General features: G+C 36.1%; 3 protein-coding genes and 1 pseudogene across 10 annotated transcripts; 2 read left to right on the top strand and 2 right to left on the bottom strand.

The window, feature by feature from the left end:
• Positions 1 to 77,460: 77,460 nt before the first annotated feature.
• ARMC1 (armadillo repeat containing 1) lies at positions 77,461 to 114,248 on the bottom strand. 4 transcript variants are annotated; one of them, XM_081265944.1, is made up of 9 exons: positions 114,112 to 114,248; positions 112,287 to 112,343; positions 108,662 to 108,720; positions 100,922 to 101,142; positions 94,731 to 94,822; positions 84,958 to 85,147; positions 80,540 to 80,656; positions 80,380 to 80,454; positions 77,461 to 79,644 (listed from the first exon to the last, which is right to left on the bottom strand). In XM_081265944.1, exons 4-9 carry the CDS (start codon positions 101,102 to 101,104, stop codon positions 79,453 to 79,455), a joined length of 849 nt encoding a protein of 282 aa, XP_081122070.1. In that variant the 5' UTR covers positions 101,105 to 101,142; positions 108,662 to 108,720; positions 112,287 to 112,343; positions 114,112 to 114,248; the 3' UTR covers positions 77,461 to 79,452. The 4 variants fall into 4 exon arrangements, with proteins under 4 accessions (XP_081122070.1, XP_081122069.1, XP_081122071.1 ...); XM_081265943.1 differs by lacking the exons at positions 108,662 to 108,720; positions 112,287 to 112,343; positions 114,112 to 114,248 and adding an exon at positions 103,993 to 104,193; XM_081265945.1 differs by lacking the exons at positions 108,662 to 108,720; positions 112,287 to 112,343; positions 114,112 to 114,248 and adding an exon at positions 103,407 to 103,431.
• An 81-nt stretch (positions 114,249 to 114,329) lies between these two features.
• MTFR1 (mitochondrial fission regulator 1) lies at positions 114,330 to 166,521 on the top strand. Of its 3 annotated transcripts, none has more exons than XM_081265940.1 (8): positions 114,330 to 114,462; positions 131,512 to 131,655; positions 137,798 to 137,896; positions 155,375 to 155,490; positions 161,139 to 161,374; positions 163,274 to 163,559; positions 164,221 to 164,389; positions 165,343 to 166,521. In XM_081265940.1, exons 2-8 carry the CDS (start codon positions 131,590 to 131,592, stop codon positions 165,409 to 165,411), a joined length of 1,041 nt encoding a protein of 346 aa, XP_081122066.1. In that variant the 5' UTR covers positions 114,330 to 114,462; positions 131,512 to 131,589; the 3' UTR covers positions 165,412 to 166,521. The 3 variants fall into 3 exon arrangements, with proteins under 3 accessions (XP_081122066.1, XP_081122068.1, XP_081122067.1); XM_081265941.1 differs by having other exon boundaries at positions 114,331 to 114,462; positions 163,310 to 163,559; positions 165,343 to 166,516; XM_081265942.1 differs by lacking the exon at positions 137,798 to 137,896.
• A 20-nt stretch (positions 166,522 to 166,541) lies between these two features.
• Positions 166,542 to 280,134, bottom strand: PDE7A (phosphodiesterase 7A). 2 transcript variants are annotated; one of them, XM_081265939.1, is made up of 15 exons: positions 278,712 to 280,134; positions 218,019 to 218,079; positions 215,022 to 215,105; positions 193,023 to 193,174; positions 190,500 to 190,563; positions 185,808 to 185,903; positions 185,221 to 185,321; positions 182,876 to 183,007; positions 182,589 to 182,680; positions 180,480 to 180,624; positions 179,428 to 179,524; positions 178,575 to 178,655; positions 174,195 to 175,389; positions 171,073 to 172,530; positions 166,542 to 168,803 (listed from the first exon to the last, which is right to left on the bottom strand). In XM_081265939.1, the coding sequence occupies exons 1-13, from the start codon at positions 278,847 to 278,849 to the stop codon at positions 175,184 to 175,186; spliced, it is 1,449 nt and encodes a 482-aa protein (XP_081122065.1). In that variant the 5' UTR covers positions 278,850 to 280,134; the 3' UTR covers positions 166,542 to 168,803; positions 171,073 to 172,530; positions 174,195 to 175,183. The 2 variants fall into 2 exon arrangements, with proteins under 2 accessions (XP_081122065.1, XP_081122064.1); XM_081265938.1 differs by lacking the exons at positions 166,542 to 168,803; positions 171,073 to 172,530 and having other exon boundaries at positions 175,340 to 175,389; positions 178,575 to 178,646; positions 179,418 to 179,524.
• LOC308633139 (large ribosomal subunit protein uL22-like) lies at positions 260,472 to 261,024 on the top strand (annotated as a pseudogene). The gene has a single exon. The product of its transcript is annotated as a large ribosomal subunit protein uL22-like (transcript).
• Positions 280,135 to 288,358: the final 8,224 nt, after the last annotated feature.

Raw genomic sequence — 288,358 nt, 5'->3', positions numbered from 1 at the left:
GTTTGCCGGGTTCTGAAAATTTCACTCTAGAGCTTATGTGTACAGTACAAACTGAATCACACTTTAAAAAAAAAAAAAGCCAAACAGAGGATAAATTTTTGAACTTGAAAAGAGAAATTTTAATTTCCTGAAGTTGATTAAGTCCATCTTCTTCTGCCAAACCATTAAACAAAGGGGTGATAACTAAAGAGCTTTCCCAAAAATTGCTCAAGAAGATTAGGACTTTTTTTTTTTTAATGACATGGAGGTAAAATTTCTTCAATGTGTAGTTATCCATTACCCAAAACTTCAAAGCCCAACTTGGCTACAAATACTTTCTTGGGGAAAAAGAGAACAATATTAAGAAAATTATAAAGACATTAGGCTTGGTCTGGGAAACTGCTTTGAAGTTACTATGGAATTGACATGCATTTGATGTTTATTTTTTTATATGACATTCACCTTCACTCCTACAAGTGTATAGGTACCATGGAAGTTAAGTAAGTTTCTCAATGAAAAAATTATGTCATCAGAAAAAGTATAGATATTAAAAATTGAGAAGCTCTATTTATTTCATAACCAGAGGCAATGTTCAAAATTCTGAATAACTAGTCGGCCTTAGCACCAACCCATCAGGATGAACTCCCGGATGCCACTGCACTGGGCAGGGTCCAAAAAGCCCCTTTGTAAGATATTCCAAGGGATGGATTCTGAGGAAGGGGGCCAAACAAGCAGAGGGTACCCATTGTTTCAAGAAAGGGGCCATTTGCTGACCACTTCATATGTATTTCAATATTTTAGCAATGAGTTCAGATACACTTATGCATACTGATGCATGCAGGCCTTGCTCCTACCTATATGCAAATACATCACATGGGATCTTGACTCAGAGAAGCATTTTAAAAGGAGTCAAGTGACTTATGTTGAAAATATAGATGCTTATCAAATGTACCTGAGGTCTTCCCGCTTAGAACATGATACACAGGCTCCTAGATCTTGAATTCTAAGGAGGAAGGAGGAAGGGCAAGAAAGGGTGGGTTTGGGATCAAGAAGAAGCATAATCTATCACAGTAACTAAAGGATTCAGCTCTGTGGACCTGAAGGAAAGGGAAGCAATAGTGACTAAAAGTGAAATCTCATACAAAAAAAAAAAAAAAAAAAAAGACAGGGCTTAATAAAGGTAAAAGGTAGCTCTTTTCTCTAACTCACAAGAAAGACAAGTATGCAGGCCACCAGGAGCAATGAGGTAAGCACTAGTTTCCATCAGCATCCCAAATCCAATTTGAAATCATCATTCCATCTTTAAAGTAATAGATGAAAAAGTTTACACTGAAGACAAAGCACCTGAAGTTGAATCACATCATCAACCCGAGGCTGATGAGACACTGAGTGGATTTCCTATTACATTTCTGCAGACTGAACATCTGTCTTAGAGTGAGCTTGTTCAGTCCCAGCCAAATGCTTTCATACTCAGGCATGCTCATCATAATCTGAGGGCACTGAACTGAAAGATATTCTGAGGAGACAAGACAGACCATTGGGAAATCGTTTTTTACTCATGAAAGCTTATCCTGAACAAGAGAAAAATGACCCAGATGAAGCAGCAAGAGAAAGCATCTATGGCTCAGCAACCAGGTTCTTTTAAAAGATGAGCCCTCACACCACTGCTGTGAGGAAAGTGACCTTCCACTTTCTGAAGCAGAGCCAGGTATCAATGGGTGACTGACTTATTAAAAGCACAAAGCACTCCATCACTGGGGCAGAAGAAAATTCATGTGCAAAACTTATATTTTCACACATTAGGCACCAATAAAGTTGACCAAAAGAGTAAGAGGAGGAATACATCCAGTTTGAGTGTGTTATTCTGAAGGGAAGGAGTTATGATTTAAAATCCCTTCAAGTGATAAGGGTAAGAGCTGGAGATAATAGAGCAAAAAATAAATAAATACTAGCCCTGACCAAAATTCCTTCAGGAAACCTTTAGGGAGACCTCACAGGATCCTGGAACTCAACAGATTGAGTTTGGAAAAACCATGGCAACATACTACACATAGATCCAACTCTTCCATTTCAGTGTAGTCAGCCTTTCCTTTAGGCTCTCATACAAGGAAACAAAAATTGAAGATTACTGCCTTCTCCAAAACACGTTCCCCTCAATCCTATTACAAATATGAAAATCAAATCCTATATCTTCTTTCTCCCTTTGGAGATCTTAAAGAAGCCCATGCATCAAAAAAATAAAAATTTAGAGCAAGCACAAGTTAAAAGTGCACCTTCTTTCCCCATGGAAAGTTGATACACAAGCTCCCAGATCTTGAATTCTAAAATGTTTTTGCAAATGGTGTGGATATGGAAGGATGTCTCTTGGGCTCCCTCACCTGCCCTTCAAATGCTTTTTCCACTCACTTGATCACAATTGATCTCCTTCAGTTGCTAATCGATGTCTCTCAAAGCAGTAGTGTGATGCACTTCACAGAAAGCCTCTCTCTGGAAGACAGAGCTCCTTGGAATGGTACCACATTGGCCAGAAACCTTCATTTCCTGCAGTGCAGCATCCATCCAAGAAACACTCTCTCCAGGACCAATATTGCCAAGAATAATACAGACAAACATGTTGGCATTCACAAACTTTGAAGGTAGCCCAGAAACTGAGATGCTCAGACCACTCACTACAGAGAAATCCACTCTTTTGTCTAGATTGCCTCCCACCAAGCTCAGAGGTTCAGCTAGTCCACTACTAGTGAGCAAAGGCTGGCTCAGTGAATAATAGGTTCTTTTTTTAAAAAAGTAGTTTATGTTCAACAATTGAAGACTTGGGCAAAATCCGATTCTATTTAAAACAGTATCTCCCAACAATACTGGTCTAGATCCTGCCAGTGTCTCTATTCATCTTTGACTGAAGTTATATTAGACACTAAGGGAAAGGAACTTGCTATAGCTTGGGTTTGGTGTATCCTCAAAGGCCTACATGTTAAAGGCTCGGTCCCTAACCTGCCGCACTATTGGAAGAGGGTGGAACTTTTAGGAGGTGGAGCCTAGTGGGAGGGGATATTGGGAACCTGTCCCCTTCTTTTTTCTCTCTTTGCTTCTAACATGACATGAGTGTCTTACTCTGCCATTCACTCACCACCATGATGTTTGTCCTCACCAAAAGCGATAGGTCCAAGTGACCACTGACTGAAACCATGAGTCCAAATAAACCTTTCCTTCTTGTGAGCTGATTACCTCAGGTATTTGTCACAGCAACAGAAAGTTAATTAACACAGATTCCCAAAGGTCAACTAAACCCAATTACCTATGCTCAGTCTAAATCCAGGAGAATTCACACATTTGATCAAGCTTACTTGACATTTATCTCACTGACCTTTCAAATGCCTTGGACTAGAGAGAGAGAGGACTATTATGATTCCCTCCCCTCTCTGTCCCTTAGCCTTCTATATAAGGAAAAAGCAGTGTACAGATCCACCAGAGATTTAAATATTGAAAGCTCTTGTGTACTCCCTTCAATTTAATGGCAGGAAAACTTAGTTGGAATTTTCTAAACACCTTTCCACACTCCTCAGTTACTACACCCCACCTGAAATCCTAACAATATAGTGCCCATAGTTCTCTTCTTGATAAAATAACTCCTTACTACAAAAAGAAGAACCAGTCTTTTTAAAGGATAACATTATTTCAGAACATTTTTATATATCCATTTATAAACATTTCCTAAATGGTGTTTTGAAACACTGAATGAATAATTCAGCTTATAAACCTATTAGTGACTAAGTTAAAGAAATTTCATAATTGACCAATTTATATTCTAGAAATAGTTTACCGCCCTGGATTAATCTAGACAATTATATTCCCATGCACTAGGCTGAGTTTCATATGCAAAATCTGCAGATATTTAATAGCAAGGTTTGAGTTGAAGAAGATTGGCAAACACCCTGGGAAAAATAATGTTAGACATTGGAATCACAAGGCTATCAAGAGAGGCAGAGTCAAATTAAGAAAGATAGACAGGGCGAAAATATCTAAATACCTTTTAAATGAGATTTGAAAAAGAAATGGAGAAGCAATGAGGTGTAAAGATAAGACAAAGGCAAACTTTCAGATTCCCTGATAAACAAGCAGACATCATTCACACCCTGTGAGCTAGTGAGGCAGAGAGGCCATCAAACCTCACAAGGAGCAATGCTCCCACTCCGCACGTTAATTATGGAAGGAAGTCTAGTCCTTGTCTGGCATACAGCTAGTTAGATTTCTAGTTTTCCATCTCACTGCTCTAAGGAATCATTTATGTTGGCTCAAGCCACCAGAGACTAATGGATATTCCCCACTCCATAAACCAGTAGCCACATTCACATGTTTCTACGGAGAGTTCCTGGAGGGAACATGTAGGTAAGGTTTCCAGAGCACCAAAACTATCACTCAACATCAACTCTGATGGTAAAATATTCTCACATGTAAACCAAGGGACCTATATCTTTCGAGAGTGCTGGTCACCTTAACAGTTAAGCAAACATTTACCTGATCTGATAGTGGGTGGTGGGTTTAATCAAAGCTACACCAACAATGAGAAAGAAGCTGGGCATTGTGGTGCATGCTTATAATCCCAGCAACCTGAGAGGCTGAGGCAGAAGGATCACAAGTTCAAGGCTAGCCTCAGCAACTTAGTGAGACCCTGCCTCAAACTAAAATATAAAAAGGGCTGGGGGTATAGCTCAGTGGTAGAGCAAACCTAGGTTCAATCCCTAGTACCTCAATAACAACAACAAAGAAGGAGAAAGAATTTCCAAGCTGGAAAGAATCCCCATGTGACAATAAATCTGAGACAATCTGTTTTGACCCTTAGGTCTGCTGAGGTTCATAGGGTACAGAAATATGGCTGGCTGCACAGGACCCAGATCTGATTAGCAATAGCTCATGACCCCTTCTTTATACCAAAAAATGCCAATCTTTGAGGGTTTACTATTAATATTTACCTTTATCAAGCCAAATTTTTTATTAGTACTCAACCTTTATCCTATAAAGATTTTAAAGTAACACCAAAGGAATGGGGGATGGGGGACACGAAACAACCAGTTTATTGTTGTCATGTTTTTTAGAAGGCTGAAAAAATACTGAAATTATGAAAAGTTTTCCATTTAAAAAATTCAATCACTGATTAAAGCTAAGATATTAGATTTAACCCAAGATCTCAGGCACTTAGTGGCCATCTTCTACCCAACTGAGAGGGTCAGCCACACTTACATAAGAAGAAAAAAAGATAAAAAGTGAAATCATACTCTCTTGAATTAAATCCCAAGCCCCAGACATTGAATTGTTGATAATTCTAGATTTATCTTAATTAAGTTCATTTCTAGCTTTATGGTTTGGGGTTTATATATTTGCTTGTCTTTTGTTGCAAGTTTTCTATTTTTCTCTACTGAGCAAATTCAAGAAAAATGCTATCTGGACATTTTGCTCTGTGGGTCTAGAACCCAGAAGTTGGCCAAACTGAATTTACTTGGCAAAGTCAGAATTCCAGTTGTCATGACCCTCTGCCATCCTCAGGGTACTCATGCTGTAATATCTGAATTTCCAATCCAGGAATAGAATTAATCTCAGGTGAAAGCATTTAACTCCTCTCCTAGAGAGCAAACCTGAGTGTCTCTATGAAATACTCTTGAATCTAGACTGTTCCTATGTTGAACTGACATGGAAGAAGTTGGATCTGCCTGATTAAGGATCTTCTGAAATCCATGGACAGTCGTTCACCCAGCACTGTGGGTGTTGGTAATGGTAAATATTGTTGGTGATGGTAAGTAGACGTGACAGATGGCATGTAAATTTTCTTTTTAAAATAAAATTCTTCGTGAAAAAAAAAATAAAATTCTTTGTGAAAAAAAAGATAGTCAACATTTTTAAAAGGACATAATGCCTCCTTCATATTGTTATTTTTCTTTAATATGACTGACAACTTTACTTTTTATTTCCTCTCAAGTACTTTAAGGAAAACTACAAGATAAAAACCATAACCATGAGAATAGAACTTCATGGGGGCAGTGAAAAACAGCAATCCATCAGCCACTGTAAGGAAAAAAAAAAATAGATTTGAAGCTCCCCCCAAAGCCCTGTCCCAAAAGAATTATCACCATTTGACCTGTCTGAGAGCTCACTAAAAAATTTCTGTTCTCTGGGCTTATCTTTATTTCATATGATCAGGAGCTCATTTGTGCAATCAGCTCCGTCTGTAAGATATTTGGCAAAAATTATAATCATAGCAATCTGGGAGGCTGAAGCAGGAGGACTGCAGTTTCTAGGCCAGCCTGGGCAGTATATCTATGGCAATTATTTGACCTTGCTGCTTCCTGTGGCAGATTTATGAATGGGGCTAACAAAAAGTGACCAAAAATACTTAAAAGGAAAAAATGGAAATATGATGTCTACATCGGCTTTGAAAAGTTCTGAAACATCCCTGGGAATCAAGAAAATCATGTGTATGAGTGCACTATAACCAAAGTTGGACCTATATCCAGAAAAGTCCTAAGTCAACAATATCTCACCCCTAGCTGACCTTGAGATTCTGCTTAAGCAGAAAGTGCAGGCTAAAGAAAATCATAAATACCTGCCGTAGCTTTGAAGATGTGTGTGTCCACACACATGCACACAGTCCCATGGTAAAAGCTGAGAGTTCAAGGTACTTAAGGAAATCTCTGTCCAATTATTAGCTGATCCCTAAGCTAAACAAGTAGAGACTTCAGTGTTTACACACAACTTTACAGACTTTGTTATACAGAATTTACAGAATTAGACAAGAAATGTCATTTAATAAACAAACTGTAAGAAAAAAAAAAAACTTGTAAGGCTAAGGCAGAAGGATAGCAAGTGCAAGGCCGGCCTCAACAATTTAGCTGACTCTAAATAAAATATAAAAAAGGGCTAGGATATGGATTATGGCTCAGAGATTGAGTACCTATGGGTTCAGTTACACATTTACACACACACACACACACACACACACACACACACAGAGTCTTTGTGAGGGAGAAGAGAAGAAGAGTACAAAGAAAAAAAAGGAGGTGTGGCAGAGCCAAATAGAAATTCTTGAACTGAAAAGATCAATAACTGAATGGCAAAGTCTCCAGAGGAGCTTAACTGGCAAAAAAAAAAAAAAAAAAAAAAAAAAAAAAAGAATCAGCAGGACTGGGGATGTGGCTCAAGTGATAGCAAGCTCGCCAGGCATGTGCAGGGCGCTGGGTTCGATCCTCAGCACCACATACAAATAAAATAAAGATGTTGTGTCCACCCAAAACTAAAAAATAAATACTTTTTAAAAAAAGAATCAGCAAACACGAACATTTTCAAACTCAAAGATAATTTGAATTAGCCAAGCAAAGGATAGAAAGAAAAAAGAGTGAAGAAAAATAAACAAATCTTCAGAGAACCGTGGAACACTATTCAAGTATACCACCATATTTATAATGAGTTTCCCAGGAGACAGAGGTAAAGAGAAAGTATGTTTGAAGAAAAAATTACAGAAAAAAAAAACTCCCTAAATTGGATGGAAAATATTATGCAGGTCCAAGAAGTTTGAGGAACTTCCAAATAAGATAAATTCAAAGTGAAACACAAACTTGAACTCTCAAAAGCCAAAGGCAAAGAAAAATTCTGAAAAACAGCAAAAGAATAACAAATGTATCACATATAAGAAATTCCTAATATGATTAAAATTTGATTTCTCAACAGAAATCATGGAATTCAGGAGACAATGGAATGATATTTTAAAGTGCTAAAAGAAAGACTGTCCACAAAGAATTTGATATCAGCAAAATTACTCTCAAAAAACTGAGGAGAAACATCATAGTTCTCAGTGACAAAGTCTCTCTCTTTGACCAAACTTCACTGAGGCTCTTCTAGACCCCTTTTCTCAACTAGGCCTTGGCCTTGGCCTTGGCCTTGGTCTACCTTCAGCAAGAATTGTGCTATATCAGTTTAGTGAAAACTTTCCACCCTTGATATCTAAGTCCCTCAGCCACTTCCAGCAAAAATCCTGAGGCTTAGCAAAAATTTCACTATCCATGTTTCTCCTCTTAGTAACTTCCAACCACTGACCCTAGCACTCTGCTTATTGATTATAAACCTCCACATATCCTTGTTGTATTCAAAGTTGAGCCCTACCTCTCTCCCCTATTGTAATAGATTGCCCCCACACACACTGTAATAGTTTTGAATAAAGCTTTCCTTACAATTTTAACAGGTGTCAAAATAATTTTTCTTCTCTCTCTATCTCTCTCTCTCTCTCTCACACACACACACACACACACACACACACACACACACACACAAATAAACAAAAAGCAGAGAACCAGTCACCAGTATATATTTGAAGAGGGTACTAAAGGGGATACTTTCTGTTGAGATAAAAGGACAATACTAGTAGCTTAAATCCACACAAAGAAATCAATAGCACCATTAAAGGTAAATAAGAAAATACAAAAGAAAAAACAGCATGAATATATTTTTGTTTATAATTCTCTTTTCCTATAGGAGTTAAAAAACTATATAGAGTAATATTTATAAAACTGTGTTGATGGATTGCAATGATAAAATTGTAATTTGGATAATGATGATGTACAAAATATGAGGAAGGAACAGAACCATACTCGTGCAAAATTTTTGTTTACTATTAAAATTAGTTCTGTTAATATGGATCAGATTTTTAAAAGTTAATATATTAATTATATTTCCCATAATAACAATTAACAAAATAACTAAAAGGCATATAGTAGGAAAGCAAAACTGGAAGTAAATTGACATGCTAATGAAACCAAAGTGTCTCCATTTCTGCTGGCAGGTAAACTCTGCACAAGCTGTAGTCCTGTGCAGCCAAGAAGTGTGTTACCACTTTTAATGGCAGACTATGTCCTCCAGTGTTGCAGCAGATCCCAGCAACTAACCTGCAATTTCTTCTTACTGGGTTCTTGTCTCATGAAGTTAAAGAATGAAATCCAGAAACCATGATGAGAATAAGAGGTGGATTTATCAAAGTGTGTGCAGAAACAGAACCCCCACAGGGTGCAAGGGAAACAACTGTGACTGAATGTACTAATCCAAGAGTTTACATAGCACGGGGGTCAATGCTATTGGTCCAAATGTGTGCTAATAAGGGTTTGAAAAAAGTATGAATGCTATTGGTCCAATATTATGCTAATTAGAGTTTGGAAAAGTACTAATACTACTGGTTTGAATTCATGCTAATTGTGGTTTGGAAAAGTACTAACACATTGTCTGACCCTGAATCCCATTCAGGTTTGCCTCCACTTCTATTTTCTCCCTGCTTCTCAGGAAGCAGGAGGTTGAAGTCAGTGAATGGCGCAGGCTCCATGGGGGGTAGTCGGAGCTGCAGTGCTGTGTGGTGCCTGGTGTCTGCACTGGCCAGGCCAGGTGGTGGGGGATGACAGGTAGATGGGCCTTGAGTAGCCTGCAACACTGGCCTGCTGAGCCTCAAGCCTACAGTCCCTGCCTATGCTCCAACCTACCCAACTGCCATTTCCCTGCTTTACCACTTAGCTCTGCTGGTCTGCTACCATCTCTCAACAGGCTGGCTGTGTGGTTTGGTGGCCAGGGAACAGTGTCACCAAGACATATCTACACCATGAAATAAAACAGTAGTGGATTCAGAGAGGAGCAAAAAAAAAAAAAAAGTCAAGGCATATAGAAATCAAATAATGAAATGACAGCAATGAATACTACCTTATTAGTAATTATATTAAAAGTAAGTGGACTAAATACTATAATTAAAAGGCAGGAATTGGTGGGATAGATTTTTTTTTTAATGGTCCAACTTTATATTGTCTATATGAAACTCTCTTTAGATCCAAAGACACAAATAAGTAGAAAGTAAAAGGATAGGAACAGATACATAAATAGTAACTAAAAGAGAACTGTAGTAAACTAATATCAGATAAAATAGACTTTAAGACAAAGAATATTATAAGAGAAAAGGAAAGATATTTTATATTGATGAAAAGATCAAATAAGATAATTATAAATATAGGTATATGAAGCAAAAATGAACAACTAAAGAGAGATATAGAAAATTAATAATAGAAAAATTAAATACCTTGCTTTTAACAATAGGCAGAACAATGAGATGGAAGATCAATAGGAAATAGAAGACTTGAGCAGTAGTATGAACCACCTAAACTAACATACATCTATAGAACATTCCACCTAACAAAATATGTAGTCTTCTGAAGGGCATATGAAACATGCTAAAAGACAGTCCATATGTTAGGCCATAAGTCTCAATAAATTTAAATAGATTAAAGTCATACAAAGTCTTTTCTCTGTTCACAATAGAATAAATATAGAAACCAATAACAGAAGGAACTTTAAGATATTCTCAAGTATATGAAAATTAAATAACACATTTCTAAAAATAAAACAATCAAAGAATAACTCACAGCCAGGCACAGTGGTCCACATCTGTAATCCCAGTAGCTTGGGAAGCTGAGACAGGAGGATCCTGAGTTCAATGGCAGCCTCAGCAAATTAGTAGGGCCATAAGCAACTCAAAATAACAAATAAAAAATAAAAGGGCTGGGATGTGGCTCAGTGGCTAAATACCCTGAGTTTGGAAATACTTCAAAATAAAACAAAAGCACAACTTATCAAAACTTATAGATGTTGTGAAAATAATGCTGAGGGGAATTTTTAATTGTAAATACCTACATTTTAAAAAGATAATCTCAAATTACACAGAAAAAAATAAGGTTTTGAACATGAGTGAACTTTGAAAATATTATACTATTAAGTAAGAGAAGCCTGACCCAAGGTCATATGTGATTCCAATTTTGTAAAATTTTCAGAACCTACCAATACATATGTCAGAGGGTAGTACCATTAGTGGTTACCAGAGGCTAGAGCAAGGGAAATGATTGCTACAACTGTGAGTCTCTTTTGAGATGATGAGGATGTTCTGGTATTAGATAACAGTGATAGAATTGAATTGTATACTTACACATTTGGATACTTTATTGCTTTTGAATTATACTTCAATCATTTTTAAAAAGCATTATTTTGTAAGTTTTCATAATATTACCTGAGAAAATTTTGTATCAGAATCTGTGTATAGATTTTGTATCAAAATCTTCTCAGGCAATATCATGAAAACTTTTCTTTTGAAAATAATATTTTCTTTATATTTTTCTAATACCTACTTCCTAACCTTCATGAGGAAGGACTAAAAATATCAGATTTCATTTTATTTGTTTCTTATAATGCTTAAATCCCATTTTTAGTTTATGTGTACTCGATGCCATAAAGATTAAGTTTTTCATTTTCATTGATTAAGAAATGTTCATTGAGTGACTGTTGTCAAATGGGTGTGTGGCCATGCACAAAGACACAGTAATAGTCTTTGTGTTCAAGAAGGTTCATTAAAAATTTTTTGAATGAACAGAAAATAAATTTTAAAATGTGTTGAAATAAAGATGTGTGAACTACTATGATCACATCTTCCCACTTACTTTCAGGTGTGTGCACCCACTCTACCTTCTCTAGGGTTACTTTGGATTACCACGTCGTTCCCTAAATCCAATTTCATGTTTCATACAAGATTTTGTTGTTTTACTTAGATATTCTATATATATATATATATATATATTTATGGTATATATATAAACTTAAATATATAAAAGCTAGAGGACTTGAGGAGACTCTGATTACAACCATAAATTCACATACATGTTATTAACTTAAAATATTTGATTTTCCCAGATCCAATTACAAAATCTTATCTGAAAATCTTGACTTGGGAAGTTATAATTCACAAGGATAATTCACCTAATAGATGTAAACAGGGTGGTTATTTTATCAAGATGCTTATGTTTAAATAGGTGCAAAAGGACACTTCAGGAACAAAGAAATATCTTACAATCACGTAGCATATTGAAAGGAAAAATTGACAAAGGAATCCACCAAAGTCAATGCAAATTCCAGTTTTGCTCCTTATTGTGTGAGATGGAAAACTCACTGAAGCTCACAAAATTTCATGAGTCTCATCTGTCACTGAGGACAAGGGATCCCTTGCCTGTCAAACTGAACATAGACAATCCTCACACCCTGCCCAACCATTCATTCATAGGTGGGATCCCTCCCTTCTTTATTCTTTCTGTTCTTCTGGCCTCTGTGGATTTTTTGGACTCTCCAAAATCTCCTGCTACCTTTTCTGGACTTTAGCACACTTTAAGAGTTTGAGCGTGGCTCTTTCCACCCAGTTTCAACAGCTCCTCCATTTCACTTTTCCCCTCTGCCTTAAATGCAACTTTCTGCTCCAGCCATCACCCCTCCCACTGTACCTATTCATGCCCAAAGAGCTCAACCCCTAACAAGTAGAAGAGATTTTGACAATAACACTCATTGCCAGGTTCCTGAATTAGTCAGCTTTCCCTTATTGTAACAAATACCTGAGATAAATAACTTATTATAAAGAGAAAAGGGTTATTTTGGATCACAGTTTTAGAAGTTCCAGTCCATAATTGGTTGGCCCTGTTTCTTTGGGGCTTGTAGTGAGGAAACACATTTTGACAGAGGATCAAGGTTACTTACCTCATGACCAGGATACAAAAGTGAGAGAAAGAAGAGACCAGGGTCCCACAGTCCCCTTGCTCCCAATTCAGGGGCTTGGTCCCAATGACCAGAAGACCTCCCACTAGGCACCACCTCTCAAAGGCTCCACCACCTCCCAACAGCACCACACAGGAGAACAACCCTTTAACACAGGCACCTTTGGAGAATTTCCTAGATATAAACTATAGCAGTTCCCATGATGATCAAATGCGAGCACGTGTACAAAAGTTCTATGCAAAAATAAGGCTTTAGGGGCTGGAGTTTTAGCTCAGGGACAGAGTGCTTGCCTAGCATAAGCAAGGCACTGGGTTCAATCCTCATCATCATGTATAAATAAATAATTTTTTAAAACAATAAGGCTTCATAATTTTGTATAAGTAGTCAAAGATGGCTGCCTGAATAACCCATTTTGTTATGTTAAATGAAGTTTATCCATCTTTAATGGATGAATTTTGAATGTTCCCAACACAAAGGAATGATATAAGTCTGATGTGATTCCAATTATTCCATCTGATTATTGTATATTGCATTCTTGGACTTTATATATGTATATGTGCATATATATATAGACACACACACATATAAACACATACATATATACACACATATATATTTATATATGTATCAACTGAAAACAATGTATATTTAAATATGTATATATTTTTATACACACACACACACACACACACACACACACATACATATATCTCAACAGGATCCTGCTAACTGAGATTTTAGTGCCCTTAGCCTAATACATAAATTCTACTAGATGGTTCCAGGTGCCAGGTACTTTGGTAGCTATCACTGAGCAACCCAGCATCCCTAAGATTGTGTAAAGCTGATAAACCCCAGTAATCTAAATAAAAAAAAAGAATTCTGCCCATCATTAGAAGTTTCACCATGTTTTTAAGTAGACAAGAATTTTAATATTAAATTTATTCCTAGAATAATAATTAGTCAGCATAGCAATAGTGGAGGGAAGTTGAAAGCACTCTACACTGAATCTGTTCTCCTGGACCCTAGGTAGCTGGTTTCTTTAAAGCTGTCTTTTGTATCCAAACACTGTCCTTTCTGTCAGTTACAGTCACTTGCAGGCTCTGTCAGTAAAGCTCCTTGTCATCTCTAGACAGGACTCGGACAGCTTCTAGAACATCAATTCTGTCACTAACACTTATTTCTTACCAACCTACATAAGATTATATTAACTTAACCAGACTAGAGACATTCTTTTTCTGTTAAGATCAACCTTTAGGCCAGACCTGTCCTCACTCTGAGTTTTTCTGCAGGGTCCATGTCAAGGGCTCTCTCTCCTGCTCCCTCTCAACTGCCTTAGTCAGTGACTCAGTTTGCAGTAGAACACACACACAAAATATTTCCCTCAGTTAACACTCCATTAACTTTGGAGGTGAATGACTTTAGAGGTGTGCTTCTGCTAAATTATAACTGGCACATTCAGGTCAATTTCTCCCCCTCTATTTATCCTGACATATTTCTCTCTCAGGCATTAAGAACCACCACCTTTGCAGAGAAGACAGCTTTGCAGAGAAAGCCTCAGCCAGGTGACTGCCTGAGCTATCCAGGTGGGGGAAGATCCAAAGTACCTCCCTTGAAGAATCCTAGGTATTTTTGCTTTTCGTTCTTGTGTTTCTAGTGTACATTGTAAAAACTAGTACAGCACTGAAGGCGCAGCATTATGGTTATTCTCCACACACAAGATACTCCAAGACCCTGATTGACTTTAGCATTTCTCATATTAGATCCCTGATAAGTCTCAGCTGTAGGTACAATACTAATAACATCAATGGGAAGATTTTCGTGTCTTGGGTATTATGGCTAAGTCCTTTCTATTCAACAACTCACATAACCCCACAACAAATCTTTGAAGTGAATATCAACATCCCCACTTCTAAGAGAAGAATAATGGAATTCAGAGTCATAAGGTACCTTCCCAAGCTCAGACAGATAGAGTCAGGGATAGGTTAGAATGAAGTAGTCACATGGCTTCTGAGTGGATTTGGAATAAACCAGGTATTTGGGCAAAGCTCTGAGCTAATAGGGATAGGATTGAAAGCTAGGCTCCCATGAGATTGTAGAGTGGGGACGGGGAGCAAGGATGATGGAAGGAGGCTATTCCATGATACTAGAGTTAAACAGTGAGTCACAGCCTACTTCTCACCTTCATGTGGTTGGAACTGGAGAACATTACGTTAAGTGAAATGAGTCAGGCAAAGAAAGACAAAAGACAAATGATACATGATCTAACTTAGACATGCAAGCTAAAAAGTGTACCTCAAAGAAGAAGAGAATAAAATTGTGGTTACCAGGCCTGCAAACGCTGTGAGGGAGGGACAAGTGGAGAGAGGGTGGTTAGTGATTGCTGGGGTGCATTTGGATGGAAGGATTAGCTTCTAATGTTATATAGCACAGTAGAATAATTATGGCTAGCAACAATTAATTGACTATTTCCAAATAGCTAGTGAAGAGAATTTTGAATGTTCCCAACACAAAGGAATGATATAAGTCTGAGGTGATAGATATTCCAATTACTCCATCTGATTATTGTATATTGCACTCATGTATTAAAATGTCACACTGTGCCCCATAAATATGTACAATTACTATGTGTCATAAAAATAAAATATATTTAAAGACAAATAACTGGAAATTAAAATATCTGTAGCAAACAGTATCAGAAAAATACCACCACGAAAGGGGATTAGCAACTGATAACGCACACTATTGGTGTTATTACTCACGTAAGTCAAAAATAGAGGCTGTTAGGCATAGAATGGGAAAGGCTACCCAGTGCCCACTCCTGGAGTTTGGATCCTCATTAATTGACTGGATGCAGAATTAACTTGACTCAGAGAGCCACTACAAAGAGCAAATAAACACCTGGCAAAACTGAAAAAGAATAAAATATTTAAGAAACAGTGTTTGCCTTTTCAGAGAAATAAGTTCTGCTTTCTTAAGGTACTTTATATTTCAGACTGTGTTGCCATATAAATCAGGAATGATTCATTCCATAAGTATTTATTGAATACTAGCACACACCACAGAATCTGCCAGGTTCTAAAAATGGCACGTTAAGACACGGTTCTCACCAAGTGGACAAATAGACATGCAAGTAAACCTATGATTATAAACTGTGATAAAAGCAATGGAGACAAGTTAAAGGGCTTAATGAACATTTTGAGGGACCAGGGACAGGAAGATATTTAAGATATTCAAGGAAGATATTTAAGCCCAAATGAATGGAAATATGCTAATAAAATGAGCAGGAGGTGAGAATGTTGAGGGATGTTGAACAGAGAGGACAGAACTGCATCACCAAGGCCAGCCAGGAGGGAAAACTGATGTTCTGTATTCTGCAGCACCTCAGCTCCCTTGGCTATGGCAAGTTAAGAGGATCATAAAATCTCTCTCTCAAACTAGGTTGATGGAATTTTAGTAGTAAGTTGTTTTCCCTCCTTAGGGTCAATAGAGGAAAGAGAAACTTGTAGTTTGAAATCTGACTGAATGAAGTTGATACTAAGTCAATCCTTGAACTTCCCAGGTAGTATTGATAAATCAGATCTCTTGGATTTACATAATACTACACATTCTTATCTCGATGCTGCTATACTATAATTCCATCTTTATAATTTTTTCTCCCTTTCTAGATTTTGAGATTATATAGTACAGAGATGTTTCACTTAGATCTATGTTCCTGGAGTCTAGAATACTAGACTAGTGCATGGAAAAAAAATCAATCCAGCCAGCTGCTATGGTGCATGCCTGTAATTACAGAGACTCAGGAATCTGAGGCAAGAGGATCACAAACTCAAGGCCAATCTGGGCAACTTAGCAAGACCCTTGTTACTACTTAATAAGATCCTCTCTCAAAATAAGAGTAAAAATACTAGGGATGTGGCTCAGTGACAATACATCCCTGAGTTCAATTTTAATAACTGCAAGGCCCTAGGTTCAATACTGAGTATTGAGGGGAATGAAAGTATCTAAATATAAACAATTTCTGGCTGGAGATATAGTTCAGTGGTAGAGTCCTTGCCTGTATATGTGAGGTTCTGGGTTCAATCCCCAGTATCATGAAAAAAAAAAAAGGAAAAATAAAAATAAATAGTTCCATGAGAAATAGCTTCTTTACTTTTTTGGATGATTCTCAAAATCCCAGTGAAAGAAAAATGGAAAAAAATATACTGACCTAAGCACTGCGTATACTACCAGTTTTCTTATAATTTGTCGGTGGGTTATGAAGGCTACACAGCTGAAGACATAAAGTCCTCCACATCACCACCTGACTTCAAAAACAAATGCATCCATCCGCAGAAAAGCAAGTCAGCACTGAGTTCATTTGTGCTTTCATTGAAAATCTGATGATTTCCACTAAAAAAAAAAAGAATTATATTTCAAACTAATATCATATAAATTCAACTGTTCTCAAGATGTCCTACCGGAGTCATTACATTTCACATAACAATGCCAGCCACCCACAGCCACTGTGACTATCACTGAAGACAATGGCTAGACATCAAGCATAATAGGACCAGACGCAGCAAACAAATTAAAATGTGTGTCTTTCTCAAATGATACTGTTTCAAGGGGTGTAAGTGACATGGCAATTAATGTCTGTGAACAGCTGGTTTTAAAGATTAAAGAAAGTGATTATTTTGCCCTGCCAATGGACAAATCTACCTTAATGTGCTGAGATGTTAGCATTTTAAGTTACATTTCCATGAAATACTAAGGATAAAGGCATGCTGTTTAGAAAATTTTAGCCCAATCTTACAATAGACTATTGTGAAATATTTCAAGAGACAAGACAAGAATTTCAATATACCAACCAGTAAAAGTACATTGTTGTTTATAGGATTCCGAAACCAATCACAGATTAATCAAAGAAGGAAATCATTTGATTAAAAAGAATGATTCAGATTCTTATTGGTCTTTAAAAGAGAGAGGATATTTGTCCCTATATTTGGAGGACTACCATCAGTTTTAACCAGAGTAAGCCTCAAAATGACTGCGTGTAAGTCCCAATACCATGAGTACAAATATTATCCAAAGTCTAAGGTTCAACATCACTTGTTTCAACAAGCAAATTGGTAGGATGATATTTAGCGATCAAGCCATTATAGTAGAGCTATATTATCCCAAAGGGATGCATCTTGTGCCCTTCTAGATCTTAAGAACATTCTAAGACAGGCATGGTTACACATGCCTGTAAATCCAGCAACTCAAGAGGCTGAGGGAGGAGGATTATAAGTTCAAAGCCAGCCTCAGTAAATTAGTGAGGCCCTAAGCAATTTAGCAAGACCCTGCCTCAAAATAAAAATAAATAAAAAGGGCTAGGGATGTAGCTCAGTGGTTAAGTGTCCATAGTTTCAATCCCCAGTGCCAAAAAAACAAACAAAAAAACAATGAACAACCTAGATCAGCAAAACTGCAATGGATCTTGTTTTGAAGGTTAGTCCTGAAAAAGTCATTCAACCACTATTACTCTAAAAGATTTACTTCTTAAGAAACAAGGCCAGGGGCTGGGGTCATGGCTCAGAGAAAGAGCACTCACCTAGCATGTGTGAGGCCCTGGGTTCGATCCTCAGCACCACATAAAAAAACAAAATAAATGTATTGTGTCCACCTACAACTAAAAAATAAATGTTTTTAAAAAAGAAACAAGGCCAGTTCTTTCATATACAAATATTTATTAAGGTCTTTCTTTCATAGAGTGTATTTGCCCCAGTAATAGAAGGTGTTGCCCATGGCCACAGGGAGAAAGCTGAAGACATAGAATCCAGTCCAAAGAGAACTGTTCCAGTCATGAGCTGAGGAGGTCATCCATCTACCACCAGCCAAGTCCCATTTCCTTGCCTCCACACCAGAAGATGTTTTAAGAGATGATTACACACTCTACACTTTTTAAATTTTGTCCCTTATTTAGAAAAACATGACAGATACTCATGTCCAAAATAGTTTCATAATGTCTTTAACACCACACTTTAGTAAATCTAGAAATGGGGGAGTTGCTTCCACATAGTCCACATAAAAAATGTTAAATTTGCCCATGCCCACATGATACTTTAATACACACAAGAATGTACAGAAAAGTGTTCTTTCTAGTGATGGGGTAGAGAGGGACTCATTGGGGCTTCTTGGAAAAGGTTGAAGATCACTGGGATCTAGAATCACTGCCATCCAGGGAGTGGCAGTACATTTCCATGAGATGGTGGGTAGGGGCTGAGGAAGCTTTCAGATCCAAGCTGAGTAGATTCTTCCAAATGCAAGTCAGAAGAAAAGTTTACAAAATATTTACTCATTATCAAATAGCTCATTATCACTGCCACACTACACATGTTGCTGACAGTGAAGAGTCTAGGCAGGGATGTTCTTTACGATCTTAGTGCCACAGGCAAGATTCAAAGGCAAACAGAAATGTTTTAAGGGGAAATATTAAATGACTTCATTGTGATGTGTGAAACTAAATGGCAGAATTGACATCCTCTCCATAAGTTCATGTAATAGAAAATCTTTATTTACAGTATTGGTCTCTGTTATCATTGCATTAATTGGTACCTAAAAGTAACCATTTCTACCTTAATCCTTATTTAGAAACATCCAGTGCTGAAATATATTGATGGTAGCCGGAAGCAGTTAATCAATATGGTAGGGATTCTTCTGATGTGGAAAATCAGAACTTGGCAAATAGGTTTTCTGTCTTGTCCCTCAAATCAATAGGTCAATTGGTTCTGGTTCCAAGCAGTCAATATATATTACTCCTAAAAATAATAGACTCTTTAAACCTAGTTGTATAGATCTCTATAAGTTAGCAAGCCAAATCTATGCACTACTGAGGGAGCGGTGCACTAAAAAATAAATCGACAGGATAATTCAATAGTGAAAAGGCAGAGAATCATTTTCTTACATGTCTGGTTCATTTCTTCTTTAATTCTCAGAGCCTCCCCTTGATAGCTCTTACATCTTTCCTCTCACCCTTTGACTCTTACCCTTTGACTCTCTCGTTATCTCAACCTTCACTGCAGCAATCACCAAACTTTCCATTTAACATAGATTAATTAAACAGTTATTTAGGTAGCAGACACTGTTCTAGGTACTTGGTAACAAAAAAGAAAAAAAATGTTCTCAAGGAATTTATATTCTATTGTGGGAAGATATGCAAACAAGAAACAGAACAAGAAAAAAATTAGATACATATTATGAACAACAACAAAACAAAACAGAAGACAACATAAGGTGAGAAATATCAATACACTAGGTTATGAAAGTAGGTTAGTTATAGCATTAGATAATCTGGCCAGGGACTCCTCAAAGAGAAGATGAAATCTGAGCAAGCTTGCAGGAGAGGAAAGAGCTGGCCAAGCAGATACCTATAGGAGAAGTATTCCAACAGAAGAAAAAGCCCAAAGCCAGGAGTGTGGTTGGTGTCTTAGTGTCTCCGTCTCTGTCTCTCTCTCTCTACTTTTTTCCTGGTTGTTGTAACTATAACAAAGTATTTGAGACTGGTTGATTTACAAAGAATAGAGGTTTATTTTGGCTTAGAGTTTTAGAGGCTAAGAAGTCCATATGCCACCACATGGAGGTGACATTGCAATTGCCTCATCTATGTCACAACATAGCAGAAAAGTGGAAGGATAAGTGGGCATGTGTGGAAGAGATCAAAGACATGGGTGGCCTTGTTGGAGAATAAACTGTGGCCTTGGTAACTAGTCTACCTGTGAGAACATCTGTGATCCTCTTAATGACCTAATTATCTCTTAAATGCCCCACCACCTCTCAACGTTGCTACACTGGGGACCAAATTTCAACATGAGTTTCAGAGGAAACAAACCTACATCCAAATCTTAGCCCCTGTATGTTCCAGGAATAGCAAGAAAAAGATTGTCTCATAACAAGGATGAATAAAGGATAGAGTCATAGAAATAGTTTCTTTTCTTTTTCCTACAACAGGACTCAAGTCAGAAATGTAGACAGTTTCAGAATCTCTCAGACCGCCATCCATTCTGTCATATGTCATATTGATTTCACTTCTTCAATGTCCCTCTAAAGCCTTTTCTAACTTATTTTAAGCATTTCTTACAGAGATTGCTGAAACAGTTCTTGTCTCTTCTCCATCCTACTGACTTTCAAACTATGTTCTTGCAAATTCCAGGAATGTCTCAGCAGGGACCCAGGATTTGGTCACCTTACAGAACTGAGGGGAACTCATTTATTGCCCTGAGGTCAAAGATATATCAGAATGTTCCTCAATAGGGTTGTCTCTGAGTGATAACATTTCAGGTTATTTTTTCTTTATTTTAGGTTTTTTTATAATTTTTACTTTTTGAAAAATCATGTTACATTCATAACAAGTAATATAAATTTTATAATAAAAATGTTAACAATAAGCTTTTACATGAGGGACTTGCCCTATTTATTGACATGAGAAAATACATTACATTGTTGAGTAACAACACAATCTAAAAGATAATACTATGTCTATCTTTAGAGAAGAGAAAGCACAAGATACACACCAACACATTAGTGGATGTCTTTCTGTGGACACTGAAAACAGGTGACATTTCCTTACATGTTTAATGCATTGAATATATATTATTTTTCTCATTTTTTAAGAACAGCAATGTTGTTTTTATGTTTCAAACATTTTTTAGAACTAGTACTAAAAATCTAAATAGCATCATATTTACATTGTAATTACCTTTGTTCTCTCTGATGTAACAGCCTACCCATTCCTACCTCTTGATATGTGCTGCTACCCTACTGGCTGATTGACCACATCTAGAAACCCAGGAAAAGAAAGTGACATCCATGCAATTGATTCTTGTTTGTGCAGCCCTAAGATAAGTCAAAATGACTGGGTGAAAATGGCATTGGAAAGACTACAGAGAAAATCCCTGTTCTTCTAAGCAGCAATGTGGATAAGAGCTAGAACCATAAATATCAACTTGGGCATTCTTACATTTTCTGTGAAGATTCTCAACAACAATAATCTTGTCTATTTATCTCAGTTGTTTAATATTTGCCATTTAATGTCAATTTCTCTGATCCAGAAGCTCCTTTTTCCTCCTCTGCAAGAGTGTGTCCTGGTTTTTTGCTTGGAATTATATTTGCTCACTCATATCCTAATCATGAAGGGTTAACTTATACACCTTACTTACATTTGTTCCTGGAAATCCTGACCAAAAAAGCTCTCCTCCATGATCCCGCAGTGTCTTTATTTTATATCTAAGCCATCTTCCCAGTCAATGAGCCTCCCTCAAAGATTAATGTAGTTTGAACTTTTATAGAGGAATATCATTTGTGCGCTGTCATATTTAGCACAAATGGTGCTTCAGTCACAGCTCAGTAATATTCCAGCATATTATTTCCAAGACATTTGAGAGTTTAAAGAATTATTGAAGGGCACACTGTACTCATTTGGTAATAAGGCAGAGAGCCCTGCCGTCTACCTTTGATTTCAGCAAATGGAATCTCTGCTAATTTCATTGCACATAGCAAAATAGTTGTGATAGTAACCCAGATAAAATATCCCACTGGAGGAGATACAGATATAGATGAGAGACAATTTTATAAGATCTCCAAGTATTGAAGAAGTAGTCCTGGGAGCTGAGGGCAAGATGTTGAGAATCAACTTCTCACTGTGGAATGTCAGCCTTGGGCTTGAGGTCACAGACTTTGCTTAGTCATTATTTGTTGACAGAAGCAGCCAAGCTACACAGGAAGCATGTAGCATAACTAGGACATTAGAGCTACTACAGAGGAGTGAAGGAGTTAACTCACTTAGGAGAAAACCATAAATACACCAAAATCTGGGTATTTAGTAAGAAAATTCCCTGACTTTTGCAACTTTGTGAAGGGCATAGTTGAGACTAATTTGATTTTTTTTTCCTTTTAATGTTTGAATGGACAAATATGTTTTAAAGGGATAAAAGGTCCTGCTCACTGTTACAGGTGACCAAATAGCAGTTTAAAGGTTTCTGGATGTGTGCTAACCAAAGAGATATTGCTGTCATAAGACTTTATATATATATATTACTCCACCCCTTTCTCAGGTGTTGGCCTTAAGTTTTTTATTGAATTACCCATTAAAAGCAATTTTAACTCCTAGTTAAGAGAATCCTGAAAATAGAAATGGATCTTCTGCCATTGATCAGGAGTGGGCTCCGGCCTTTACAAGATCCAGTAAATACGAAATTCAGAGTTTGGAGTGTTTTTTTCCTCACCAGATATAAATGATAAAAGAATACAGCACTGAGTCCCTGGACATCTTCTTGCAACCAGTAGGGGGAATCACTTAGAAGGCAAAGTAGAGAGTGAGAAGGGAAAGAAGTGGCCCTTGATAACATTACTAAGCCTCTGAGCCTAGCTCTGAAGTCTGATTTATCTTTGCTTTTCAGCAGCACAAACCAATCGATCTCTTTTAATGATAACATAGTTTGAGATAGGTTTTCAGCTATTTTCAATCATAAAAAGCACCAACTGACACACAGATCTAGAAAAAAAAATGTATGTAGTATTAAAAATATAAGTCAATAAGTATGATATCAAAAATCAATAAAGCATTTCAGGGGCCTATCATCTTAAATAGTGCTCAACACCAAGCCACAGAGCCACCAAGACAAGGCTCTTTGACGAATGAGTAAGTGTGACAACTTAGTACAAGACAACTTTCCATTTCTTAGGGTTCTGCCTGCAAGACAATTTTTAATTTATTTCTTGAGGTGCTCAGGATCAAACCCAGGGCCTCATGCATGCTAGGCAACTGCTCTACCACTGAGCTACATCCCCAGCCCAGCTTTTTAAATTATTATTTATTGTTTTTATTTTCCATCTCTGAACAAAATGAGAATTGAGGATTAGATGCAATTTTCTTTCATTCAGGGCTCAGACGGCAGAGTGCAAGAACTTAATTTCTAGTCTCTTGGCAGAAATTTGAGGATTATCAGCTCCTAGGATTTTTAGTCATTCAGTCTAGAGATTATAGGCACTGTGAGTTTGGAATTTGTGCAGTTTTGGGTTTTGTTGTTGCTGTTTTGTTTTTAATAATTGTAATATATCTTAACATTCATAGGCTGTTCTTGGAGAAGATCAGCAGGTGGTTCCCTGTGTCTGACATGGATTTGTTTAAGGGCATGGATCTCAAAGCATCTATCTTGGAGCACCTGGAACTCCTAGAACTGGTGTGAGGGAACTCAGCCAACATTAGGGAATTTGGGGGGAATCATGCCATGAGATGCTTTCTTGAGGGAGGGTTGACAATAGAATAACATACGACAGACATAGACTAGGACAAAAAGGAATTAGGTTGGCTGTGGTACACTGGGGAAATATTTAGAGCTCACAGATTTGATTCATTAGAGAGTTTGAGGGAGGGGAGAGGTGTAGTGGCGGGAAGGTTCTAAGATTGTTCGATTTAGATATAAGGCACTCTCCAAAAGCTCACTTTGAGATAATGCAAGAAAGGTTAGAGGTAAAATGATCACACCTAATTAGTTTTACCTAGTTAGTGCATTAATTCCTGATAGAGATTAACTGGGTGGCAACTGTCAGCAGGTGGGGTGTGGCTGGAAGAAGAGGGCCATTGGGGGCATATCTTTGGAGTATATATTTTGCGAGCTGAGCTTAGTCTCTCTCTGCTTCCTAGTACCCTGTTCTGAGCAGCTTTCCTCCATCACACTCTTCCATCATGGTGTTCTACCTCACCTCAGGCCCAGAGCAATGGAGCCAGCTTTCTATGGACTGGAACCTCTGAAACTGTGAGTACCAAAATGAACTTTTCCTTCTCTAAAACTGTTTTTGTCAGGCTTTTTGATTATAGTGGAAAAAAAAGGAACTAAAAAGATGGTCTCCAGAATTTGCCACCTTCTCCATCCCCCTACCACCACTATACAAACCCTGCATAATCCTCAGTATTATGAAATGGAGGATTTTTTCTCTAATAATTCAATTATGTTGGCAGCAAAGCAACTATAAGAAAGGAAGATTACCAACATGTACATTAATAAAAGCATTAAAACCTGGTAATTTTCCCAGGCAGGCAGCAGAAGAGGAATCCAAGATTCAGAGCATGAAGATTTGATTGTCCACTGCAGGACTAGAGAATGGAGGGAGTCATGTGCCAAGGAGTGTGGGTGAGATCTAGGAGCTGAGAATAGGCCCCAGTTGACAATCAGCAAGGAAATAGCATTAGTCCTGCAACAACAAACTACTAAATCCTACCAACATCAAGAATTTGATTAGTTGATTTTTCCCTAGAGCCTCCAGCCAAGAACTCAGCCCAGCTGAAACCTGATTTTGGCCTTGGGTTCTTCCTCAACAAGGAACCCCACTGTGCCATGCTGGACTTCTGCTCTATAGAACTGTGGATTAATCAGTGGGTACTGTTTTAAGTCCCTAAATATGTAGTCATTTGTTATTCAGTAATAGATAACAAATATGTTTGTCAAATCAAAATAGTACACAGAGAAAAGTATTTTTTCAGGAACAATGAAGAATGAATGTCAGGAGGTAGAGCTGAATGTAGGAAATCTATTGAAGAAAAGCTTCTACACATAATGAGGGCAAGTAACAAACAATAAAAAGTTTTTTTATTTCCCTATCAACTTTTACTAGAAAAAGTTTAGATCTGCACATCTTATTATCAATTATCTTACTGAGTTTTGATAAGATAGGTAAACAACACAGAAAATATAAGAAAATCACATAGGAATGTATGTAGTCTATAGTTTTTAAAGTCCAGTCCTTCTGGAACACTGATAGCAATATTTGGCAATGAATAATGGTAATTTATAACTCAGCTCATTAAGTATGAATTTACTGTCAATGAATGTAAATATGATTTTAATAGAAATTTCTACTAATAATGGGACAATTATGTAAGAAGAACACTGTGATTTACTGACACAGCCTAGCAGAGTTTTAGCTCAGCAAATGATTCAACATATGTGGGTTAAGAAATCAGAGATGACGGGAGCCAAGTGCAGTGGTACATGCAGTGGTACATGCCTGAAATTCCAGATACTTGGGAGGCAGGAGGAGTCCAAGTTCAAGATCAGCCTCAACAATTTAGTGGGACCCTGTCTCAAAATAAAAAATAAAAAGGGTTGTGAGTGAAGTTAGTGATAGAGCATCTTTAGATTCAATCCCAATATTGCAAAGAGAAAGAAAGAGATTAAGGAAATTAGCTTTTATTTTTATGTTTCTTAGTTTTCATATTAAGCCCTATACTAATTGCTTTATGGTTTTACTTTTATTTTTTAATTTTCATTGAGTGAATTTGAACTATTTCTACCAACTAGAGATTGACAGATACAATAATATATAAATAGAGGCAGTCTTATTGTTTACTAAATATTGTTTCTGATGATGTACACTTTATATGGGTGAATCTTGAAATCTTAAAGTATGATAGGAAACTATTACCAAAAAATAAGTTTTTAAACAGATATTATTTTTAAAGCAGTTTTAGGTTCATAATAAAACTGAGTGGAAATTATAGAGATGTCCCTCATCCCCTGTCCCACATGCACAGTATCCCCCATTAACAACATCCCCCACAGAATGGGACATTTGTTAGAATTGATGAACCTACATTGACACATCATGATCACCCAAAGTTTATTGTTTAAGACCAAGGTTCACTCTTCCCATTGTACATTCTGTGATCTTGGACATATATATATTGATATGTATTCACCAATTTAGTATCATACAGAATAGATTTGCTGCCCCAGATTTCACTTATTTGTCTGTCCCTCCCCCTAACTCCTGACCACTACTATTTTTTTTTTTGTATCTCCATAGTTTTTTCTTTTCCAGAATCTCATCTACTTGGAATCATGCAGTTTACAGCCTTTTCATATTGGCTTCTGTCACTTAATAGGCATTTGAAGTTCTCTGTGTCTTTTCAAGGCTTGATGGTCTGTTTCTTTTCAGAGCTGAATAACGTAGTTATAAGAAAGTCCTTCACCTAAGGAAGGACCTCTTGGTTGCTTCCAAGATTTGGCATTTCTGGACCAAGTCACTATAAAAATCTGTGTGCAGCTTTGTGTGTGGACATGAGTTTTCAATTCCTCTGAGTAAATTCCAAGAGGCATAATTGCTGGATTGCATGGTAAATATACTTAATTAAAAAAAAATTGTGCCAAAATGTCCTCTAAAGTGACTATTCCATTTTCCATTCCCACCAGCAAAGAATGAGAGCTCCTGTTGCTTCACATCATCAGCAGCATTTGGTATTATCAGTATCCTGGATTAGGACCCTTCTAATAGGTGTATAAAGATGTCTCATATTTACTTTAATTTGCATTTCCCTGATAACATATGATGTGGTGTATTGACTTACATATTTATTTTCCATCTGTATGTCTTGGCCAATGTCTTTTATCAAGAAAAGTAGAAATATTTTATTTTAATTAAGTCTAGCTTATCAAGTCTTTCACAGATTGTAGCTTTGGTATTATACCTAAAAAGTCATCACCAGACCCAAGATTTTTCTCTTCTCTTCTGGGAATTATAGCTTTGTGTTTTACATTTAGGACTACGATCCACTTTGAGTTCATTTTCATGAAGGGTATAAAGTCTGTGTCTAGATTCATTTTTTTTTTTTTTGTATGTGGCTGTCCAATGATTCTAACACCATTTGTTGAAACACAGAAAGTTTTTTATTGCCCTATCAACTTTTTTAAAAAATATTTTTTAGTTGTAGACAGACACAATACCTTTATTTTATTCATTTTTATGTGGTGCTGAGGATCAAACCTAGTGCCTCACATGTGCCAGGCAAGTGCTCTACCACTGAACCACAACCCCAGCCCTTCCCTATCAACTTTTACTGGAAGCTGCCTGCCAGTATGTTAATGTACATTTGTTTCTAACACTAACAATAAATCTCTCCAGGATCTATGATAAAGGCCTTTCATACAAAGACCCAGCAACATATTGTTTTCATTCATTCCTCTTACAACTGCTCTGTGAGCTGAATTAATGTTGTGGCCTCACTTTACAAACAAGAAAGCTGACCAAGAGAAGAAAAGCTGCTTCTCACCCACAGCAGACCAAGAATTCACATCTACTCTCCCTGGTGCCCTCACCTGAGTACCTGATATGCAAAGGTCACTCATTTTTACTGTACTCATAGAATAATAAAGAAGATGTACACTGGATTCTCTTGATCCTGCATTAAGAAAATGCCTATGAAATCTATTTTTCAAAAATTATCTTTCTCTCATATGACAAATGAGAGGAGAAACCCTGCATTACCCAATCACAAGGAATATGATAACTACTCCTTATCAGGAATGGAGTCATTTCATGGTTTAAGTCCTTGGAGTACAAAACATAGTAACCTTACTCATTTCTTCCCTTTGGCAGTAATGCAAACAAATAACAAATGTTCCAAATGGTGAGCCTGAATTAGAGGTGCAGGGTAACATTAACTGCATACCTTGATTTACAATTCTCAAATATTTTTTGCAAATGAATCTTCAGAAAACTTAAAAATCAATAATTCTGCACTGTTGGAAAGTTGATAGTCTCAAGACCAAAACCAATGTCAGGAATTTCAGAAACAAAGGTATATATATACAACTTCAGTGGTACAAACTATCTGAAATATTTGAGACTTGTTGTGTTTTTTATTTCAGATTTCTTCAAATTTTTGAATCTCTGTGTACATCCTGGGGAATGGGACTCAAGCCTAAACACAGAATTTGTGTATGTTTCATTTGTACCTTATACACATAGTCTGAAGGGAATTTTATACAATATTTTTAGCATGCCACATCTTGACTGCAACTTGCCACATAGGGTTAGGTGTGAAATTTTCCATTTGAAACATCATATTGGTGCTCAGATAGTTTCAGATTATGGAGCATTTTGGATTTTGAAAGTTTGGATGAGGGATACTCACCTTACACTGCCCTTCCTGATCAAGGACAATACTACTTATTTTTGTGATTACTTTGTTATGCATAGCATAAAAGAAAAGAAAGGGAAAAAATTGTATGACAAACTCCTTGGTTCCTCAGAAGAATCTTCTAAGACCTATGAGACAGTACAGACCCACTTTAAACTTTGTGGTGCAGCCTTCCTATTGACTTGTGTCATTTGCTAGCTGCTCTAATTGCTCTGAAGAATGTCACTTTGCAACACAAGTTCCCATTAAGATGTTGTCTGCACCATGGTTCTAGGCAGCTCCCCACATGGTCCCAAAGCCAAATGTTTGGTTCAAATGAAAATTATTTTACAAGATGTTTGTATATTGACCCTAACAATCACATTTGAGAATTTATGATTTAGAAAGTGAAATTTTAAAAAAGCACTGGATTATCTACCAATATTTTTAACATATAGAAAGATTTCCATTAAAATACAACTAAGTGGAATCTCCTGATAATGTACTTAACAACAGGATACATTCAGACACATGCATTATTAGGTGAGAATGTACTTATACAAACTGACATGGTATAGCCTATATATACCAGGGCTGTATGGTACAGCTTATTGCTCTTAGGCTATAGACCTGTACAACATGTTACTATACTGAATACTATTCAACTGTAACACAATGGTAGGTATTTGTGTATCTAAATGTATGATGACCACAGTGTCACTGGACAATAAGAACCTTTCACCTCCATTGTAATATTTTTTAAATTATTTTCACTACACTCTTTTAAGATCATGGTCATATATGTCCTCCCTCATAGACAGAAATATAGTTATACTTCACATGACTATATTTTATAGGTGTCATATGACATTTTTTCTCTATTCCTAAGTAAGACTTAGCATTCAATCTTTCTCTGAAAGTTCCTACTTTGCTTTGAATAGCATTTACTCCTATTAGGACTTAAGCTTTCTTTTCTCAGTTACATACTATGTCTCTGTACCAACTCATCTATTTCACCATTTTCAATATTACATCTTTAACTACACCCCGAGAAGACAAAAGTGGGGTACCCTGGGAGCTTGATAACATGTTGTGATGGGGAGGATATGTCTATAGGGTCAGTCTTAGATTTGCCTTATGAACTAAGGGAGTTTGGGCAAGTTTATACACATTAATCCCTACCCTATAGATCTGGTGGAAGGATCAGATAAGACACTTCATGCAAAACACACAATACTACAGGAGACAACAGATGTGGAATTGACACACATTTGATTTCAGCCAAGTCATTAAATTCCATGTCTCAGTTTTTTTTTTCATCTTTGAAACGGCGGTGCTAATATAAGGAATAATTGTAAAGGGAAGTGAGACAAAGTTTTCAGGGTATATACAAGCAATGAACACTTCATGAACATCAGCCTTCTCACCCAAGATCAATACCCAAATGACCATCTGGATAGAAGTTGTATGATTTTGTGATACTTAAAGGTTGTAATGGACTCTGAAGTTAGAAAATACTGTGGTCTTTGTTTCCTCCACAAATTGATGCATGATAAATGAGTGTATAAATACAGAGTTAAAAGACTGATTCCTTTTAAATAAAGGCAGATACCATCACTACCTCCATTTTCCTAGGTCAATATTTTCTCAAGTGTGCCTGGAGAAGGTTCATTGCAAGCATATTTAATCATTGTTACATAATGAAACACTACAATGGTCAAATAAGTTTGACTATGAGGTAAGCAGAGTTAAGCAGATTCTTCTGATTGAGGATAGCTAATAGCTTTTAATGTTGAAATGTCCATTGTGAATCTCCATAAAGGCAATGTATTTTTCTGAAGTCCACAAAGCTAGTTTTGGTGTTCTGCTCTTGGGGACAGTGTCCTTAAGAATACTCATAGAGAAGCCAGGTGCAGTGAGCTCACACCTGTAACCCCAGCTACTCAAGAGGCTGAGACAGGAGAAGTACAAATTAAAGAACAGCCTGGGCAACTTAGCAAGACCTAGTCTTGAAATTTAAAAAAAAATTAAAGGAAAATGGAGATGTATCTCTGCAGTAGAGTACTAGCCTAGCATGTGTAAGGCCCTGTGTTCAATCTCCAGTAATGCCAAAAAAAAAAAAAAAAAGAGTCATGCTCCCAGTATAAATACTAGCAAGCTGTGTAACACATAAGCCATGGTTGACACATCGGGGCAAATAACAAATACGAGTAGATCAACTCAAATCACTTAACGACTTTCAAAAGTTATTAGGAGACATAAATTGGATAAGGCCTTATCTAGGTATACCAACAGGAGAGTTGGGACCTTTATTTGATATCCTAAAAGGTCCATCAGATCCAAATTCACCCCGAATGTTAACACCTGAAGCAAGAAAGGCATTAAAAATCATTGAAACATATATGGAAAATATGCATTTGGATAGAATTGATATAAGTTTGCCTTTATTATTTATTGTACTACCAACAAAAAATATTCCTACAGGAGTATTTTGGCAAGAAGGTCCATTATTATGGATACATTTATCTTATTCTCCTAACACTATTCTTACAAGGTATCCTGAGGCTGTAGGACAATTAATACTCAAAGGAATAAAAGCAGCAAAGGGAGTGTTTGGAATTTCTCCCAATAAAATTATTACTCCATATACTATGAATCAAATTGATGAGTTAGCTAATGAGTTAAATACTTGGGCAATAATCATGTGTAAATCTAATGTTTCATTTGATAACCACTTACCATCTAATCCTTTATTGTCTTTTTGGTCATTGCATCCTGTAATTTTTTCCAAAAATGACAAGAAAAACACTTATTATGAATGCTCCAAATATATTCATTGATGGGTCAAATAATGGTACAGCAGCAATAGTTACACCTGATCAAACTTTTACATTTTTAGTATCCAAACAATCAGCTCAAAAGGTAGAGCTTAATGCAGTATTACAAGCTTTTGTGATGTTTAAAGATTCTGTATTTAATTTATTTTCCGATAGTCAGTATATAGTTAATGCTATAGTATCCCTTGAAGATGCTGGTAGGATTTCCCCTTCCTCTATTATTTTCTCTTTGCTTTCCACTATACAAAGTCTAATCTGGGACAGAAAAGATCCCTTCTTTATAGGACATACTAGGGCACATACAGGATTGCCTGGAGCCCTTAGTTTGGGCAATGATTTAGCAGATAAATCTACACATGATATACATATTTTCTCTACACTAGAAGAAGCTATAAATTTTCATAAAAGGTTCCATGTCAATGCTAATACTTTACAAAAGCGTTTTAAAATAACTAAGGAACAAGCTAGACAAATAATAAAACAATGTCAAAATTGTGTGACCTTTTTACCACAAGTTAATCTTGGAGTCAATCCTAGAGGATTGATACCTAACCATATTTGGCAGACGGACGTCAAACACTTGCCAGAATTTGGAAAATTAAAATATTTGCATGTTACAGTTGATACTTCTTCTGCATTTTTTGATGGGCTCCCTTCATGCCGGAGAAAAAACTAAAGATGTTATAGCTCATTGCTTACAAAATTTTGCCACTGTGGGCGTTCCAAAACAGTTAAAAACAGATAATGCCCCTGGTTATACTTCTACCTTTTTTAAATAATTTTGCTCATCATTTGGCATTACTCATATAACAGGAATCCTATACAATCCACAGGGACAAGGCATAGTTGAAAGAGCTCATCAAACTATTAAAATGTACTTATTAAAGCAAAAAGACAGAATTGGGAAGGGGTATATATTCCCCAAAGATAAATTTAAAATAACCCTTTTTACTCTAAACTTTTTAAATTTGGATTCATCAGGGCTTAGTGCTGCGGAAAGGCATATGTGTCCAAAAAATGTGCATAAGCCCAAGGTACTTTGGAAAGATATTCTAACAGGACAATGGAAAGGTCCTGACCCAGTAATTGTCTGGAGTCGGAGGTCTGTTTGTGTGTTTCCACAGGAAGAACAGCAGCCGATTTGGATTCCGGAGAGATTAACTAAAGTCCTGACCCAGTGATTGTCTGGAGTTGGGGGTCTGTTTATGTGTTTCCACAGGGAGAACAGCAGCCGATTTGGATTCCAGAAAGATTAACTAAAGCGATTTCTACAGACCTAAAAGAAGATGATTTGGCTCAAACCCATAACAACTGATATCCAGAACTCCAGTTTGGCTACCCTTACATCTTCGACAGAACCAGGATGCTTTTTTCAATATCTATTTTATTATTGCCCTTTCCCACATCATGAAGTTCTATTTTGTTTTTTGAGCTCATACAGACCTAAGTTAATGTTTTGCTGATCAGTTCTATTTTTTGACTATAGAGTTTTTGAACATTGCAATGGAGATTTCACCTGTAAAAAGTTATAAGGCCTTTACTATTATGTTATGTGTTGTATGTATTATATTATGTGTGCACACTTGTGTTTTGTGTTATATGTTTGAATGTATGTATGTCCATATATTATATATGATGAGCGCTCATGAAAAAATGGATCCAAATTTTTTTTCACGTGATTTAAATGGTTTAATTTAAATTGGGTAAACAGCTGTTGGGGATTGTTTTAATATGTGAACAAAAAAGGAGGTTAACAGATCTGTTTGTTAACTTTCACCTTTCCTTTTCATTATATTTAATAATTCTCTTCAAAATAATGTAAATTGTTAAGAAAATTGTTTTCTTTTAGTGCCTTCTGGAATGTTACATAATTTTTTCTTTAGCCATTATTGCCAGAATTCCTATCTTCATCCCAGTGCCAGTGAAGACAAAGATAAAACCAATCTACAGCTTCTGCAATAGCCATCACTGAACTACTTGCAGAACTTGCCTGGACTATGTATCACTTATATGCATTGTGAACTATCTGTTGGTGCAGCGACTTGTGGTAGTGTTGCGGTATTTTTGCTGATGATGTCATCGGTGGTACAATTTTTCCAAAAGGAGCTGTCAATTGGCTTGGTGTATCTTCCTCCCTTCTGCTTGTCATGATCGTTCAGCTAAAATTTGGGGGCCAACAGAGGTGAGGCAAAGAACCTCACCCCCCCGCAGCTGGTACAAAGACCTATCCACAGGTGTGGCTGTATACTGGACTGGTAGTCAGTGACGGGTAAGATCCAATTGCAATGGTACCAACCTAAGACAGGAGGCTGACGCCTTGAGGTCAGCTCATCCGATAACGGGTAAGGACCATATGTACTATTGGACAACCTAAGGCAGGCACGGTCCCTAAGCCACATGCTTGTTGTTTAAACAGAGAGGGGGAGATGTTGAGAGCCACAGCTAAAGGGGCTCAAGCAAACTTCCAGCTGCCAGCAACCAGCTGCCGGCTGATGATTAGCTCACAGTGGCCCCAGCAACTTCTAGCTGATTGGCTCCTCTGTGGTGATGCTCATTGGGCTGTTTTCCCGCCCTTTCAGACTACGGAGCTGCTCATTGGGGGACTCTTTTGGCTCCGCCCACGCGACCCAGCCAATCAGCCTCAAGAGCAGGAGGATTGTGGGAGGTGGAGAGGCTTGTGGTGGGGGGAGAGGCTTGTGGGAAGCCGATGGTGGCAGTTGGGCTCTGAAGGTTTTCCTGAGGAGCTGTTTTATTTGGCATGTGTGGTTCAAAAAATAAAGTTCGATTCTTTGGACAAGTGGCTCCTGAATTGTGCCGAGCCAGACTGCAGCAGGGGCATAGATTTTTAAATCTTCAAAATCTTTAAAACATAGATCCAATCCCTAATGGACCCACTGGGTCCAAATCTCCAGGGGTGGGGCACCAGCATCTAGCATTTTTAAAAAGTTCACCACAGGGTCAGAAGTCCAAAAGTTGTGAAAATCACTGTGGAAACTTTCCTTGAACCATGAAGATACCATCTATTCTGAATTTGCACACAATTCCACATTGAAATTTCTACTTCCCAATAAATGGAATCATATCCAGTCCTCCCTCTAACCCTTACACACTTAGTCAGTAACCTACCCATAGGTGGCCACATCGAGATCCCTCTGAGGCCTGATCTGGGAGTCCAGTCCAGTGCCTTGCACTCATTTGACACCCAAAGTAAGTTCTCTGAATGAATGGCACTTTCAATTTAGCAGATTACTTACAGATAACTCTATATTTACCTTACACAGTACTAAAATTCTGACAAGAGACTACATTAAAATAACTGCCACACTTCTTTCCCACTCTATCTTTTGAACTACTAGAAATATACTGCCTAGAATTTAGCCAAAGCTATATCTAAGATTGGACTGGTACCTAACAATTCCACTTGGTAGTCTTTGAAACTTATTAAAACAGATTACCCAACTGTATTAGTGTCCTATGTTGCTGTGGTAATAAATTATCACAAACTAATTGGTTTTCAAAAACACCAACTTATTCTCTTATACCTCTGTATTCAGGAATATAATATCAGGGTGTCGGAGGGCTATGTTGTTCCTGAAGTCATCAGGAAACAATTTACTTCCTTGACTTATTCAGCTTCTAGAAGCACCTGCATTCCTTGGCTTGTTGTCCCTTCCTGTATCACTCCAACCTTTTGCTTCCATTATCATATCTCCTTCTACTGCCTCCCTCTTATAAAGTCCCTTCTGATCACATGGCCCCCCTGCATAATCCAAGATCATCTTCCCACCTCAAAAATTCTTAATCATGTCTGAAAAATCCCCTTTGCTCTATAAATGACATGTGCATGTGTTTCAAGAATTAGGACATGCACATCTTTGGAGGACCCTTGTTCAGCCTCCTCCACCAATTATTTCTTAATTTATCTAAAATAGATACTGACATTGACTGTCTAGAATGTACAAGGCACACTTGTATACTATCAAGGATCACAAGGATGATAAGACCAGGTACCCAATCTTAAGAAATGTATTAGCAATACAATGGAAGATTCCAACATGGTGGCGGGCGCAGAGAGATCAAGTCTCTGACCTCTTCAGCTGTGCGGGCATAGGGAGTCGTAAACAATCTAAATTCTGTTTGCTCAGGATCACTAGGCAATGGTGAACTGACGTGGATCTGGGGCAATCAGTCTGGGCCTTTCAGAACACACACTGAGCCCGGATCGGCTGAATTCAAGCTCCTGTTCGCCTGCTTCCTGCAGCCAAACAGCTATGACTCAGCACTAATCCATCCGGCTGAAACAACTGGTCGGCCCTTCTGTTCCTACGGAGGTAAACGCCAACCAAGCCTTCATAGGTAATGGCCACAGGTTTGAAACGGGGCTTGGGAGAGACAGTAAGGACCCACCTGTTGCATTGGTCACCCAGCAAAGGGAAACGAACTGTCGCTATTTGCAAGAGATACCACTTATGGCAGAGAACTGACGTCACCAGACTGCGGCGGAGGAGATAACTTCATTGAAACCTGTGGCTACAGGTGTGTAATTCCCTAGCCTTCCCTCTCCACACATCGGGGAAACCTTAAGGGCCCCTCCCAGCTCTCCCGTAAGGGCCCCTTCCAGCTCTCCCATAGGAGAGGGAATCAGACGTGGCGCGAGACCGTGGCTTGGAACTCCCGGGTATTGCTCTCACCAGTGCTGACAACTGAGGTCTCTTGTACCAGTTACTGGGGGCGTGGCTACCGGAGGGCAAGTAAAATTTGCTGAGGATTCTCAGCCCTAAGCTCTACAAACTTAGGGTCTGAGGGAATGGCAAACAGGGAGAGTGTGCCCAGTCATCCATGAAAACAGGGCTCCCGTGAGCAGCAGACCTGGCGTGTAGCCAGTATTGTGGTGAGCGGCACCCGTGAGAGGGGCCTGGCTAGAGGAAAAGTGGGAAGAGACTAGACACAGGAGGAGGCCCTAGGCACTCAGGATTGGAGACTCGCCCAGTCTGGGAGGAGGAGCTGCTGCACAGTGATTGGTTCCCGCGTATTGACAGGAGAAACTTGGCCTGGTGGGCACAGCACCACCTACTGGAAGAGAAGTTAATCAAACTCTAAGACTGCATTTATTAGTTTTTTTTCTCTTTTTTTTGATTTGCATTTTTTCTTTCATTTTCATTTTTCTTTCTTGTTGTTTTTTAAATTTTTTTTACAATTTTTTTTAATTTCTTTTCTTCTAATTTTAATGCTAATGTCTTATTATTTTTTTTATTTTTTTTTAATTTTTTTTTCTTTTTTTATTTCCTATTATTTTTTCTTATTTTATCTTTTCATTTCTTTTCAATTTTCTTATCCCCCCTTCCTTGAATTCTACCTGCTTACTCTCATTCTCTTTAGTGACTTCTTCCCTTCTAATACCTTTCCTCCCAAGCATCAAATAAATTTATAGGAGTAAACAGTAACTCAGCAGTCAAACAGAACAAGAAGTAACATGAGCAGCTTCAAAAAGCAAGAAAGAAAAGGAGTACAAACAATGCAGGACAGCCTAAATATTCAGGAGGACCTAGAGTCATCAGAAAAATGGTCATATAAAGAACTCAAGGAACACCTTAGACGGATGGAATGGAACCTTAAAGAGGATACAAGACAGCAAATTCAAGCAGCGAAAGAACACATTGAGAATGAATTACATAAACAGATAAAAGAAGAAGTTAAGCATCTTTATCAGGAGATAGAGATTATTAAAAATAATCAAACAATAATTCTAGAAATTAAGGAAACGATAAACCAAATTAAAAACTCAATTGAGAGTATCACTAACAGAGTGGAGCAAGTAGAAGCCAGAACGTCAGATAATGAAGACAAAATATATCATCTTGAAAAGAGTCTAGCCAACTCAGAAAGGCTGGTAAAAAATCACGAGAAAAACATCCAAGAGTTATGGGATAACATAAAAAAACCAAACTTACGAGTCATTGGGATAGAAGAAGCTACAGAGATTCAAACCAAGGGAATGAGTAACCTGCTGAATGAAATAATTACAGAAAACTTTCCAGAAATGAAAAAGGAAACAGATATACAAATTGAAGATGCATACAGGACACTGAGCACACAAAATCACAGTAGACCAACGCCAAGACACATTGTTATGAAGATATCCAATATACAGAACAAAGAGAAAATATTAAAAGCTACAAGAGAAAGGAGACAGATTACATTCAGGGGTAAACCAATAAGGTTAACAACGGATTTTTCATCACAGACACTGAAAGCAAGAAGGTCATGGAACAACGTATTTCAAACACGGAAAGACAATGGATGCCAACCAAGAATTCTGTACCCAGCAAAATTAAGCTTCAGGTATGACAACGAAATAAAAATCTTTCATGATAAACAAAAGTTAAAAGAATTTGCAGCCAGAAAACCAGCATTGCAAAGCATTGTGAGCAAAACACTACACGAGGAAGAAATGAAAAACAATAACCAAAACCATCAGTGGGAAGTGCCTCAGTAAAGACAGAGGGCGAGGGGAAAGATAATCATGGAGAAACAAACTAAATTTTTTTTTAAAAAAAGTATAAATAATCAAACATGGATGGAAGTACAAACCATATATCAATAGTAACTCTGAATGTTAATGGCTTAAACTCTCCAACAAAGCGACATAGGTTGGTATCATGGATTAAAAAAACAAATCCAACAATATGCTGCCTCCAGGAGACACATCTGATTGGAAAAGTTATACACAGGCTGAAGGTGAATGGATGGGAAAAAAATATACCACGCACACGGTCCTCGTAAGCAAGCAGGGGTGGCCATCCTCATATCGAATAAAATCGACTTCAAGACTAAGGGAAAAGGAAGGACATTATATACTGTTAAAAGGAACCATTCACCAACAAGACATAACAATTATCAATATTTATGCACCAAATAATGGTGCTGCGACATTCATAAAACAACTTCTCCTCAAGTTCAAGAATCAAATAGACCACAACACAATAATTATGGGTGACTTCAACACACCTCTCTCACCATTGGACAGATCCTCCAAACAAAAGTTGAATAAAGAAACTATAGAACTCAGTACCACAATCAATAACCTAGACTTAACTGACATATATAGAATATATCAACCATCATCAAATGGATATATCTTTTTCTCAGCAGCACATGGATCCTTCTCAAAAATAGACCATATATTATGCCCTAGGGCAACCCTCAGTAAATATAAAGGGGTGGAGATAATACCATACATTTAATCTGATCATAATGGAATGAAACTGGAAATCAATGATAAAAGAAGGAAGGAAAAATCCTACATCACATGGAAAATGAACAATATGTTACTGAATGATCAATGGGTTACAGAAGACATAAAGGAGGAAATCAAAAAATTCTTAGAGATAAATGAAAATACAGACACAACATATCGGAATCTATGGGACAAAATGAAAGCAGTTTTAAGAGGGAAATTCATCGCCTGGTGGTCATTCCTCAAAAAAAGAAAAAACCAACAAATAAATGAGCTCACACTTCATCTCAAAGCCCTGGAAAAGGAAGAGCAAAACAACAGCAAATGTAGCAGAAGGCAAAAAATAATTAAAATCAGGGCGGAAATCAATGAAATTGAAACAAAAGAAACTATTGAAAAAATTAACAAAACTAAAAGTTGGTTCTTCGAAAAAATAAATAAGATCGACCGACCTTTAGCCATGCTAACGAAGAGAAGAAGAGAGAGAACTCAAATTACTAACATACGGGATGAAAAAGGCAATATCACAACAGATGCTACAGAAATACGGAAGACAATTAGAAATTATTTTGAAAACCTACATTCCAATAAAATAGAGGATAGTGAAGACATCAATAAATTTCTTAAGTCATATGATTTGCCCAGACTGAGTCAGGAGGATACACACAATATGAACAGACCAATATCAATGGATGAAATTGAAGAAGCAATCAAAAGACTACCAACCAAAAAAAGCCCAGGACCGGATGGGTGTACTGCGGAGTTTTACAAAACCTTTAAAGAAGAATTAATACCAATACTTTTCAAGTTATTTCAGGAAATAGAAAAAGAGGGAGCTCTGCCAAATTCATTCTATGAGGCCAACATCACCCTGATTCCGAAACCAGACAAAGACACCTCAAAGAAAGAAAAGTACAGACCAATATCTCTGATGAACCTAGATGCAAAAATCCTCAATAAAATTCTGGCGAATCAAATACAAAAACACATCAAAAAAATTGTGCACCATGATCAAGTAGGATTCATCCCTGGGATGCAAGGCTGGTTCAATATACGGAAATCAATAAATGTTATTCACAACATCAATAGACTTAAAGATAAGAACCATATGATCATCTCGATAGACACAGAAAAAGCATTCGACAAAGTACAGCATCCCTTTATGTTCAAAACATTAGAAAAACTAGGGATAACAGGAACTTACCTTGACATTGTAAAAGCAATCTATGCTAAGCCTCAGGCTAGCATCATTCTGAATGGACAAAAGTTAAAGGCATTCCCTCTAAAATCTGGAACAAGACAGGGATGCCCTCTCTCACCACTTCTGTTCAACATAGTTCTTGAAACACTGGCCAGAGCAATTAGACAGACGAAAGAAATTAAAGGCATAAAAATAGGAAAAGAAGAACTTAAATTATCACTATTTGCAGATGACATGATTCTATACCTAGAAGACCCAAAAGGATCTACAAAGAAACTACTAGAACTAATAAATGAATTCAGCAAAGTGGCAGGATATAAAATCAACACGCATAAATCAAAGGCATTTCTGTATATCAGCGACAAATCCTCTGAAATGGAAATGAGGGAAAACACTCCATTCACAATATCCTCAAAAAAAAAAAATAAATACTTGGGAATCAACCTAACAAAAGAGGTGAAAGATTTATACAATGAAAACTACAGAACCCTAAAGAGAGAAGTAGAAGAAGATCTTAGAAGATGGAAAAATATACCCTGTTCATGGATAGGCAGAACTAACATTATCAAAATGGCTATATTACCAAAAGTTCTCTATAGGTTTAATGCAATGCCAATCAAAATCCCAATGGCATTTCTTGTAGAAATAGATAAAGCAATCATGAAATTCATATGGAAAAATAAAAGACCCAGAATAGCAAAAGCAATTCTAAGCAGGAAATGTGAATCAGGCGGTATAGCGATACCAGATTTCAAACTATATTACAGAGCAATAGTGACAAAAACAGCATGGTACTGGTACCAAAACAGGCGGGTGGACCAATGGTACAGAATAGAGGACACAGAGACTAATCCAAAAAGTTACAACTATCTTATATTTGATAAAGGGCTAAAAGCATGCAATGGAGGAAGGATAGCATCTTCAACAAATGGTGTTGGGAAAACTGGAAATCCATATGCAACAAAATGAAACTGAATCCCTTTCTCTCGCCATGCACAAAAGTTAACTCAAAATGGATCAAGGAGCTTGATATCAAATCAGAGACTCTGTGTCTGATAGAAGAAAAAGTTGGCTCCGATCTACATATTGTGGGGTCGGGCTCCAAATTCCTTAATAGGACATCCATAGCACAAGAGTTAATAACAAGAATCAACAAATGGGACTTACTTAAACTAAAAAGTTTTTTCTCAGCAAGAGAAACAATAAGAGAAGTAAATAGGGAGCCTACACCCTGGGAACAAATTTTTACTCCACACACTTCAGATGGAGCCCTAATTTCCAGAGTATACAAAGAACTCAAAAAATTAGACAATAAGATAACAAATAACCCAATCAACAAATGGGCCAAGGAACTGAACAGACACTTCTCAGAGGAGGACATACAATCAATCAACAAGTACATGAAAAAATGCTCTCCATCTCTAGCAGTCAGAGAAATGCAAATCAAAACCACCCTAAGATACCATCTCACTCCAGTAAGATTGGCAGCCACTATGAAGTCAAACAACAACAAGTGCTGGCGAGGATGTGGAGAAAAGGGTACACTTGTACATTGCTGGTGGGACTGCAAATTGGTTCGGCCAATTTGGAAAGCAGTTTGGAGATTCCTAGGAAAGCTGGGAATGGAACCACCATTTGACCCTGCTATTGCCCTTCTCGGACTATTCCCTGAAGACCTTAAAAGAGCATGCTACAGGGATACTGCCACATCGATGTTCATAGCAGCACAATTCACAATAGCTAGACTGTGGAACCAACCCAGATGCCCTTCAATAGATGGATGGATAAAAAAATGTGGCATCTATACACAATGGAGTACTCTGCAGCAATAAAAAATGACAAAATCATAGAATTTGCAGGGAAATGGATGGCACTAGAGCAGATTATGCTTAGTGAAGCTAGCCAATCCCTAAAAAACAAATACCAGATGTCTTCTTTGATATAATGAGAGCAACTATGAACAGAGCAGGGAGGAAGAGCAGGAAGAAAAGAGTAACATTAAACAGAGACATGAGATGGAAGGGAAAGGGAGAGAAAAGGGAAATTGTATGGAAATGAAGGGAGACCCTCATTGCTATACAAAATTACATATAAGAGGTTGTGAGGGGAATGGGAAAATAAACAAGGAGAGAAATGAATTACAGTAGATGGGGTAGAGAGAGAAGATGGGAGGGGAGGGGAGGGGGGATAGTAGGGGATAGGAAAGGTAGCAGAATACAACAATTACGAATAGGGCATTATGTAAAATTGTGGATGTGTAACCGACGTGATTCTGCAATCTGCATTTGGGGTAAAATTGGGGGGTTCATAACCCACTTGAATCTAATGTATGAAATATGATATGTCAAGAGCTTTGTAATGTTGTGAACAACCAATAAAAAAAAGAAATGTATTAGCTAATAGGTAAATAAGATAAATTCATAAATAAAAATTTCAGTTCAAGGATTCACACAGAGAAGCAAAAAGGACAGAACAATATGGTTCTCAGAGCCAAACGCAGGAAATTAAGTAGGACACTAAATTCAGAAAGTGCCAAAAGTTAAGGTTGTCATGGCAACATGAACTCAGCAACACAGCAAAACCTGTTCATCAAAAGTATACACTTAACAGCTTTGAATATTCTGATCTGCTGAAAGAGCAGCTTTCATCCAATGATTCCATTGTAAATCCATTACAACTATGGATTAGCTTTCATTCCATGGCTATAAGAGAAAAGATGGTTTGACTAATCCAACTCAATTTCATTAATACATAGATGTCATCTACTGTGTGTGAGATGTGTGAGACATGGAGCTAAGTTCTTAGGGAAGACATCATCCCTAATGCCAGGGAACTTTTCATCCTGGGCAAGCATGCAAATGAAGGTAGGGACAGTCCACTAAGCACCGATATGCTAATGGAGGCCATGAGGTAACAGGGCTCAGACCTTTGAGGAAGATGAAAGTTCTCCCAGGTCAACTCAAGTAGCATTTAAAATGGGCTTCAAGAATGGATGGGATATTTTCAAAAAGATAGTATGGGTACCCCCAAATGAAAGCTCAGAAATTGGTGAGAGTAGGGCGTACAGAAGAACAGTAATATTTTGGCTGCCAAACAGGAAAGGGTCAAGTTGTTTAAAATGTCAGATTCCTTCTTGTGTTATAAAGCCAGGGCCTGGGATCATAGGTGGTATGTATTTATCAGATAGCAATGTTTTCAATATGGATATTACACCAATTTAAAGGGTCAACATTTCTTCACTCCACTGTTGTAAAAACTTACTTTCAGAAAACTCCTCTTGTGATTTTTTTCTCAAACTTCTTCTTGTTCATGCTATTTCAGGGCCACTTGACTTGACACATGTTATTCCCTTGACCTGAAAGGCAAGGCAGAAGTTATTACATAACCTTCAAAGTAAGGTGATTGAGAATCAGAGGTAAGTTTCCCAAAGATAAACAAAAGAACAGAAGTGACTCAGAGGTTAAATGTCTCTGTAACTATAAAGCTCAAGCTAGTTTATTTTTTTTAACTTTGATTATTGAACTTACTATGCTGAATTACAATTACTTGTTTGAATATCTCGCTCCCTAATTAAACTGGAATATGCCATGGATAGAGTTCCTATCTTGCTCAATTTTATGTCACTGAAATGTGTAAGTTTTGTTGAATGAGAAATGAATTCTAGCTAAGCAGTTTCTGAAGGCAATGAAATCTTTTCTCTATGCAGGCCAAGCCTTTTTCCACACAGCAAGGATGCTGATTATGTGACCTGTTATAGCAAATGCTTAGTGGGTTTTAACCAGCATTTGATCACTTATTATAAAGAAAATAACCATGAACTTCATGGACATCCCTCTTTCATATTAATTCATGCTTGCATCTTTCCCGTTTTCTGTCTGTCCAAAACTTGTTTTCATCTGTGTTGAAACAAATCTTCAATTCTACCAGTATCTTTGGAAGATAACTCCCTAGCATCTTTGCCAACTAGGTTTTTCCTTATCCTTTCTTTATGCCTCCTTTCTACCTATTTTTATGCCAAGTAGGTTTTTATTGCCCATGACTTAGAGATCCCATGTAAAACTTCTACACAATCTGTGGTACTACAGGGCACCACTGGCTGCTTGGTGTCCTGTTTGAGCTGTCTCCTTCTCTTATCAGATTTACCTCCACAGTGAGCCTACCTCATTTGTTCTTTAAGTTTCTTTTTCTGATTTTCTATCCACTTACACCAATTTAGAAATTCTTTTAGGTCCAGCAGGTACACAAGTAGCCCTAGCTACTCAGAAGCCTAAGACAAGAGGATGGCTTCAACCCAGGAGTTTGGGGTCAGCCTGGTAATGTGAGGTCCCATCTCTAAACAAGGAAAAAAAAAAAAAAAAAAAAAAAAAAAAGCTCTCTCATTCCCTGGGACTTCATTAGGTAGATTCTGTTCTGTGGGGAAATTCTGTCACTATAACCTTCAACATATATGCAGAATCCTCATCTCCACTCCCTGGGGCCATCACTACTTCCCCTTTCTAGGATTGCAGCCATTGCTTCTACCAATCTCCCTGCCTGTCACCAGTCTGTACTCAACACAACAGCTCCCATGATTCTTTTAAAAATCAAATCAAGGGGCTGGGGCTGTAGCTCAGTGGTGGAGTGCTTATCTCACACATGTGCTGCACTGGGCTCAATCCTCAGCACCACATAAAAATAAATAAATAAAGATATTGTGTCCATAAAAAAAATTCAAAAAAGTTTTTTAAAAAGTCAAATCAAATCACTTTACTTCTCTGCTTATAACCCTAAGTGGCTCTCCCAAGTCACCCATACTAATAGCAAAGTCCTCTCTGGCCTGCCAGAGTCCATAGGGCCCACCTTCCTCTCTCTCTGGTTCTTCCCATGAGGGAGCCCTACACTGTCTCTCACCTAAAAACACACTCATCCCCTTTCTTCTCCTTGGCACTGATCACCATCTGATACACTCTATTTGCTTATTATTTCTCTACCCATTAAAATTCAAGTGCCCTGAAGGCAAGAATTTTTGTCATTTTTGCTCATAAAACATTGACAAGAACAGTGCCTGGCACACAGCAGTTTCTCAGTGCAAACTTGTTGAATGAATGAACTCGAACCATTGATTCACTGCAAGTTTTCTATTTTACCCTTGTTAGTATTAGAACATCAAGGAGACACGGAATATAGAAAACAGTCACCACAGTACAGGAGTGTGCATTGGATGGCTTAACTATTTGCTACTCATAAGCAGCAGAGCCAGGCTATTTTATTTGTAAACTCACCAACAATGTATTCCAAACCTAAAAAGAGGACCTCTGAGACACCAGACACACAACAAGAAAACCAGTCTATGAAACTTTTCAACCCAGGTCAACCCTGGAAGTAAAAGAGATGGTCTTGTATAAGAATGAGAAAATGGCTGTCTTCTATCCTAAGAAAAAGTTGTTTCTAAGGGTTTTACTTGCAAATCTTAGGACCTTAGGTCAAGAGCTTTTACCTCCAGTTGATACACTTCTACAGAGATTTAAAAAAAAAAAAAATACTACTAATAATAAAAATTAAAAGCCAGATAGTCAGCTTAGAGATCCACTGGGATACAAGATTTGATAAGTAATAAACACGGAGCTTGCAGACGAATTCTAGAAGTTTTGAATTTGAACTGTTACACCTTGTCTTAGATTTTAATTCCCGCCATTGGCAAAAAAAAAAAAAAAATGTCTTTTCATCCATCCCACGGAACCAAGTAAGAGTCTGAATCCCTTGGAGGAGAAACCCCATTATAAAGCAAGGCCAGCGTTAGCCCCTCCACGTGAAGTGGCAAAGATGACAAGAGGACGGCTGCGCCGTGGGGCCTGCGGGTGAGGGAGCCGCCATACGGCGACCGCTCAGAAACACGCTCGAGTAAACAGATGGGGCTTCCGCGGCGCCCCCAGGCACACAGCCCGGCTCTGCTGGACCGCGGGCGGCGGAGCATTCCGGAGTCCTGTTTGCCTCCTTGACAAAGCCCTGCCCCTGGGTTCCCAGACTTCAAACCTTCAGCTCCTTGATCTCTGGCTCCGTGGAGGAATCGGGGGAAGCGAGGTCCCTGGGGAGGGTGCATTTCACTTCTGCCTGGCTGCGCAGATGAAAGCCCACACCTGAACCTGCTCTCGCGGGCGAGGCAGCCGGCAGGTGCTCGCCAGGGCAGCGCAGGTGCAAAGACCTTCCAAGCCAAGGAGGCAGCTTTTGTAGGTACCGCTGCCATAGAAAGCACTGAAACTTGACGCTGGGAAAGCACTTTCTCTACCCTTCAGCACCATGGTTCAAGCACAAACTTTATCCTAATACTTTAAAAAGAATGAGGGGGGGAAAAAAAAAGAAAATGAGATTTTTTTTTTAAATTAACACTTTCTTATGTTTGACGTTCAAACTGTGCCCACTCAGATTACAATGTCATCATAGGATTTTATTACTAATTTCAATGGTGGTGTTCCGGCTCTGAAAATGTTATCTGGTTAAAAGTTTAGATATTAAGGACTCAAAGGTAAACATACAAAATTCTTTCGTGCAACATTATGATAGCAAGAACAACAAGATGAAAAAAAGAAACAGGGAAAAACAACATCCATCAATGGAGTTAGTTTAGAACATTATGGTCACAATCATTCAATGGAATACTGTAGCTTATAAAATCAACATGGAAAAATGTCCATGGTAGAGTAAATTCAAAATGTGGGTTGCAAAGAAGTATCAGTGTGGTATGATTTACTTTTGTTTTTTAAAAATGTAAATATGTCCCTGGTCTCGGCACCAAAAGACAAAACATACAAACAAACCAAAAAATGTAAATATGTTTGTCACGGAGAAATATCAAGAAGGAAGTTTGCAAACTACTCAGAAGGATTATGGGAGACTTCATTTCCTATTTTATATATTCCTGCATGACATAAATGTTTTGTTTATATATATATATATATATATATATATATATATATATATATATATATAAACAAAAAACACACCCAGGTGTACCCATGTGAGTGGATGTAATTAAGTTCTCCAAATTTAAGGCATAAAGAAATCCAAAGTAATAAATTATATTGACCAGTGAAAATTAATTTATTAATTATATCTATAGAATAGATTTATAGCGTGCCTTTTATCACTTCATAAGAAATACATGACTCTAAAATTAGAAAATTGAAGTCATTTAAAGGAAAATAATTTTTCTTCTGCATGAAAAGCACCTGCAATTATTTATTGTTAACTGCAATTACCCATTCTGATGAATAACCAATAGTGTCAAACATAACTCGAATGCAGTTGAAAACTGCCCACTATGTACAAATGCCATCTTTCCCCTCTCTTCTTGCCCTCTACCCACTCCCCTACCTAAATTCACACTTCAATACCTGAAAACCACTTCTTGTCCATTTCTTGTTTGTTCCTTAATGATAGTTGCTGCAGATTGTAAATCAACACACACACACACACACACACACACACACACACACACACACACAGTTAGATTCCATAGTGTATTCTTCCCAGATTTCCTAAGATGACTTATGAGACAGAAATATAGACAAGCACAATTATACCTGACTCACAGGGAAAACAACTTTAATAAAGACGATAAAACCCAATTTTGTTTTTCACAGAAGACTTGAGAAATCATGAAAGTTCTAACTGGCTACTTTATGTTTAGAAAGAACCAAATCACAAAGGTTAGTCTATTTTTTGTTAAAGTGCACTTGTAACAATATCTCTAGAGATGATAAATTTAAATGAACATTTCTCTGCTGCCATCTTGTGTATCATATAAGAAATGCAGTCAAAACTCACAGCAGAAAGTCATTTCCGATAAAATACACCAGATATAAAAAGTCTTTTTGATTACTTAAAGCCATTTATTTGATAGAACAAGACATAAGTATGTTAATGGCATACTATTTATAACATATTAAACCTCTTCCTAGAAACAAGGCTTAAGATTCTTTAGCTTTTAAGTGTTAACCTTAATAGAAAAAAAATAATTTTGCTCCTGCATAGGCAACAATTATTATTAAAGACATAAATATTTCTATGAAATAATCACTTTAACATCTAGGTTTTTTGTGGTGCTGGGGATTGAAACCAGTACCTTGTGCATGCAAGGCAAGCACTCTACCAACTGAGCTATATTAACACCTAGTTTATAAGTATATACTGTTGGCATAGCTCCAATTCAGAACTGTCCCCTTCCGCAAAGGCTGGGAGCAGAAAAGGTGGGTACATAACATAATCCTTATCTCTGGTCAGATTCTGGACACAGTCCCATTGGGCAAATGGTGGTGGGGTGTTTGAGGATATATTTACTATGTGGCTGCTACAACCATTGTCAAGTACTGTTACTGATTCACACTACACTTTCCAAGCCATCCTGGACCTTCCCACATTCCTTAGAGTATCCAACTTTTAGGGTCAGCAATAAACCCTGGAAGGAATAGAAGGGAAAAAATAGAAATTCCTGTTATTCACAATGCATGTATTAAGGAAATAAGGAACAAACAAAAAAAAGTTCCCTACTGCCTAGCCCCTCAGTTCCTTTCCCAGTAAACCTGAGAAGATATAGAATTTTCTCACTTGGGAAAAATTTTAAAGGATGTACTGGAAGAATCTCCATGAGAAGCCTCAAGTTTGTGCTTCATAATTCCATGAACAAGTTCTAAGATGTGTATTTCTATAATCATTGTCAAACATTTAAGAACCTTTTGCTACTTGGGCATAATATGTACATACAGTGTATTAGTTAGCTTTGCATCACTGTGACCAGACTCCTCACAAGAACAGCTTAGAGGTGAGAAAGTTTATTTTGGCTCATGGTTTTAGAGATTTAGTCCAAGGTGGGCTGATTCCATTGCTCTGGGCTGCTGAGAGCCATTGCCAACTAGGAATGATGCATGGCATGACCCAGGTCATTTGCAGTGACATTGCATGTAAGGTGACCTTGCTCAAGGACCAGGGCGGATCTGGGTTTAGGGCAGATCAGGGTTTAGGGCGGTTCCAGGTTTAAGGTGTATCCTGCTGGGAATAGGGCGTATCCTGCTGCCTCCAGGCACCCGCTCCTTGAGTTCCCGTTGAGTTCTCATGGGATTCAGAGAGTATTTGGGATTCAGAGCCTGGTGGAAAGCGTGGATTTTGCGCAGAACCTGTGTGTAGAGTGCCGGTGACAGTTGGAGAATAAAGAGTTGCTGTTTGAATCTACAAGGTGTGAGTGGCTCGTGATTTTGTGCCCAGCCAGACTGTGGCACTGGGCCTAAGATGAAGTAGCACATCATGGTGGAAGGGCGTGGCAAAGGGAAAACTGCTCAGGACATTGCCACTGGGAAACAGAGAGAGATCAAGAAGAGAAGAAACTTCAGGAAAGAAGAACCCTTCCAGGGCATAACCCCAGTGACTCACCTTCTCCAGCCATTCTCTACCTACATTTACCTCCCAGTAGGTCCATTCAAACTAGTTCGGACTGATTAGTTGACAGCTCTTATAATCCAATCCTCTCACCTCTGAACATTCCAGAATTGACATAGGAACTTTAAAAGATACTTCATATTCAAACCATAACATACATTTTCAAGAAAGGTGCAAAAGCAGAATACTGCTATATGTTCTCAATTGGATATGTCTGGTCATAATTTAGATGATTTAATGTGAAAAGAAGAGTTCTAGCCTGACATGTCAGGGATTCTAAGTTAGATTTTGGCCTCCAAGATCCTACTTCTCCATTAGGTTCTGTAGAACATAAGTTTGGGAGACTTTGATACAGAACTTTAGATAGACCAGGAGGAAGGCCTGAGTTCTATATATTGGGAAAAAAGAAAGAGGACTCACAGTTCAATTAAAATTTCAGATAAACAACAACTAGATATATTTATATGAAAAATATACTCATTATTTACCTGAAATTTGAACTTTAAATGAATGTCTTATATTTATATCTAGCATTCCTAACCTTTCCTTTCCCCCAAAGTACTGTTGATGCCAATTTTTTAAAACCTGACATTTCAACTAGAGGAAAACTAATTGGTAATTTTAACCTAAAGCCATTAATTGTGTTTGTTTGTTTTTGTTGAAATTCAGATAATTTTCTTTACCTTCTTTCATATAAAGCTGTCATATTTTAATCATTAAGAGCATAAATGAAATAGAAGACGCCATCAGAAGTCTACCAACCAAAAAAAGCCCAGGACCAGATGGATACACAGCTGAGTTCTACAAGATCTTCAAAGAAGAACTAATACCAACATTCCTCAAATTATTCCATGAAATAGAAAAAGAGGGAACACTTCCAAACTCATTCTATGAGGCCAATATCACCCTGATCCCCCAAACCAAACAAAGACATATCAAAGAAAGAAAACTTCAGACCAATATCTCTAATGAACATAGATGTAAAAATTCTCAACAAAATTCTGGAAAATCAAATGCAAAAACATATTTAAAAGATAATGCACCATGATCAAGTTGGTTCATCCAGGGATGCAAGGTTGGTTCAACATACGGAAATTAAGAAATATAATTCATCATATCAACAGACTCAAAAATAAGAATCATGTAATCATCTCAATAGATGCAGAAAAAGCATTTGACAAAATATAGCACCCTCTCATGTTCAAAACCCTAGAAAAACTAGGGATAACAGGAACATATTTCAACATTGTAAAAGCTCTTTAGGCTAAGCCCAAGGGCAACATTATTATAAATGGAGAAAAATTGAAAGCATTCCCTCTAAAAACTGGAACAAGACAGGAATACACTCTTTCACCACTTCTATTCAACATAGTTCTTGAAACTTCAGCCAGAGCAATTAGACAGATGAAAGAAATTAAAGGGAGTGCTGGGTTCGTGGCTCAGTAGTAGGGTGCTTGCCCCACACATATGAGGCACTGGGTTTGATCCTCAGCACCACATAAAAATAAATAAATAAAGATTTTTTTTAAAAAAATAAAATAAATGGGCCAAGGAAATGAACAGACACTTCTCAGAAGATGATATACGATCAATCAACAAATATATGAAAAATGTTCAACATCTCTAGAAATTAGAGAAATGCAAATCAAAACTACTCTAAGATTTCATCTCACTCTAGTCAGAATGGCAGCTATTAAGAATACAAACAACAGTAAGTATTGGTGAGGATGTGAGGAAAAAGGCACACTTATACATTGCTGGTGGTATTGCAAATTGGTGCAACCAATCTGGAAAGCAGTATGGAGATTCCTTGGGAAACTTGGAATGGAACCACCATCTGACCCAGCTATCCCACTCCTTGATTTATACCAAAGGACTTAAAAACAGCATACTACAGTGAAACACCCACATTAATGTTTATAGCAGCACAATTCACGGTAGCTAAATTGTGGAACCAATCTAGATGCCCTTCAGTAAATGAATGGGTAGGCAAACTTTGGTATATACACACAATGAAATACTACTCAGCATTAAAAGATAATAAAAATCATAGAATTTGCAGGTAAATGGATGGAGTTGGAGAATATCATGCTAAGTAAAGTAAGCCAATCCTCAAAAAACAAAGGCTGAATGTTTTCTCTGATATGTGCATGCTGATCCATAATGAGATGGGGGAGCATGGGAGAAATAGAGGAACTTTAAATAGGGCAAAGGGAGGGAGGCGAAGGGATGGGGCATGGGGGTAGGAAAGATGGTGGAATGAGATAGATATCATTACCCTAAGTATATGTATGAAGAAACAAATGGTGTAACTCTACTTTATGTACAACAAGAAACATGAAAAAATTGTGCTCTATATGTGTACTATGAATTGAAATGCATTGTGCTGACATGTATAACAAATTAGAATAAATAAGAAAATTTTAAAATAGCATAAGAATATTCTTGAGTAATAGGTTTTCTAAATATTTTGACAAATAAAAAGGCAAATTATTGTAAGGCTATAATCTAAGGTAGAGTTGAAGGTCAGGTAGAAATATTCAGTTTGGTAGTTCAGATATCTGGTGAGTATTGCTACAGACAAGCACTATACTAGACACAGAGGAATCAAGAAGAACACTAGTTTCCAAAAGGCTCATATTCCAGAAGAGACAGAAGAGATTATAATCATGTGGTACAAATAGGAATACAGAAACAAAAGGAATTTCATGTCACTTCTTTGTTCCCCACCTTTCATAAAGCCTTCAAGTACCTGGTCTCATCACTAATGAGGTGTGGCTATCAGGTAAAAAGCTTTATTTTAAACAATGTATTAGTCAGATTTCTGTCTCTATACCAAAATAACTGAGGTAATTAGTTTTTAAAGATAAAAGGTTGGACTAGGGATATAGCTCAGTGGTAGAGTGCTCTCCTAACATTCAGTAAGGCCCTGGGTTCAATTCCCGTACTGCCAAGAAAGAAAAAAAACACAAAAGTTTTATTTGGGCTCATGATTCTGGAGGCTGTGGTTTAAGATCAAGTGGCTCATTGATTTGGACCTTTGACAAGGGCAGTACATCATAGTGGGAGCATGTGGTAAAACAAATCTCTTGCATCACTAACCAGGAAGCAAAGAGAAAAAGGAAGAAAAGAGAGAAGCCCCACAATCCCAGGTAGAGGCTTACCCCCCCAAACCTAAGGGACCTCCTAAAAGACCCCAGCTTCCAAGGCCACCTCTACAGCCATTGAAAAAACTCCTTATCTAGATTCCATCTTGAGTTTTTCCTGACTAATGCTTGCTGAGATAAAGTCTACCCATAAAAATGGACTGATCTATATCTCATTTTCCAAATAATGAAAATATTCATGCTTCCAGGAACCTCCACTAAGCAAGCAGAGAGAAGTTTTTTAAAGAGCTGCAAAAAAGATTGCTGTGTGCATTGTAACACTGTGTGCGCATCCAGGTTAGTTAAACAAAATGAAAATGATTAACTTGGGACTTGATGCTTCCAGCTTGTCAGCAAGTGAAATCTACTCCTTCCACACTTTGTCCTCATATAGTTGCTTCAAGTCTAATCTCTGAACTTAGTAACAAATTTATTGGGAAAATTCACTTTGTGAAAGGATTTCAGTATATTTGCTCATAAATCATTTGTTTGACTTATAATTTAATAAAAGGTGATTGTTTCTTATATTGTAATGCTTATGAGTGGAGACTAACCAGCTCACCTTGCGTTAGGTCATCTGGTGGCATCATTTAAGCTCCCATATCAAACTAACCTATATCTAAAGAAAGCCCTACTGCTGAACTTCTCCATTTTGTGAGCATTAAAATCCTTCTTTTTTCAATGCAATTTAAATCCAATTTCCTACCACTTGCAATAAAAAAATATACTTAGTATACTTAGGAATATCTGAGACAAAGTTGCTCTGAAAAGGTGGCAGAGTGTCAGTTTTCTTAAAAAAAATAAAAACTTCAGGAGAAGACTTAGAAGAAAAAATTGAAACTATGTCCCAAAATGCAAATAAGAAAGTTGAAGCCATGGAGCTGGGCATGGTGGCACATGTCTATAATCCCCATGGCTCAGGAGGCTAAGACAGGAGTATCATGAGTTCAAAGACAGCCTCAGCAACTTAGCAAGACCCTGTCTCAAAAAATAAAAAGACTGGGGATGTGGCTCAGTGGCTAAGCACCCCTGATTTCAATGTTTCATACCCCCCAAAAAAGAAAAAAGTGAGAATAAAGTTGGATAGGAGAAAGTCCAGTATCCGTTGGATAGGAGATTTATGGGATAAGAACAGAACTAAAGAGAAAAAATGGAAGAAAAAATCTTAGAATTAAAATTTGGGGGCTGGGGATGTGGCTCAAGTGGTAGCGCGCTCGCCTGGCATGCGTGCGGCCCGGGTTCAATCCTCAGCACCACATTACAAACAAAGATGTTGTGTCCGCCAATAACTAAAAAAATAAATAAATAAATATTAAAAAAACTCTCTCTCTCTTTAAAAAATAAAAAATAAAAAAATAAAATTTTGTAAATCTTCAGGATGGAATTTAAAAAATGATTTATACTAAAGTATATCCTTGTAAAACTGCAGAACTCCAAGAACAAAGAAAATCCTACAGGGCTATTTATGATTAACTTGGGACTTCATGCTTCAAGTGGCTCATTGATTTGGACCTTTGACAAGGGCAGTACGTCATAGTGGGAGCATGTGGTAAAACAATGTGGATCAGTGGTAGAGAACTTGCCTGGCACGAGTGAGGCACTGGGTTTTATCCTCAGCACCACATAAAAATAAAATAAAGGTATTGTGTCAACCTACAACTAAAACAATACATATTTTGTAAAAAGTCGATGATCCTACAGCTCCTAGATAGTAAAATAGGTTCCCTACAAAAGAATGGAATTCAAAGTAATACCTTTCTCAGAGAGGTCCCTGAATGCTAGAAGACAATGTCCTAAAAATTTGGAGGATAAATGGTATGACTCTACAATTACATACTATGGAGTACTGGATATTCTGGTAGATGGCAATAAGATAAGGAAGAGTTAAGGACTGAAAGTAAAAACATAAAACTGTGATTTTTTGCAAATGTCTTAATCTCCAAATCAGTCAAATCTTAGAACACACAAGAGAGTTGAGCAAAGTTTCCAGATAAAAGATCAAATTTTTGATAGTGTTGTTCTACACTTACCAATTAGAAAATATAATTGAAAGAATAGAGATTTTAAGATATTATAGTTAGATTTCCATGTCATTAGATTTGTAAAAAATTTTCCTTAGTGCCTTTATTCAAGCATGCAGCAATTTAGAAATACATGCCAATATACCAGTTAATATATCTTGTGCTATGTATACATTGTAAACAGAGATGATGTTTCCATGAAGCATAAGCATGCATTAAGGAATATATTTCATGTTAGTATTGATACTATGTTCTAAAATTAATCTGAGTAAACTTGGATTTAGTCTTAAAAAGTAAGAGACCATTCACAGCAGCAACAAAATCAGCATAAGAAAAAAAATTTAAGTTTTTTAGATATGTAAAGATTCTTTGAACACACACTTCTGAAAAAAATTCCATGGCATCTGACAAAATAAGACTAACTAACTAGAGAGAACAATGAAAGGAAATCCAAGATGGCAGCCATGTAGGCAATTAGAAGTTTTAAGGAGAATGTCCTCAAAAAGAGTGCTGGAATGGATTTTGTTCTGCAAATAATATGATTAAAAGGCCAAAAGAACTCAGTGATATGGCAAAGAAGCATGTTTATTTTTTCTCAAGAGGAAATTAAAAGGTAACTCTGGAACTCTGTGAAGTTATTAAAAACTTACCAAAATGTCATAGGTCCAACAGAAAGCATTACCCTTCAAGTGACCCAGATTTGGTAAGGCAGGAGTACATCTCCTTCTCTACAGTTCCATTCCTACTGACACTCTGTTAAATATTACTTACTTACAAGATATTGTATATATCTTATATGCAATATACATTTCCTAGTTATAATTATTTAAATTTTTTTCTAACCTTAGAATCAACATTTGAATAAAGCATGTGTGGTTACATTTTGTAAGTAGAGTTTAAAAACAGAGTATAAACATTATGAACATATAATGAAATCATGGCAAAAGTAATGTAGATGGAATAAATGAGAAGAGACATAAGGGGTTAGGAAAGGAAATGAAAGGGACCCTGAGGAGGAAAATGAAGGGACCCTGAAGAGGAAAGTGACATCATCTTATCTTCTGGCTATGTACTATTGCTGCATAAGAAATACCCTCCTTTCCAAATTATTTATTGATTTAAAAGACCAATAAACATTTCTTATCTTATAGAATTTCTGTCAATCAAGAATTCAGGAGCAAATTAGCTGAGTATTCTGACTCAGAGTTTCTCATGAGATTGCAGCCAAGAAGTATGCTTCAAGTTAGTCATCTGCAGGCTTGCTTGGTGCTGAGGGATGTGCTTCCAAGACTCTTTCACATGGAAAGCTGTTGCTGCCTATCCCCGGGAAGCTTCAGTTCTTTGTCACATGAACCTCCCCTTAGCGCTGCTCAAGTATCCTCATGACAAGACAGCTGGCTTCCCCCAAGATTGCAAAGAAGAGACATACATTTTTTTAGGACTTATCTTTAGAAGTCAGTCACCATCATTTCTGTTACATCCTATAGTTACAGAAGTCAAATCTATTCAATGTGAGAAGATCCATAAATATGAAGAGATGAGGTAAGAGGAGGCTGGTCCAATAGTTTATTAGTAGATATTTTCTGACTAAGGTTTATGGAAAAAAGGAGAGATAGATGGTTTTTTTTTTTTTAGAGAGAGTGAGAGAGAGAGAGAGAGAGAGAGAGAGAGAGAGAGAATTTTTAATATTTATTTTTTAGTTCTCGGCGGACACAACATCTTTGTTGGTATGTGGTGCTAAGGATCGAACCCGGGCTGCACGCATGCCAGGCGAGTGCACTACCACTTGAGCCACATCCCCAGCCCGAGAGATAGATGTTTAAGTATATTTTTTAAAGTTATCAAGGTAACCACCTCCAAAAGGACACAGCATAATTGAATCGGTACAAATTCGAGGAATGAGGCAGAAAAGAAAGGTGGAAGTCATCTTTCATATGGGAAATTGACTAGAATAGTTTAAAATTGATTCATCAAGAAACAGAGAAAGAAGAATATTATCTAGTATGCTGGTGGTCACTTTAAGAATTAAAAAATAGATATTGTGTGCATGTCCGAATATGTAACAACAAATCCCATCAATATGTACAATTATAAAGCACCAATAAAAATGTGAAAAGAAGAACTAAAAATAGAACAGTTAGGAAATGATATCCTCTAGAGAGTGGTACTAAGGATGGAGTGGAAGATTTTAATTTTGTACTTAAAAGCATTTGATATCAAGCTCCTTGATCCATTTTGAGTTAAGTTTTGTGCATGGCGAGAGAAAGGGATTCAGTTTCATTTTGATGCAAATGGATTTCCAGTTTTCCCAACACCATTTGTTGAAGATGCTATCCTTCCTCCATTGCATGCTTTTAGCCCCTTTATCAAATATAAGATAGTTGTAGTTTTGTGGATTGGTTACTGTGTCCTCTATTCTGTACCATTGGTCCACCCGCCTGTTTTGGTACCAGTACCATGCTGTTTTTGTTACTATTGCTCTGTAGTATAGTTTGAAGTCTGGTATCGCTATACCACCTGATTCACACTTCCTGCTTAGCATTGTTTTTGCTATTCTGGGTCTTTTATTATTCCATATGAATTTCATGATTGCTTTATCTATTTCTACAAGAAATGCTGTTGGGATTTTGATTGGCATAGCATTGAACTTATAGAGAACTTTTGGTAATATCGCCATTTTGATGATGTTAGTTCTGCCTATCCATGAACAGGGTATATTTTTCCATCTTCTGAGGTCTTCTTCTATATCTCTCTTTAGGGTTCTGTAGTTTTCATTGTATAGGTCTTTCACCTCTTTTGTTAGGTTGATTCCCAAGTATTTTATTTTTTGGGGGGATATTGTGAATGGAGTAGTTGTCCTCATTTCCATTTCAGAGGATTTGTCGCTGATATACAGGAATGCATTTGATTTATGTGTGTTGATTTTATATCCTGCCACTTTGCTGAATTCATGTATTAGCTCTAATAGTTTCTTTGTAGACCCTTTTGGGTCTGTTAGGTATAGAATCATATCATCTGCAAATAGTGATAATTTAAGTTCTTCTTTTCCTATTTTTATGCCTTTAATTTCTTTCGTCTGTCTAATTGCTCTGGCCAGTGTTTCGAGGACTATGTTGAACAGAAGTGGTGAGAGAGGGCATCCCTGTCTTGTACCAGATCTTAGAGGGAATGCCTTCAATTTTTCTCCATTCAGAATGATGCTGGCCTGTGGCTTATCATAGATTGCTTTTACAATGTTGAGGTATGATCCTGTTATCCCTAATTTTTCTAGTGTTTTGAACATAAAGGGATGCTGTACTTTGTTGAATGCTTTTTCTGCATCTATCGAGATGATCATATGGTTCTTATTTTTAAGTCTATTGATGTGGTGAATAACATTTATTGATTTCCGTATATTGAACCAGCCTTGCATCCCAGGGATGAATCCTACTTGATCATGGTGTATAATTTTTTTGATATGTTTTTGAATCCGATTCGCCAGAATTTTATTGAGGATTGTTGCATCTAGGTTCATTAGAGATATTGGTCTGTAGTTTTCTTTCTTTGAAGTGTCTCTGTCTGGTTTAGGCATCAGGGTGATGTTGGCCTCGTAGAATGTATTTGGAAGTTCTCCCTCTTTTTCTATTTCCTGAAATAGCTTGAAAAGTATTGGTGTTAGTTCCTCTTTAAAGGTTTTGTAAAACTCTGCTGTATACCCATCCGGTCCTGGGCTTTTCTTAGTTGGTAGTTTTTTGATGGTTTCTTCTATTTCCTCTATTGTTATTGGTCTGTTTAGGTTGTCTATATCTTTCTGACTCAATCTGGGAAGATCATATGACTTAAGAAATTTATCTATGCCTTCACTATCTTCTATTTTATTGGAGTATAAGGATTCAAAATAATTTCTGATTATCTTCTGTATTTCTGAAGTGTCTGTTGTGATATTGCCTTTTTCATCCCGTATGCTAGTAATTTGGGTTCTCTCTCTTCTTCTCTTCGTTAGCATGGCTAAGGGTCTGTCTATTTTATTTATTTTTTCAAAGAACCAACTTTTAGTTTTGTCAATTTTTTCAATTGTTTCTTTTGTTTCGATTTCATTAATTTCAGCTCTGATTTTAATTATTTCTTGCCTTCTACTTCTTTTGCTGTTGTTTTGCTCTTCTTTTTCTAGGATTTTGAGATGAAGTATGAGATCATTTATTTGTTGGTTTTTTCTTTTTTTAAGGAATGAGCTCCAAGCAATGAATTTTCCTCTTAGAACTGCTTTCAATGTGTCCCATAGATTCCGATATGTTGTGTCTGTGTTTTCATTTAACTCTAAGAAGTTTTTAATTTCCTCCTTAATGTCTTCTATAACCCATTGATCATTCAGTAACCTATTGTTCATTCTCCAAGTGATGCATGATTTTTCCTTCCTTCTTTTATCGTTGATTTTCAGTTTCATTCCATTATGATCAGATAAGATGCATGGTATTATCTCTACTCCTTTATATTGTCTAAGAGTTGCCCTGTGACATAATATATGATCTATTTTTGAGAAGGATCCATGTGCTGCTGAGAAAAAAGTGTAACTACTTGATGTTGGGTGGTATATTCTATATATGTCAATTAAGTCTAGGTTGTTAATTGTGTTATTGAGTTCTATAGTTTCCTTATTTAACTTTTGTTTGGAAGGTCTGTCCAGTGGTGAGAGAGGTGTGTTGAAGTCTCTCATGATTATTGTATGGTGGTCTATTAGACTCTTGAACTTGAGAAGAGTTTGCTTGATGAACATAGCTGCACCATTGTTTGGGGCATATATATTTATGATTGTTAGAAGAAAAAGTTGGCTATGATCTACATACTGTGGGGTTGGGCCCCAAATTCCTCAATAGGACACCCATAGCGCAAGAGTTAACAACTAGAATCAACAAATGGGACTTACTCAAACTAAAAAGTTTTTTCTCAGCAAAAGAAACAATAAGAGAGATAAACAGGGAGCCTACATCCTGGGAACAAATCTTTACTCCACACACTTCAGATAGAGCCCTAATATCCAGAGTATACAAAGAACTCAAAAAATTAGACAATAAGATAACAAATAACCCAATCAACAAATGGGCCAAGGACCTGAACAGACACTTCTCAGAGGAGGACATACAATCAATCAATAAGTACATGAAAAAATGCTCACCATCGCTAGCAGTCAGAGAAATGCAAATCAAAACCACCCTAAGATACCATCTCACTCCAGTAAGATTGGCAGCCATTATGAAGTCCAACAACAACAAGTGCTGGAGAGGATGTGGGGAAAAGGGTACACTTGTTCATTGTTGGTGGGACTGCAAATTGGTGCAGCCAATTTGGAAAGCAGTATGGAGATTTCTTGGAAAGCTGGGAATGGAACCACCATTTGACCCAGCTATTCTCCTTCTCGGTCTATTCCCTAAAGACCTAATAAGAGCATGCTACAGGGACACTGCTACATCGATGTTCATAGCAGCACAATTCACGATAGCAAGATTGTGGAACCAACCTAGATGCCCTTCAATAGATGAATGGATAAAAAAAAATGTGGCATTTATACACAATGGAGTATTACTCTGCTTTAAAAAATGACAAAATCATAGAATTTGGAGGGAAATGGATGGCATTAGAGCAGATTATGCTAAGTGAAGCTAGCCAATCCTTAAAAAACAAATGCCAAATGACTGCTTTGATATAAGGGGAGTAACCAAGGACAGGGTAGGGACGAAGAGCTTGAGAAGAAGATTAACATTAAATAGGGATGAGAGGTGGGAGGGAAAGGGAGTGAGAAGGGAAATCGCATGGAAATGGAAGGTGATCCTCAGGGTCATACTCAATTACATATAAGAGGAAAGGAGGGGTAAGAGAAAAATAATACAAGTGGAAGAAATGATTTACAGTAGAGGGGGTAGAGAGAGAAAAGGTGAGGGGAGGGGAGGGGAGGGGAAGGGGGATAGTAGAGAATAGGATAGACAGCAGAATACATCAGTCACTAGAATGGCAATATGTAAATCAATGGAAGTGTAACTGATGTGATACAGCAATCTGTATATGGGGTAAAAATGGGAGTTCATAACCCACTTGAATCAAACTGTGAAATATGATATATTAAGAACTATGTAATGTTTTGAACGACCAACAATAAAAAAAAAGCATTTGATATCAGTTGGGCTTTAACTACATATTACTTTAATAATAATAATAATATCTAAAAAGTATAATTTTGTTCAGAATGTTTTTCTATATTGTATATCCTGATATTAACCCAAGAATAATATACCAAAGTCCAAAAAAACTAATATAGTTTCACTGTCCCATAACTAAATCATCATCTAGCACCACACACATATGTTGAACATGGCTTTAATGGTTTTAACTATTGTTCAAACAGTAAACTTGTGGGGACTTTATTATGTTCTGGTGTACTGCAACTTTTATAAGGATTTGTTTCAGAAGTTAAGAATTGGCTTACCTTCCAGAAATTCACATTATGAGAATTGTTCTTTATCATGTCTCACAAAACTCATAAAATGCAATTGAAACTAAAAACTTTTAATGAAAGGTTATATCGTTAAATTTTTGTTACTTAATTTTAGGACTTTTTAGGAAACTTTAAACTTGAAACTAAAAACTTTTAATGAAAGGTTATATCCTTAAATTTTTGTTACTTAATTTTAGGACTTTTTTAGGAAACTTCAAGAAATGTAAACTAGTTTGTAGCATAAAACTGATGAAAATATAGCATCCAATCAATATTTCCTTGTAAAATATATCTTTAAAAGTCTAACTAAGGGTGCTGGGATTGTGGCTCAATAGTAGAATACTTGCGTAGCATGTGTGAGGCACTGGGTTCGATCCTCAGCACCACATTTTAAAAAATGAATAAAATAAAGTTATTACAACTAAAAGTATTTTTTTAAAAAAGTCTTAATTAAATTAACCTGGCAAGGAGGTGACTTGGGTGGGAGTCGAGTGGGCAGTGTAATAGCAGCCTGCTCTGTCTTGCACCAGAGAGAATATAGCCAGTACTGACATGGGACACAGATGCTAGCTCACTCAACAAGAAAACCTTTCTAATGATAGGAGGCTGTCTGAAAATCAAAAGGGCAGCCTAGAAGGGACTAATTTGGGAGGTGTTAAAACAATTGGTTGCAAGTGGAATTAAATTACTATAATTTCTTTCAACGGAGTTTTTTTTTAAATAAATAAGATATTTCACGTTGAGCTGGACACAGTGGTGCACACCTATAATCCTAGCCACTTGGGAAGCTGAGGCAGGAGGATCACAAGTTTGAGGCCAGCATCAGCAACACTAGGCCCTAAGCCACTTAATGAGACACTATTCCGAAAGTGGGTGGAGAAGAGACTGGGGATGTAGCCCAGTATTAAAGCTCCCCTGGGTTCAATTCCCCCATACCAAAATAAGCAAACAAAAAAATGATGTTTCACATTGAATATATGTTGCTTCCAAAATTTATGCAGGGTAAGTAGACATTTGGGAAATTTTTTTGATACAGTATTTGACCCATCATGGATGACTGCCTCATATTGTTATACAAAACAGAAAAAAAAAACTGAGTTAACCTATCAAGTCTTTCACAGCTCTAGGATCCATATGACATAAAGTCTCAACTATAATTAACTATCTAGAGAATGGTTACTTTTTTTCAGGCTTCTTATGGATTGTAAGTCTGTCACATTTCACTTGTTTCATGAGCATCATCTACAGGTCACACTAAAAATTAATTAGCAAACAGAATAATCATGGCAATTATAGGACATATAGAGTCTAGAGTTAGGAATATAATGTTTGCCATGTAACTATCTATCTAAGCCATGGAAATAGGGTGGATGACTATAAGGGGATGATTAATCAAAGCTGCAGCTTTCCTGAGCCTGACCCAAAGAGAAAGCCCTGCAAAATATAGTCTCAGCAGAGCACAACAATGTGATGTGACTGTAAAAGCTAAGGAAAAGAGGCCGAGCTGGTGCATTCACCAGAAATAGAGCAGCTAGCTCTACACACAAGAAAATTACATCGACAAAGACCCTCAACTGTAGACATTGACTGACAGGGCCTAAAAATCCCACATTATTCCCAACTAAACCATGCTTGTGGCAAACACAAACTGGATCAGCTGCCAATAATCATCTAGGGTCGCATATGTGCCACTGCTTTCACTGTTCTCTGGTAAAAGATCTGCCCTCTCCTTGGTCCCAGAGATAGTCACATGGTTGGGTTAATGACAGGTTACCTCTCCACTCAGCCACAGTGCTGGTCCCTGACTGGACAATGGCCAAACCTGTGTCTAGGAGATTGACTTCCAGTTACCTCTCAGATTACAGCCCAGGGTCAGAAGGGCTTCTGGAGTGGCCTGAGCCTTCAGTCCCACCTTTTGGGGAAATGGTTACATAGTAACCTGCAGATATAGACATGAAGCCAACATATACACAGTCCCAGTCCACATTGGGGTGTATCCCATGTCTACCCTTTCTGCAGTTTTGTGTGGACCAATGTATTCTTTTTGACTTTAAAGTTGGGTAAAAGAGGCCTATTATTTATGATACAGGTAACAATGTTATTGAAGATACATACCTCTTTGGTGGAAAAATGTGAAATCATCTTTTTTTCAATTATTGTCCCAAACTGTACTACATTGAGTTTCCCTCCCATCTTTTAAAAATATGCCCAGATTAAATGCCTTTCAGTTATTATAAGGGTCAGCAACTTATTTTGTAAAGAATTAAATAGTAGTTGTGTGTACCTGTAATCCCAGTGACTCAGAAGTTTGAAGAAGGAGGATCGAAGGTTCGAAGCCAGCCTCAGCAATTTAGCAAGGCCCTAAGCAACTTAGAGAGACCCTGTCTCAAAATAAAAGGTAAAAGGACTGCAGATGTGGCTCAGTGGTTAAATGCCCCTGGTTCAATCCCTGTTCAATCCCTGTTGCCAGCTGGGACTGGATATAACCCACTAGTTACGAAAAGAATTCAATTTTAAGCTTCAATCTCTGTTGGGAGAGTTACGGTCCATGTCATTGCACATTCCTGCTTAGTACCAGAGGCTGTCAGATTGACATTTCCTGTGACATTGAAGCAATTCTATAGCTAGCTATATTAGCAATAGCAAGTCAAAGTGACCACAAGGTAGTTAGGCATGGCCACCTGAGTCAGTGAATATAAGATAAGCAAGGTGCCCTGGGCATAAGATTTAAGGAGGCACTCACTCCCAGGTGCCAATTCTTCATTTGCAGAAATGAGTGCCTAAAAATGAGTGCCTCCCTAAATTTTGCACCATGGCACCTCCCCTTGCATCATTTTTATCCCAGCCAGGAAAACCACCATCTAATGGCTGAATCTCAAGGGAGGAAGACCTGGCTTGCTTGCTGTTTGCTACAATGTTTGCTGCTTGCTCAGAAAGCACTGGGCTCTTGGCCCTGGCTGCTTCTCCTGGAACAGAACCCACTGCATGTGTTCCTGTTATCTCAGCCCGTGAAATCACCCCCATGGGACTTGGGGGCAAGGGAAACCAACACAAATATGCTGAGGCTCATGCTTTCATTGTGCCATGAGTAATAAAAGCTACTTGTCTCTGACCCAAGAGTCTGATGTCTTCTGCTAGCAGATATGAAATGATACCAGACTGTTGCTAGACGTCAAGGGAGGTGAAATCAGACTCTTCACAATCCTTGACCCTCATATCTATTGCAAAATCCTCACCTGTTCTTACTCCTAAGTCCATCTCAGTCATGGCCTGGACAGCAACTCCAGAGATTTATTACAGGGCTTTTTGCAATACCATTACTTCCTCCTTTAAAGGATGCAAATAGGGACAGGGAAGATTAGGGAGATAGAAATATTCTGTAACTGCCAGTCAGCACAGTGCTAATGGTGGTAGTAGGAAGGATCCCTCATTACTACTGACTGCACTTGGTTCTGTCTGATGCTGGTTGTCTCTAAATAGTTATGTGTGTGTTCTTGGGTTACTGTCAGATTTGACCTAGCTCCTTTGGTTGCAGAAGAACCCATCAGAGAGGACCAGCCTAGACCTCTTTGACATTGACAGTGCTAAAAGATATTTCCATGTATACATACTGCCCCAAATTCTATGGGATATACATCAAGTTCTCTCTAGACTCCATCCGTGCTCCACTAAGTTCAAAACAAGAAAGACCTGTAAACACTCTTGGTCTCAGATTGATTCTCTTGCAGCCACCTAACTTACCCTCTTTTCCCCATGAGAAGAGGAGGAAGACACCTGCTACTTCTCAAGGTGAAGGTCTCATTCCTCTTCCTAGAACTTGTCTTATATATTCTTTGGAATAAAGGAGGTCATTGATAAATTCAGAATTTTGCAGCATTGGACAATAGAGTATAGAAGAATCTAGCACTCATTGCTCTTACCTTTGAGCCTTGCCACTAATTCCAGCATAACAGAAAGGCTCCATTGAGTATCTTGATACAGACATTTATAAGATATGGGTGTTTAAAACCACACTTGAAATGATCATAAACAATGAATCATTAGATTCTACTTTAACAACAGGGAATTTCATATTACTTTCATAGGTTTTAGTATGTACTGATGAAAGCACAATAAAAGCTGGTCTCAAATTTAAGGAGACATACTTTTAAAGAGAAATTTAGAATGCAATCAACAATATTAACAGAAAAGACAACTTGAGAAATAAAAAAATATTTACTTACTAAAAGCATAAAACTATTTTCTGACTCAACAGATTATTTAAGTTATTTTATTGTTCAAATTACTGTATTGTGCACCATTGGGAACATTACCAAAAATATCTGTTTGTGTACTTTTAGGGTTGGCCTTAAAGGGATCTAGGTTTTTATAGCAGTACTTCTCGAATTCTACATGCATGTATGAGAGGCCCCCAGAGGACCTGCTAAAATGTGAATTGCTAGGTCCCATCCCTGGAGTTTTTGACTCCATGGCAAGGTGGGACTGGACTGAGAGTTTACATTGGTAATAAGGTTCTGGTGATGCCAGTGCTGCTGGTCTGGGAATCACATTTTCAGAACCACTGCCCAGGGCATCATTTTCTAACTATGAGTCGCTAGTGGGTCAAATCCAACTTTTCATTTGTTTATATACTTTAATCAATCATGCCTATGAAAGGAAGTATTTCGGTCAGCTTTTGCATCACTATGATCAAATATCCTACGAGAAGAAGTTGGAGGAGAAAGTTTGTTTGGGCTCAGAAGTTTTAGTCCACAGATGGCTGACTCCATTATTCTGGGCCTAAGATAAGGCCCATGGTGAAAGGGCCCAGTAGAGGAAAGCTGCTCAGCTCACAGCAGGGTCAGGAAACAGAGAGACAGGGGAGGTGGCTGGGGCCGCAGGGGAGGTGGCACTCTTCTAGGGCAAGCCCTAGTAACTCACCTCCTTCAGCTATGCCCAATCTGCCTATAGTTACCTCCCAGTCAGTCCATTCACACTAGGGTGGACTGATTAGGTTATAGCTCTCATATCTAATCACTTCACCTCTGGATATTCCTGCACTAACAGGAGCTTTGGAGGGATATCTCATATCCAAACCATTACAGAAAGCCTTCATAAATCTCAAAAAGATGTTTCAAGAGTTCTGGGTTGAAGAACATATCCACATGCCACAAGGGTGACACACCCAAAGTCCAAAGGAACAGAAACTCCTGCACTTGGGACCCTTCCAGGCCTCACTCTTCATCTCTTCATCTGACTGGTCTTGTGAAACCTTTATTATATCCTGTTTTAATATAATTAACTGCTGAACATGTTTCTCTGAATTCCGTGAGCTGTCCTAGGTAATTAACCAAACCTAAGGAGAGGGGGTCATTGTGATCTCAATTTATCAAAAGTACAGGTCACAACCTGGGACTCAACTGAGATCTGCGATGGAGGCAATCTCATGGAACTGAGCCCTGAACCTGAGAAATCTGACTACAACTCCAGGTATATACTGTCAGAATTCAATTGAATTATAGGATACCCAGGTGGTATGTGCTAGAAATCCCCACACATTTTGGTGACAAGCTGTGAAGTGGCAAATGGTATGTGTGAAAGCAGGAAAGACCTTTTGTTTTTTTTCCTATCTTATGTACACAGCTACCCTCATTTGTTCACATTGCTTATGGCTGCTTTCTCAGGATTAACTGCAGAGCTGAGTCATTGCAACAGACTTCATGGTCTGCAAAACCTTTTTGGGTCCTATTTTGGTTTTGGATATGAGGTGACCCCCAAAAGCTCATGTGTAAGACAATGCAAGAATGTTTAGAGGTGAAACAATTAGATTATGAAAACTGTAATGTAATCCAAGAACTAATCCATTTGAATGGATTAACTGGGTAGTTAGCTGTAGGCAGGGAGGGTATGGCTGGAGGAAGAAGGTCACTGGAGGAGTGCCTTTGGGAGATATATATATATATATTGTACCTGATGAGTAGGGCTTACCCTTTCTCTTTCCTCTCTCCCCTCTCCCTCTCCCTCAGATTACAAATAAAAGACAACCCAAGTAAATTTATAAACAAAAGATTTTTAATATATATTAGCATCACCACTGACACTAGTTAGTTTGGCATCTCCCTCTTCTTCTCCCTCCTGGCTGTCATGTCCTGAGCTGCTTTCCTCTACCATGCCCTTTTCTCATGGTGTTATACTTCACCTTAAGGCCCAGAGCTATGGAGTTGATCATGTACTGAACCTCTGAAACTGTGAACCAAAATAAACTTTTCTTCCTCTAAAACATTTCCGTCAAGTATTTTGGTCACAGCATCGCAAAGTTGAATAAATCGGGTCCTTTATTTAAAAAAAAAAGTCTGCTGATCTCCGCTGTAGGGTATCATCTTCTAGCCCATAGTCAACCCCAACATAGCCTCCTGAAATGGACAGAGGATGAGAACAGCTAGTGGTAAGATGAGGCTACTGATATAACTAGGGCTTGTTTTATTTGTATAATAGCCTTGATTTTGAGTTATTTATAATTCTATATAATTTTTTAAATGTTTGCACAAACCTGTGCTTTATCTTAATTTTCTTAATGAAAAGACTTTTTAAAATGTCTCCATATACCATGGAAGATAAAGAACTGTTGCCATTATCTATGTTATCTAGTAACAAAGGAAAATTGGAAGGCTGCAGCATTTATTATAGTGGAGTTTCCATTTCTTAGAGTTGTACACACAAAAAAATATCTCACAGAGTCCAAATTATGCTTGGAAATCTAAGTCACCTTTAAAATACAGTATACAACATTTACAGACTATGTTGGAGGCAGATTCTCAATATGTCCAACACAGCCAGTTTTTCTTTCACTGTTCAAACAGATGGCTCATTCTTTGGGTGAACACCAGATGAAGTAGTTGGCTTGCATTTGAAGCCATCTTGTATAAAAAAAATACTTATCTTTAAACACTAGAATCACACTGCACAGTGAGAAACTCACACTGCAAGGCACAAAGAAACTATGACCAATTGAGGGAACAGCAGATTAATGTCTCCCTTTCAACACTTTGGGGAATACTCTTGAGAAAAATTGGGCAGGCAGAAGTCACTACATGACTTAAATTCTCAACCTCTCTCTCTTTCTCTCTGGCCCAGCACACATAGTTAAATTCCAAAAACTTGAATGTGCCTTTGATGGGACTCCTCTATGATCATGAAAATACTGATAACAAAGATCTTAAAATAGTAGTTCATTTACCACTCCAGGTACCAATTTCTGGTATTACTATGCTCAGATTATAAGTAAGAGACAACCCAAGTAAATTTATAAACACAATATATTTTTAAAAGATATATTAGCATCATCACTGACACTGGTAGTTTGGCATTGTTCTATTTTTATCTGGGGTTATTATCTCCAAGTAATCCAAGCTGAAAGAGCTGACTGGGTCATAGTCACCATCCACCATCTCTAATCTCTGGGGATTTATAGCCCTGGCTGTAATCCACATCCTGGCAAAACACAGAAAAAGCTGCCTTGGGCTACTTTCCTTTGACAAAGGCAATTTAACAAGCTGTTACTTTAAGGCTCCCTCTTTGTTTTATACAAAAAACAAATACCAAGTTCTTTCAAATGATCACAAAGATTGTTTTAAGCCATATTTATTCTGCAGAACAAGTTCACATGAAATTATGTTTCTAAAAAGATAATAAAAATTAAACATTTTTGGTTTAAAAATTTTAAGTCATTCTACCTTCATGTGAAATAAAATACTGTCTAAACTGAGTCTTACACAATCAAACAGAGGGTTATTAATCTTATTCTGTATTTGAGATATTGAATAGTATAATTAAGTCAGGTAGCACTGAGGCTAGAGCTGGACCCTAAACCACATCTTCTGATTCCAAGAAGTCAAATTAATGGAAGGTTTTGCTCACTTTCTTAATATCTAAATTAAGAGCTGACTTTGGTGTAAACATTATGGGAACATGAAAATTTATAAAATAGTTACTATATAATTTTTTAAAAAATTGTTGAACTTATTAAATTCAACATAGGAGAAGGTAATAGTGTATAACCAAACTAGCAGTTCTGGGAAAAACAAATTTCATTAGTCTAGCAATGTATATTGTAGGGCTAGTAAAAACTCAGAATGCCATCCATATCTATCTTGCAGTTTAAGATTCTTTTACTGGTAAACTGTTTTTCTCTTAGAATATGACATATCTAACTAAAGCAAAAAGGTCAAGTAAACAAGCTGAATTTTACTTTTTCTGCTTTTGCATTAAATAATAGTTGTAAGGAAGCTACTTAATAGATGCTTAAAAAATTCAAAATGAATGAAAGGAATTCAGTATATTTACTCATAAATCAGTTTTAAAACTTAATGTAATTCTTTCTTAAATTTAATGCTTATATGTGGAGATGTTTTAGCCTGACCAGCCCACTTTATATGCAATCATCTGTCAATGACTAAAGAAGTATCTTACCATTAGTGACTTTAGATTCCATGGCTTTCCATTCATCATGTAAGACAACAAATCTTCTATCTTGATTCATCTTAAAATCTGAGTCTAATACTAATTTATAGCTAGATAGAATGTAAATTATCAGATCTAAATTTACATAGTATTTTATTATCCAGTATAATTATGGTATTAATACTATGTACACTGTTTTATAATAAATGTTTCTCCTATTTGCGTTTTGCACAGGTTGATATTCAACATTTGGAACTATCTTGAGAACTGAAGACCTTTAACATCTCTTGCCCCAGCACATTAAGTGCCAACAGTTCCTTCTAGCTACTATATCATAGTAACATAAGGGCACAAACCATTAATGTGACCCAGATGGTTACAAAATCCTCCCATACCTCTGATCCCTTTCAAGTACCTTAGGATGAACATTACAGTAGGCCTGGACAAAGTTGGCAAAGGTAGTCAGGTTTTTGGAACAGGTCTTTGGACTAGGTATATTTTTTTCCTATACTAATCCATAATTTGATTAGCTGACTTACTCATTATTAGGCTATATTTAATTTTAAGAGTAATATATCCAAATAATATCAACTAGGAATAATGAGCATTGTTCACTAAATAATAACCAAGTAGATAACTGTTAATTATTATAATCATGAAGAATTATCAAGTAAACAATCTGAATCAATTGTGTTAATTGAAAAGTCTGTGTCAGAATTCTAAACTCAGGAATCATATTTCTCCTGACTTCCTAACATGTCCCTCACCACCAACCCCTATCACCACATAGAAGATGGGTTTCCTTTTAACTTGAAAAAATAAAATTTAATTAAAAATCAGGGTATCTCTATTTCTTTTTTCTTTGTCTTTTTTTGTACTGGGATTAAAACTGGGGGCACTTAACCACTGAGCCACATCCCTAGCCCTTTTTTATTTTGAGACAGGGTCTCACTAAGTTGCTTAGGACCTCACTAAGTTACTGAGGCTGGCTTTGAACTTGTGATCCTCCTGCCTTAGCCTCCCAAATTGCTGGGATTACAGGTATGAGCCACCACACCAGGCAAGGCTATTTATTTCTGAATGTTTATATATATATATAAGATTTTTTGTTAAGTGCTTCAGGTTTATAACATTATTAATTTTGTAGATCATAAACATTTATATATTAGTTTTAAATTTACTTTTGGGAAATTGTTAGGCCTAAATATATAATAATGATATTACAACTGCAGAGTTATTACATCAGTTATATTTAAGAATTATGAACCAGAAAGGCTTAACTGAATAAGGTTGTATAGAGACAACTATTAAAATGCATGTGAATTTGAAATATAAAAAGTGGATGTAGAACCAATCTGTTGTCTTACTTTTTCTTTAATAGTAACCTGTTTAAAAAGAAAAAGGTAAGATTTCATAAGTAATTTTAAAATCTTTAGTTGAAATTGAAACCATTCCTTAGCACAGAGGCACCAAATCTTTGTTTCATATAAGCTTGTATTGCAAATAAACCAAAATATCCATTACACTTATGTATTTTGTTATTACAAATTGTAATAACATTACAGATACCTGCATCTACATATGCACATAAACTGGCTATATTTGCTTTCATAGTGAGATTGCCTCTGTAGAGTAAATGACACAATAAATGCTCAACTATTTTCAATGGTTGCTATTTCCATTTTATGGTCAGTGATATGTCTTCATTGTTTTGAAAATGTAGGCATGTGAAATTAGGTAGTCAACAGCATTTCACTACAGTAAGTGCTAATAATTGTTATATATAAACAAAAACACTTTATACATGCATCCTATGCATTCTTTAGAAACAGGTGAAAAGAAATAAGTCAGAAGTTGCTTAACAGTTGTAATAACAACTACTGAAACATTTTTGCTTCTAGCATTTCAGATTAATGGGATTCTTTTTCAGAATTTATAATTATACAAGAAACATGTAACACCCACTAAACAATATTTATAGTCCAACACAATTCTATGTTCATGTAATAGCAGCTATAGTGTATAAGATAACCAATAATAATGCAAGCTTATTAGAACTATAGATGGTAGTCCTTCATCCTAAAACAATTACTATGCTTTTTGGTTATTTGCTACTTCTAAATTTTTATATCCATTTGTTAAGCATTTGATAGACAAATTCAAGCATCCTGCCTAGCACAGCCTTGAAAAAAAATTAAAATATGTTCTTGACTATTTAATATCTTTTTACTTTAATCATGGTCTGGATTCTGGACATCTGGAGAAGCCAACCATTTTAGGGTATATGTATTGTCAAACTACTTATTTTAGAAGAGGTAAAGAAACTATAAATCTATAAAGACTATGTGCCATGAGATAGATGGCACTGCTAGATTCTGGGAGGCCTGACAGTTATATTAAGTAGTATATTAGACATAAGCACACAAGCAAAATGAGCACCAGAATTGAATGGTTTCAATTTAAACTAAGGATTTTTATATTACTTATGAAATCTTACCTTTATCTTTTTAAACAAAGCTGAGTAAACAATGAAATGGCAAAGACATCATACTAACAATCAAAAGTCTTGTATACAAGCTTTTGTTCTAGATTATGATTTGCACAGTTTCTGAAACCATCTGTTTGGAGAAATGGTCTCTACTGAACTGAGAAAAAGCTTAAGGTATAAGATTTCATAAGATCTTTAGATCTTAGCACTGGATCTAGGTAAGTCATGGTTCTCAACTTTGTTACATGAGCAACTCCTCAACGTGAGTACAAAATATCCATGCCCCAGGCCATCCTTAGAGACTCTGGTTCAAATGCCCAAAGTGGAATACAGACAATATTATTCGCTTATTTTTCTAAAGGAAGATTGATTGTGATGTTGGGGACTGAAGACAGAGGCACTCTACCACTAAGTTACCCCACCCCTTTTTTATTTTTTACTTTTGAGACATAATCTCACTAAGTTGCTGAGACTGGCCTCAGACTTGCCTCCCAAGTTGTTGGGATGACAGGTGTGTACCACTGCTCCCAGCTAGACAATAATATTTATTATAAGCAAACAGATCATTCTTATGCATAGACAGGGATAAGACCCACTGAACTAGACACTAGCATCAAATAGAAAGGTCCAAGAAAGCACAGGGCAAATCTTAGAGTCTGAAGAGCTTTCATGGAAATTACCTCATCTATGACAATATAAAAAATGTTAGTGACTAAATCATTAAGACTGATCACATTCTCATTTTGGTTAGTTTTAAGTAGACCTGTGTTAAAAACTAATTCATTTTCCTTCATAATCCATTAGGAACTTAAGAATAGTGACAGAAGAAATTTAATAATAAAAATAAAAACACAAGAAATTTCATGAAGGGTCAACCCAGCAAATCCTTCAGCTTTAGGGAAGAGACCCAGAGGAGCTCATTTACCAAAGCCAGCTGGTCCTTCCACTCCTACTCTGAATTCTTCTTCGTTTGAATCTATATTAATAAAATATAATCTTTTTTATATCTTATCTCCCTCCTGGATCCAAGCCATTACTATTTAATTATTTCATTGTCTCCCCCATCTTAAGTCACATGTACCTGGGTCACTTCTATTGTCAACCTTGCCTACAGTCTTATTCTTCCTGTTGTCTCCTAGCTCAAAAAAGATAGTGCAAAAGGATCATCAGTGCAGCTACCAACTCAGAATCCTGGAATCTCCTGTCATATCATCGAATTCTTCTGTGTAATTGCCTTTGAAAAAAACATCTCCCAAACATATCACCTCCTTCCATGTTTACTGTTAATTCATCTAAGTCCAGTCCAGCATTGCCCCTGTACTGCATGTATTTATAATTTGGTAGCCTTAGATCCACCTTTCTCCCCTTAATCATCTCAAGCAGGTTTAGGGTTTTTTTGTTGTTGTTGTTTGTGAAGTTTACCTTTTTTTTTTTTTTAACAAATCTATAGGATTGTTGTGAAGACCAAATACTAGACAAAGCACTTAGCAACTACAATTCATAATACATGACAGTTAACTTAGTTTATTAACTAAAATACTTAATATTAATTTACTACTAACATTAGGAGAGGAAATACTATAATACTCAAGTACTACAAAGGACCTACAAAGTTTGTCTAACCTGGCCTCCACCAGTATTCCTATCTCATCTTAGCCCTAACTTACCAGTCTTACTCATGAGCCTTCACAAAACTGGTTCCTTTGCCTGGAATGCTCTCCCTGCTCCACATGGCAAACTAACTCCTGCTCATCCTTCAAGTTCTGGCTTTAATTTGTCCAGGAAGCAATCCCAAATTCCCCACCCTCCAACTCCACCAACATAAGGTCTCCCAAATCTACTCTGTAACTTTCTGGTACATTTGTGATTATCCAGTCTATGACCTTTCCCACTAGATTGTGAACCCCAGGAAGCATTGTAACTGGGACAATACAGACTTTCAAATATTTGCTAAATCACTTTAACGACATGAGTAAAACATACCTTTCAATGCTATACTCAAATAGAAGCCTGCAACTCCTTCAGCATGAATTGGTAATTGTTGGCTTTGCCTTTCTGTACTGAAGTATAATTAGTAGCTCAAAGTTGAGGATCTTAATTTAGAATATATTTATTGATTTTTATCAACATATTATTTACTATTTATGATCAAATCACAGGGTAACGATGACTCGGGAGGCTGAGGCAGGAGGATCCCAAGTTCAAAGCCAGCCTCAGCAACTTAGGGAGGACCTAAGCAACTTAGTAGACTCTGCCTCAAAATAAATAAAAAATAAAAAGGCTGGGGATATGGCTCAGTGGCTAAGCACCCCTAGGATCAAAAAGGATTTAAAAAAAAAAATCACAGGTAAGAAGACTCCCAAAGATTGTTATCTCCAAGAGTTTTATTACCACTTCCACAAAAAGTTAAATAAGACACCTGATCCTTTTATCAAGCATTATAAATATCTTCATCCAGGATGTCTTTTAAAAATATATTTATTTTTTAGTTATAGGTGGACACACAATATCTTTATTTCATTTTTACGTGGTGCTGAGGATCGAACCCACACATACTAAGTACTCTACCATTGAGCCAAAACCCCAGCCCCCATAATGTGCTTACATATTGTTTCTTGTCCCTAAATTAGTTTTCTATTGAATTTAATTAAAACTACTCTACCCATCTCAATGAATAAACATTTGGCTTTGTTCTTTCTAGGTATGTCCCATTTTAATTGCAACATATCACATGGATTTCTGAAAAAGACCTTATACTGCCTATAGACTCAATATATTAAATATAATAAAGTCAAAACTAAAAGCGAGAGTAGCCATGTAAAACAGAAAGGATATTTTATAAATGTTTTTACATACAAATATCTTTTGAAAAAGTCTACTTTTTCTCCGAACTTCCACCTTGGGAGGTAATGATTCATTTCATTTAAAAGTTTATCTCGTAAAACTAATGTCCTGGCTTCTGGCTCACCTCTTTCAGAGATTCATCTTAAGATTTTTATCTACATTTGCTTTAACCCCATACTTTCATTCATTGATGAGTAAAGCTGATTTGCCATGGATTTCATCTTTTCTCCCAAAAAATATAGTTTTGAATTCATTTTACTCCTGCCTGGCATTTATTAATCGTATTTAAGTGCAGTTACCTTATTTCTAAGTTTCAGTTTCCTCTGTAAAACTGGTTTTTTAAAAAACAAAAGCCCAGCTATTTTTTTTAAATTTTTATTTTATTTATTTTTATGTTCGGTCCTGAGGATCGAACTCAGTGCCTCACATGTGCAAGGCAAGTGCTCTACCACTGAGCCACAACCTCAGCCCAAGCCCAGCTATTTTTGACTAAAAAATAATTAAAGACAGTACAAGTAAAAGACCTAGTACTGAACCTGGAACATAGGTGCTCATGTAATGCTAAATGTTGTTAAGAAGCTGGGTAGAGTAATTCAGATGGGCAATAATTAAGTCCAGACAGGAGCAGAATACCAAATACTCATCCCCGGCACAGAAATGCTACTGTAGATGTTTTATAACCATAACTCATTCAGTGACCACTTCCCAGATGCTCAGCACACACAAAACCAGGTTATGTATATGGAAAACACTAATAAGAATTTAAGAAATACTTTCTCCCTCCCCTCAATGGGAACATGAGAAGTTCTAGGTAGTGATGTTGGCCAGATTATACTCTGTGCATTTAAAAATATGTAACAACAAATCCTATCATTATTTACAACTAAATGAACCAGTTTAAAAAAAAGTGAGAAAATAAATAAAAGAAAAAAAATTTAAAACAAATGAGGATGAAATGAATCAAAATGTTCGGTTACCTAAGTTACCTATATTGTCTATGATATGGGATGGCAGATGGCTTGTGCTTTTTTATGTATGATAGTATAATGAGCTTGTTATTTTCATACTAAAATATTTTAAAGGAGACAAGAGTGTAAAGAAGAAAATTCCATTTTTAATAGTTTTTTTTAAAAAATGAATGGCAAAGGGCAAACTTTGTAAAAAAGAGCTGGAGAGGCAGAGGGGAAAATAGTAACAGAATAGGTAAAAAAAAAAAAAAAACAGCAAAAATGTAGAGGGTAGGAATATTAAGGGTATGATATGCAAGCCTAAGTAAGCCAGACTGGTTTTGAAACAATGAGATATACAATTGTGCCTTACACACACAAAGTATGTACTAGCACTTAACCAAATGTGTGAAAGACTGGTTGGCAGCTGAATTCTCAGGGCATTTTTGATGTGATTCAAAGCAGTCTAAACTTGTAAGCCACGGCCTTTGTAGACAGAGCAGAAAATGATAAAAATGCTTTTAATCAAATAGATTAGAATGGGGATATTCTAGAAATAAGAGTAGCCAATTTCTGGTTCACAGACATGGTTTATGTGGCTTACGTGGTATTTTAAGGATCTGGAAGAGACACAAAATCCCCAAGTTTTTAATTCTTAAAAACCAAACATTCACGAGAAAAATGTGACTCCTCTCTAGGCAGGACAGGTGCTCTTCATGGTTTCCTATGTTGTTGCCTTACTTCTTTCATGTACCTAACTTTTCTGGTCTCCAGACACTGAGTTTTGATTGCTAAATGATGCCTGAGTTAGATCACCTAATACAATGAAGTCAGAAGGGTCTGTCATAGAATGATGGACAGAAGATGCATAGCAGGACCTGCGGTGCAGGCTGCCTTCTGACTTGGGACCACGTTGCCTGGGTGTGAGTCCTGGCTTCACCACTTACTAGCTCTGTGACCTGGCACTAATGAATCACTTAATATCTGTCTCATTTTTCCCCATCTGTAAAATGATGACTTAATAACACAATTACCTATCCTTGGTTAAGGGCCGAATGAGTAAATATGTGGAAACCATTTACTGTAGTGCCTGGTACAAAATTAGCTTTTGTTAAATTTATTGCATGCTTACGATAAGCTTGGTTTTAGTAGGAATAAAAATTTAGACTTTACACTTGATAGGTACTACAAAATAAAGAGAGCTGTCAAAGGTGACAGTAGAGGTATACAAGTTATCTACACAAAGGTAATTAAAACCGTGTCAACAGATGAATTCTTCAAGGGAGAAATTTTAGATAAAAAAAAATCAAAGAGTAGAGGACTAAGCTTCAAAAAAAAAAAAAAATAAACAAAACAAAACCTGCAAATGGATGTAGAAAGCTGAGTCAGACAAAGTGTGATTGGAAAGTGTAAGGAACAAGGACAAGAAGAAACTGTGTCAAACAGCTACTAGCAATACTTCTATTGTACACTGGTAAAATTTTTAGTTTTTAAAGCATGATCTTACTGGATCCTAATAATGATCCAATGTAGTAGAATTATTATCTTCATTTTACTAATGAAGAAAAGTTCTGAAATTACTGTATAAAATCATACACACAGACAAACAGACACACACACACACACACACACACACACACACACTTTTATTCTCTCGTAACAATTCTGTAAGAATTAGGATGCATTAAACTTAACTTCATTCAGTGGAGCAAGTATTAAGCCCCCTTCCCACATTTTTTTTTAACAAAAATGAAATAAAAAAATAAATGAAGGAATCTGCTAAATAGTAGTAAACAACAATCACAAATTAAATTAACTGTAGGGGTAGCTCAGTAATAGAGCCCCTATGCAGCACTCATGAGTTCCTGGGGTCCGTCACCAGCACCACACAAAGAGTAATCAATAATGCATATACCATAGGAATGCAATATTCATCAGTTTTAATTATGCTACCTTTTATTATTTTACAATATACTTCAAAAATGCCATTACAGTTGCCTTAACTGCTCTATAAGACCTGGAATAAAAGAACACTTATAATTAGAACACACAAACATTAAACTGAAATACCTACTTGTACTGAACCATTAATACCAAAGGGTTGTAGTTTTTTAAATAAGCAGATGTGTGGCAATGAATAATAAAATAAAAACTTGTTAAAACAGAAAGTAAACTTTGCTTTAATGGCTACAGAAAGGAGGTGGTTTTTTGTTTCCTTTTTCAACACATCTGGTTCTGGCAGCAAGTAGTAGTATGCATTTAAAGCAATGTGCCCTGAAAGCTTATATCTTCTGTTTGTGCGTATCACTTTAATCAGAGACCAGAAACATGAAAAAAATATTGTTCTTGATACCTTCAATATCTCTCCTTCCCTAAGGTCACAATACTAGTGAACTCAAAACTCACTGGCGATGACACTTTACAATTTTCTCCAGTAATACTGGATGCTTTTAATTTTCTCTAAAAGACAAGTGCTGAAAACACCAAGAAATCCTCCAGGGTCGAATTGTCGCTTCACATTCTCCAAGTAGTAAAATAGCAGCTCTACATGGTGATGAAAACGAATTTCCATTTCTTTGTATTAGTTTTTAATCATGTTAACATTTAAACATATCTGAATATCGATGGATTTCCAAAAAGAAAATCTTAGTTGACAAATATTTTAGAGCTTTAATAAAGCATCACATACATGTAATTAGCTATTACTTACCAAAACAAAACAAAACAAATTAAAAAAACACCATATGTATGTATATATATTTACTTATCTTACCTTCACTGAAGTTTTTTTCTGGCTGGACATGAGAAACAAGATTAAATGCCAATGCTGGCTTTATTTTTTTATAAACAATAATTTGGGTCTTTTTCATTCAATGTGACTTGCAGCATTTTCATAATAAACTCACAAAGGCAATACAAAGAAATACCTACTGAACAGGTTTCTGCCAGGCAATTCATGTTTTAAAGTTAAGACTCTACCAAAGTGGCACTACGGCATTATAGGCATTCAATTTTTGTTTTCTTTTTTCAAGTTTGTCAGTTCTTCACTATTATTATTTCTTCCCGTAGCAGGAGATAGTGTGTAATCAGAAAGTAAGGTTGAGAGACCATTTATAGTTTCTTGCAGTCTCATGGTGGATTTATCTGAAGAGTTGATATAAACCAAAGTGAACACTAGTCAACTAGAACCACATTTGGTCACATTCAAACAGTTCCAAAAGCACTTTGCTACTATATATGTTTCCTTCTTAACTGATTCCATGTTAATTTTATTAAAATTATAACAAATAAAATTGCAAAGTTTTTGTAGAATTGTATTTTTAGGGAACTACTATATTCAAATTAAAATATTTCAATTTGTAAAATGTCATTAGTAATATCGTTTCTAAAAACATGGTTGGCAAAATAAAAAGGCACAAAAGGGGATAAGAAGAAATATTTTCAACTTTCAGTGAAGAGTACCAAAGCATGTATCTTTCATGAAGAAAAGTAGAGAAAAATGTTCAGTAATTCATGCACAACTTGAGCTATGAAAAAACTTCTCTTCTGATAGATCCTGAGGCTTGAGGAGAAAACAAGTTTTCCTAACCACATGCTTCATGTAAAATAAAATGTAAAGCTGCACATACATACACGTTTGGTTTTAACAGTGGACCCATTTTTTTTTTTAAAAGTGAGGCAATTAAACAAAGAAAACCAAAACCAAAATACCTTCATAAACAAATTTCAACTGTAGCCTCTGTCCTTTTTACCACTCAGTGGGGTAAAATGTCCAATAAAATGTAAAATGCAGCATACACAATCATGTAATCTAAAAACTTTTCATGATAACTTGTTGCAAATTGCACTTGACAGTTCACCACAACAATGGAAAACTGGCCCCTTGTTGGTTTGCACAGTCCTTGAGCCCCAAATTGAAGTTGAAGTCACCAATAAAATGATCTGGATAAAAAGTTTGCAGCTGTGCTCAACCAGCTAGCTCCACCCTCTGGGTGTGAGCCCATCCGGGATACTGCTTTGTCCTGCTCTTTAGTGGGACTCTCATCCTCAGGCAAGTAGTCAGGCAATTCTGTGTTCTCTTCTACTTCCACAGGAGTATCTTGGAATGGGACCAGCATCTGACAGAGAATGTGTTAAGAGCTAATTACAAAATCAAATTCATATACATAAAAATGTCCTAAGTTAAAGGTCAACTTTATTCCTCATTCTAAGTACCATATTTATTCTCCAAGGCTCTATTTCTTCTAAAATTTCCTCTTACATGATAGAAGGCTCAAATGCTGACCACTGCATCAACGCAGAAAGGAATAACTACAAATAAGAACTCAGATGTTTATCTGCTGAGGCCGTAGGAATAAATAAGCAACCTTTGTCTATATAAAGACAACTAAAGCAAGTATCTGGCTACTCTGGATTCCTAGAGACTCACTGAATCCAAATGAGCTCAAGGCATTAGAGGTTCATTTTCTTTATCACAAAAGTTATTAGAAGGAGTAGCAATGGACAAGAATTTTCATCACACACTAGCCCAATGACTGCACTTTTATTTTCAGCATTGGCAAGACCAGTGAAGGTTAGGAAGAAAGTATTTTTAATAATCAATACACGAAAACCATGTTATCTTCCATATAAAATCAACAAGATATCTGCACTGAGATTTTTTTTTTAAAAAAAGCTTTCTTTATAAGTACAGACTATAAAATATACAAAAGATCTCTCTGTATTTCTAAAAAAAATTATTAACATATATAAGAATATGGTGTTTCTTGGTTAACTATTTATCTAGGAATACAGTAGTCATCAAAAATAATTGAGAGTCTGAGTCAGGTATAAATATAAAATAAAACTGTTACCTCTTCCCCACTTTCACTTTTCACAACTTGCTGAGCTTTCATAACCTTGGTTGATGCTATTGCTGATGCCAAAGCCTGGGTCAGGACAAAAAGGAACAATTTTGAATACTGATTTGTTTATCTATAACCTCAAGCATATTTAGTCACTGAAAATACTAACCTCTGCTTTCAAATCTGAACGAATTCGTACCACACATCTTTGAACAGCCATTTGAAAAGTGAAGCTAATAACGCCTTTAATTTTTAACAAAGCCTCTTCACATAGATTTCTTCGAGACTGAAAAAATAAAAGCAAACTGTTTTAAAACAGGTAAAATATTAAAAGGGAATAAATCAACTTAAGCTACACTAAAGTAGTCATTACAGTCACATGTCACTTAACAAAGGAATATGTTCTAAAAAACTCATTGTTAGGAGATTTTGTTACATGAACATCTTAGAGCATATTTACACAAATAGATGCACAGCCTACTACAGACCCAGGCTATGTATAGCCTATACTCCTTACTGGACTGAGTATTGTAGGCAACCGTACACATTAAGTACTTCTGTATCTAAATGTATCTAACATAGAAAAAATAAAGTAAAAATATTAGGTGATAGGAATTTTTCAGCTCCATTAAATCTCATGGGACCATGATTCAGTATGTTGTTCACTGTTGACTGAACATGATCATGTAGTACATGAGTATGTTTTGAAAGGAAGGGAAGAAAATATATCTATTTTACTTCTACTGTTTCACACTTCAGGGCAGAGAGTGGGGTGCTAAGTCAAGTTAATTAAATTTCATAAGATCAACAGAATAATAATTTCTGCTAGATTTTTAAATATTCATTATTAATATATAGTTTTAATAATTTTTATCAAAAAGAAGGTAGCCTTGGGGCTGGGGTTATGGCTTAGCAGTAGAGTGCTTGCCTCGCATGTGCAAGGCCCTGGGTTCGATCCTCAGCACCACATAAAAATAAAGTTATTGTGTAAAACTACAAAAAAATAAATATTTTTTAAAAAGAAGGTAGCCAATATTAATTTGCATCTTAAGCAAATGAATAATATGTGAAAATGTGCCCTAAAGCAGAGAATCAGAGGCCAAAGGTATTTATTCTCTGGTCCTATTAAAAAAAAAAAAAAAAAGCCAACAACAACAACAAAAACTTACTAGTCTCTGCTCTAGCTTAAAAATCTCCAGGATAAATTTTAAGACTGAAGTTAGAATTAGCAGGCACTGGGCATTTGAGTCACTATTACTTAAACATTGTTCCGTGGTTATTTGTAAATATTACTATATCTTACAATTATGGCATTCTCTATGGCTACTGTTTTGGTCTCAATGACCATCAAAAACCTTTGTGGTGGAGCTGGGGTTGTGGCTCAGTGATAGAGCACGTGCCTTACATGTGATCCTCAGCACCACAGAAAAATAAATAAATAGGGCTGGAGATGTGGCTCAAGCGGTAGCGCGCTCGCCTGGCATGCGTGTGGCCCGGGTTCGATCCTCAGCACCACATACCAACAAAGATGTTGTGTCCACCGAGAACTAAAACAAATAAATATTAAAAATTCTCTCTCTCTCCTCAAAAAAAAAAAAAAAAAAAAAAAAAAATTAAAAAAATAAATAAATAAAGATATTGTGTCCATCTACAACTAAATATTTATATTTATACTTATATTACCTTTGTAGTTCTCATTTCCCTCCAATGGTATTCATAGCATAATATACCACAGCTTTCAAGCAAGATCTTGCACTTATGCCACTGATTATTCCAACTCTGTCTCATCTTACTTCCAAGGTCTAGTGCCTATAATTAAGTAACTTATTTTGTCTTTTGATCCTCAGGAGATTATTCTTATCACTTCACCATCACTAACTCCAATAAGACTTTTTAATTTTTATTTTTCTATCAGACATATCTACTTGGATATCAAGTCATCACCTCAAACGAAGATCCAAAGTAGAAATGAATTAAAAAGTAGCTGAATTATATCTCCAGTCCACACACAAAATCACTACCTTAAAAATTCTCCTGTTTCTGTAGTGAGCCCAAATTCTGACCCAAAATTTCAAAGGGCATGAGAGTCTACACTTGACCAGGATCTAGACCACACCCAGTTTTCAAACTCTTTTCTACCTCCTTTTAAACAACTCATGGTTATTGCTTATTCCTTTCTTCAGCATTTTAACACTACTCAGGGAGATATCTGGGTTACAAGTCTGTGGCAGAGTGCAGGCCCACAGTGGGCTCACCTGGTGCACAGTCTATTGAATCTATTCTGCCAAGACCTGACTTCTGTGAAGCCCTTTTAGGGGTGTGGTACAGAACAGTGGCATGTTTCTCTCTTTCATGGATTTAATACCAGGTAAACTTAAAAAACTATGCACAGGACATATATCATGAGATTTAAGATTTTATAAATATAATTCTTTATTTTAAATGTGAGGAAAGTGAAAAACAGAAAAGTATCCTTCCTATTATACATAGTCTAAAACTAAATTCCAACCACATGAGACAGAGAGAAACAAGATTCATAAAGTCATCTCATTTTTAACTGTCTGTCTCCCCTAATGAAATTACACCAATTTTGGTTATTGCTATCTCCCTGGTACCCAAAACGATGCCTAACACTAGGTGTTCCTTTCTAGTACAAAAGTTAGTACAGAATGACTATTTCTAATTTAAAGAAGTATTAACAATATATTGTGGGATTCATATGACAAGCAGAAGTAAAAGATATGAAAAAAGTGTAAGTATACTGTTAAAGTGTCTTATACTGGGCTGGGGATGTGGCTCAAGCGGTAGCGCGCTCGCCTGGCATGCGTGCGGCCTGGGTTCGATCCTCAGCACCACATACCAACAAAGATGTTGTGTCCGCCGAGAACTAAAAAATAAATATTAAAAAAAAAATTATCTCTCTCTCTCTCTCCTCTCTCACTCTTTTATAAAAAAAAGTGTCTTATACTATATATGAAATTATACAATATTAGTTGAAGCTAGACTGTAAGTCAAAAATTAGAAAATAAATCATAAACCAAGGAATGAATGAGTAAAAGAAAGAACTATAGCTAATCAGTTAATAAAGGCATAAAATAGAATCTCAAAAGTAATCCACCTAGTTCAAAAGAAGGCAGAGGAAAAAAGAAAACAAAGAACCAGCAGGACAAATAGAAAGGAATCAGCATTAAAAAAAAAAAAAATCAACTGTTCAAAAAGTTCTATTAAAAAGGCAGAAAAGTTTAGACTGGATAAAAAAGCAAGACTTAAATACATGATATCTGGGAGAAATTCACTTGAAATATGCCCAACTTGTTGAGAGCAAACCCGAAAGACTAATACTAAAAGCAGACAAAGTAGAATGAGTTCAGAAGGATCTACATGTTATGGAGAACTACAATTGTATTTCTATAATACTCCAGAAGAATTTGTATAATTAATATTATTTCTACCTTAAATGTTGGGTAGAAAATTTACCAATGAGGCATCTAGGCCTTAAGTTTTCTTTAAGGGAAGGTTTTTAACTACAAATTCAACTTAATAGATATAGAGCTAATTAAGTTATCTATGCCCTCTTGAATGAGATTAATCAGTGTCAAGTCATTTAAGTATTTACATATTATGCTTTCAATGTCTACAGGATGTATGTTTGTGTCCTCTTTTATTTCTGATATTGATAATTTGTGACTTCTCTTTTTTCTTAATCAGTTTGGCTACGGGTTTATCAATTTTATTGATCAAGTCAACAAATTTGATTTCACTGATTTTTCTCTATTGTTTTCATTTACTAATTTCTACTATTTCTTCTCTTCTATTTACTTTGGCTTTAATTTGTTCTTCACGTTTTATTTTCTTAAGGTAGAAGCCTAAGTCAACAACCTGACGTCTTTTCTCTTTTGTATATAAATATTTAGGCATGTGCTAATGAATTTCTACTCTAGACACTATTTTGGCTGCTTTCAACAAATTTTGATATTATACTTTCATTTCTATGAAATTTAAAATATTTTCTAGTTTTTATTAATTTATTCATTGACCCATAGTTTATTTTAGAAATGTGTCGGTTTCTCAAATTTTGGAGGGATTTTCTAGATACCTTTATGTTACTAATTTCTAATTTGCTTTCTTTGTGTTAAGAGGACATAGACTCGTCTTATGAACCAAAATATAATCTCTTAGTAAGTGTTTCCTGGGCACACAAAAGAATGAATATATTCTATAGCTCGGTATGGTAAAATAATAGTAAATATTAGGTTAAGGTGATCAACAGTACTATTTTTTTGAGTCTTCTGTAGCATCACTGGTTTTACTGTAGACTTATTCTACTAATTGAGAAAGTGTCATCGAAATCTCTAGCTCTAACTATGAATTTTGTCTGTTTCTCCTTGCATATCTTTCAGTTTTTGTTTCATATATTTTGATGATCTATTATTAGGTGCATAAAAGCCATTATGTCTTCTAGCACATAATATCCCTTTTCACAGACATAAAATACTGATATTGAGACTTCCTCATAACATAAAACAGTTTTAGTTAACATGATTTCTTTTTCCTCTTTTATGAACCACATGTTGAAAAAACACTTACCGTATCATCAAGACCATCTATGTGCAAAACCACTGTTTTGGCACGTTTGTTTGTAGTCCCCAGAAAAAACTGCGCTTTCCTTCGACGTGAATTCACTTCATTAAAACTATCACCATCTGCCATATTGGAGGACTGAAGAATGTCATAGATTTCAGAGGCCAGAAGCTTTGTTTCTCCTGGAGTTGTAGTCCTTGTAAAGACACATTTAAATTAATAAGCAGTTACTTCTACTGATTCTGCAATTTTATTTCTCAACTTTCAAGAGCCTTGTTTCCTTCATCCTGATGCCTTGCTCAATTCAAATGCCATAATGTAGAAAGCATTTTAAATTTAAAAACAATAATGCAGAAAAATCCTATCAATATAGTGGTACAAAACCACATTGAAATTATTAAATAGAAAACCAACTAATAAGATCAGGTTATACAACATATCCCTGGATCATCACTAACATTTAATTCTTAATTTGAAAGTAAATGAACTTCAAAAAAGTACAATGTTAAAAAAAAAAACACAAAAGGAGGAAATAAACCATGCTGTTATTCATATTATCAGATAATTCTAGGATGAGATCTTAGAACATTCAAATTAATTCTATTTTTTTTAATTTATGATTTTACATTTCTTTTACAAACCATGTATGTATCATAAAACCACAACTCAAAAGTTTTCATTCTTAAACTTTAAAAAATCCTCATTATACCTACAAATGAGCTCAATTAAGTTTAAACCTTTCAACACACATTGGAGGTCTTAAAGTCTGTCCCCATTCAGCTATCTAAATCAGCTCCTTTTATCCTTTTATAATTCTTCAGGTTAGTCCATTATGATAATAGAAGATATCTTCTAGAAAGACCTTGCATTTTCACATATTCCTCTTTGCTGTTCTTTGTCCTGTAATGCTTTCCATATTTTCTTCAACCAGAAGTTCTTTACCCAGACCACAGGTTTTCTAACCTAACTTCCACCCTTAAAGTCTCAGTTTCATCACTGCCTTCAATATGAACACCCCATAAGAGTCCATTTCTCACACCAGAAAGTACTGTTTGTATTGACCTTAATTTTCTACTTCTTTTACAAGTATATAAAAGCCTTACTGGGATGTGTGTTCTCTTTATACCTTCCAGAGAGCCTAAAAAAAATCTGTATATCAAGTAATACTTCAATTTATAATATTCATATCCAGCCTAGACATGTCAGATTTTCTACCACCCCTGGAACTAAAGCTCCATATAGCTAGAAATGTACAGTGCCAGGCACTCAATCACATGAGGTGATTTTCTTGGCCAGTTAACTACAAAGATAAGTTACTTTAGCTCTGGGTTGCAGGAAATTATCAGAAAACCTATTTTGGGGGTTGGGGATGTAGCTCTCAGTGATACAGCACTCACCTAGGATATGTGAGGACCTGGGATTGATTCCCAATATAGCAAAAACAAAATAAAACAAAACCTTTAAAGCCTATTTTTCATTTTTAAGGAGATGTCTCAGCATGTTTCACAATAGTTGTTTAACAGATTATTAAAAAGGTGACTGTAGTTCTCAGATATTTTAATTATTAGTCAAATATAAGCTATAGAGTGTGAGGATACAATGGTTAGAAGTACCCAGAAATTTAAGAGGAAAAAGAAAAAGCTGGTATGTTTGTTACAGCTTTCCACCTTCAGTAATCTTCAGGTGTTTGTATCAAATAAAAAAAGAATCATCTTGCTGGGCAAGGTGGTAAGGCTTGTAATCCCAGTTACTCAGGAAGCTGAGGCAGAAGGATCCCAAGTTTAAGGGCAGCCTGGGCAATTTAGCAAGACCCTGTCTCAAAGTAAAAAGGGTTGGGGGTGTAGCCGGGTGAAAGTGAGTTTGTCTAGCATGCGCAAAAGCCCTGAGTTCAATCTCCAGTACAAAATAAATAAATAAAAACTAATGACCTTCATATATAATTATTTTTAAAACACACTATTCCAAAACTTTTTGAGAGAGAGAGAGAGGGAGGGAGGGAGGGAGGGAGAGGTGCTGAGGATCGAACCCAGCGCCCGCACATGCCAGGCGAGTGCACTACCGTTTGAGCCACATCCTCATTCCCCCAAAACTTTTTATATATTTTATAATGACCCAATAGTTATTTGAGAACCTGATATAAATTTAGAGATCATTTAATAGGGAAAGTGAAAGTAAATTTTTTTTCCTAAATCAATTTTGCTCAGTCTGGCTTTGAACTTGCTATCTTCGTTATCTCAGCCTCCTGAGCTGATGGAACTACAGGCATGCACCACCACACCGGGTTTTCTAAATCAATTTTAATGATATTATGTCCCCACCTAAACCCATCTACTTTCTGTTCTATCAACTTTTAAGACAGATGGTTTAAATTGATTTGACACTGATTTTGAAGTAGAGCCTCAAAGTAGGGATACTAGCCAATGTTTGAAAAAGTTCATAAGATGGAAATTACTGATACATATTACTAATACCACTTAAAATTTTTTAATAGTGATAAAGACACAAAGATATATACATCTTTGAGTAATTCTTCCAGTAATAATCGTTAAGAAAACATCCCATGATATAAAACTAATATAAAATAGCCCTATATGCAGTTAGGTAAAGAAGTTGAGAACTTCTCCTGTCCATCAGAACTTTCTGATGATAAAAATACTTTCTTTAGACAGATGACCACTGAATACTTCATTTTTGCATAGGTGGAGATTGACCCAGGGCCTCCAGCATGTTAGCCAAGTATTCTACCTGAGCTACACCCCCAGTCTCCTAGAAATTTATTTTTAAATTTAATTTTAATTAATTAAAACAATTGCTAATGGCTACTATATGGGAACAGTTTTAGGAAAAATGAAGGTCACTAATAATAATAATAATAATAATAATAATAATAATAATAATAATAATATTTTTCTCAATTCTCCTAAGGAGAACTGTGCTAGAATCAATCCATATATCAGAGAAAAGATAATCCATTTCCATTTAAAGAGTTTCTTAAGGCTTCAGGGTTTAATTCTTTCATAAACCTATTCTACTAGTCCCCACATTAGCAGCCAACAGAGCAAGGGAGGAAATGGCCATTTATTCATACAAACAATTTGCAGAAGTGGTACATGTACAGTTAAGACAGTGTATCATAGCTTCAGGAGGTTGCTCACACTACTTTTATTAGAAAGTTAGGAATTAACAACAAAACTTCATAGTCACATGGGCTTGTATGTACTTAGATTAGCAAGAATAGTCATATGAAATATTAACTACTCCCACCAGAATCATTATAAATTTCTATTCCATAGTTTAACACACTTACCACTTTCTAAAAGACTTTTCCCCCCCTTTTTGGTGAAAAGCATGAAAGATTCTTAATGTCATTAATACTCTTTTTTTCCTTGCAGTGCTAGATATTGAACCCAGGGCTTTATATGCTAGGTAAGCACTCTACCACTGAGCTACAGCACCAGCCCCAATTTCTCCTTAAAATGGAAAAATTTTGAAAGGATATCAAATCAATATGATGGTCTCACTGTTATTTTAACTGTCTTTCTGGTGTACCTCACACGACTCATTTTATTGCTAACTTTTTTTTTTAGTTGTGGATGGACACAATATCTTTACTTTTATTCACTTATTTTTATGTTGTTCTGAGGATTGAACCCAGGGCCTCATGCATGCGAGGCAAGCACTCTACCACTAAGCTACAACCCTAGCCCCCTATTGCTAACTTTTGAAGGTGTTTACCAATATCAACAACCACTTCTCCAATTCTCTAGACACCAGCTGGGTATTCTACAATTCAACTTTAACACTGACTATTTAGAGTTGATGTAAGTTTTTACAGGTTTAAGGTCTCACTTCTACAAACTTTCCCTCATTTCAGATGCCAGTCACAAATACTGGGGCCCAAGGTTAACTATATTTCTGTCCAACTTGATTATAAATATGGTGAAGGTTCCCACAAATTCCCTTTGCAGGTTCTTAACTTTGCTGAACTCAGGAAGGCAATATACTTATGTTTACTTGCCTATTATATAAGGATATAACTCAGGAACTGCCAGATGAAAGAGACAATATAAGGTAAAACAAAGGGTAGGCGGCAGGGTACAAGGAGCTCCCATGCTATCCCTGGCATGCCACATTTCCAACACCTTGAATGTTGACCAACCCAGAAACTTTCCAAATCTCATGCATTTTTAAAGAGCTTACTCTTTAGACCTCTCCATCTTCCTAGAGGGCTAAAAGTTACAACCTTCTAGCCACTCAGTTTTCTGGTGACTATGTCTGTCCTGAAGCTATTTAGGGCCCTACACTAAGTCATTAGCATACTCTCATGTGTGACTCAAAAAGGGTTCAACATGAATTTAAAAAAAGACACTGGCTGGGGTTTGTAGCTCAGTGATAGTGCTCTTGCCTCTCATGTGTGAAGCACCCGGTTCAATACTCAGCACCACATAAAAATAAAGATACTGCGTCCGTCTACAACTAAAAAAAAAAAAGACTGTCATTACTCAGAAAATTCTAAGAGTTATAGAAGCTCTGTGTCAGGAATCAGGAACAAAGATCAAATACATTTTTGTATTATATCATACTTTGGAAATACCACTAATTAGTTGTCTATATTGAAGTTTCAAAATGTTATTTTTTTAAATTTGTGCTAATTAGTTATACATGACAGCAGAATGCATTTTGATACACTGTACACAAATAGAGCACAACTTCTCATTCTCCTGGCTATACATGGTGCAGAAAACACCAGTCTTGCAATCATACATGTATATACGATAATAATGTCCCTCTCATTTCACCATCCTTCCTGCCCCCACACTCCCCTCTGCCCAATCCAAAGTTCCTCCATTCCACCATTCTTCCTGCCCCAACATCCCCCACCCCTCCCCCCCATTATGGATCAGCATCCACTGATCAGAGAAAACATTCAGCCTTTGGTTTTTTGGGTTTGGCTTATTTTACTGAGCGTACTCTCCAGTTCCATCCATTTACCTGTAAATGCCATAATTTCATTCTTCTTTAAGGATGAGTAATATTCCATTGTGTACATATATAATTTCTTTATCCATTCATCTGTTGAAGGGCATCTAAGTTGGTTCCATAGTTTAGCTACTGTGAATTGAGCTGCTATAAACATTGATGTGGCTGTGTCACTGCAGTAGCTGATTCAAATGTTACTTTTTAAATACAACTGAAAAGTGAACTCTGACCTTTATTATGTATCAAAAATTATTTTCCAGCCAGGTGCAGTGGCTCCCCAGTTCCTAGGGAGGCTGAGGCTGGAGGATCACTTGAGCCCAGGAGTTCAAGACCAGCCTAAGCCACAAAGTAAGACCCCCATCTCAGATAATAATAATAACAATAATAATTTTTATTGGTGTTTGTTGTGTGTGGTCCTGGGGATTGAACCCAAGCAAGTACTCTATCACTGGGCTACACTTCAGCCTCTAATTCCTAATCCTGCAACACAAAAACCACCTTAACTTTAAAATGGTTCTAAGAAGAAAGGCAACTGCTCTTGTTTTAGTAAGAATGAAGTCAGAAGTAAGTACATTCTGCCCCTTGGGTCAAAACCTGTTTGCTTATCCTATTGCCTGTGCCTGTTTTCACCCACAAGGGCAGAGCTGAGTAGTTAAAATAGAGATCACATTTCACAAAACCTAAAATAGTTATAATTTGAGTTTGTACAGAAAAAAAAACCCCAATGAACTGTTTTAAGCAATCACAAAAAAAGACACATTGAAATATTTCAGGGGGGGAGCAAAGGATGTACACTATAACTGTAGCCATTAAGAATGACATGACAGGAGGATGGAGCTACAGAAGAATGCTCCTTATGTGTTGTTAAACTACTACTACTATACTCTTTATCTGTTGTAAGACAAAATAGCACCAGAGTTCTTGAAGACCTCATATAAATCAAAGCAAAATGGGGCAACAATTTCAAGAATCTCAAGAAAACAAAAGGTGAACCAAGGATCCAGTCTACTTGTCCTTCAAGTCTCAAGGTAACAGAAATAGTTTTAAACATAAAAGAAGTCAAATAGTTGAGTTGAGTTTTTCTTGAGCAATCTATTAGAGATTGAGCTTCAACAAATCAAGAGCTATAAAAAAAAATAAAAAAAATATGTAATGTTTTGAACGACCAACAATAAAAAAAAAAAAAAAAACAAATCAAGAGCTTACTGGGAAAACTTCGGCAAAAAGACTAATAATGAGCAGTTTATGCATTTAACTGCAGTGTAAAACTAAAATAAAGGTGGGAAAGAGAATGGAAGAATATATAAATGCTCTGATAAGGGAGAAATAACTTAAATGAGAGAGAGAGAGAGAGAGAGAGAGATAGGGAGAAAGAGAAAGGGAGGGGAGGAAGGGAAGAAGGGAGGGAGAAGGAAAGTAGAAAAAGTTAAAAGACCTAATAGGTGGAAATCAAAAGAAACCATTAACTAACAAGTGGCAGTATATGCCTGTAATCCCAGTTATTAAACACTGTCTCAAAATAAAAAGGGCTAGGGATGTAGCTCTGTGGTAGAGCGCCCTGGGTTCAATCCCATTACCACACATGACAGACCACCATTTAACATGGCACTATTTCAAAATTGACAATTCTGGTTAAGTTCCCCAGATGAAATTAGACATTTTAAAGTTAGGATGCCACATTTTATTAAAGTGGCTTTTCTCTATAGTTCACATCATGTTAGACAGCCATAATGCTTCAGAAAATACATCGTCTATCAGAAGTATTACTCTTAAAATACTAGTTAACAAGTGCTTTAAATTGAATTTAGACGTTCTTCCAAATTGACATTTTAAATATTCTCTTTGCAAAGGAATTCAGGCCTAAAATTACAATATAAAAGATTCTAATCTCAAATAACAAGTTTTTATTTATAGAACAGATTAAAATTAGAATATAATGTTAGATTCATTCTGAGTGACAGAAACTGAAAATTCTTTCAATTAAAGAATCAGAAGCGACAGTGACTTTGAAATCTATCTAATTGTCAATCTTGTAAATGTCAATATGACCTCAACCTAAACTTTGTTGCTGAATACATGTTAACAATCTCAGCAACATTCTCCAGCAAAGCATAATACAGAGACTAAAGAATAAAGAAATCAGTATACAGAATTTTCCCTATTTTATAAATATTCTTCTCTGCTTCCCAAGTGAAGAATAATCTCCAGTCTCTCTCCCTAGTTCCTTTTATTATTTTTATTTTTTCTGGTTTCCCTTGATAACTGCCAGGTATAAGGTTCTCGATAGCTCTTTAGTTAGTAAGAAAATACCCCTTCACGACAAATTTTCTGGGTCGTTCTGGAGTACAGGAATATTACTCCTCTGGTACCTTCTTAGGTACATAGTTCATAACAGCATGACCAACTCTTTCCCTAACTCAGTACTCCCAAACAGAGAGATGCTAATCTAAAAGTGTGCTTCTAATCCCGTACTGATCAGCTTGTTTTTATGCAACAATCATATCAAAGAAAGCAACTTCAGTATACAATATAGATCCACTGTATTCTACAGTTTTCAAGGTGATTACATAAAAATAGAATGCCAATTAGTTTATACCAGTTAAAAATAATGATACACCAGTCATCTGTATCTAGTAACACAGATGTCAAAATGCAAAATAAGTTAGGCAAGGTGCTGCATACCTATAATCCAATCTACTCAGGCGGCTGAGGTAGGAGGAGTGCAGGTTTGCTCCAGCCTGAACAACTTGGCAAAACTTTGTCTCAAAATAAAAAAGGGCTAAGGATGTAGTTCAGTGGTAGAGTGCCCCTGGGTTCAATGCCCAGAATCAGAAAAACAAGAAAAAGGAAAAGAAAATGCAAGATAATATTTAAAGAATAGACATTTACAGTGTCACTACTATTATACAAATACATACAGAAGTATCCAAAACAAGCCAAGTAGCTAGGCAGACTAGCACAGGCCTGTAATCCCAGTGGTCCAGAAAGATGAGGTAACAGCAACTTAATGAGACCCTGTCTAAAAATAAAAAATAAAAAGGGCTGGGAATCTAGCTTAATGGTAGAGTGCCTCAATCTCCAGTACTACATAAGAGAAAGAAGAAAAGAAAGAAACAAGTAGATAAGGAATTATAGAATCCAAATACATTAATAAACTTCTAAGATGGTAATACTGGTAAACAAAGATAACTTTTAAAAATCTTTAAAGTCAACCTTTAAATCTGAGATATCCAACAGCCAAACGAACTGCAAAATGTATATTAAAATTATTACAGGGCTGGGGATGTGGCTCAAGCGGTAAGACGCTCGCCTGGCATGCGTGCGGCCCGGGTTCAATCCTCAGCACCACATACAAAGATGTTGTGTCTGCCAAAAACTAAAAAATAAATATTAAAATTCTCTCTCTCTGTCTCTCTCTCCCCCCCCCTTTAAAAAAATTATTATATTATATCCCCACTTTTAAAAGAGCTATAAAACCAAATTATAATGAAGTATTAATGAATATGTATCTCTTACTATCAGAGGAGTAAACAATGCTCACATTTTGCTCTAAAAATATATAGTTCACATATGAATTTAAAAAATAAGCCACTTGCAGAAGCCATGTAGATACACTGGATAGATCTCCCTTCAAGAAAGTCTTTGCCCTTCTGCTACAGTCACAGAATAACCAACAATAGCGGCTTTCAGATCCATTACAAACCCAAGGAGATGTTCTTCCCAAATATTCTCCAGCCAATGACTGACTAATGAGGATACAAAAATCTGGCCATTTCTGCTCAACGTGGGACTCCTCTAAAGGGCAATCTTTGCTTAGAACTGCCCACTGAATTGGCTGTCAGACCTGTATTGTAATATGCAAGTGTCCTTGTCCCATTCAGCTTCCTTTCTTCTTTCAAAGATGTCAAATCTGCATTGTGGTCTAGAGACTTTCTCTGCCTAATTTTGCTTCATCTCTCTTTAACTTTATAGACTTTATCCCACAATACAACTCATTTATTCCTACTTCCATTTTAGTATGATGATTACCAAGATAAAGACTTGTACTGACACCATTTCTCTTACATACATAAAAGCAGTTTACCTACTATTTTACTAACATTTTTCTCATTTTTCATACATACAACCACATCATTGAGTCAACCAAGGTAAGGAAGTTTTATAGGCTAATCAATGGTATCTCTAAATTTACTCTGAATTTGTGAAGTTTAAATATAAAGTATATATTAATATTTCAACATTATTTTTAACCTAAGTTCCCACATCTATTTATTTGTACCACATATTTCCAATATCAGTAACTATACCTGTTAAAGATATACACAAACTACTCATTCAAAACCAAGTCTCTAAGTCTCCAGAAATCTCTCAATGAGGTTCATGAAAATTTCACCCAAAGTACTTTTATTACCATGATCCCAATGAAAGTTCTTTTGAGTAAAACCAAGATGAAGTAACAAAGAATACTGTACCATACTACATATCATCAAATGTTGCTTTCCTGGCAAATCAATTTATATATACCTAATATAGGATTTTTTTCTTCTTAAAAAATTATTCATAAGTAGGGTTGTCACATTTTAAACAAAATCAAACATTTTCATATGGATTATTGTTACTATCAATGTTTATCAAAACCATAAAATTAACCATCAAAATATGTTTGGACATAGGACCTAAAAAAATTCACCTTTTAAAATTTCAAATAAAATAAATGAATAAAAATAGAAAATAATGTCAGTGAATTATAACAAGACTCATTTTTCTACTACATGAGGGACACTATATATTGTACTTACTTCTGTATAACATTTTGCAAGCTTAACATCATACCCAATTCTCCTTTCATCTTTTCTCTGTTGGCACGACATTCCGCCAAGTATCGAAGAGCCTAAAGCAGCAACAGGAATAGGTTATTCACATGTCCAGAATGTTTAAAATTAAAATCTCTATACTAATTGCAAGAAAAAAGAGAAAATAAGATTTCAATTTTTAGAATCAATTGGTTTTGGAGTGTTTAGAAATTTTAAGTGTATGTTACAGTCTCTGAAATGATCCTGATCTGTAGAGGCTAAATCTGTTCTTTGGAATAAAACTTCCTAGCTTATCTGCAAGGTCAAAATCAAGTTATTCTGGTTTTACTTCATCTTGACAAGGACACAAGAAACTATATTCTGCTTATCAGCCTCAAGTAGTAGTCCCAATAGCCATTAACTTTCTAGATGCTTTTTACATAGAAATTAAAACAAATTGCTGAGGGGGACAAAACATACAACCATCTTTATATGAACGGATTCTAGTTTTATAACAATTCACATTTAAAGTGAAAAACAGAACATGAACTAAAGCTCACAAATTTTCTATTTTGTGAGTTCAACTAATTTTTCAAGGGCGTTTTTATTCTTAATATTTAAAGTACATTTTTACAAAAGTACTTCCTTCACATACTGCTTCTTTAAGCATCTCATTTAGGCTTTCTCCTTTATATATAAATATCGCTGTCATCTATAGACTTCCTAATCACTCATCATTCACTGAAGACTCTGGTACCTAATTCTCATCGGAGTATCTTTATGGACTATGCTATCCAAAATTCTGCCATCTCTGCTCATTGACCTTTCACATTTACAATGGTCCTTTGCTTTCCATTTCCAAAGGGTTTGGTCTATAACAAAAAATGTACCACCATCTATGAAATTAAAAACTTAACAACCTCTTTCCCTTCTGTAAAAACTCCTACTGTGACTTCAAACTCATCCCAAAAAAGTTTAATTGCAATGGGAACTGCCCTCTCTCCATTAAAAAAACAGGACCATTGTGTTCAGACACTGTGCAAGTCTGTAATCCCTAATAAAAGAGAAATAATGAGGTAGGTCCTACAATTGCTCCATTTTCCTGCTTTGGTGATAGTTTCTAGACTATAAAGAGGGGAAATCCAAATGGAGCCTAGTGGTCTAAGTTTGGAAGACAGAGATCCAACTTGAAGAGGTTGGAATAGCTAGAATTTCCAGAGCAGAATAACAGGTAGGAAGGATCTGTACTCCAAGAAGAGTTATAGATATCTACAGGGGTGCCCAAGAATCTTCAATTTGATACTGATCTGCACGTGCTTGGGATAAAAGGACACTTGGCCACCAGGAAGTAAGGAAAACAATTCTTAAGAGATCACAACTGGCTGGGAACAGTCTGGAATATTACTTATCTATGAAGTACAGAGACTTCACCATAGTCTGAGACATCAAGGAGAACCCTCAGAAGAGCTTCACCTAAGCAATGCAGTTACCACAGAATAAAGCTTACTTTACTCTAACAAAGCTCAAGGCAAATATTAAAAGAATCAAATAGTCCCAAGTAATTAAATGGCAACCCAGAACAATGTTCGAGAATATTTATAGGAATATCAAAAGAATCCAAATATCCCAAACCATAAAATTTTTAATATTTAGCATTTGATTAGAAATTACCAGGCATGAAAAAATGGAGGAAAATATGACTCATAACCAGAGAGGAGAGAAAAAAAGGAATCAACAGAAATAAAACAAGATATAATAGAAATGCTGTGATTAGGAGATAAAGACATCAGAATAGTTGTTATCAATATGCTCTATATGTTCAAGGATGAGTAGAAAAACATGAACATGGTTAGGAGAGGGATGGAAGATATTAGGAGGATTCACATGAAACTTCTATAAGACAAAAACGTTAAATATGAAAAGAAAAGCACACTAGACAGATTAATAAGTTTAGAATTTATGGGAAAGAAAAAAAATCAGTGAACTTTAAAATGTGGTAATAAAAGTACTCAAAATGAAGCACAGAGAGAAAGAAAGAAAAAAAAATACACATACATCCATACATATACATACACAATCATACATACTGTTGGGGTTTAAACATGTGTAAAGTCAAACGTATAACAAAACCAGCATGAAGGATGGAAGAAAGAAATGGAAATATATTGTCTTACACTATACATAAAACATGTGCTTTATTTAAAGGTAGACTGAGTCAGGCAAGGCAGCACACAGATGTAATCCCAGAGACTAGGGATGCTGAGGCAGAAGAATTGCAAGTTTGAGGTCAGTCTGGGCAACTCAGCAGATCCTGAGTCAAAACATGAAGGAGGACCGGGGACATAGCTCATTGGTAAAGGGAACCTGGGTTCAATCCTCAATACAACAAATATAAAATAAGTAAAAACGCATACTGTAAAACCTACAGTAACCATTAAATAAACTAAAATAAAAACAAAAGGGTATAACAAAAATAAGCTGACTACTAGAATAAGAGAATTATGAAAACACCACATCCATCTGTCAATGTAATTGGGAACTCTTGCCTACCAATCCCTGTTCTTTCTCCTTAGCTCTATCCCTGTACGACTTTACTTTCTAGCACCCAGTCTATCATTTCAACCACTCTGGTGCCAAGATCCTAAATTTCCTTGTATAGTCGTTTTGCTTAACTTACCCAGCCAAATCATGGACCAACTATTTGTTTCTTACTGCCTTTACCAGACCTGAAGCCATATAGAAAGAAGTTTTATAACCAAATCTTAAGCTTTATATCAATCCAATGCTACCAAACTAATCAGTACCAACACTGCTGAGCAATCTTACCATTCCTCTTTAGCAACCTTTCGAATTTTCTATAATTAGGAAATCCTTCTTCTCAAAATTTTCCTGCTCTAGCAGCCCCTGGCTTCTGAATTTAGATATATTCAAGGCTAGTCTAGTAAAACAAAGCAAAACAGTTGAACACAGTAGTGCACCCCTGCAATTCCACCAACTTGGAAGAATGATTAGAGAACTATAAATAAGTTCAAGGCCAGCCTGGGCAACTTGGTGAGACTCTGTCTCAAAATAAAAAATTAAAACAAACAAACAAAAAACTTCCTTCCTTCAGTCCCAAGTCCCTATCTAGAGACCACCACCCTCTCTCTTCTCATTCTTATTGTATTTCTTACTAAAATTGGACTCAAACTAGGAGCCATGGAATTTTTCTTATTTGTAACTACTGTTGATTTCTTATATTAATGTCAGTTTTGCCCATAAAATTTCATTCTGTGAAGGCAAACAGGAAACTCATATTATACAGTTTGATTTTCTAAAAGGAAAAGCATATTTTCTGGTACAATCTTGTGAAATTATATTAAATATGAACTTTACAATGGATCTTTAAGTAAAGAATGGTAAGCAAAATTTTTATTAATTTGCTTTTAAACATTTATGATAAACATTTTAGAGAACACAAAAGCAGAGAAAAGATAGGGTGGGCAAACCATGTCCAGCTTCAACAATTATCAACCATTTGACAATCTTATTTCATTTGTCTTCCCTGCTCATAATCATAATGGTGTATTTTATAACAAAAGGATAACACATCATCTCATTTGTAAAGATTTCAGTAGATCCCTAAGAAATTTTTTCAAAATTAACTTAATAATATAATTTTAATGCCCCGCTGAGGTAATAATTTTTAACATCATGTGCTATTTGATCCCTGTTCATTTCCAGCTATTTAAAACTTGTTTATGGTTGACTTTTTCAAAGTAGGATCCAAATCACATCCACATATTACACTTGGTTAGCAAGTCTCTTTCGTGTTGTTTAATCTATAATCGTTACTAACATCCCTCTAGTGGCCTTTCTAATGCCAGTGACTGTTCAAGGAACTAGATGATCTGCCTTCAAGAAATATCACATTCTGGGAATATACACACAATGGAATATTACTCAGCATGGCATTTGCAAGTAAAAGGATGGAGTTGGAGAATATCATGCTAAGCGAAATAAGCCAATCCCAAAACACCAAAGGCCAAATGTTCTCTCTGATAACTGGATGCTGATCCATAATGGGAGGGCATGGAAAAATGAAGAAACTTTGATGGGGCAAAGGGAAGAGAGGGGAGGGGAGAGAGTATATGGGGGCAGGAAAGATGGTGGAATGCGATGGACATTATTACCCTAGGTATATGTATGACTGCACATATGGTGCGATGCTACATCATGTACAGAGAAATGAAAAGTTGTTCCGCAGTTGTGCACAATGAATCAAAATGCATTCTGCTGTCATATATATCTAATTAAAACAAATAAATAAATTTATTAAAAAAATAAATGATCACCATCAGATTTGTCTGACTGCATTGTCTTTTACATGTTTTTCTAACCCCCATATTTTTCTTAAAATATGATGTTTTTTGCATTGTTGGCTATGATCCTACATAATTTTCTCTTTTCCTTACCTTTCTTTCTCATATCAAAATAACAAGTGCCATGTCCATCAACTTATGAATGGATAAACAAAATATGACAAATTCATACAATGGACAAAGAGAAAGTACATTAGAGGTTTCCAAGGGATAACGGGAGAGGCCTGGGGAGTAAAGGGTAAAAAATACAGTTTCTCTCTGAGGTGAAAAAACACTTTAAAACTGACTGTGGTAATGGCTGCACAACTAGGTGAACATGCTAAAAGTCACTGAATTGTAGACTTTAAAAATGCAAACTGTATGATGGAATATGATTTATAGTCTATAAAGACATAAAATAAAAACAAAAGAGTAAATTCTTTCTTGGGCTTGTGGGTGATCTTGGTAAAGTATGTGATTAGCATGCCTAAGGCCCTGAATTCAATCCCTAGCATCGCTCCCCTCCTCAAAAAGTGATATTTTATTTTGAGCATCTACCTACAATAATGATACAATTCTCAAGATTTCTTATTAACTAGATAAATTGCGAATAGAGCTTAATGGTACAGCACTTGCTTAGTATACACTGGGTTTGATCCCCAACACTGCAAATAAGGAAACTGGTAATTGGCTCAACACAGTGGCACATGCCTAGAGTCTCAAATATTCTGGAGACAGAGGCAGGGGGGAAATCACTTGAACTCAGGAATTCCTGCCCAGCCTCTGCTGAGAGCCACTGCCAAGTAGGAATGATACATCGAAATTTCCTTGCCAGCATACCCCATGTTGCTTAGAGGAAGGACTCGTGGAAATGGACTTGCCTTGGACATTTGCTATGACATTGCATGTATGTTTGAGAAAGGTGACCCTGCTCAAGGACCAGGGTGGATCCGGGTTTAGGGAGGATCCTACTGGATTAGGGCGGATCAGGTTTTAGGGAGTATCCCGCTCCTTGGGGTTTAGGGCGGTTCCAGGTTTAAGGTGTACCCTGCCTGGGAATAGGGCATATCCTGCTGATTAGAGCCTGGTAGAGTACTTGGATTTCCCCAGAAAGTGTTTGTAGAGGGCCGGTGTAGTTCGGGAATAAAGAGTTGCTGTTTGAATCTACAAAGCTGTGAGTGGCTCCTGATTCTGTGCCCAGCGAGAGACTGCGGCAAGCCTCAGTAACACAGAGAGAGACCTATCTCAAAAACAAAAGAAAACAAGCCTGCTACTCAGGAGGCTGAGGCAGGATGATCCCAAGTTCGAGGTCAGCCTCAAAAACACAGTGAGTCTATCTAAAAAAAAAAAAAAAAAAAAAAAAAAAGAGGGCTGGGGCTGGGTACAGTGGCACATGCCTGTAATCCTAGTGGCTTAAAAGGCTGAGGAAGGAGGATCACAGGTTCAAAGCCAGCCTCAACAATTTAGCAAGATCCTGTCTCAAAAATAAAAAAATTAAAAAGGACTGTGGATGTGGCTCAGTGGTTAAGTGCCTGGGTTCTTTCCCTGGTACCAAAAAAAAAAAAAAAAAAAAAAAAGGGGCTGAAGACAGCTCAGTGGTTAAGCAGGGTTCAATCTCCAGTCTCATACACACACACACAAAAAGACATCTTGTTAACTGAAAAATAGGAAGTTGTAGAACATTTCACATATGTAATGCTGCCACTCACGTTAAAAAAAATAAAAAATAAAAACCAATGTACCATTTGTGGAAAAGGGACTATTATTTGCCTTAGTTTCTTTTAATTTTTTACCATGTTCATCTGATACCTTTTCAAATTCTCCTTATTTCCAAAATGAATACTAACGGCAACTTACAAGCAAAGCTGAGTGGACAACAGACGGGTTTGGGTGGTCCATAAATAAAATAAGGCCAGGCAAACATCCCTGATCTTGAACAATGGCTCTTCTATTCAGTGGATCTGCTGCCAAATCTCGTAGCTGGTTAACTACTGATAGAGCATCAGGTTCTTCATTCATGGTGGAGGAGAAAGAATTCATCTTCTATGTCATGTACATGAATAAAATCTTCATAAATTCTGTAGAAAAGGTTTGCAAAATTAACTCTAGGATGCTGAGGTATATTATCAAACTTATTAAATAACCAGGATAACAACATCTTTATAAAGAAACAGATGAATCTAAATCGCAAAAACATTAAATTAGCAATTCCAGTTTGAGCAAAATAAAATGAATAAGTTGAATAACGAAAGCATGTTAGTCACATGTACACAATATTTAAAGAACATATGTCACCCTCCATAGTCTAATAAATTCCTTTTTAGTAATACATACTTTAACACTAAAGTTACAATAGACAATATACTTCAAGCTTGTAACCTTTGCTATACTTTCTTAAACTGTAACACTGCCAGTGCTTTTTTCCCCTTAGAGCATTTCTGAGCCTGAAACAAGTGCCTCAGGGAAAAGTGACCAGCTGATAGCTTTTATTTTTGTTCCCCCCCATCTAAAACAAAAACCCTTCAAGTCTACAATAGACAAGCTCCTCTGGGGAAAAAGAAAGACTCAAAGAAGGCTGTAAATCAAGAAGCCCAAAAACCATCTTGCCTGTGCCTCAAGCCAGCAGAAATACTTGTCTTTAAAGGCTAGGGGAAAAACTTCAAAATAACTTTTAAATAACCTGACATGCTTATCTGAGCAATATTATAGCAGCCAACGAACCATAAAACAAAAACTTACCCTACCTTCTTCTACAATGAGTATTAGGCTCAAGAGCAAGTAAGTTTGTTTTCTATAAAGTTTTTTTTTTTAATCAAAAACACTAATGCCAAGAAGTGTGGACCTGAATGGCTTACATCAAAATATACTGAGATTATTGTTAATATGCAAATTCCTAGGCCCTACCCCAGATGTAAGTAGGAATCTATGGAGGTAGAACACAAAACACTTTTTTTTTTGGTCTTCTTTTTATGTTTTTATTGGTGCATGTTAATTATACAAAATGGTGGGTTTCCTTGTGGCATATATAAAAATATAATTTGATCCATTTCACTTCCCAATCCAAGATTTATTTTAATAAACACACCAGTTGATTTCTGGCACAAATTTTACATTGGTCTATAAATGAATTTTTTTTATTTTTTAATTTTTTTTTAAGAGAGAGTGAGAGAGGAGAGAGAGAGAATTTTTAATATTTATTTTTTTTTAGTTCTCGGCGGACACAACATCTTTGTTGGTATGTGGTGCTGAGGATCGAACCCGGGCCGCACGCATGCCAGGGGAGCACGCTACCGCTTGAGCCACATCCCCAGCCCCAAATGAATTTTTTTAAATGACGGCTATGAACATCTGACTAAAACCCTGAACATTAAAATCCTACAAGAGCCTTTCTTTAATTATTGGTCAATATAAGATTATCAATAAGATTATTTGAGACTAGATGTTTTATCAGATAACTAAATGAATAAACTGGAAAAAAAAAAAACAAGCAGAAGTTAAATTTACTCCTTTCTTCCAAAGAAACTAATTGAAAGTTCTTAATACATCAAACACAATTTGAAGTGGGAGAGGGCAGATTATGGTGAGGAGCTAGACTGTGCAGATTGTATGTGGATAAACAGAAGGTTCTTGAAATTTTAATTGTCAGCAGTAGTATTTAACATTTCTTATGTCTTAGTTTGCTTTTTACTTTTTAAAACCAGCACCTGATGTCTTACAGGATAGTTCTGAATCACAGTTTAAATATTCATGCCTATTTTAAGAGTTTTGGCTGCCAAGCTAAAATTGAGAATTCAGACATATTTTTAAAAATCATAGACTCATTACGAAATGATAAAAGTGTGAAAAAACTTTTTCCTTGTCTTTTTACATTCCAGTTTTATCCACAAGAGACTATACTGTATTTTCTTTCTTTCTTTCTTTTTTTTTTAGTTCAATTTGGACGCACCATTAGGGGACAATGAATGTTCCCTAAACTTAAAATAAGCACTCTGATCACCTAAGGGATCCTGTTTAAAAGCAAATTCCGATTCAGTAGGTGGAGCAGGACCTGAGATTCAGCATTTCCAGCATGCTTCCAGATGAGGCTTGGGCTACTTGTCAGGAGCCACACTTCTAGAAGCAAGGAGCAGGATACAATGTGAAACACCTGTAAACCGGCAGTGGCCTGAAATATTTTCTTTCCTTTCAGCCAAGATTCACTATTCAACTCAGAGAAATACTTCTCTCTCATATGCTGCAGAGGACACACAAACTAATTCCTTATTGAATTGAGCGGGATTAAGAAAATATATAACAAGCATTAAGATCAGATCTGGCTTTCTCCTTTCTAGCAAGGAGTTACCTTCTTTGAGTTTCAACTTCCTCATATAACAATCTTGAATGGTACCAGGATCTAAGAAAATAAGAATGGCGATATGGTAAAATAGAATGCTGGCAATCACCAAACACGCACAACATTTGGTGCGGTGGCCCGTGAGAGTCGGGATAGATCACGAAAGGAGTTGCCAAGAGCACAAACAACCCCAAAGAACAGTTTTTAAAAATACACAGATGTGAATACTGGTCTCTTTAATTAGGTCAAACCCAAGCACGTCCTTCCGCTCTTTGGAGACATGAGGGTGCACAAACTCAGAGAAAAGTTACCTAACAACAAATTGAAGAGATAAAGACGCGAGATGACACCCATTACTAACAATGCTAGGATTGGTAAAAGTTGGATGTAGGGAGGACGGAATGAAAGCTAACATCTTCATAAAGTACACGCGAGCTGGGCATTTCAAGGCGCCTCCTTGGGACGAACTACTGGATCCTGACTGGAAAGCAGCCTGACGCGCCCGCCCGGGTCGATTCCCCGCCTAAGGGCAGGGGCCGCTTTTCGCGGCCTTCCCACTCCACGGCTTTGTCTGCCGCCCCTGGACCCTACATACCGCTCCAGAGCTTTAGGAAACCACAGCCTGCCGCACCATCAGGATCACAGCTACGGATGAGGTAGAGGTATCCAGGCAGAGCTGAGGGAAACCCTCGGTTCGCTGCCGCGGCTTCAGTAATCGCAGTCAACCAGAATAACTCCAGGTGCCCAAGAGCGAAGGCGCTAGCGGGGAAGGCTCTGCAGACTCTCCCTCAGTGACCCTGTCACCTCCGCCAGCTCTGCCCTTCTATTGGCTGGTAATGAGTTCAACGCGAGGAAAAGTATCCAATCAACGAAGGCCGTCTTACAGCTAATCGTTCATTGGCATATTAGGGAAATGCACTAAGTATTCAATAGACAGGTCCAATGAGGACACAGAACACTGAATTGGACCTAACGATTCTCCGTCCATTGAGCACTAACCCAAGAAATTTGATTCGGACGAAAAGCCTTCTTACTATACCGACTACAACTCCCAGCGTTCCGGTGGTGGAAAGGCTTCTTTGCTTCTGTGGTCCGGGCCTCATTTTTTGGTATTTTATTTAGAGACAGGGTCTCGCTGTGTTGCTTAGCACCTCGCTGTTGCTGATGCTGGCTTTGAACTCACGAGCTTCCGGTCTCCGCCTCCCGAGCCACTGGGATTACAGCGTCCGCCAATGCGCCCTGCTGCTTCTGTGATTTTAATTCACAATCATTAAATTTGTTTTTACTATGGACTTAAGCGTTCCTTGGACTCTTCGTTCATTTCATCTAGGTGTCCAGTGCTCCTGGCAAAGCCAAGGCTGCAAAGTACAGTTCTGTTTGTTTGAAATAGTGATTGCTTTTTGAAATGACTTTTTTTTTTCCATTCTGAGACTCGTTCGAATTTTCTCTTTTGTCACGCAGTTCTTTTTTAAAAAATCATTATTTCCTTATATTTATCAAAGTAAAGGTTTATGTACTTGTTTTATTGATAGCAGTCACTAAAGATTTGGTTTTGTCAAGGTATGGATTTTATTTTATTTTTTAAGTATTTCTCGAGGTAATCTAAATCCCACAGGCCAGTCATTGACAATAATGCGTCTATTGCACTCAAAAAACCACTGTGACACAGGAAAGTAGGGACCTGAAACTCCAAACCTCGGTTCTTGTGTTCTAAGGAAAGATTTAAAATCAGATATCAAGTCATACAAGAAAACTTTATTAGAAGTGAATGTGAGGCTTAGCAAGAAGCATTCTCAAGGGGGAAAGTGGGTCGTCTCCAAGTAGAGGACTACAAATAAGACATTGTTGGCCCCAATTTTATTTATTACTCTTTGCTGTTTACCAAGAGAATTTGGGACCACCTTTTCTACTCTCTGCTAACCAAGTGTTCAACTCCTCCTTCATGTTGCACAGTGCAGTTTTTGACCTTAGGTGTTCCTCTCTGGAACTGTCATGGGGTCATCCTATTTGGGGAGGGGGGGGGGTTGTAGGCTTCATCTACAAGTCAAACCCAAGTTAATGGGGGCACTGGGATCAGGTGCTGGTCAGGCCATTACCTTAGTGTAACTGCACTATTAAAGGAAACTTCCTTCCCAGACAATTGGAGACACTTCTGGCCATAATTCCTAGCTTTACATCATCAATGGACCCTGACAAGAGTTAGTCCAATTAATCCTTTCCTTGACACAATTTTCAACTAGTTCCCTTGCTTCTGTTTGTTTTCTACAAATTAACTACCACCCTTTGCTTTCTTGTCTATTTGGGAAGTAATTTAAAGTAGGACCCTAAGATAATTTAAAGAATACTATCGACCTTGCCTGTATTTCACTGCTTGTTGCTAGCTACTACCTTACAACAGGATTTTTGGATTCCCTCTTTTACAATTTGATTCTGCTATGTAGCTCATATTTGAGAGGCCTCTTACGGGCTAATAATATCTTCTGTACTTTGTAAGGAAATTTAAAAACCAAATGGTTACTTGTGCCATGTGTTCCTTGTTTTTGATTATCCTCTTGTAATAAACGCAAGAAGAAAATAGGAGCAAAATAAAGCCATACTATTCTTTTTTTCACAACATTTGACCTATAGCAAAAACAAGCCTGGCCAGCCATGGTAGCGCTCTCCTGTAATCCCAGCCACTCTGGATGCTGAGGCAGGAGGATGGCAGTTCAAAGCCAGTCTCAGCAACTTAGTGAGACTCTGTCTCAAAAACTAAAAAAAAAAAAAAAAAAAAAAAACCTGGGGATGTGATAAGCTGTTAAGCATCTCTGGATCACTGCCTGCGTGAAGGGGCGGTGGGGTAGGTGTCTGGCTTGGTTTCTTTTCCCCAAAGCCACAAGGGAGTTGGAGTGGTGGTGGGGAAGCACTGAGTCTAAATTATAAAGAAAAAAAGAGATGATGCAGAATGTCCAATGGTAGGAGTATCGGTTGTAACAATCAACTGCTGGAATTTAAAAAAGAAATGGGGTGGGGGTGTAAGTGCAGAAAATTGCAAAAAAAAAAAAAAAAAAAAAAAAAAAAAAAAAAGCAGCAGCAAATAATACTAAGTCCAAAGAGCATAGCCAGGTTAAACATAACCCATCTGGTTGAGTAAATGAAGTTTTGTACAGTATTGTTATAAAAACAACTCAATAATCTAGGAAATTAAACTTGCTATTTATAATAAGGTTAATTTTTGTATTAGGAAGGGAAAAGCCATATAGCATTTTCCCAACTAGTAATTAATAGCAGGAATTTTTTGACACTGTCCAGAATATATGTTCCACAGTCTTTGTCATTTGGAAGTTCCTACAGTCTAAAATATAATCATTCTTCTGCCATTAAGACCAATTCTTCCTGCAAACTGTCATGACAAAGAAATGATGACTAGCATTAAAAAGCACAAGATGCATCCACAAAAAGATAATTACCACTTTCCTAAGCACCTATGGATTACAAGCCTCAGGGAAATCTTTCAAGGTTTTAAGAACTCACATCCCATACTAAAAGTGTCTGAACTTGACACCAAGGAAGTTATATTACTTACCATTATGAATCTCACTTTTTCTTCACCTTGGGTATCTTACCACAGGACACAGCTGGAATGTCAAGTTTCCTAATAGCTGTGTTGCTTAAAATATATGATTCAAATAGTGGCTATTTTATTCACTCAATCATTTGACAGTCATTTTTTGAACATGTATATTGTGTTAGAAATAGTCTTAGCTATGGATTTAAAGATATGGAAGAACATAATCCTTGCCCTCTAAAAAGTTCAGAGTCTAAGGAGCACAGGGAGTAATGTTTTCTAAAACTTTTTGATAAACAACCCTTCTCAGTTTAAAAACAACAAAAATAACAAATTTTTGAACACACACTTCTGACATATATTTATTCATGAATTTTGTACATGAACTATCAAATGTACATTTTAAAACATGACAAAGATAAAATTTAAAAGAATAATAAATAATTATGAATGGAATCTTTTGCTATCCATCTGTATGAAAATGAAATTGGGCCTATATATTTCATCACTTACCAAAAGATTAATTCCAGATGTATTAAAACCACAAATCTTGGAGACTACATATATAACCTAGATATACGGAGAAACTTAAACAAGACCAGAAACTAAGAAGTTAATAAAATAACATATTTGACTTGTTTTGAAAAGCAATTTTGGAATCCAGGGATACAGCTCAGTGATAAAGTGCCTAGCAAGCTCAAGGCTCCAGGGTTCAAACCCTAACACTACCAAAGAAAAAGCAATTTTTAGTAGGATAAAAAATATAAAGTGATATTAATACACAATAAGTTTGGGGATAAATGTGCAACCTAGTGAGCAGACAGAGGTTAATGAATAGCAGGGAATAAGCAATTCTCTAGAAATTGGGCAAAGAACATAAATAGGCATTTAATAAAGAGAAAATCCATGTGGTCAATAAACTGAAAAAAAACATGTAAACTCACTTGTAATAAGAGAATGCAGATTAACATAACAATGCGAATAATCACTTAAACCTCATCAGGCTGGCAAAAATCAAAATGATACAATGTTACTGGTAGAAAATTCTTCATATATTTCTACAAAATGTAAATTATTCCAGCACTTTAAAGAACAACAAAGCAAAACCTATTCTTATAAATAACCTTTTAACCCAATAATTGTGACCACAAGAATCTAAAGCCTGTACACCTGTACACCTGTAATCCCAGCAATTTGGGAGACTGCGGTAGGGGGATTCCAAGTGCACGGCCAGCCTGGGCAACTTAGTGAGATCTGTCTCAAAATAAAATATAAAAAGGGCTGGGGATGTGTTTCAGGGGTTCAGCCCTCTGGGTTTCAATCTCTAGTACCAAAACAAAAACAAAAACAAAACAAAACTATGAGTTAGGTTATAAGGCAGAAGAGTGTTTAACAGTTCCATTGCAAGTCTCCTCCTCCCCCTCCTCCCCCTCCTCCTTTTTTTTTTGGGGGGGGGCAAGAGTCCTGGGGACAGAACCCAGGGGCACTTTACCAGTGGGCTACATCCCCAGCATTTTTCTTTATTTTGAGACAGGATCTTGCTAAGTTGTTTAAGGCCTCACTAAATTGCTGAGACTAGCCTTGAACTTGTAATCCTCCTACCTCAGCCTAACTGGTTGCTGGGATTACAGGCTTGTGCCAATGAGCCTGGCAGGTGTTTCTAAATAAACAAGCAGGAAGGAGAAACTGTAGATTGAAATAGATTCAAGAGACATACCCGCAAAAGTAACATGTGGCTCTTTTTGGATGTGGATTCAAATAAACCATCTAGATAAACTGTAAAAAACAAAAAAAGACATGAAGGTAAATTTGAACACTTATTTAATATTAGGAACTAATTAATGTTTTAGATGTAACAATGGTATTATAGTTATATTCTTAAAAAACTATTTATCATTTAGTGATATATAGTGAAATATTTATGAATGGAATGACCTGAGATGAGTTTCAAAAGAATAAGAGGAGCAACTAGGTGTGGTGGCACTCACCTGTAATTCCAGTGACTCAGGACGCTGAAGCCAGAAGATCACAAAGTTTGAGGCCAGCCTTGGCAATTTAATAAGAACCTTGTCTCAAAAAATAAAAAGTGTTGGATATGTAGGTTGGTGGTACTTTGTCTCTGTGTTCCATCCCAGAAAAAGGGAGGAAGGAAAGGAAAAATCAGAGGAGGGGAAAGCTTGTAGTTATATAAGATGTAGCTGTACACTGGCTGATGAATACAAGAGGATTCCTAGTACTATATTTTTGTGTATATGTGATATTTTCCATAACCACAAATTTCAAAACAAAACATAAAAAAGAGCCTTGTAAGTCAAATTAATCCCAAGGGCTGAATTTATTCATTCATGCATTTATTTATTTATTTATGGATACTGGGGATTGAACACAGGGGCATTTAATCACTGAGCCATATCCACAGTCTTTTTTTATTTTGAGACAGGATCTCACTAAGTTGTTTAGGGCCTCCTAACTTGCTGAGGCTGGCCTCAAACTTCTGATCCTCCTGTCTCAGCCTCTCCAGTCTCTGGAATTACAGGCATGTGCTGCTGTGCCCAGATCAAGGGCTAGATTTATAACAAGGAATATCACAATTTCGGAAAGGTTGTGGTCTCTTGACACATTTGAATACGGAACTTTTCTGTCACTTCATATGACAGTGAAGAGAAGAATATTCTTTTTAGAATAACCAAAATTATATGACAGAATTAAAATTGCTTAACAACTTGTCACTAGGCACAGTAAAAATATTCTTTTAATTGAGCTTTACAAGACTAAAGAAGATTAAAATCTTATCACCTATCAAAAATTTCTGCCTATTATTGTGATTAAAGGAGCTTTGTAGTCAATGGGCACTGTCTATATCCCTGACTCTAATCTCCAGTGAGATAATGTTGGTTTTCACAATTGGCCTAGACTGGACTGGACAGTAGTTCAACCTCTCCCACACACATCCAACCTCAATTTGTCTTAAAACCTCTGTGGGCGTGTCATTACTTTACCCAATGATATTTTGCTATCAAGGTTTTCCTGAATTCTAATGTAGGTACTGGAGCCCCATTTCAGTGCGTTATATTTTTTACATAGAGGTATTCAAAGCTGGCGGGGGGCAGGGTGAGGAATTAATCCAACCTCTCTTCATCAAATGAGGTGGCCATTAAACCCATTATGAGAAACAGTCTGTTGTGGACCTTTGACTGTTCCCTACTTTACTAACCAGTGGATCATAACTGGACGAATTGATTATATATCCTCCATTGTGATTATAGTGACAAGCCTGGAATTATCCTTGGCATTTGACAAATGTTACACAATAGGTTTTCAAGAATACTCTGAGAATGTTCACTGTGCAGGTTAGGAAAAGGAGACCCAGGGAGGCTGTCTTGGCCAAGGATACACATAGCTGACCAGTGGCATGGACATATTTTGAAATCGGTCTGACTCCAAAGTCCACATTCTTTCCACAACAAAATATAACATCTGTCTACCAATATGGATTAGAGGGATTAAATCTCTACATGGAAGGAAGCTCAGAGTTTGGTCACTTTCTATTGCATAATATACCTAAAAATGAATAAATCTCTTTCCCTAAAAATGGTATTACAGTCTTATTTTTCTGGGAATCTGAAGATATAGAGAAATCAAGGAACTTTTTCAAGGCCACACAGTTAAGTTAGAGAGCTCTGGCACTTTTTCCTTTTATTCATTAAATACTCCAAAGCAGATAAAGTTTTTGTTTTCTTGATTCTGTCAAGAAAGCTGAGTCATTAATCTGGGTCAAAAACTCCAGGATTAAATACATTAAAAAGAAAACAAAAGTCCATTTTTTCTAATATTCTCAAATGGATTGCCCTGTATCTATCTGTATTTGTTTTCAAACTTAGCTATGCAGAACAATCACCTAAGATTCTAAGTAGAGACTTGGGCATATATATTTTAAATAGCTCCACTGATCTTGTGGAAGAGACCAAAATTGTATAGCTATCTATTGCTTCCTAATAAATTGCCACGCAACTTATCAGCTCAACACAATATTCAATTATTTTCTCTCGGTTTCTGTGCATCAGAAGTCCATGTGCAGCTTAGCTGAATGTCTGCCTCTCTCACAAGGCTGCAATCAAGTTGCCAGCTCGGGTTCCAGTCAATTCAAGACTCCAGAGAGAGAGGATCTCCTTCCAAGTTCAAGTTCCATGGCTTTTAGCAGGATTTAGTTTCCCACAAGCTGATGACTGGAGGTTCATTACTGGCCGTTGGCCACAGTCCTCCCTCAGTTTTTTGCCATGTGGGCCTCTCCTTAGTGAAGCTCATATATGTCATTGGTTTCCCTCAGAGGAAGGAAAGAAGAACCAAAAACAAGCAAGCAAGATGGAAGCCACAGTCATTTTGTAACTTAATAAATGACATCATCTCATTCTTGCTATATTCAAGTCATTAGAAGCAAGTCAGTAGGTCCACTCTATGCTCAAAAGGAGGAAAACACACAAAAGTTTGACTACCAAGAGATAAGGCTTAATGGGGACACCTTATAGGCTGCCTATCACAGAGTTGTAAATGAAGAATTTAAAGAAAAAAACATGGTGGTAACAATATTTACCAGCTCTAACAAAGGCTAGATTCAAAGATTCTCCAGTAGCAATAAGCATACTCAGTACTGAGATCTTAGTTTTAAAGACCATTCTAGGGCTCCTTGGAAAAATGGCTGATTCTAGGATGGGGACAGAAATACAATATGAGCCTGGAGCATCCTGTAGATCTAGAAAAAAGGAGGTAATCAAAAGACAAAAAGGACACACAAGACAACCTAAAAGAGTTTCCAGTAGCCAAATCTGGAACAATTTGAGCAACAAATAAAAATCATAGTATAAATATAAAATGACATACAAATAAACGTATAAGAAGCTATAGTAAATGACTGAGTATAAATAAATGGGAAGAAGAGACAAATCTTCCTTATAGAGGAATTCCAAATAATGTATAGATATTGCCCTTCAGGAGTCGAAGCTTAATCCTATACTTCCTTGACAGTGGGCAGGATTTAGTGACTTGCTGTCAAGGGCAAGAATATGGAAAGGGGAAAAAATGCAACTTTATAATGGAGAAACTAGCAAACATGATGCTGATCAGATGATAAAAGTTAACATCATTATTAAATTATGCTGATATTATATGATGAAACAAGCATCTCACTATATTTTCCTCAAACCCTATAATCACAGTCCAATTATGTGTAAGTATCAGGCAACTCAAACCATGGGACATTTTACAAAATACCTGAGCAGATACCCAAACCTGTCATGGCTATATCAAGGTCATGAAAAACAAAAAAGTAAGAAATTTTCACAAACCAGAGGAGACTAAGGACACATGATGACTAAATGCAATGTGACATCTCGGATACGATCCTGAAAGAGAAAAAGGACATTAGTAGAATCTAAATAAAGTGTGCAATCTAGTCCATAATAATGTACCAATGCTGGTTGTTTCATTTTATAAATGTATTCTAGTAATATAAGATGCTAACATTAAAGGAAAATAGATGAGGGGTACAAAGGAATTTCATCCACTCTTTTTGCGATTTTTCTGCGAATCTAAAATAAGTTTACTAAAAACAAAAGGCAAAGTATCCTGTTTGTAACTTTAAGTGTGTTGACTGGAAGATTTCCCCATACATTAGCTTCTAGCTCATCACATTTCAAACCCTCTTTTTTCCTTCACTAGCCACATACTTCCAGTGTCAAACAACTATGACAGTCCATTTGTATCCCAGCATTGAGTGAGATGGTATACAGCTAGACTAGGAGAATTCCTAAAAGTCATTCCATTATTGGGAGAGACAGCAATAACTTATGGCGAAGTGGCCCAGATTCCAAAAATGTTCAGGGCCACTCCAAGGGCACTTAAGACAAAGGGAAGTGTGAAAGAAGGGAAGCTGGAAAGGAAAAACAGGTGTTAACTGGACTTTATTTGGACACATTCTTTTTAAAGTACAAGACAAGCTGGTCATGGTGGTACATGCCTGTAATCCCAGAGACTCAGGAGGCTGAGGTAGAAGAATCACAAATTTGAGGCCAGCCTTAGCAATTCAGCAAGGCCCTAAGCAGCTCTGTGTGACTCTGTCTCAAACAACAACAAAAAGGACTGAGGATGTGGCTCAGTGGTTAAACACCTCTGGGTTCAGTCCCCAGTACCAAAAAAAAAGTAAAGACAACATATGACCATGTGAACTCGGTACCAAGGTCCCCCTTTGGGCCATGGAAAGAGAAAATGAAAGTCAGGGCCCTGAAGCACATGCATTAACTTAGCAGTAAATCCACCTTAGAAGTATCTCAGAAGAAACAAGTGTCTTTGCCAGAAATCTGTCTGTCTATTGCACCCCCCATTCATTCAGCTCAGTTCTTGCTTTTCCAGTAAGCCTCAAATCAAGCACCCACTACTTCCTGAAATGTTCCTTAAGCCACCAGTAAGCTCAGACGAGTCTCCTAGGACCCTTTGTACTTCCATCATAACATGTGATCACATTTCTTAAATTTGTGTTTTTATCTCCAAATTACCCTGTAGCCTCACTCTAGGCGTGGTTCAAGGATTTTTGTTTTTTAAATATATTTGTACTGTCATAATAGGCTCCCAATAAGCCCTTGCTGAGTAAATGTTTTAAAGTTCTTGCTGAAGGAGGGAATTCCTTGAAGACTTGAATCACTTAGGGCAAGAACTTCTGAGCTCAAGCACCTACCCAGTAACCTCCTGGATCAACTGCAATGGGAGGGTAAGAGAGACAGCCAATCAGCAACAGCCTCTTGAAAAGCCAAAAAGAAATACAGATAGTCGTCTTCTACATGTTAATGTTTTATCACTCCTAAACACATTTCCTTGCTGAATTTGGCTAATTATACATGCAAGGATTATATTATCAGGACAAGATTAGGTATTTAAGTAGCATGTACCCCAATGAGCCAGACTACAAAGACACTGGACCTGAAGGCAGTACTGTAAAAATCTTCATCCACTTTGAGCAAACCCCCTCTCCTACTCCTCCCAAACAGAAAGGCACCCCGGACGTGAGGTCCGTAGTATAAAGATCTGCCGGGTGAAACCAAATTCCCACAGCATGGGACGAAAAGTGCAACACAGGTTAGGATTAAGACTCACAGCATAATACACACTTGCGGTTACCTTCAGAATGTGGGTCTTCCTACACACCTAGAGCATGACGTTTACAAACAAAAGTACTTCCCAGGGCGGAGCAGTGAAGACACAAAGCCAGGGCCTGGCGAAAGCACACGCCCATCACGGACTCCCGCGCGTGCGCACACCGACGGGGAAAGGTGGCTGCCGGCGCTGGAGGTGGTAACCACACCTTCCGCCCGCGGCTCCCCGAGCCCGCCTCCGAGCCGGAACAAACAGTTAATTGGTCAGCCTGATCCCGGCTCGGGGCGGGGATTGGCTGATAGACAGCAACGTCCCGGGACAGCCAATCTGAAAGCCGGAGTAGCAGGAGAAGGTGCTGGCTGCCGCGCGGCCGAGGTAAGTGAGTCTGGGGACTCGGAAAAACGGTTGGCAGGGGGGGAAATGAGGCGGCCCAGGGATTGACGGCGGTGCGACGCCGCGGTAACAGGGCAGGAGCTGAAGTAACCCGGGTCTGGGAGGCCGGCGGGCTTCATAGGCCGGCCGGGCGTCTGCTCCAGGATCGAAGGGAGGCAGTGATGTGCTAGACAGCGGGCGGTTCCGAGAGCCTTGGTGGGCCGGGTGCTTCGGTGGGGCTAAGAGAAGTCGCCTCGCCCACCGGACTGGGACTCGCTCACGCACCCACCTATCCTACGTCTCCTGCCCCTCCCCCGTCTCCTGACGGTCTTGGGAACCCCAGTTTCCGTGCTGGCCGCCAGGCGGCGTTTCCCCTCGGTGTTGTGCCCTCTCCTGGGCCTCGTGGAGCCAGCCTCGCGGACTCCAGGGGAGGAGCATACCCGGGGTTCTGCCTGGGAGGTTTAACCGGCTACACCTGGTTTGCATTGCGCTGTCACTGTTTGCCTCCCAGGACTTCCCAATATGTATTTCCCTGACCATGCCCAGAATTTGCAAGAAGCCCTAGAGAAGTAGGCCTTTGAGCGTTTTAAGAAATTATGAAAATCTTCAGACTATAAAGTTAAGCAAATAATATGAAGAACTCAATGTATGCCTCACCCATTTTCAGTAATTATTAATTTATGGCCACTCTTGTTCCCTCTCCGGGTTGTTTTGAAGTATGTATATGCCATATATCATTTCATCTCTTTTATGTATTCGCTTTTTTTCATGATCAATAGTTAAACTTTACCTCTAACCATTTGCTTTTTAGAGAAGTTGAGTAAAATAAGGCACACATTAAAAAGTATGAACACCGCTAATTTAGTTGTACTACAAGAATGTACTACAGGTTTCACAACCCTGTGTTCAGATTCTCAAAATCACCAGAAACAAAGGTACCAAATAATGTAGGCATTAATGTTACGCTTTGAGCAGTAATAATCATATTGCTAATTTCTGTTTATGGAATTCTTACTATGTATGAAGCCCTGTGCAATTGTTTCCACCAATTCGTATAATTTTTACAACAGTCTTATGAAGTAGGAGTTATCCTCATTTTACAGTTGAGGAGAAAAAGTTAATTTGCCTAAAAATTATGCTACTGAAAGGGGAGGGCTAGAATTCAGGAGGGCTACTCTTGGGCTTTCTCCTTGCAAAAATTTTGCTCTTTAACCTTAACCCAATATCCTAAGAGTTGAATAGGAAACTGATGTGTAAAATTATTTCTTCTGAGCTACAAATCTGTAATGGGGGGTGGGACAATAACCTGGAAGTGTGAGTACAAAACAATATTGAGAGGTATTTTTGTTTTTTTTTAAACAGTAAATGATTAATACAATTAACTTTGAGGTTATTAATAAAGTTCATAAACATAGTTTAACAAATACAAGTATTAAAATATTTTTATTCTTGCCATTAAAGGGGAAAGAAATAGGGGAAATGTACATAAATTCATTATCTCTACCATTTCTTTAGCACATGGCAAATACTGGATATTCATAGTGGTTATTTCATCTGTATCCCTCATCTTCCCAATATTACATTAGTTGAACATGGCTATTATGGAAGTAAATAGTATAAGAGGAATAAAGAATTACAAGAGACAGGTGGCTTATTCAGAGCACAGTAGAATAATCCTGTTAAATTGAAGTTTAGGCTGGGTGCATTGGTACTTGCTTATAATACCACCAATTTGGGAGGCTGAAACAGGAAGAGTGCCAAGTTTGAGGCCCACTTCACCAACTTAGGGAGACCCTGTCTCAAAGTAAAAAAAAAAAAAAAAAAAAAAGAAAGGTCAGGGGAAATAGTGTGATCAGTGGTAAAGAACTGCTGGGGTTCAGTTCCCAGTCCAAAAATAAATAAATAATTAATTGAAGTTTAGGATTCCTACCATAAGAGAGTGATTCAGAATTCTCAGAGTAAGGTCAGATTGCTTGTGAAGGAACTTGAGTCCATGTCTAAGGAGTTTAACTTAATGAACATGGAAGTGTTCAAGGTTATTTCATTGGAAGCTATTGAGCTGGCACTGTCAAACATAACTTTACCTGAGATGTGAAAGAATTATTGGGCTGACGTGATTGATGAACATAAAAGAAATAGATGTGGGTAACTGGTGAATTAATGGACATAAGGAAAGGAATGAAGAAAGCAAATAGCCTGAAAAAGCGGGGCGGGGGGAGACAGCATAGTACAGTAGATACTGAAGTACTGATAAACTTCAGTTTCTACAGTTTGTTTTCTTGGGCAGTCTTGCTGTATCACTGCTGTTCAACATGTTGATTTCTATTCAGCACTCAGATATTTGATTTTTTATTTTGTTCTATTGATAAAAATCACAAAATTAAGAAAAGTAATTAAAAAAATGACACTGTAATCCCATCTTCAAAAGATATCCATTGATGATGCTTTACTGTATATTCTAGCCATGGGGTTGACTGCCCATAGCTTGAAGCCTAAAGTGGCCTGAGACCCATTTTGTATGAACTAGAGCCATGAGCATTTTTTTTTTCATTTGTAAGTGATTGGAAAAAAAAATTCCTTTAAAAACTATTTTGTGACACATAGTAATCGTGTGAAATTCAAATTTTAGTGTTTTATCAGAATTGGTTACTCATGTTTATTTACATATTATCTATGGCTGCTTTCCCATTATAAGGATAATGGAGCAAGTTTGACAGACCATATCACCCACAAACCTAAAAGATTTATTTACTGATCTGTCACATAAAAAGATTTGTCAGCCTCTCTTCTTGACTGTGTGTGTGTGTGTGTGTGTGTGTGTGTGTGTGTGTGAGAGAGAGAGAGAGAGAGAGAGAGAGAGAGTGAGTGAGTTTGTTGGTTGCTGGAGATTGAACCTGGGGCTTCACACATGGTAGGCAAATGCTCAATCACTGAGCTATATTGCTATCCCTTGACCTAAATGAATATGTCTAAACACATTTATTTAGAAAAATGAGATTATATTCAGTGTTTTATGATACAGCTTATATATGGAGCATCTTTCATTTTCGGAACTAAAACTGTCATTTATTTATTTTGCAGTACTGGGGATTGAACCCATGACCTCATGTATGCTAGGCAAATTCTCTATCACTGAACTATATTCCCAGCCCTATTTGTTTATATTTTATTTATTATTAGTATTTATTTTTTGTGGTGGGGGGATGGAACCTTGGCCTTGTGCATGCTAGGCCAGCATTCTGCCACTGCCGCAGTCTGGCTGGGCACAAAATAACCAAGCTGGCACACAGCCTTGTAGGTTCAAACAGCAACCTTTATTCCCACTCTCACTGGTGCCCTAATCCCAGCAGTATCTGCCCTAATCCCGGAGCCGCCCTAATCCCAGAGCAGGGTCACCATTCAACCATTCCCTCTGGCAAAAATGCCAGGCGTCATTCTGACTAAACTGTGGCTTTCAACATGCCACCATGCTATGCCTCAGCCCCTACATTATCTTTTTAATGTCTTTCAGGTATGGATGAGTTACTGTTGTGTATTTAACCAACCTTTTGTTAGATATTTTCTTTTCTACTTTTTAAAAACTACTCATATTCTCAAGAGAATAACGTTTTCAGTTCAGATTCAGAGTCGGATTATTTCTTTAGGATGACTTTGTAGACATGAAATTGCTGAGTATAAACGTGAAAGCACTGTTATGTGTACATACTGCTAGGGCTTCCACCAGAAAGGTTATACTTTGCTCATGTTATTACCAATACTGAGGTGTCCCCATTTTCATCTTTGCTAGGTATCAAACCCAGGGTCTGTCTCATGCAAAGCACAGTCACATAACCAGCCTCATCTTTGCCAATTTCACAAGGAAAACGTTTATAACAGTTTAACATTTATTTGATTATTAGTGATATCCTTAAACATTTTTTTACATTTTATTTTCCATTTGTGTTTCTACACATTTCCAGGTGTATTCTATGCCTACTGATGTCCTATGCCTTTTTTCCCATTGGGCTTCTAATATTTCACTTAATGATTTGCAAGCACGTGTTCATCAGTGATATTCATCATTTGTTATATTAAGTTGCACATACATGGCTTTGCCTCTGAAAAGCAGCATAATGGATAGTAAAATTGCTATATGAAGAGCTGTTTTAGGGACGAGTACATGCCACCTCTAGATCAGTTCTTTCATTTATTCTTTTGAAGGTGTCAGCCAGTCAGGCTACAATCCATTATTACCAAATAAATTGTATAAACATTTGATACTATTTAACAGATTAGCTTATGCATCTGGATTTGACTAGCATGAGTTGGTTGTGGTTACAATATAAAAACTCAGACAAATAGGAAAACTCTGAAAAAACACATACATGATATTGTATTTTAAATATATAAGTATTTTTATAAAGCAGTATTAACTTTTTTAACCTTTAAGAAATTTTCTTACTTTTTGAAATGAATTTTTTGTATACTCGTAAATACTGATTTGATATGTAATATGTACTGGCAGTAGAGTAGACTGGTTTCCTAAGAGATGATTTTAGATATAATAGGAATCAATTTTATATTCATTTTAGTCATGCTATGTCATTTAATCCCAGTCTATTTGGATTCAGGTAGGGAGTGCAAAATATAGTTAAGTACATACAGAACAGTGGTCTTATACAATTATAAATGCAGCTAGAAAGTTCCTATCTCTGGTGACATCGGATCCATCATGTCATATGGCAATGCATTATGTGTTTGTGGTTACGCCAGTATAAACAAACCTGTGCTGACAGTTGTATAAGAGTACAGTGCACAAAATTATGTATGGTAGAGGATATTTAATAATGATGATAAATACTACTGGTTTATATACTTACTTTTCTATACTTCCTATCATTATTTTAAGGAATACTACTTATTAAGAAAGAAGAGTTTATTGTAAAACAATATGCTATGTTGCTGTTGCAGCAGCTTGTACCTTACATCCTGTGTTTACTTTATCTCTTGATTGCATCAAGGGGCCACATTGAGCGTTTAACCTTTACTATCTAGGTTTGTATGAGTACATTCTCTGATGTTAGCATAATGATCTCAGAATGTATTTCCATCTTAAGCGATGCATGACTATATTTTAAAATGTATTTGGAAAAATACTTTGAACTATAAGCTTTGATTGCATAAATATTATTGCTTAGGATGAGGCTAAATTTATATAATTTTTTAAAAAGTGAGTTGATTTAGACTGAACTATTAAGAGTATTTGAATATGGCAAAAATCATAAAGGATGAATGTCTGAAATAGGAAAATAGGAATTTATAGCCTACGTGGTTTCCCCAAGTCTGTATATTGTTAATGTTTATTGTTTACTTATATAGTCCAAAGTTTGAATAATTTTTATGTCTTTACTTCTTAGATTTATTCACTTACTTAATCTTAAAAATGCTACTGGTCTTCAAAAAAATTACAAAAGTAGTGTATTCTGTTGAAAAAAAAAACAGTAACAGAAGGGCAAGTGCAAAAAGGAAAAAATAAATGGCTGATCCTATTGACAAGCCTCAGATATAGTCAATGTTATGGTAGCTTTTCAAATCTTTTTTTCTTTGTGTTTACACAAGATACCTATTGCACCACTATTTCTACTGTGTTTGTTTGTGTGTTTGTTTGTTTTGTGGTACTAGGGATCTAACTCAAATCCAGAGCTTCACACATGCTAAGTGCTTATACTACCAAGAAGCTACATACCTAGCCCCTATTTTTTTTTAAATGAAATAATATATACTTGTTTGTTTGGAACTTTTTTAATTTAATATTTTATTATGCAAATATTTTCATGCATAGCTTTTTGAAAACCAAAATATTGAAGTTGTTGTCCTTAAAGATTTGTCATTTTTTTGTTTTCTTTTTTTAAAATGTCCACAAATTTACATTGGGTATGTTGAATTTAACTGTTTCCTTATTGATATGCGTTTACATTGCCTCTAGATTTTTTTTTCTTTCACAACTAATGCTTCAGTGAATAACTTTAAGATTTCAAAAACTAAACTACTTTATTTAAAAAGATATAGTTTGCTGAGTTTTCACAGTAGAGCAGTACATGTAACATGCAAGGGACTAATTATTATACAACTTGTCGGAATCACTTCTACAGTGAATTTTCATCATGTCTGTCCTTGGGCCAAGGGCAGCATTTTCAGTCAGAAAGTATTGTTGATTTCCAAGTAGTTTATTTGTACTTATTGATCACTGAAAGTATTTGAACTGTCTTTTCAAAGCACTGTTTTAAAATTAATGCCAAGCTATTTAATTCATTTGCCTGGGACTGCTTAAAATTACAAAAGTACTTCAAGAAGAAAATACTTGTCACTCAATGTGTGGTTATATTCCAGAGATCCTCATATGCAAATGACAGGTCTTTAAGTGGAAACAGAACCTCTCTTGCTGACTTTTTGTTTTTATGTATATATTTATTTATTTTTGTGATACTGGGGATTGAACCCAGGAGTACTCTACCACTGAGCCACACCCCAGCCTCTCTTTTTTAAAAACTTTTGAGACAGCAGGGTCGAAGTTGCCCAAGCTGGCCTTGAACTTGAAAGCTTCTTGCCTCAGACTCCTGAGTAACTGGGGTTAGAGGCCTTGGTGCCTGGCTCTTATTGACATTTATCCTACAGAGAGACAAATAACTTTAAATATGTCCTTCAGAAGTTTAAATTCACCTTGAAGACCATTAACTTGAAAAAAAAAACATTTTTTGTTAAGTTTTAATTAGCTTGTGTTCATAGATATTCAGCCAATTTTACTTTTTTGTTGAGAGATGTAATACAGGGCTTAAGATTTATTCATTATGGATTGAGCAAAATGATACTATGTCAGATTCTATACTAGGTACTGGGAAAATATATATGTGTGTATATATAAATATATATATATATATATATATATATATATATATATATATATATATATATATTTCTACTTAGTTTTGCATGAGCATGTGGAATATTATTTTTAATTACTTCTAGTACATGGTACCCAGAGGTTAAATACTTTATCATTGTTTTATAGTTATGGTAAAGTATTCTGACATAAAGTCTAGACTAACCTGATGTGAGGTATAGTAGTAGACACTGGACTTGAATTTCAAAGTTTAATTTCAAAAAGATAGTGTAAATACTGGGGAATGAAATTGACCAAATTATGTTTTGAGCTTATAGAATGTATCACAGTGAATAAAAAAATAATGCACAAATAAAAAAATAAAATTCTGACAAGTTCAAGTTGTTATAAGTGAGAACATTTTAAAAAATAAATATTTAGCCTGGCATGGTGGCACATGCCTGCAATCATAGCAACTCAGGAGGCTAAGGTAGGAGGACTGCAATTTCAAGGCAACTTAGGAACACCCTGTCTCAGAATTTTTATAAAGTGCTAGGGGTATAGCTCAGTGACAGAGCACCCTTGAGTTCAAGCCCAACTATTGAAAATTGAAAATCAAATAAAATTTATCTGTTCTTCTTGTACCCTAAAACAATACAGGGACAAAATGAAGGAAGGACATATTCTCAAAGAACAGAAACTTTAAATTGAATAAAGTTGTTTGAACTTTTTACTTCATGGTTCTTATTTTTCTTTTGTATCATTGTCCCCTGCCAAACATTCCTACCTACAAAAAAGTATCTTATATAAACTGTCATTTGGGATACACTGATATGATTATCTAATTTTTTCATATTCTGAGAACACTTAAATAACATTTTTCTAATGATCTAGCCAACCAAATTATTAAGAAATGTTCTATTAATCTTTTTAGGCATTTTCTATAAAATGGGTCATCTCTCTAATGATTTGAAGATAATTGGCTGTTTCCTTGAGTGATTGTCATAGACCTTATAAAAATAAACCCCACCATATTTAAATTATAACTTAAAAATTTTAGACACTTAAAATTTAATGACAACCTTATCTTTATGACTAACAAGCTATGAAACTCCTGTAACTTTTGTTGTAGCAGTCTTAAAAACAGACATTACATCAGTTCAAGTGGTGTTTTCTTGTCTTTGATTGGACTGCTATAAATTTTATTTAGTATAGCTATATATCATTATATGTTTTCACCAAGTTTGGAAGGAAAAAAAAGTGGTTTTCAAGTTGTGTTTATTTCTTCATTTACTCTTCTATTACCCTGCCAAACAGTCCTCCCCACAAAAAAATAGTTTATTATTTCTTATAGTCAGTACTACACTAGATTAGACTATAAGCCTGTAGTATCTTCATAAAATTTCTAAGAGTTTAATTGTATGTATTTATTAAACATAGAAAGTAATCTGAAGCCCAATTCTTAAACTATCTTTTTTAAAACCTTTTTTAAAAAAATGATTCTTTAACCATAAATTTGATTCATGTTTATAAATCTGCAGTGAATAAAAATGCATGCCAAATGTGCAGCTTTGAGTTCCTCAAGATATTAAAGAATTGAATGATGTACATTCAAGATTTTGCCTTAGGTTTAGGAACTTAATGTTTTAAAGAATTGTGCCTTGTCATTTTTTATCTGAGCAACTGGCAATCAGAATTTTATATAAAAGTAACCAAATGAACAAGAATACCAGAAAATTTTTATCAACAGTTTGCTTAGACAGACTAGTCTAAGATTTCATCTTACTCCAGTCAGAATGGCAGTTATCAAGAATAAAAGCAACAATAAAGGTTGGTGAGGATGTGGGGGAAAAGATACACTCATACATTGCTGATGGGACTGCAAATTAGTACAGCCATTATGGAAAGTGGTGTGGAGATCCCTCAGAAAACTTGGAGTGGAACCACCGTTTGACCCAGCTATCCCACCCCTTGGTTTATATCCAAAGGACTTAAAATCAACATACTACAGTGACACAGTCACATCAATGTTTATGGCAACTCTATAGTAGCTAAACCTATGTGTCCTTCAACAGATGAATGGATAAAGAAAATGTGGTATATATACACAATGGAATTTAATCATCCTTAAAGAAGAATGAAATTATAGCATTTGCCAGTAAATGGATGGAGCTGGAGAATATTATGCTAAGCAAAATAAGCCAATCCCCCAAACACAAAGGCTGAATATTTTCTCTGATATGTGGGTGCTAATTCACAATAAGGAGGGGGAACTAGGGAAGAATGGAGTTAATTTGAATTAGGTAGTAGAGAGTTCAGGGAGGGGAAGCATTATGGGGGGATAGGAAGGATAGTAGGAATGAATCAGACATTGTTACCCTATGTACGTATATGACAACATGACCAGTGTGATCTACATCATGTAAAACCAGAAGAATGAGAAATTATACCTATTTATGTATGACGTGTCAAAAGTGCATTCTACTGTCATGTATAACTAATTAGAATAAAGTTTTTAAAAAGGGTGATGGAGACTAAAAAAAAGTAGAATAAAAAATCTTAGACACTGTGTAGTAATGCTGAAGTGGGAGGTCTCTTGAATATAGTTTACAGAGTTGCAAACTGAATTAAAACAAATGCTAAGAAACATTTTGGAACTTTGTAAATGATTTGTGTAAAGAAAGGTACTTCTGGTTTCAAGGTGCTTGATAACTAGAATTTACTTTTAAATTGAACTTGAATATATAGAAGAAAGTATTACTAACTTAACAGGACTGATTTAGATAAGGCAATATGAAGAGTACATTGATTTGAGGCAGGTTTTTAAAAAAGAATTAAAATACATTAATTCCTATTTATAAAAGCCACCATTGTGGCTATAATTCCTATTGATAACAGCCACCTTTGTGATCATAGCAAAAATTTTAAGTGCTTCCAATTATATCTTTACATTTTTAAAATTAGGAATTATAACAGAAAAATGCACAAAAGATAAGTGTACAGCTTAATAAATTGTCACAAAGCAAACATCCATGTAATAGCCCCCCAAGTTAAGAAATATTTGTTTACATTTAAAAAAAAACAACCCTTTGATGAATGCTTTCCAACTATTACCCAGTCCCATCCAAAGGTAATCACTACTGTGACTTCTTATACTGTGCCATGTTTTGGTTTTATGATTTTCTGAATGATTGTGGGATCTATAGTGATGTCCTGTTTTTTATTTTCATTTCTAATCTTGTTAGAGGTCTGTATCTTTATTAGTTTTTTCAAAGAATCATCTCTTAACTGCCTTGCTTACATTTCTGTGCCTTGTTAGTTCTCTGATGCTTTCAATAGTTGATTTATGTATTTTGTCCAGCTACTTTATTTGTCCTCATTGGGAGGAAGGTTTTTGTGAAATTACCTAGCTTGCCTATAATAGAATCAAAACTCATTTCAGTAAATATCTGTTTACAGTTAAGAAAGCACGGAAAGGCACTGGCTTATGGCTTACATTCCATTCATTTGGTACTCAAGTATTAATTGCACAATTATTATATCCTATACCTGTGCTAAGTGCTGAGGCACTATGATAATTAAGATAGTTTCTTCCCTTAAGTTGATGAAAGGCCAATGGAGGAGGAAGTGGTTTATAGGTACATTTTTGTGCTACTATATGGGGGAATACACACAGGAGGGTTCTGATCCTAATTCTGAGAGAAATACTTTTTAGAAGAGGCATAGTTAAGCTAAATCAAAGATTAGTAGGAACCAGCTTAGTGTAGAAATACAGTAGGGAGGTGGAATGATGAGTAGAGGAAAAGTCCAGAGATGAGAGCGTGTTTAATTTCTGGAATTCCCTGTATGACTGGAACAAAACATAGTAAAGACAATGTTAAGGTTTGGATTTGTAATGTCCTCGAAAGTCTTCTGTATTCAGAGGTGGGGCTATTAAGAAATGATTGGATCATGAGGGCTTTGACCTTATCAGTGGATTAATCCTTTGATAATTGAATGGTGGCCTACTGGGAAGTGGGAACTAGTTGGAGGAAATAGGTCATTGAAGGCCTGCCCAGAAGAGTTTCTCTTCTCCCTGGCCCCTTCTCCCATTCTATCTTTCTGCTTCTTGGCTGCCATGAGCTGAGCCTCTCTCCTTCATCATGACCTTCCACCATATTTTTCTGCCTCACTTCAAGTGTGGAGCCAGCCAGCCATGGACTGAAACATTAAAAATGTGAGACAAAATAAATATTTACTCCTGTAAGTTGTTTTTCTCAGGTATTTATCATGGCAATGAAAAGCTGACTAGCACAGAGGATAATAAATAATAGAGACCAAATCATAAAGAATCTACTTTGGTTTTCCATTCAGATGGAAAGGGGAGGGCAAGCGTGGGTCATAAATTAGTGGATTTTTACGATAACGAAGCCATAGAATAGCAGTAAGGACATTGGAGATGGGATCTGATATTTTTAGGAGGGAAAATAGAACTTGATTGATTATAGAATATGAAAGAGAAGGAATAACTGGCAATATGACTGCTATTTTCCTCAGAGAACACATGAACAACAGATTTGGGAGAAGTTGAATTTTGGATTAAATTCAGTTGGGAAAAACTAGGAAGGGCAAGTGTATTTGAAATTAATAAAGTAGAAGAGAGAATTGATGCAATGTAGGACATTTCTGATGTAAGACCTGTGGAGTGAGAGGATGGAATCCTGGGCATTTGTTTGGAAGGAGAGACTGGGGGAATAGATACAGGTGCAGATAAATGTGTGGCATGTGGAATGACAAGACACTGAGGGGTTTTTTCTCAGCTGACTTCTCTATTATCAAATGGTATGCTTGATTATCTGTTGGGAAATGATGAAGAAAGAGTTGGGTAAATTTGGTTAATGTCTTAGTCCATTTTCTTTCTTTTTTTATGGGGAAGATTCTGGGGATTAAGCTCAGGTGCTGTACCAATGAGCAACATCCCCAGCCCTTTTTTAATTTCTTGTTTTGATACAGGATCTCACTAAATTCCTGAAGCTGGCCTCAAACTTATTCACCTGCCTTAGTTTCCCAAGTCACTGGGATTACAGGTGTATACACAGTGGCTGGCTCTTAGTCCATTTTCTGCTACTATATAATGAAATAACTGAGATTGGATAATTTATAAAGAACAGAAATTTATGTGTCTCATGTTTGTGGAGACTGGAAAGTTCAAGACCATGGCACCAGCATCTAGCAAAGGCCTTCATGCTGCATCTGTTGAAAGGTGAAGGAGCAAGGTAGCACATAAGGGAAGAGAGCTCAAGAGGGGGCTTAATTTGTCCTTTATGTCAGAAACCCACTACGGCAATCCCATATTATTGACGTTAGTCCATTTACGTGGGCAGAGCCTTCATGACCTAATCACCTCTAAAGGCCACATCTCTCAACACTATTGCTTTGGGATTAGGTTTCAAACACAGGAACTTTGGGGGTGACACATTAAGCCACAGCAGGTTACCTGGAGATAATCTGAAATAATTCCTCTAGAAAATACAAAAAGGGGAAAAGTAAGAAAATAAAACTTTCCTAGAATGCTAGGCAGCAATGAGGGCCCATGGTAAGATGCCCTGGGTTCCATCTCCAGCACCATCTACAACACATAAAAGGTTGAAGATTTTTGTTTTGTAAAAATGAAATTACATTTTTCATGTTACTCTTAAATATCAGGGATATACTTTCGTATCAGTACTTAGACTATAATTTTCTTTAAATAGTTACATAATATTTTATAATATACCATAATTTAGTTAATATTATTTTATTGATATGCATTTAAATTCCAGTTTCATGAATATAAAAAGCACTGCAGAAATTATATGTATGTATTTAGGTATTAATATTTTTATTTCTAAGAGAAATTTATCAAAGTTATATAACTTAGCCAAAGGCTTTTTTGTGATTTTAAAATTTTTATTTGAAACATAACTTAGAGTCAAGAAAAATATGTAAATGTGTGTCTTGATAAGTTTTCACAAAGTCAACATATTTGAGCATCTCTAGCAAGAAATAGAACATTGGGCTCGGGATATAGCTCAGTTGGTAGGGTACTTGCTTTGCATGCAGAAGGCCCTGGGTTCAATTCCCAGCATCATCAAAAAAAAAAAAAAAGAACATTGCCAGCATCCCAGAAGTTCCTTTCATGCCTTTTTCAGTCAAAACTCCTGTCTCCAAATATAATAAAACATAAAGACAGCAACCTTAATCTATGATTAGCTTAGTTTTAGCTTTGACTGTTTTATAGCTTTCTAGAAATGGGCTTTTATACTACTCTGCTTCATATATCAGCTGTATGAATACCAAAATCACCCAGCACTGACAAGAATATAAGATATATTTATTGATTTACTAGTGCTAATCAAGTCAAAGTGCAGAATTCCTTTTAGGGAAGGACTTGGAGTGAAGGTTCAACAAAAAATCTTAGCTGAATGATGATGAAAGACAAAACACTCTTAAGTAACATCCACAATGAAGGGAACTTGGTATTAAAGCAGCATCTCAAAGAAAAATTTTGTTTTGTTTTTTTCCCCCATGGAGGTATAAATTGCATACAACAAAATTCACTGGTTTTGATGAACATTTCTATGATGAACACAGCCATGTAGTTACTATCCCATTCAAAGTAAAGACAAGACTGGCTTCATTTCTGAAAATGCCCATATGCTTCGTTTATCAAACTATCCCTCCACTGACAGCCATGAGTGACTAACCATGGACCTGTTTTCTCTCTCTTTAATTTCTCTCCCTTTAATTTAATCCCTGCCTTTGAGGAAGGGATTATTAAAAGATGGGAGGCAAATAATTGATGACAGATAGTCTTGACGTAAAGTTTAAGGGAATAACAAGCAGAAACCCTTTTGAGAAGGCTGTAGTTTAGGAGAGGCAGTATTCCAAAGGCAAGCCAAGTTTCAGTTAAAGGAAGTGGGCCAGGAGTGCTCAGTGGTGAGTGAATATGTTGATGGTGGAGTTGGGGGGTGTTTACCTCCAAATTGGGTTCCAGAGAGCATAGTGGAGAGGGTGGAAAGGGTGGCAATAAGAGTCCACCAAAATGACTTCCCTTCTGTGTTTAATAAGATCATTAACTTTCTTGAATTTCTTTTTTTTTTCTTTTAGTGACAGTACAACTCTAATTTTTCTACTGATTCTTTTTCTCAGTGCTTTTTATTTTTTCTGTTTGTTCTACAGTATTTCCTAAGCTTTCTAATGGCTTCTCTGTCCTTATGAATTAATTCCTTTCATCTTATTTTTCTAAACAAGTGATCACTAACCTTAATCTCTAGCCTAGATTTTAGGTATTACATTTCTTTCTGGCAAATAATAATTTTTTAAAAAAGAACTATCTGTGAATAGTTCATTTTATGTGACAGCTAGCTTCAGCTAAGGTATGCAGAAATTGCTGGTAAAACATTATTTCTGGGTGTGTTTGTGAGCGTGTTCTGGAAAAGATTTGTATTTGAATCTATTTACTAAGGGGTGTCATAAAATCCCTTGAGGGCTTTAATAGAACAAAAAGGCAAAGGAGGGGCAGATTTGCTCATTGCTTTAGTGGGAACATCCATCTCTTGCCTTAAAGAAATCCCTTGTAGATCTGTAGAGGAAAAGGACCAGCCTTAGTTGCTGAGGCGCCATGTATTGTGTACATGTATGAATATGTAACAGCAAATTCCATCAATATGCACAGCTATAGTGCACCAATAAAATGTAGGAAAAATTGTTAGGATATGATATAGGGGGAAGAAAAGATCTTTGTAAAGGCCTTCAGATTCAGAGTGGGATAATACCATGAGCAGACTTGTCCCTCAAACTTGCACATGGCATATTATGGGATTTCCCAGCTTCCATAATTGAATGATCCAATCTCAAAATAAATCTCTTTGTAGGTATCAATATATGTTCTGTTGGTACTGGGATTGTGGCTCAGAGGTAGAGCGCTTGCCTAGCATGTGTGAGGCACTGGGTTTGATCCCCAGAACCACATAAACAAATTAAACAAAATATAAAGGTATTGTGTCCGTCTACAACTTTTAAAAACTTAAAAAAATGTATATATGCTGTTGTTTCTGATTCTATAAAGAACCCTAATGCAGTACTCATTTAATAAAACAAGCAAAATTTGTACATAGATATTTATAGCATTTTTATTTATAATTGTCAAAAACTCAGAAGCAAACAAGATGCCTATTGGCAGATGAGTGAATAAACTGTGGTATATCCAGATAATGAAGTACTATTCAACAGTAAAAGGAAGTGAACTATTAAAACACAAAAAGACACGCAGGGACCTTCAAATACACCTTAGTAAAAGAAACCAATCTGAAAAGGCTATATACTATTGAGATTCCAACTATATGACATTCTGGAAAAAGTAAAACTATGGAGACAACAAAATAGGAGGGTTTCACCCTCACTTAAAATCATTCTTTGACCTTGCCTAGTTTTTGGCCAACCATTTCTATTTTTTATGTCATTTTTGACTCTTTCCTCTTTTCATTTCATTCATTTTCATTGACTCTCAAGAGGTGTGATTCATTTATTCAGTAATAGATCTTGGTGACATTAAAATGTCTCTGACTAATTCTGTCAGTGTGAAGGTAATTATTTTGTTCATAGTCACCAACTGGTAGGTGATATAAGGGTATAGGCTCTAGAGTATAGGCTCTAGCTCAAAGCCTTAACACTTCACACTTTTTTTTTTTTTTTTTTTTTTTGGTATTGGGAAATGAACCCAAGGGTGCTCTACCACTGAGCTACACTCCCAGTTCTTTTTGTTCGTTACTCTGGGACGGGGTCTCACTAAGTTGCTGAGACTGGCCTTAAACTTGTGATCCTCTGGCCTCAGCCTGCCATATCAGTGGGATTATAGGCATGTGCCACTGCACCTTTTAATACTTAACTATTTTATATCATTACTTTAAGTATATAAACATATTGAAAGTTGAGTAGAATCATGTATGACAACATCGAAACAGAAAACACTCAAAATTTCAAATAATTTCCTCAAACTATTTTTCCCTGTAGGGAATAGTATGGTGTAGTAGATAAAAATCTAAACTTTGATCTAAATTTCTAGTTTGAATCCTACCTTTGCCCCTCTATAAATGATAATTTGGTACCTTCCAGTAAAATGTTTGTACTATTTCTTTTTATGGTTTTTCAAAGAATCAAATTTAATTTAAATTTTGCCATATTTAACAAACTTTTTAAACTTACATATTGAGTCAAACTCTACTTTGTCGTTTCAAGATTTATTTAATCTGATCTTTGTTTCTTTTTCCTTTTTCTCCAGTATAGGCTCTTAGCTCAAGTTCTCATATAAACATGCATCCTGTACTCATTCTTGTTTTCCTGCCTTCCCCATTGCTGTTCATTTTTGCCCATAGTGCTCATTTTCTTTTCCACTCTTCTGTCATTTAGGGTATGGCTCCTCTTTTCAGTTAATTTGCATCCATTGCTGGCATATTTGTGGCGCTTTACTTTTTTCTCCCATTCTCTGTAATTATAAAGTTCTCAAAGTGTAGACCACAAACTGCTGTTGGTCCATGGTGAGATAAGGAGCTTACATTAAAATGTAAATTAACTATCTCAAAAACACATTGCTCTGTTCAGTTTTGTTTTTCTGGTTTTTGTTTTTGTTTTAATGCAACATTTTTTTTAATGATGCAGCACTGCATTGATTTATATTCTGTTTAAACGCCATCTCATTTGTAGACTAATGTTTTGAAATTACATGATGCAACTTAATATTTGAGATCTCTGTAGTATATAATGGGGCATAGGGGTGGTGAGTTGAAGGTGCTAGTGAGTATAAAAGGACTTTTGTCATTTTTGACCATGTTGCATTGGAATCCTGTTCCTGGAATTCCTTTCTTCCTAATTTTTTGGTGGCAAGAAAAACCTGTTTGTTATTGCAGGTACTTTTCTAGCCTCCTTTTTGTTAGGATACATGAGCTTTAGACTTGGCTAAGCAGATGCCACAGTATCTGGTGACACAGAAAAGGAGGAACTATATTGACTATTCTGTCAGTGGTGGCAGTAACAGGTGTAGTATGTTTTCCTAGAACTAATTTTGCTGCTACAAGTTTTAAAATGTCTTAGGCTTACTTTGTAAGACAAGTTGTACACAGTAGAGATTCTGAATAATAACAATTCATTTCAGTATCTACATTTAAAATTTTCAGTGTGCTTTAATGGACAATGTACTGCAATGTATGCCTGAAGTACTTGAAATGCAAATTTGGGACAACTTTACCATCTAAATGCTTGGCTGGATTAAGCGCCTGATGAGGATGGTTTTTCAACAAGTTGGAGTAAGCATGCAGTCGGTGAGTGCTCAAAATTCATTTTTAAAATCTAGACATTTCGATCTTTTAAGAGTTTTTCTGAGACAATTAGATAAGTTCTATATGTGATCAATATTTGAATTTAATATTTATATAATGTTTAATTTGCTCACTATTTATATAATAGAAAATCTTTTCCCAGCATCCTGAGTAAGGGAATAACTTTCTGGGGTAAGTGGAAAACTTAATTACTGTATCATGTGACCATTAAAAGCAACGCATCTGTTACTAGTGAGGGAAGGCTTAAATATACAGAAAAATCATGTAATAAAATGTTTGACTCACAGTTGATAACTTAGTGTTGTAAAATTATTAATATTGAATTATGTTATAATGTCATTCATCAAAGTCAAAGGTAAGTCATGCCTCCTAAATATAAACTTTAACGAGGAAGAAAAAAAATTAGTTTATTATGATCATTCTATTCTACAGATGTTAGTTCTGTTCTTGACATTTTTTATAGGTATTTTATACGATACATAAATTTTATTCAGATCCTCTGTGAAGTTATGAGAGCAACTGTGCCAGGCACATTTTGTAGAATACTTGTTTCTCATTTTCAAATTCAGTGTCTTAGTGTCTGTGATATGGTATTAAGTTTTATTAAATATATAGTTAGATTACATCATTTGAATATGAGTATTCTAGTGTACTTCTCAGTTTTTAGTTTTTACTTTGTGTCTGAACTTTGAATCTAATTCCCCAAGGCTACATCTATTTGGAGATATAAAAAGCAGAGGACCAATTACAATTACATTTATTTATTTATTTATCTGTTTATGTACTGCATGGTTTTGAAATTATTAGCTTGAAGATAAATAATAGGAAAATAAATTACTGATATTTTCATCTTTTTCAGATACATGTTCATATGTTTTGAACATCCTTTTATCACTTATATACCACCATTTGGCTACATATAGTAGATTAACATTTTAGTATTTATACCAAAAGAGTTTCTTTTCCTCTTGCTTCCAGAAAGAAGGAAAGCTTCTTTTATTTCAAATTCCCCAAAAAGTGAAGCATTTTTATTTCTATTTATTTGTTGTTTTAATGAGAAATATAGTTTAGTGGTAAGATTGTTGGCGCTGGATTTAAATAAACCTGGATCTGAAATTTGCCTCTGCTGGTTATTCTTTTCATCTTCAAAATAGGAATAAGAAGAATTGTGTGTAGCATAAGGCCTTGTATATAGTGTAGTTGCATTCAATAGTAAAAAGCTTCCTGGTTTGGCTTTGTCCCCCACTTCCCCCACCTCATCAGGCTAATATGACTTGGGCTAATTTAGGCCACCAGGCCACTTACAGAATTCTCTTAGGCACAAGTGACATTTTGTTTAGCTTTGTTTATTTTAAGTTGTAAAATGGATGTCTTTTGTCAGAGAATGGACTAATTCAAAATATTGTAATTAAAACTAAGGGCCCTTCCTATTAATAGAAGATGAGCAGGATCTTTTTTTTTTTAATGTGTTGAGACTAATACATAATTATCAGCTTTAATCAGTTTGCTGAAAATCTGTATAAACTCAACTTTTCTTCTGAAATAAAGCATTTTGATCTTTTGGAGATTTTTAATTTCTAAGATTTTTGGAGGGTAATGGCCTCCTGTTAAATAATCAAAATACAAAAGTATAGCCTTTACTGTTGGACATCTGAAGAGAAACTTTCTTAGCTCCACTTTGTTTTTTTTGTTTTTTTTTTTTTTTAAAGAGAGAGTGAGAGAGGAGGGAGAGAGAGAGAGGGAGAATTTTCAATATTTACTTTTTAGTTCTCGGCGGACACAACATCTTTGTTGGTATGTGGTGCTGAGGATCGAACCCAGGCCGCACGCATGCCAGGCGAGCGCGCTACCGCCCGAGCCACATCCCCAGCCCCTTAGCTCCACTTTTGTCTGTCTGTTCCCCACCCCCTCCCGCAGCCCCACATTCACATATATATGTGTGTGTGTACATATGTGTGTGTGTGTACATATATCATGTGAACCCAGTTTGATTCCAAATTCCTTCCTCTTTTTAGACTATTTTGCAACCTCTTACAATAGAAGGGGAAGAAGACTGAATGTTTATTAAAGACATTATAAATATATTAACTCACTTAATACTCATGGACTCATGAAGCAGATATTGTTCCCATTTTATAGTCGAGAAAATGGAAAATCAATACAGTGATCAGCTTATATAGGCAGTAAATCAGTAGAGCCTGCCTTTAATGCCAGGTCTTTGTGCTGCCATGGCTTAGAATTCCTCTTCACTGTCCTCCATTTTGCCTCAACATTTGTTTGAATGCATCCAAACTTTTTTCTCAATGTATTATATTTATATGCCTAAACAAAAACATTATTAAACTAAAGAAGAAAGAATAGTATGAAGCTAATGTGATTCCTATTAACCTTAGTATTTTATGATAAAAAAAGATACTATGGTGAATATCTACTTTGTATTAGAAAAATAATAATATGTGAGAATTATACCTTTTTCTTTTGTTCTTTGGAGGACCAATATAAATGTGATTAGGAATTTAGAGCAGGGAAGAAGAGAACTGATAGAAGTTTAATCTTCAGTTAGGAATTTTGAAATTATCAAAAAGAATTTCTTTGCTCCATTCTTCTTCCCTCTCCCCAGTACACACTTTTTATATTTCCCTGGGTCCCTTGGAATGTAACAGTTTATACTTTGTTGGATCACAGACTCCTTAAAAATTTTATCAATGGCATGAACAGTTTTCCTAGAAAAATCTTATATACACATAGAAATTTGTATATGTATACATGAATCAAATTATATCAGTTTATCTAAAAATCTGTATTTTCTTAGAATTTATAGTTTCTTCTGTTAAATATTTTCTCTTGAGTAATAATATAAATTAGACTCATTTATAACAAATGAATTGCCACATAAAACTTGAGTGCAGTTATCACAGATGAGACAGATGATGCTTCAGATTCTAGCCTCACACATCAACACTTCTACAATAGCATTTCACAATGTTAAAAAGAACAAATTGCTTTCCTGTTGTCATCCTCCTCCTTTCTGTCATCACTTTCCAATACTGTTGCTAAATGTTATGGACTGTCATTACTAGACGCAGACATGCACACATACACACATACACAGACTCATTAGATTATTTATAAGCTGTTTTTATAGATAAAGCATAGTTTTTCTGTTTAGTGAGTTCTTAAGGGAATTGAATTCTTATTTCTCAGTGAGATCAAATTATCTAGCAATGACAGTTTTCTCCCTGACTTCTCTCTTAAATCTGAAGAGATATTAATGACAGTTTATCTTTAGAAGGAGCATACCCTTCTCCAAACCAGTATATTGACAAGACACAGTTTAGCCACAAGGTAAGGTAGGAGATGCACTTGGGTCATGCAGCCTCCTGGTGCACAGATGGTGACTTTTCAGTGCCATCTGTTCACTGTTTCTTCACAGCCATTTATAATTTCTCTCCTTCCATGAGTACTGAATAGAAAAAAAATATATCAAGACCTACTTTTGGAGTTCTTGGAAGTCTTTCCCCTTAGTTTTTGTCTCCTCACTTTAGTCTGGTGGCTGTTCTTTCTATATATCTATTAACTTACGTAGAGTCTTGCTTCATATTTCCCGGCGCTAAGTATTATGCATTTCACAAGTAACAAAAGAACATTGTTTTACTACTATGTATGCTTGAAAAAAATGATCACATAAAGCAATCTGTTCTTTTTCCTTTCTTTAATCTTTGTAGATGAAATAGTCTACATATTCCTTACAATTAATAGTTGAATCATTGGCTACTTTTCTAGAAGGCACCTGGTATTCTTTTCTTCTGATATTAAACAGATGGAAAGATGATAATTGAAACTTAGCCCTGCAGCATGTATAATGAAGACTGCTAAAAGCTGTCAGAAACAATCCTTCCTGACCTTGGCAAATCCTTTCAAAATTTTTCTTTGTGAGCTTTTTGTCCACTTCATCTCCAGGCAAGATCTTTTCTTCCTGGAGAGGAGGAAGATTCACTCTAGACTATGTAATTATTACATTGTGATGCATAAATAGCATTCCAATTCTCTTACATCATAAAAGAATTTTGACTTGTGACTAAATACAAGATTCAAAAAAAAAAAAAAAAAAAAAGAAATCACCAAATGGTGGTGTTACCATTGCTCTATGGATTTATTTTTAAAAGACCAAGAGCTATTGAAATGTATAAGGTAAAATGCTTGCTTAAATACTGTGTATTTTAGAATGACTTGCCCGTGTTCTGTTTTGGGGATAGCGGCTTTTATGTTGATTTTGTAGAACGGTGAGGCTTCCCATTTCCTTCTAGTCAGGTATTTTTCCATCTCTTAGTCATATCATCATCATCATCATTACTATTATTTTTTTTTGTTGTTTTTATACTGAGGATTGAACCCAGGGATGCTTAATTGCTGAGCAGTCTTTAAAATTATTCTTTATTTTGAGCTAGGGTCTCACTAAGTTGTGTAGGACCCCACTAAGTTGCCGAGGCTGACTTTGAACTTGTGATCCTCCTGTCTCAGCCTGCTGAACTGCTGAGAAAACAAGCATGTCCCACAATGCCTGGCAGTCCTCACGTTATTAAAACTATTTATATAACAATCCTCTGTATAATTATTGTGAGTGATATTTTGCTCTAGACTTCAGAGTAACTTTACCTCTTAAATTCTTTGTATAGTAGTCATATTTTAATATCAGTATCTTCCTTTCTACTTACTAATTCTGATACATATCATCCTTTTTATTTATACTTCCAAAGAAAGAATCACAGTTTTTGTTGGTTATCATAGCCAGTAGATTCTAGTGTTTTCTGGAACTCTCCTGGGTAAGTTCATGAAACCTTGAATATATAAGATAAAAAATATATAATAGCTAAGGCAAATGCCAGGAGTATTATATGTACCCTCAAGACTCTCACTTTGACTCATATTAAATTGGATTTGGCTGCTAAAATTTAAGAAATCAGATTGCTTCTGTGCACATTTGGTAAGTTGTTCATGATGCTTTTATAATGGTCTGAGGTACAGTTTGGGTTGGGTGTTTTAGCCATCAGAGTTTTCCATGATCCGTTGCGTGGTCATACTGTTTATGTTGGAGTAATTCCATTCTTTAATCTACTATAGCCATGGAATGATCTTAAAAGGGGGATGATGTCCATTATCCCCTTTATATCTAATTGTTCTGGTATTATTTATTCAGTCTTTAGAGTACAATTGTTAAGGTTTGAGAAATAAGTATAATAGTCATGTTATTCCCATTCTTTTCTTTTATGATTGCTTTTAATAGCATACAACCTTTCTTTACCTCTTCTATCCAGGCTTTCAGGTGTAGCACTCAAAACGGATAGTTTTTCTCTTTAAGGAAAGATCATATACTGGGGGAGAAGTTTTCAAGGTACAATTTGTAATGATTTAATATACTGTCTGTGTGTTATTTTTACTTTTTGCTTTAGGGGTTTGTTTTTGGTTTTGCTTTAAGCATAGCATAATGTCCTAGGTACACTTTTTTTTTTTCCTTCAGAGAAATTCTGCTCATTATGGCTACCACTAGCTCATTTAGCACCTTTATGCAAATTAAAGACAAGGACATGCTTAGGGAGCATTGTGACTACTCTTCTTTGGTCAGGTGCTCCTGTGTAGCAAGTAACATGCTTGGCATCCATTGACATTCTAAGCTTTGTACTAATTTGGATTTGTTTTGAAGAGTTCATCACAGCAAAAGTGACTCTCATATATTTTTTAAAATTTATTTACTAAAATTCTAAAAGTAAAAATATACCGAAGAGGTAAAATAGTGTTTCCTTTGCAGAAAATTGGGTCTTTAATTCAAATATAGTATTATTTAAAAGTTAGTAGTCTGTATTTTTATATAATGCCTTGCATTAAACTTTATTGCCTTTAATAATAGCAAGATATATATATATATATATATATACCACACACACACACATATCTATACACAAATATATATTTATATATTTTATTTATTTTGAATTGAGAAGTATGAGCTTATTTCCCATAACACTTAGAGCTTTCTGATGTGTTAGCATGTCATGCATTTACAACTCCAGTATTAACAGTTGTAAAAATCTTATAATTAAACTTTTGTTTTTTCCTACTTCTACAGGTACTTTGGTCTGGAAAACCATATGGTTCATCTCGAAGTATCGTAAGGAAAATTGGTACTAACTTATCTCTGATTCAGTGTCCAAGAGTTCAATTTCAGGTACTATGTTTTACATATTTCATATGTTTTACAAACTTTATATTACCCATTTACATATTTCATGTATTTCTAATTTGTACATTAGAAATATAAATAGGTAAGATGGTTAAAAGTACTTTGTTGTGTTTGAACCTTTTCCCTATTGATATCAGTATTCTTAAAATAAGAGGATTAAAAATCAAAGTAGTCTTTCTAATTTTAGTTCCTCTGTGAAATGATTATTCAAGATCTTTAAGACATTTATCCTTCTTAAAAATACTTGTGTGGGTTGGGTGCGGTGGCGCATGCCTGTAATCCCAGCAGCTCAGGAGGCTGAAGCAGGAGGATCTCAAGTGCAAAGCCAGCCTTAGCAACTTAGCAAGGCCCTAAGCAACTAAGTGAGACCCTGTCTCAAAATCTTAAGAAAAAGTGGGGCAGGGTTGGGGATGTAGTTCCATGGTTAAGTGCCCCTGGGTTCAGTCCCTGATACCAAAAAACAGACAAACATATGTGAAGATTTAGAAGACTATGATAAGCTATCATTATATATTATTATTATATATTATCCTTAATCTGTTATAGACTAATGATAAGCAATTGCCAGTTCCTAGGTGACTTAATATATAGGCATTCAGTTGCTTAAGTTACCACCATTATTTTCTTTATTGTTAATCTTTTTTCTTTGAACAGGGCAATCATTTAGTTTGTTTTTAGATGCCTCTGTGGATACCTTATAAGTTGCTTTCTTCATCATAGATTTCAAACTCAGCATTAAATATAGGATCCATTGCCTTGGCAATGGCAGTATCAAAACAAAGAGATAACTATAGTTTTCTAAATGGAGTAGTAGGTCAAACCCTGAATTAGAAGTGCTCCTTCTTTTGTATTTGTAGTGACCAGGATTGAACCTGCTAGACCAGTGCTCTACCTCTGAGCTACATCCCCAGTCCTTTAGGAGTACTTTGAATGTTCAAATATTAGTATTTTCTTATAGTGCTAAATCAGGAACAGCTCTACTCTTTGCTTGGAGATTTTACTGTTTCTTTCTGATAAGCATTTGTTCTTCATTGTTATTATTGTCAGATCAGGCTGGGCAGGCAGCAACCAAAGGAGGCAGATTTAAAAGGGCCGCTGAGGGCTGGGATGTAGCTCAGTGGCAAAGCGTCTGCCTTGCATTCGCAAAGCCCTGGGTTCGACCCCCAGTTCCAAAAAAGACAAAAAAAAGAACCCCACCAAAAAAAAAAAAAAGATTAAAAAAAAAAAAACAACCCTAAAAGGGCCGCTGAACAGGCTTTATTGAGATATCACTCCCGGGCGGAACTCGATCAGACCCACAGAGGGGACAGGGGAAGGGTCTGAGGAGAAACCGCTGGAAGCTCCACCGGACTGGACTTTTGTGGGGCTCACAGCAGGAAGGGAAGGGCTTGGGACAGGAAAAGGTGTCTCTAGGGTCCCTTGCCCCCTTGGAGTTGTCAGGGGAGTTGGCTGAACTCCAGGATTGGCCAGGGGGTCCTGCTGATTGACAGGCGTTAGTCAGGAGATCTGGCTGATTGACAGGCGTTTCCGCTGGCATCTGATTGATGTTCTTTTCTGGCGCGGGCTGCTTTGTTCTAAGTTGCCACTAAGTCACCACCAAGTCACTGCCACCGACCTAACAATTATAGTATTAGGCTTACATAGCTTAGCTTTGTTTGTATTTTTCAGTAATTCTGTATGACAGTAATATGACAAAGCATTTCAGTTCAACATATAATAACATGAAGTTTAACATCTCTAAAGCAGAAACATGTGGACATTTGAAAGATATTTAACTCATCATTCAAAAACCTTAAAATGCCCCCTTTATATATTCCTAAGTCAGTACTTGTGGTAGATGGAGGTGTGAATTTGTTTCTAAGTGGTAGCATTTAGTTTTTGTTCAGATTGAATACAAGGTGGTTCAGTCCTTCTTACAAATTGACTGGCTAAACATTTGTGTATCAGTCCCAAAACTGATGGATTGGAACTTAAAAGTAATTTTTATCAAACTCTAGACTTTTTAAAAAAATAATCAAAATGAAGAAATCTGTGGAATTAAATATCTCAGGTAATTTCTTAGAGTTCTGTACATTTAGACCCCAAAGTTCGCCTTATTTGCCAATTTCTTCAAGTAACTATTGTAATAACTAAAGCTTGTTAACTTTTTTCTGATTGCTCAAATCCATTAAAATTTTCTTTCTGGATCCATTGGTATAACTTAGTGGTAAAGTGCTTATCTAACATACTGTGCGATACTGGATTCCAAACCAGCACCACCAAGAAAAAAAAAATCTGCCTGTTTATGTAAACAAATGCTTTTATGGAAAGCGCAGTCCTTGTCCCCAATGCCAGTCCAATACTGAGGATACAGTTTTGACAAAAAGGAAAAAAGAAGGTTTATTGATTTGCTAGCAAAGGAAAAACACAGGAGACTCCTGTCCCAAAGGCTGTGGTTCTGCCCATCAGCAGGAACAGGGGGTCTTTAAAGAGGTGATTCAAAGGCTATAAGCCACGAGTTCTCTGTTGGAGTTGTAATTCACTTGTTAATTTGGTAGATAGTCATTTCTGAGATCTTCAGGTACAATCCTTAAAGTCTGGATTACCTTGTTCCTGTGGTGGGTTTGTACTCAAGGACAGATAAATCTGCCTAATTAGGGAAGAAAGGTAATCCTGTTTCCCCTGAAATTAGGTAGGGGGAGAGATTAGGGAGGAGTAGGAAGACAGGAAGAGAAAGAAGCATGTCCATTTTAAAAATAAGTTGCAGTGGCAGAGCAGCAAGGACTACATTCAAAGCATTAAGTGGACCACTGTTACATAACCACCTAGTTGCAGAACTTGCTTTAGCATTTGTGTTCATGTAGCTGGAGACATATTAAAGGACTTGAGACATCAAATATTTTCTGTTGCAATTCAAATCTGCCTCGACAGTTAACCGAAGAGCTATAACCAGGTACTTGTATTGGGAGGATTCTTTTTCCCAGTATTATTATCAGTCACTTAAGAAGGGTATGGTTAGGAAAAAAAAAAAAAAGCTAGATTTAGATCAGGAATTCCATTTGAAAAGAGAGTAAATTAACATGAGAAGACTGAGTAAGGTAAGAGAAGCATCATTAGTGTCCTATTTTAAAATGTAGTGGAAGATACAAGTTATTTGTTTAATATCAATATTTAAAGTTTTTTTTAACCTGCTACTTCGATGTGTTAAGTCTGTTATTGTTCCTTTGTATCTGTTTTTTTCTTATGACTATCAAAATTCAAAAAAACATAGTTTTTTAAAATACAGATCAATTTAGAGTAATAAAATTGGCAATGCATTTTTGCTATTTCTCTGATTCATTAGGTGCTAATTGATAGGAATATATCTGGGTTATCTAGGAGTCTAACATGGGTAAATAGTAATATAGAAAGTCTGGAACTGAGGAACATAGTGATGGGGTCCACAAGAGTACACTGCATTATAATAAAGCCATACTCAGGAGACAAAGTTGAATTAAACTGAGACTAGGACATTCACGTGGTCAGTTCAGAGACAGGAATTCGATTTTCAAAACCAGTCTGCTTATAATCCTGGGTGATTTTATTGTCTTTTGGAGGATCCATCTAAAACTTATTGTTTTTCCCACTCCTGCTGACTTTTATTTCCATTCCTTTCATAGTTTACCCACATTATCAGTAACAGCTCAACTCCGTTATTCTCAAAAGAGTTTAACCTCTGAAATCTTAAACTTCAGTATAGTTCTTCTAGACCATAACATTCACTGTACCAGTTGATCCAGGTAAGACTCCTATAAAAATATTAGGCAAGACAGGCATGTTAACTTTGTGTTGTTGTATTAGAGGATATAATACATGAAAGCCATGCATTTAATAACTTGTAGATAGAGAGTGCTCAATAAAAGTGCTGGTGGTGATTTTGTTGGCATTATTATTATTGCCACTTTACAGTTACAGAGCAAATTATCTTATTTGATTGTCTAATTTAACTCCCTGATTTTACAGATTGGATTCTGCAAATTTATAGGTGACAAATCAGAACACAGACCAACAGATTTAGTTATATGTTCATCCAATTAATAAGTAAAGTGACTGTTGTGCTGGAAATAAAATGAGATAATAAATGTGAAAAGCATATAACTGGCATTCAATAAATGTTCTCTGCTGTTATTGGAAGACCTACAATCTTATAGGTTTAATTCACTTCTGTACTTCATTTAGTGAGTACTAGGAATTAGTTGACTATATTACGCTCCAAAACCTGATCTCCAGACTCTTTGCATTTGCTTATTTTAGAAAAAATAATTTCCCTTATTCCTTGTATACTTTTCACATATGTGCATTTCAACTTTGGCTTGCAACTATATACTTCTGCAATACGCCTTTTATACATATTGTGGTATAGTGGTCCCTTGGAGGTAGAAACTCAAATAAAGACAAAATTAGAACAGGCCCTTCTTTGACTCCTTATTCTAGATTAATGACACCAAAAGAAACTTCAGATGTGGAGGGACCTGCAAAAGCAATAAACTCTGGAGGAGGGCATGAATGGGGTGCAGAGGTTTTGATTTATAGTGAACTGGATGCATAAATTATCAAAAGCTTTAAAAAATAAATATCTATGCTTAGGCCTCATATTCTAATGTGGTTCTACGTGCCCTTTCTACCTCCTTGCAGAAATTCTTAGGAAGCTCTTAAAACACATTGAAGGCTTACTAAATCTAAATTTCATACATGAATTAAAAAAAAAAAAACTATTCAGGAGTTTCTTAAACAGATAAGATTAAGGACCTGAGGCACATACCTTGCTAAAGAAAGGTTGTGTTTTGTTTGTTTTCAAAGTGCTGAGGATTGAACCCAGGGCTTTATGGATGTTGGTCATGTGTTCTACCACTGAGCTACACTCCCAGCCCCTAAAGTTTTCTTTAAAGCAGTAACATAGTCCCTTTTGGTAGTTGTGAAAATCAGTCACTAAAGCCTTTTTGGCAAGTTTTATGATTTTTAAAATGTATGAGTTAAAAAAAAACATGGAACGTAAATATAGTTTATTAGGGTTTTAAATACTGTACTAAAGAAAAAAATTTAAAGCACACACAAAAAGTGACTGTGGGTACTAACAGAGATGTACTTTAGAATAACCTGAGTGGAGATTTGTCAATGTGGTATAAGTAGGTTGAATCCCAACTCTGGAAGACCTCTGGGTAATTTAACTTGGACTACTTTTTCTTTAGTAGTCCTGCCCCAACCTATTGTATTTTGAGAAGTCATCGTTTGAATTGGTGGTGGAGGAGAATGTTCTGTAACCAAACAAATAATGAATGAAATTCCAGATTCCCAGTAAAGTCCCTATACCACAACTAAATCTGGAAGTTAAAATTATGGTAAGTGTACTGGAACAAATTTTATTTTTTAAACAAAAAGGGTTATGACCAGTCTGATCTTCATGAACCAGCACCTTGGGAAGTCATTATTCAGGTTTTTATTTTACTTTGTTTTTTTGTGGTACTCTCACGTGCTAGGCAAGTGCTCTACCACTAAGCCACACTCTTAACCCCCAGGTTTTAATCTTATGATTTCTCTTACTCGTAACAGAACAACTCATCAAATACCATCTCTGCTAGGAGCATCTACAGAGTGTGGGGACCTTTCTACTGAAGGATCTGTATATAACCTGTTTACTATTAGACCATTTTTGCAGAAAATCCTAGTCTCTAGTACCAGTGTATTCATTTTAGAAAAAGTCATATGATGACAAAGTTATCTCTTCTAATATTTTTATACTAAGAATTTCAACTCTTGTACATTTTTTTTTTTGACAAGTGATGTCATTTTAATTGTTACACTTACCACTGGAACTAGTAGAGGGAAGGGGAGAGGGTAGGGGCAGGGGCAGAGTGTGGGTTCTGGCTTCATGGGCCTAAGAATGCCAAGTCCTGCAGGTACAGCCTCAGGAGCAGCCACAAGAGGTGGCACCAGGCCAGGCTGCAGAGGCCACTCCAGATGTCAGGCTAGGATTGGGCCCTCCCTGGGAACCCCGCTTCCTCAGTTCAGTGTCCCCAGGCTCTGGGGTGATGTCCATCTGTGGAGGTGCAGTTCAGCAGGCTCAGCCTGGGGACTGGGTCCAGACCAACCAATTCTGCAGGTTAGCACGCAATTCCTTCCCGTGCTGGTCAGATCACCACGCAAAAACTCTGGGTAATCTGCCGCCAGATTACCATTTGTACGGTCAGCTATTGCTAACTATAATGGGTTCTGCATCAACCATAGGATGATCAAAGATATTTTTAAAAATTTCATCTGTACAGAGCATGTACCTTTTTTTCTTATTTTCTACATAATGCAGTATAAACTATTTATATAGTGTTTACATTGTATTAAATTACATAAGTAATCCAGAGATTATTTAAAGTATACGGGGAGGGGATGTTTTAGGTTATATGCAAATACAATATACCATTTTATACAAGGGACTCAAGCATTATAGATTTTAGTATGGGTGGAGGGGAAAGTGTCCAGGAAACCAATCCCCCATGGATACTGAGGGATGATTTTATTTTGTTCTAAACATTCTATTAAATGAATTTATTTTCTTCGTACATTATCAGAATATTTTAAATTAACTAAAGTTACCATAGTAAGATTCCTAAAATAGAATTGGATTTTGAGTAATGAGTTTTTTCAGATGTTAAGGTGAAATTCTTAAAACCAGTAAAAATATAATGCTACTCTAAATTTATCTTCACTTTTTCTTTCTTTTCTACTACCATGGCTATAATAGGACAGGACCTTGCTGGGAACCATCAGTAAGTTCTTTTCTTTTTCTGACTTCTCAGCAGTCATTCATGCATGTCAGCAATGGTATCTAACTTCCAAGAAATTTTTGCCTTCATTCCTCCTTGCCAGTCCTCACTATCTTGTCTTGTACTTTACAAGTGGATTATCCTGAAAGTTGTCCTTTTCATTTCATTCTTATGTCACCAAAATGGCCTTTAAAATTTTTGGGTGCAGACAGTTTTGTCTTTTGAATGAGGCTGACTTAAATGACAAAACTATTTTGATGAAGGAAGGATGTCAAGTAGAAACGGTACAGACAGATCTTGACAGTATCATTAACCATTTTCATTTCATTGAGTGCATGTTATATACATGGTTTTGTTTCTAAGCATGCTTAATGTTTAAATAAGACTGGAAAGTAAGTCCTTGGAATAGTTATTTTTTTCCAAGTTTATGCAAAAAATAATAGTTCTTAGTTAATGTATGGAGTACAGATATAAAGTTAAGAAATTTGATCTTTAATTATCATTTGAGATCATGAAAATGGGTTAACATATATCTTTGAATATGTATTCTTAAAGTATAAATTTAAAAAATTTATAACTATTTTGGAAGAAAGCAATTTAATACTTTACTGGGAAAGTAAGAAGTATACCAGGGCTGGGGTTGTAGCTCAATGGTAGAGTGCCTGTCTCGAAAGAATGAAGCACTGGGCTCAATTCTCAGCACCCCATAAAGATAAATAAATAAAAATAAAGATACTGTGTCCAATTACAACTGAAAAAAAAAAATTAAAAAAGAAAAGTCTCGGGCTGGGGACGTGGCTCAAGCCGTAGCGTGCTCACCTGGCATGCGTGCGGCCCGGGTTCGATCCTCAGCACCACATACCAAAAAAAGATGTGTCTGCCAAAAACTAAAAAATAAATATTAAAAAAAAAAAAAGAAAGAAAAGTCTCCCAGTCAAAATGTCTTATCTTTCTATCATCTGGCAAGTATACTGAACAAATTTTATTTTCTAAACAAAACAAAGGATAATGATCAGTCTGATGTTCATGAACTCTAGCACCTTAGGAAGGCACCAAAAGATTTTAAAACTTTCTTTTAGTGCTGGAGTTCATATCTAGGTCCTCTCACAAGTGCTCTACCACTGAGCCACATCCCTAAGCCCCAAGTTTTAATCTTATGACTTTCTTCATTTGTATTAAAACAGTCTGTTAAACGCAGTCTTTTCTAGGAGCTTCTGCAGAGTATGGGGACCTTCCTACTGAAGGATCTGCATATAACTCATTTGACACCCTTTTGTTTTAGGTAATAAAGAGAGGAACAGCTTGAATTGTATTGTGATGCACAGTTATGTTACTTAAGTTGTATAAGAAATTCTTATGCTGAATATCTGTTTAGTTATTAACTTGTTTGGATAAATTTCTGGAATACATGGGGAAAAGTATAAAAATCTTTTGGTCTCTGCTGATAAACCTTAAGAAATGTACTTACTGAATTTGATACTTTTTTCTTCTTTTGACAACAATTTATTGCCATTAATTGCAAGATATTAGTATTTTGAAATTTTTTCATCTTTATTCCATTTTTAACTGTTTTTGTTTTGTTTTATTTTTTTGTGGCCAAGGTTAGATTCTTAATCTCAACTCTTAATATATAATATTACATAATATATCTTCTTTCCTTTCATCTACCTTTCTTCCCCAAAGACTGTAATTTAAAGCATTTTAGATGCTTGATGTTCTCAGTATATTACTGTTAAAATGCCAATTTTTAACAATATTAAGTTGATAATGTTAGGTAATAATGATATCAGAATAAATTCACATACCAACAGCTGCTGTTTTCAAAAAATTTTATTCACAGTGGGGCATGGTGGCACATTTGTGGAATCTCAACCACTTGGGAGACTGAGATGGAGGATCACATGTTCAAGGCCAGCTTCTGCAACTTCTCCCCACTCTAAAGAAAAAAAAAAAAATAACAAAGGGCTAGGGATGTAGCTCAGTGTAATACATCCCTGGGATGTTCATTCCCCAGCACCCACACCCCAAACAAGTTTATTCACAATTTAAAGACTTATTTTGGTTGTGTATGTGTGCCTGCACGTTTGTTTGGTACTGGGGATTGAACCCAAGGGCACTTAACTACAGAACCACATCCCCAGCCCTTTTTATTTTTTATTTTGAGACAAGGTCTCCATGAATGGCTTTGAACTTGGAATTCTCCTGCTTCAGCCTCCCAGTCACTGGGATTACAGGTGTATGCCATTTTTCCTTTTAAACTTTTAATTACATTAATAGTAACTGTTTACATGGTATATTTGTATTTAAGGAAGAGGCATTAACTAATTATAACTTTCAGAAGTCTGATTTGTCAGTGATAACATTAAAAGGTCTTCAGTAGGGCTGAGAGTATATCCTGTGCTTATTTAGCATACACCCTGGTTTTGTAAAAACGTTTGAATAAAGCATGGATCCCAGTATAACCTTTCTGATAGATGTTAATTAGTAAATCTAGTAAACGTCTTTATATTTTCTTTCTTGAGTTAAAAGTATAATGTTTATCCTGTAGGATGAAACATTCCTGTAAGTCTCAGCTAGAAGGCTGAGGCAAGAGGTCCTCAAGTCTGTTGGAGGCTAGCTTGTACAACTTTATGAGACCATATATCAAAATTAAATAAATAAATAAACAAAATAAATTAATAAATAAAATAAAGGGCTGAAGATGTAGCTTAATGGCCTACCATGCTCTTTCTTTTCTTTTCTTTTCTTTTCTTTTCTTTTCTTTTCTTTCATTACATAGCAGGGATTGAACCCAGGAACACTTAACCACTGAGCCACATCCCAGCCCTTTTTAATATTTTTTTAAAATATTTATTTTTTCAGTTTTTTTTAGATAGACACAATATCTTTATTTTACATTTATGTGGTGCTGAGAATCTAACCCAGTGCCTCACGCATGCTAGGCGAGCGCACTACCACTTGTACCACATCCCCAGCCGCCCCCCTTTTTAATGTTTTATTTAGAGAAAGGATCTTGCTGAGTTGCTTAGTGCCTTGCTGGCTTTGAACTTGAGATCCTCCTACCTCAGCCTCCTGAGCCACTATGGTTACAGGCTTGTGCCACTACTCTTGGCTTAAGTAAATTATCTTTTTTAAATTAAATAAATTATCTTTTCATTTATTTTTCAAGATAAATTTCAGGATATGCATGCTTTTTAATATATTTGTTTCAAAATATTCTTTTCCTCATCCATATATTTTTGCTCTTTAATCCCAAGTTAAAAATCAAGAAATTTAAGGAGTTGTGGGCTTGATGTGGCTCAAGCGGTAGTGCACTCGCCTGGCATGTGTGCAGCCTGGGTTTTATCCTCAGCACCACATACAAACAAAGATGTTGTGTCCACCAAAAACTAAAAAATAAATATTAAAATTCTCTCTCTCTCTCTCTCTCTCTTAAAAAAAAAAAAAGAAATTTAAGGAGTTGTAACAGGGGTCCACTTCATTCTTTGAACATGACCCTACGTGCTCTTCCACTACAGTTTATTTTAAAACTTTCATGGATTTTTGTGGAGTTTTGTTGTTGTTGTTGTTTTGTTTTTGTTTTCCCTTTCTCTTCTCCCTCTCCCTTCCTAATCTTGAGGGAAGCAGGATTATCCTTCTTCCCATTCTAGGCAGAATTATCTGTCCTTAAGCATATACACCACAGGAATGAATTTAGACTTCAGGACTGATGCCAGAAGACTTAAGAAAAAAGTATCTCTTAAGGCTACAAATGAATTGTTCCTGGCAGGACACAACTGGAATGTAGCCTTTGAGTCACCTTTTTAAATGCGCTCTGTTTCCCCTAACAGCCCCTCACTGCCTCTGGGAAGAGTTTCCTCTTTGTTCTTTGCTTACAAAGCAATAAAACTTTTTCTTTTTCTCTAAATCTTGTCCTCATTATTGGATTGACATTGAGAACAGAACTGAGCTTTCAGTAACTGAGGTTTTTGTTTTTAATTATTTTATTTGTTTTAATTAGCTGTACATGACAGTAGAATGTATTTACATACTTTGACATATCATACGTAGATGGGATATAATTTCTTATTTTTCTGAGTGTACATTTTGCAGAATCATTGGTCATGTAGTCACATACATACATACAGTAATAATGTCTCTTTCATTCAGCTATCTTTCTTATCCCCATTTCCCCTCCCATCTCTTCCCTCTATCTAATCTAAGGTAACATTATTCTTCCCTAGTGCCCCCCACCCCGCCTTATTGTGAATTAGCATCTGCATATTAGAGAAAACATTCAGCCTTTGATTTTGTAGGATTGACTTATTTTGCTTAGCATGATATTCTCCAACTCCAACCATTTACTGGCAAATGCCATAATTTTACTCTTTTTTAAAACTGAGTAATATTCCATTGAGTATATATACCACATTTTCTTTATCTATTCATCTATTGGTTGGTTCCATAGTCTAGCTATTGTGAATTGAGCTGCTATAAACATTGATGTAGCTACATCACTATAGTATGCAGATTTTAAGTCCTTTGGTATAAACTAAGGAGTGGGATAGCTGGGTCAAATGGTGGTTCCATTCCCAAGTTTCTGAGGAATCTCCATACTACTTTCTGTAGTGGTTGCACCAATTTGCAGTCCCACCAGCAATGTGTGAGTGTACCTTTTTCACCACATCCTCACCAACATTTATTGTTTCCTGTATTCTTGATTGCCATTCTGACAGGAGTGAAATGAAATGTTAGAGTAGTTTTGATTTGTATTTTTCTAATTGCTAGAGATGCTGAACTCTTTTTCATATACTTCTGTGAAGTGTCTATTCAGTAGCCCATTTATTGATGGGGTTATTTGTGTTTTTTTGGTGTTAAGTTTTTTGAGTTCTTTATATATATTCTAGAGATTAGTGGTCTATCTGTGTGTGTGCTAAAAATTTGCTCCCATTCTGTAGGCTCTCTCCTCATTTTATTGTTTCCTTTCCTGAGAAGAAGCTCTTTAATTCAATCCATCTCTCTTTTCTCCAGTGAATATTTTTGGCACTTTTTTCTAATATGACATAACCATATTTATGTGGCTTTGTCTCTGTGTCCTCTATTCTGTACCATTGGTCTACAAGTCTATATTGGTGCCAATACCATGCCATTTTTATTACTATAGCTCTGTAGTATCATTTAAGGTCTGGTGTTGTATTCCTCCTACTTCACTTTTCTTGCTAAGGATTGCTTTAGCTATTCTGGGTCTCTTATTTTTCCAAATAAATTTCATGATTTCTTTTTCTATTTCTGTGAAGAATGTCATTGGGATTTTAATAGGAATTGCATTAAATCTGTATAACACTTTTAGTTAGTATGGCCATTTTGACAATATTAACTCTGCCTATCCAGGAACATGGGAGATCTTTCCATCTTCTGAGGTTTTCTTCAATTTCTTTCTTTAGTGTTCTGTGGTTTTCCTTGTAGAGATCTTTCACCTCTTTTGTTAGATTGATTCCCAGGTATTTTATTTGTTTTGAGGCTATTGTGAATGGGGTAGTTTTCCAAATTTCTCTTTCAGTGGATTCATCGCTAATGTATAGGAATGTATTTGATTTATAGCTGTTGGTGTATATGCTGCTACTTTGCTGAATTCATTTATTAGTTCTAGAAGTTTTCTGGTGGAATTTTTTTGATCTTTAGATCAAATCATGTCATCAGCAAATAGTGATAGTTTGAGTTCTTTTTTACATATTTGTATCCCTTTAATTTGTTTCTTTTGTCTAATTGCGCTGGCTAGAGTTTCAAGGATGATGTTGAATAGAAGTGGTGAAAGAGGACATCCTTGTCTTGTTCCAGTTTTTAGCAGGAATAATTTAAATTTTTCTCCATTTAGAATGATGCTGGCCTTGGGTTTAGCATATATAGCTTTTAGAATATTGAGGTATGTTCCTACTATCCCTAGTTTTTCTAATGTTTTGAACATGAAGGGATGCTATATTTTGTCAAATACTTTTCTGCATCTATTGAGATGATCATATGATTCTTGTTTTGAAGTCTGTTAATATAAGGAATTATGTTTATTGATTTCTGTATGTTGAACCAACCCTGTATCCCTGGGATGAATCCCACTTGATCGTGCTGCACTATCTTTTTAATATGTTTCTGTATGTGAGTTGTCAGAATTTTATTGAGAATTTTTTTGCGTCTGTGTTCATCAGGGATACTTGTCTTTTCTTTCCTTGATGTGTCTTTGTGTGGTTTTGGTATCAGGGTTATATTAGCCTCATAGAATGAGTTTGGAAGTTTCCCTCCTTTTCTATTTCATGGAATACTTTGAGGAGTATTGGTGTTAATTCTTCTTTGAAAGTCTTATAGAACTTGGCTGAGAATCCATCTGGTTCTGGGCTTTTCTTGGTTGGTAGGCTTTTGATGGTGTTTTCTATTTCATTACTTGAAATTGATTTATTTAAATCATGAATGACCTCCTCATTCAGTTTGGGTAGATCATATGTCTCTAGAAATTTTTTGATGTCTTTGATATTTTCTATTTTTATTAGAGTATAACTTTTCAAAATAGTTTCTAATTTTCTTCTGTATTTCAGATGTGTCCATTGTGATATTTCCTTCTTCATTTTGTATTTTAGTAATTTGAGTTTTCTTTTTCTCTTTGTTAGCATGGCCAAGGGGTTATCTATTTTTATTTTTTCAAAGAACCATCTTTTTGTTTTGTCTGTTTCAGTCGTTTCTTTTGTTTTAATTTCATTAATTTCAGCTCTTATTTTAATTATTTCCCGTCTTCTACTGCTTTTGGTGTTGATTTGTTCTTTTTTTTCTAGGGCTTTGAGATGTAGTGTTAGGTCATTTATTTGTTGACTTTTTATTCTTTTAATGAATGCTCTCAGTGCAATAAACTCTCCTTAGTATTGCCTTTGTAGTGTCCCAGAGATTTTGAAATGTTGTATCAGTGTTCTCCTTTACCTCTAAGAATTTTTTATTTCATCCTTGATTTCTTCTACTATTCATTCATCATTGAATTGTGTATTATTTAGTCTCCATTTATTACAGAAGCTTCGATTTTTTTTTTTAAATTTTATCATTGATTTCTAATCCATTCCATTTGGTCTGATAGAATGCAGGGTATTATCATCTTTGTTTTTTTGTATTTACTAAGAGTTGCTTTGTGGCATAAGATATGGTCTATTTTAGAGAAGGAGCCATGTGCTGCTGAGAAAAAAGTATATTTGCTCATTGATGGGTGAAATAGTCTATGTATGTCAAGTCTAAATTATTAATTGTATTATTTAGTTGTATAGTTTCCTTATATAGTTTTTGTTTGGAAGATCTGTCCAGTAGTGAGAGAAGTGTGTTAAAGTGACCCAGTATTATTTTATTGTGGTCTATTTGACTCTTGAAATTGAGAAGGGTTTGTGTGATGTACCTAGATGCTCCATTGTTTGGGGCATAAATATTTATAATTGTTATGTCCTGCTTATATATACTTCCCTTAAGGAGTATGAGATGCCCTTCTTTGTCTCTTTTGATTAACTTTGGTTTGAAATCTACTTTATCTGAAATGAGAATGGAAACCCCTGCTTATTTACATAATCCATACGAGTGATAAGTTTTTTCCCATCCTTTCACCTTCAGCCTGTGGACGTCTTTGCCCAGGAGTCGAGTCTCTTAAAGACAGCATATTGTTGGGTCTTGCCTTTTAATCAATCTGCCAGTCTACGTCTTTTGATAAGTTTAGGCTGTTAACATTCAAGGTTATTTTTGAGATATGATTTATATTCCCTGTCATTTTGGTTTATTGCTGGCTTTTGATTTGTCTTAGTTTCTCATTTGGTTGAATGTCCCTTTAGTGTATATCCTCCCTTTGCTGGATTTCACTTTTTTTTTTTTTAACTTCATCCTTATGGAATATTTTGCTGAGAATGCTCGGTAGTGTAGGCTCTCTAGTTTTTTTTTTTTTTTTATCATGGAAGGTTTTAATTTCATCTTCAAATCTGAAACTTAATTTTTCTGGATATTAAATTCTCTCGGTTGGCATCCGTTTTCTTTCAGAGCTTGAAATATATTATTCTAGGACTTCCTAGCTTTGAGGGTCTGGACTGAGAAATCAGTTGAGATCCGAATTTGTTTCCCCTGTACGTAATTTTATGTTTTTTTCTCAAAAAAATAAAATTACTTACAGGGGAAACAAATGTTTTTTTTTTCTTACAGCCTTTAAGATTTCATCTTTATTCTCTGTTAGTCATTCTCATTATAATGTGTTTTGGTGTGGGTCTGCTATAATTTTGTACATTTGGGGTCCTGTAAGCCTCTTGTATTTGATTTTGCATCCCATTCTTTAGGTTTGGGAAATTTTCTGCTATTATATCATTGAAAAGATTGTGCATTCTTTTGGTTTGTATCTCTGCTCCTTCCTCTATTTCAGTAACTCTTAAATTTTGTCTTTTCTTGTTATCCCATAATTCTTGGATATTCTGTTCATGGTTTTTTTAGCATCTTCTCCCCATGTTCAATTCTACTTTCAAGGTTATATATGTTGTCTTCATTGTCTGAAGTTCTGTCTTCCAAGTGGTCTAAACTGTTGGTGATGCTTTCTATTGAATTTATAATTTGGTTTACTGATTCCTTTATTTCCAGGATTTCTGCTTGTTGGTTTTTTTCCACTATCTCTAACTCTTTAATTTCACTCCTTATACTGTCCTTTACTTCACATATCAGTTTAACTATATACAATCTGAACTCCTTGGGACATTTCTTCTACTGTGTTATCAGTGGCTTCTGTTGTTGAAGCATCTTGGTTTGTTTGGGGTGCTTTATTCCCTTGTTTTTTCATGTGTTAGTGTTTTCCCATGTAAAAGTATGGATCTAAGGCAGGATAAATTCTACCCTGTAGACCTGTAGTGCCCCTGAAGGTTTCCAGTGCTTCACCTTTACTGGTAAGACTAATATCAACAGCACCCAATGAACACCTAATAGCTCCCTCTAAGGCTTTCTCATATTAAATCAAAATGATGAGTTCAATAGCTATCTACAGTACAAAAAGAATATTTGTTAAAAAGATTTACAATTTCAGAGGTAGTGTAGTATGCAATATTCACAAGGAAGGAAGAGAGAAGCTAGAAGTAAAAATTCACAGGAAGAATTGGAGAGGAGCCAACGAGAGATTGGCTATTGGTTGGAGAAAAGTTGGAAAGAAAATCCAAGAAAATAGACAAAGAGGAGAAAAAATCAGACATAAGAATACAACAAAAATGCAAAACACCAATCATATATCATTGACTTCCACACTCTGATCCATAAAAAACATCCTGTCCCAAATATGCTAGAGAGATTAGTGAATCAAAAAATAAAGTAAAATAACTTGCTGGAAAGTCAAACTGTCTCTGTCAGTGTTCAACAGTTTCTCAGCTCTGTCTCTGACATCTCTTGGGATCACCAAACCCAGATCAGCCCTAGAAAACCCAGTCGTCTCTATCCCACTGATCTGGGCTTCAGATACCTCAGGATTGGCCACGGTGCAGTCTCAAGATCTCAGTGCAGCTCCTACTTGCAGAGAGACCACCAGGGATACACTCATGCAAAGGAGCAACCCTGAGACGCAGCAGCAAGACAATGGCCACCAGCACTCTCAGCAGGAAGACCCCAGACTCCTCCAAACCTGCAGGCACCCCCACACTGGGACCCCTGCAGGTCCCAGCTGGAGTCCCCAGACAGAGGCTCTTATTGTGATAAATTTGCTGGCACCCAGGCCCCAGCTGGTATCCCAAAAAGGGTACAGGCATGTGCAACCAAACCTGGGGACTCCCCTGAAGCAGTCCTCTAGGCAGCGGTGGTGGCAGTGGTTGTTGGCAGTTGGCAGTGAGTTAGCAGTAGCAGTAGCTACAACTGCAGCTTGTAGAGGCAGTATCTCCAGGCGATCTCCAAGGGTCAGCATCCATATCGACTTCAGTTGCATCCAGGGCAGTGGTTTCTTCTGTAGCAGCAGCACCCAAAATAACACCTCTAGGGGATCTCAGGCTGGCAGCAGCAATGGCAGCAGCAGTGCAGGCTGCTGATGGACAGGAGACCTCCAGTTCAGGGGCATGACTACAGAGGAAGCAACGGAATTCTTGTGTGAGGTAAAGGAGGCCATGCCTAGAGAAGAGACCTCCAGGAACAGCAGTGGCTTCTGCAGCAGCCCACAAAGTTGACTTCAGGCTGACTGCAGCGGAATCAGAGGCAGCAATGTCGGTAGTAGTGCAGGCAGCCAGTAACTGAGTTTTTAAAAATATATTTTCAACACTGTCACATTAACAAAATACAGACAATATAGCATTATGACAGCACTGCTGTATGACAGTCATTTAAAAACATTCCTGCATTTAGCACAAATTGGTCACTTGTTTTTTTCTTAACTTTGTTCCCCCTTCACTAAATTTCTTCAGAAGATAAGTGGTTTCTAATGCTTAGAATCCAAAAATGTTTTTTAACATGTTAGGATGAATCAAATTTTAAAAATTAAACTGTAAAATAAAAATTGGATGAAGTTAAATAGTTCAGAGTTTGTCATACAGTGATGTAACTGTGATCCTTTTCATGAAGGCCTGTAGTGGAAATGTTAGATATCACCCATGTGTTTTTAACACCAAGGGTGATTTTTTTTTTTAAGGTAAGGAAAATAGTTTGATAACATTTTGGTGTCTGGTGAAGGACTTTCTCTATTTATAATTTACAGCTTACCAGCCATGCAACAGAATGGAGTCCCAACCACCTGGGAGAGGATGCAATGGTATCTTTCGCTGACGTTGGATGGGTAGCCACAGAAGAAGGAGAGTGTTCAACAAGACTAAGGTTAGTTTGGAAGGCTGTCAGAGCTGAGATACAATGTCTGTTATTTAAAATAATATCCTTTAAAGATGATACATTTGAATACTGTCTTTTAGTCGCCCCATTTGATCTCTAGTAACTAACTCTACTCTTTTTCTTGAGCAGTCTTCATTTTTGTTCAGTTTTAATACTCATCTAGTATAAATTCTCAGAGACATATAATTGTATCCTGAATTCTTGTGAATCCCTGCATTTTAGAAGTTTATATTCTTGTATGAGAGACCAGAAAGAACTATCATAAATTTGTTTACATAAGTACAGTAATTATAATGGTCTTATTGAGGCAGAGGGATCAGTATGGGCCATAGTAGAGAATTTGCGTACTAAGAGAATGTTTCCTAAAAATTGTGAGTCAAGAAGAGTTGTGATTCAAAGGAAACAGTATATAAGAGTTAGAAAAGTGTGTCTATTTATTTGAAAGAGCCTGAATTAAATATTGACTGTTTTTGGTGATGGGGATTTAACCCAGGGGCACTTTACCACTGAGCTACATCCTCAGCCCTTTTTATTTTTTAAATAGGATCTTGCTTAGCTGCTTAGGGCCTCACTGAATTGCTGAGGCTGGCCTCAAACTTGTGATCCTCCTGCTTTCAGCCTCCCAAGTCACGGGGATTATACCCATGCACCATTCCATCTGGCCATATGCTCTTCACTTTTATTAGGCAGGCATCAGAAATAAGTCCTTGCATTCAAGGAATATTTGGTATGTTAGAGGAGATTAAGAAAAGAGTGCAATAATACAGATACTATAAAATGTACTAAGCAGTTACGGAAGGCAGCTGGACTGTAGGATGAGAGAGGTTTGGCAAGGCTTCTCAGAAGGGGATGCTAGAGTTGACTAATGAGGAATTAGCAGGAGCCTTCCCAGTTGATTGATTTTATAAGTAACATTGACATTCTTTGGAAGAATCATTATGATTAATAATCTTGCCTAAGATAATTAATTTGTTCTGTATGATAGTATCTTAAGGAGAATGTGTAGTCTTTGGTTATATACACAATATAACATTTTTGTACTGAAAATAATAAAAAATTAAAGATTATAATCTGTGAGTCCTCAAGTAGACATATTGTCATCAAGTGTTTGATTGCTTTTGGAGTAGAAGAACATTAAGAAATACTGAAATATTTCAAGTTTACTTCAGTTTGCTCATTCTGTAATAATAATTTATAATTATGTCTAATTCTTCAAACCCAATATTAAATAATTTTTTTTCTTGCAGTGCTGGGTATGAGCCCAAGGCCTTGTGTGCTAGGCATGTGTTCTACCACTGAGCTACACCCCCAACCAAAATGAAATTTTTTAAGATTCATAATGCTTAAAAGTATTGCAAATAACTCTTCCTTACACCAGGATGCTTGTAATCTAATGAGGAAGATGAGCATATAGTTGGCCCTTGCCCTTCAGTATTCTAGGGCTATCCCCCTGCATTTCCAAAATCTATGGGTGTGTGTAATCCTTTGTGTAACATGGCATAGTATTTGCATATAACCTGTGCACATCCTCCTGATTACTTTAAATCTACATTACTTATAACACCTAATACAATGTAAATGCTATTAAATAGTTTAGGGAATTAATGACAAGAAAACAGTCTATACACATTTAGTACAGACATAATTAAAAGTGTACATATTTTTCATTTGTGTTTGCTGAATCCATAAATGTGGGACCTATGGATACAGAGGACTAACTTTATTTATAAAAATCTATAGTATAAAGATAGTGAATAATGTGAGACTGCAGACTTTACTAAAGCTCTCCAGTTTAATTTTTCAAATTTGAATAATAGCTGCAAATGAAATGTGCTGTTTTTAAGAGAGTATCAGAAAAGACCCCAGCCTGATCCCAACTTCATAGAAGATGGCAAGGATTTAAAAGACTCTAAAGGAAGTGACCTGGGAAACAGGCAGGCTGGCTCACTTTAGCTCTTAGGTGGAGAATAGACCAGGGCACTCAATGGATCAGAGTAAGACAATTTCCTACTCATAGCACATCAAGCAGCACGTGTTACTTGTTTCCTTTCTAATCCTAGTTATTTGATCTGAGACGTTAACTGATAATTTATAGGCATAAGTGGAAGGAAAAAACCTGCATTTAGTGGCAAAATGTTATTCCCCATAAATACACTTTTCAGAAGATTTAACTTTTAAAATTAAAAAAAACCACACACACACACAGAAGGCTTGTTTGTGTTGAACAGAGCCTAGAGCAGCTAAATGTGGAAAATATCCACTCATCTTCTGGTCTATAGCCTCTCAACACTCTGTCTCTACCCCTCTACCGTCCATCCTCTTGTGGATTACCTCCTGCTGTCAACTTGGCTAGTTGTCTTAATCCAGCCACTCCCACTTGAAAAGATTAGTCATTTTCTACCCAAGGAGAAGGAACTAAATTATTAATCAGCTTTTTTTTTCTCCCTGGATTCTAACACAATAATATATTTTTATACATTTCTTGATTGCTTTCTAACCTAAAAGATGAAGAAAGATCATTAAAAAACATTTTGGGAATACCACCTATTTAGGACACTGAGAAAATTTAAGACTATCTCATATTTTGAGTTTCCATCATTGTGAGATAAGGGAAAGGACCTAGAGATATATTAGGTTTAACCTAGACTTTTCTTTGCAATGGTCAATGGAGTTAAAAAGACCTTTGTATTTATGTAAATTGTGCTCAAAAAGTGGCTTCTTTAGATACTAACATTGGAAAAACTAAGAGAATTCCAGTGCAGTGTAACTCTAAATAGAAGCCTGTGCTCTTCTACCTTTGAGCATTTGGGGAGCCAAAATCAATTAAACAAAAAAGATGGATATCTCATCAGCAGAAGTTGGTATGGTGAAAATTGTTTAAAGAAACAAAAGAAACATCACCCTGGCTGATTGTTTACTGCTGTGGAGACACCCACACTTGATGTCCCTTTTTGTTGTTTTTAAATTTGTTTTTTTGTTTCTTAAAATTTCAGTAGATGGGAAAAACAAAACCATTAAATTTACTTGTAGTGATCATGGGGAGATGTAGAAACTTAACCCTTTTTTAAATCTTGTATTTTCTGCTCAGTATTTATTATCTTTTATAATTTATTTCTTCTAGAAGATAATTTATTTATTTACTTATTTATTTTTTTTTAAAGAGAGAGAGAGAGAGGGGAGAGAGAGAGAGAGAGAGAGAATTTTTAATATTTATCTTTAGTTCTCGGCAGACACAACATCTTTGTTGGTATGTGGTGCTGAGGATCAAACCCGGGCCGCACGCATGCCAGGCGAGCGCGCTACCGCTTGAGCCACATCCCCAGCCCCTAGAAGATAATTTAAAGAAAGTTAGCTCAAATATAACTTGCAGTTGATATCTTAATCCAGTATATCATATTATCTTGTTCTAATTCTGGATATTGAGAAATAAATCTTTGCAGAATTTGAAGTTTGGCTTACTTGAATGATACTATTTTAAAACGTGAGGATTTAATACTTTTGAATTTCTTAATTTCTAGGAGAATATTAGGTGGGGATATAATCTGCCAAAGTGACTATTAGTTTTTTGAATAAACAGTAAAATCATGTTTAGTTTACTAGTATTAAAGGTTCCAAAATTTATTTTCTGTATATAGGCTGTAGGAAATCTCTGCACTCTGCACTTGTTCATAATACAAAAACAAACCATCATCCTCTTTTCCATTCACAGACATAGGTATGAATATATTCATTCTTTCAGATAGGTTTTGGCAAACAAAGCAACCACTTTTGTGGAAATGGGAAGACAGTAGAGATAGAAATACATCTTTGTCCATGAGTTTTTTTCCTCTCTTCTTGGTTGCATTTCCTTCTGTTGTCCCTACCAGATGCTCCTCATGCCTGGGACCATTGGTGGTGGTACCTATCCTTTTTGTCCTGAGGACACTGCTTCCAAACGCTTTCTTTAAAATCACTTTCAATTTCTGGTGCCATTTCCTTCCCTTCTTTCCTCCACTACAGTTTTGAACAAGTGGGCTACTTTAATTCTTTGTTTATTTGAGATCTATATTTTTTCAAGATCTTTTCATGAGGCTAGAATTCTTTTACTCCCACTATCCTACCTACCAGCACTTTTCCCTAGTTCTTTGAAAAAAGTAATTTAAAAAATCATTATTGTTTTATTAAAAACAAAACATTATATGTTCTTAGTGTAAAAAACTAAGTTTTTAATATGTAGGGCTGAATTAACACTTCAGTGTCTTTAATAGAAGAATAGCAATGTTGTTAGCCTGAGAATCTTCATAAACCCCAGCTCCAGTATTGATTCTTGATGCACTAGCTGAGTGATACTGACTCTTGTGTCCTTATCAAGCCTGTCTCAAGAAGTGCCTCCACCATAGCTCTAAAATAATATCTGATTCATGGACTTTAGATTAAATGTAGTGATAGAGAGGGAAGCTCCAGCCCTGTGTCTGATAGCAAAGGTTTCATTCAGTGTTAGTTTCCTCTGTCTCCCAATAACTTTCAAGCACAGGAAACTTTCCCCAGATGATACTGCACTAGGGCCTTGGCTTACTACTCTTTTGAGGAGGTACCTGTGAACTATGATTACTATGTTCATATGAAGAATTTTGGCATTATAGAATTTCCAGAATGTCAAAAGATAGGATGCAGTTTTTTCAACTGATAGGTTTTGCTGGGTGGATATAAACAAGTTAGAGAAGGACTGTTTTTTGTTTTGTTTTGTTTTTTGTTGTTGTTTGTTTGGGTTTGTTTTGGTTTGTTTTGGTTTTTTTAGTTATAGATAGATATAATATATTTTATTTTTATGGTGTGCTGAGGACACACCATAAAACTCAGTGCCTCACACATGTGAGGTGAGTGCTTTACCACTAAGCTACAACCCCATCCCCTAGAACTATTTTTTTAAAGAGAAGGAATTTAAGACAGAAAAGGGCTTAAAGGGGAAATGTATGTCAGGTATACCTAATTGTAGAAAACAGGAAAAAATGGATACTTTTGTATACTTTGACATTTGAGAAACCCCAAAAGACTTCCATTTGGAACTATTAGATTGAGTACATTAAAAAATATTTTACACCCAAATGAAAATGAGACCATCCATATAGGTGATTCATAGATTCAATTATGATTCTTTTCTCTCCTTTTCAGTTTCTGTTTGCCATATTTCATGTATACTTTCACTGTATGTCTTGCAATTTGATGTGTTCATCCTACATAGGAAACACTAATATTGATATGAAGAAGCCAATACCCTGGGAAAAGGCTAATGGATTACTGATTTGATTTTGCAGTTAAATATAATAATTTTCCATTTTGAAGAACATTGAAACATCTCTTAGTTTAAGTAAAAACAAAACATGAATTAGTAAAACTTTGGTGGAATCCAGTATCTCTTGATAGTGTTAGTTTGTACATATTCTATAGAGATTAAGAAGAATGAATAAGAAATCTAGGCATGGCTACGTAAGATTGACAAGTGCTTTGCTGTTTTTAGCACTTATGGAGGGGATTTATGTAAGATCAGTTTGAAGAGTTGTTCATCAGTGTTATGCCCTGATACTTTTGCTAATGGGTGGCAGTGGTTTTTCCTCCTCTTGAAAAGCCTGAGACAACCACTCCTATCTTGCTTGCAGGACAGAAGTCAGGTCAAATCCACCCCTTCAAGATGACCTTCCTTTCTTCGAGAAGCCCCCAAGCAGGCATATTTCCTTACCAAGCCTGTCTCAAGAAGCGCCTCCACCAAAGAATGCAGTTCTGGCCAATGAGGAAGCCCTGCAGAAGATCTGTGCACTTGAAAATGAACTTGCTACTCTCAGAGCTCAGATTGCCAAAATCGTGACCCTGCAAGAGCAACAGAATCTCACTGCAGGTCTGTAAGTCCTACATTTGTTTGTTTTACCTGGCAAATTGGAAATTTTGAATGCCACTAAATTTATGATTAGTAAGTAACAACTCTTGATGTTGTTTGAAAATCAAGTGTCAGTCCCCTGCCTTGCTTATTGCAGAACCAGGTTAAGTTTAGGTAGTTTTTTGTGTGTGTTTTGAACAATCTTGATGCTATCAGGGAGGATGACTAGGAAACCTATTTGGAAAACATTGAAATCCACGCAGTTGAATTACTACTGTTTGAATCCTTCCCTTATGGGAAACTTAGCTGTCTGTGATAGTAACACCACCTCTGTTGGACATGAGGTCATTCTGTGGATTTCTGTCCAGTGAAAGGAGCCTGGGTTTCTCTGCAGGACCTGGGTAGTCTAGGAGTACTTTCACCTCCCTTTCATGCTTTAATATCAGCATAATAGTACCTATATTATTGAGTTACTGTTCAAGCAAATACAGAAAAGATATGAAATGTCTTCACCACATAGCAGCTGCAAAGAATAGAATCTGACCTTGGGTCTTCTAACTCCTTGTCTAATACTGTTGGTTTAATTAGTGTGATGTTACTGCTGCTTTGGGGAAGAAACCATAGGCTTGAAATCCTAGCCTACTAACCTGTTGGCATATAGTGGTGGTTTTTCCCATGGCTGTTCCCAAGTCATGATCCAGGATTAATCAGCTCTGTTGAAAGAATAGGATAGTCAGATATCTTGCCTCTGAGCCTCTGTGCTTGTGCCATCTTGGAAATCTTATCCAACCTGGACATGATAGCATGAAGGAGCTCTGGGAACCAAGTCCTGGAGGGATAATGGGTGTTCCTTCAGTAAATTTTGCATAAGCATGTAACTTTTTAAAATCCTAAAGTTCTGCCTTTTAATTCTGTTAATTTTAAATTGTTTTCTTTTGCTTTACCTCCCTCTTCTGGCAAACTAGGAAAACTACTGTAAATTGTAGATAATTTTAGAGTTTAGATGTTCTACTTATAATCTGAATTTTTTGAGTAATTCTTTCCATCAGTGCTATTTCCTCAACCAGTAAACAACTCTCTATGTTCCAATTATGCAGATGAATTTTAGGTCCTTATTTTATAACTCTATAGTTCCTATTTTGAAATTTAAATATGACACTTTTTTTTTCTTCTGCTTGTTCAACAGTAATTTGTTCAACAGTAATTCTAAAACATTTCTTCTGTACCTATTCTAGTCAATGCCACTTTTTGGTTTGTTTTTCTGGTACTGGGGATTGAACCCAGGGGTGCTTACCCACTGAGCCACATCCTCAGTCCTTTTTATTATTTTTATATTTTGAGACAGGGTCTAGCTAAGTTGGTTAGGACCTCGCTAAGTTGCTAAGGCTGGCTTTGAACTTGCAATCCTTCTGCCTCAGCCTCCCAAGACACTAGGATTACAGTTATGCACCACTGAGCCCAGCCGTAATGCAAGCTTTTAGCTTATATGAAAGTATACTTTAAATGAACCACAAATTTATCAAAGTGTTTTCCAATAGTTATAATAGTACTAAATTACCAAACTGTACATATTAAAAATAGAGGTGATTATGTGATACAGACTGCATTATATTTCTACTAAAAGTGATTATACATTGTGCTACAAACTTGAGCATTTTGATGTCACAGAAACATCCGTTAAGTTAAATGGAACTTTTCCATCTGGAGAGTTTGAATTGAATGAGATAGTAGATCAGATTCAGGCATTTCTCAGGAAGTAACTGAAACTGCTTTTCTCCTTACACACTGAGATTCTTTTTAAAGATATTGTTTGTAGAAATACAAACATACATTTACTTTTAAAAACTATTATTTTCTTTATTACCAGCAGGATTAAGTTGTGTGGGTGTGTATGTGCATATTTTCCTCTTATTTCTTCAGTAGGTGACTTGGTTTCTGCCACATCTGTTTCCACAGCCCCACCTCCTCCCTCCACACCACTGCCGCCACCACCACCACCACCACCACCACCGTTGCCTCCTCCTCCACCACCTCCACCAGGACTCCACCAAAGTAAATCTGCTATTGATCTGATTAAAGAACGAAGAGAGCAAAAAGCCAATGCTGGAAAGACTTTGGCTAAAAACAATCCAAAGAAATCTGACATGCCAAATATGCTAGAGATCCTTAAAGATATGAATAGTGTAAAACTTCGGTCAGTTAACAGGTAAGAATACATGTACTTTTTTATTGATTTCCCATTTGTTAATATCATGTAAAACCAACACCACACTTCTTGAGGAATTTTGTTTGACTACCATGAATAGTTTTTAGTTAAAAAAAAAAAAAATGGGTCCCAGTGACTCCTCCTATACCAGTAGCAAAATCGACTAATATTTCCAGGTGATTTTTTTAGTTTTCCCATTTAATATCACCCTTTTGTGTAATGTCTCTATTGTGACTATGTAGTCATTCATTCAGAAAAGGTGTGTTGGGCTGGGAGTATAGTTCAGTTGGTAGAGTTCTTGCCTTGCATGCACACAGTCCCTGGGTTCAATCCCCAGTACCAAAAAAAAAAAAAAAAAAAAAGGATGTGTTATGTTCTTATACAGGTGGTTACTGTATACACATGGAAGATGGAACCCTAGTTTCTAAAGGAGAACACAGTATTCTGAAGATACCGAGTGACTCTTTATGGGACTCTCATGTACTTTTGTTTAGCCTTAATCTAGGTTTCCATATCACTGCTAGCAAAGTTTGTCAGTGCCATTATGGAGTAACTGTGATGCTAGAGAAGAACTATTGGTCAGGCAAGGGCTGACACAGTACTTCCCGGAGGAATGACAGTGTATGAGCCTGTCCCCTTGGTTTCTGTTCACTTCTCTAAGGTCAGAGCAAGATGTAAAGCCCAAGCCAGTAGATGCTACTGATCCAGCTGCCCTCATAGCAGAAGCTCTGAAAAAGAAATTTGCTTATCGATATCGAAGCAATAGCCAAGGAGAAATTGAAAAAGGAGTTCCAAAGTCTGAATCAGAGGCCACCTCAGAGAAAGCGTTGGTGAGTATTAGCCCATATTCTTTCTTATTACGTGGCAGTTCACACCATGACTGAGTCCCTGCCATTGCCAATCATTCATCTGAGTCCTCTGCAAGATTCAATAGAATGTGACACAGGATTCTGTCCTTATCTACAAATAGATTGAAAGTAATTGGAAAAATGGTAATATATTTGTTTAGCATTTATATTTTTAATTTTTTTTTACTATAAAAATGATAGTTGTTTATTTCGAAATATAAAACTTGTATAAGAGCATAAAGAAGAAAGCAAAAGTTAATCCTGTATCTCATGCTTAGCTATCTCTAATGTTAAATTTCCGATACAGGGTTATATTTTTAAGCATAATGAAGTGAAATTCACTGTAATAAAATTTTTATGTTAGGGCAGTACACATGTTGTGATACAGAAACTCAAAGCCAGATCATTTTTCTTAGTGAACCCTGTCACGTCTTTTGAATAGGGTGATACCTGAGGTGTGGACCCAGTTGTATATGGGTGCTGTATAATAGATGGAGATGGAGCAGGTTTCATAGAAGCTCTTCGGTATTAATTTCTACATTCCCTTTATTTGTAATTGTCATGGGAATAGGTACTCATTATTCCAGAGAGGCAGATATCAAATTATGGTATCCTTAAAACTCTGTCGTTTAGACATTGCAAGGGAAAATTTGGGCTTGTTATTTTACTCAGAAGTAAACTTGCACTGAAGTAGGGTGTTGCTAATTATAGTTTTCCTTTCTAGAAAGAAATCTGGCTAATTCTTTGTCTTTCATCCTGTTGCTGTGTCCTGTGTTTATAACAATGTTTAATTCATAAACGTTTTAACATTACTAGTATCTGCTTGGTTTTTCATGCAGAACATACCCAGCCCTGTGATCCATGATGGGGGTGGGATATATTATTACTGTTATAGGAACTGATGTCTATCTTTATTCTTTTTCTTTCTTTTCCAGTTTGGGCCACATATGTTGAAGTCTACAGGAAAAATGAAGGCTTTAATTGAAAATGTTTCAAACTCCTAATGGACAATGAGCTGAAAAAAACTCCTGGTTCAGCTGGTTTGGGAGGGCTGAATTTGGCTAGTAGAAATCAACACTATTTAGTAAATACCTGGCTTTAGTATTCAGTGGTGTACTTTTTAACCTAGAGGATTAAGCAATAATGGAAGCACCATAACTTTGTTTTGCTTTTATGAGATGGTCAGTTCTGGAGCCTCCTATAACATACTGAATTCTGACATGTTTTTCACATTTAGCCAGGATGTTGAAGCCTCCAATCTTGAAAACATTTGAAAGATTTCAGAACATAGAAAGGACATTTGTGGATTTTACTGTGCATTTTAAAATTCTTAACACTAATTTATCTGTACAAATGTTTTATATGCATATATTTGGATATAAAACAGTTTAAAAATTATCAGTGAATGACAATGAGGGTATTATTATCTTCATTTGTTTTCAGTGAGCATTTACTATTCAGTATGGGTCAGCTGGTATAATGTAAGTTGTTGGAATAAAATATTTGAGATTAGAATCTTCTTGCCTCTAATAGAACTTTTATCTTAGATTCTCTCTCACATTTTTGGAGTGGAGCTTTGAATAGGAACCAGTTGATGTTCACTGCTGCAATTCCATATGCTTTCCATTAGAGGGAAGTTGAGAACCAGGATGGCTGCTTGTACCTCATTGCATCCAATGCTGAGGAAACAAATGTACTTTTCAAGTGGTGACAGATTGAATTATTGAATTAAATCACTTAAATATAAACCAGATATGCCATCTTCCTTTATTTTCAGTTTAATAAATGGCATCATAAAAATGACTCATTGCTAAGTTGATAATACTTCTGGAAATGTCAGCATAATGGAGTTTAAAATTTTTTAATATTGGTCAAAATATTTATAATGAAACATTATTAAGTAGGACTATGACTTTCCTATATATTATTTATCATTGGTCAGAATGCTGTTCTGATGAATTAATATTATGCAATGTAATCCTTAGGTGTTATTAGAAAGTGGAGAACTGCCTTTCTCATCCAGGGCTTATAAGGACTTGCTATAAGTGGTCATTTGTAAGTGCTCAATAAACTTTCATGATTTTTTATTTGTGATAAATTCAGCTAATAGTTAATGCCAGAATTTCTTACCATGACCATGAGTAAATATTTGAATTTTTTAAAATTTAAATCTAGTGAAGAAAAGTTATACTTCCTGGGAGGATTAGGAGATAAGTAGAAATTCACTTTAAGTTATTAAAAATGTTTGTTGTTCTCCTAAATATTAACAAAAATTATTTGAGATAATTTACATAGTTTGGTTATTTGGCTTAGGTTTAAACTGTGGCATGCTGTTGATAGATATTGTTTCTAATTGTTTGATATGGTTTAAAAATTCTGCCTTTTAAGAAATTCAGAAAATCCACCTGACACATATTTTGGGCTCCTAAGAAATTTATATTTGCATCAGTATTGAATTTTGGCTAGTGCTCCAGTGTAAGGAAGTTACTATTTTAAAATAAAGCAAACTATTATTTCCCTTGGACAACAGTGCTTATATGTTTTTCTTTCACTATAAAATAAGGTTATTTTATAATGCACTTGGTGCTTCTCTGTAGTAATTGCCTTTCTACATTTTTCAAGTGGAAATATACTCCTCAAAATGAACTGTATCACTTCTCATTCACTTTTTTTTTAAAAAGGGATGTTATGGTTTAGATACAAGGTTAACCCTTAAAGCTCATGTGTGAGAAAATGCAACAAAGTTTAGAGGTGAAATGATTGGGTTATGAGAGTCTTAACAATCAGTGGACTAATCCATTGATATGGATCAACTGAGTGGTAAATGTAGGCTGGAGGAGAGAGTCACTGAGGGCATGCTGTTAGGATTTATATTTTGTGCCTGATAAGCAGAGTTTTGTTTTGTTCTCTCTCTCTGTCTCCGCTTTTTGTTTGCTATGTCCTTAGCTTCATTTCTTCTCCACACCTTTCCACCATGATGTTCTGCATCACCTCAGGCCCAGAGCGATGGAGTCGGCCATCTGTGCAATGAGACATCTGAAACTGTGAACCCCAAATAAAGTTTTCCTCCTAAAATTGTTCTTGTCAGATCTTTGGTTGCAGCAGCAAAAAAAGCTGACTAAAATAGAAAGCTTAGCATTGACACTGGAAGGCACTCCCTGGAGGCACCCATGTTTCAAGGCTCTCAAACCCATAAACCCAGTATAGGATTAGTGAGATCTGTTTTCCTATCTTTTTGCCACACCCACTTTATTCAAGTTGCAATGCTCCCACCCAACATAATACCTTGAAGTCAGAACTTAATAATAGTTAAACTCTCTGTTTTATAGCTGAAGCTCACAAAGGTAAGTAACCTGGTATAATGTTTTAACTAGTCCAGTGAACCTCATTTTATAGACAAAAATTATGAGTCATCACTGGACTTGGAGCCTCATGTGATCCTGGCCATATCACACCCTCTTAAAAAAATGGGAATTGTACTCACTAGCTCAAAAAAATTGAGGATTATGGGCTGAGGCTGGGGCTCAGTGGTAAAAGCACTTGTCTAGCATGTGTGAGGCACTTGGTTCGATCCTCAGCACCACATAAATAAAGTTACTGTGTCCATCTACAACTAAAACTGTGTACAAATATATATATATAAATAAAATGGAATAATGATTTGGGGCACATTCTATGAATAGTAAAGGGCTAAATGAGTTATTACCACCATAGATGATGATTTCTCCTAGGACTAGGGGCTGTCACCTGTAATAGGTGTCATTGTATGCATCTACTTGCACAGATTGGGATAGAAGGGGTAGGACTATAATATTCCATCTTCTTGCCATGTCAAGAATTCCAATGAGTCTTTTTGTCTCAAGAGTGAAGAGGAAGACATGAAGTAATAAGTTACCAGAGACAAACACTTTGGAAAAAATATTGTTCTGATAACTTCTCCAAAAATAGTTCTCTGGGAATAGAACATGGCACAAGAAATTCTTTCAGGGTTCATCCAACAGAAGCAGCTCTGAGACTGCCAGGCTGAATGACAGTCAGTTTCATAATAAGACTGTTGCAATACTGCTCACAAACGCTCATTACAAGGACCTCTTTTCTTGTTTTATAGGTTCATCCTTCTGAGCGAATGTCTTGAATCTCTTAAGATTCTTCTTAGACTTCTCTTGGAAACCTTGTAAGCTAGCTCTTCCTTGACCTTAATACTCTTTCTTGAAGACAGGATAATAAAAATAGTGTAACCAAGCAAGCACCCAGAAATCTTGCAGAGTTCCCTCTGGGGACTGTTGTCCTTAGTTCACTTCGTAAAGGCTAGAAGACTTAATGTTCCTACAGCTGGAACTTCTCACGTTTTTCTCTTTGGCAGCTTCTCCAGCCTCTTGAAAAGGTGAGATGACTCCTGTAAGATTAGCGTAGAATATGAGTGTCATTTAGATATTCTCAAGAGAGCAGTTGTTAAGATAACCCAAATAATGCTTCCTATTCTATACCAAATGCATGTCACATAGACATCCTTCTTTCTTCACAACTGGAAAAGCCTTAATTTGGAAAGAAATCAAGGGTTTTTTACCAAAGGCACAAGGAACCACTATCATTGTTGCCTAATGGCCATCCCTCCTCATTGGTCAGACATGCTTTTTATCAAAAGATGAAAGAAGATGAAACCAGAAACAGTTTCTGGTATCATCTTAAAGGTGAAAAGCATGAGAACTTGAGTTTTGTCAGAAAGTCATTTTCAAATACTGGTGTTGGCAAGTGGAGTAGAGTAGCACAGGGGAGCTAATGGGGGAGGGATTCAAACTGATGGTCCTTGTCCTTCCCCTTTTGTAGGGCAGAATACCTGATAACGCATACACTGTGCCCAGGGACACAGCCTCAGTAGGTATTCTAATTAGATTCTTTCCCAGGAAGCTGAATAAGAAACCTAAGAGAGCAAGGTAGGTAGTACCAGGAGCTTAAATAAGGATACTAATGAGGTACAGCTATACCTATGAGGAATTTTATGCAACGATTTTGAGGAAATGACTTAGGAAGCATATTCATAGTAGCATTGATTCAGCACACTCAAAGTGTCAACACATGATTTTACTTTTAAACAAGACATTTTACAGGGTAGGAAATCACTCAAAAGATATGGTAACTTAATCAAACCCAAGTCTTATAAGCTACAGAAATAATGCTTTTTAAAAATCATGTTATACTGCTACCTTAAACAGAGACTGCAAAAGAAAGAGCTGGAAGAGAAACGGTAGCCAAGAGTATGGGAGAAAGCAGCTCTGTCTCAGAATGATCACATCTCAGGTTCTGTTTCCTAAGGCATGGCCTTAGGAGTGATCTCCATTATTTTCATCCACATAAATCCTCATGATTAGAACTCCCAGTTTCCTCCTGTTTAATCTGAGTCCCTGTGCCCTGTAATAGAAAAACCTAACCCTCATCTTGTGATGATTCTTAGGGGAAATCCCAGTTGTTTTCTAAAATAGTTCACCTAGTAATTTTTATAGTGTGTGTGATGCAGGAGATTGATCATAGGGCCTTGCACATGCTAAGCAAGTGCCCTATCACTGAGACATACCCCCAAGCTCTACACCTAGGAACTTTAAGGTTAGTTATTAAGTGCACGTGTAACATCCTCCCCTCATCCCTGTGTTGAAACCCTAACCTTTAAATAGGATGGTATTAGGAGTGGAACCTTTGGAGGTAATTAGGTGCCAGGGCAAAGATCTCATGATGGAATTGGTGGTCTTATAGAAGAGGGAGCTAGCCCTCTCTTGGCCACCTGAAGATGTAACCAGGAAGAAGGCCTTCACCAGAACCCAACCATTCTGGCACCCTGATTTTAGACTTCCACCCTCCAAAGCCATGAAAAATGAATACCAGTTGTTTTTAAGTCACCCAGTCTATGGTTCTTTTTGATAGCAACCTGAGCAAATTAAAACAAGTGCACTTCTTTATGGCATTTCCTTCAAAATTTATGTTGTGTGTGTATAAACAAATATGTAATTTTCATAAAATTCAGCTAAGGCAAAGGGACTTGTGATATCATTTGTTTCCTGATTTTTTTTTTTTAGAGAATATAGCCCAATAAATGAAGAAATACAAATTTTATGTTAAAAAAAATCTTAGATGCAGAGCTTAAAGATAAATACAAGATGGAATTCTTTTAATAGAGACTGGGATCAGTGGATAGCTACAATAGACTAAGTCACTTTGTTTCAGTCTTAAATAATAGCCAGCAAGAAATCAAATACTAAAAACAGGGTTGTTTTTCTTCCTCTGCCAACCCACCAGACTAAGATTGGTTTCAGGACAACTTAAAAGTGTCAGTATAGATTTTAAGATGTAATTGATAAAAAAGAATTTTACTAAAAGTACATTGGATATTTAAAACTGTTTTAGAACCAAATGTGGAAGCCAAATGATTCAGATATTAACAGCTATACATAGGATTTACTAGAAATGATGTCATTTCACCATTAGTCATCCATTCTCAACACTCCAACACTTTGCTCATTTTGATTGATATAGATAAACATGATAAACACTTCATACATTATTTTGTCACCCAAACACTTCGAGAACAGAGACCATGGTTTTCAATTTTAAAACCCCTTTTATTACATTCAGTGCCATGCTCTGTACACAACAGGAACTCAGATATTGCTTACCACATGACTTCAGCACAAACAGACTAGTTTCAGTATAATTTCTCTTAGTGATAATCTGATAGGTAAAAAGGGAACATTAATTCAACATTAATTTGTTCAACAAATATTTACTGATAGTCCAATTTATACCAGCCCTATGCTAAGCAGAGGAACCAGGAAGATAGAGACCCATTATGTGCCCTTTGTCAATTCGCCCCCCACCTTTAGACCATGGACCCTTCAGGGTTTTTGAAATGACAGGTCATCTTTAGGACCTTGACAGGAAGTGGCTGCACATGTCTATTCTACTATATTTTAAATGTATGTTGATGCTGTAGGGACTAGTATGCATATTTCCTTAAAAGCAATATTAATTCATATTAGTTATTTTTGGTAATTGTGTCTTTTCTCAATCAGCAGGTATTGATAGGGAATTTAAACAAAGTTTATACATTAAAATATTTATAGATGTTTGGATACACTGGAAACTTCTGATGTGAAAATTTTAAGGTTTTAAGAAAATAGAAAGCTTAATAAAAGCCAAGAAAGCATTGTGAAAAAAAGAGACCCTTTTTGGAATCTTGAAGGAGTTACTAGCACCTCTAACCTGTACACCAGGTACAAGGATATTTCCCGTGTTTGCAAAGGACATAAAATGTAATTGTTACTATTTATACAAAGAGGATCATTACAAACCATCACATTTACAGTGAGTACAAATATTGATCAGGAACCAAGTTTTGTCATTAAGCTGGGACTTGTCAAGATTTGCTTTCCAAGGACCTTAATCCATAAAGAATAGATTCCCTCACCAGTGAAGTATTAGGCCAAGAGCCTGAAAGGGCTGTTACATGCTTAACAATTCTTTAAAGTCTCCTATTTTATCTTAAAAATTCATGTGGACTTTACATTGTTCCATATTTGCTTATTTTTAAAAAATGTGATCTTAATATTTGTATCCTCAAAATTTTCTACAAAATTCAATGTTCAAGGAACATATGCTCCATTTAAAAAGCAGGGCTATAAAAGGTGTTTCCCACATATACATAACAAAACATGACTTTTGAATGGATTTATTACACTGATAGGAAAATGGAAGCAACACCAAGGTGTCCCCCTGAGAATGTGGAAACTGTAAGCGAATCTTTTGAGTATTAAACTATAAGACAAACAATTGATCAGAGCAGAAGTAAGCACACACAGGTAGAACGGAGCCTAGGTAAGCTCAACTGAAACAATGTTGAAGGCAATGACATCTAATGGAGTTGCCAATCAGAAGCTAATGTGGAGAAGTAACTACTGGCAGAGAATCTCTAGCATCTTCCAGGGGAAGAGGGTACCCTGGTCCACAAACATGAATATCAGCAGGACTATCTCCATAAGGAGATGGAGGCATGAGGCAACTTGCTTCCCTTGCTCAGAATCCATGCTCACCAAGTGAACCGGCTGTTCATAATTTGGCTTCTCAAGAAGATTTGCCTAAAGGGAGAGAATGATTGATAGTTACATTTCTCATTTTGAATTAAAATATTGATAGTTTTTAAAAATATCAGTTACTGTGAACTTGGTTAATGTGATTTTGCCATGAAATAGTTCTATTCTCCATGTACTGACAAATGTCTGTAAGCTTCTACTCTGGACCTTTCAGACCCTGGACATACCAAATTTGCTAAGGTGATGCCACTAGTAAGAGTGTCCATTTGGCCTTCCCCTGGTAAAAATTCTGCTATCCTCAAAGGTCTGTGCTCATGCTGTTCAATATGTTAGCCACTAGCCACATGTGGGGATTGGGCACTCAAAATGTGACTAATTTGAATTTAGATGTGCTAGTAAGTATAAAATACACACTAGATTTTTAAAAAAGTGTAAAAAGATCATTGTTTTTAAAATTGACTATAGGTTGAAATAAAATATTTTGGATATAATGGAGTAAAATGTTATTAATTCCATCTATTTCTTTTTTCAAATGTGGCTGCTAGAAAATTGAAAATTACTGAAGTGGCTTCCATTATATTTCCACTGGACAAATCACTCTTTAATACAAATGCCAAATATGTTTGACTTTAAAGTTTGCACCATGTCCCTTATAACAAAGGAACATAGAACTGGGAAGATGTAGGAAAGGCCCAGTGGTATCATTCTTACATTAATATGAGTGGCTATTTCTTACTACCTTCCTTTAAAAAGGCCAAGAGGTAATGTCTTATGCAGTTCCTAACTATGGGTACAAAAGGCTGTGGAGTCAAGAGCCGGATAAAAGCTGACCTCTACCATGTTACTAGTCAAGACTCTGAGCAAACTATGTAACCAGGCCTCAGCATGCACACTAGTAATGTGCAGATAATAGTAGATAACCCCATAGGACGGTGCTGGCACATAGCTCTGACTGAATTAACATCTGATGAATGAACCCAAGAGTCAAACAGCTAACCCTGGCTTCCTAGTAATTTAGCATTGTGATTTCCAAAGGATTGAGTTATAAGGTAAATCTCAAAGATAAAAATGTGAAAAGATAGGTTTTTATTCATCAAAAGTTAACAGCAACAGGCACGTATTAAGATGAGTATGGCAAAGCCTTTAACAAATGGCTTTACACTCAAGCTTTCTCCCAAGAAAATGGCTGTTGCAACAAACTGTAAACATAATTAATAAACAGTCTTTTACAGTAACAAGGGAAATACAAATGAACTAAAAGAAAGCACCGGTTTCTCTTAAAACTAGATTACAGTTGTGCTTACTATACATAAAACAATTTTAAAACAAATTACAAAAGTGGAATGTTTTAAGTTTAAAATTAGTCCTTAAATTTTGTCCTAGAAAACATCTGTTCACATCAAAAGGCCCATCAAAGGGTAACGTTTCATCAAAGGGAGGGACAAGAAAACAATGCACTTTTTTCAAATCAAAACGAGAAGTTTGGTCACTTAGCTTTGTGCATAGTTTAAGGCAACTGGAGCAATCTGTTACAGCTTACCTACCTCCCCCTCCCCCAAGTGTGGCTGCTCATTATGTCACATTCTAAAATAATAAATAAAAGCTTACATTTCCAATCCTTTCCCACATGGATGAACATAACACATGCACGGTCATACATGCACAAACATGCACGCAAACACACATCCACACATTCACACACAACATACCTCTCACTCACTGCAGCGAAAGGGACTTTAGTACCCTGGATCTGAAGGACACACTTCCCCATCCCACTTTATTTCAGATTGGCAAATACCCTGAGCTGATTATGGTGTTTTAAACATTCCACCTTTTTCTTGCATGTGCAGGTCAAGTGTACAGTAGTGAAAACAACATGCAATGTCTTCACTGCAGAATCATAACACAGCTAGGACATTGGCGTTCCTCCCCTCCCACCCCAAATTAAAAACTAACAGTTAAAAAAAACTGCATTGCCAAACAGCACTGGAGTAGAAGCTTGGCGGTACTCTATGATAAATGCACTGGAATAAATGCTCAGCTTCCAGTGCACGAAATAAAATACAGCAAACAGGAGGCTTTGGTGGCATCCAAAGAAGAAAAAAGGCAAACAGGGGGAAGAGCTGCAGTCTAAAGTTTGATCTTTAAATTTTTTTTTTTTTTTTTTTTAGTGGTTCCTTCACAATCATGCTCCAAAGCAATTTAGAACCAATATTTTCAGAGTTGATTTGTAAACACTGAGTCTTGCCAGAGGCAGCAGAGGCTGGGCACTTCACATTTCCTTTTTCTCAGAGAGAACTTAGTGGAAGGTACAGATACACAATGTTGCATCAGACTGGTTGAATTCCAAGAGATTGCTGCTGAAAGATTCAGTTCAAGTTTCATGTTTGAAGAATAAATGCTTTGAAAAATGCGTGGCACACTGAGAAACTTCTTTTTTTTACTCTTTTCGGGTTCTCCTGCTGGGCTTTGCGTATTCAAGGTTTCACACAAAAGCCAAAAGCATATTGCTGTATGTTCAGGTCTTATAATTAAAAAGTGGGTTCAAATGATCCAACTTAGGAAATCTTGGAAATAAATAATGCTGGCATCATTCACTTGGAAACCTTGGCAGTCAAGAGTAAGTTCTCTCACCTCAAGACCCCGTTTCACATTACTAAAAACCTCCAGGAGGCAGTCTGTCCCACTGGTTCAGGGGTTATGATAACCGGTTTTCCTGAGGTAATAACTTTGAGTTCAACTCAAATGCGGCATCAGCATCCTCGCTGCTGGACTGCTCTCTCTGCAGCCCCTTCCAGCTGGCCTTATTCAGTCCCACATGTCCAAGCATTGTCTGGGATAGCCTTGTGTCTGAAAACCTGGCCCATTCTGTAAATAACGGTTCCACTAGGTAAGTCATAAAACCTTGAAAAATAAGAGAAAACAGCTATTAACGAATGCTCGCAATTTAGAGATCTAGACGACATTAACCTTCTTAAGTCCTAATCCAATACTACCTAAATCTTTTCAAAAATTCTAAATATGTGTGTTCATGTGTAACTTACACATCTTCTCTGAAGAATCTATTCCTTAAAAAACTCAATGGAACTTTACCTAAAGGTAAACTGGTAAACATTATTAAGTCTTTCCTGATTATGTCTCTCAGTTGAACAACCACATCTTAATACTTATGCAAACATGCACTGGCCACATGGACTCTGAGGATACTAGGACAACACAACTCAAAGTTTAGTTTCAGTGAGACAACTGGAGGCCAAGATGGGGTGTCTCCTCCAGGAGGTGGGTGCCGAGGCCAGAACTGGAACTGGTGAACTCACTGCTTTACCCCTCAGGGACAGAAACCTCTCTTGATAATAATTGGACAATTTGTCTAATTAACTTTAGAACTAAAACTCAGAAGAAGAATTAATCAGCTTAAAGATAACAGGGGAGATTAACTTTTAAAAATTATTGCAGTGAACATCAAAAGTGCGCCAGGATCCTATTTTATAAATAACTCGTATAATTGATGGAGCTCAATTCGTAGAAAAGGAGAACAAGTCATTTCAGAATTGTTTGTATCTGTAGGTTATACAATACTCTACTGCACATCACATCTGATTTCATACTAAGTACTATCTCACTTAGTCCAAAGAAGCCTCCTAGGAAATAGATTATCAATCAAATCAAAACATACACATTATCTTCCTAAAATTCTGACCTGAAGTGAGAAATAAACAGAGCACACTAGTACACAGTATTTCTGAGTCTTCACATTTAAGAGCTTTCTTGAAGTAAAATATGTGGACCACAGATGGATCTCACTGAAATTAAAGGAATTATCCCAAACTATTTTTAATTAGGAAAATCCTATATGGTCTTATGGTTGATATTTTTTTAAGTGTACATAATTATGGTAACTGAACAGTTACGATGATCTGCAATAAACTTTCTTTTATTGATTCATTCCCTCCACATAATATTAACTTGAGATTCTACTGTCGGGCAGGCACTGTTCCATCCAGGGTGGCTGGGGATACAGAACACAACATCTCCACCCCCTCAAGGAGCTTATGTTCTGGTGAGGAGAAAGAGATAGCAGAGAAGAATGTCATTAATACAGCCCAAGAACAGAGCAGCTTTTGGCACTATCCTCTAGCCACCATGTCCTGCTGAGTCAGGCCTTTACAGTTAAATCACCAACAGTTGAGGGCTTGTACCCAAATGTAGAACCTTATTATCGTAGGTGTTACATGACCATTTTATGTGATTCTTGCCATTGTTACAACAGGTTGAGATAAAAATACACAGGCCAGGGCTGTGGGCACAGGCATGCAGCTGCCTCTCGGAGGTACACTCTGTCAACGGGGACCCTTCAAGCACAGCTGCCTCTATCTGCACAGATCTCACAAATTTCACCTCACTCTTATCCAGGAACTACTCAGCAAAACTAACATCAAAGAAAATTATATTTGTTACACATGACTCACACTTACTAATCCTAAGCAGGCTCCAGGTAATCACTATTAAGATCTGACATCACAAAGTCCCATCTGAAGCCCTACACCTACAGCTTGTTAACTACTGGTGGGCAAACTCTCTGAAAATGACGGACTTGCAGTATTCGACTCCTAGGGTGGCTGCGAGGAGTCAGCAGATGTCCACTCTCCTCATCACATCATTTATCTTATCCCTGGTCCTCTAACAACCCATTCTGGAAGTGCCCAACACGGACCAGACCTGCACTAGGAGATGAACAATTTGAGGAGTCTAGCTTCTGCACTCTTAGAAAAATTGTGAATTTCTTAACCTCACTTGCAAGTTCTATTAACCTATTAAGACCCAAGTTTTTAATTCTGTATTTCAATGAAATTGACCCAGGTGCATTAAGATAGGTTGGAGCTCATAATCTACAACTTATATATTATATTAATAATAAAAATTACATAGTCATATAATTATATACTATATTTAAGATTTTTATACATTTTTCTACATCTAGAACAATGGGAAAATGAGTTAAAATAGCGAGCCATTTCCTCAGGCAAAAAGACATTTATTTAAAAGAGCTAGAGTAAGTTTACTACTCATTCACTCATCTTCAATTCCCTTTTGCCCATATTTCATCCATTGTTTTGCATTTGAAAATTATCCTACTTGACAATCAAGTCAGAGCAGATCTATTTCTTAACTGTATTATCCATCCGCTAACTTCCGCACTCCAGGCCAGTCTGGGCTTTCCCAGAGGTTCCGCATCCCTATGCACTCCTACAGGTCTGACCACTCTCTGTCACAGCTTCTCTACCTGTCCCTCTGCAGTCAAGCCATTCACTACCCATTTTCTTGCACATGGGAATCCTTTACAATTACAACATAATAATTACATTTTTGAATTTCTGATTCTACAGCATGATCCTCCTTTCGCAGTATTATGCCACAGAATTGTTCTACCTTCTCAATTTCTAGAAACCTTATTTTTTTTTTGAAGTTCAACCTAATGCTCAAAAGGCCCTACTCAATCAATACCATCTACCAAAATTACATTCTTACCTCAAAACCTTCTTGAGCAACTTGTCTCCACCATTCCCTACTTTACAACCAAACCCCAAAACCTTCAATGCCAGGCTATCATTCCTCTGCTCTTCTACAAGCCACAATGCTTTAATCACAGAATATTTCACTGTGTTCTACTACAGTTAGTAGTTCATTCAACGAACAGTTCTCCACAGCCTCCTGTGTGTAGGTACAGTGCCAGGCTTTAGGAATACTCAAGGCAAGGCAAGGTGTGAGCAATAGTGTAAGCACTTGGTGCCTGGAAGAGGACCACCTAACACTGCCTGCAGAGTGAAAAACACATGCTGGAGGAGGCATCATGTGAGCTGGGTCTTCAAGAAAAAGGAGTCATGGGATGCAGACAACAAAGAATGGAAGGGCACAGAGGGTGAAAGAGTCCTAACAAGAGAAAACAAGAATAAGATTTCTTAAATTATTTTAAAAACTAGAAATGAGCACAATTTCAATATAGATTGTATATTTTGAATAATTTCTCTTCTTGACAAAATTAAAATGACATTTTTTCAAACCAGCTATATTTAAATGTATATAGTTACCAATCTGGATGTTGGCAATAGATTCAGTCTGACGATCACAAAGTGGACTCACACTCAAATGATACTTTTTTTCTATATCTCCTAAAAATTAAAAAAGGAATTATTAAGATGGAACACATCTATTGGCTAAATATATAATTAAGGTCTGCATCATTCCTATAAGTACCTTAGAAAAATATATATAACCCTCATGAGGACAACTTCTCAATTAGTTTCCTTTTCTTTTTTTTTCTTTTCTTTTAGACAGAGGTTTATTTAGGAAAGAAAAGGCACATTAAAAGGATAATGCAGGCCATCTCCAGGGGGGAGACAGCTTGATTATTTTTTAAACTTTAAGTTATTCATACATAGAAAAGGTTGCTGGGTTGATATTTAAATGAAAGAAGTAGAAAACCTTTACTAACATACCCTCAAGACTATAATTCTATCAGCATTTTAGTTTAAAACTTAGTTTTTAAAAGGGTGCAACATAAAATGGAGACCCCTGGGCTCTAACTTTGAATCACATTCAACAACAAAAAAAGTCTTACATGTTTACACGGACATGCCTTCCACATACAATAAGGGATGGAGAAAATTCAGAGAAATCTTTCTGTACAATAAAATTTCCAGCCTACACTATGTATATTCATAAATGCATAAGTATATGTATATATGATAATTCCAAAAGAAGACTACTAATTTTCAAAACAGATGCTCAATTTGCACTATGTGCACATTATACTGACTGTATGCACATCTATGAATTATTGTTAAAAATATCAAGAGGCTCTTATAAATGCTGAGTTCTTATTTTATTCATGCAATGCTAAAACATGGACTGAATAATTTATTAGTCAATACTATAACTTGCCTTGGTGGAAGAATTCTTCTGTTACTTTTTCACTCCATTGTTTGCTTAATTCCCAGGTCCGACAAGGGTTACAGATATCAGCACATTTCAAAGCCATCTAGCAAACAAAATGTTAAATTTGTGGTGAGAAAAAAAACATAAGATCTCAATTGTACTAAGTTTAAACATACCCTAACAATGGGAAAAAGAACACTTAAAAAAGAAAAAGAGGCCAGGTTCGGTGACATGTGCCTGGAATCCCAGTGATTTGGAAGGCTGAGGCAGGAGGATTACAAATTCAAGGCCAGCCTTAGAAACTTAGTGAGACCCTCTCTCAAAATAAAATATAAAAAGAGCTGGCAATGTAGCTCAGTAGTAAAATTGCCCTAGGTCCAATCCCAAGTAGCAAAAAGAAAAAAAAAAGAAAAGAAGAGAAGAGAAAAAGAAAAAGAGCTAGAGTATAGCTCAATTGTACAACACGTTAAAGTTTAACATGCATCAGATGCTGGGTTCAATCCCCAGAACAAACTAAAAATAAAAAAGAAAAAAAATATAGATATATTTTGTTGTTGTTGTTGGTTTTGTTGTTATTTTTCAATGGCACATTATAATTATACATATTAGCAGAATTAATTATGCCATATTTGTACATGTCCACAACATAATTTGATCATGGTATTCTGATCTTGCAGACATTTTCTTCTCATCAGAATTCTTGAGTATAAAAATACCAGGCTCAGGGGCCATGGATGTGGCTCCATGGTAGAGCTCTTGCCTAACACACATGAAGCACTAGGTTTGATCCCCAGTGCTACATAAAAATATAAACAAATAAAATAAAGGTAGTGTGTCCATCTACAACTAAAAAAAAAATTAAAAAAAAAAAAAACAAAAAAAAACACCAGGCAGCAGATCTGCCAATGCTTTCCTGGAAAGTGTATCCTGACTAAGGAAACACCTTAGCTGTCTCTCCAGATTAACTACCCTGAAAAAACATTCTAGAATATTTTATTTTTATTGTAATAGTAACATAATTTACCCTAGAAATACAACCTTTCCAACCCTCATTTTACCTGTAAAACCAAATGCCTATGTCTGGCATCTTCTAGGCACAAGTCACCTCTATCCAAATGGGACCTAAACAATGACAGGTACTCGTTCTGACGACTGATATCTGTGGCCAGTATCAAAGCACCTATCTGAGTCTCCATTTGTTGCCTGTAATTAAATAAATATAAGAAGAAAGTATAAGACTTTTAGTTAAATAATTATTCTTGATTTTTCCCCTTAAGCAAAGCTTTACAGAGCCCTAAGATATTCAAACTGCCATCCAACTTAAAAATTTTATCTACAAAAAAAATGTATTTTAAAAAATTCATTTAAAGACTATTAAAACAATCAAAACTAAAACCAAGGGAGTTTGTAAGAAAACGCCAACATACAAACAGTCCAAAAAAGTGCCTTTGTTTTTGCTAACCAAGGTAGAATTATTTGCTTTAAAAAAAATGAATATAGCATTGGTATGGTATTTGAGAAAATCCTTTTCTAGGGTTTCTTTGCTGGAAAATTCTTGTGCTGAGGATAAACAACTTTGGTTTCTCTTTGGTGCCTGAGATTTGAAAGGCAGAAGGAAGATTCAAATGGAGAGAATACTAGACCATTCAACAAATGACCACCTCAGGCATTTTGACAAATATGCCTAAGGAAATTCTGATGATACCACTAAAAAATTAATTAAGTTTAAATTTGACTATATATTCAAAGTCAAATTCAAGAATTAATCAAATATTTGTATATGAATATTCAAATTTCTGGAAGAAAAAGGTGACATGCTAATAGAAATAGCAAATATAAAATATTAAAATCACCTCATGTCAAGTAACTAGAGTAATACACTGAAAAATCCCTTCTCTTTGTTCTAATGCAAGTATATCTTTGTTTAATGGTCAGCAAACAGCTGACAAACACATTAAAACACTCACAAAATTGATTAAAGTAAAATAATCCCTAAATGAACAAAATGTAAAAGGATACTATTAACAGTTTTCCTCATTTTCAGTTTATTTTTATTAAACCTAAAGAAATCAACAAAGTTAATCATCAAATGCAAAACAGGATAAAAAGTAAACAATGAGGCAAATATGTTAATCTGTCTTAATAAAAACATCCCCAAAGTTAGATAAATAACTACTGTACAGTTTAAGCAATTTTTATATTTGTGCTACAGCAAGAAACAGTTTACTTACCAGAAGTATTGTCATACTCCAAATGGTAACCATGAATAGATTTAAAAAAATAAAAAATAAAGTCCAGCTTTTTCCTTATAGCCATTACATAAAACAGTTTTTTAAGAAAACAGTTTTAAATTATAAAAGGAAAAAGGTAAATGAGTGTAAATTTTAATACTCAAGCATACACCCTGACACCTCACCACTTTTCTTGATGGATGGTACATGGTTTTCTGAAGTGCATCTTCTCTATGTGCAGCATCAGTAAAACCTTTTTATTTTCATTACTTTCATGTCTGTTTGTGAACTGTACCATGGCAGTTCACCACCACCATGTTGAACTTATTTACATTGATACTTTTAATAGTCCTTTTAATGTCCTGCCTAACATTAAATTATTTTTCTAAAATATTATTTTCTTTTCATCATATATTTTAATAGCTCTAAAAGTGACTTTAGAACTATACTCTTGAGGACACAGTTTCATTCTTTCCTTCTCAGCAATTTTGTAAACTTCCTGAGACAGACTGTAATGAATCTACTTGTTATATAGAAAAATTACTTTCTACACAATTTGCCTTTACACCTAGACCTTAAGGTTTTATTCAGCTGAGCATACAGTGGAAATATGTAAGACCTATTTAAATAGTAACCTATGACTGAGCCCTTTTGTATCTGGAGTAAATGTTCTAGTACTCAAATTCATAGAATGGTCTTTCATAAAAATAAATAGCCACTAAAATATTACTGACTGGATATATAGTACAAGATTAAACATTTGAAATTTTGATAAATATATTTTTAAATAAGATAATTTATCCATTTAGTTTAACAAAAACTGAAAACTATAGAACACCTGGACATAATAACATTAATTTCAAAACTTAGTAGATTTATTTGCCAACTTAATTTCCATAGTTAATAACAAATTAAATTTGTCTTAATCCAACATACCTTCTTTCTAATGGCAAATGTGAGAATAAACCGGATTCTCTCAATAAGCCCACTGCAGATCTCCAGTGGTGATTTTCCAGTACTGAGGTATTCTACAAAAAGTATGTTTCTCAGTTACTTAATGGTAAGTCTCTTCCTAAACAAAGAATTATTTGTCAGTAATATTAATCTGGTCAAAATTCTAGCATTCATTGAGAATTTATTTTTGCTACTTTTATTTCTTCAAAATATAAAACATTTATTCTAAAATGCAAAAAATCAGACTTTGATGATAAAACTGCACTAACCTTGTATAAAGTTGCCAAGTAATGGTTAGTTTTAATAAGGAAAGGTTGATTAACACCTGGATGATCCAGATCATGAGTGGCAGCTGCAATTAAGCTCAGCAAGATATCCCAAGGAGTTACAGAATTGGCAAGCTAAAGTGTGACAAAAGAATAATTAATCATATATTTGAAGTAAACTCTACACCACCAGAGTAGTTTTGAATTAGCAGCCAGTGGTAGTGTTGACAGTCTTCCCCCACTTCATGTCATTTATTTCAGGCAGACTATTCATGAATGCCACCAACACCTGCCAGGTACTACCTTATCAGGACACTGTGGCAGGTGTGATATAACAGTGTCCTATGGAGTTTACAGAGCTTATCTTTATACTGCTTCATTTTTAACACGCTTACCTAAAATGATAGCTGAAGTATAAACCATTTATTTTTTAAATGGTTTTTGAAACCTGACAAATACAGGTGTGTGTATTTTCATTATTGGAGCTATTACAAAGTAGAAGACCTATAATTTCCAGAGTGTTTATCTATCAATAAATTGATCACTGAATTTCAATAATGTAATTTAAATGCAAGGTTATTCCTGTAGTCTTAATATTTAAGGAAGCTACTGAGGAATCATGCAGGCAGAAGTTTAGGTCAAATGTGTAATAAAATTCTCTCCCAATGGATGTATACATTCAGAACAAGGTACACACAAAGTCAAGTCACACAAGAGGGAAATCTGTAAACTGGCACTTATAGTTTTATCTTCAATAATCATTACCAAACTTATTTGATACAATAAAACAATCTACAACAAAAAAGTCTAATATTAGCTGACTGAAATTCAACAATTAAATTAGTCACATTGAGTCTAGCATCTGCTCTCATGAACTCCCTCTTTTTCTGGCAAAATTCTACTTATCCTTATCCTATAAGGCCCAACTCCACGGATCCACCCTCCAGCTACTTCCTCAGCAAAGGACTGGTTTGTGCTCCTGTAGCGCTTCACAGGGCTGACCATCCTTGTGGTTTTCATGTTAGGTTCTGACATGTTCCACAACTAAAATTTCAAAGATCAAAATTCATTTCTTATATACATTCTTTGTCATCAGCTATGTAGTCTGTACTCAGTGCAAGAATAATGTGCACATGATACATTCCACTTTGTGTTTGTGGAATTGCATGTATTTGTATGACACCAAAAAGATGATGTCTACTAGAGATAAGAGTCCTAAGTATAGAAAAGAAATCAGAGTTGAGAGAGAGATTTAGGAATCATCACCTGCAGATGTAACTGAGAGCCATGTGAGCCCATGAATGACATCTACCCCAGAATCTGCCTAGTAGTGCCCCTAGCATTACTTCAAAACAGTTCTCTCCCCTTATTCTGGCTAGATGTGAGGAGGAAAACAACTAAACCAGTTTGTGCCAGTTGAACTGAGAACACAGCCAGTCATCTGATCTTTCATGTCCCATTTTTTTTACTATATGTATCATGATTTTTTTAATATCATCTTTATTATGGTATAACTTCCATGCAGTAATAAAATATATACATTTTATGCATACAGTTTTGACACATGTATACTCTCAACTATCCCAATTTTTAAATTAAAAATTTTAAAAGGCCAGCCTGAAACCTTTCTTTGAGAACTTTTTGGGAGAAATTGATAAAGAACCTCCGTGCAAGTCTGGAAAATGAAATAATGGAGATAAATTCTCTGAAGCACAGAGGAGGGCTGACCTAAATAGAGAGGGCTCCTCCCACTACCCATCTTCCACTGGCCACACCTAACTACAGCCAGGAGCTAGGAAATCAAAGAGATGGCAGGTAAGCAGGCTGGGGAGGCTTGTGGATAAATGAAGACAAATGTGATTTTAAACACTTTTCATCATTAACAAACTCAATGAACTCTATAAAAGCCAAAGCTTTGATTAAGGACATAGAATCACTGAGCCCTCAATGCAGCAACTGCCTTCTCCCTTACTACAGTACACACTTAAAAAACATACATACATCATTTCTCCCTTTAGTATTTACATTTTGTCTTCAAGACTGAACTTACATGGACTACAAAGAATTTTGTTCCAATTGAGCCTGATATCCTTGAATTACTGACAATGTTAATAATCATGGTTGTCACTGAGGAAGCTGTGATTTCTGCCTCTGTTTTCTATTTTATGTTTAGACTCACTCTTACATATGAGTTTAAATCAATTACTATATTAATTTAGCAATATCTGTGGAAGATTGGTTCTTGGCTGCCAGTGCAGCCAAGTCACGAACTTAGGAAAAAGTCTCTGAAAGTAAATTCAAAGCAAATTTCTTATAATTTACACCTAAAGTCAAGGTCGACCTCTTACCTTAGGTTCCTTTAAGTAACAGTGCATGGCCTGAGTAACATCTGCAGCATGGACTGCATTATGATAAGGATTTTGACTGTGGTAATCTTCTTGAATCATAACTGCATCAAAGAAAAAAAGATCCCAATTGTACTGTAAATGGGTGACATGTAAAAGTACAAAAATTGTGATAATTGTCAGTTATCCACTCATATTTTCCATGGAGCTATCAGCTAAAATTGTCCAGATTTGAAGAGATGATAATCAACTCACAATTCACATTTACTGTCTTTCATCTGAATATGTCTGACTAGATACATTCTGAGAAGTATGACATTAGGCAATTTCATTACTGTGGGAACATCATCGAATGTACTTGCACAACTTTAGTGGCTACAATTCACTTGGGTATATGATCCCCTGGGACCACTGTCATACATATAGTCTGTCACTGACAAAAAGCTGTCACGTGTTGCACAATGGCAAATGTGTTTTAACTAAAAAATTTTGAGTGGTTTGTTACAGAGCAATAGATAACTGATGAATCTGATAAAAAATTAAACAAGTTCTCATACAAATCTTATTATTGTTAAATGGGTTAGACTCACCTAAAAATCTACGAAGTTTCATCATATCTAAATGGAAGTACTCAATTAATCCATGAAGACTAAATAAATGAAAGGTTAAACTTACTAGACTATTTCCTAAAAAGAAAGAAGAGATATTACATTAGTAGAAAACATATAAAGTAACATAATTAACACTGCACTTTCCAATTTGGATTTTGAATACAAAACTCAGAAAGTAAGTATCCTCACTCCTGCTTTTGGTCTACCTACTTCTTTTTAATTTTACCTGTTATGAACTTCAAATGTAACAATTTTGTTCTACTCTAAGGGGGGGAAAAACTTTTATTGTTTCAGTTTTCTACAACCGAAAAACTAAAAAATAAACCTTTCAGATAGATTATTTTTTTTAAAGTCACCAAAATAATTAGAAAACTTTGATAACTGCCACACACTGATTAAGCCAATTCAACTTCCCAAATGCTTTTAACCCCTTCTTCTAATATGCCCTCTATCACCTAGATTTAACTAAAACTGGCTTTCCCTGAGCAAAGGTCTTGGCTGCAACCTTGTTGGGTGAAGGCTATTTATTCTTAGGTATTCAGGGCAAGGCAGATCAGTGACCTCTTCAAAAGCCCCAGGATCAAAACTATACACTCAATCACTTGCCTTTTCCATATTTGCAGCAGAAAATCTAAGAGTTCTTTGCAGGGGGAAATTGGAAAATTATGTCCCTAAAGATTCATGGTCAACAATGCCCAGCAATCTTACTGTTTTTCCAGTGAACTGGGAAATGCTTATTTTCAAGACTTTTCTACTCTTCTCAAACTTTCAGCATACTCACTGCCCATCTACTACTCCTCATTCTTCATAGCCTCCTACTTCACAGAAAAACCACAAGCCCTCAAGTTTCCCTTTCAGTCAAAAGCAAATCCATCCACACCTCTTCAAGGAAGGTCCCTTTCTAGTTCCATCAGAGACACCTACTATCATGCAAATCAATCAGTGTCTTTCTCCTATATTGTTCCAATAGGCATCAGCATTCAAACCTTCTCTAAATTCCCATTTCTTTCAAACAACAAAGAATCTGGGCTTCTCTCAGCTCCTCTATCCCCTACACAGCCAAGTCTTCATCCTCAACTTCCACTCCTTTATTACTGAATGACAAGAGTCATATCAAGTACAGAAATCACATTTGGAAAACGTACTATCCTTATCATGATTAGTTTTCCCTTACATGCTATAGCTCTCCTTTTTTTATCTTAGATTTATCAAAGTTTTAGAGACTTCTTCTAAAGGACACATACAGATATTAAATAGACTATGTTTTAAAGGGGTATGATGTCAGAAATTACTTCCAACTGCTAACCTTCAGATAACAACATATACAGTATTCTAATATTCTTTGAAGAAGTTTATGATTCTTACTAAGATGTAAAAAAGATTAACTAGTTCCAAATTGAAATTTTATGGTATTAATATTTAAGAAGGATAATAAAGGACTAGTTAACTGAATTTGTAATCCAAAACAGACTAAATACAATTGTCAATAGAAATCATAGCTGAGAAAAAAACGTAAATTAACTGGAGCAATATTTGCCATGAGCAACATTAGAAAGGATGTGGTGAGCCAGAGATTCCTTTTCACGAGTACCTGGCATATCACCTTCACATGGAAAGAGGAAAAAAAAAATTAAACCTTTTACTTTTAGAATGGATTCAAGTCCTAATAACACCCTACTGGAACAAACACAAATCCACATGATTTGGAACCATTTGTGAAAAAGTGAGTTTTATTCCCACAGTTACTGCTGGAATAACCAAGTTTTCTTCAGTTGTGTACATAGATATTTTAGAATGGTATATTCATTCTGTGTATTCAGGTTATCATACAGTTCTCCCAAATCATTGTCCAAATCTTACAAAACAAATCACCAATTTCTAGGGTCTAGAATAAGTTTTACAAAAGCTAGGACCTAAGGGAGAAATATCTTCTTCTGGAATTCAGGCAAACAATGGTAAGAGACACACACAATATCCTCCACTAAGAACTTTCCGGGAATCTGTCAAGAACTAATCAATTCAAGTATACTTCCCATATCAAACTGAAAAACTGCATGCATACTTCTTCCCTTTTTCAGTTCAAAAAACACTAAGTATTTTAATACAGTGAATGAGAATACAAATCAATAAAACATTTCAAAACAAGACATGCTTAGTTGTATTAAACAAACAAAAAAAAACAACACAGGAGAACTTTTTTTTTTTAAATGGAAAGGAAAATAAACACTTTCTTGAAAAAGAAAATTGTAATTATAGAAAAGCTATCTCATAAAAATATACCAAAAGATGAAACTGCCTAAGGTTTAGTGGCCCTCAATGGTTTTTAGAAAGTGATCCTCCAGAGACAGTGCCACAATACAAGCTGGCACATAGTGTCCTTAGGAACCAGGAAACTCTCTGGGGCAGCAAGCTATATCTTGCTCCCACAGCATCACTTCACTCTCATCCCTGTAAAAGGAGCATCAAGTATATCCAGCAGACAGTAACTATTTTCCTCCTTGGAGCAGACAGCTGGGGACTATTTGTCTTGGCATGAATCACCGAGTTTTGCCTCCCCCTTCTCCCTGTCCTCTTCCTAGTATCATCTGGGGAATTACCAGAGTAAGAAATACAAGAAAACACTGGATCAATAAGCAAGAAGGGGAAAGTATACACTTGGATACCAAGAACACATATCCGGAATTAGTTTCAGGGTAAATAGTGTTTAAAGGAAATCCATTATGATTGCATAATGCAAGTTGATGAAATTCCTTCTGACCATTTGTTCAATAATATCTCTTTAAGTAGAGAATTTCTATAACTTTTAAGTAGCTGTAATTGACCGTGTGCGTCACCTCCTATAAAACAAAGGTGGCTAACCATGGGCAGATTATACTAACCCCTCATGATCTGGAATCAGCACTAACAAGCAGCCATTCAACCACCTTCTCCACAATTACAGATGAAAAAGTTAGGTAATCAAAGCGAAGGTAAAGTGCTAAGTTAACTAATATAGATTGGAGGCTATCACTTCTGACCACCTTACACAATACCAAGCTTATTTCTACTTGCATCCCTGAGTCCCTGTTGAGGACTTCTAAAAATAAAATTTAGAGGTGAACAATCAACGATTTCAATGAATGACAGGCATCTCAGCAGCCTAATAATAGACTATGAGCTGACAGGTTATATAAGGCTAAACCTTAAAGGTGTTTCATTTGTATTTATTTGATATAATAACTTGACATAATAACTAAAGTAATATTTGTATTGAGTTATGAAAGGAAAATATTCCAGATCTAGAAGGAGGTAGTCACCTGATATCTCACTACCTGTGTTTTCAAGAAAGCCCAGGGGAAGACCAACTGTTAGTGACATTTGAGCCTTTCTAGCACTGACTGCCAAGATGGGGGCAGGGAGAGCAATAGGACACCTAATCACCAAAGGGCAAAGAAGAGGTGGAAGAAAAACAGACAGAGAAGAAAAATAAAAAGGGAAGTGGAAAGTGACTTTGCTGATAAAGGCAAACCTCACTGTTGTGACCATTTTGCCAAGCATAAGTCCACTCTATTTCCTGCCTACAATGTGTAAACAAAGCAGAAGGTGTGCAGAGAGGTACTTTCTGTACCCATGGCATACAGCCTAGAGGAAATAATGGGGTGATGCTATAAGGCCCACATTGATGCTCAAGATAAAGCTGTGTTTATTTGTCCACTTTATATATTGGCTTCTTATGAGAGAGCTTCACCCCAAAGTGAAATAAGCAAAAGCAGGTGATTTCAAAGGACAGCAGCAAGCCACATATTTATTTTGTCATTACAAATAGTCAGAACTGACTTCCTCTCCATGTACTTTCTACTTTGCTTCATTTTATTAAAAAGCTATTTAGAAAAAAAAAAAGGGGGAAAAGATAGAGGAACTGCATATACCACGATGAATTACACGAAAATATTTATCCTAAATAAAAGATATTCCCAAAGGGAATCCAGTTTGAGTTCCCAAAGAAAATAGTGAACCATGGCATCTCCAACCCAAACAAAACTAAACCAAACTCTGGAGTGGGTGGGACAGATCAGATCACCTGTGAGCATCTTATTCAAACCACTTTTACTCCATAGAGATTCCAATACATTCTCCTAAGCTACAAACTCTTCCTATCCCACCGTGAGAGGCAGTGCCAGAGGGAACCATTGCTGCTGACTGTAACATGACATGTCTGTCTCTCAAGAACACAGAGAAAGCAAGCCTGGGAACCACAGCACTTCAGGAAAGGATGCATCTCAAGTGGCAGCCAAGCCACCAATCACCTGGGATACACTGGGATACAGCACCAGAAGAGGTCACTATAAATAGCCACAATCTAAAAGAAACCAAAAAGGGAAAATTGAGGCCATAATGAGATAATAAGGCTTACTCTGGGTTATTAAAAATAGCTGCAATAACTGCCAACTGGCTGCATCATCATGATGATGAGTTTTGATTACTGCTTAGGGTAATAATAAAAGCACAAAATTGTGAGATTGTCAACATTTAGAAAAGTCACTATAAAAAAAAGACACAAAATGATGCTCCCTCTGCCAGCAGAGGGCTCATAACTTGAGTCAATGAAAGCAACAGCCCACCAGGGGCTGCACCATTAATGCAGTAATCTAGAGGCTACATTAACTTGAGTAAGTCAAATTCTTCACTTACCATTTGTTAGTCTATCAAATAGAAAGATATCAAAATTCCAATTTCCAACTTTTTCCAGCATACACTGAAATGAAAACCAAACATTCCTACTGTAATTTAATTTTAATAACATTCTCTGTCTTTTGTAGATAGTCCATAGAGAAGTTAATGAAAATGGAAAGTGACTGATTTACTTCAAGAAATACCAAGTATCATTCTTCTTTTGGCTCCAAAAAATGCCCAAAGATATAAACTCAATTTGAAAAATAAAATCATTATTTTGTTTTTCAATTAATGAATGTACAGGTAGACAGGTCTTAGTCTTTCAACTTATTCCTATAGTCCCACAAAATTTCACGAATTCTAAGATAATTTAAACATCACAGAAGTGTGATTTATACGTTGCATGGACTAAAAACTAGATTTTTAAAAATCTAGCAAAACTGAATTAAAATGGCTACCTTAACACTGACACCCACTACCAAGCAAGCATTATTTTCCATCCTCAGTCTATAGATGGGAAAACAGGTAAAACTTAGCATTAATATGCTCAGCTAGAAAGTGAAAGAGATGGGATCTTAGTCTGGTTCTGGAACTCAGGCACCTGACATTAACACTATACCATACATAAATTATCTATTATTCATGTTTTTAAAAACATTCCCAACTTAAGGGATATTTATTATCTTTAAAAAGCATTTTAGAGCTATTAATAGAACTTACTACATGAACTTTTATGATGATGTGTACTTTAGCCAACCAAGTAAATCTCATAAAGATCCTTAAAAATACAAATATTTTTATACCATAAATTCTTGGGCACTCTTTTTTATTGGTATTGCCTAGTATAAAACTCAAGGCTTTGCATATCTTTTGTTCTCAGCCCACATCACATATTCTTTTTTTTTTTTAAGAGACAGAAATGATATCTTGATTTGATCTTTACACAACATATACAGGTATGTTATACTGTACCTCATAAACATGTACAAATGTGTGTCAATTAAAAACAAGTATTCAATTTAAAAAATTCTATCTGACAACGTTTTGGGTCTCTGCCAGTAAAGTGGCAATAGTAAAAAAATATCGAACACTCACAAACTTGTGTGTCATCCTTGCCCAGGGTCTGTGCTAATCTTCTCTGCATCATTCCAGTTTTAGGTATATGTGCTGCCGCAAGGAGCACTACACCACATACTCTCAAACTGAACATCTTGTGGACTTTTTCAAAAACAAGATTTTATTCTATTTCCAGAAATTAAATGTTATATACATTGTGTATAAACTGACAGCAGCAATACTAGGATGGTACTAATAGAGTTTGTTAAAATTATGATGGTACTGATATAAGCAATAACACACAGATCACATTCTCATTTTATAAAGCCAAGCTTGTAAACTTTTCAAAATTTAAAAAAAGTATAAGCAGTTTCCACTGATTTCTTTCATCAAAAAGCAAATGTTTTTCACATTAATGTGATTGTTATGAAGGTACCCCCAAAATTTACAAAATCTAAAAAAAATAGTTTATAAAATTTGGCCTATAAAACTAAGTCAAACAATAATTTAAAATACACTAAAATTCAAGATTATTTAAAATCCTCATGTGGTCAAGAATAAGTTCATTTAACTTCAATCTGAATTATGACATCAGCTCTAAATACATAAAGATGAAGCAAATAAAGCTCACATTCATTGGGTTTAGCTAAGAAATGTCTAACTCCTCAAAATCTCTCTCTCTCTTTGGTATTGGGAATTGAACTCAGAGGTGCTTAATTATCGAGTTACATCTCCAGCCCCTTCTATTTTTTTTTTTTTTTATTCTGAGACAAGGGCCTCTCTAAATTGCTGAGGTTGGCATCAAACATATGATCTTCCTGCCTTAACCTCCTGTGCCACTGAGATTACAGGTGTGTGCCACAACACCCAGCCAAAAATCTGTTGGCTGAAAGATACTATGCAAAACACATTTGAAAATCATGAAACCTAATTTCTTGTGCTAGGTTACCCCTACCCAGCTGGGTGAATTCAGACAACTCCTTTATGCTCTCTATGATTTTCCTTATCAATAATCTCAAATATTCAGGTAATCTCTAATTGAATTATTATACTGTACCTCATAAACATGTACAAATGTGTCAATTAAAAACAAGTATTCAGTTTAAAAAATTATATCTGACAACGTTTTTGGTCTCTGCCAGTAAAGTGGCAATAATAAAAAAACAATGAACATTCACAAACTTGAATGTTCTTCCCCGCATTAAGATTTGGTACAATCTTATAGTTTAATGTTCTATTGACCTACTTATTACTTAATGTTGTGATAAATGGAAATATTTTCACTCTTTTAGTTATTTCAGAAATTTCCCTTGCTCTGTCATCCCTAATTTCAGAACAGAAAGTTGATCTGAAGAAAAAAAAAATCTGAAAAATTGGCTCAATTGCTTTTTGCAGACAGAAATAGGGATCTACAAATCAGTACTGTATGGGGAAAAAAAGGCCTCAGTAGACATGTCAAGCAATTATTGAGAAAGCTGTACACACCTTGGCTTGTCCATTATAATCATCATCTAAAATGTTTAGAGAACTGGAAGCAGTAGTACCACGGAAAAAGCGTGAGGATCTGAGATACCGCTGGAAACTTAGTAACCGCCTAATATTCCTTGCAGAGACAGACACTTCAAATTCAGATTGAGCTGAAATAAAAGGAGTAAAAGGTAAGAAGAGCAACTCATATTTGTACATATGCTACATTTACAACACTCCTAGTTACACACAAGTATTTTTAAAAATTTATTAATCATTATGCCACATTTCTAGGAGAGAAGAGGTATTTTATTTCTATTTTCAATTGAAAAACTAAGAATGAAAAAGTAAATGGTCAATTCTGGCAGGACTTAGAAAAGAGGATGACAAATCAGTTTTTTTCTAATTCACTGGCTTCCCGTCATCTTATTATGAACTCCATCTCCTTACCCTAGAAAAGAAGGCTGCATGTTCCAGGTTTTGGCTCTCTCCGGACTCAACTTGGGTGTCACCTTCTCTGGGAAGCACACCTGAATGCATCTCAAAGAGGTAGGAGGCCCCTCCTCTGGGTCCAAAAGCAACCCCCACATTCATGCATTACAGTACTTCTGACAATACATTATAATTGCTTCTGTGTCTGTCTCATCAACAAATGATGAGTTTCAGTACAGGCAAAACATACCTTTTTCATCTCTGTTTTCCCAAGTCTAACAAGAACGTCACATATATAGTAGGTAATTATAAAACACATTGTATAAAGGTATATTGTTTTTGAAATATCTGAGAGGTTCTCACACACCCAAATAAACCAGAAGTAAAATAATGCACACTCTTATTTGATCTACTTCTCCCATTTTTCATTCTACTGAGTCTAAAATACAAAGTATGTGAAACAACTGTGGAGTTAACTTTCTGATCTTTATCAGTATAATGTACATAAAACATAATAGACTCAAAATGGTAAAATATTAAACGATTATGTTTAAATTAAAATTAGTCTGAGGGAATGAGGGTAGATTAAATTCTGTTAACACAATGTTCCAAGTGCTTTGTAAAAAGTATCTTACTCAAAAAAAGGGGGGATTAAATATTATCCCTATCCCCCCTGTATACCTGAGAACACTTATTAAGTCTCTGCTAAAACACATTTACCTATCTTCTATATTTCAATTCTTTTTAACTATTACTAATTCCTTTCACTATTTATTTTGCTTGCTCTTCTCATTTCTTTCTCCATACCCACTCTTTCTAGTATAGACTATTTTGTTCTCCTTCCCCATGTCTTCATTTCTGTGATGTATTTGAAATTTTGTCCTTACCATTTCCTGATTCTGAATACATGTTTCAACTCCTTCCTTGAGTTCATGAATTAGTGCTCTATTGGTAAATTTTTTGTTTCATTTAGTATTTTGAGTGAGTGGTAGAGAGTTTAGTCCCAATTTTCATCTGTTCTATAGCAATGTTTTCCTATCAAGTGTTCTACAACCACTGAGTTCTGCTGCTCTCTTCCACTGTTTTATTTCATTAAATTACCTGATATGCCAGTGTTTGTTTGTTTGTTTTTTAAAGAGTCATTACTGAAAGGGATGAGTTTTCCTGGACCTACTCTTTGCCCAAGTTCTCTGAGGGTATGAAGGGCAGGTGCTGGGAGAGGACAGAGGAGCCCTCTGAGCTTCACTACCAAATGGTGCTCTCCTTCCCTGCCAAAGAAACAGAATGCTTCTTGCAAGTACGCCAGTGCCGTTTCTCTAAACCAAATCTGGCCCAAGGGAACTACACTTACCCCTACTCATTCCACATTCTGGATTAGACTTAGCAAATAAAATATTTAGCTTTGTATTTTAGGGTGAGCTCTGTGCCCCACCCCACATATGCTTTATAAAAACATTATTCAGACTTCTTTATAGTTTAATATATGGTCTAGTCTTGAGAATGGCCCATGTGCACCTGAGAAGAATGTGTGCTCTGCTATAACTCCAAATGGATTATAATGTTGCTAAAGTCTGCTATCTCTTTACTAATCTTTGGTCTAGTTCTATCCATTCTAGAAAATGTGGCAGTAAAGTTTCCATTATTGTAGAATTGTCTTTCTTTAATACTTGTATTTTGGAGATCTGTGGTTATATGTGTATGCAACTGTCATATTTTCTTGTTGGATTGAAAATTTTAGCAATATAAAATGTCCTTTGTCTCCCACAGCCTTTTTTCTTAAAGATCGTTTTGTCTGACAATAATAGAACCACTCCCAATCTCCTCATTATGATTTATATGGTATATCCTTTCACATTCTTATTATTTCAACCTCTTTGTGTCCTTTCTCTTAAAATGAGTCTTTTCTACTCAACAGCTAGAATTTGTCTTATTCCTTTTGTATGTCGAATACCTGAGTCTGGGTAATAAAAAAAAACAAAAAAAAAACAAAAAAAACAGAGGTTCATCTCCTGTAGTTCTGTAGGCTGGGAAGTCCAAGACTGACGGGCCGGATCTGTAAGAACCTCCTTGCTGCATCGTCCCACAGCAGAAGGAAGAGGGAAAAGAGCATGTGCAAGCAAGAGAACAAGACAGACCTTGTTCTCTTACAGGACCTCCCTCCCAGGATAACAAATCCAATCTCATGGTAACAACATTATCCAAAAAGGCAGAGCCCTCAGGGCCTAGTCACCTCTTAAAGGTCCTATCTCTCAACACTATGGCACTGAAGATTAAGTTTCCAACGCAAGAACTTTAGGGGACATATTCAAATCGTATCAAGCTGTGTTTTTTAAAGCCAACCTGTTGGTCTCTGCCTTTAAAGAGAAAAAAATACTTAATTTACATTTCAGTACTATTACTAAGAAAGAAGGATTTACTTTTGCCATCTCCCATGTTTTCTGTTTCTTCTGTTTTTCGTTCCTTAATTTCTCCATTATCTACTGCCTTTAAAAAATTTTGTTGATGTTTTTCTAGTGTTCCAGTTTGATTCCTTCTTCTTTCCTCTTCTGTATAATTTTTAATCATTTTCCCAGTGATCACCTTGGGGATTACAATTAACCTTTGAACTTTACAATAAGCTAGTTTGCCTACCAACTTAGTTTCAATGGTAAAACACTCTGCTCCTTTATATTTCCATTCTCTCCCTTTATATTGTTATTGCCATAGATTACATATTTAAACACTGTATGCCTATTAAGATAGACAAAATAACGGTTATATGTATTTGCCTTTTAAATCACATAGGGAAAAAAGGAGTTACAAATCCAAAGTACAGTAATACTGGCTTTTGTATTTACCTACGTACTTGCCTTTACCAATGCTCTTTATTTGTTCTTATGGCTTTGGATAACTGCTAGCATTCTTTCATTTCCGCCTAAAGGACTCCCCCCTTTAGCATTGCCAGTAGGATAAGTCTATTGGTAACAAAATCCCTTGTCTTCTATCTTTCTGATTATGTGTTAATTGGAGTCTCCTTTATTCTTGAAAGATAGTTTTTACTAGATATAGAATTATTGGTTAAAAGTTTTGTTTTGTTTTTTTTTAATTCCCTATCATCCCACTGCCTTTGGGCCTCTAAGTTTTTGGATGAGAAATTAGCTGTTAATTTTATTCAAGATTCCTTTAGTGAGGCAAGTTGCTTCTCTCTTGCTGCTTTCAGAATTCTCTTACAATGACAATGTGTCTCAGTTGGATCTCTTTGAGTTTATCCTCATTGGAGTTCTTTGAGCCTCTTAAATGTATATATTCATGTCTTAACCAGAATTAGGAAGTTTTTGTTTTCAAATATTTTTTCAGCCCCTCTCCTCCTGGGATTGCTTATCATTGAATTCCTTATAAGAAGATGAGTTCTGCCCCTTTCCCTTGCTTGTGCTTGTTCCTCTTACTTCTGCTGTATTAAATGTAGCATGAAGGTCCTCACTATATATATAGCTCCTTGATCTTGAATTTCCCAGCCTCAAAAACTACAGGAGATGGATGAACTTCTGATATTTATAAATTACCCAGTCTTAGGTATTCTGTTATAACAGCAAAAAAAAAAAAAAAAAAAAAAAGGACTAACACACAGTGCATCTTCTCTGTAGAAAAGATGTACTTTAGATATAAGACTCACTTTGATGGTGCCCCATCCATCTCTCAGGTTTTGTTCTTTTTCCTTCTTTCTACTCCTTAGAATGAATAATTTCAATTGTCTCATTTAAATTCATTCTTTCTTCTCTCTTCTCAAATTTGCTGTTGAACCCCTCCTTAGTGAATTCTTCATTTTCAGTTATTGTACTTTTCAGCTCCAGAATTTGTTTGGTTCCTTATTTTATCTATATATCTATTTATTTATTTATTTTTGCTTGACACTTACCAAAGACCAGTATTTATTCAGATTGTCTTTTACTGTCAAATTTTAATGCTTATAATCTTTTCTTTTTCTGTACCAGGGATTGAACTCTGGGCACTCAACCACTGAGCCACATCCCCAGCCCTATTTTGTATTTTATTTAGAGACAGGATTTCACTGAGTTGCTTAGTGCCTCACTTTTGCTGAGGCTGGCTTTGAACTCAGGATCCTCCTGCCTCAACCTCCTGAGCAGCCACTGGATTACAGGTGTATGCTACTGCACCCGGCTCAATTCCTTTTTATAATTATTGAGATGCTCATTTTGTTTGCACCTTGTTTTCCTAATTTTAGTTCTTTGTCCATGATTTCATTTAGCTTCATTAAAGATAAATTTAAATATTAAACTAATAATTCTAATGCATAGGCTTTCTCTGGGATGGTTTCTATCAAGTTCTTTTTTATTTTGTTTTTCCTGTTTGTATGTTTTGTAGTTTCATTGACGGTGCCTTACTGACACCTAGTCATTCTAAGTCTTTATACTGAGGCAGCTCCGAAATCAGTTCTTTCACTTTTCTAAGATTGTTTATTTTTTGCTTCTTGCAAACTAAAGTCATACATTTTATGACTTCAAATTGCTTTTGCCTTTGCTTTTCCATTTGCTTTTGTCTACTGCTTATGCTTGGTAACTAAAGTTTCCATTCAATTATTTCTACACAAATTTTCTTAAATGTCAGGCTCCAAAAAGAAGGTAGGTAAGTAGGGAGGTAGGGATATAGATGTTACTAAGGAAGCTGCTGCACCAAAATGAGCTTAAAACAAGGAAAACATCTGTACCTGTCCCCTAGGGATTCACCAGGCTGACTAAAACATGCATATACAAATTTATGAAAACAATGTCCCCACTGCTGTACCTGGCTTCAGCTATGAGACACTCCAGGTATGTGGGCACAGAGCAAGAATGAAGGGTTGTTACTGGTTTTCACCATGTGTCCTCTTGCCAAAGAACATCAGCCTCACCCTTTACCAAGCACTTTGCTGATGATTATGTGTCCAATTGGAGTACAGAACTTTGAAATAGTTTATTCTGGTCAGTTTTTCTTTTTCAGCTTAGTGTTTATTTCAGAAAGACTACCCCCTTGAGCTTGTTACCCTGTAATTTTGAGTGACAGCTATCCCCTTCCTTTAAACAGTATGTTTTTCTGGTCTTTTCTGAGATTAGCCACCCACCCCAAGTCTTCTCTTCTGCTTAGCCAGGTTTGAAAATGGGGAAAGTTGCCTAGGAGGCCAGAAAACAACTATTGTTAATACTCTGGTACTCTAGATATTTTTCTATTAATTTCTCTCTCTCTCTCTCTCCCTCTCTCTCTCTCTCTTATATATATATATATATATATATATATATATATATATATATATATATATATGTGTGTGTGTGTGTGTGTGTGTGTGTAAGACTTTTTTTATCCAAGAAAATTCACAGTATTTTTTTTAAAACTTAATGGGCATCCTTTCATGTAGATGGCTATAGGTATATGTGGCATAATATTTACTAGCCTATATTATTCTGAAGTAAGAAATTAGCCTTTTTGTAAGTAAGTAATTAGCCTTTTTGCTGATAAACTGTCTCTTATCTGCCTTACAAACAATTCTGTAGTAAACATCCTTATAACTAAATCCTTAGATACAGCCTAATTAATCTTCTTAGGATAGCTCCTCAGAAGTAAAACAAGTAAAGACAGCATATTTCAATGGTGTCTTAAATGCATGCCAAATTGGAAAGTAAGTTTTCTAAAACAAAATTAGAGAAGTTTCCAGAATTATCCTAGAACAGCTTCCAACATATGATCTAAGAAAGGGACATGAACTATAAATCAGAATAAGACACAATGATATCATCTTAGGATTGCTGGAAATTTTTAGTTTCTTCATGTTGGCTCCTCTGCCCCAGCCCCCCACCCTACTCCACTCACCACACATATATACTATGATTTCCCTATAGTGGTTAGAAGTAAAACTGTTATGGTAAAAAAACTTACAAACATACCTTCTGGGGCAATAAAGAAGGGTAAGGTTAGGAAGGCTGCACCCAGCTTTTCTGTCAACTTGGTTAGAGGGGAACATGAGTGAAACAAGCAAATAAGACCACCACAGAGTGAAAGAACATCCATGAACACTATAATTTAGGAATATATAGAAAAGGATTCATGTGGAAAAGAGAAAAGAGTGACCATGAAAATGTAGTGCCCTTTCACTCAGGTAATTATTAAAAAGCTCACCCTCTGGCAGAATAATAACAAAAATCTGACCCTATTACCAATATTCTCATGAGCTCATTCTGTGACATGAGACAAGTCATTATTTATTTCACAGCATAATACACAGTAGATTAAACCAGTCTTTTTATTAAAGCTCGGCTTCCATCAAGTTCAGACTATTTAAATGCCAAGGCTTGTTCTAGTTTACATGGTTACCTACATTCCAATCCAGCTTACAAAGCCAAGAGAGCTCAGTGAATTAATCAAGTTACTATTAACAAGCCGTTGGCTTTGCTGGTTCTCTTCTAAAATATCGTATTACCTCACTATGTGACCATGAACAAACTAATCACCCTCCACCAGACCAAATGAACACTGTTATTTAGTGATCATGGATATTATGCCCAGGCATCCATCCTTGGCTTCACTAGGCCAAAAAATAAAATATAGGATAGCAGGTGAAATTAAAAGGTATTTTTCTTCTCTTGGGTTTCCTTCCTCTTATTAGAAAGTAGAGAAGAAATACAAGCCCTATGTTAAGGAAACAAAAAGGGCTAGAGAAACAACACATCCCCTAAACACTCCCACAGATTCTTCTATGTCATTCAAATCGCAGGTCAAAAGATGTCACAGATATTCAGTGATTAAACAGGAGATTTTTTAACAGAAAAAGTCTATGGATCTTGAGACCATTATTTCCTCTTCCTTTAATGGTCCACAAGAGGGAGCCCTGCAGTCACTATATCTGCCACTATAAAGCTATAAAAACCAGTTAAGATATTTTAAAAAATCCCATATTTTCCCTTGAATGTATATATATTCCTTGTTTTACCTCAAAGGCATCTTTCTTGAGATTGCCCCCATTCTCCCCTAAATATATATCTACTTTTATAAATAAACCTCTGTCTATGCCTTTGGGGGGGGGGGGAATCATCGATTACAGTTGAAAGACATACACTGCTTAAATTTTTTCATTTTTAAAAAAGTCAGAACTAGGTTTTACTCTGTCTAGGGCACGGTCATGTTGAATAAATAAAAGATCTGAACAGAATAATGGAACAAAAGATCTGAAGTTATTCTACATTCTAACTTTCCCTTTCTCTTACTTTCCCTTAAAAAGAATAGGTGCTAGTATCTGGGAGCCTACTGTAAATATGGAGTAATTACATTTATCCTATGTTTTGGGGAAAGTTTTCTCAGATGAATTTTCACACTTAGTAGCATGGACAGATGGGGGGAAAGTGAGATAGGTGCCTGGAGCAATGGTCTTAAATAGAGAAGAGAAGCCTGTACTGATACGGAGAAGCATGACAGCAGAGTGGGCAAAGTGGACTTAGGAAGTAGACACATTCAAGTTTGAATCCCAGCTGTCACTAATTTTGTGACATTAAGCGAGCTATGATCCTCACTTTCTTCATCTGTAAAACAGGCCTCACAGGACTTGTTGTAGAGATTAAATGAGACAATACATGCAATGTCTGCACATTTTTTAGCAAGAAAACAAGCAATTAAAATTAATGAATAATTATTATTGTATATATCAAATATTTTATACACATGACATCATACTATTTAACCAGATTGTTCACAACTATATAACTTCATCCTGAAAAACCACTGATTACATAAGAACTAAATTGCACACATTTAAAAGATTTCAAAATATGCATAGTCTCATTACCTTAAAATGAATATATAGTAAATTTCATTATAAATAAAAAACAAGTTGCTAATAATCTAAAATTATATCAACACTAATGAGACTAAAATGCATATCCAATATTTTTCCTTCAAGCAATTCTTAAAATCTTAGTTTGCAGAATTCAATATCCACTTTGATAAGATTTAATAAGAGATAGAAAATTCTCTTAAAAAATTACTCTTGTTATTAGAGATCCGTATCCCTCTTATACTGTATCCCTGTTATGCTCATAACTTTAGCTTTTTACTCATTAAATGTTTAATTCCCTTATTGTGAGCTGTGAAAGAAAGGACACAGGTCTTAATACAGCATTTCCTTCAAAACCTAAGAGACAAAATAAAGCCTGAAGTTGAATTTCCAATTTCACCAATTCTCCAAAATACAAGTAGAATTAAACAAGTATTAAACTGTATTAAGATTAGTCCAACCCAGATCAGTTCCCTGATTTCTGCTATGAGGTTAAAGAAGATATTTAGAAGAAAAAAACATTCTGTTCTTCCAAATTTGGGACAATAATGAAACAAAAATCCATGGTTTTCCAATGTAGACATTCCAGAACCACCTGGAAACTAGATGAGTTCTAAAAGATCCGCATCTATAGTGCAGAATGTCTCATAATGCAAGTCAATAGGATAGTGTTGATCTTTACAAGCACCATTTTGGCAAGGGGATTGTCAAAGACAGGAGGTAGGAACGTGGCTCATTGAAAAGATGGGGGAAAGGATATGAGACAATTGTTTCCAGCAATATCTCCATGAACTTAATTATGGAAATGTTGTTTTTGAAACAACCAGATATGATTCAAATAAATGATTGGGAACAAATTAATTTAACAGAAACTCCAGACAAAATATGACTTTAGACTACACAGCTCTAAGTGTAGGTTGGCATGCTCAAGTTTGAATGAGAAACTAAAATTATGAATGACAGATGGCCACATTAGCAGACCAAACAAATAATGGTTGGAAAAAAGTATGCTTGTGAATTGGAAAGGAATGACCAAGCAGCACAGTACAAAAGCTAACAAAAAAAATAAAATAACTTAATAAAAAAATGCATGAATGAGGGAAATGCCAAGCCAACAACTTTTATGCCTGAAGTGAAGAAAAGAAGCACTAAAAGCTTCCAAATATAATGGAAGCTGCCCCTCCTTGCATGGGAGTTACTACACATAGCAAAAACTTAGATAATCTAAGTCAGTAAAACCAGCTTTAAAGTTCAAGATACACAGAAAGAGATGTCCTTTCAGAGCATACAACTAACTCTGTAACAATAAAGTTCAACACAGCCCTCTTAGGAAGATAGGAAGTAAATAAAAATCAAATGCACATGAGGAAGTGCAGGAAAATTTAGGGCAAATTTTGTGTTTTCATAGTAGTTCACTGTAAGAGAGACAACATGAGACACTTGACTCAGGGGAAAGGCAGCTGGTTAGCCTGAACTTGTTTAACAGTTAATACAGATTATATTTAAAGAACTATAAACAGGACCTTATAAAATCTAACTGGTAGATGATATACAACTTTAGTCAATTCAAGGCAATAAAAACACATTCAGTCTCTACTATGAGCCAGAAGCCACAAGAGACTTGGACTAAAAAGATAAATAAAATTAAAAGCCAAAACTTAAAAGCTTTTAGACTACGATGTAAATATCCTGAATGGTTCCCCTGCTACCCTAGCATGGGATGGAGTATAGTGCAAAAATGAATAAAGAGCTCAAGATAATGGGCAAAACACATTTATGTGGACTGGAACATTACTGTGTGCCAATAAAAAAGAAATGGAAAAAACTACATTTGTGTGGATGTGAAGAAACTGTAAAGAAACATATTCCTTGTATTACATCTTGTCAGACATTGGCAGACACTGTGCCCTCTGGTCTGGATGACGTCAATGAGCTTTGGCAAATTCCACGCAGAGAACTGTCAAGCTGACAACTTCCATTACTATTTAATAAGCATGCCAGAATCTCTAAGTGGGCATGTGGAATGGGATTATAATAATTCTCTTATATTTAAAGATATTAGGGTTTGTTATTCTATAAGCTCAAGATAAAGTGTAACTACAAGAATTACTAAATTTAGAGCAAACAAGAAATGAATTTTTGACAAAAAATCAACATGAAATTCACTTCGTTATGTTAAATTAATTTAAGATTCAAAATACTTTAAAGAGAACAGCCAACCGAACAGAGAGAAATCTTTGTAGGACTATTTGGAACTTTTACTTTAGCCCACTCAATGTAAGTCATTTATGCAAAAGAAAAAAATGGAAATGAGTGAATCTCTTGGTTTACTTTATCCTACTAAATGTAAGCCACTTATTCTAAAGAAAAAAAAAAAAACAGAAATGGGTGAATCCCTTGGTTCTCTCCTGAGTTGTGTGGAAGTGGAAACTTGAAAGCCCAGTGAGGTAAGGCGGCCACAGTATGGAACCACACTGAGGAGCAAAGGAGCCCACCGTGGGGAGCTACAAGTTCCAGACCACTTTTGTGGTAAACCTCTGTGCTGTCAGCCCAGCACTCTGTCTGTTGCTCTCTCTCCCATTGATCAACTTCCTTTTTTCTCCCTCTTTTATCTATCCCTTCATCCACCTTTTCCTACCAATTTATTAGTTTACATATTGCTCATCATTAGTAGGTGCCTCAAACTTGAACAGAATTTCCCCCAATTATGGTTGAGATTAAATAGTTTAAAATTAAGGGCCATCATAAATGAAATAAAGTTATAGAAAAAAAAAGAATGTTTATCCAGGGGAACAAAACTGATCAAATTATATTGTTATAGTGTGTGCATGTACAAATATGTAACAATGAATTCTACTATTCTGTGTAATTATAACACCAGTTTTTAAATAGGGGAAGAATATATTTATTAAATGCAGAGGACAAGAAATCTGCACCTTATTGGTGAGAATACCCTGAGTCAGGGCTGGTCTGAAGGGTAGGGATCTTTGAAAAATGAGATAGGTGTTAAAAAGTTTCTCTTTGGGTCTTGCAAAGTATTAATGCCAACATTTTCAGTTTAAATATTTGTCAGAAACTAATCAAGCTTCTCATAGCTAAAAAATAAACCACTAAGTCCAACCAACACTTATTTTTATTAGGGCATAGAAAATCATCATCACTTTGAAGAGCTAGAGATACTTTATTTGCTGCTCATCCTGTAGCACTCATTGAATTTGGGAATTTCACTGAAGGATTCTATGCACAGCTTTGGGGAACAGACAAGAAAAAAAGAGGTTAAATGTGAAGCATCAACTCAGCTTTTTGTTTCCTAAACAAATCCTTACAGACTAGCACAGTACAAATACTTATGGACTACTTGTGACACTTTTCCTACTGCATCAGAGCCTGTCCTTTCTGTTCTGTAAGAAATCACTGTTCTTCTAGAAGGTCCAATAAAATTTTTTGACTAATGTGAGCATCTAAAAATTTTAACAGTATCTTTACAAGCTAAGAGCTTCCAAATGCTTTAACACAAATTACTCATATTATTCCCACTGATAAGTGTGTTCTGATTAAATCATAAAGCAGAACACTCCAAAAAGAAAATATTACTTTGAGACAATACTCCAAGAAATGTTTCTGGCTATTCTAAAATAATGAGATCAATGACTTTCTTATGTGAAAAATCCCTTTTTCAAACTCATAAACTGTGTAAATATGTATGATAAATATTATCTTTTGGGCTATAATAGAAAAGATGTAATTCATAAAAATACAAACAGGTCAAAGAATACTTCAAACCTTCTTGAGTTGGGGAAATTTTTATTTATTTAAAATTTTATTTTAGAATGAAGAGAATACTTAGAGTATCTCTCTCTCTCTCTCTCTCTCTCTCTCTCTCTCTCTCTCACACACACACACACACACACACACACACACCCAAAGCTAGTTAAAAATAAGAGCTTTCTATGACAGATCCAATCTCAGAAAATACTTGATTTAAAAATTATAGAATGTATTAATTAAAGCAGAATCATTATGACAAAGCTGCCAAACTAACTCTGACTGCAGATTTATACCAGATCCTTGAGAAACATGTCTTGGCAAAGAGAATTCATGATCATTAAAATCCCTCCACCCTCTACAACCATGAATACAAACAAGTTTAAAAATGTCTTCCCAAAGTCTGAACTCAGTTTTTTGTAAACAACCAGAGGACTGGTTTAATATCAATCAACAAATATGTCATATCTCAATATAAACTATGATTTTTATGGGTTCTAATTTCATAATGCACTTTTAAACTTTTTAGAGAAAATTTCAAAATACAAAAAGTTAAACAAATAGAAACAAACAATTGAAAGAGGACTCTTTACTGAGATTTTCCATTAATAATGTCTGCTATATCATTACCTGTGTGTGTAAACCTAATTCTTTTTTCTAAACATTAAGGGTGGGTTATAAACATTCTGGTCCTTTATTTCTATAAACTTCAGTGAATAACACCATTTTAATTAATTTAACACAGTTTCCTATTATAAATAAGGCCAATTTGAATGGCTTTGCATGTAGCTTAACATTTATAAAGGATTATTTCTTTTGCATGTATTTCTAATGGTAAAACCAAAGAGGAGGAATGATGTTTAAATCACTTAGTATATACTGCCAAATTGCCCTCTCCAGAGTCTCTAAGTGAACTCCTACCACCTGCACCTCAGTTGATTCTTTGTTTAACTTACTGTGATACTAATTCATTTGTTTAATAGTTAAGTTGATTGCTTTATGCAGTTTAGTGTGCTTCTATGTTCACCTGATTTTCTTCTACATTTTTTGCCCCATTTTAGAAAGACACTTCAGTCAAAACTTGCTGAATAATAAGGCCTATGGCAAATCCTATTGTGAAGATAAATGTACACTACTTTAGAGAATAAGAGCTATGGCAAAAACACAACCCAAACCACAAAAACTCATGGCATCACAAACTGTAATCTACTTGATAAAATTATTGTTCTGCTTGCAGTTAACAGTGGGGCCTGTAATTGTTCCCTGACAAGCTGTCTTGGATCTAGCTGGTTCTTTAGAGAATGCATCTTCATTATATCACCCAAACATTGCTAATGTATATATAAAAATCTTCAAAGAAAAGCTCAATATTGCAGTGTGGATGTCTAATTTCTTTAGATGTATATGCTGTTAGTATATTTTAATAAACATACTAATAGCATATACACATTTCCCCCCATATTTAAGCTTTTCCTCCCTTGAGAAAGACCTGACCCTGGGTGCAGAGTAGAGGATGAAGCAAGGAACAGAAATTCTGAAAGTAAGGACAAGGGTTAGGTGTTCACCAGAATGATCCCAGACAGTGGTGATAAAGGTCTAGATCAAGGAGGATATGAGATAAGGAGGTCAGAGAGCAGATAAACATGGCAGCTATTTTAGAATGCAAAAATACATTGGATTTAATGACAAACTGGGTTTAAGCAATGAAAAAAACAGACACAAGATTTTTACAACAGAGAAATTAATAGTAAAAGTGAAAAGGTAGACAGGCATGGTGGTACACACCCATAATCCCACTGGCTCCAGAGGCTAAGACAGAGGATTCCGAGTTCAAGCCAACCTTTGCAATTCAGTGAGACCCTGTCTCTAAATAAAGTCTATAAAAGGGATGGGGATGTGGCTCAATGGTTAAGTGCCTCTGGGTTCAATCCCCAATACAAAAAAAAAAAAAAAAAAAAAAGTGAAAAGGAGAGTTGAGACATTGTAAGCAGAGAAAATTCTAGTTTCAATGAATTTAATACACATATCCAGAATTTTAAGATCAGAATATTAACTATTTGGGAAGGAGGACAGATATTGGGGATTCTATCCTGCAGGCATTTTACATCTGAGCTACATCCCCAATCCTCTTTTCAACGTTTTGAGACAGGGTCTCATTAAGTTGCCAGGATGGCCTTGAACTTGTGATCCTCTGGTTTCAGCCTCCCAAACTGCTGGGATTACAGCTTGTGCCACTATACCTGGCCTTCATCTAGAAACTATTTTTATTTCAGCATGTATGTAAAGTTCTTGTGTCACTGTGAAAAATAGTATTATTTTAAATTATATGTAAATAAGGAAAAGGGCTTATTGTAGACATTTAATTCTTCAGTACCTCCACAGATTTTGATGCTTAAGTACCTCTGAAGGTTTAAACCCATCCTACAGAGTTGCTTAAGCTAAGGGAACTCTACCAAGTCTGAAATTATAGAAGATGAATGAGTATATGACTTCAATCATAGGAATCCTCATCCCAGAACACTTCACAGGAAAGTAGAGATACAAAACAACCTTGCCACCACAAAAATATCTTCAACTAGTGTGAGGGGAAATGATATAGTCCTCAGGGAAAAAACCTTGAGGTTCACAACTGGAAAGAAAAGAGTGACTATTGGTCATGAAGCCTGAGACAGCTCAGACTTGCAGAAATTCAAGCCTACGGTTAAATTAAGGACAAGCTTTAGAAGTTAATTCCTGCAGAGAACAAGTTCAGACAAAACTAAACAAAGAAGTCAGTAGAAGAGGAGAAAGGTAACAGGTTTTAGTCATAGCAGGAGCATGCGCTCAATCCCTGATTTAGATCACATTTCACAAAAAAACACTGGATTAAATATTTTAAGGAATTCTGAGCTGTGTGATAAGCAGATCCTACTAAACCAGTAGAAAAGAAAAATTCCTTTTTTTCTCCTCTCCAAATTATATTTTAAATAAAGACAGATAGTCTTGTTTTGTTGTAACTAAGAAACTCATTCTACAAGGATAATTTCCAACTACAACCTAAAGTCTTAGATATTCATCACCTTTGATAAATAGCACAATGAGATCCAAAAGGCAGCGAGCGAGCTGCTCTCACGACTGAGCTGTCCTCTCTTCTAAGATACTATACTGCAAAGTTCTCATATAAGTAGATCAGGATTACCAAACCCTGGTAGTCAAGCCTCATACTGCAGTGTATTATTTTGGACCACTGTTTGTCATGGAGTTACATTTATTATCTGGGAATCTTTATCTCCTAAAAAGAATATCTAACCTGTTTGCCTTTGTTATCACCATCAATATATTTAGTCTTATGTCTCTTATCTTGTCCTTCAGACTCATATTATGTGATCCTGATTTCCTAATGATTTAGAAGGTACACATACTATTTTTGTTCCATTAGATACTTTTCAATAATTTGATCATTTCTAACATTCCACCCCACCAAAATATCTCATATATTCCCCATTTAAAACTTCCAACACTTTTACAATTACATTTCCCAAATCCTCTATTTTACTAAATTTAGTGAAAATCAGGGGACATATTAGAAACCTCAAATACAACTGTACTTTTATTCATACTGATACCAATGTTTAGACTTCACTCTCTTATTGGTTTCCTAGTCTATCCTTGTTTATCAAATATTTTAATCTAAACTTTCCAAGGCATAACACATTTATATGTATCAAAATTCGAAAGTTACACAACAAAAAGTTTCTTTTCCCTTCCATGTTGTAAAGCCACCCAGTTTCCCTCTCAGAAGCAACCAATTTTTTGTCGCCAGTTTCCACTATATTGTTATAGTGGGGAAAAAAAACTATATATTGATTCATTCTTGCTTCCCGCACTAAGAAGGAAGCATTATTCTTTTATTCTTTTTGATAATAGTTGTAGAATGTTTTTTTTACTGACATTTACAGTGAAAATATTGTACTTGCTTCTAAAAAAGCTACATTTGCTTTATAAAATAAATTTGAATAGTTTCTTTTCTGTAATCTGAAAGAATTTTAAAATCTCTGAAAAAAATCTGGAAGAATCTGCTGCATCTCCAGCCCTCAGGCTTTGAGAGAGAACACTTAATGTGACTTTCTCTAACATGTTGTTTTTGAGGATTCCTTTATACTCTTGTGTTTATCATCTACTCCAAATAACTTTAGTTTTTGTGAGTATGGTAATTGATATTTACCATGATAAAAATTAAAAATTTTAAGTTTACTATATAAGTATCTGATATTTAAAATTTTAAATACAGAAATTTTATTTAAAAATATATAAATATTTTTAAAAATATGTAAATGTATACATGTTTGTTATTTAATTAAAAATAAATTTGCAAATGTGTAAATATTTATTACTTATTTATTTTTATTTTTTGTGGCACCAAGGACCCAACCCAGGGCTCCCCGTACATGCTATGCAAGTACCACATCTCCAGCACAAATGTCTGTTCTTTTTGACATGGAGTAATTACTATGAAGATTTTAAGGGCAATTTGTAAGTATTGCTTATAATTACAAATTATAATTTGTTCTCCCAACTGAAACTTCACTTTCCACTAGTACTAATTATGTATGAGAGAAAATTTATTTTACCCAAGCCAGTTTTAGGAGCTATTAAATAAACATGCGAGCTAGTGCTGAATCAGTAGTTATCAAACAAATGCAAATTAGAACAAGAATGGGACTTATAAAAATATTACTTCTGTTTATTTACTATAAATTTGAAGCCAATCTTTTATTTAATTTCTATTATTTTTTTCAGATATGTTTTTATTTTGATGGAAATGAATATAGGATTAATCAAAATTGAAACATATTATTACTTCATTTAAAAATAACAATAAGCCCATAACATGTTAATATAAACAAAATAATTTTTAATTAAAAAAAAACTGTCTTTCAAAATAAAGAAAAAGTTAATGAAAGTCAGGCACAATGGCACATGCCTGTTACTGTTACAGTTCCAACTCCTCCAGAAGCTAAGGCAGGAGGATCCCCGAAGCTGAGTTTCTAGGCAGGCCAGTCTGGGCAACAGAGCAAGAGCTCATCAAAATAAATAAGTAAAAGTGAGGGAGGGAAGAAAGACACTATTTTACATTTCTGTAAATCTCTTCAATATATGGCTATTTCTCATATCTGCTACTATACCGAATGTGAGATATCACACATTTTGTAGCCTCAGAAAATTCCACTAGACCTGTGTGAGAGAATAAGAGTAAGAAAGGCAAATTAACATCTTAGCATTATTATGAAAACAGTTTTAACCTCACAGGTGCCCCACAAATCTTGACAATTGTTGATATCATGTAGCTGAATTATCTTCATTCAGTTCTGATAAGATAAACTACAACTTTCAAGAAAATTTTTTGGATCATACAGCTATTTAAATGTATTTTTAGAGTCATGCTAAATAGACTATTTTGATTCCTTAATTTTCTTTATATCTGTTGGGCCTTTCCTATAATTTTTGGATATGCATCTTAACTTCATTAAATCCTTTCTTAAGTTAATTACCAATTTATTATAAACTCAGTATTTAGTAGCTCTATTTTTATTTTAGTTTTCTAATTCATTAAATTCTGTTTATTATTTTTACTAGTTGCTTTCTTCACCTATTCTTAGGTATCCTTTGTTATTCTTTTTCTTACTTCTTGATTGGACTACTTAGTTGACTTAGTTCATACTTTCTCATAAACATAAATATTTCAAAGTTACAAATTGTCCTGTAAGCTAAACAGTCTTCAACTGTGTTCTAACTTTGCTATTAATTTCAAGCTTCAGTGATTCTACTTCCCCCGTCATCACTCTCTTTCTTTCCCCTTTGCAATGTAAGTCTCTAAAAAAAAGTTGTCTGTCCTTGCTATCTCTAATTCCTATCTTTCTATTCTCTCATAATTATATCCACTCCTATCTCAGGCCTCCCTACCACCATCTTCCCATAGCTATATCAATTCTTATTCCTCATCTTATCTGACTTATCAGCATAATTTGGCAAAGTTAACGCATCAAAATTTGATTTTTTTCATGTTTGGTATGAATTCAGATTCATTATTCTCCATAATGACATCCATCTGATAGCACTGTTCACCTTCTATCATTACCTTCTATCTACATTACCACATTTGTCATAAATACCATAGACGTGTGGATGTGTTTCCGGACTCCAAAAAGTGCCATTATTCCCATTTGTCAATCCTTTAACTAATATCATCCTAATTTAGTTATTATATGCTATAATAAATTTTGATATCCAGGAGAAGCAAATCCTATAACAGCTCTTTTTCCTGATTGTCTGAGTTATTCTTGACTTTTTCAATCTTATATATAAGTTTTAGAATCAGCTTGTTGATTCCATTAGGAAAAAAATAGTGGGTTTTATTATTATTTCACTAAACCTATACACAGGTCAATTTGAGAAAAACTGACATTTCTATTTAGTCTTCTGAATCATGAACAATGGTATATGTCTCTATTTTGGTCAACTTAATTTTCCTCTATAATGTCTTATAGTTGTACCAAATTACACTGATTGACTTTTCAATATTAAACCAACCTTATAATCCTAGAAAACACAAATTGGGTCAAAATATGTTAGTCTTCTAATATACTACAGATTTAATTCAATTATGTTATGCATATCCATGAGTGATTTGGCTGCAATTTTCTGTTCTTGTTGTATCCACATCAGTTAGTTAATATAAAGACCTTGCTGGCCTTACATAATAATTATGAAGTATGTCCTTTTCTTTCTACTCTGTAGAAGTTTGTGGATAAAATTTTAGTTTGACAGTTATTTAGTTTTTCTAGAACAGCAGAGCTATCTTTCCTTTGTCTTTTAGCATTTCAGTTCTTTTGTAAATGAACTACCTTGCCTCAGCCCTGCCCCACCAACACATCTGTGTGGCCACCACCACCACCTAGGATGCAGAGGATGAAGTTACCTCTGAAATCAATACACCCTATACACTGTGGCTCAAGTTAGAGGACCCCAAGAAAAAAAGAAAATGAAACAATCTGCTTCTGACAATCTCATAACCACTCTTTTGAAGGTGACTTTTTTCTCTCTCACAACTTTAATATTTTCTTTTTTGACTTCAGTATTTACAGTTATACTATGTAACAGTATACAATATGTAATGTGGGTTTCTTTTAATGTTTCTCTTTTTGAGATTTATAGTGCTTCTTAAATCTATGCCTTAATGTCTTGTTGTTGTTGTTGTTTTGGTACCAGGGATTGAACCCAGGGGCACTAAACCACTGAGCCACATTTCCAGCCCTTTTTATATTTTATTTTGAGACTGGGTCTTGCTAAATTGCTTAGGGCCTTACTAAGTTGCTGAGGCTGGCTTTGAATTTATGATCCGCCTATCTCAGCCTCCTGAACCAATGGGTTTATAGGCATGCGCCACCGCAGTCTGTAAGTTTATGCCTTACTGTCTTTTATCACTTTGTAAAGACTTGTCAGCCATTGTCTCCTGAAAGACTGCTTGTGTGAGATTATCTCTTCTCCTTATAGAACCTAAGTTACTTTATCAACAAATTTTGTGCCAGATTAAAGAAGGAAGATTTAAAAACTTTCAACTGTATTCCCTTTGATAACTGTGGTCTACATCCTCTCTTCATTAGTCTGAGCAAGCTGTGTGACATGGCTGATCAAGAAAATACAGAAACACGGGCTGGGGATGTGGCTCAAGCGGTAGCGCGCTCGCCTGGGATGCGTGCGGCCCGGGTTCGATCCTCAGCACCACATACCAACAAAGATGTTGTGTTCGCCGAGAACTAAAAAAAATAAATATTAAAAAAAAATTCTCTCTCTCTCTCTCTCTCTCTCTCTCTCTCTCTCTCTCTCTCTCTCTCTCCCCTCTCTCACTCTCTCTAAAAAAAAAAAAAAAAAAAAAAAAAAAGAAAATACAGAAACATAATGCTTTGCAGGGTCCAGGCCCAGACCTTCAGAAACAAATTTCCTACACTTCCTTTCTCTTGAAATACTTTCTCTGGGAAAAGGCAGCTCCCATGTAAGAAGTCTAATTATAGTTAAGCATGGTGTTGCAAGCCTTTAATCCCAGCTACTTGGAAGGCTCAGACAGGAGCTCACTAGTTCAAAGCCAGCCTGGCCAACTTGGTGAGACCCTGTCTCAAAATAAAATTTAAACAAGGACTGGGGCTGCAGCTCACTGGTAGAGCACTTGCCTATTGTATGTGAGGACCTGGGTTCAACCCCTAGTACCGGGCAAAAAGAAGTCCAACTACCCTGAGATTGCCATTTATGGAAAGAGAAATGCTGGTCAGCCCCAGCAATTCCAGCCTTCCTAGTGCTGACACCAGACCTAAGAGTGCAGAAACCATGCTGAAGGTTCCAGCCCCAGGATATGACATGAAGAGAACCATGGCCCCAGGCATATGGACCCAGTATCAGCATTCCAGCCATTCCGAATTAAAGAGCAAGAAGTCATCCAGCAAAGGTAAGTCAAATATGATAGATTTGAGTGAATTCCTGATTCTTGGAGTCATATGCATAAAAAAAGGTGATTGTTTTATGACAATAAGTTTTGGAGGCATTTATTACTAGTGGAAGAGGTAATCCTTCACCAAGGTCCCAAGTGTCCATGCACATTCTTAAGAGATGTGCCAAGAATACAAAGTCCTAATTAATATTTAGCCTGGGCCATTTCCCACGATTGTGTTTGAGGCTAGCAACCTTGAGGGACAAGTAAGTTTCTTTCCCTCATTAAGCAGAAAGTATTAGTCACGGATCAACTATAATCTGACTGAGATAGTTCAAAGCTGGCATTTATTTCTAGCGTGTGGGTAGCACTTTGGGGTTCCAACCTAAGCATGAAGGGTTTACCAGTACCTAACCACCCCATAACCTTGGTGGGCTTTATATACTTGTTTTTGCTTCTCTAGCCTTAAGTGTCCATCGAAAGCTCTGTTGTGCTTCTTATCAACCTTTCTCAGAATCAGCACATGCTACTCAAGGAAAGAGTGGTCTGAAAAGCCAGACTCATCTTTCTGCCTTATTATTAATATTTAGACACATTGAATACATGTCTTTCATATTTTATCCAGTTTTTCTCATTTTTTCAGTTAGGGTGTTAATCCAAATTACTTTACCCAACATGACCAAAAGTGGAACTCCTCCAGAAACAGATTTAATGTACTTAATATTGAAGGGGTTTAGAAGTTCTGTTTTTTCCCTTTTCCTACATTATGGGATAGACCCACGCAGAATTTTTGCTTCTAAAATATGCATTTTACCAAGATGTTTGAAGGTGATGTGCATTTTCACATAAAATGGTAACACCTTATTAAACTACTGAAATACCTTTATAAAATATCATTTATATAACAACATTGTTTAGAGTAGTAGAGACAAATCAGTTGTAATAAAAATGACTTCTTAAAAAACATTTTAAAAGAAATGAATATCCTAAAGTAATTTCACAGTTAAATTATAAAAGAGAAACTAAAACAAAAGTGTCTATATATATATATATATATATATATATATATATATAGTGAGTGTGTGTGTGTGTATGTGTGTGTGGTGCTAGGGATTGAACCCAGGGCCTTGTGCATGTGAGGCAAGCACTCTACCACTTGAGCTATATATCCCCAGCCCTAAAACAGTGTTAATATTTTAATAACCCCTTTTCTTTTTTTTTAATATTTTACTTTTTAGTTGTAGTTGGACACAATACCTTTATTTTATTTATTTTTATGTGGTACAGAGGATCAAACCCAGGATCTCGCACATGCTAGGCGAGCACTGTATCACTGAGCTACAACCCCAGCCCCTAATACCCCCTTTTCCAATTAGCAAATGTTAATCATTTGTTAACATCCAGAAATATAGTGTCACTTATGACCTAAATGCTTTTAAAAATTCCAAACACAAAATAATTTTTGTTTTTTGTATTATTTCCACTTGGAAAACCACATAATATTATGAAAACCTAAATTAGTTTTGAAAGTTTAAAAGAAACATTTGTGACTGCCAACACTTACAATGAAAAATACGAAAATCAATATATGGATGAGAACCTCTTCTTTCTGATTCAAATCCTGCTCGGCTCCTTACTCGTACATCTCCTGGATAGAATTAAGAGCAGAAGTAAGTTTAGAAGGCTGTCATTTGTGAAGAAGCTCCCACATGCAAAAAGAGGCCCATATGGCATCACATCCATAAGAAGTATCCCATTAATGATACATATGGAGCAAGAAGTTAAGAGCTGATTTATTTGAAGGAGTTCACAAATTTTCAGCACCAAGTTTTAAGTCTGGATAAGGAAAAATTTTTTTAGAGTACCCCTACACTAATAATAGTTCCTATAATCTATATTTTAAAGTTAATTTTCTGAAAGATGACTCAGGTGCATGATAATCCAATCTAATACCTTGCTACTCATGTGAAGTTTACCAAAAAAAAAAAAAAAAAAAGCCACTGGGAAACCAAATCTATTTTACAGGAGACAGAAAATCTTCAGAACAAACTTTTAAAAGTCACTCTATGTCTCACACCATATCATGGGCTATAAGGGATATGAAAAATAGAAAATACATTACCTATTCTCAAGCAATTTCCAATTTCACAAATGTGCAATAAATTATAATGTTACTATACTTTCCTCTATGTATTTGATTTGATCAATCTTCTTTCTCTCTTCTCCTAATCAGTTTCAAATCAAGGTCTTTAGCTGGTTCTTAAATTTTGGTGTTTACAAGCTCAGCGTTGTTCCTACATGTACTCATGTGATTTTTGGACAGACCCATTTCTCTATACAGAAACATTTATATCCCAACCATATACAAGGCACTCTTTTTGTCTTACAGACATTGCTTTATTTAGTTCCCTAGTCAAAGAGCCAAAGGAATCTTCATCCACATTTTACAGATGCAGAAACTGGACTTTGAGAAGTTAAATAGCAATGTTCCCTGCCACAAAGTTAATGTAAACAGTGAGTGAAGATTTAAACCTAGCCCTGTGGGTTCCAAAGACAGCAGTCTTCCCATTACATTTTTACAACCTTCAATCTCCTAACCCCAAGTCTTCAGTCCCATCTTCTGTGCTCTTGCAATTTTGTTACCCTTTGTTTCTCTATGTAAGAACATCACTTACTTACTTCCAGGTTCATTCCATCTACCTTAACTCCAACTCATAAGATCTAATCACCTCTTTCGTGTGTGACAAAAAAGTGGTCCTCACATCTGGCACTCCACATATATTAGTAAGCAAAATACAGAAATTCCCTGTCCTCATGAACTTTATCTTATGGGATAAAACAAATAATAAAGCAAATACACAATTTCATTCTATGGAAGACTTTACATGGAGAACACTAAAGAGAAATGGTGGGGAGGGCAGTGATTCAAACATGTGAAGGGAAGTCCCCACTGAAAACAAGCAGGGACGTGAGGGAAGTAAGACAGTGCACCACAAGACTATCAGAAGTGAGAGGTTTCAGAGCATAAGGAAAAGTAAGTATAAACACTCTAGGAAAGCAGCATGCTTGGCATGTTCCAAGACAAGCAGAGACCAGCATGTCAGGAGAGAGGTAAGTGAGGGAACTCCTGGGAGGTGAGGTCAGAGAGGCAGTAGGACCAGATCACACTGGGCCTTTGTGGTCATTGTAATAGCTGTGGCTGGTTCTCTCAGAAAACCATCGGAGGATCCTGAACAGAAGAGTAAGATGACTTAGCTTTGTCTGAAAAGGTTTTCTGGCTGCAGACTAGAATACAGTGGAGGCACACAGGTGAATGTAGGAAGGCCAGTCAAGGAACAAGTTCAAGAGATGAGGCAACAACCATGGTTTAGATTGGGCTGGTAACAATACTGGGGTGGTGAGATTCTGCATGTATTTTGCAGGTGTCTGACCAGAGGATTTGCTCATAAATTAGATGTGGAGTATGTAAGAAAGAGAAATAAAAAATGACTCTTAAGTTTTTGACTTGACAATGGGGAGAATGGGGTTTTATTTACTGAGATGGCAAAAGACCACCAAACAGACCTGTGGAACACAAAATCAATTTGCAGATGTGTTAAGCATGAGGTATTCATAACATACCCATGTGGAGATGGTCCATAAAATTAAAGAAAATGTGAGTCTGAAACTCTGCTTTAAGGATAGGAGAATCCTAAACATGTTTCTAGAAGTGGAGATAGTAAAGAGGAAAAAGCTGAACATTCATGAGGAAAAAAGTATATTCTAAAGGAGAACAGAATCTGTTTTGGTGGTGCTGGGGATTGAACCCAGGACCTTGCTCATGCTAGACAAATGCTCTACTACAGAGCTATACCCTAGCCCTTAGAACAGAATTGAGGCAGGTGAGATGCACAAGATAAATTAAAGAGGAGAAAAAAGGAATAAGAGGTCCTTGGGGAATATTTGGTCTGAAGAGTATGAAAAGCAATTTGTGAAGGAAGCAAAGAACAAACAGGTAGCTAAAAAATAAGGATGGCTCAGTGCTCAGTATCTTAAAGTTAGGGAGGAATTCTGAGATGAGAAGAGGCACAGGAAGATTCCTCTAACAAAAAATGAGAAAATTTGCCTATTGGGACCTGAATATACATATTCGATAGTATGAATTAAAAAGAAGGGATTGTGGAGTGTATGAATGAAGCAAAGTAATTTACCTATAAAATTGAGTAATACATCAAAAATTTAAGCACTAGGACTAAAAGAAGACAAATGGTTTTTCTTGCCAGACAACTGAAAACAAAACACTTCCAGCAACAGGACTATCTGATCAGGTATTTCATGGCCTCGTCTTCATCCATTTTGGCAATCATCTCTTTAGTATGAAGCAACCCTATAATACTACTTTTCATGAAGAATGCTTTCTTTTATTCATATCACATTCAATATTGGCTTCCAGATTCTAAACTTCAGTGAAATTAATAATTTCTGCTATAACCAGTGACGAAAGCTACCTAATGAAAGATACCTCTACCTCAAATAACATGATAATGTAACTAACATTGATACAAAATAAATTAGTGCTTACCTAGCATACGAATGTACAGTGCAGTCTGATCAGAACTGTCATAAGAAATAGCTCCACGCCTCTAGGGGGAAAAAAAAGCATATATTTTAATACACAACAATGAAATGTGATCTAAAATACAATTAAGCAAACATGCATTAATTATTTGTGAAACACTGTGCAAGAGAAGTTGATAATACAAAAGGAAATTAGATGTGGAATCTGCTCTGGAATTCTCTAGTTAGGGGAAAAACAAACACAATACAATATAACTAAGAACTACCATAAAAGTAGGTACAAAGTGAAAAATATCTGGGACTAACATGCAGGAAATATGAAATGGAAAAGAAAGGAGAAAAGCAATCTGCTGCTTTTCCAGTTCCTTCTCTTGGCCCCCAGTCCTCTCTTCACATAGAATCAAGAGGGAACATTTCAGCTCCTGCTCAGTAACCTCCAATGGCTCCCCATCACACTTAGAGTAAGTTCTAAACTCTAGGTTCTGATTTCCAGAGCCTTTAGTATTCTGCATACGTCTCTGTCCTCTTGTTAGCCCCCTCCCTCACCACTGTGATGTGACCATGCTGGCCTTCCTGGCTCTTCTCAACTTTTCTCAAATGTCTCACCTTTGCACTTGACCTGTTCCTCTATCCTGGTACACTGCAATCACTGTCCCTGTGTCTCTCGTGGCTTAGATGAATGTCATCTCTTCAGATGGGCATACCCTGACTACCAAATCTAAAGCTCCCTGAGAGCCAGCCTGTTCCACAGCTCCTTTCCTCAGTCCTCTGTGTGGCACTTAGCTTATGTTATCCTGGCTGCTTGTTATTAAAAGAGAAGCTCCACAAAAGCAAGAGCCTTCTCTGTCTTACTCCCCAAGAATACCTTTTACCCTAAAGCAGAACCTATCATTTAGTAAATTCTAAATAAATACATGATACATAAATTAATAATGTGTTTTTTATAAATAAATGAATAATTTATAAATAAATTGATGAATAAATTAACAATAGGCTCAATATAAATGCATACATTTTAAAAGTCTGGAAGATACATTGGACCAAATTTCCTATTAAAAATCTAAGCTCTGTGGAGGCAAAAACTTTGTTCATTTCTGTATCCACATACAGAACAAATCCTGATATTCAGCACAGTGCCTAGCACACCAAAAGTAATCCATAAATTAACAGACCTAACAATTCTTAAAAAACAGCAATAAATGAAACCAGCACTATGCAATATTAATATAAAAAGTGGTATGACACTGCAAAGAAATGGGGGAAATAGTCAATAGAAAAAGCATAAACAAATTGTATTATGATTTTGTATATTTTAAATATAAGATTTAGGGGCTAGGGTTGTGGCTCAGTGGTACAGCACTTGCCTCACACATGTGAGCCCTGGGTTCAATCCTCAGCACCACATAAAAATAAATAAAGGTATTGTGTCCATCTGCAACTAAAATTATTAATAAGTAAATAAATAAATACAAGATTTAAAATATGTGAAGAAAATACTAAACATTTAATAGATAACAAACCATTAAACCAAAAGAAAAGATGTTCAACCTTATTAACAAAAGAAATACACATTAAAGCCATAAGATCACATTTTGATTTATAAGGTGAATGATATTCTTCCCTCAGAAAAAAACTCCAGCACAGTCAGGGGCAATGATGCACACCTGTGATCCCAGCAGCTGGGGAGGCTAAGGCAGAAGGATCGCAAGTTGGAAGCCAGCCTCAGGAGTTTAGTAAGACTCTGTCTCAAAATGAAAAAATAAAAAGGGCTGGGCATGTGGCTCAGTGGTTGAGCCTCCTAGGTTCAATACCTGGTACCAAAAAAAGAAAAAAAAGAAACAAACTCCAGCATGCAATTTACAGTCCCTAACTGTATGTCTACAAATGTCAAAGGGGAAAAAAAATCAAGTTTACTCTATTTGAAGTTCTCACTTAAATCTAGTATGCAAAACAACTCCCCAAAACTTTAAGTTATATCCTTGAAACAGAACATTTCAATTAAACCTTTACATGGTTTCATGGAAAAGAAAAACAATGTATGAAATGTAAGAGAAACAAACATTTCAAACAAAAATAAAATTCCAACAATCAAAACCAATATTCTCCAAGGATACTAAGGGATAGAGAAATAAGAGGAAGACTTTCTAATGTATATATCTTTGTACCTTTTGAATTTTGTAGCACACACAGTTCTTACATATTCACAAAACAGATGAATTTTAAAGTTAAAATCACCTACAAGAAAAAAGCATGACCTCAAATCCCAAAGGACTAAGTCATACAGAATATACCCCTGACATCATGCTTGACACATCTCCCAACAAGGGAATAGCTAAGGAAGACACTGCACTATTTCATGGGAAACTGTATATTCCAGAGTGTACAGCCACTAACATCACTTGATGCTAAAAGGAGCCACTCCTGACTGCTGTTCCAATACCCTTCATGAGATATTTAGTTCATTACATTATGGGCCTCCCCTAAATACTGTTATAATAGGGGGTAAGTCTAACATCCTGAACAGGGCATATATGGAAATAAATATTTCTATCAATTCAAACATATTGTGGAAACTACAGATATCATTATATAATAGTTTGTCATGATCAGTACCTATCAATCTGATAATGTCCAGTGACAATGTAGTTCAATAGCCTGTGAAAACAAATTTTAGGCTGTTATCTCTTAATAGTCTTCTTAATATAGGAAGGGTATTTCCTAAAATAACCACTAATTAGGAAGGCAAACTCTCATTTATTACTTCACATATTGAGAACAATGAAAAAAACTGACACCATTTCTCTATAAAATAGAATAGCATTCTACCAAAAACCAACTAATGAACATAAATAATCTAGATTATCATTTATCTGTGGCATACTAAATTTATTTTAAGGTAAATTATTTTAGACTCCTATAATCACTAATTTAGATATTAAGATGCTAAGACCTATATTAATCTTAGCAAAAGCTTGGCAATGAAAGTAGAATTTAATTTTTAGTATATATTAACAAATTTCTTAGGGATGTGCAAATATTCAAGTTATTCAGTTAATGATAAAATACTAACTTAAGACAGGTCAACAAATACTTAGCTTAAAAGGTATACTGAGGTACATAACAGTTTTTACTAAATGAATCCAAATGAGACTAAAAAAAATGTTTTTAAAAGAACAGACTTTGAAAATAGTTATGTAAGGGCCAAGGATGCAGCTCAGTGGTAGAACATATGCTTAGCATCCGCAAGGCCACTGTGTTCAATCCCCAGCACTGTGTGTGCACATATAAACACACACAGACACACACACACACCCCTATCAACAAATACAACCTGAGTGATAAATCATGCACTAATGTTCTTTTTCAAGCAAGATTTTAATCCCTGGTGTGTAAGATTCACATTTAAGCACAACACTTTGAGCATGCTTGTTTCGTACATCCAAGCATCCTCTTTTCTTTTTCTTAAAGAGAGAGAGAGAGAGAGAGAGAGAGAGAGAGAGAGAGAATTTTAGTATTTATTTATTTTTAGTTATCGGCGGACACAACATCTTTGTTTGTATGTGGTGCTGAGGATCAAACCCGGGTCGCACGCATGCCAGGCAAGCACGCTATTGCTTGAGCTACATCCCCAGCCCCCTCTTTTCTTAATGAATATGACTGAGAAGTTAAGATGAATATTATTAAGTTATCTTGCTAAGTGATCTAAAATAATCCATTTTGGAAAAATATACTATAAATTATGAAATGGAACAATAAAATTTTACTTCCATGTTAGAATCATATTGCTCTAAAAAAGTATATGTGTTCTATACACCAAGACTGTTGTACAAACTTAACATACATTTCTTTAAAGATGGTCATTGATCCATAACAGGGAGAGGGGAGGCATGGGAAAAATGGAGAAACTTTGATTGGGCAAAGGGGAGCGAGGGTAGGGAGGGTGCATGGGGACACGAAAGATGGTAGAATGAGATGAACATCATTACCCTCGGTACATGTATGACTGCACATATGGTGTGACGCTACATCATGTACAACCATAGAAATGTAAAATTGTGTTGCAATTGTGTACAAGGAATCAAAATGCATTCTGCTGTCATTAAAAAAAAAAATCAGTAGAATGGTCTTGCTCTGAAGCCTTAAATTGGTTAAATCTTTTTAATTGAAATGAAATGAACAAAAAGCTGTCAGAAATGCTGATAATATGTGGTCAAATACTGTGTTTAAAAGGCAAAATACAATTTTTAATACCAAAAAAATGTACACTAGCAAACTTTTACTCTTAATAAAAATAGTAAAACAAATTTCATCAAAATCCTATGTCACACATCAGTCACAAAGCACTCTGGGCTACCATCCACATTCCCACCTCACCTCACCAGTGAATGGAAATAACTGAGGCTTCTACACGTGACTCTTCTAATTTAGCCATTCTGGGAACAGCTTGTAAAGCAAACTAGTATAGGTCAAAGCATGGGCGAGGCTGAGCTAATCAGAAACAGACAGCCACAGCATAAACAAGTTCCGAAGGGTTCACTGCCATGTTCATAGGCGTTCTGTGGGCTCTGGTAAGACACTCGATCACCTTGAAACAGGGTGAACCATTCTTCCATAAAGATTTGATTTGAAGTTAAATGAGAAAAGGAGTTAAGGTTGTTCCCAGTATTCATTAATACATAACTTTTACAGACAGATGTTTTAAAACCCAGCAAAGACATTTAAAGTGACATTGTATTTACTTTGTTCAGTTTTCCACTATATGATCTAGCTCACAAAAGCAAGTGTATTTTCTTACATGGTAAAAGTAACAACAGAAAATGATGCTGGTGCTTTCATACAATATCGCATTTAATTCTCACAGGAACTCTATAAGGTGGGCTTTATTAGTCCCATTTTGCAGATTAGTAAACTAATGGCTACAAGGCTTAAACACAGTAGCACTAAATAAAATGCTTGGTAACAACACCAAAAGACAGTATCACACAAGCAATAGATGAAGCACAGCCAAAATTCTAAAACCAGTTTTCTCTGATAAGGCAAAATGAGCATTTTCAGAATATACTAATCTTACATGTACTAGAAAAACACATTGTAGTTTGAATGCCCAAAGAATTCAAATATTGCATTGATCCACTTCCTATTCTTTTTTTAAAAAAATAAAATATTAGCATTCTTCTACATTTTTGGTGATGCATTAAAAAGTACAGACTCCAAAAAAATCCATAATTCACCTAATGCATTATTAACATGAAATTGACCTTCCTTGTATAACCTGGCAAGCTAATCCTTTAAAAACAAGTAAATAACTGTCAATGCAATAAAATTCATGTTTAACTTTTAATACACCAGAATTTTTAATTTGAGTATACTATGCTTCAATCATATTCACTAAGAAAAGAAGACCACTCCAAGTAAGAAACACACTTAAAATGTTTTTGCTTAGATGTGAATATTACACAGCAGGGATTAAAGTCTTGCTTGAAAAAGAAAATTAACTTTATAAAACCTCTATGTTGCTCAGCAAAGTGTTACTCAGCAAATAGTGATAGCTTTTTAAATTTTATGTTAATACTTTTCAATTTCTTAATACAGAAAGAAAAAAGTGGCATAATGGATGAAAGATATAATCTTGTTAGAAGTAAAGCAAAATAATTTCAAATAGTATAATCTTAAATATTTTCTTATTTTTTTATTCTTGTCTAAATAATAACAAGCTAGCTAACATTTCATCAAGAATTTCTGCAGCCTGATGTTCAGAATTCAACTTCAAAAACAGTTACTCTTCTGTCAATATATTATAGCTAAGGCATATGTTTTAACAGCAGAAAGACAGAGGGTGAGTTCAGTTTTTAAAATGCTTATTTTTGTTTAGAAATCCTCAATAATTATATGTTGAATAGTCAAACATCAGTAACATTCTCCAAAAAAATGTTTAAAATATGTATAGAAAAAATCCTAAATTATTCTATTTTATAAACTTAAAGTTGAACTTCTTTTATCATAAAAACTTCTTTAAGGGAATGAAACTGAAGAAAACTACTTTGATACTCAGGAATAACACCGTTTAAAAAAAAAACTTGAAGAGGAATGAAGTGCGGTAAGAATAAAATTTGCAAACAGTAATTTTAAGCCTTTTGCAGAAAAAACTCTGGCTCTCTTAATCACAGAAATAGAAACTGAGGCAAAAGGAGAAGAAAATTACCTATTTTATTCCTATCAAATATGCACATTAATGGTTGATATCACAATCCTAAGAGTGAAGATGGCCTACCTTAGAAGTGATCCACTTTATAAGAACCAAGGCCAGACACCAGATCAATGTAATTCCCATTGAATCAATCAAAAGCCCGCTGCATAATCCCTCTCTCTCCTTTACCAGTGAGCAATGAGCAAGGAAGACTTTTCAGGAGTCTGATAAACAACCAGCTGTCCCGAGGCAGAAGAGAGGGACACTAACTGCCTTGAACCTCAAGCAGCTGCCTTCCAACAGTAAGCACCTGACTTTTGAGAATGCACTGCCCAGCCAGGCTTCTTATCCATGGCATGCTTAATGCCACAACCCCAGTGCTAGAGTAGAACAGCTTAAGTAATGGTGGAAGAGGGGGGAAAACCCTAGCTGACCTAACAATCTCCCAAAATATAGACAGAAGGGATCTCAGGCTAGCCCCAAACACTCCTACAATCTTAGTACTAAGAGAATGTCTTGAAACAATTTTCAAAAAATACTTTGCAGGATTAAAAATTTCCTCATTCTTTCCACATAGGCCAGTTTCACAGACATAATCCTTGCATTTGAAGATATTAATGTATTTTACTCTTTTCAACTTCTAACATTGAATTTCTTCAACTTTTTATTTCCTTTGGAGCTAGAATCACTTCATGAATGTTAGAGACTGTCATAAATATTCTCTGTGCTACTTAACATTATAATTCACTCATTCAGGATTTACTGACAAAGATCAGGCTATTAATAGTGCATTTTCAAATAACTAAAATTATATTATTCTCAAAACCACTTGGCAATCTCATTAATATCTTAACATTTTTGGTATAAGTCTTACTCTCGTGACTGTGTGAGCCATCTAATCACAGACTGTGCCTCTACTCACCCATCTTCATGACCATCCATAGTAGTAGACGGCTACTAACTATTCAGTCTCTTTTTAATATTTTAGAATCATCATTTGTGTACTGTGGATACGCAAATGGCTTTGTCCCCTAACAAGCCTGCAGTTTATTACACAGTTTTGGGTAGTATTGATGAGAAAAAGCTTTTTATGAACTTTCATTCAAGGGTTCAGCATATTTACTAAGTTGTTACTATGTGCCAGGCTGTGTACCCAATGGCAAGGATGAAATCATTGAAAAAAAGCACTAAGTAAAAAGCTCCTTCCCTTGTTTAGTTAGAATTTACAGTAATCAAATTAAACAAACTGGAAATTACAATTTTAACAAGAGCTATGAGGTTCACAGAAACTGCCAACAAAGTCTGGGTCTGACCTAGTTAAGAGGTGAGGAACTTGTTTTCAGAGTGTCAGAAACTTCCCTGTTACGGAGCAAGAATAGAAAAAGATGGGAAGAATGGTCCTGCAGACCAAAGAAGAGCCTGGGCCCAGGAGACAAAACCAAGGAAGGCAAGTAGAAAAGACAGAAGACCAGGGCAACCTGAGAGCAGGAGGCCAGGGCCAGACGAGGCTGGAGCAGTGGGGAACCCAGGCGAGACCTCTGGGAATCACCAGAGGCCTCCTCATGAAGGTGTACTGTCTTCATCCTGCTGAAGTAGTTGAACAGACTTGATTTTAGAAAGACTACTTCAGTCAGTAAATGCAGGTGTTTTAGGGCAATTCAGCTTCCATTGCAGAGGTTTAGGAGAGAGATGAGAGCAGCTTAAACTTACACACATGGGACTGAGAGACTTGTGTCATGGACAGCAGTCCATCAGGAGATAAAAACCATTTGCATATCCACAGTAAACAAATGATGATTCTAAAATATTTGAATAGAGCCTGAGTAGTTCAAATACTCATGCTAATTTCATTATCCAATCCTCAGTACAAAGATAATAAAAGAATTCTACACCTGTCAACCTGAAGCATAAAAAAATTTACATATCTAAATCAAAATTTTCCTCAATTGAAAACTTTTCACTTCTTGCTACAGGACTAACAAACTTTAACATGCTAATCCTTACACCAATCAATGTTTTCATTTTGTCATGAGACCAGGTTGACATGTCAGTGTTAGGGTCTTTGAGTATTCTCCCTAGCCCACTATGGTTTCAGCAGTCAAACTCCAAAGATGCCTGGGAACAGGACAAAGCAGCAGAGTGTGTCTTAGCCCAATACTCATTTGTAGGAGGTTGTGCAGCCAGAGCCAGTGGATAATAAGGGCTTCAGGGTCATTCTCTGCCACTCGGGCCTGTGTTGCACACTCTAAATCAGCCCACTCCTATCATGCTTAGTTTCCCTTCTCTTCATGCTTCCTTTCCAATCAGTTGCTCAAATACTGTCACAAATACAATTGCTGTTTTTTTGTACACTTAAGATATTTTTATAAATGTCTTTTGGGCTAAGAGTAAGCATAAGAATCTGTATTTTAGTCTAAAAGAGAAGGACTGAAAGGCAGAGGAGGGAGAAATTAAAACTGAGATCCAGAGAAGAAATAAAAGAGTAAGAAAGGCAGTTCCCAAAGTTCTGGTGAGATTTATTTTGTGGTACTAGGGATTGAACCCAGGGCTTCGTACTTCCTAGGCAAGTGCTCTTCCACTGAGCTACACTCCATTTCTGTTGAGATTATTTTTGCCATCTCAGAACTCTAGTGGGCTTGAAGATGAGTGTGTAGGTCTATTTCTTCGTTGCCATGAGCTCAGTGACCCTGAGCAAATCACCATCTCTCTGTGTCTTCTTTTCCTCCCCTTCATAGAAGTTAAACATATCTGTGAAGGAATAGCTAGCTCAGAGTGGGCTTTCCTTAAATTTTAGCAAATTTTAAAAATATCTAAGATCTAAAAATGATAATGCCCTAACCACTCTAGCTTCACCTCGACTCCAAGCCTAACTGTAATCACATCAGTCCATGAGGGGAGCTTGCACTATGCCAGTTAGATGCCTGGGAAACCTTCCCTGACCCCTAGCAGGACTAGGCTCTTAGTTTTCATTTTCCACACCAGCTAACAGGCTGGCTCCCTAAGATGGTTCCCCAGCATCTAGTTCTCAAATTTCTACTATATCTCTGACACTGTAATACAGAAATAATCGAAACAAAATGCTCTCAGATCATAAATTTTTCTATATAAATTAAAAGAGTTCACACTAAAATCACAAAGTTTCCATTGCTAATGACACATTTACATTACTCAAATATTACAAAAATCTCAGATGACACAATTTTTCTTAAAGTAGTATGCTTAACTTTTTGAATGTCATGAACCTAATGGCTTTAAAACCATTTCTTATTTTGAGACATACTTAGTACTAACTTATCTTCATAAGTTATAGGGCTCCTTAATTTTCAGTAAGATAAAAAAAAAAAAAAAAACCCCGAAGGCTGTTGCCAAATAGTTGCTTCTTCTACACTAATAAACTTTTTTTGTATTAATTATTGTCTCAAATCCTTAGCAAAACACAGCAAGATAATAAGTAGTTGATTATCCTAGCAAAATTACTGCATAGGTTACAGTTAAACTTTCTAAAACAAAGTTGTACTACAAGAACAAAGTAAAAAACTTTATTATCTTTCTGGGGTTTACAAGGCTAATATCTGAAAAACTAAGTTAAAAACCAACCTATTTTAGGTTTGATCAATAGAAAAAAGGCATGACTTTGATCATTGTTTCTTAAGAGAAGTAATCCAAGAGCAAATTTATCCCTGGGACTCTGCCACCCACAGGACACCTGTCAATCTTGGCAATGGCCTTTAACTACCCATATAGAGACTCATGTCCCTCTCTTGACCAAATTAGGCGAACCTCATCTGCATTGACATCAGTGTCTATAATTTTGGAATCCAATGGACAGAAATAGCCTATCACAGAGTTCTTTATACAAATATAGTGTCTGTAGAAAATTATAACTAAATTTATGATAAAAAATGAACACTATAGTAAAAACCCCCAACTATACTTTTATCACTTTGATTCGAGGCCATTTGAATAATAAATAAATCAAAGTCTGTGTTTGTTTCTTTTATTAAAAAACCAGGGTTTATAATTTTTCAAACAGTATGAATTTCAAGAACTATAAAACTGAGGAAAAAGCAAAGCTTCTTTAACCAAAAAAACAAAAAAAAATGATATGGTAACCAGAGCTGTGAATTAAGATTTCTGGTATATAATACAGTATCCCAATACTTGAGGGAAACAGGTATTCGATTCCTCCTGGGAAGCAATAAAACACCTAGACATTTCACAAGTATTCAAGTCTTCTGATCCAGAAAAACATCAATCTATGATATCAAGGGACTTACAAGATCTGCTTGTTAAACCTCTGCTCATAATATCTTAAAAACTATAAAAAATTGTCATAAAACACACTGGAAAATATTGACACTATTTCCAAAAGGAAAAATACAATAGTGTAAAGCCCATAACTGCAGAGGTTGAACATAGAAAAGGAGCACACAATGGTGTACTCTAAGTCACAGGCTTGGATACCTTAACAGCAACAAGGCTACAAAGTCTCTGGTATCATGCGTAAGAACAAAAAAAGAGCAATGTGAGCCCCAACCAATACCAAGAGATAAGTACCTAATGTCCAACTAGTAGAACAATCTGGAGTTAACTAACAGAATTTTTCTTTTGATCTGTCCTGATCCACAGTTTATTCACCAACATGGAGCTTAGACAAAAGTATATCAAATATGCATACAAAATATAAAGGATAAATCAGCATGCTGAATTAAAAAATTAACTAAAAAGCTTTTGTCTACATTTTGACATAAATAAATTATGTATGCATAGAAAAATAGAAATGGGTTTTAAAATTTGAAGTTTTTGTTGTTGTTTATTTGGATTTTTAAAAAAATTTTAGTTGTAGATGGACACAATTTTTATTTATTTTTATGTGGTGCTGAGGATTGAACCCAGGATAGGCAAGCGCTCTACCACTAAGCTATAACCCCAACCCCTCTTTGCTTGTTTTTTAAGAGACAGGGTTTGTAATGCCCAGCTAGCTCAGTTCAAAGGCCTTAACTCTTAAGAGGCACAGTTTTGCTATGTTGCCCTGGCTGGCTTTGAAGTCCTGAGCTCAGGGGATCTTCCTATAGTAGCTGGGACTATAGGCACACATTACCACACCTGGCTAAATTGTTAAGGTTTTTTAATTTCTTTAAAAAAAAATCCAGCATGTTTAAATTCTAGGTCAATAAGAGACAATTGGTGAAGGTAATCTTAGAAGGCACTGAAAGTCAGTTAAGTATTCAAGCCAAGGATGCACTACTGTCCTTAATACCCGCCACATTTACAACACTGAATTCAGTTCTGAACAGTACTATTGAAGATGCATATATACTGAACATTTTAAAATGCAGATAGGAATACTATCTATGAGATTTACAACTGAGATGCTTCAGACAAAGAATAAGAAGAGACAAAATAGGTATTAAACTGCTGTAAGGCAAAATAAGAAGCAGCAGCTTAATTCTTTGAAATTATAGAAGACAGAGCTGTAAGACTAATGTTCAATTGTTTATGGAAAATAGAATTTGACCCAACATTACCACCGTAAGAACTTACTACAATTTCTAGCAACTTTCTACAATTAGAACCATGAAAACTGAAAAGAACTGTCTCAAACTAGTCTCCATCAAGGAGCTTATGGGGCAAGTTAGAACAAATGACTCCCAAGATCTCTGCTAGTTCTAAGATTCTACAGTACTATAAGGACAGCTCATAATTTCATTGTGTGCCGACAATTTCAATTTTAAACTTAAAGCAAAATTGAACCAAATTCACAACAAATCTTTCTATTAGGAATATTAAAATAAGATGCAATTACTCACACCTCTATGAAATGGAAACTAAAAAGAAAATATTCTTTTCTGATAAGTAAAAGATATAAGATTATCAGAACATAAATATATTTTCTTCAATTCAATAATCAAAGAAGTCTTTATAAGAAAACTATTAATATTATAGGCTCTTCAATGAGACAGTGCATATACCTTCACATACCACATAAGACCTCACCATATTGGTTTATTCAAAGCTACTATGACAACTAAGTAGTTAGAGGTTTTTATTTTAATACTTTTTTTTTTTTTTTTTTGTACCAGGGATTGAACTCAGGGGCACTTGACCACTGAGCCACATTCCCTTTTATTTAGAGGCAGGGTCTCACTGAGTTGCTTAGCACCTCACTTTTGCTGAGGTTGGCTTTGAACTCCTGATTCTCCCACCTCAGCCTCCTGAGCTGCTGGGATTACAGGCGTGCACCACTGCACCCAGCTGAGAAATACTTTTTAATGAGACCTATTTGTAGATTGGGGGAAAAAACTTCCCTTTTAAAATTATTATGAACAGACCACTATTTGTAGGTAAGTATACACAAAAATATTTATGACAGACATTAGAGAACAAAAATAGTAATCTCTGAAGAAATATGCAAATTTAAAAAGAAAACTTCTGAATAAGAATGGCATTGGCCAATAGTTGACACCCTCTCCAAAGTAATCAAATAAGAAGCACAAAAAAGTTTACTTAAAGCACTTCAGTACATTTCATCTCCACATCTACAACTGCATGGAGAAAGGGTGAGAGATTGATTTTGAGATCCTCATTGTGTTAGGCCCTGGGGATACAATATACAACAAGTAATTACAATTACAAGCAAATGTTCAGGGTTATGAGTATGGCAAGTATGGCATCTAACCTAGATTTGGTAGCATGAAGGAAAACTACTAGGAAAAAAATGACAGAATCTGACCCTGACATGATGAGTGTTTATCAGGTACAAAAGGTAGGAAAAAGAGCTCAAGGCAGAAAAAGCAATATGTTCAAATTATCAAAGGTAAGCTAAATCTTGGCCACTAAAATATAAACAAAGTTCCGTAAATTATACGGTGACTGGTATTGGCCTAGTTTTCCCATCATAAACAATTACACAGCCATGCTTTTAATATGAAACACTGTTTTTAGATGTTAAACCACAACAGGGCTTGGTTCCCAGAGAGAAGGGGAGAAAAACCAAGGTGAGGCCCGTGACTGTCCAGGTTTCCCCTGTAAGCAGTCACCACACCTAGAAATAAAGCAGAGAATCCTTCAAAGCACAGCAGTCCCACAAAGTGAGGAGATAAGAAAAGAATGGAGTTCAGTTAGGTTGAGGCCTCTGAAATCTGCAGGGCTGATGTGTACAACCATATCACCTTTAATGCACCCACTCTTGTCTGTAATTTGCAGGGCTGAATACCAGAGAGGAGAGAGCTGTGAAGACAAGGAGCTCTAGAAGTTTGAAGGTGAGTCCCCTTGAGTCTATGGCTGAATACAAACTGGGCATGTGTAGAATAAGACTCCATGAGGACAGGAAAAGGATAAGAATCACTACAATAGGGATAGGAAATACTGTGATTCCCAACCACCCATAGTAAGGAGATCTCACAGAATACCTGAGACATTCCAAGGAGATCGCAGAAATGTCATACCTTAATGAGAAGAAGGCAAAACTAGCCTGTCAGTGCAGTTCTATCAGACAGCACTTTTGTAGAACCACACTAACAAAGCTTATAAAAAGCCAAGACAATCAAATACATCTGCAAGCAACTATCATACCTACCAGATCAAAATTCAAGATGCTGTTTTAAAGGAAAAAAATCAAAATTTACAATTAAATAAAGACTAAACTAGAAAACATGACCTCAAATTGGAAGAGAAAAAAATCAGCCAATAAAAACAAACTAATCACCAGGCATGGTAACACACACTTATAATCCCAGAGGCTTGGGAGGCTGAAGAAGGAGGATAACAAGTTTTTCAAAGCCAGCCTCGGCAATTTACAAGGCTCTAAGCAACTTAACGAGATCCTGTCTCAAAATTTAAAAAGGACTGGAGATGTGGCTCAGTGGTTAAATGCCTCTGGGTTCAATCCGCAGCACAAAAAAAAAAAAAAAAAAAAAAAAACTCTGATCAAGATAATGGAATTGTAGACAAGGATTTGAAAATATTATTAGTATATCCATAGATTTAAAGGAAAATATGCACATGTCAAAAAATTGAAACTTAAAAATAATAATTATCTATAGCTGAAAAATATAATATCTAAAAATAAAAAATTCAAAGTTGGGCTTAACCATAACCGTTAAGACATTACAAAAGAAAGGATCATTAGAAATTATCCAAACTGCTGCATAGAAAGAAGGGCAAGGGGAATCTAAACCTGTGGGGTAATATCAAGTAGTTTCATACAGTTATTAAGGCTCCCAAGAGGAAAAGGTAGTAAGCACCATGGAAGCAATAATGGCCCCAAAATTTCATATGTGATGACAACTATCAATCTACAATTCAAAACAGTTCAATAAACTCCATACAGGAAAAACAATGAAAACTACACCAAGATCAACTGAAAATCAACTGATACCAAAACCAGATAATGACATTTAAAAAAAAAAGGAAACCACAGACTAAATAATATCCCTTATAAACACAGACACAAAATTCTTAAAAATTATTACTAAATAAAATCCAATAATATATAAGAAGGAAATACATTATCAAAAGTAGAGATTATTCTGGGAATCCAAAATTGATTTAACATTCAAAAGAATAATAAATGTGATTCAACATTAATAAAAATTAAAATGATACTCTGAGCTCAACTGATTTTTTAAAAAATCATTTGACAAAATTCAATACTCATTTATAATAAACACTGTTACTGAACTAGGAATAGAAGAAAAGTTCCTTCCCTGAGAAAGGACATCTGTGGAAAATTACAGCTATCATCATGCTTAACAATAAAAGGTTAAATGCTTTTGCCCTAAAATTGTGAACAAGGTAAGAATATCTGCTCTACCAGTCAACACAATATTAAAAGTCAAAGCCAACACATTAAAGCAAGAAAAAGAAACACAAGACATACAAATTGGAAAGGAGGAAGAAAAGTAGCTTTATTTGCAGACAACATAACAGTGTGGAAAATCCTAGACTCTATTAAAAAGCTACTAGAGACTGCAAATTGGTGCGGCCAATTTGGAATTTAGTGAAGCTAGCCAATCCCTAAAAAACAAATACCAAATGTCTTCTTTGATATAATGAGAGCAACTATGAACAGAGCAGGGAGGAAGAGTAGGAAGAAAAGATTAACATTAAACAGAGACATGAGATGGGAGGGAAAGGGTGAGAAAAGGGAAATTGCATGGAAATGAAGGGAGACCCTCATTGCTATACAAAATTACATACAAGAGGTTGTGAGGGAATGGGAAAATAAACAAGGAGAGAAATGAATTACAGTAGATGGTGTAGAGAGAGAAGTTGGGAGGGGAGGGGAGGGGGGATAGTAGGGGATAGGAAAGGTAGCAGAATACAACAATGACCAATAGGACATTATGTAAAATTGTGGAAGTGTAACCGATGTGACTCTGCAATCTGCACTTGGGGTAAAATTGGGGGTTCATAACCCACTTCAGTCCAATGTATGAAGTATGTTATGTCAAGAGCTTTGTAATGTTGTGAACAACCAATAAAAAAAAAAAAAAAGCTACTAGAACTAATAAAATTAATCGAGGTCAAGAGACACAAGGTCAATATAAAAATGTCAACTGTATTTTTATATACCATAAAAAAGATTGAAAAATGAAATTTTAAAAATACAATTTGGAAAAACATCCACAAATATAAAATACATATAGATAAACTTAAGAGAATAATATGTGCAAGATCTGTATATTGAAAACTTTAAAATATTTTAGAGATTAATTAAAGATCTAAATAAATGGAGAAACACATCAAGTTGCTGTGGGGTTGTGTTTCCCCAAAAGATACTGTCAAAATCCTAATCCTGAGACTGGGGATGTAGCTCGGTAGTGGAGCATTTGCTAACTTATGTGAGGCACTGGGTTCCATCTCCCACACTGCAAAAACAAAAACAAAAACAAACAAACAAACAAAAACAATCTGACCCTGAGGTACCTTTGAATATGATTTTATTTGGAAAAAGGGTCTTTGCAAATGTAATCAAATTAAAATGAGAACATGGTAGATTAGGATGGGCTCTAAATCTAGTATGACTAGTGTTCTGTAAGGAAGCAGGAAATCTAGACATAGACACTGAAACACAGAGGAAAGGCCATGTGAAAATAAAAGCAGGGACTGAAGGGGTGCTTCTTCAAAGTAAGGAAAACCAAGAATTGCTGTCAGCCACCCTGAACTGAAAGAGCAAAGGAGGTTTCCTCCTACAGCCTTTGGAGAGCACCACCCTGAGAGATGCCTTGATTTCAAGACTTTTGGCCAGTAAATTTTTGAGAAACAAATTTCTGTTGTTTTGAACTATCTAGTTTTTGATACATTCTTTTGGCAGTCCTAGGGAACTAATACATGTTATGGACTGGAAAACAGTGTTGTCAAATGTCAATTTTGCACAAAATAATCCATAAATTCAATACAATCCCAATTAAAATACCAGCAGGCTTTTAAAATAGAAATTCACAAGCGAATTCTAATTTTATGTGTAAATTAAAAACTACTAGCACAGTCAAACTTCTATTTATTTATTTTTTGGGGGGGTGGGGACACAAGATTGGAGTGTTTCTACTACCTGATTTTAAGATTTATATAAAAAGCTACAACAATCCAAAATAGTGTAGCATAGAGACATTTCAATCAATAGAACTGAATAGAGTTAAGAAACACATTACATTTATGTGCTCAACTGATGTTCAACAAAGATGCCAAAGAAATCCAAGGGAAAATAAATAAATGAAAACTACTAAAACATAAAATTAAATATACAATGAATACTATATTTTAAAATCCCACAATACTCAATCTTATAATATTAAAAAAAATCAAAATGGGTCATTCACTAAAATTTTTTTAAAAATGAGAATATATATATATATTTTTTAAAATATATTTTAGTGTTGATGGACCTTTATTTTATTCATTTATTTATATGCGGTGCTGAGAACTGAACCCAGTGCTTCACACATGTGAGGTAAGCACTCTACCACTGAGCCACAACCCCAGCCCCCGAGAATATATTTTTGATCTTGGTAAAGGTTTCCAGACAGAAAAATACTAATCATAATGGGAAAAAAAATGTGCTAATTGGATTTTGCTATAATTAAAAACTTATGTTCTTTAAAAGACAGTGTTAAGATATAAAAAGGCAAAGCACAGGTTCGAACAATATATCTGTAATACATAAATCTGACAAGGAACTTGTATCCAAAGTGTGTGTGTGTGTGTGTGTGTGCGTGCGTGCACACGCACACACACCTGTGTATAAAAATTATTGATAGTTTAAGGCAAAGACCCCAATTTAAAAATATGTGCTGGGATTATGGCTTGGTAGTAGAGTGCTCACCTAGCATGCATGACACATTGGGTTCGATCCTTAGCACCACATAAAAATAATTGTGTCCACCAAAAACTAAAAAATAAATATTTTTAAAAATGTGCTAAAGATTTGGAAAAGTCAAAAATAGATGTGCAAAAAGCTAAAATGCAATATGAAAAGGTGCTCAACATATTTAATTATGAGACAAATGCTACTTGTAACACAAGATACTGCAACATACCCACAGAATGGTTAAAATTAAGAGGACTCACAATATCTCGTGTTGGGAAGGATGTAGAGCAATTAGAAAGAACTCTCATGGAAATGAAAATATACATTCAAAAAATAACTTGAACATAAATGTACATAACAGCTTTATGCATAATAACCAAAGATGGTAACAACAGAAGCATCCATCAAGTGAAGAATGGATAAATTATGGCACATCCATACAATATTACTCAGCAAAAACAAATGAAACAAACTACTAAAGTATGTTGTAGATAAATCTCAAATGCATTGTGCTAAGTCAAGCCAGAAAATGAGTACATTTAGTATGATCCTCTTATATGAAGTTCTAGAAAAGGCACAACTCTTGCACAGTGATAGAAATCAGCTCAGTGGCTACCTGAGGCAGGAGCTGGAGGGACTGACTGCAAAAGGACCCAAGGAACCTTTTTGGGTGACTGAAGAGTACATATCTTGACTGGGATATTAACTGCAAGGGTGTACATACTTGTTAAAATTCATCAAATTGTGTGTAAATTATACCACAATAAAAGTGAATTTCAAAGAAAGTTTAATACAGTTAGAGTGTAAAATGGGAAGTGGTAAGGGGGTTGAGACTAGAGAATTAATAAAGATTTTTGTCAATCTTATTAAGGAAACTGAATTGTATTCAAAGAAAAAGGGGATCCCGAGGGACTTTATCTAGTATAAAATGCAACACATTACATTTTGTGAAAAGTACTTTATGTCCTGCTGTATGGAAAGGTGTAGCACAGTGGAATACTTCAGTCTTGAGGGAGATCTGTAAAAAGGTTGTTTGCCTTAATCCAGAAGAGATTAAGGTCCAGATCAGGACAATGGCCATAAGGACAAAGAAAAGTGATGAGAACTCAGAGGTTGCTTTGCTTTCGTGTCTCATGAGAGGGATTAAGTGTCTGGGACAAATAAGTGGAAATGTCCATTCAGCAGTTAGGCATATGGGTCTCAAGGCTTGGAAAGAGAGCGGAGCTAGAGGGGGCAATTTGGGAATAATCTCCACTCAAGATGGTATGCTAAGATAACCCAGAGAAAAGAAAAGATGGCTAAACCCAAAACCTTTGGGCTCACAAACAGAAGAGGACTTGGAGGTTAGAAAGCCAAAACTCACAAATGGTAATTGTTCAAACTAAATAGCAATGCTCCCATCTGTTTTCTTTTTCTCACACATACATATATAGATACAGATAATGTTCCTTGCTCTCTGGACACCTCAGTAATGTCAAGGTCAGAAAAAGTGTCTTTGAATTAAAAAAAAAAAAAAAGTGTCAAGAAAGCTCTTTGGGACTAGAACAGTGAATATTTTGGTTCAAATCCAGCCTATCCACAACCATGGCTCCTTCAGTACCATCAGAAGATGAAGGCAAGCTATAGCAGTTGGTATTCAAAATTCTTCCAACCAGTTCTGAAATGGACACTGATTTAGAAGAAGGAAACAAGAATACATGGTGGCTAGCCAAGGGAAAACTCATGTTCCTATCACGGTTGTTATTATTTACTAGACAGGGTAAGTGAATTTGTTTAGAAAATGTCTAAGGATACTTCCAACAGTGAGAGAACTGACCCTGTCACTGAAAATGCTATATAACATGTTGACGATATCTTCTGAAATGACTCCATGAGCTAGTAAGAAAATAGGGAATACTCAGGAAAAACTAAGTAAAGGTAGGAATGCAACAAAATAAGGGAGCATTGAAACACTTTCATCCCAAGGTCACAGTAAAATAGGTGAACCTGGGTGTTAGGTTTTTCACAAGCTCAAGGGTAAATGGAACAACAACATAACAAAGGCAAATCCCAGGATGTAGCCAAAGCACAGAACTCCCAGTAACTAGTACTAATAGAATATGAACAATAATTACATTCTATTCTCCTTTAAAAAGCTTGACTTAAATCATGTGCAATTTGACAACTATCAGCCAGGAGAACATGATACAAATTTATGCAGGTTGGCAAAAACATAATCATCTCTTGGATATGCTACCATTTTGAGGAATTTAATTGCAAAGGCAATTTTGACTGACTATAATGCAACTTAGGACCTCTAACTAGAACACACCATATAAAAAGCTGTTTGGTAAGGCTCAAAAAAAAAAAAAAAAGAAAAAAAAAGAACTTCTCTTAACACCATTTGTTTACATTTAATAAAACAAAAAAAGGAAATCTTCTGTATTTAACATATATAATTATAATGCTTTATTTAAAATAGAATAGACAAAGAAGGCAAAAATAACTTTTAATTTGCATTGAAGTACTTGGTACTTCTTGTTCATAAGAAATTCAGTTATAATTAATACTGTACAAAGAAAGTACAAGTTAATCTAGATCATCTAACATCAACAAAACTTTCTAATTAAAAAATATTTTCTTTCCAGGGACAGAAAGTAAAACAGGGGTTAGTTACCAAAAGCTGTGGAGAGGGAAAAATATCAAGTTATTGTTAAGGGGTACAGTTCTTTTGGAATGATGAAAAAGTTCAGGAAATGAATAGTGGTGGTGGTCATATACCACTGTTAATATAGTGCCACCAAATTTTACTTTTAAAAATGGTTAAAGTGGTAAATTCCACAGTAGTATAGCTTTACCATAATAAAACTTCAGAGGAAAAATTTCCCCAGGATTCTTCAAAGTTTGGAATTCTTGTTCAGTCTGAAATGCATACAAACAAATATCCTCTTAAAATTGAAGCAGGAGAACATTGCCATTGGGTTATTTGATCACTGAATGAAATCCAAGGTACTCTCATCCTAGTTGGATAATCTTGATGCAAGTTACATTCTAAGCCTCAGTTCTCTCCATCAGGAAAATGGGAAAGCCAGGGGACACAGAGTGTTTGTTGTAAGGAATAAGACAACTCTAAAGATAATCCAGAAATTCTCTGGCATGGTCCAAATGAAGTCATTAACTAAATCTGCAAACCTTTAAAAATTATCTATCTACAGGAGGCTAAGACAGAATGATTGTGAGTTCAAGGCCAGCCTCAGCAACTCAGAGAGGACCTGTCTCAAAATTTAAAATAAAAAGGGCTAGGAATGTGGCTCAGTGGTAAAGTGCCTTTGGGTTCAATCCCCAGTACCAAAAAATGAAAACGAAAAAAAAAAAATCTATCTAACTCCCTTTACCTAGTGCTTTAGTAATATATTCAAGAGTATCAAAGACTTGATTTGAATTCTTAAAATTGACTTTCCTTACTGAGCAAACATTAATCAACCTGGTTTCGGTTTAAATTGTTACCTTCTCTAAATTACAGCAGGAGGCAGACTTGAAATTTAAAAAACTATAGTCCTTATCGAGTAAAAGTTTGACCATAATTTTCCCCTTTTCAAATTTTTAGCCAGTTTTTGTGGTATCCAACAGTAATGGTTAATTTTCTGTTATTTGCATGAATAATTAGGTATGCATTTTACAATGTTAAACCAGTCAGAAATTTGTCCAACTGTTTCAAGAGTCTAAATCACAATTTTATTATTTTAGGAGACAAGACATGGTTAGTATAGGTGATGCTTATTTTTCTGATGTATGACAAACCCTCTTTAACCCTGAAATAATTTCAATACCCCCACATAATAGATCTTGTTCTGGTATCCACTGAGAAAACACAAAATAGCATAAATTATTGTGAACTAGGTAGTTATGTTTAAATTAATTTTATTTATCTATGGTAATTACATCTGAAAAACACTAATACACATCTCTATCAGATTTATTTAAGTTAACTATTTGAAATAAATGTGAATTCAGGAATCCCATGCCAATTTCCACAGTCTCCTGGAATTTGCCACTATCAGCTGGGAACCACTGGTCAGAGTACGATAAGGCTCCTGGCACTGAAAAAACAAACCAGCAGAGGCAAGGGTGTATGTGTGCTCACCTCCCTCCAAACATCCCTAGGGGAGATCCTTCAGTACACTAACATATCTCTAAAAAACCCGATATAATTTAAACTGGTATGATAAGAAAAACCTATATAATCAAGGTTAAAAAAGGACATGCCAAAGAGAACAAAATACTAACCCTTTCCTCAAATTGCAATACAGTCCTTCCCTAACCTCCAGGATATTTTCTACCACAAAGAAATATAGAACGCCACTTTTAAATTGTCTCTGGTGACACAAATTTAATCCTACTTTCTCCTTTTCACTCTATACTTATCACAATTCCAGCCAAATAATTACAATTGCCAGAACACATTCTGGGCATTACCACTGCCACATTTTTACCCAATTCATTTCCTCAATTTAGAGTAAATTCCCTCCTTCCTCAAAAAGTGTTAACAATGGGTATAAAGGGAAAAGTAAAATTCAGAAGTTTTTAAAAACTAAAATAAGTAACTTGATGAAGCCCGAAGGTTTGATTCATTCTATGAACAACTATGAACCAGTTACATATATAATATAAGCAGTTTACAATTAATGTACAATATATTTTTAAAAGAGTCCTTTGCTTAGGACTTGGGATACAAGTTGGTAGCACAGTAGCTTTACCTATTTCAGGTATTATTTCAAGTACATTTGATTTTAAAATTAGCGCTTACATTCACTGCAAAGTTTCTAAACTACTGAGCAGAAAGCACTTCTCAAAATTAGTTAAGTAAACCAGGTGTGATGGCACACACCTGTAATCCCAGCAGCTCAGGAATTTGAGGCAGGAGGATTGCAAGTTCAAAACCAGCCTCAGCAAAAGCAAGGCTAAGCAACGCAATGAGACCCCGTATCTCAATAAAATACAAAATATTTGTATTTAATTGTAGATATTATCTCAATAAAATACAAAATAGGGCTGGGGGTGTGGCTCAGTGGTCAAGTGCCCTTGAGTTCAACTCCTGTTACTCAACCCCCCAAAAATTAGTTAAGTAAACATTCAGTTGGAAAGCAGACACTATCTTATATGAAAAATATTAAATTTAGTTATTTACTGCATTATAATTTAAAATGTATGAGCCTTTGTTACATTACTTATTTGAGTGAAAATCAGTGTAAATGTTCTGAAATATAATCTGGCAATATTTATTCAAAGAAATTAATACTACATCTAATTTTTTCCCCCAGTACTGGGGATTAAACCCAAGGTGTTTTACCACTGAGCTACATTCCCAGTCCTTTTAATTTTGAGAAAGGGTCTAAGTTGCTGAGGCTGGCCTCAAACTTGAAGTCCTCTTCCTCAGCCTCCAAAGTCACTGGGATTACAGGCATGTGCCACTACCCCTGGCAAAACTGTACCTAATATTTTAACTAGGCATACAAATTCTAGGAATTAATGTTAAATAAATAAGCATGGAGGAGGAACCTGAAGATTTAGTAACAAAGATTTTCATTACAGCATTAATAGTGAAAAATTTTAAACATCTTAAATATCCAACAAGGAATGATTAGTAAAATTTTTTTAAGAAACATGAACTATCTAAAATCCCTTAAAGTTGAATACTGTAAAATATAAATGCTCAAATTGTTTCCCAACTGATTACAACTTAATTCTTGGATATTTTTAACTATTTTAAACTTGTAGTTTAAAAAATACACATATTTGACATGTAAATAAACAAAAAGTAGATTACTAGTTGCCAGGAGATGGGTGTAGGATAAGTGGGAAATGACTGCTAATGAGTACAGAGTTTCTTTCTGAAATGATAAAAATATTCTAAATTAATAATAAAAATTGCACAACATTACGAGTATACTAAAAACTTCAAACTGTACATTTTAAAATTGTGAATTTTATGGTATGCAAATTATTTCTAAAATGCACATAATCAAACATTTTAGAATTTTAATTCTTTGAGGACTCCTACCAAAATATTCACTCATGTTGTCAAATGAATGTGTTTAAACAAATATTAAATTACGCTGTTTCTTGACATCTTTGTGCATATATCTAAAGGCTTTTTACATGTGTTGGTGATTAGCAAAGTTTTGGCTCTGAACTGACCTTCATTCCAATTGCAGCATATTCAGAAACGTATTCCTTTTACATGTGGCTATCCAGTTATTTTAGCACAATTTGTTCAATAGGCTATTCTTTTCCCCACTGAATGGCCTTGTTACTCTTGTTAAAATCAATTGACCATATATAGATATATATGGACTCCCCACTACATTCCACTGATCTATGCCTATGCTTACGACAGTACCACACTGTCTAGATTACTGCCTAGACTGCAGAAAGTTTTGAAATCAGGTGACTCTTTTTATTTCATCCTCCTTTTTTCAAGATTGTTTTTGCTCTTTTGGGTCCCTTGCAATTCTGCATACCTTTTCAATTATTTGAAATTTCTACAGAGAAGTCAACTTCTATAGAAGTCAGCTGGGATTCTCTATCCCAAGGATTATTTCACAGCAATCTGTGGAGGACTGCTATCTTAACAATATTGTCTTTTGATCCATGAACATTGGCTGTTTTTCGTTTATTTAATCTTCAATTTCAGAAGTGTTTCACAGTTTTCAGAGAATGTTTTGTACTCCTTTCATTAAATCTATTCCTAAATTATTTTGTTCTTTTTGATGCTATTATAAATGAAATTGTTTTAATTTCATGTCAGATAGCTCATTTCGAGTGTACAGAAATATAATTCATTTTTTTTTTGTATCCTGAAACTCTGTTAAACACATTTATTGGTTCTATAATTCTTTAGGAGATTCCTTTAGCATTTTCTATATAGATGATCCTGTTATTTATGACGTGTTGAGTTTTCTTTCCAATCTGGATGTCTTTTTTTTCTTGCCTAATTGATCTAGCTAGAACCCCTAGCACCAAGCTGAATAGAAGTAGCACAAGCAGACATCCTTATCTTGTTCCTAATCTAATGGGAAAACATTCACTCTTTCATGATTAAGTACAATTTTAGTTGCCAGATTTTTGTAGATGCCCTTTGTCAGGCTGAGAAAGTTCCCTTATATTTCTAGTTTTCTGGGTATTTTTATCATGAAAGGATGCTGGGTTTTGTCAAATGTTTCTTCTGCATCTATTGAGATGATCATGTGGCCTTTTTTATTCTATTGACATGGTGTATTACATTAATTGATTTAGGATGTTAAATCAATCTTCCATTTCTGGGATAATCCTACTTGGTCATGGTATAAAATTCTACATTGCTGGATTTGGTTTGCTACTATTTTGCTTCAGAGTTCTGTTCAGTCTATTAAGTCTCATATTCATAAGAACTACCAGTCTGGAGTCTCCTTTTCTTGTGAGGTGTCTATTAGGTTTTGGTAACAGGATAATAATGGTCTCAAAGAATGAACTGTGAAAAATACTGTTAACATTTGCATTTTTTTCTGGATGAATAAAAAATTTTAACACAAAATTAAAATAAATTATTAAAGCAGGAAATCTGATTGGAAGTATCCTTTGCAATTCCTGTACAGCAGATAATGTTGGTATATGATCCTTTTTAAAAGAAGTAAACTTATGTTCAGGTGTCTGGAGCAGCCATATATTTCAGGAAGTGTAGCTGTAGCCTCAGCCCTGAAGAGTACACTCTGGCTGATCCAAGCCAACCATAAAGGTTTCATCTATTCTGCCAAAGACTGGTTTAGAAATAATAAAAGTGCAACAATCAAGTGTGCCAGGAAGCCTGTTGGGGAACCTCTTGAACAGGTTTATTTGCACTTAAAATCATATAAAACAAAGATACATACTTTCTCCCCTCTGGAAGTTGTCATGTTTGGACACATGAAATTATTAAAGCCACTGCTAGCATAGTGGAGCTAGAGTGAAGACAACTCCAACACGCTGAAAAGAGCAAAACAGAAAGAAAGAACTATTTGGGAGGTGGTTGCAATGGTTCACTCCTGTAATTCCAGTGACTCCTGGGAAGCTGAGACAGGAGGATCACAAGTTCAAGGTCAGCCTCAGCAGCTTAGTAAGGGCCCTAAGCAACTTAATGAAACCCAGTCTCAAAATAAATAAATAAATAAATAAATAAAAAGGTGTGGAGATAAGGCTCAATGGTTAAGTGCCCCTGGGTTCAATCCCCAGTACCCCAGCTCATCTGTCAATCTCCAGGATTACAAAAAAGTTAAAAAAAAAAAAAAAAAAAGAACGAACCACTGGGGTTGTTGTTCAGTGGTAGAGTGCTTGCCTGGCATGTGTGAGGCACTGGGTTCAATTTTCAGTACTGCATATAAATAAATGAATAAAAATAAAGGTCCATCAGCAACAACAACAACAAATATATATAAAGTTTAGGGGGAAAAAAGGAACCAACCCACATGGGTATCAGTGATGATAATGTTGAGTTGTTGAATTAATGAAACCCAAGAGCCATTCAACCTTGAGTCTTCTTGGTAAACCTTATTGTTTGAATAAAGAGTAAATTTTTTGCTACTTGCAACTAACAAAAAACTTACATCAATACAACCAGTAGTGTGCTGCAGGCTGTGTGTCACACTAGCTCAGGAGAACCAATTCTGCACCTGTTTTCCCAGCGCCCCATTTGGTGACAGTATATTCATAGCTTCAAATCAGCCACACTATATGTAAGAGTATGTACACTACAGAAACTGGCAAACACCACAAATTAGGACTACTTTTCTTTCAGAGACAAAATTGCTAAACAATTACTAATAGCCCTCTAGATAGATATAAGCCTATTTCATTTTTTTCCTTTCATCAAATTTACCTTTTTCTTCCAATAAAGGTATTTTTAAAAATTAAAATTTAACCAATAAAATACTGTATATATTTGGATTTTTAAGACTTTAGAAAATATTTTGTAAATGTGGAAAATTATATTTTTCTTAAAAACTGATTATAAAATATTACACATAGGAAGAGAAAGAATATATTTAGATGGATTGATATCAGGATTGTTGAGCTAAACATCAACTAAACTTACAGTGTTATCTCTGGATGGCAAGACTACAGATGATTCTTGTATTTTCATCTGCTCTTTCCCTTAATTTTTCAGTATTAATATGTGTTAACATAGAAATAAGTAAAACTCCAGTACATTTTAAGAAAACCCAGTACATTTTGTCCACAAGTACAAGATGACAGTATTTTTTTTCTTCCATTTGTACCAAGGAAGAGCTTATCCAGTCCTTTCAAGTAGGAAGGTAGTTTCAGTTTTTAAACTGGGTGATTCTATATTGCAATTTGTAGCACCAATTGTAAACCTGTTCTGTGACTACTTTGAGACAATGTAAGCATGAATTCTATCTATCTATCTATCTATCTATCTATCTATCTATCTATTTATTTATTGGCGGTACTGGGAACTGAACCCAGCATCTCATGCACTGAACCATATCCCCCTCCAGTCTTGGTTGTTTTGTTTTGCTTTTTTGTGACACAGTCTCACTGAGTTGCCAAGGCTGACTTCAAATTTATAATCCTTGTGCTTCAGCCTCCAGAGCAGCTGGGATTACCACATGCAACCATCAATTGAATTGATATATATTATAAGAAAACTGCTGCGTTCTTTCCACACAATTGCATGAAAATATAATCTGAGCCAAGTTCTCTTCTATTTTGAAACATGCATGTGATCTGATTCATGAAATTGCATTCACTCTATTCCTAAAGATAATGTAATAAAGTAAAGAAGCACTGGGCCACAGGTTTCTGTAGTTCTAGGGCTAATTCTTGTCCATGTTACCTCTGGCAAGCAGCATTCCTCTAACCCTAACTTTTCTCATTTGTTACACAGTACTAATAATATCTACCCATCCTTCTTCAAGGGAGGCGATAAAGTACATCAAAGAATCATCACATAAAAGATGGTATTATATGTCATTACTTCATTACATACATATTTTAGGTCTTGTAAAAATTGTACTTTGTTCCACTTTGATACAAAAGGCAGCTTTATAATCAGCAATGTATGATGCCAGTTTCCCTGGTAACAACTTACTTTCTGTTTTGAAGATTTTTTTTCTATCCAAAAAGGAAAAAAAGAGAGATTGGAAGACAGAAGTTCAAAATCTCTTTCATTTACTGCTTTATTGTTGATAATTTACCTTAAAAGGGGGGAGTGCGGGGACTGGGGCTGTAGCTCAGTGGAGCACTTGTCTCACAGGTATGGCACTGGATTTGATTCTCAGCACCACATTAAAAACAACAACAACAACAAAAAAACGATGTCAACAAATTAATATTACCAAAACATGACGTTGAGTGAAAAGACAAAGCTACAGATCAACTTCAATGCTATGAAAGTCCTAAATAAAATATTAGCAAGTAGAATCATTAAAAAAAAAAAAAGTATCTGAACCAAGTAAGAATCAACCTAGTAATAGAAGAGCAAATTATTGATATCTATTAATATATTTACTATATTTAATTAGTAAATCAAAATTGAAAAATGATAAACATCAATAAATTCGCAAACAAACAACCATTCCCAAATAAATACTTCCTAATAAAGGGAAAAAAGCCAAAGTTATCATTAGTTGGAGGTGACACAATATTTTCAGATAATTACAAGTTAAACAAGAAAAGGTACTGAAAAACTACTAGAAACAATAAATCAGTACATAACTGACTTGCAAATTTTACATACAAAATCAATAATTTTGCCTAAATACAATTAGAGAACATAACAAAAAGATTCCATTTAAAATTGCAACTAAATAAAAATAATTCTGAGTATAAACAATCAAAATTGTAAAGGACTCTATGAAGAAAATTTTAATCTCACTGAAAGATCTTAAAGAAGATCAGAACAAGAAGATTAGAATTTTAGCAGTAGTGATCAGGAGGAGGAAAGGAAGATGAGAGTAGCTCTGCCAGTCAGGCTCCAGCAAGAAACTCTCTCAGTGGGGTAACAGAAGAGAAATTCATGAAGGTACTATTTACTAAGGTTTGAGCAGGGTGAAGCACTCAGAAGTAGCAATAATTGGAAGCTTTGACTACTGAACCCCAATGAGGATTCTCACTATGACAGTGGACCTACCTGACAAGAAGCATGGCCCTACATAGACCAACAGGCCTATATGGAGAGAGCCTGGAAAGTATATCCTAACCTCTTTTTCCTCCCCACAGCTCATCTTCTCCTATTGGCCACACCCTTCCAGAAGCCAGAGGGCAAGAGACGCCACTGATGTATATTCCATGAAGGTCAGCCCCATCAGGCAGGGAACAGGATAAAGAGGGTAAAGGATGTACAAAAGGAACAAGAATATACAGCACAGCTAGTCTCTCTTGACTGTTTGCTGTGTTCCAGCACTTCTCTAAGCACTTTACTTGAATTTACCTTTTTAATTTTCAAATACTAATAATCCCCATTTACCCTAAACTACCAAATCAAACAATTCCAGAAAAAAAAAATGTCAATAGGATCTCTTGTGGACAGTGAAAAGGAATGGGGCATTCATGAGTAAGTTTTTGTCAAAATACTAAAATAATAGCATGCATGTTAAGATCAAGTAGGGAAAAAAAGATTAGTCCTATCAATGATTAAAATAAATTATTAGGATACAGTACTTAAAACAATTTGATTCAGGCACATAAACAGATCAATGAAACAAAATACAAAGTTCAGAAGTGACCAAAAATACATGCAAAAATTTCATATGTGAGAGTTGTTATTTCAAATAAATGAGGAAAAGATACATTGTTTAATGAATAATTTAGGGGAAAGTGAATAGTAAGTAGAGGGGGAAAAGACTAGATCCCTGTGTTATTCCTTAAATCACATTACACTCCAGATGAACAAACATAGAAACATGAGGAACAAATGTGGAAGTAGAATCATAAAGAGTAATGTAAAAGAACCGTAGAACACCAGAAGGAATATATTTACTATCTTGAAACAAAGAAGGTAATACTCTGAGCATGAATATAACTGGAGGACTTAAAAAGGAAAGACACATTTGACTAGACAAAAGTGCTATGCATGAATAAAATACCAGAAAAAGTCAAAAGATAGGAGATTATATAAAATATTAGTAATGTTGTAATAAAATCTTATTAATTTGTAATATTATTCTTATAATATTATTCTAAGAAGTACAAATTTTTTAAAGATACAACTACCAATAGCATAAAAAATGTAAAGCATCATTTATAATTAAGTGGAAGCAAAACAAATGTAATGAGATGCCTTTTTATTTTTACCTATACCTAAGCACCAATGGGGGTGTGGAAATAATATAAGAAACAGATGAGTTATTCAAACTCCTACTAGCCAATTCGGATGCCAAACAGATTAGGATATATTTTCAAATGAACCTCTCATTATCTTATCTGTTCCTACCCTTGCTATTCAAATCCTAGGATCTAAACAGATTTAGATATCAGCACATTCCCCCCTAACTGAACTCCCTGTATTGATTTAAGAAAAGATAAGATTTGAACAAGGGAGGCTTTGTGAAAGTATACATAGAATTTTATAGTGGGAATATAATTTGATAGGTAAATGCACACAGCATTTGATTCAATTTCTTCAACATCTAGAAATCTATACCACTCATATACTCACACGGAAATGTAAACATATATGTACAAGATTTGCAGCACTGTTTTAAGTGCCACCACATAGACTAGACTATCTTAATAGACTATCTTAATCAGTAGGAACCTAATTATATTACATTACATTACATTCATATAATGGAAGTCACGAGTTCCTAGTTTTCCAAAGATGATTAGTGGTTTTAGGTGGTTTTACAAAGATGATGCTGGGAAAAGACCACTTCAGTGAATCCTATTAGATCAGGGACCAAAATATAATTATAAATACTAAATAGTTGATTTTCAAGATCTTGACTTGAAAAATCCTCAAAAGTTCAATTATTTTGTATTCAACAAAATTTACATTATAATTTCAACTATGTACAAATTCTTAGAATAAAAGAATGAATAAAACTATTTATTCGGGGTACAATTTTTTCAAGAAATGGCATAATAGCACAATTCTTCATGCTTTTCTCTTATGAGATCATCACTAAAAAAAAAAAAAAAAAAAAAAAAAGTTTTGAATACATTTTGAAGGCTTCCTCCATTTTTCCTAAAGGTCTTCTCTAAACATTTGGTAGTCAAATCAGACTCCCTTAAAACATCTAGTAAACTATCATCCTTGATAACTTTTTCTTCAACTGTCAAACTGAATAGCTTAGATTGCCCAGGGGCTTAGATTGCCCAGGGAAATCTCATAAAAAAAAATCTACGTACTCTGCAAGGCATGAAATTTCAGTTTGCAATTGATTTTACTGTTCTGTTGTCTTTTATTAAAAATGTTAAAGGATCAAGAGCAATATCTGAGTGGGAACCAATCTTAAAAGCAGTGCTTTCAGCTGGGCACAGTGGTGCAAGCTTGTAATCCCAGCAGCCAGGGAGGCTGAGACAGGATGATCTGGAGTTCAAAGCCAGCCTCAGAAAAACGGAGGTGCTAAGCAACTCATCAAGACCCTGTCTCTAAATAAAATACAAAATAGGGCTGGGGATGTGGCTCAGTGCTCAAGTGCAACTTGTGAGTTCAATCCCTGGTATCAAAAAAATAAAAAACTAAAAATAAATAGCAGTGCTTTCATTAATAAAAAAGTTTCTTCTCATGAACTTTATAATCAACCTAGTAACACAGACACTAAGCTGTCATTAAATAAGAATCACATGTCTGTTTTCAGGGTAATCCTGGCCTTATAAAATCAGTTAATAAGTATTCCCGGAGATCCAACATGGCGGCGGGCGAAGAGAGATCAAGTCTCTGACCTCTTCAGCTGCGCGGGCATAGGGAGTCGTAAACTGTCTAAATGCTGTTTGCTCAGGATCACTAGGCAATGCTGAGCTGACTTGGATCTGGGGCGAACAGTTTGGGCCTCTCAGAACACACACCAAGCCCGGATCGGCTGCATTCAAGCTCCGATTCACCTGCTTCTCGTGACTCACCACGAACGATCCCGCTGAAATAACTGGTCACCCTTCTGAACTTACAGAGGTAAAAGCCAACCGAGCCTTCATAGGCAGTGGCCACAGGATTGAAACGGGGCTTGGGAGAGACAGTCAGGACCCACCCGTTGCATTGGTCACCGGGCAGAGGGATAGTCAGGACCCACCCGTTGCATGGGATACCACCATGGCAGAGAACTGACGTGACGGGCGGAGGAGATAACTTCATTGAAACCAGTGGCGACAGGTGCATAATCCCCTCGCCATCCCTCTCCACACAGTGGGGAAACCTTAAGGGCCCCTCCCAGCTCTCCCGTGAGCGCGATAGCCAGACCGAGGGAATCAGACGTGGCACAGGACTCGTGGCGCGGAACTCCCGGCTACCGCTCCCACCAGTGCTGACAACTGAGGTCTCTTGCACCAGCTACCGGGGGCGTGGCTACCGGAGGGCAAGCAAATTTGCTGGGGGTTCTCAGCCCCAAGCTCTACAAACTTAGGGTCTGAGGGAATGGCAAACAGGGAGAGTGTGCCCAGTCGTTCATGAAAACAGGGCTCCCAGGAGCAGCAGACCTGGCGTGTAGCCAGTATTGTGGTGAGCGTCACAGGTGAGCGGGGCCTGGCTTGAGGAAACACAAGAGAAGGCCCTAGACACTCAGGATTGGAGACCCGCCCAGTCTGGGAGGAAGAGCTGCTGCACAGTGATTGGTTCCCACCTATTGAGAGGAGAAGCTTGGCCCAGTGGGCACAGCTCCACCTACTGGAAGAGAAGTTAATTGAACTCTATGACTGCATTTATTATTATTTTTTTTTTAATTTGTTTTTTTTTCTTTCATTTTCATTTTGTTGTTGTTGTTGTTCTTTAACTTTTTTTAATGTTTTTAATGTTTTTACTTTATTTTTTTATTTTAATTTTCATTTTTTTTAAAAACAATTTTTTTATTTCTTTATTTTTTTTCTCTTTTGTCTTTTCATTTCTTTTCAATTTTCTTATTCCCACTTCCTTGAATTCTACCTGCCTACTCTCATTCTCTTTAGTGACTTCTTCCCTTCCCTTCTAATGTCTTTCCTCCCAAGCATCAAATAAATTTATAAGAGTAAACACTAACTCAGCAGTCAAACAGAACAAGAAGTAATATGAGCAGCATAAAAAAGCAAGGAAGAAAAGGAGAACAAACAATGCAGGACAGCCTAAATATTCAGGAGGACCTAGAGTCATCAGAAAAATGGTCACATAAAGAACTCAGGGAACACCTTAGACAGATGGAATGGAACCTTAAAGAGGATACGAGACAGCAAATCCAAACAGTGAAAGAACACATTGAGAATGAATTACATAAACAGATAAAATAAGAAGTTAAGCATCTTTATCAGGAGATAGAGATTATTAAAAAAATCAAACAATAATTCTAGAAAGGAAGGAAACGATAAACCAAATTAAAAACTCAATTGAGAGTATCACTAACAGAGTGGAGCAAGTAGAAGCCAGAACATCAGATAATGAAGACAAAATATATCATCTTGAAAAGAGTCTAGCCAACTCAGAAAGGCTGGTAAAAAATCACGAGAAAAACATCCAAGAGTTATGGGATAACATAAAAAAACCAAACTTACGAGTCATCGGGATAGAAGAAGGTACAGAGATTCAAACCAAGGGAATGAGTAACCTGCTGAATGAAATAATTACAAAAACTTTCGAGAAATAAACAAGGAAACGGATAGACAAATTGTAGATGCATACAGGACACCGAGCACACAAAATCACAGTAGACCAACGCCAAGACACATTGTTATGAAGATATCCAATATACAGAACAAAGAGAAAATATTAAAAGCTACAAGAGAAAGGAGGCAGATTACATTCAGGGGTAAACCAATAAGGTTAACAACAGATTTTTCATCCCAGACAATGAAAGTGAGAAGATCCTGGAACAACATATTTCAAACACTGAAAGACAATGGATGCCAACCAAGAATTCTGTATCCAGCAAAATTAAGCTTCAGGTACGACAACGAAATAAAAATCTTTCATGATAAACAAAAGCTAAAAGAATTTGCAGCCAGAAAACCAGAATTGCAAAGCGTCTTGAGCAAAACACTACACGAGGAAGAAATGAAAAACAACAACCGGGGCTGGGGATGTGGCTCAAGCGGTAGCGCCCTCGCCTGGCATGCGTGCGGCCCGGGTTCGATCCTCAGCACCACATACCAACAAAGATGTTGTGTCCGCCGAGAACTAAAAAATAAATATTAAAAATTCTTTCTCTCTCTCTCTCTCTCTCTCTCTCTCTCTCTCCCCCCCCCTCTCACTCTCTCTTTAAAAAAAAAGAAAAAAAAAAGAAAAACAACAACCAAAACCATCAGTGGGAAGTGCCTCGGTAATGACAGAGGGCGGGGGGAAAGCTAATCATGGAGAAACAAACTAAATTAAAAAAAAAAAAGATAAATAATCAAACATGGCTGGAAGTACAAACCATATATCAATAGTAACTCAAAACGTTAATGGCTTAAACTCTCCAATAAAGCGACATAGGCTGGTAACATGGATTTAAAAAATAAATCCAACAATATGTTGCCTCCAGGAGACACATCTGATTGGAAAAGACATACACAGGCTGAAGGTGAAAGGTTGGGAAAAAATATACCACGCACACAGTCCTCGTAAGAAAGCAGGGGTGGCCATCCTCATATCGAATAAAATCGACTTCAAGACTAAGTTAATCAAAAGGGATAAGGAAGGACATTATATACTGTTAAAAGGAACCATTCACCAACAAGACATAACAATTATCAATATTTATGCACCAAATAATGGTGCTGCGACGTTCATAAAACAAATTCTCCTCAAGTTCAAGAATCAAATAGACCACAACACAATAATTATGGGTGACTTCAACACACCTCTCTCACCATTGGACAAATCCTCCAAACAAAAGTTGAATAAAGAAACTATTGACCTCAATATCACAATCAATAACCTAGACTTAACTGACATATATAGAATATATCAACCATCATCAAGTGGATATACTTTTTTCTCAGCAGCACATGGATCCCTCTCAAAAATGGACCATATATTATGCCATAGGGCAACCCTCAGTAAATATAAAGGGGTGGAGATAATACCATGCATTTTATCTGATCATAATGGAATGAAACTGGAAATCAATGATAAAAGAAGGAAGGAAAAATCCTACATCACATGGAAAATGAACAATATGTTACTGAATGATCAATGGGTTACACAAGACATAAATGAGGAAATCAAAAAATTCTTAGAGATAAATGAAAATACAGACACAACATATCGGAATCTGTGGGACACAATGAAAGCAGTTTTAAGAGGGAAATTCATCGCCTGGAGGTCATTCCTCAAAAAAAGGAAAAACCAACAAATAAATGAGCTCACACTTCATCTCAAAGCCCTGGAAAAGGAAGAGCAAAACAACAGCAAATGTAGCAGAAGGCAAGAAATAATTAAAATCAGAGTGGAAATCAACGAAATTGAAACAAAAGAAACTATTGAAAAAATTAACAAAATTAAAGTTGGTTCTTCGAAAAAATAAATAAGATCGACAGACCCTTAGCCATGCTAACGAAGAGAAAAAGAGAGAGAACTCAAATTACTAACATACGGGATGAAAAAGGCAATATCACAACAGATGCTACAGAAATACAGAAGACAATTAGAAATTATTTTGAAACCCTACATTCCAATAAAATAGAAGATAGTGAAGACATCGATAAATTTCTTAAGTCATATGATTTGCCCAGACTGAGTCAGGGGGATACACCCAATTTAAACAGACCAATATCAATGGATGAAATTGAAGAAGCAATCAAAAGACTACCAACCAAGAAAAGCCCAGGACCGGATGGGTACACAGCGGAGTTCTACAAAACCTTTAAAGAAGAATTAATACTAATACTTTTCAAGTTATTTCAGGAAATAGAAAAAGAGGGAGCTCTGCCAAATTCATTCTATGAGGCCAACATCACCCTGATTCCGAAACCAGACAAAGACACCTCAAAGAAAGAAAACTACAGACCAATATCTCTGATGAACCTAGATGCAAAAATCCTCAATAAAATTCTGGCGAATCGGATACAAAGGCACATCAAAAAAATTGTGCACCATGATCAAGTAGGATTCATCCCTGGGATGCAAGGATGGTTCAATATACGGAAATCAATAAATGTTATTCACCACATCAATAGACTTAAAGATAAGAACCATATGATCATCTCGATAGACGCAGAAAAAGCATTCGACAAAGTACAGCATCCCTTTATGTTCAAAACATTAGAAAAACTAGGGATAACAGGAACTTTCTTCGACATTGTAAAAGCTATCTATGCTAAGCCTCAGGCTAGCATCATTCTGAACGGAGAAAAACTGAAGGCATTCCCTCTAAAATCTGGAACAAGGCAGGGATGCCCTCTATCACCACTTCTATTCAATATAGTTCTCGAAACACTGGCCAGAGCAATTAGACGAAAGAAATTAAAGGCATAAAAATAGGAAAAGAAGAACTTAAATTATCACTATTTGCGGATGACATGATTCTATACCTAGAAGACCCAAAAGGGTCTACAAAAAAACAACTAGAACTAATAAATGAATTCAGCAAAATGGCAGGATATAAAATCAACACGCATAAATCAAAGGCATTTCTGTATATCAGCGACAAAACTTCTGAAACGGAAATGAGGAAAAACACTCCATTCACAATATCCTCAAAAAAAATAAAATACTTGGGAATCAACCTAACAAGAGAGGTGAAAGATTTATACAATGAAAACTACAGAACCCTAAAAAGAGAAGTAGAAGAAGATCTTAGAAGATGGAAAAATATACCCTGTTCATGGATAGGCAGAACTAACATCATCAAAATGGCGATATTACCAAAAGTTCTCTATAGGTTTAATGCAATGCCAATCAAAATCCCAACGGCATTTCTTGTAGAAATAGATAAAGCAATCATGAAATTCATATGGAAAAATAAAAGACCCAGAATAGCAAAAGCAGTTCTAAGCAGGAAGTGTGAATCAGGCGGTATAGCGATACCAGATTTCAAACTATATTACAGAGCAATAGTAACAAAAACAGCATGGTACTGGTACCAAAACAGGCGGGTTGACCAATGGTACAGAATAGAGGACACAGAGACTAATCCACAAAGCTACAACTATTTTATATTTGATAAAGGAGCTAAAAGCATGCAATGGTGGAAGGATAGCATCTTCAACAAATGGTGTTGGGAAAACTGGAAATCCATATGCAACAAAATGAAACTGAATCCCCTCCTCTCACCATGCACAAAAGTTAACTCAAAGTGGATCAAGGAGCTTGATATCAAATCAGAGACTCTGCGTCTGATAGAAGAAAAAGTTGGCTCTGATCTACATGTTGTGGGGTCGGGCTCCAAATTCCTTAATAGGACACCCATAGCACAAGAGTTAATAACAAGAATCAACAAATAGGACTTACTTAAACTGAAAAGTTTTTTCTCAGCAAGAGAAACAATAAGAGAGGTCAATAGGGAACCTACATCATGGGGACAAATCTTTACTCCTCACACTTCAGATAGAGCCCTAATATCCAGAGTATACAAAGAACTCAAAAAATTAGACAATAAGACAACAAATAACCCAATCAACAAATGGGCCAAGGACCTGAACAGACACTTCTCAGAGGAAGACATACAATCAATTAACAAGTACATAAAAAAATGCTCACCATCTCTAGCAGTCAGAGAAATGCAAATCAAAACCACCCTAAGATACCATCTCATTCCAGTAAGATTGGCAGCCATTAGGAAGTCAAACAACAACAAGTGCTGGCGAGGATGTGGGGAAAAGGGTACTCTTGTACATTGCTGGTGGGACTGCAAACGGGTGCGGCCAATTTGGAAAGCAGTATGGAGATTCCTGGGAAAGCTGGGAATGGAACCACCATTTGACCCAGCTATTGCCCTTCTCAGACTATTTCCTGAAGACCTTAAAAGAGCACACTACAGGGATACTGCCACATCGATGTTCATAGCAGCACAATTCACAATAGCTAGACTGTGGAACCAACCCAGATGCCCTTCAATAGATGAATGGATAAAAAAAATGTGGCATTTATACACCATGGAGTATTACGCAGCACTAAAAAATGACAAAATCACGGAATTTGCAGGGAAATGGATGGCACTAGAGCAGATTATGCTTAGTGAAGCTAGCCAATCCCTAAAAAACAAATACCAAATGTCTTCTTTGATATAATGAGAGCAACTAAGAACAGAACAGGGAGGAAGAGCAGGAAGAAAAGATTAACATTAAACAGAGACATGAGGTGGGAGGGAAAGGGAGAAAAAAAGGGAAATCACATGGAAATGGAGGGAGACCCTCATTGTTATACAAAATTACATATAAGAGGTTATGAGGGGAATGGGATAACAAACATGGAGGGAAATGAATTACAGTAGATGGGGTAGAGAGAGAAGATGGGAGGGGAGGGGAGGGGGATAGTAGAGGATAGGAAAGGTAGCAGAATACAACAGTCACTAATATGGCAGTATGTAAAAATGTGATGTGTAACCGATGTGATTCTGCAATCTGTATTTGGGGTAAAAATGGGAGTTCATAACCCACTTGAATCTAATGTATGAAATATGATATGTGAAGAGCTTTGTAATGTTTTGAACAACCAATAAATAAAAGAAAAAAAAGAATCACATGTCTATTACACTGATATAAAAATGTTCAAGATTTACATATTTACAGAACAATATGTAAGCATGATTCCATTTGCTTAAAATACTTTCACACATACACATGAGTATATATACATATACATACATACACACATACACATATATATATACACACACATATATATAAAATACAAATATGTATTTCCTGAACAAATTTTCAAGAAAAGCATTCAAGAAACTATAATCATTGCTTAATTCTGGATTAATTAATTAATTCTGGGGAATTGGTAAGCAGCTTCTTTTAAGTGCCTTTTATTTCTTCTGAATTATATAATTTATCAAAAGGAGGCAATACTATATTTATAACAATGTGTACAACAGCATTTACTATAATGATGGTGATGTCATAATTAGTTTTTAAATTAAGTGTATAGTAACCATAGATAACCTATAATTGCAGCTTCCAATTAAACTAAACCATAATTTATATAACATTAAATTTAGACACCTTAAATACAAATTAACTATAAGCTATTTTAAAAAACATTCTTATTCAATACTCAATTGTCCTAACAGTTTTCTTTTTTCAAATCTACTTCATATAAAAAACTGTTATATATCTCATTATCCCTTAGAAATAAACAGTATCTGAGATTTGATTACCGAAATGCAAAGTAAAATTTAAGATTTAAGAAATAGGCAAAAATTGGCAAAAGTAACTCTCAATTATAACACAAACAATATCTGTATTCACTGAAAAAAACTTTGTGTTCTAAAATCTTTTTATTTTAAAAGAGAGATGTTCATTTCAAATTAGAGTTCCAATAAAAAATGAAAATGAAAACACAGTTCCACAATTCTGAGTATGCTATTGTCACCCAACTACCCTTTCACTGGATCCAAAAGATCAAATTATGCATTGTTAAAAGATTCATGGTTTTAATGCAATAAAGTATAAAAATTCATTGACATGGTTTCAGATTTCACATTGCAACTAACTTTTACAAAACCACCACCTGAGTTTCAGTTACAAAGAAACGTTTCTAACATAGACCTCCCTTTTCCAGCTACCCAGACTGGGGCCAGATTTTTCTTCACATACTTGAGTCAAAGCAACATATTCCAACAAGTTCAGTGCAGAAACCTATAGGACAATGTAGCTGTCTTCTATGAAGGCAGACAGGAATAAAATATGGAAATGTAAAATTATGTCTTTCTCCTCGCTATTTTGTTATGGAAAATACAGGTTTTTTTTTAATCAAACAAAAAATAAAACCCTATGGTATTTATGTTAACATGAAATCAGTGTTATTTTTAAGTGAATATTATTAATTTTCCCCTCAGTTTTAATTTCTAATAAAATAAATATCAATATATAAAACCCACATAGAGCAAAAGTTCTTCAGAATATTCAATAAATAGTGGAAACGTGTCCTGAAGCCCGAAATTTTCAGAACCATGATCACAGTCCCATGCAATTGACCAAGAGGTAAACAGGTGAAAGCAATTTATGATACGATGATCAAACACGGGAAGGAGGTGGAATGTTACAGGTACTAAATTTGTTTATAGATAGAAGTCAATGCTTTTCAAAGAAGTGAGAAAAAAGTATTTCTAGTCTTTTATATTAATCTTCATATTGATGTTTCCAGTGCTCCTCATTTCTTCCTGTGGATTACCATCTGGTGTCATTCCCAAAACTAAAGCACTTCTTTTAGTATTTCTTATAGGGCAGATCTACTGACTTCTGCCAGCCTTTGTGTAGGAATATATTTATTTCCCTCATTTTTAGAGGATATTTTTGCTAAATATAGAATTCTCTACAGACTGTTTTTCTTTCAGCACTTTCGATGTCATCCCACAGCCTTTTGGCCTCCATTGATTCTGATAAAAAATTAATCATTAATCATACTGTGTACCCTCTATGAAATGGGCTGTTTTTCTCTTATTGTGTTCAAGACACTGTGTCTTTCTATAGTTTGACTATGCTATCTCTGGGGGAAGGTCTCTTTGCATTAATCCCAGCAAGGGCCAACATGCTTCTAGATATGGAGTTTGATGGTTTTTATCAAATTTGGAAAGTTTCCTGAGAGGCCATTTGTCTGGAAATTTCTCCTTTTGTGACTCCTACTACGTGCATGTTTTACAGTGGATGTTTTCCATAGATCTCTGAGGCTCTGCTTATTTTTCTTCCATCACTTTTTTCTGGTTTTCAGACTAAATAATTCCTATTGTTCTGCCTTCAAGTAAACTGATTATTTTCACTGTTGTCTCAAATCTGCTGTTGAGCCCATTTAGTCAATTTTTCATTTCAGGTATTGTATTCTTCAATTCTAGAATTTCCATTTGACTTTTTTTAACTTTCTACTTTGGAATGTATTTAGATTATTTACAGAAAAATTGCAAAGGTAATACAGAGCTCCTATATATACTTCCCTAATGCTAGTATTTTCCCCTAAAGTTAATATTTTATGTAAATATGTTATACTTACATAACATACATATATACATATACACAAAATACATGTGTACATATACATATGTATGCGTTATGTATTTACATGCATAATGTAAATATCTTGCACAACTATGATGCATATATCAAGTAAGAAATTACATTCAGTGCAACACCATAAACTAAAAATTTTTATCTGTTTTTCCACTAATGTCCTTCTTCTGTTTCAGGATCTAATACAAGATATCACATTGTATTTAATCATTAGGTCTCTTCAGTGTTCTCTTACCTACAATAATTTCTCTATTTTCCTTGGTTTTCATGATCTTAACAGTTCAGGTACCTTTGTAAAACGATCCTGAGTTTGGCTTTATGTTACAGGTTTTAGAGAAAGTGAAATGTTATCATATCACATCGAGGAGTGGTTTGCTGTAGTTATTTTTAAAATAATTTCAATTTAGTTATTAAGAATCTCCATTTGTTGGCTTGTTATGCTTTGATTTTGTTGTACTTTAATTATTTAATATGTATTCTTAACAGTTAAAGTCTTTATTAAATCCAATATTTAGGGTCAATTTCTATTATTTACTTTTTTGTCTTTTAATTTTGTTGTTAAACCTTGGGATTTTAGATAACACAATTCTGGATTTGAGTTCTGGCCCCATTAAAGGTGCTGCTATTGTTTTCTTTCACCTTTGTTTAGTATCATGCCCAGGATAAATGGGTAAAATCTGTCTCCTCTGAGGTATACCATCACAGATACCTCTGCTCAGTTGTTCTCTTAACATCCTCTTTTTTTTACTTTAAGCCTGTCTTCCTAAGGGCCACCTTTTTACATAACTTAATCACTCTGAGATTGGAAGAGTCTGCTCAAACACCTCAAGCCAATAAGACTTCCATCTCTGCCGATGGATATTAGAAGCACATTCAAAGTTCAAGTATATCCTGGGTTCAACTTTTCATAAAGTCCTTTCAAGTCTCCTAGATGCATTCATACAACTTAAGAGCCAGCCCAATATATGTGACTATAGTAGGCCTTTTAAAGGTTTTCTTGTGCTTATTTATAGCCTCATCCAGGAAAATGCTTGCTCCAAACACTAGGAAAAGTTCAAGCTGAGTTGAGCCACTGGCCCCCCTCACACCTCTGAAAATCGACATCCACAAACGATGCAAGTAACTGGCATCATTCACCAATCTAAAGCTAAGTAAGTCCTTTCAAGGTGATGTCTTTGTGGCCTGTTTATCACTGACAGAACTCAGATGCCAACCAAGCTAGGGCAGTGGAGTGGTATGTGAGTAGTCTCAGGTTAGAATGTTACCTATTCCCACTGTTGTACTCTGAGCTCAAGAGTATAATATTTTTTAAAGTTTTATACAATTGGTCATCAGTCACTCCCTACAGGACTGCAATGGTTGCTTTGTAAAAGTAATATAGAAATAAAAATGTATAAAAATGTTCATATTGTTTGGTCTAATAATACCACTTCTACAAAAATAAAAATCCTTAGAGAAATAACCCAAAATATGGAGGAAACTGTGTGCTTAGCATGTTCTTATAAACAGTACAGTAAAATAGTTAAAACAATGTTAAGTATAACAAAGCTGGGTGTTAGACTAATGTACATACATATGATAAATAACATAATCCTTAAAAATTAAAAATCACAGGAATTCTCCCAGAAGCCACCACTCTTCCTCTTTCTGTAAGTGGCCTGAGATAACCTGTGAAAATGGTTTGCTGCTCTCTTGACCCAGAAAAACCCACAAAATCATATAAATCAAGGTTTGAATTTTCATGTTTACTTTGTGAAACTGCTCAGAAGGATATACATATCTAAAAAGCCATCAAGTACCTGAAAGATGTCACTTTATAGAAGCAATGTGTGCCATTCCGGCATTACAACAGTGGAGATCGGAGATTTGCCCAGGCCAAACAGTGGGATGGACACAGGGTCAATGGCCCAGAAAGAGGTCTGAATTTTGGCTGCACATTCTTAAAAATGCAGAGAGTAATGCTGAACTTAAGGGTTTAGATGTAGACTCTCTGGTCATTGAATATATCCAGGTGAATACAGCACCCAAAGTGCACCATAATGCTTACAGAGCTCATGATCGGATTAACACATATATGAGATCCCCTACCACATTGAGATGAGCCTCACTGAAAAGGAACAAACTGTTCCTAAACCAGAAGAGGAGGTAGCACAGAAGAAAATAATAATAAAAAGAAAAAAGATATCCCAGAAAAAACTGAACAAACAAAAACTTATGGCACAGGAATAAATTTGTACACAATTTATGGCACAGGAATAAATTCAGCATAAAATACAAATAAAGGGGAAAAAAGTTAAAATCACAAAAATTGTTCCTCTGTAAACTGCTTTATAATCCTTCTTGATTAGAGGTTGCTTAGACTAATTTATACAAGTTCTGGTAGACTACTAGTTGTCCTTCAAAATCTATTCTCAGATCCTTCCTGAGGATATAACCAGGCACTTGGGTTCCATTTCCCAGTCTCTTTACAGGTGTGGCATGTGACTGAGTTCTCACTACTAGAATGTGAACAAAAGAGATGGCACAACTGCCCTGAATTTTATATCCTTCCCCTTCCCATAGGCTCAAGTATGATTTGAAAGCAGGTCACAGACAACCATGACAAATGGATCTTGTATCACTTTACAGAGCAGAAGTACTTCATCAGCCTACACATCCTTCCAAGTTATCATATGGTGACAACATAAAATACTCATGATAAAGGCTAACATCACATATCTATATTTTAAAAAGTATTACATTCCAAAAAGCTACAAAATTAAAATATCCAATGATCACAACTACCTTAAGATATGTATATAAATACATTAAATGTTATGATTGAAGATAATTAATAGTTATTCTCTTCCAAATCTTCAGTAATATTGCTTCAATTACGTAGACAATTTTTAAAATTGAGGTTATTGATTTAAACATCTGAGGCTCCAATTTTAAAAATAAAGAAAAAGTTTCAAACAGATTTAAGGAATTTTTATCCTAACTGCTTTCATGAGCATGGATCCTCTGGCTGATGTTCCATTGCAAGGTGCTTAGTCTGTAATCTAGCTACCTAACATTCTTTAAGAAATGAAGAACCATCTACTCATGTTCCTCAGGGCACTAGCTTTCATCCTTAACCACATAATTAAGTGAACCCTTTCTACTTTTTTTATATTAGGTATTTGTATTTTTTTTTTCAGAAAACAAGTTTCAATGCAAGGAGGTATATTAAAACCTGACTCCCCCACAACGAAAGAAAAAAAGTTTTATGCCTTTTCTCACCCAACAGCCTCCCTCAATCTAAAAATCTGTTTGAAGGATGAGTGCTAGCTCCTCTGTGACAAGCATAGCTTCTCATAAAATAGCAATTTAAGGTTTAAAGTTTCTTTCTCCCAAAACCAAGAAACTAAAACAGTTCAACTCAAAGAATGTAAAATAAAGCTAAAATTTCATTATCTTTTCATATTTGAAGCTACATAATCTCTATAAAAATGAAGTTTGTTTATTCAGAACCTTGATATCTCTAAGCCTAATAATTAATGTTTGAAAAGGCGGTAATATGCATAACCCCATATAAAACTACACAACAAATATAATTACAGAAAAGAGTTTTCCCTGACCCCCTACAAATATGTACCATAAAATGTCATTATTTCTAGAGCTGTGCTGTCTAATGAGATTCACTAGCCCCTTTGCAATAGTGTACTTTACAATGGTGTTAGTCAGAATTGAGATGTGCTCCAAGGGTAAAATACACACTGAAATTGGAAGACTTAGTATCCAAAACTGTGAAACAAAACATAACATTAATATCTTCATAATAATGATCACATGTTAAATTAATAATGCTCTGGATATAATTAAACAAAGTACATTAAATTTAATTTCACTGTAAAATGTGGCTACAAGAAAATTTAAAGCTACTTACATGTTTCCCACTGTGTTTCTATAGGAAATCTATGGTTTTATACCTAAATGAGCCGATTCAGTTTCCAACAAGCAAAATTCTGTAGCCACTACCTTTTGGTTCTAGTTCCATACTTATGCTGAAAGCTTAGGGGGTGTGTTGACCAGGGTTATATCCCACACATTGTTGAAGATAAAGGTTACCTAACAGAGGCATCAGGAAGAACCCAGAGATCTTTTAGAATGTCTTACGCTTAGAAACTTGCCCATCATTCTGCTGATATCATTTACCAGCTTTGTATAAGGAAATGCAAAAGCTAACACCCCTTCAAGATGCTCTCCAGAAATCCTCTAACAATTAGTAGTGGCTGTCTTGAAATGGCACAGGATACTTCAAAACAGAAAAGACTGGATGCCATTGTAGGGGATGGGAAGGCATTTTGGGAAGTTGGAAAAAGGAGGGCACATGAGTACAGCAGAAAGCTATGCTCTCAGTAGGACTGCATCACCCACAGGATTGATAAGCTTGATGCCCTGTTTGCTGAAAATCTACTTAGTATGAGCACTATGCTGAACAGAGCTGAACAGTGTCCACTCTTCAGGAGCTCATAGTCTAACCAAACACACTGAACTCAGAACGCTCAATGGACAAGGACAGCTGTGCAAAGTGCAAACTTAAAGAATAAAACCAGAATTAGTTAAGAAAGTCAAATAAATTCACAGACAAAAGCTGATAGTAACTGGACTCAAGACAGGGAAGGTTTTGGATAAATGAGAATCCAGTTATTCTAGGGGTATAATGAGTAGATTCCAAGAACTCTTTGAAATGTTGTACTCATTTTTGCATGGGCTTCATGCACCCCTGCCCCACCTGCTTTGGAAGGAGAGATGAAAAATTCATAGCAATAAAGACATTTTGAGGCAGCATTCTCCACACTTTTAATGCATTTATTTATAAACTATATACACATACTTTTATGTGATCTATGCAACAAAATCAGGATCTAAAATTTTTTAAAATAAATAAAAATACAATTCTAAAAGTTTAATTTTATGTTCTTGCACAGCACACTTGATTCCTGGTCTAACACATCACAATTTGAAAATAAGACACTTTAAAACACTGCTGAGAGAGAAAATAGGGTGGAAAACCTCTGCAACATTATTAAAACTACACCTCAAATGGAATTATCTGAAGCCAACCACAAAATCCTCAGTCACTTCCAGAAAGTTTTTCTCTAAAAATCAAGTTGGAATATTTTCAATGTGATACAAAGAAAAAATAAAACTCAAAATGTTGTTTCTACACATTTCAGATAACTTATGTCTGCCTTTATTTGATTATCTTGTTCTATTTTAATATTATAAGGCACTAAAAAATCTTTTATAATGTAAGATATAAATTCTCTTCAAAAAGTTAAAGATCTTAAAAAAGCTGTTTAAAATAGGTCCTATTTTTTCATTTTTCTTACTCTAAAATTGGAGGTATCACATAATTAAAAAGATTTCTTGCCAAGAACTATGTGTGCCAGTTGCCTTAAAGTGACAGTGCTTCAGCAGTACATTTGTAAATTCTCAGGCCCCTCGTTTTCAGTATACTTTCCCAAGCATAAAATTTTTTCCTCCAATTTCACATTCTTCGTTATAGGAAACATATTCATACTGTCATCTTCCTTTTTCATTGAAAATACAGAAAGACAGCCAGGCAATAATTTGTTGCAACCATTAAAATGAAAAAGATCATCATTGAATCCGTATGCTAAAAACAAATTTACAAGTGGAAGATTTTAAAATACTAAAAACTTTTATTAATAATAAATTTCTCCCATTATATCATTAAAGAGACTTAAGACTTGTTAAAGGTTTATCAGTATAAATAGAATACCCTTTAATTAAAGGAAAAGAACTGGATGTTTGGCATAAATATGACAAAATGGTCATTTTTAATATAACTCAAAAGTTGACTGATAAGCTAAGTTGCCAATAAAAACAGCCAATAGATCTTAACAAGTCATAGAAGATACAGGTAATTAATAGTAAACATATATTACAAATTTAATATCAACAAAAGTCCAAGAAAAGGAAAATAAAAATATCATATAAAAACGCATTCAAGCACTGCTCATGGAAACATAAATTGGCATCACCCAAATTTTGACAATCTGTTTTGATCTAGAAATTATATTAGGAAATGATTTCAAAATTCAAGATTTATGTGTAAAGATGATCATCATAATGTTTCATTACTGCACAGAAAAAATACTGGATTAAAATATTCTAAAATGTTAACAGTGGTTATCTCTGGGTGGTAGGACTATGGATGATGTTTCTTCTTTTTTTTTGTATATTCCATGTATTTTATAACAAGCATATATTAATTCTAGTCTAAAAAAAATTCAAGTTACTTTTTAAAGTTCCTTTTAACAAATTATCACCCAGTTCTTCTTATAGATACAAATAATAAGTGTTTGCTATTTCTATTCCAAAAGGATAGGGCTCCTATTCTAATTCTGGATTTATACCTCCCACTCACCAAAAGGTTCGTCCTCCACACCAGCTCAGCACATGAGCAGCTCTAGTTAGAAAAATATCTAGGTTCAAATCCTAGAAACACCACTTACAGCTGTGTTGCTGTGGGCAATGTACTGTTCTAAATCTCAGTGCATTCTTAAGTGAGATTTACATAAACTTACAAATTATGAGAGCTTCAGTGTCACAGAAGCCAAGTCAGAAAGGGGATAGAGATGAAGGTGGGATTATAAAATGAAATTTTATAATCGTATAAAATATTTGGTATACAATTTGGTACTCGTCCAAAGAAAAATTATCATGACATGTTCTGAAATGATAAGCATGAAATTAAAAAAGTAAGGTTTTTTTCATTCTTCTGTATAGAACCCTTTCTCTGTGTATGTTGCACACCAGGGTCACTGCAATAAAAAGTGAAAACAAGATCCCTGTTTCCTGACCACACATTCTCCCATATATCCTATAGCGGCAGAAGTGGCAGGTGAGGTGGGGGTGGAGATCAAAAGTCAAGTTAGTGATGTGTGACACACATAAAACAAGATGATAAGACTGGGGGAAGGGGTGTGCTATTTGAATGGCGGGGCAGGGCAAGGAAGTTTCCTCTGCAAAGATTGAATGTGAAGGAGACACTGGAGGATCCTGTGTCCAAGAGAAGAGCCAGAGCAAAATCAGAGATAGGAACAAAGCTGGTATATTGACAATAAAAAAAACACCACTGTGAAAAGAAATGAAACTGAAAAAGCAGCAGGGGCCAGATTATGTGGGGCCATGCCATAAAAAGGAGTTTGGATATAATTTTGAGTGGGAGAAGAAACCAACCACTTATGTTTTCAGAGGAATGACATAATCTGCATTTTAAAAAATTACTTCAAGCTGGACTAGGTGGCACACACCTGTAATCCCAGGGGCTCTGGAGGCTGAAGCAGGGGAATTGTGAGTTCAAAACTAGTCTCAGCAACTGCAAGGCACTCAGCAACTCAGTCTTTAAATAAAACACAAAAAAAAACAGGGCTGGGGATGTGGCTCAGTGGTTGAATGTCCCTGAGTTCAAACCCTGGTGCCCCCCCCCGCCCCCCCCCACACACACACAAAAAAAATTACTTCAAGCCACCTGGGGAGACAGAATTCTAGTGGCAGGAGACTACTGCAGCAGGTCAAATGTGACCTAAACAAGGCAGCACAAGAGGTGGTAGGATAAAGCAGAGTTACCATGGAAGTTGATTCCATTATCTGTCTGTCTTTCCTCCCTCCTCTCCAACCCATCCCCTCTCTCTAATGGTAATGGGGATTTAACCTAGGGGCACTCTGCCACTAAGCTATACCCCCCGGCCATTTCCTATTTTTATTTGAAATAGGGTATCACTAAATTGCCCAGGCAGGCCTTTAACTTGTGATATTCCCCAAATCCCTGGAATTGTGGACCACCATGCCCAGCCTAAGTGGGTCTTTGAAATCAAGTACAATGATCTCACTTTGTAAAACCTCTCACAATTTCCCAATTCTGAGTGCCATTACTTAACTTCGTACACTATACTAATTAGAAAATGTTATTGAAACATATTGTAATTATGTATTTGCACTGCTGTTTTTCCTACTGGACCAAGCACCAAAAATAACAGCAGGAACATGTCTTACTTATAACCCCCAGCAGAGCACAAGTACATAAACACTGTTCAGTAAGTGTCTACAGATTCAAAGTATGAACACAAAAATTTAAACAATCAAAGCCATTTGTAGGCGGCTGGGGATGTGGCTCAAGCGGTAGTGCGCTTGCCTGGCATGCATGCAGCCCGAGTTCAGTCCTCAGCACCACATACAAAAAAATAAAATAAAATAAAATAAAATAAAATAAAGATGTTGTGTCCGCCGAAAACTAAAAAATAAATATTAAAAAATTCTCTCTCTCTCTCAAAAAAAAAAAAAGCCATTTGTATTTGTTTCCCAGGACTACTATTATATAATACTGCAAGCTGGGTAGCTTAAAATAACAGAAATTATTGTCTCACAGTTCTCAAAGCTGGAGGTTAAAAATCAAGGTGTTCACGGGGCCATGCTCCTTTTGAATGCTTTAGAGGAGAATGTTCCTCATTTCTTCCCGGTGTCTGTGTCTTCCAGCAATCCTTGCTGTTCTTGGTTTATAGCTGTATCACTCCAATCTCTCCCTCCACATTCACATGGGCTGCTTCTTTGTGTGTGTCTGAGTTTCTGAGAGTCCACAGATACCAGTCATTGAATTCAGATCCTGTCCTAATCCAACCTCATCTAACTTTATTACATCTGCAAAGATGCTTATCCCAAGTAAGGTCACATTCTGAAGTTCTTGCTGGACATGAATATTTGGTAAATACTATTTAACCCACCAATGGACTACCTTATAAAGTGGTCATCCATTTCAAAAATGTTCAGGTTACATTGAAAAGTCAAAAACAGACCTGTTCAACAGAAGGGATTTCTGTAATGTCTTTAATCTCTATTCATCTGTATGTTGAGGAGATTAATCTCCATGGTCTCTCCTAATATTAATATTCTAAGATTCTATTTCATAAATATTCTTGAGGGCTTTGAAGTAGACAAAATTTGTTTGTTAACTAGCCATCACATACTTACTTTTTCTTCATTTTTCATTAAGAATGCAGTGTATTTCATTAATACAACAAAAATTTAAAAGAATAGAAATTTATTTACACCTTTGAACACATACTACGTGCCAGGTAACAGAGATACAATGGTGAATAACTCACTTTCACATATTGTACTGATTAAATTATTGACTAACTAGACCCCAGTCTCTTTAATAATTTTAAAATTCTACTTAAATGATATTCTAACAAATATAAGCTATTTTTAAATGGGAAGATTTCAAAAACCTGCTGTTGATTTCTGATTTCTGAAAATCCATTTTCTTACACCCCTACTAACAGTAGGTTTTGTTTGTCTTTGCCAATGTGAAAGTATTCCCCTACCCTCCCCAGTTTTATTTGCACTTTCTTGGTTATTAGAGATGCTACGCATGATTTCCACATTTGTTTCTTTTTAGAAATGCTTGCATCTTCTGCCAATTATCTAGTGCATAGTCTATTTTCATAAGAATTTGTACTGCTCGTTAAAAGTAATAATCTTTTTATTATTTTTAAGGATAAATCCATTGCTTTTCTTAAAACAATGTTTGTTCTGAAGAATTCATGCAAAAAACAAAATGAAAAAAGTTTTTTAAAAAAAATTCCACTACTCATCACTTCACACATAGTAAACACAAAATGCTGCAGTTAGTTCTTTGTATATCAGGAATATTGTCTCTCTTATTCCCCAAGTTGAAAAAGGCTTCATTCATCAGTTAATTTTAAAGTGCAGGTGAGATATATCTTTCATAAAAATTTTTCCTATTACATTGTACAGAAATCACATTTCAATAAATCAAATGCTATCTTTCCAACTGGCCCATTACGCTTTCAAGAACAGTTTTACTTTATCTCTGATTACATTTTAATTAGAAGTAACTCAAACGATTTCAGAATTGAGTGTTTGTACTCCAACTTTTTCAAATAACTACTCATCTATAAACAGATGCTTTCAATGTATTAAAAAAGACATGCCACTCACAGGAATAATGTTCCTGTGAGAAAGATCACCACTTAAATCCTACAGATCAATCCTTTTACAAGGAAGCAGGGATATAGTGAGAAAAGCAACAGATTAAAAGTTGGCAGAGCTAAATTTACAGTCCTAAGCTGCTCCACTTTCTAATTGTGTGACCTTAGGCAAATCACATAATCTGCTGATCCTAAACTACTAAATCTTTAAAACATTGGGAATGGAATTATTTATGTGGTCACTTGCAAGCTCTGACATCCTGATTTCATTCTCAAAGAAGAACAAGAGAGATGAAGTATAGAGATCCAGTACTAGGAGTAATCAAAAACCAGAGAAAATTTTGACAGATGTATTCAGGTGTTATTTCTGTGTAGTTATAAAGAATGGCAAAATACAGCAACGAAGTGGAATACAGAAAACCAGTAGACTGTTTTATGCAACTCCTAGAAGACATGAGCATGGAATGTTTCAGGGTTATTGACTATTAGGTCCTCAATTTCCAAATGCACAATTTTCTAGAACCACTGCTGATGCAGCATGCTGATTTTCCTCTACCTCTGGCTCCTATCCCCCTTCACCTCTTCCTCATTTCTGCCACTTCTTAAAAATGAAACCTTAATTCTCACACTTTCTTAAAAAAAATTATGGTGAAGAACTGTCTTGGGGTCTAACATCACCTACGGATCCAAAACGACAGTTCAAAATATTAATGTTGAGCCAGATACAGATACACACCTGTAATCCCAGCTAATCAGAGACCAAGGCAAGAGGATCACAAGTTTGAGGCCAAACTGGGCAACTAGGAAAGTTCCTGTCTCAAAATTTAAAAAAAAAAAAAAATTGTTAAAAGGCTAAGATTTAGCTCAGCTGATAAAGCATTTGCAAAGCAAGCACAAAGCCTTGGGTGTAATCCCAGTATGAAAAATATATATATACATATTCATATGTTGAAAGAATTATTTACTCTAAACACTGGGTATCAAATCTTTTTTCAAGTGGAGGTGTCACTAATTCCATGAAAATGGAAGGAAAATCAAATCTTGATGCTACCTGACAAAGCATTAAGATAATTTTGATTATTGATCACTTTGTTGTTTTATGCAAATAATTCTGAAAAAAAAAAACACGGGTGATACAACTAAAATAAAGCATTTATATTACCATCTACTAAAGTTGTAAATGAGGTTTCTCCGTATTCTTGCTATAGTTGAGTATGGTGTTCCCCAGAGGTCTACATGGTAAAAGGCTTAGTCCTCAACAAAGCATTACTATTAAGAGGTGATAGAAAATTCAAGAGATGGGGCCTCATGGTTTAAACAATACATCAGAAATTATATCACTTACAAATATTGAAATTTAGATGAGTTGGGAACGCTTACGCATGCCTATAATCCCCGGGGCTTGGGAGGCTGAGGCAGGAGGATTGCAAGTTCAAAGCCAGCCTCAGCAACTTAGTGAGGCCCTAAGCAACTTAGCAAAATCCTGTCTCTAAATAAAGTATAAAAAGGGTTAAGGATACGGCTCAGTGATAAAGCACCCCTGGGTTCAATCCCTAGTACCAAAAAAATAAAAAAATAAATTTAGATGAAAAAGTCAAGATGTGTGAGAAGGTACAGTTTTTGTTCTTGTTATTTACGCTCTTTGAAGAAATATATGAACAAAATGTTTGAAAACCCTTGTGTTAGAATCCAACATCAGACCTAACCTTCCTCTTAAGATACTGCCTACTGGACTCCCTACTCAAATGTTCCCCAGACACCTGAACTCAACATGCTCAAGTAAACTCTTATCCATCTCCTGCTACATACACACACAGAAGCAAAGACGGTAAGAGAAAAGGAGAGAAAGGAAAACCTGTCTGCTTCTTCCTCTCTTTTTATTGCTTGTTTCATGATCTATTTGAACTCCCAAACCAAAAAAAGCAGTAATATTTTTTACCTTCCGAGGGAAATGAGCTCCTAGGACTAACTCCTGACTTCTTATTTCCCTTCCTTCCACCACTGTCCATGGACAAGACCTCTTCACCAGCTCTTCTTTAAAACAATAATCATACCATTTTACTTCCCAACATCTCCCAGGGAGGGTGACACAACTTGAATTCTTGGAGCTATACCTTATACCTGTCATACATATATGAGTTTCCCAAAAACTTAGAGAATAGTGAAGTTGAAGGAACCAGGGATAGAACCACAAGAGTCAAATCCCTTGACAATATTCTTATCCAAGTATCTTTCAAGCTGTTATCTCCACTGTCTCTAACTGAGAATTTATAATCATGAGAGCTTCCACTCTGTTGGAGACCTTGGTCCAAATACAACTGGCTTGACTTTATATTCCTATTTTGGTTAAAAAACAGATTCTTGGCTGGGCACAGTGCTACACACCTGTAATCCCAGTGGCTCAGGAGGCTAAGGCAGGAAGATCAGGAGTTCAAAGTCAGCCTCAGCAAAAACAATAATAATAATAAGCAAGGCGCTAAGCAACTCAGTGAGACCCTGTTTCTAAATAAAATACAAAATAGGGCTGAGGATGTGGCTCAGTGGTCAAGTGCCCCTGAGTTCAATCCCTGGTACCCTCACCAAAAAAAAAAAAAAAAAAAAATCTTATTAATAGAAGAAAATCAATAAAATTATGAATAAAAGGTTTAAAATGACTTAAAATTTCACCATCCAGAGAAAATTTCAGTTAGCATTTTGGAATACATCTAGCTTTTTTTTTTTTCCTTTTTGCAAGCATGTATAATACGCATATGTATGCATATCATGTGACAAAACTTCGATATCTGTAGATATCTTGGGGTTTTTTCTTAATTATACTATAAGCATTTCACCATGTGATTAAATAGTCTTCAAATTCTTTAAAGCATTTTAGTGGCTATATGATATGAGAATAATAAAAACTATTAAAATTAATTTAGCTATTTGCAAATTTAATATCCATTAAATTCTTCAAAGCATTTAAGTGGTTATCTAATACAGAAATAATACAAATATCATATTCCACAAGACTACCCAACCATTTACAAATTATTTGTTGTTTCCAATTCTTCACAACAAAAAGTAATAATGGGCTGAGCATCCTTGAAGAGTAATCTTTTAACTTAAGATTTGCTCAAGATAAATTCCTAAAAGTAAATTACCAAGCAAAACATTAATCCTCTAAGTATTCATTTTTTAAAATTTTCAGTTGCCAAACTGCTCTTCAGAAAACTTAAAAAAAAAAACAATGTACAATTTTATAAGTATAACACAAAGTATAACCTTCAAGCTATACATTTTTTCTTTCTTTCTTTTTTTTTCTTTTTTGTACCAGGGATTGAACCCAGGGATGCTTAACCACTGAGCCACATCCCAGGCCAATTTTTTTTTTTTTTTTAATTATGGGGCAGGGTTTCACTAAGTTGTTTAGAGTACCGCTAAATTGCTGAAGCTGGCCTCAAACTTGTCATCCTCCTGCTTCAGCCTCCCAAGTTGCTGGAATTATAGGCATGAGCCATCACATCCAGCTTATACACTCACTTTTAAAAAATTTATCAATCGAAAGCAAAAAAGGCCAGATTAAAACTGAGGGAGTTAGCCCATTTCAAAGTTCATATGATGCCTTGAACAAGGTGCCTGATGCCTTAAAACTTTCAGCACCACATAAAAATAAATAAATTAAAATAAAGATATTGTGTTCGACTACAACAAAAAATAAATATTAAAAAAAAAACTCAGTTTATTCCTTGGTAAAAATGGGAGTAATATCAACAGAGAATTTTTATAAAGATGAAAAACACCGATTAAATTATCTGACAAACTATAATACTTTCTTGAAGTGTTCATTCGACTACTGGTATGGTCAAACACAAACTTTTAAACCTAGCTATTGGTTCTTTTTCTATGCTCTGAAGTAGCATCCTTGTCAGATGTGATAAAAGGAAGCAGAAGAGAACCCATGGACTTTAGGGTCAGAGTGACCCATTCCCACTACCTTGTTGTGTCTCCTTGAACAAATCACAACTTGAAGCTTGTATCTTCTCTAAATTAGGAACAAGGTGAAGCAATTGAGAGCCTACAACCACTGTCCCACTCCTTTTCTCCTTCCTCTCATTCACGTGACAGTTCTTCAAATTTTGGTCATCTCTCACCAACAACTCCCCACCTCCATTCCCACCCTGGATGGATGAAATCTGAGTCTTTTTACCTCTAAACTAAATGTCTCTAATTATTTCAGTCACTCATCAAACTAAGTAGTTAGTTTCAAGTCACCTTACCACTCTGGTCATTACTTTCAGATAATGATTTAGCTTAGTTGCATATTCCTAAAACATGGCATCTAGAACAAAATACCCCATATATGGACTGAAAAGGCCAGAGTGAAGGTTATGGCTTCAAATAATCATGCCAAACAGTCCATCAAATTTTGTTTTCCTATCCACATCCATAAGCCAACAAAATCCACAATCCAGGAACCTACAATTCTAAGTATATTCCACTCACCTTTACTGTTCAGGTAGACCAGATTAAAAGAGGGAGGTGGACCTTGATAAGCCTTTCTCAAAGATCACATGATACTTCAGACAAGTCACTCAATACCTCAAAGCTCAGTTTACTCCTTGGTAAAAATGAAAGTAACACCATTGTGATTTATCTGAGAGAGGTTTTATAAAGATTTAAAACACCATTTAAGGTATCTGATATGTAGAAATTACTCCAAAAATAGAACAAATAATAATTATTACTGAAGGAAGATTACTGCATCTTTATAAAGCACCTCTTGCCACATACTTTATATGATCTTGAGCTGAAGTTTGGTCTATCCAAAACTCCAAGTAGTGTAGCCTTTGCTGAAATGCAGTTATTCGACTGACAATGTATTTTTCTTCCCCATATTCTGCTCTGCCCTGACTTGCCATCTTGTCTTCTCCCTCCAGCCATCATATTCTGAAAATAAAGAGCCCTCTCTACCACCAGGTGGAGGTATGGAGCAACAATCCAAAAGTCCTGCTAAAGAAAAATATAAGCAAGAGACACTTTTAATGTCAGTCACAAAAATCAGTGGCACAGGTCCCTTGCAAAGGGAATCATCAACTGCACACACTATCCCCTGTTATAAGCTTCTGTATGCAGGCTTATGAAAATACAACTATAATGGTAACAGTAATTTGGAATAATGCACATTTACAAAGAGATGGTAGATATATAAGTGCCCTCGTTAATAAAGTACAGGACATACAAATGAGATTTCACAAAAGAATAAATGCAAAAAAAAAGGAAGAATAAGTACAAATAGTACAAACAACATTCCTGAAACCACATATTCTTGCTTACTGTAATTTATAAGAAACTCAGGGTACCATAGTACATCTACTACAGTAAAAGTGTAATATAATATATGACTGGACATGAAAGGGATATGATCCCCCTGCCTCAGCCTCCCAAGCTGCTGGGATTACAGGCATGCACCACCACACCCGGCCCAACCCAGTGATTCTATAGACCTTATCAAACAAATGTAAAGTTATTAAGTTTTTTGTACAACAACAAAAACCTAAAAACACAAATTTATGTTCAACATTTGGTAAATGTGTTGCTGACAGATCAACCTGACATACCTCTAAAGATCATTAAGTAACGATCTATACATCTGCTCTGCCAATATAGTAGCTACTAGCTATATGTAGCTATTTAAATAAATAAAACTAAACTGAAAATTAACTTCCTTAGCATACTAGCCAAATTTCAAGTGGCCACTACCTACATATGGCAGTGACTTTCATACTGGATAGTGCAGAGAACATGCCCATCATCACAGAGGTTCTATTCAATTGTGCTAATCTACATATTACATACCTATGCGGGTGATCCTTTCTTCTATTCCCCCTTGCATTGGACCAATTTTGTCTAGAAACATCTGCTTAACCTGTGTTCCTTAGCAGAAGTCTCAACTACTACATGAAGCTACATCTAATTTATCCCAGATATTTTGGTGTACCTTCCTTGTAGTTTCATCATACCTTGGTAACACCAATACACTAGTTATACCACATATAATCCTACTTTTCCCCCTCATAATCCTGTAAGCTTCTTGAAGAAGGAACCAATTCTTATCCAGGGGACTTTGGGTCCAAGGGGAACATTCATAATTTATACTATACTACAAACACTGCTAAAGACAGGAGAGAACAAACACAATGACTACAATGGGAAGTTTGTATGCATAAGGAAGGTAAGGCATACAAAGGAAAACCTGGCTAGGAATGGCAGGGTCACAAGGAATTTTTTTCCTTAAACCACCAATTCTTTACATTTTTTTCACACTTAATAAAAGGCGTCTCATAGATGTTCTGTGAATAAATATTTGTGATACAGTTTCTTTTAAAAAAGACAAATGCTAAATTAGAATTAAAATTTGGCATATTATGGTATTAAAACACATCTTTTCATGTTAAGTCCCAATATTTTGTTCAATAATACTTATTTTATGATATAGTTTAAAAATTAAACCTCAAAAGTCCAACCTAAATAATATTTGTTTCCAGTATGTAGAAAATTAGACTGAAATAATTCTCCAAGTGCAGTGCTCTGATATCCCCATCAATACATAGCTCAACCACCACATTTCTTTAGCATCTATCTATGTAAAGCATCAGTGATGAACAAGACACAATTTCTGTCTTATCAATAGTTTTTTTCCCCTAAGAACAAACTTGGTTCTGAAGGATAAATGTGTCTGAAATGAATTCAGCTATCAACAATAGATATCCCCAAATTGCAAAGAACAGAGTTCATTTATTATCTTTACTCATCAAATAATTTTAAGAACTCACATTAACCACTTGAAAAGGTAGTATACAACCTGACTGGAAACAAAAAGTTAATGCCTCGTTTACCTGGAATCCTTGGAAGAGTTAGTGTTCCACATAAATGAATTTTCCAGATAATTTCCAAGTATATCCATTTAAGCACCAACACTTAAAACTGTTTGGTATGAAAATCTTTTTTTTTTTTTTAGTACAAATCTTTCAACTTTTAAAAACAGACTTTACTCGGCAATATTTTGACTAATAACTATTATTCAAATAATTGTTATGTCAATGCCTAGTAGCCAACACTCAAGCCCTAAACTAAAGGTCCCCAGGGTATCTTTTTAAAACTTTGCAGGCTTGGAAGAGTATTACTTACCATCCCTAGTTTTTGGTATGTCTGCTGTCAACCTCTGCTGGTATCAGTGCAAATGGCCATAGCTGCCTCTCATCCCACTACTAAGAAAAATTTGTCTAAATCTAAGAAACTTTGAGTGGATCTCCAATTCTATTTTGGTTCCTCAGAGTCTTTTTCTGCTTATTTCCTGGATCTATTAGTCTCTAATAACAAGTTCTAAACCAAATTTTGGATAAACCAGTAACTACTTTATTTTGATGTCCTTACTTTTTTTTTCAAATTTAAAACTGATTATCAAAGGTAACAAAAGTATTTATTCACTCATTCAACAAATATTAATTACCTGCTATGAACTGAGATCCAAAACGATGGCAAAAATAAAGAACTAAAAAGGATGCTAGCTTTGAACCGATTTTAATGTAGAAAAAATAAAATTAAAATAACTTCTACTCAATGTATTAAAAATAATTTTAAGTCTCTTAAATAAAATTATAAAACTGCCTAAACATTTTATAATTTCTATACTGTGGTTTTAGGAACTAAGGACTCCAGGGTAAAGAAATACTTATTTTATAAAGCTCTAAATAAGATTCTAAGGTTTTCTACTTCCTTTTTTCTATTACAAATTCCTTTCCATCCCCAAAAAAGTCAATATCAACCATAAACTTTATTATTAAATAATATGCAAGGCCAGCCTGGGGTCGTAGCTCAGTGGTAGAGCTCTTGCCTAGCATACATAAGGCACTGCCTTTGATTCTCGGCACCACTTTGAAAAAAAAAAAAGTCCATTGACAACTAAAAAAAAATTTAAAAAAATATGCAAAGCCTTGATAATGATAAACATACATCTCAGCATCCTGAAGTCTAGTATCAGTGTTAATTTGTGAAATTTTCTGTCCAATGTTTGAGAAGCTCCTTTATATTTTTTTTAGGATTTGGAAACTTTTTTAAACATTTTCATTAACAAAATATGATGTGTAACCCTACAATATTTGTTTTATCTGCCACAGTCATATTTTTCTAATTCTGTTACCCATTTAAATCCAAATCCAGAAAATAAATCAACAAAAAGTGTAGCTTAAACTTGGTCTCTGTGGATTAATTAAGGCATCAGGTAACACCCCTGGCATCAGCCTCATTTTAAATCCCTTGGAATCTTCCCTCTCATTCATTTTCTCCTCAGGGAACTCAAAAATGTTATACGTATTTTATACTTTTATAAATGATCAGTGATTGCCTTTATTATTTAGTCATAATGGAAATGGGTATTAGTCATGTGCCTGCTAATCTGAGGAAGTAAAATAATATTTAGAAGTGCCTGCTAATCTGAGGAAGTGAAATAATAGTTAGATTTGAAAAAAAGTTGCCACCATTAAAAACCTTTAATTATTACTATTAAAACTCTTTTAAACAATGCATTAATACCTCTTCAACATTAATTCTGGAAGCTGAAAATGCTTTAAGCAGTATTAAAAACACAGGTCACAGATCTAACCTTCAAAATTAGTAATAATGTAATATTATTTGAAATGCCACTTCATATTTTAGTCATTCTTACAAGTCTACACTGATCTCATTAGCATACTACCTTGTGCTGTGAAAGAAGTCTGCTTTAAATTAAAAAAAAACTGCAAAAGGATACTCAATATAGGCTCTTGCTCTTTCTAAAATTTAAGCAAAAATATAAATGATAACTATTTAGTGGACACTTATTATAGGCAAAATTTATAAAAGGTGCTGTCCACATTAGCTGTAAAAAAAAATGCAGACCTTGTTCAAGATACTTTGAATATAACTGGAGTTAGAAAATAGACCCCCATAGAAGATAACATTAAGCAATAATATTTGGAAAATAAAAATATTTAAAAAGTGATCATAAACACAGAACTAACTGCAGCAGGCAGTGAGGGCATTCAGTTCACATGCAAACAAAAAAAAAAAAATTCTTTTTGCCTGCCTACTTTAAATTTGGCAATCAAAATTAGCCAGGACTAAGGAGTTGGGCCAAGAGCATTACCAAAGAAAAAACACAAATTCTCAGGAGCAACTGGTATTGGACCATTCAAACAAAATCTTCCTGTGAGTGCTCATCAATGGTTTCTCTCCTAAAATCTTTTTACCAAATTAAAAACAAAACTGATTAGTGGCTATCAACTTTGCAGACTTGCTTCCCCTGTTGACACTTTTAAGGCCCATTTGCAGAAACGAAGGAGCAGGGGAGAAGAAGGCAACAACCGGGGTACCTAGGCCTATTGTTCAGAGAGAACTGCAGGACTATCAGAGCACCGCGGGGCGCGCCTGAGCTGCGGCGGGAGAGAGTAGAACCCGGCACAGGTGTGTGTGCGCGGGGCGGGGGGGAGTGTTACGGGGGGACAGGTGTGTCAGAGGTGAACAGGTGTACTTGGGGTGGGGGCCGCAGCTAAGAAAAAGGGGCCCCATTACCAGACCAAGACGTCGAGTTAGGAGGACAAAGTCATTCCTGAGGCTTTAACCTCTGGGCACTGAGAGTGACTGGCCTGCGGAGGGTCAAAGTGTTCCCACCGGGGTTTGAGGAGGCCGGAGAACAGAGGGTGGACAGTCGCAAGGAAGGAAAGATAAGGCTCTCGAATCGAGGGGCCAGCCTAGAAATCCCCAAACAATGAACAAAGCTCGGGCTGAGTGTGCAGGCAAGGGCTAGGGGTGTCAAGAGGGTGAAGCCGGTGGGCGGAGGGAAACAAAAGACAGAAGCCCCCAAGTGTGGGCCCGCGGCGCAGCGGCGATGATTACCTGTGAGAGCTGCCGAGGATTGGGACAGCCGAAGAGCGCGGAGCTGGAGCTGAAGCTGATGGCTCCTCGGCGGCTGAGGACGTGCTGGGGGACCGGCCTGTCCAGGGGCAGCACCGGCAGCTGGTAACATACTTCCATTGAATACGCCCGCCCTGCCTCCGCGCGGCGCCCGCCCTGCCGCGGCCGCCGGCCCCTGAGCTGCGAGGGGGCCGCGGCTCAGGGCGCCGGGCCGAGGCGGGGGCAGGGCGGGCGCGCGCCGACCCCGGACCGAGAAGCCGCGCTCACGCCTCCCTCAGCCCAGCCCTCCGTTCGGGTCGCCGGCGGGAAGGAGCTGCGGCGACCGCGGCACCGGTTACCAGGACCCGCGCGCGCGGGGCTGCGGGCTAGGGGGACTGGGTGCAAGCCGGGGCAACACCGGCAAAGTCGGAAGGGGAACGTCGCCGCCTCAGGGCTCCTCGGGCCAAGAGGTGCGTGTCCTGGACAGCGGAGCAAGGATGGAGCTGAGCGGCGCAAAGAAGACGGCTGTAGCCAGCGGCCAGACCCAGAGCGCGCGGGCTCGGGACCAGCGACCAGCTCGGGCCGCAGCAGCCGCCGGAGCCCTGCCCCTCCCCTCCCCCGGAGCCTGACTTCACATTCACACTTTGCAGCCGCGGACCCTGCGCCAACCACGGCCGCCGCCACCGTGACGTCACGACGCCGCGCCGCAGGCCCAGCGCCCCGCGCCGCCGTCAAAGCGCCCAGAGAGACCGGCTAGCGGCCGAGGGCGAGAGCAGCCTTCCTCCCGTGCCGCACCCAGCGCTGGGTCCTGGACCCCCTCCCGCCGCACATCTCCCTCCTCCCCCTTGCGTCTCATCCAGTCTCCCCGCAACCCAAGGCGCGTGCGCATAAACCTGCGGTTTGGGGGCATCCCCATCAGCTTTAAACTCTTGCGTTGGAGCGCGCTGAGGGTGTGGGGTGGGCTCAGCCCGCTCGAGAGGTGCCATTTCGGTGTAGCGACACCAGAAACCCAAAGCACGTGGTGCACTCAGCCCTGACCGCGGGGACACCGCCGGCTTTCCCTCCTTGAAAATTCCCGTTCTTGGGCTTCGTTCGGGACCGCTGCGGCAGTGACGTCCACGGACCTCGCGGGCCCCATCCTCCCTACTACGTCACTGCCAGTCCCTTGGCGGGGCCAAGCTCCTGCGCTCCCTTGACAGGTGAGGCCCCGGGACCATCCCGGGCCTGCGGGGCGGAGAGGGGAACCAAGAACTCTAGAATGAGAAGGGGGTGAGGGAGGTCTCAGAACGGGTGGAAAAAATCCGAGACTAAAAGAAATAAGAGTATGCAATGAAAAAAAAAAAGATGATGATATTGAGAAGACAAAGGGAAAAAGGAGACTGCATGGCCTTCTAATCAAAACTGGTTTTTGTTAGCTTTTCATATTTTTAGAAAACGAGAGAAGGTAAAGAACTCTTCACCAGTTTGGTAAGCTGGATATGTCATTTGCATGTTCATATTGTCACATTTCTCCCCAAGCTGTCACAGCTTTTCAGCAGGAACTATTTCTAATGCTTTCCATCCTATGATACTTCAGACTGAACAAGCTCTTCCCTGCTGGAAAAGTTGTTGATGTGGCTAACTTCTTAGTTGCAATGACTGACCATGAGCGAGGTGGCAAGCATTGGAAAGTACTAGATACTCTCCAACTGATGATGAGATCCGGTACCACATGCATGTTTTGATAAATGGATGAAAGTCTATGAGACCTTTTATCATCTTCCCGTGGCATCTCTTTCTTTTATATTTAAACTTTATGTCTCCTTTGTATTCTTCTTCTTTGCTCTTCATTGTTAAAAGAAATATGACCCCCACTGTGATCTTGTGGATTTTGTCTTCACTAGATGATGAAGCAATAAGCTCCTCTTTAGTACAGCAACTGATCCAGCCCATTTTTGAAGCTCTAATTATTCCCATAACATCTAGAAAATATGTTAAACATCTGTATGGTTGGGATTATGCTGAGCACTTTCACCTAACCATATTTATGTCTAACAACAAACTCATGTGGTGGTGATTAGTATCTAAATTGAAAGTAGGTTCATGGGAACAAACTTGCCCTACACCTGACAGGTAAGTAGCAAGAACTAACCTCAAGTAATAATTGAATTCTGGGTATATATAATCGCCCAGAAGATAATATTTTTGTGTGATATTAGTATGTGCCAAATAAAATGCCTATTTAATAGCATCTGAAACTCAGGATGATTAAATTATTTAATAAGACTCAGAGCACCAAGTGGGTATATCTCCTTTCATCATAGTAGATTACTCTGCACCTAGTATGAACAAAGAACACAAAAGTATTCTACATACAATGTTAATACAATAGCCACATAAGTTGGGTAATTTTATACCAGTTCTACAGATGAGGAATTAGGTTCTAAGACTGTAAGTTAATTAATTGCCCTAGTGAACTCTGGGTTTCAGAGCCAGGCATTAAGAAGTGTATTAGTTGCAGTTCTTCCAAGAAACAAAACCCATAGTGTGTATGTGTATAGAGAGAGATTTTAAGGAATTGGCTCATGATCATGGGGTTTCGCAAGTCTGAAATCTGTAGGGTGGGCCATCAGGGCTGGAAATTCAAGTAATATTTGATGTTACAGATAATATTGGTGTGAATCTGAAACCTTCAGGGCAGACCAACAAGCTGAAAACTAGGGCAGAGTTTCCATGTTGGAGTCTTGAGGAAGAATTTCTGCTTCTCTGAAAACCTGAGTCTTTGGTCTCTTAAGGCTTCAACTGAGTGTTGAGGTCTACCCTCTTTAATGAGGGTAATCTGCTTAAAATCAACAGATGATCCATGTTAATCACACCCACAAAATACCTTCAAAGCAACATCTTGACAAGTGTTTAACCAAGTGGTCATTATACCCTTGTCAAAGTAATACATGAAATTATCGATCACAGAGAGCAAACTTTAAACCTAAATAATAGAAGAAATCCCATTACCTAAAGCAACAAAAGGACAAGGACCTAAGAATAAACTTAACAAAATATGCAAGATTTATATAAATGAAAGTTCTATATGGGAAAAATATAAAAGTAGACTTGAATGTTTAAAAAGAATGTTCTTCTTGGAATAGAAAGACCTAACCTACTAAAATAATCAATTCACCCTAAGTTAATCTACACACTTAACATGACCTCAGTACATAGTAAAAAAAAAAAAAAAAATTATCCAGGAAATTTATGGGGAACCAAAAAAAAAAAAAAAAAGTGAGTTTCTATTAGGGTCAGCCAGCAGTTCTAATTTCAACCAGAACTATAAAGGAAAGAGTTCTGGGAAACGTAGTTCCAATGTAGCAAAAATTGATAGTAAAAAACCACTCAGAACTTCTCTTGTCACCTTGACCTCATATTATTATCCATAATTAATATTTAAATAAAGCCTTCATCAGAATCCTACTTTAGCCCTTACGATGCAGCTTTCTCTCATACAACCAAAATCAGCTCACTCCTATCCCAAGAGAGGATAAAGAGTCTTCTTTGAGCAATGTCCAGTCCTCCTCTTAGTGGGTCACAATATGCCTTTGACATTCCAAAACATACATAATAAGTTGTAAGGTTATCTACTATTAACAGGCCAGGGATTAAACCCAAGGTCTTGTACATATTAAGCAAGCATCCTACCACTGAGCTATGTACCCAGTCAGAAAAAAAAAAAAAGTTGGTTAATATATATATACAAATGAAGGAAAATGCCCATAAATATTACAGTACTTATATCTACAACTAGTAAAATTGTCATGGCTACTATTTTTATAACTATCTTCCTTCTCTTCAGTTACCTGTTTAATATTCCCTTCACCTTCAGTAAATATCTCAGCTGTTAGTAGTTCCTTGCCTTTTGAATACACCTAAACCTGCATTCCTGAAGGATCTGAGCTATTAGAGTTTCTACTTCTGTTGGATTGTGGTAGTTTTCCATTACGTTACATCACAGAGCCTGGTAATTCTAAGTACCATGTAACATCTCCAAAGAATCTCCTGCTTTCCATTCGTATTCCTTCCTTCTCCCATTGTGTAGCAGCTTGATGTGTGCAATCAGTCTGCTTGGAAGGGATCAATCACTTCAGGTAGTTCAATGATCCCTTCTTGGTATGTTGGCTAAATAGCAGAAAGCTCAAAATAGTCAAGTGACTGTCTCATCTTTCAATTTAATTGAACTGTTGCTGGTATGCCCTAGTGGGAGCATTGTTCTTTAGGAGAAGCAGAAAATTACAGAGATGGAAAGCAAAAATTTTGCATGTGCTTCACTAGGAGTAAAAGTGGGGATCCACTCCCAAGCCTACCCCTTGAATCCTGGACCATGGCTGTATATTTGTCACTATTTTCGTGAGCTTTTATGTTGCTGTGACCAAAACACCTGACAAGAACAATTTAGAGGAAAAAAGTTTATTTTGCTCACAGTTTCAGAGGTTCAATTCATGGTTGGCAGACTCCATAACTGTGAGTCTAAGTTGACCTCAGAACATCATGGCAGAAGGGCATAGCAGAAGAAAGCAGTTCAGAACATGACAGACAGGAAGCAGGGCAAACTCAGCACCCCTGAGACAAAATATAAACCCCAAAGGCATTGACCTACTTCCTTCTGTCACAACCTACTTGCCTGCAGTTACCACCTGGTTAATCCATATCAGTGGATTAATCTTTCTCATAATCTGGTCATTTAAACATTCTCGAATTGTCTCACAAGAGTTTTTGTGAGACACTTAATATCTCAACCATAACATTGTATCCCTAGCTCCCAAAAGCTCATACTTATCTCACAATGCAAAATACATTTAGTCCATTTTGAAGAGTCCCCAGAGTCTTAACAGCTCCAGCATTGCCCAAAAAGTCCAAGTCCAAAATCTCATCTGAGACTCAAGGCAAACTATTAACTGTGAGAATAAAAATCAAAAGCAAGTTAACCTATGTCCAATACATAATGACACAGAGGAAGCATTCCCATTCCAAAAGGGAGAAATAGGGATACAGAAAGATGGCATGGGACCAAAACAAGACTGAAATGCAGCTTGGAAAACAAATTCTGTAGCTCCATGTCCAGGCACATGGCATTGTGATGTTCTCTCCAAAGGGCTTATGTATTTCCTCCCTTATGGTCTTTTGCTGGTTGCAGCTCACATGGCTTCTTTCTTGGCTATCTCTGCTTGATTCCTACAGCTTTACTAGGCATACATTTCATGTTACTGGTATCTCTTAATTTCAGAGGTCTCTACTACACCTTCACCTTCCTTCTCACATCTTCATGTGTCATCCTCTCAGAAGCAACCTACAAGGACTTCAGCCCTGCTACATTTTGCCTGCCTTCCCAGGTCTTTGAAATCTCAATGGAAGCATCCATGATTCCCTAACTCCATCATCCTGCATTCCTACAGAACTAGTACACTGTGGTTGATCTCAAGGTATGTTACCATTGAAGCCAGAATTAGGTAGATAGGCAAGGGTCAGATCCGGAGAATGGAGGGATTAAAATGTTAATTCCTTCTGAGCCTTTCCTCAACCCTTATCAAGAACCTGCTCCAGCTCCAACCTGTTGCTAAAGTAACCTGTCCCAGGAATTGTCCCTCCCTACAGGGAGTTGTAAAAGTTACTAATTAATTCTCCCTGGGCCCCCTTCCTGCCCCATCACTCCTCCCTAGGAGTGATCACCTGTTGCCCACCTTTGGCCATCCCACCCAACATTTACTGGGCCTAGTCACATAAGCAGGAAGGCAAGGGAGCAGGAGAACAAGGGAAGTCTAGGACATATAAAAAGGCAGAACATCCTCACTTCTGGGGATACCAGAATACCAGTTATGGCCCCCTTTTTAAATAAACCCTGCTTTATATGCTTGCTTCAGCATGCTTCTTAATGTTATACTTAAACATGTGAGGAAACAGGACTTATCACTGGTAACCAGCACCATCTCAAGCAGTAGCTAAGTCTCCTAGGACCATGACTGTAGCAGCCTCTGCCTCTGTGGCTGAGCATAGCAAAACAACTTCCTAGGTTCCCTTGTACAAGCTGTGCACTCCAATGGTCTCAAAGAAATTTTTACTTTTACTCAGTTGAGCCTGAGATGGGTGTGGTCTTGCCAGTTCCTGAGATGCCATCTTTCCTAGTGTCTATTTGGCAACTACTTAGCATATGTTTAGTGGCTGTAATCTCTTTAACAACCACACCTTTCTTGGCCCCAGTTTTATTTACACTTTTCTGGCTAACTTGCAAGTTTTTCAAATCTTTATACTCTGCTTTTTGTTCTTGTTTATTATTGCAAACTTGGCTAAAGGCCACTAGCAATATTCATGCCACTGCCTAAATGCTATGCTGCCCTGAAATTTCCTCTGCCAGATTGATTAGTTCATCACCTTTAAATTTACTTTCTCACAGAAAGTCTCAAGACATGGGCAAAATATAAACAACTTATTTGCCAGAGAGTAGCATGAGAGGAGTCTAGATCAATTTTTTAAGGCCCTCCTTCTCTGAAACCTCAAGCCCAGTCTACTAACCAAATCCTATTGGCACTGTGGTTTTCTGAGCTCCCAACAGAATCACCCATTAAGCTCTGCTTACAACATTCTGAAATTTTTACAGCATGCATCTCTAAACATTTCACAACTCCTTCCACAGATCAGCTACAAAGGTTTTGAACCATACATGCCATTCACTCCAGGGGTTAGCTTTTGGGTCACTGTGACCAAACGACCTGACAAGAACAACTCTGAGGAAGAAAAATTTATACTGGCTCAAGGTTTTAGAAGTTCAGTCCATGGTTAACAGACTATATAGCTTTGGGCCCAAGGTGAGGCAGAACATCATGGCAGAAGGGCAGAGCAGAGGAAAGCAATTTGAAATATGACAGACAGGAAGCAGAAAGCAAGCTCAGCTCCCCAGGGACGAAATATAAACCCCAAAGGCATATACCTACATTGACCTACTTCCTCCAGTCACACCCTACCTGCCTACAGTTACCACCTGATTAATTCATATCAATGGATGAGTCCACTGGCCAGGTTACACTTCTCAAAATCTAATCATTTCACCTCTGAAAATTCTTGCATTGCCTCACACATGAACTTTTGGGAGATGCTTTGTATCTAAACTGTAATAGTCACTGATTTAGAACATATACCAAAACCTGGAAAACATTATCTAGCCTTACAAGGTGTTGCCAACAACCCAGATGGCATGATTATTGAGTCTTACAAACCCCATTTCAATGCTCCTTGAACACACATAAGGTTAAAAAAGAAAGGCACATTATATAATTTGATTTATAATGAAATATCCAGAACAGGCAAACCATAGAAATAGAAGGCCAATTACTGGTTGACAGGGGCTGAGGGAAGAGAATGGGGGTAACTGCTTAATAGCCATAAGGCTTCATTTGGGATGATGAGAAAGTTCTGGAACCAGATAGTGGTGATGGTTGTACAACATCGTTAATGTACTTAATGACACTGAATTGTATATTTCGTGGTTAAAATGGTAAACTTTATGTGATGTGTATTTTACCATAATAAAAAGGTTAATCTGAAGCCAGATGCGGACACCTATAATCCCAGTGGCTCAGGAGGCTGAGGCAGGAGGATCATGGGTTCAAAGTCAGCTTCAGCAAAAGCAACGCACTAAACAACTCAGTGAGACCCTGTGTCTAAATAAAATACAAAATATGGAGATATGGCTCAGAGGTCAAGTGCTCCTGAGTTCAATCCCCAGTACCAAAAAAAAGTTATTCTGTCACCACATCAGATGAGCTACTCCAGGGTAATAGGCAGCATAAGATTAGTGGATTCTTATTATGAGCATGAACCCATTGCTGCTTTATTTACAGTGAAAAAAATATTTTCTGGGTTTAAATAAATACTGTGTACAATAGCATGATGGTGACTAAAGTGATTTATAACCATATGGTTTTCAGAGAAGCATTTTAGACAAGGAAGGAAATTGATTTCCAGAAGTGTCTATGAGAAAACTAGGGCTAGGTATGAGTGGCCAAATGTAATGTGCCTGATAACTGATGGATGCCTCTAGGGAATAGTGATTTATTTTTTGGTCTCTGCTGTTGGCAAGTTAGGCACTCAGTGATAGCTGTAGCCAGATTGACCTTTTTTGAGTGAAAATTCATCTACTGAGCTCATGTGAAAACCTTCATCCTGCCACTAAAGCCACTTTCTTTATGAATCCATTAGGCAAGAATAAGAATAGATGGGGAGAAGGCTGATCATTTCACCCACTTGATTTGAATGGTTGCCCTCTAATGAGTTCTTATTTAGTGAATATTCACATGAGACACACATATCTTCACAGTAGGTGTCCATTCAGTTAATCCCCAGACCTTGTCACCAATTCTCTAATTATATTCTTTTTTTTTAGTATTTATTTTTTAGTTGTATACAATACCTTTATTTTGTTAATTTATTTTTATGTGGTGTTGAGGATTGAACTCAGGGCCTCACACATGGTAGGCGAGCACTCTACCACTGAGCCACAACCCCAGCCCTCTAATTATATTCTTTCCAAATTCCAGATCATTCATCCGAACAGGTACTTTTTATCAGTCCATATAGATTCATACATATATCTTTCTGTTCAAACAGAAAATGAGAAAAAACTGCTCCAAGTTCAGTCCACTGATACTATTTCCCTTTACTACCTTCAGGATCACCCTAGGAAAGGACCATAGTGCTATCCACTTTCTGCACCATATAATGCAGAACTATCTGCAATTAATCACAGATATTTTTCTCAACAAGTCATAAAGATTGTTGCCTTAGATCTGAGTTGAGAGGTAGGAGTCAATGTAGTCCTAGAGATGGTAGGTATCTAGGCTACTTGTTCACACAGTTTACTTGTGCCTTCAAAGACCAATTAGAGCTTAAATTCATATATATCACTTCCCTTTATGAATTTCCCTTTAGGCATGGCCAAACTTAAGATTTTCTGGGTCATAATATGTCTATTATATTATGGGCATCTCAGGTTTCAGGGTAAATTGATAGATTGTGGTCAAGCATTCGGTTTCTATTAGAACCCAGAGTAAGATGGAACAATTCTCAGCGGAGGGTAGTTGTATATAGAAGATAGCATAACTTTGCTCCCAAATCCTCCAAGCCTGAACAGATTCACTGAAAGGGGCTTATCAAAGTTTTAATCTAACATCCCTAAACTATTTTAGACATTTCAGCACCATATCTACTGAGTCATATAGCCCAGGTGACTGAGAAGCTTGCATGGCAGTATGAATTCTCCACATAGCCTTCTCATATTCTGAGCCCAACTCAGCCTTTAATTTTTTACCGTGACAAAAATATACATAACATATAATTTACATTTTAACCATTTTTAATTGTAGTAGTCAGTGGCATTAAGTATATTTATAATGGACAGCTATAATCTCCAGAGCACTTCTCTTCTCATTTCCTTTTCCTACGTACTCTGTAGATATTTTCTTTATGTTTACCATGAGGATTGCATCTATCACCCTAAACTTTTAACCATCTATTTTAAATTGATACCAATCTAACTACAATCACATACAAAAACTCTTCTTTTTCACAGCTCTCCCAGCCTACTTTATGCCACCAATGTCACAAATTAGGTATTGTGTGCCCATTAATAC

This window comes from Spermophilus citellus, assembly GCF_964194105.1.
Source record: "Spermophilus citellus genome assembly, chromosome: 14".
NCBI lineage: Eukaryota > Metazoa > Chordata > Mammalia > Rodentia > Sciuridae > Spermophilus > Spermophilus citellus.
The sequence above is the reverse complement of the archived record's forward strand: the minus strand, read 5'-3'. Positions and strand labels throughout refer to the sequence as shown.

Excerpts from the sequence above, each read along its gene's own strand:
- PDE7A (XM_081265939.1), bottom strand. The coding sequence starts at position 278,849 with ATGGAAGTATGTTACCAGCTGCCGGTGCTGCCCCTGGACAGGCCGGTC. Across the intron at positions 218,080-278,711 it reads ATCCTCGGCAGCTCTCACAG|AGGCGTGGAGCTATTTCTTA; the intron begins GTAATCATCGCC and ends TTTTCCCCCTAG. Across the intron at positions 190,564-193,022 it reads ATTATAATGGACAAGCCAAG|TGTATGCTGGAAAAAGTTGG; the intron begins GTGTGTACAGCT and ends TTTTCATTTCAG.
- MTFR1 (XM_081265940.1), top strand. The coding sequence starts at position 131,590 with ATGCTTGGCTGGATTAAGCGCCTGATGAGGATGGTTTTTCAACAAGTT. Across the intron at positions 131,656-137,797 it reads TTGGAGTAAGCATGCAGTCG|GTACTTTGGTCTGGAAAACC; the intron begins GTGAGTGCTCAA and ends CTACTTCTACAG. Across the intron at positions 137,897-155,374 it reads GTCCAAGAGTTCAATTTCAG|CTTACCAGCCATGCAACAGA; the intron begins GTACTATGTTTT and ends TATAATTTACAG.
- ARMC1 (XM_081265944.1), bottom strand. The coding sequence starts at position 101,104 with ATGAATTCTTTCTCCTCCACCATGAATGAAGAACCTGATGCTCTATCA. Across the intron at positions 94,823-100,921 it reads TTGTCCACTCAGCTTTGCTT|GCTCTTCGATACTTGGCGGA; the intron begins GTAAGTTGCCGT and ends TTGCTGCTTTAG. Across the intron at positions 80,455-80,539 it reads GTTCAGATTTGAAAGCAGAG|GCTTTGGCATCAGCAATAGC; the intron begins GTTAGTATTTTC and ends GTCCTGACCCAG.